The sequence below is a fragment of the Pongo abelii genome, chromosome 6 (assembly GCF_028885655.2).
Source record: "Pongo abelii isolate AG06213 chromosome 6, NHGRI_mPonAbe1-v2.0_pri, whole genome shotgun sequence".
In the NCBI taxonomy this organism is placed as follows: Eukaryota; Metazoa; Chordata; class Mammalia; order Primates; family Hominidae; genus Pongo; species Pongo abelii.
In genome coordinates, this window is record NC_071991.2 from 102,657,985 (window position 1) to 102,946,342 (window position 288,358).

Genomic DNA, 288,358 nt, shown 5'->3' on the forward strand with positions numbered 1-288,358 from the left:
TCCCTCATAGACATTGTCAAAGGCTGTGAGTCAAGTAACTCATGACCAAATATAGTCTACAGTGAATTCTCCAAGGAAACTCCAGCCTCTATCCCAACTGTAGCAACTGGACCACAGCATAGGCTATCAGCCCAGGGATTTGATTCATGAAAGCAAAGCTGTCCTCCAGCCTGAGTACACAGAAACCTCATATTGTTCTCAGTGTTTCCTGTCATGCTTGTTTGCATCACTTACAATTTCCCAGGGACACTGGTGTGTCAACTAATCTTATCAGCCAGGCGTCTGTAAGCAGGCATGGCAATAAAGCAAACAGAGCCCTGTGTCCAGTTTGTAGGAGCCGGTCCCTTCTGCCCAGGGCAGCGACAGGACTCTGTCCAGGCCTGGGGGAGGCTCTCTCCTGTCCCTGGAGTCCTTTCTCTCTGGCTTCCTATCCCTTTAACGGGGCAGAGCCTTTATCCCCAGTCAGAGGAAATGCAGAAACTGGAGATGCCTCAGGCAGACAGGATATTGCCTAATGAAAAATCTCAGAAATGCTTGAAGAGAAAAGTCTTGTTGATCCTACTCAGACCCCACCCCCCACCTTGTTAGGGGTGGGAACAAGCAAGACCTGAGTGCCTTGGGCAAGTATCCTTAGGCCAGTAGTACTGCTCCTGCCCCATGGCTGGCCCCATTGACAAATAAGTCCCAGACATTTTTGCCCTGTTCATGGCCTCCACCCAAACCCAAACTCACCCCACTCTACATTTTCTCTCATATTTCCAGTTGGTGCTGAACCCCAGTTACCTGTTACTAAGAGCCTCACTCTTCTCCTTCAGCTCTGTAGGTCTCTCCAACTCTCACTCTGCTATTTCCCCTTAATTCAGATTTACAGTCTCCCTTTGGGTCCTGTACTTCTCGTCTTCCCCAATCCTGATCTGCTCCTGGAACCCTAACTCTAAGATGGGACTTTGTGGCTGGCAACCCCCGCCAGGTCTCCCACAGACCCTCAGATCAGGAGCCTCTGAAACACAGAAAAGTAAATTGGAATGGAATTCATGCTACACCATGGTGAAGAAGAGGAAGTCTAGCAAAATCTGTAAGCAGCATATTTTCTTGTCTCCATGGAGCACCCTAAGTGCAGAACCAGAATGCTCTGAAATGAGAGTTTGACAGTGGTGCTTTCTAATCTCCTCTCACTCAGGTAGACTGGAAAAATGAAACGTTTCTGTACTTTGGCCTGACAGGGCTCCCTGGGGACATCAGAGGCAGCCCCCAGTTGATGAGACAAACATGGTGGGCGTGGACTGTAGGTTCCTGGTTTGGCCCTTCTACTGAAGTGGGAGAGCTGGAAAGTCTGCCATTTTCACCACTTGGGTTCCAGGTGTGAGTATCTCCGTAATACTCAGGCACGATAATGTCACCTAGAACTGGCTTGAGCCCATTCCTCCAAGACAGGTGAGACATTTACACTCTTGCTGCTCACCCCGCCTCCCTGATCCTCAGCCATTTTCCTTAGGGGTCCTCTCACCTCAGAGGCACTTGTCAGGGCTGATTTAGGAGTCTGCCTTCACGATCCCCCTTCCCAGGCCTTTCCCTAGAAATCCCCTGGGGGTTGGGGCTTTTTTATTCTCTCCAAACAAAGCTCCTAAAAAAGACCCCTGAGCTTAAAACACCAAAGATCCTTTCCCCCATCTCTGACAGCCAAGAGCACCCAGGCCCCATTCCTTCCTGATGACCAAACCCCTCCCACCTGCTCAGTGATTGACAGTGGGATTTCTTGTTATAGCAGCAAACAAATGAACCAAAGGAGGAACAAAATGGAACCAGACTGAATTCTCAGTTCTGTAGGTTCTTCTCCTCCATCTCTGCCACACGTAAACACCTTTGTCCAGTTACTTTTCTTTCCAGTGATTATGGGGGAAGGAATAAGAAGCAACACTAGGAGATGGGATCACCATTCTATTTAAGAGGACAAATGTGCTGTTTATTTATCTATTTTATTTTATTATTTATTTATTTATTTATTTTTGAGACGGAGTCTTGCTCTGTCACCAGGCTGGAGTGCAGTGGCGTGATCTCGGCTCACTGCAATCTCTGTCTCCTGGGTTTAAGTGGTTCTCCTGTCTCAGCCTCCCGAGTAGCTGGGACTACAGGCACCCACCGCCACACCCAGCTAATTTTTGTATTCTTAGTAGAGACAGGGCTTTACCATGTTGGCCAGGATGGTCTCCATCTCTTGACCTCGTGATTCACGTGCTTTGGCCTCCCAAAGTACTGGGATTACAGACATGAGCCACCATGCCCAGCCTATTTATCTATTTTAAATTAATTCTTAATTGACAAAATTTGGTATATATTTATCGTGTACAATATGGACAAATATGCTATTTATGTATGTAAGTGCTCTGAATAGTGCAATAATTGAGGACAGAGGGGCTGCCAGAACCCAGACTGGAGCCAAATCACCTGGGATTGAATCCTGTCTCTATCACTTCCTAGATTTGTAAACTTAGGCAAGTTACTTAACGTCTCTGTGCCTCAGTTTCCCCACCTGTAAAATGGGGGATGTAGATGTTAGTACAACTGTCTCACAGTGTTGTTGTGAAGATTAAAGAGTTATTCTATATCAAGCACGTAGAACAGTATCTGGCAATGGAAAGCATGGTATAAATGCTTGCTCTTATCATAGATAGCTGTGATATAATATTTCTGTTTCTGTCACTATATACTTAGTTATCATAGTTTGTATTATAAGTGTGGAGCAAGTCTAATTTATAGTTTATTTATAATGAATGCCCAGCTACTTCCAAAAGATATTTAAAGTAGTTGAACAATGACAGTCACTGGAAAATTCATCAATTAGTGTCTTATTTGTAGTTCTTTTATAGAGGATTATAATTTTTTATCTCAAGGGAAAAACTGCCCTTTTTTGTTTGTATGTTTACACTTGTGGGGTAGTGGAAAGCATCTTAAACCATAAACAAGGAGACCTTGATTGTAATAATGAGAATGCTGGAGGCGCCCTGTAACTTTTTGTGGAATGTGAGAATACCGTTTTGAGCACCTACCATGTGCCAGGACTCACTACTTCACCCAGATGATCCTCTTTGATTCTCACAATCTGTTCTGCAATGGAGAAGCACTCTTGCCCCCACTTTTCGATGAGGAAGCAGGATCAGGGAGCTTAAGTAACCTGCCCAGAGTCAAAAAGCAAGTGCTTGGAGTAGCGGGGCTCAAGGCCAAGTCCAATGCCAAAGTCCACATGCTTCCTGCTCTGCAACTGCCTACCCTATGATTGGACGAGACTCTGGACCACCTCCTCCAGACCACCTAAGCCTCAGGTTCTGTGGAATAAAAATGAGAGTAACTGGTACCTTCTGACTCTTCACATCTAGATGAGGAAAGATAAGCCCCATTGCCCAGATAGCAAGCAATTTAACCTGGATACCAAGCCTTTTAAGCACGGAATTCATATCCATTTTTGACAGGCAATAGAGGCTATAAACAATGAGCCTGACCTTAATTCAAATGCTAACTGATTATTTTTGACAAAAAAAAATGTAAACAGGGCTTTAATTGATTCATGTGCTTACAACTGGTGTTTCGTTTATTATTGTCTTCTCTGTAATAGCCTGCATCTGGGATTTAGGAACTGGGTTGCTAGGCAGAATCTCTGCCACCAGTTTGAGTTCAGAGCCAACATGCCTTCGTTGATTGATTCATTTATTTAACAAGTTAATGGCACTGTGGCTTGCACTGGGCTACAGTCATGCACAAAACACACATGGTCCCTGCCCTCACAGAGCTCACAATCTGATGGGCTGTAAACAATTAACTTCATGAAGAAATACACAGTAAAAACATGTGGTAAAAATCATGGATAGACCTAGCCCGGTGGCTCACACATGTAATCCCAGTGCTTTGGGAAGCCAAAGCGGGAGAATCGCTTGAGCCCAGGAGTTAGGAACCAGCCTGAGCAACACAGTGAGACCCTGTCTCTACATAAAGTTGTTAAACATTTAGCCAGGCATGGTGGCATGTGCCTGTAGTCCCAGCTACTTGAGAGGCTGAGGTGAAAGGATTGCTTGAGCCCAGGAATTCGAGGCTGCAGTGAGTGAGCTATGATTGCACCACAGCACTCCAGGTCTGGGTGACAGAGAGAGATCCTGTCTCAATAAATAAATCAATAAAATCATGAATCAAGGGAAGGAGGTACTCGGAGGGAGGATGATCAGGAGTGGGGTCAGGGGAGGTCCCTCTAAAGCAGGATCTGTGAGTTGAAAAGGAGCCAGCTGGGGGAAGTTGAGGGAAGGATGTTCCAGACAGAGGAAACCGTGCGGCAAAGTCCCTGGCCCTGCAAGGCTTGGTGTCCTTGAGGAGACAGAGGCTGCTGTGGCTGGAAAGAGTGGGGGGTGGGGTGAGTTGCTTGGGATGGGATAGTTAACAGGAAAGACAGGGAAAATAGAAACATTTTAAACAATACATGGGAACATACTTATTAAAATACAGACTGTGGGAATAGTTTCACAACACACAATTTACAAAGACCCAGTTTCACAACACATAATTTACAAAGGAAAAAAAGTAGAGGGGAAACCTACAGATTAAGAGACTTAAGAAGCCATACCAAAACTGTGGAGCAATGTACAGAGCCCTCATGCATTGTCAGAGGGATTGTACAATGGTGCTTGTTGGCAGTGGTGGCAATCCTGGACTTTGGGGTAACCGTGTTGTGTCAATGGACATGCCCCCCATCCTCATGCACCTCATTCACTTGTATGCTGAATAGTGTCTGTTATACAGTGAATTGTGTCCCCCCAAAAGTTATGTTGGAGTCCTAATCCTCAGAATATGTCTGTATTAGGGTTCTCCAGAAAAAGAGAACCAATGGGAAGATAGATGATAGATAGATAGACAGACAGACAGATAGAGATTTAAGGATTTGTTTCATATGATTATGGAGGCTCAGCAAGTCCACAATCTGCAGGGCAGGCCAACAGGCTGGAGACCCAAGGAAAAGGCCAATGTTGCCATTTGGGTCCAAAGGCAGTCTGCTGGCAGAATTCCTTCTTGCTCAGGGAAGGTCAATCTTTGTTTTATTGAGGCCTTCAACTGATTGAATAAGACCTATGCACATTATACAGGCAAATCTGTTTTAAAGACCACTGGCTTAAATATTAATTTCTTGTAAAAATTGACTTCACAGAAGCATCCTGAACGATGTTTGACCACATATCTGAGTACCGTGGCCTAGCCAAGTTGATACACAAAATTAAGCATCACATGGAATTAGTTAAGTCTGAGTGCAGTTGTTAAGGTGGGCACTAAGCCAATATGACTGGTGTCCTTACGAAAGGGGAGATTTGGACACAGAGACAGAAACACACACAGGGAGAAGCACGCCATGTCTTCGATGAAGGTTGAGACCAGGGTGAGGACAGCAAACCACCAGGAGCTAGGAGAGTGGTGTGCCCAGATTCTCCGCACAGCCTTGAAAAAGAATCAACGCCACCAACACCTTGATCTCAGACCTCAAGCCTCAAGAACTATGGGACAGTAAATTTCTGTTGTTTAAGCCATCCAGTTTGTGGCACTTTGTTCACTCTAGTGAACGAATATAGCTTTCCATAATCCAAACAGTACAGAAACAGAGAACAAGACACCAAACTCCTAGGCTCCAGAAGGCATTAGCCAGGCATAGACAGAAGAAAAATCTGAAAGAAGATGTGAGCAGGCAGCGCCCATTTCTACCTGCTTGCTCTCCATCCACATCCTCCCTGGCTTCTGGACTAACAGATAAAGCCCTCAGGCTGAGTGGAGAGAGGAGAGTTGAAGAGGGAGTAAGACAGTTGGATGCAATGTGGAAGGCGTACATCCCCCCTATCCTCTGACAATAGCGAACTCACAAAGGCGGGTATGTCTGGGGAGCACCTTTAAATGTGAGGATAAACTCCAGGGAGACTACATCTGATCCATTGTTGTGTGTCAGCAGTGGGTAGAAATGATGGCACCGCACATGGGGCCAGAGGCTATCGTGAGTTTTCCATATCCCTAAAGGAGTGTGTCAGCCATTAGAAAATACCCAAGGCTCCTGCGTGAGGACACACAGAAGATTCTTGGGAGACAGCAAGCCTGTGAGGCCTGGAGACCAGGATGAAGGGACCCTATGTGGGGAAGGCGCAGCTCACGGTCAGGACTGCAGGAAGCCTGGGAGGATGCCATGGAGACCTGCAGGTCTCTGAGGCAGGGTGATGGTGTGTCGGAAGCAGCAGGCCAGCAGAGCACCAAGAAGGGGGTGCCATCTCCCCACGCCCTCACCCAGCCCTCAACACTGTGTGGGCAAGTGGGAATTCAGCCAGACATCAATGTCAATCTCAGAGATACAAGGAAAGAGGACGAAGAAAATCTGAACTGTAACTCAGTTCTAAAACCAGATGCCCAGGAAGTTGCTGGATCTGACTCGGTCTACCTGAAAATAGCAAATTTGAGTTTTCCGCAATGGTTTGAGACAGCTTAAGATGAAAAGTAAGGCTGGAAACAGGAAAAATAAAGTTATCTTTTGCCCACATAAGTCTGTGTTTTATGAAATTAATGCTTGTTATAATAGCTATTATTGAATGCCAGCTTTATACCAAGAACTTTGTAGATACCATTTAATTGATATGATTTATTTGATATGATTTTATGTGTATGTATTACTATTCACATTATATAAAATTAGAGAGATTAAGTTACCTGCCTAAAGTCGCCCTCCTAATCATCAGTGCAGCCAAGATTTGTGTCTATACCTATACAACTCTAAAACATATTCTCGGGATTGGTGGGAAGACTTTGCCTATTACAGTATTTGCCCCATTGAATTTTAAGCCACATGTCAAGAGCATAGCACTGGGCTTCCTTGCAGAAGATGGACTCAGACACCTTCCTGGGTCTTTCCTTCCCCAGGTGGATGGTGTTTGCATCATTACTTTCATTACTTTGCTTTCTCACTGTCATTTCTATAGTCTTGGCTTCACTTTCTCCATCAGTCTATTCAGCTCTCTCTGGCTGGAAGATTTTTCTTGGAAGAGAAGACTGAAGCACAGTTGGTCCTCACCTGAAATGCAGCAGCCTGGCTTTTCCTTTCTAGTTTCCCTATTTTGTATTGCTACCATTTCTGGGTCAAAATATCTGTTTACCTCATCCATCCATTTCTGCTTTACTCCATCAGTTATTTTTTCAAGAAAAGCAATAGGTTTGGGAAGACACTAAGCTTCAAGACAAGTATAAGCTGATTTCCCACAGTCAAGATTAGCTTTCTCTGATGCCCATAGGTCAATTTTTCCTTCTGTGTTGGACAAGATGTATCTTGGACATGGGTGAGAAAGAAGTTGGCCCCATTTTCTTTCTTTTTACTAGGAAGAGGCTAAGTAACACTCATACAAGCACATAGCTGGTAGTTTGTGGAGTTAGGATTCAAACTTGGGTCCACTTAACTGCAAAGTCAGTACTGCTCCTTTTCTACCACCCCACTTTTCCAAAGGGTTTCCCTACTTCCAACTATATCCACAAGCAAAAAGTCATGTATAGGGCATCTCCTCTGTAGAAGAATAATATTCAAAGAGATGTACAAATTTAAAAATCAGTCTCATTAGATGATGATACCTTCACACATGTGTAGATCCACGCACAGATATATTTGGGGGGCCACTTTAAGCACGGTTGGCAGAGCTTTCACTTTCTATCTATCATCTTCCAGATCAGAGCTCCCCAAAGCAGAGGACCTCAGGAAAGCCACCTATGTACTGTGCCCTTGGGAGTTCTGTGATGACAATGATGATCATGTCCAAATAGCTAGTGGCCATCCACTCCCACTCCTCAGGCCCTTCCTCAGGACTGTCCAGCCATGGTGATTTGCCTGTTCAGTAGCCACTGTCCTCCACAACCAGATTTTTGTCAGAAAATATCTATATTCTCACATTATCCGTTGAGGGACAGAGGTGGCAGTTTGGAAGATTGATTGGCAAGTTCTAAGAGATGGTCAATGAAGCAATTATAGCGGAAGATGTTGTCTGCACGTGAAAGTGCTTTCTGTAAAGCAGTACATGCAGATCAGTCATTGGCTGCTGCTTCTATGTTCCTCCTATTATTATTAACCTCACTTTTAGAGTAGGAGAAAGATAGCAGAGCTGAAGAGCCAGAGGACTGGCATCCGTTCTTGAACCTCTGCTAACTGGTTTGTGATTTGGGCAAGTCATTTAAATTGTCTTCTTATCTAGAAAATGCAAAGCTTGTGTAGCTTTGCATTTAGAAGATCTCTGTGGTCCTTCCTTGCTTTTATCGAGTTGCTTGAGGAAACCCCATGAGTATAATCAACTAGATGTCCAGAAAACTTTTAATTACTGGCAGCTCTATTAGGAGCCCAGTGGACAAAGAGTTTTCTTATTTTTAATATAGTAGAGACTTTAAATGCAGGGTATGGAGGGCTCACAGGAGCACAAAGAGCTGTTTAAAAGTCCAACTGCTTGAGTTGGAACTTATTTGAGAATGCAGGTTTAAATGTACAAACACTCATACACATACACACATACACAAACAGAAGAATCTCATAGTAAGATATAATAAGCTTCTGAAAAGATGGACATTAAGTTAAATTTTTTTCAATTGAAATATTTTGATTGCATGAAGAGAGTATACCAGTTTTTTTAAAAAGCGAAGAAACTCTTTTTTTTTATTATTATACTTTAAGTTCTAGGGTACATGTGCACAACGTGCAGGTTTGTTACATATGTATACATGCGCCATGTTGGTATGCTGCACTCATTAACTCGTCATTTACATTAGGTATATCTCCTAATGCTATCCCTCCCCACTCCCCCCATCCCACAACAGGCCCCGGTGTGTGATGTTCCCCTTCCTGTGTCCATGTGTTCTCATTGTTCAATTCCCACCTCTGAGTGAGAACAAGCGGTGTTTGATTTTTTGTCCTTGCGATAGTTTGCTGAGAATGATGGCTTCCAGCTTCATCCATGTCCCTACAAAGGACATGAACTCATCCTTTTTTATGGCTGCATAGTATTCCATGGTGTATATGTGCCACACTTTCTTAATCCATTCTATCATTAATGGACATTTGGCTTGGTTCCAAGTCTTTGCTCTTGTGAATAGTGCCGCAATAAACATACATGTGCATGTGTCTTTATAGCAGCATGATTTATAGTCCTTTGGGTATATACCCAGTAATGGGATGGCTGGGTCAAATGGTATTTCTAGTTCTAGATCCCTGAGGAATCGCCACACTGACTTCCACAAGGGTTGAACTAGTTTACAGTCCCACCAACAGTGTAAAAGTGTTCCTATTTCTCCACATCCTCTCCAGCATCTGTTGTTTCCTGACTTTTTCATGATTGCCATTCTAACTGGTGTGAGACGGTGTCTCATTGTGGTTTTGATTTGCATTTCTCTGATGGCCAGTGATGATGAACATTTTTTCATGTGTCTGTTGGCTGCATAAATGTCTTCTTTTGAGAAGTGTCTGTTCATATCCTTCACCCACTTTTTGATGGGGTTTTTTTTTCTTGTATCTTTGTTTGAGTTCTTTGTAGATTCTCGATATTAGCCCTTTGTCAGATGAGTAGATTGCAAACATTTTCTCCCATTCTGTAGGTTGCCTGTTCACTCTGATGGTAGTTTCTTTTGCTGTGCAGAAGCTCTTTCATTTAATTAGATCCCATTTGTCAATTTTGGCTTTTGTTGCCATTGCTTTTGGTGTTTTAGACATGAAGTCCTTGCCCATGCCTATGTCCTGAATGGTATTGCCTAGTATTCTTCTAGAGTTTTTATGGTTTTTATGGTTTTAGGTCTAACATTTAAGTCTTTAATCCATCTTGAATTAATTTTTGTATAAGGTGTAAGGAAGGGATCCAGTTTCAGCTTTCCACATATGGCTAGCCAGTTTTCCCAGCACCATTTATTAAATAGGGAATCCTTTCCCCATTTCTTGTTTTTATCAGGTTTGTCAAAGATCAGATGGTTGTAGATGTGTGGTATTATTTCTGAGGGCTCTGTTCTGTTCCATTGGTCTATATCTCTGTTTTGGTACCAGTACCATGCTGTTTTGGTTACTGTAGCCTTGTAGTATAGTTTGAAGTCAGGTAGTGTGATGCCTCCAGCTTTGCTCTTAGGCTTAGGATTGTCTTGGCAATGCGGGCCCTTTTTTGGTTCCATATGAACTTTAAAGTAGTTTTTTCCAATTCTGTGAAGAGAGTCATTGGTAGCTTGATGGGGATCGCATTGAATCTATAAATTACTTTGGGCGGTATGGCCATTTTCATGATACTGATTTTTCCTATTGATGAGCATGGAATGTTCTTCCATTTGTTTGTGTCCTCTTTTATTTCGTTGAGCAGTGGTTTGTAGTTCTCCTTGAAAAGGTCCTTCACATCCCTTTTAAGTTGAATTCCTAGGTATTTTATTCTCTTTGAAGCAACTGTGAATGGGAGTTCACTCATGATTTGGCTCTCTGTTTGTCTGTTATTGGTATATAAGGATGCTTGTGATTTTTGCACACTGATTTTGTATCCTGAGACTTTGCTGAAGTTGATTATCAGCTTAAGGAGATTTTGGGCTGAGATGATGGGGTTTTCTAAATATACAATCACGTCATCTGCAAACAGGGACAATTTAACTTCCTCTTTTCCTAATTGAATACCCTTTATTTCTTTCTCCTGCCTGATTGCCCTGGCCAGAACTTCCAGCACTATTTTGAATAGGAGTGGTGACAGAGGGCATCCCTGTCTTGTGCCCGTTTTCGAAGGGAATGCTTCCAGTTTTTGCCCATTCAGTATGATATTGGCTGTGGGTCTGTCATAAATAGCTCTTATTATTTTGAGATACGTCCCATGAATACCTAATTTATTGAGAGTTTTTAGCAGGAAGGGCTATTGAATTTTGTCAAAGGTCTTTTCTGCATCTATTGGGATAATCATGTGGTTTTTGTCTTTGGTTCTGTTTATATGCTGGATTACTTTTATTGATTTGCATATGTTGAACCAGCCTTGCATCCCAGGGATGAAGCAAAAAGGGAAGAAACTCTTAAGTCATCAAAGCTAAGCAAAACCAAATCAAATAAATGCAACTCTAAATTTTTGTCTTGCAAGAACTCATGTTATTATTTGCTTTGAGAATTAAGATTATTTTCCTTTGAAGATCGGTTTTAATTCAACATACCTGTAAAGGATTATGATGAAATAACAAAAATGATTTGTTATGTGTCAAATGTTATCTGTGAAATATTTGTTATTTTAATGTTATGTTTCATATACAGTAAGACTGTGGTTATCTGACATTACTCAGCAGAAGTCCTGATTTATAGGCACTTCTATCAAATCTGTTTAGACTTATGGTTTTGAAAACATAACAAAGCAATACTTTGATACTAATGCCATCTACTCAATGAATTTGTTTTTCAATTGGTAACAAATCAGTTGAGCTTTAAAAACAGTTATAAACTTGTTATCCTTTCAAAAATAGAAAGTTACAATAGGAATTCAAGAACAGCTAACCTCATAGTCTCAAAGCAAAATTAGAATTTTAAAATTGTAAGACATTAGGGATAAATAAAAGGCTTAAGAACTACCAAAAAAGAAAAGACAGCTTTCTGAAACCAAATACCAAAAACAATTTTAGGCCAACAGCAAAAATTAGCCAAAAAAACTAATATCTATTTCATGGGTAGAAATAGGTATTAGAAGACAGGGAGAACATGTCTTCAAGAAATGAAGGGAAAATAACTGTCGACCTAGACTTCTATACCCAGCTAAACTATTATATACATGCCAGGATGAAATAAAGATTTCCAGACATACACAACTGAAAGTACTTACTGACTACACACTCTGGATGAATGAACTACTACAGGGTGTAAGAAAGAAGAAAAACCTAGAAAAAAGAATTGAAAGAAGAAAAGCTGCATAAAGAAAGCTATAAAATATTTTGATAAATATAAAAGCATTGACAATATTGATGGTTAAATAAACACCCCTCATTTGTGTGTAAAAACAAGGAGATATTTAATTCTAAATAACATAGAAAACCTAGAAAATGGGAAGAAGGGTTTCAGAGGAAAGTTAAAAACTGGCTAAGTTCTTTCTTTTGGGAGGAGGAAAATACAAATAAATAAATAAATCAAAATAGTCAGAATTGCTAGGTAGAAGACTGCGAGGTCAAAAGGACCTGCTGCCTGTCATGAGGCTCTCTCTGGTGTTGTTGCATGAGCTGAGGTGAGTAAAGACATAACTTCCAGTTTAGGCAAAGGCATGGAGGGAGGGAGAACACTGAGTACTTTAGCTTGAAGAATCAGACTCGGTTTTGGAACCCACATTAAGATGTATTTCACCCACTGCTTTGTGCAGGATGGGATTACTATGTACAAAGCAGAGGGCTGATACACACTGAACACTGGGTCACCCACATCTATGCAAATGAGGGGACTGAGGCCAGGAAAAGCAAGTCTTGGATTATTTCACACAGAGGGAAAGTTCCAACTTTCTCTTGAATGACATGCTGTGAGCTAGGAGAAACTTTGCTCCTCTTTTCTTCCAGGTGCTGTGTGAAACAGGCTAGAGGCACATTTCCTCTGCTTGATAGTTCTATCCTAAGCTTAACTACTCTTTGAATGTGAAGGGGAAAGTATTCCCATATCCCCAACTCTTTGAGCAGATGATTAGCACTCTGGCTAAGTTGGCTAAAGTGCAGTTTTGGAAAGAGAAGTTCCCATTGGATCCTACCTCACACCTTAAGGAACTGATATGGAAGGAAGTACTGGGAAGGGCATGGTCCCTTTAAATGATATGGAAGGAGGCAGGGAAGTGTTGAGTAGAGAAGGGCGTGGTCCCTGGCTAGGGCTCCACATTGGGGCCCGTGCCCATGGACCTAGGTGAAGACGGGCATTTTTGTTTTTCTGCCGAAATGTTGCATTTCCCAAGACCACCCTGCCCTGCCACGCCCCTATCCTGTGCCTATAAAAACCCTGAGACCCTAACAGGCAGACACACAAGCAGATGGATGTCGAGACGAGCACATCAGCAGAGGAACACATGGGAAGCTGGACGTCCAGAGGAATGCACTGACAGGTACTGGCATGCCGGCAGAACACATGGAATTTGGCTGGGGCAGTTGGAGGAGAGGTCAGGCCTCCGAGCCACCTAACTCCAGGGGAAAACCATCTCCCTTCTGGCTCCCCCATCTGCAGAGAGCTACTTCCACCAATAAAACCTTGCACTCATTCTCCAAGCCCACATGTGATCCGATTCTTCCGGTACACCAAGGCCAGAACCCGTGGAAACAGCCATCTGCCCTTGTGATAAGGCAGGGGTCTAAGTGAGCTAACACAGGCCACCTACGGATGGCTAAACTAAAAGTCCACACTGTAACACACTTCCCCTGGGGCTTCAGCTGTAAACATTCACCCCTAGACACTGTCGTGGTGTTGGAGCCCCACAGCCTGCACATCTGGTCTGTATGATCCCCTAGAGGTTTGAGCAGCAGGGCACTGAAGAAGTGAACCGCACCCTCATCGCACGCCCTGCAATGGGGACAAGGAACTTTTCCCATTTCAGAACAATTCCAAGGAAATCAGAAGCTTATATTTGAAAACAAAACCAAAAAAGTATTAGAAGAAAATATGAAAGTATTTATTATCTCAGAGAGAATCCTTTCTAAGCAGCGAGCAAAAAGTAGAGCCATAGAACACAAGATGATACATTTGACTATATAAAACTTTTTAAAAAATTTTATAGCAGAAATCCCTAGAAACAAAGTCAAAAATCAAATGATAAAGAGGAAATAATATTTGCAATGCATACTATAAAATACTAAATTCCTCAACATACCAAGATTTCCTACAAACCAGTAGAAAATATACCAACAACCCAGTAGAAAAATGGTAGAAATGCCCCATTTTACTCATGAGAAGGAAATGCAGATTGAAATGAGATACAATATTTTTAACCTAACAGATTGGCAAAAAGTAAAATGTTTGATAACACTATATTGGTGAGGATTTGGGGGATTCTCCCACACTCTCACATGTCAATCGTAGGAGTATAAATTGGCACAACTTCTTTGAGGAGTATTTTGGCAATGTCTATCAAAAAGTTAATGTTTTCTCCCATTCAAGTCCATTTTTAAAAATTTAGTCTACAAACATAACTCTGGTATGATATTATACAGACTCAAAGACGTTTATTGCAGCATTACTTGTAACAGAAAAAAAGTTGAGAACAAAGCAAACACCCATCAACAGCAGACTTGATAAATATGTGGCACATCCATACAATGGATATTACGCAGTTACTAAAAAGAATGGTGCTGCTATGTATGCACTGATATGTTACAATGTCCCACATATAGTAAGAGGAAAAACCAAGTAAATTAGAGAAGATATAATATGCTTCCATGGTGAAGCACAGACTATGTTTCCATAAAGCTGAGACTATACTATTGAGTATATGTTTGTATATGCACAGACTGTTTCTAGAAGGATCACAAGGCTGTAACAATAATGGCTGTCTCTGAGGAGGGAAACACCTTCTGGGGAAAGAAGATAGGAAGACATGTTTTTCATTGTTTACTCTCTTAAAAATTTAGAATTTTGTATTGTATACATGTATTACCTATTCAAAAAATATTTTTTTTCTTAAAAACTGAGCTTCCCTCAGGATAAATCAGCTGGCATAATGCCACAGGGTGAGCTACGCTATTTCCTACCTCTACGTTGTTAATTGCTTTTGCCTTTACCCTTCATTTCTTCAGCTCCCTCCTGACCTTAAAAACCTTCTCTGACAGCTTCACTCTTGACCTGAATTTCATTCTTTCCCTCCACTTTCCCATACCCCCCCAGCCTCAGGCATGCATGGAGTTCAGTGGAGGCATGCCTGGATTACTTCGTTGTAATCCTGGGCTTACTGGTTTGTCTCTGGACTGGACCCAAGTCCCGTGATGGCAGAACCATATCACATTCCATCCTGGTGCAAGCACAGTGCTGTGTCCGGAATTGGTGGGTTCTTAGTCTCACTGACTTCAACAATGAAGCCGTGGACCCTTGGGGTGAGTGTTAACAATTCTTAAAAGGCAGTGTGTCCAGAATTTTGTTCCTTCTGATGTTCAGATGTGTTGGCAGTTTCTTTCTTCTGGTGGGTTTGTGGTCTCACTGGCTCAGGAGTGAAGCTGCAGACCATCGTGGTGAGTGTTACAGCTCTTAAGGCAGCGCTTCTGGAGTTGTTCATACCTCCCACTGAGTTCGCAGTCTCCATGGTTTCAGGAGTGAAGCTGCAGACCTTCGTGGTGACTGTTACAGCTCATAAAGGCAGTGTAGACCCAAAGAGTGAGCAGTAGCAAGATTTATTGCAAAGAGTGAAAGAACAGAGCTTCCACAGTCTGGAAGGCAATCCAACCAGGTCACCACTGCTTGCTTGCATAGCCTGCTTTTATTCTGTTATCTGGCCCCACCCACATCCTGCTGATTGGTCCATTTTACAGAGAGCCGATTGGTCCATTTTACAGAGAGCTGATTGGTCCATTTTACAGAGAGCTGATTGGTCCGTTTTGACAGGGTGCTGATTGGTGCGTTTACAATCCCAGAGCTAGACGCAAAAGTTCTCCACCTCCCCACTAGATTAGCTACATACAGAGTGTCCACACGAAGATTCTCCAAATCCCCACCAGAGTAGCTAGATACAGAGTGTCGATTGGTGCATTCACAAACCCTGAGCTAGACACAGGGTGCTGATTGGTGTATTTACAATCCCCTAGCTAGACATAAAGATTCTCCAAGTCCCCACCAGACTCAGGAGCCCAGCTGGCTTCACCCAGTGGATCCCACACGGGGGCCACAGGTGGAGCTGCCTGCCAGTCCCGTGCGGTGCACCTGCGCTCCTCAGTCCTTGGGTGGTCGAAGGGACTGGGCGCTGTGGAGCAGGGGGTGGCGCTCGTCAGGGAGGCTTGGGCAGCGCAGGAGCCCATGGGGGTGGGGGCGGGGAGGCTCAGGCATGGCGGGCTGCAGGACCTGAGCCCTGCCCCGCAGGGAGGCAGCTAAGGCCTGGGGAGAAGTCGAGCACAGCAGCTGCTGACCCAGGTGCTAAGCCCCTCACTGCCCGGGGCGGCGGAGCCCGCAGGCTGCTTCGAGTGCAGGGCCTACCGAGCCCACACCCACCCGGAACTCGCGCTGGCCCACAAGCGCCACGCGCAGCCCGGGTTCCCGCAGGCGCCTCTTCCTCCACACCTCCCCGCAAGCTGAGGGAGCCAGCTCCGGCCTCAGCCAGCCCAGGAAGGGGCTCACACAGTGCAGCGGCGGGCTGAAGGGCTCCTCAAGTGCCGCCAGAGTGGGCGCCCAGGCAGAGGAGGCACCGAGAGCAAGCAAGGGCTGCGGGGGCTGCCAGCATGCTGTCACCTCTCAGGGCTGCCATGTGGTGAGCTTCAACCAGAGCCACGGCAGGCTGACTGGATGGATGGAAGGAGAGGTGCTTCTACAGCATCTGTTGCTTGTGGCCAGGCATTTGTTTCAGAGAACAAAACAGTTCTCTGCTATAACCTTAGCATGCACAACAGGGCTTGACACCCAGTAGGTAGTCAATATTTCTTGAGTGAATAAATAAATGCCACCTAAAGGGAGAAGGGGGAAGAAGGAATCAGCTGGCATGAAGATGTTTGAACAAAGTGGCGGAGAGGGTAAGTAGGAGGAGACCCACAGCTTGGGGTAGGGGCTCCAGGAAGCCAACGAAGGATGCTGGAGAAGGAGCTGGCTTCAAAGCAGTTAGACATTTGCCCACAAGAATGACCTGGTAGAATCACCATATGACCTGGTAATTACACTTCTAGGTATTTCCCTAAGAGAAATAAAAACCTATGTCGTGCAAAAACTCGTACGCAAATATTCATAGCAGCATTATTTGTAATAGCCAAAATGTTGAAATAACCCATATGTCCATCAACTGATTAATAAGAAAATTAAACTGTGGTATACCCATACAATGGAATAATATTGGGTTGGTGCAAAAGTAATGGCAAAAACCGCAATGACTTTTGCGCCAACCCAATATTATTCAGCAATAAAAAGTAATGAAGTATTGAGCCATACAACAAAATACACGAACCCAAAGAACATTATGCAAGTGAAAGAAGCCAGTTACAAAAGGCCACATATTGCTGGGTGCGCTGGCTCATGCCTGTAATCCCAGCACTTTCCCTGGGAGGCCAAGGCGGGCGGATCACCTGAGGTCAGGAGTTCGAGACCAGCCTGGCCAACATGGTGAAACCCCGTCTCTACTGATAATACAAAAATTAGCCTGGCATGGTCGCATGCACCTGTAATCCCAGCTATTCGGTAGGCTGAGGCAGGAGAATCACTTGAACCTGGGAGGCAGAGGTTGCAGTGAGCTGAGATCACACCACTGCACTCCAGCCTGGGTGATGGAGTGAGACTCCATCTCAAAAAAAAATTTTAAAAGGCCACATATTGCATGATTCTATTCATATGAAATGCCCAGAATAAGGAAATCTATAGAGATAGAAAGTAGATTAGTGGTTGCTAGGGTTGGGGGCGAGAGTTAGAGGAAAATTGAGAGTAACTGCTAAGGATTGAAGAGGTTTTTCTTTGGGGGGGAAGAAAATGTTATAAAATTGATTATGATGATGGTTGCACAACTCTATGAATATACTAAAAATCACTGAATTGTACACTTTAACTGGGTGCATTGTAAGGTATGTGAATTATATCACAAACTGTTTAAAGAAAAAAAAAAAAGAATTATCTGGGGACGTGAGCCCAGAGGGCAGGGAGCCTAGCCCATAGTCACAGCATGTGCCCTGGAGTCAGGTGGGGCTGAGCCCCAAGGACGTCTTCTCAGTCACTCTTCCACCTGTGAAGCCAGGAAAAGGACCCTACCAGTGGGTCCTGAGAGCCTTGGCTTCAGAGGAGCCCCTCCCATGGTCCTCAAGGCCAGTCAGGGAATGCAGCTCCGGGGTTCTAGAAGTGAGAAGGGCTGTGGCACTTCTTTATTTCTATCCCTGCAAGAGCTGGGGGGGCTCTCAGTGGGTCGATGTTTGGGGTGGGTGTGAGAGGAGAACATGGCACGAGGCAAGGAAGTATAAAGTAAGATCAGTAATTCCATGTTTTTTGAGCACTTACTATGCATCTGGCACAGTGTTAAATGTGAAGCAATTGGAGTGCAAAGAAGCATAAGAGCTTCTCTGTCCTGGAAAACTTGCCAAGGCTGCCTGGAGACAGATGTATAAAAGATCCATGAGATGTGGTGCTAAAGCAGTGTGTGTGCTAGGACGGTGGCCCACAAAGAAGACACGGGGAGGGATGTGTTTCTATTCTTGCAAGCAGCTTTGTGCCATCTGCATGGCACCATTGCTGTGAGCATGGGTCTTCCCTGAGTGCCTTTCCTGAGGGAGGCCTGAGATGGGGGAGGTGCTTGAATGATGGAACTTGGGTGTTCTCTTCTAGGTTTTGGATTCCTGGAAGCCCATAGTTCCAGTCCTGAACAAACGGACCATGAAGAGAACTGCCCCGCAGACATAAAGGTGATGAGGCTTGCGGGCCAGCCCACCAATGTCTGTGGAGCTGCTAACAGAGCCCAGCCATTGCACAGTACTTCTGTGTCTCATCTTAAGGCTGTAATATTTAAAGTACAGACAAGTACAGTTAGTTAATGATGGGGATACATTCTGAGAAATGCAATACTAGGCAATTTCATCATTGTGCGAACATCATAGAGTGTGCTTACACAAACCTCGGTGGTATAGCCTATTACACACCTGGGCTGTATGGTATAGTTTATTGCTCCTAGGCTACAAACCTGTACAGCATGTTACTGTACTGAATACTGTAGGCAATTGTAACTCGATGGTATGTATTTGTATATGTAAACATAGAAAAGGTACATTAAAAAATACTGCATAAGGCCAGGCACGATGGCTCATGCCTGTAATCCCAGCACTTTGGGAGGCCAAGGCGGGTGGATCATGAGGTCAGGAGTTTGAGACCAGCCTGGCCAACATAGTGAAGTCCCCTCTTTACTAAAAATACAAAAAACTAGCTGGGCGTGGTGGCGGGTGCCTGTAATCCCAGCTACTTGGGAGGCTGAGGCAGGAGAATAGCTTGAACCCGGGGGGCAGAGGTTGCTGTGAGCCGAGATCGCGCCACTGCACTCCAGTCCAGGTGACAGTGCGAGATTCCGTCAAAAAAAAAAAAACAACAAAAAACTGCATAAATGATTTTTTTAAATGGTACGCCTCTATAGGACACTTACCATGAATGGAGCTTGCAGGACTGGAAGTTGCTGTAGGTTGAGTGAGTGAGTGGTGAGTGAATGTGAAGGCCTAGGACATTACTGTACACTACTGTAGAGTTTGTAAACTTTGTCCACTCCATTTATTTTTCAAATTTTCTTTCTTCAATAATAAATTAACCTTATCTTACTGTAACATTTTTACAAACTTTTATATTTTTAGAACTTTTGACTCTGTTGTAATAACAGCTTAAAAGACATTGCACAGCTGTACAAAAAATATTTTCTCTCTTTATAGCCTTAATCTATACTATTTTTCTATTTTTTTTAACTTGTAAACCTTTTTTGTTAAAAATGAAGACACAAACACACACATTAGTCTAGACTTGCACAGGGTCAGGATCATCAATGTCATTGTCTTCCACCTCCACATCTTGTCTTCAGGGGCAATAACACACATGGAGCTGTCATCTTCTATGGTAACAATGCCTTCTTCTGGATACCTCCTAAGGACCTGTCAGAGGCTGTTCTACAATTAGCTTTTTTTTTTTTTGTGATGGAGTCTCACTCTGTCACCCAGGCTAGAGTGCAATGGTGCGATCTCGGCTCACTGCAACTCTGCCTCCCGAGTTCAAAAGATTCTCCTGCCTCAGCCTCCCAAGTAGCTGGGACTACAGGTGCTCACCACCATGCCCAGCTAACTGTTGTATTTTTAGTAGAGATGGGGTTTCACCATGTTGGCCAGGCTGGTCTCGAACTCCTGATCTTGTGATCCACCCGCCTCGGCCTCCCAAAGTGCTGGAATTACAGGCGTGAGCCACGGTGCCCGGCCAGCTTTATTTTTTTTTAATAAGTAGGAATATATTCTAAAATGACAGCATACATTTATTATCATTATAAGTATTATGTACTGTACATAACTGTATGTGCTAGACTTTTGCATGACTAGCAGTGCAGTAGGTTTGTTCCACCAGTATCTCCCCAAACACATGAGTAACGTGTTGCACTATGATGTTACAACAGCTACAACGTCACTAGTCGATAGTAATGTTTCAGCTCCATTATCATCTGTGGGACCACCATTGTGTACGAAGCCCATGGTTGATGGAAATGTTGTCGTTATGTGGTGCATGACTATATGTTATAGATTACGTAAGGGTAATTGAGTTCCAAGTTCCAAGTCAAAAAATGTTTGGAACACAACTCCTTTGCTAGCAAATTAGACACTTACAGTAGTTAGTTCCCAGGGAAGTCCCCTGAAATACTTTAAGGGCCTGAATCACTGCTGAGCCAGACAGCGTGTAGGAGAAGGCTCCTGGGTCTCATGTGAAGCTGGAGGGGTGCCTACCCTAGAGATTCCGACCCTGCCTGAGGGACCCATTCATCTCACCTGGCTGAGACCTTAGTGGATCCAGGACAGCTCAGCATGCTGGCAGTCAGGGACAGGAGAGCCAGGGACCGCAAGGTCCCATTCAGCCTTGGTGCGATTCAGGCCCAGCTGGGTGTCTGGTGCTAGGACTAGGTGCTTTCGGAGGGAGATGGGAATTGACACATGGGCAGCAGCCCGTGGCAATGGCAGAAACAACCTCGGGGCTGGAAACAGAAGCTGTAATTACAGGAGAAAACACCCACAATGAATTCCAAAAGATGACCCTTTTGCTCCCTAGAACCAGGGAGGGGAAGGAAGGGGAGGCATGCTATCCTGGTAAAAACAGGGCAACATGAAAAATGCTGTGCAGTCAGGCTGAAAATTAAACAGATGTGAGTTTCTTTAATGCAAAAGTTTAATTATTCTGACGTTTTCCGTAACTTAATCTGAGCCATCGCTTCAGCTTTAATTATGCATAATGAAATGGATTATTTACAGTAACTCACATGACAGGAAAAACTGAGAGGCGAGAATTGGTAGCTTGGCAACTGTTGTTTATTTCTCTTTTTATTTGGCCAGTATATATTGAGTACCTACTATGTTTCAGCCCTTGCCAGGGTCCTGTTAGGAAAAAATAGTGTGGCACATGCCTGTAATATCAACGCTTGGGGAGGCCGAGGTGGGAGAATCGCTTGAGCCCAGAAGTTTGAGACCAGTTTGAGCAACATAGGGAGACCTCCTCTCTAAAAAAAAATTTTTTTAATTAGCCTGGTGTGGTGGTACACACCTGTGGTCCCAGCTACTCCAGAGGCTGAGGTGAGCGGATTGCTTGAGCCCAGGAGATTGAGGCTGTAATAAGCTATTATCGCGCTGCTACACTCCAGCCCGGGAGACAGAGTGACAGTGAGATCCTGTCTCCAAAAGAAAAAAAAAAGTATTTTTAAAACACATAGTATGGGCCAGTTTCTTTCACTTCTTTCTCTTGTGTATTGCTTGCGATGATACTGTGTAGCAGGTATTATTTTCCCTGATTTACAGAAGTGAGTGGAACTGAGATTCTGAAAGGTTAGGTAAATTGCCTAAAGTGACACAGCAAAACTCCCTTTTTGTTGTTGTTGTTGTTGTTACCATCTATGTGCTTCAAACAGAGACCTATAGACTAACTTTCCTAATGTTACTACCTTTCCTTCATGCTTTATACAAGAAAAGTCAACTTTTCTTAAGGGAAATATTGTTGTTATTTTGAACAGGAAAGTAAATGACTAAAATTGTACTTTGGGGAAATTAACCTAAGTTTCTGTAGGATGTGCTGTGGGCCAGAGCCCAGGCCAGAGGCAAGGACCTTAAGCCAGGGCAGTAGCAACAAGCATGGGAAGGGGCCTGGCAGGAGGCCCTGGAGGCTGGAAAGGGCTTGTCAAATGTTTGGATGTGGTGGAAGGGAAGGGCAGCCTTGCCACCCTGGGTTTGGGACGCAGGGGACACAGGGGACACTGGCAGGTGGCGCGGCCTGGGTCAAACCCCTCACTCTCTGAGCCTTTTTTGCTTGGCACCCTTGCAAATGAATGCCTTCCTTTCTATTGCTGCAAAAACCTCGATGTGGATATCTGGTTTTACTGCACCGGGTGAGCGGACCCCAGTTGGGTTCCATAACACTGTCTCCCTCTATCCCTCGTTGGTGACCTCCGTGTAGCAGGTGCCAAAAGCTGGTTCACCTGTGGGGCATGTGTGTAGTTTTCAGAGTGCCTGTGGAGTCTCGTCCAGAATGGGAGGCTGTGACTCAACTCCCCACCTTCTTCACTGCATTCCTGCCCCCAGCCTTGGGCTGCTGGGCTCTCCTCCCCTAGCTGGCAGAGGAACAGGAGAGATGGTCCAAGCCCAGCTGCCTTCCCCTGTGCCCACTACTTCTCTTACTGCACCATGTCAAGGGGACAGGCCACTCCTCGGCCATTCTCTCTCTGCTCTGCTGTTACTCCTTCTCAGTGGAGACTAGACCCCAGCCCGCGTTTGTTCACATGCCATATCTTGTGCCCTGGCACAGGGCTGTGTGGAACAGAAAGGCATTGTGAAGGGCAACAGCTGCATCACTCCACAGTGGGCAGAAGCCTCACAACTCCAGTAATCTTCCTTCACAGCCTTCTTCGAGGGCTGGAGGGGCGGTGGTGGGGGGTGGAGTCAGAGGGCAGTCTTCCACCTCAAGTCAGCCTTGAGGAGGGGTCTGCTCCCAGCTCTCAGATCTTGTCTTTAGAATGAGTGCCAGTTAATTCCCAAGTCTGAATCCTACTCATTGATTCAGGACAGCAGAAAAACTCCCACTTCCCGCCCCTGTTTCTGGGAATGACCACAAGCCTGGCTGCAGGGCGACTGAGACCATCGTGGGCAGACTATGCACATCCAGCTCTTACTGTGGTCTCCTTGTCTCGGTTTTCTCTTTTGACTTCTCTTTTGGAGCTCTCGGTTGAGACACTTGGTGAGTGTGGACTTTTAAGGTAAACTCTGAGCTGACCAGTACTGGCTGGTTGGTCTCTTGGGTGCTATGCAGTCACAGAAGCAGGTAATCAAAGAACAAACAGTCCTGTGGTGTTTGGAGTCTCCCTTGGCTACCGCCAAAGCCTCTGTTTGATTTCTTGCATGGCAACAAAACCAGGAGGGGAAGCTGAGTGGTGTCTGGAATAAACTTTGGGTGTGAGACGGGATTCAGGCTGTGGCTAACGTGCTGGAAGCACACACAGTTGTGACCATCAGGTATGCAAGAAGCAATCATTCTCCTGGCTCTCCTGGGTGCCATGTCAGGTAGGAACTCAATTTTGCTTTGGAAACTTGCTTGCCTACTTGGTCTGCATAATACCATTGAATGACAATGTCCCTCAAAAAGGAAATTGCCCCTGGGAGGCTTGTTCAATTGAGGGCTTAGCTGCAATAATGAGTGAGGTGATGCAGCTCCAGGGAGCCCTGGGGGAATGGGTAGGAGCCCTGGAGAAGAGAGATGCTTAAAGAGCCTAATCTAATCTATGTTGGTGTAGACTTCACTTTCCCTCTTGGGTTAACTGGCCTGCATTTGGTAGTCCTCCTGAGATTTAAGGCTGGGAAAATAGTGTTCATAGCATAGCTTTGTGTGTATGTCAAGTGAGTCTTTGTGGAGATTCTGGCCCTTTTCTGGAGTCTCATAGGGCAACTTGAGGTTGACAAGTGAGCCTATGAGGATGACTGATTACTGAGGGGGTGTCTTCCTCTTGAGCAAAGAAAACACCTTCTGATAGAAGGGCCAAAGACTCAATCTAGTGATCATTTTACTCTCTCTTCCTCATTCAAGGGCATCAAGAATCTTAGATGATCTTTTTAATGTCAACTTGGATTATTGAAATTGAGCTTTTAAAATTGAATTTTATTTCTGAATAGGTAGTATATGCATAATGTATAGAATTTAATTATGTTAAATTTGCAATTAATTTAGGGATAATTTACATCTTTGATGAGTTATGTAGTAAAATACTTAGAAGAGTGTCTGAGTACATAGTAAATGCTTAGTAAGTGTTAGTGAGTATTATTTATGATCTTGAGTCTTCCTAATCCAAGAACAGGGTTCTAGATACTTGTCTGACTCTTCATTTGTTTTTCTTAGGAGTATTTTGAGGTTTCCTTCATATAGATTTGGTATATTCTGATTATGGTTATTTCTAGTTCTTTTACTTTTTCTTTTTTTACATTTGTAAATGGAATCTCTTCTTCCCTACATCTTTCAACTGATTATTGTATGATGTATGGAAATCTATTAACAAATTGTCTTATTATTTGGCATGGTTTTTCAGGTGATTCTCATGAATTTTCCACATTGGAAAAAATGAACATTTATATTCTTCTCCTCCTATGTCTATAGCTCCTATTTTTTTCTTATCTAACTGCCAGGCCTGGACATTCTGACCATTATTAAACAATGACAAGAGTGTAAATTCCTGTCTTGTTTCCCATTAAGCATGATGTTAACTTTTGGTGTGAGAGAGAAATGTTTTGTATGTTAAGGAGGTAGCTTTTATTCTTATTAATATAAGAAAATTACAGTATTTATTTCTAAATAAAAATATAATAAATAAAACTAAATGTAAGAATATTTGAGTACTTATTTCTAAATAAAAATGGATTTTTAAATCAAACACTTTTTCAAGATCTATGAAAATGACCATTTAATTTTCCTCTTCGATCTGCTAATAAGATAAATAACTGGGTTTCCTAATATTGAGTCCTCTTCTATCTTGGGCTTTTCAACTCACCAGAGGGCAGGATGACCTGTGAATGTGAAGTGGGCCATGAGCAGTTCAGACTGTCACTTGAAGTAAACATTTCAGATTTCCCCCAGAAATATGGGCTTTTAGGGCCATAATCATTTGAGTCGAGGTGACTTTTATTGTCACTGGGGAAAGAGTGAGGTTAGGAAGAACTCAATTTCTTATACTGAACACTATCATTTGGAACTTTATCAGAAGTGTGAAAGGGATAGATCACAAAGGTTTGCAAGAAATACTTGAGATTTCTTATTTAAAACACACAATAGAATCCCTTAGGTCAAATCTTATTTTTGGAAGGGCTGCTGTGACACAAACTGTTTCTTTTGTGAGTCTGAGAACCTGGTCATTACCCTCACACTCCAACACCTGGGCTGCAGAGGATTCTAGCGGGGCAGCCACGTCAGCACCCTTCAGGCTGTTGGAAGCAGGCATCACTATAATAATCTCAAATAAAGTAACATACAGTAAAAAATTAGCAGAGCATGAAGGCGGGTGCCTATAATCCTAGCTACTCAGGAGGCTGAGGCAGGAGAATTGCTTGAACCCAGGAGGCGGAGGTTGCAGTGAGCTGAGATTGTGCCATTGCACTTCAGCCTGGGTGACAGAGCGAGTCTCCGTCTCAAAATAAATAAATAAATAAAGTAACATAGAGTATCCTCTTTCCTTTCATGTGTTCTAACTCCTATGCTTCCTTCAAGGCCCAACTCAAGCCCCACCCCTCCCACAGAGTCTTCCTGGATTGACCTAGCTCCTGGGGAGTGCTCCTGCTGTTGCACCCTGGAGCTTCTCTTGCCTGCACATGGACTGCCTGCCAAGAGTTCAGTCCAGCACCTAATGTAGATTCAGTGCTCAGCCAAAAGTAGCATTAGCTATCATACTGTAATTCATCTGTTATATGGCCATTTCTGCCTCCTCAACTAGAATGTCAGCCCTGCAATAACAGATTCATATATCTTATTGCTCATTGTCCCTGTGTGCCACATATATGGAGGGTATCCAATACATATTTGCTGTTTTTATTTTTATACTTTTTGAGTCTGGTATGGTTTTTTCCCCACATTTACTGATACACCCCAAATGTAGAGTTTTAGATCTTCTTTCTGCTTGATATTGACATTTAAATTCACTCTGTCCTTTCCACCTCCTGTGAAGATGAGTTTCCCTTTGTGAAGCTATAGTGCCTATTCCACCAGCAGCTTACAAAGGGAGGCTCTACAAGAATACAAACTAGACAAAACTCTCAACTGCCCCAGTGGAAAGAGTTGAGACAAAGCAGTCCCAAAGGATCACGTGTGAGTCCCAGAAGATGAAGGACCTAGAGAAGGACCCTTGGTATTTTTAAATTCACTGCACACGGAAGCTGTCTATGTTTTGAAGAAGCATCCAAGGAATCAGCTTTTGTATTACCCACCTGGAAATGAAAAATGCCAGGGTATTTAATGAAAGAAGGGATCCTTGGGAGCTAGAAGATTTGCATGGACATGAAAAGGTACCAAACCCATCGAACTGAGCTTGTCCACAAGCTCTGGGCAAGAGGCAATCACAGCTTTATTCAGCCTATCATCTGTGCCTGGTTCTCTGCTAGCCAGTGTTGGGAAATCAAACAAAGGCCCAAGACTGAGTTTCTTATTCTCCTTGGGAATTAAAGTGTAAATGCTTCTTAATGCTCTCATCATATGAAAAGGCTGGAAGATGCAATCCATTTCTAGAAAGTCTGTCAGCCAATTAACCCTATATATAGGGCCCAAAGAATGTTGCAAGAGGTTTCTACTTTTTCCATCATGTCACTTTCCTGTTCAGAGTCACCTCAGAAGAACAAAAGACAGTCCCTTCTCTTGGCTCTTCCTTGCCCATGGCAACTTCACCCCCAGCCCAAGCAGTCAGGCAGTCACTGGAATCCATCCACTTTCGCCTCCGTGTAGTTGGAAGAGATTTGAAAGAAACAAGCCTTTCTCAGGCCCACCCCATAGTGATGCTCTAAGATAAACACATCTGTTTCTTGCCAATTATGACCTAGCTGGTGCAAAATTCATCGCGATTTTTGCCATTGAAAGTAATGGTAAAAACCACAGTTCTTTTTTTTTTATTATTATACTTTAAGTTCTAGGGTACATGTGCACAACGTGCAGGTTTGTTACATATGTATACATGCGCCATGTTGGTGTGCTGCACTCATTAACTCGTCATTTACATTAGGTATATCTCCTAATGCTATCCCTCCCCCTTCCCTCCACCCCACGACAGGCCCCGGTGTGTGATGGTCCCCTTCCTGTGTCCAAGTGTTCTCATTGTTCAATTCCCACCTATGAGTGAGAACATGTGGTGTTTGATTTTTTTGTCCTTGCGATAGTTTGCTGAGAATGACGGTTTCCTGCTTCATCCATGTCCCTGCAAAGGACATGCATTCATCCTTTTTTATGGCTGCATAGTATTCCATGGTGTATATGTGCCACATTTTCTTAATCCAGTCTATCACTGATGGACATTTGGGTTGGTTCCAAGTCTTTGCTCTTGTGAATAGTGCTGCAATAAACATACGTGTGCATGTGTCTTTGTAGCAGCATGATTTACAATCCTTTGGGTATATACCCAGTAATGGGATGGCTGGGTCAAATGGTATTTCTAGTTCTAGATCCCTGAGGAATCACCACACTGTCTTCCACAATGGTTGAATCAGTTTACAGTCCCACTAACAGTGTAAAAGTGTTCCTATTTCTCCACATCCTCTCCAGCACCTGTTGTTTCCTGACTTTTTAATGATTGCCATTCTAGCTGGTGTGAGATGGTATCTCATTGTGGTTTTGATTTGCATTTCTCTGATGGCCAGTGATGATGAACATTTTTTCATGTGTCTGTTGGCTGCATAAATGTCTTCTTTTGAGAAGTGTGTGTTCATATCCTTTGCCCACTTTTTGATGGGGCTGTTTTTTTCTCGTACCTTTGTTTGAGTTCTTTGTAGATTCTGGATATTAGCCCTTTGTCAGGTGAGTAGATTGCAAAAATTTTCTCCCATTCTGTAGGTTGCCTGTTCACTCTGATGGTAGTTTCTTTTGCTGTGCAGAAGCTCTTTAGTTTAATTAGATCCCATTTGTCAATTTTGGCTTTTGTTGCCATTGCTTTTGGTGTTTTAGACATGAAATCCTTGCCCATGCCTATGTCCTGAATGGTATTGCCTAGGTTTTCTTTTAGGGAAAAACCACAATTACTTTTACACCAACCTAATATACAGAATCACTAGTTGAATCACCGTTTTTTCTATGTCCTATAAAGGGCTCTTTTCTGTTGATCTTGCTTGGCCTGGATTGTTCCTTGTTCCTCCCAAAAAAGGGGGTGGGTGAACATCCCATTCAGGAAGAGGTATATATTGTGGAAATTAAATAAATGGGAAAAAGTTGCATATGTTGAAACAACATTTGACAATGCTTTATAGTTTACTGAGCATATGCATTTTGTTTTCTTTCTTTCTTTTTTTTTTTTTTTTTTTGAGTTGGAGTCTTGCTTTGTTGCCCAGGCTGGAGTGCAGTGGCATGATCTGGGCTCACTACAATCTCCACCTCCCGGTTCAAGTGATTCTCCTGCCTCAGCCTCCCAAGTAGCTGGGATTACAGGCAGCTGCCACCACACACTGCTAATTTTTGTATTTTTAGTAGAGGTAGGGTTTCACCATGTTGGCCAGGCTAGTCTCAAACTCCTGACCTCAGGTGATCCACCCGGTTCGGCCTCCCAAAGTGCTGGGATTACAGGTGTGAGCCACTGTGCCCGACCGAGCATATGCATTTTCTTATGTGGTTGCTGTGAGAATAAGTTTCCATAGGCCTGATATTAGCCTGAATTTTTCTGCTGAAGTTCTTGCACCACACTGACCCCTGGTCAAGGCATGAAGCATGCTGATGAATAGTGTTGCTTTGGCTGGGCACGGTGGCTCATGCCTGTAATCCCAGCACTTTGGGAGGCCGAGACGGGCGGATCACAAGGTCGGGAGATCGAGACCATCATGGCTAACACGGTGAAACCCCGTCTCCACTAAAAATGCAAAAAATTAGCCGGGTGTGGTGGTGGGCGCCTGTGGTCCCAGCTACTCAGGAGGCTGAGGCAGAATAGCATGAACCCGGGAGGCGGAGCTTGCAGTGAGCCGAGATCGCGCCACTGCGCACTCCAGCTGGGGGAACAGAGCGAGACTCCGTCTCAAAAAAAAAAAAAAAGAAAAAGTGTTGCTTTGTAACCATGGGTCCTAGGAGTTTCTGAATGGTTTGTAGCAGCTTGTAAGCATTGTTTATTGATAACAGTGAGATTGATTATTTGCACCTGGTCTCAATGAGGACCTTCTGTGGGTTCTGCCGTTGAGGCCAGTTATATAACAAGAATATGCCTACAGCAAAATAGAAAAAAATCCTAGCAAAGACTCCATAATTCCAAGATATTTGTGCATACATTGGCGGTTCCTGATCCAAGAAAGCGCATTCTTCTGTCCCGTAGAGAAAAGACAACAGTAAGAGCCTAGCCTGCACCTGGCCTCTGTGGATCTCCTGCCGAGGCAGCCTTCAGCTGTAGTGCATATCCTTACTTTCATGTTGTTGCTATGCTGTATCCGTTTTCTGTAATAAAACTGTAGATTTATAAGCATTGTCACTTGGGTCCCATGAGTCTTCTTTAGCAATGGAACCCTGTTTAGCAGCTTCTGTTAATGTAGCACCACAGCCCTGAGAGACAGAGTTGACAGGAACCCCCAGAGAAGTCAAGGGACCAGCCTAAGGTCACACAGTCAAGCAATGGCAAAGCTAAGGCTTGAAGCCAGGGGTCTGATTCCAAATCTCTTGTTCTTTTCACAGAACTGATTTTGTTCACTGCTATTTGATTAGGTACTAGAGAGAATGAAGAGGTAGCTATTGAGTGATGGTCTCAGTGAGTCCTGCTCTGTATATTGAAAGCAGAGCTCTAAGTTAGAGCAGCTACACCCCAAGAAGAAGATGGCATCACCCCACATTCTTGACCCACATCTCCACTTTCAGTGTCGGAGGTCCAGGGTGGCCAACTTCCTCCTCTCTGAGACTGTGGAAGCCTTAATTATCCCAACATAGGCTCCCAGGGAAGCCCCATTGGTCCATTTCTGGAGAGGCAGTGATTCAAGGGAGACAAGTGAGCACATCATGCATCCAGATCTCAGCCACAAGCAAGATGTTTCAGTGGGCTCCATGGCTGACAATAAATCTTCTGCATGCTCTTTCTTTTCCAAAGTACGTGCTTCAAGCAATTCTAGTTCAATTCTTAATTAAGATGCATGTGTAAGTCAAATTCCATTAAAGCCTCCTTCTTGCTCTCTAGTACTCAGACCACCAAAGAAAGCCTGGAAGACCAGCCATGGAAAGAAAGTATGCGGTGTTTTAGGGAGAGCTGGCACCTGGCCTCTAATCTTCCCTCTGCCATTGACCAGATGGGTGCCTTTGGGATACATCACTTAAGCTTACCTGTATTACAGATGGGTTTAACATTTTGTGAATATTGTATCTTATTCATTACTCTATATTTAGGGTATGGACCCTAGTCACTTATTATTCTTGCTATTGCTATTATTACTACTACTACTTCTTTTACAAATAGCAATAGAGCTGGAGAAACTGGATTTTGAATTAAGGTCAGGAGAACCCAGCTTGGCTATCTTTTTTAAAAAATCAGTATCCCCAGCACTTTGGGAGGCCGAGGCAGGCGGATCACAAAGTCAGGAGATCAAGACCGTCCTGGCTAACACAGTGAAACTCTGTCTCTACTAAAAATACAAAAAATTAGCCAGGCATGGTGGCAGGCTCCTGCGGTCCCAGCTGCTCAGGAGGCTGAGGCAGGAGAATGGCATGAACCTGGGAGGCAGAGCTTGCAGTGAGTCAAGATCGCGCCACTGCATTCCATGCATTCCAGCCTGGGCAACAGAGCGAGACTCCATCTCAAAAAAAAATAAAAATAAAAATCAGTATCCCTAGGACGTCTGCCTCAAAGTTTTACGGATTCATTTGCATGACCCGGGCACACATGGCCTTGCCCTGGGAAGAGAAGCCACCTGAAAAAAAGTAGATCATTTCTAGTAAGAATATCAGCAGAAAGGGCATATCCAAGGACAGTCTGGCTTTCACCATACATGGGACAGGCAGTTCCTAATAAAAATTGCTTGAGAGTCACTGGCTATATCCACTTCTTCAAACATATCTCTCTCACTGCCATTCAAAATATGACCATTCAAGGAGGACAATAAAAAACTCTATGATTTAAGGAGACATCATGGAGCTGTCCTTGGAGTCAGATGCCTAGGATTGGAATGCTGGATCTTTCATGGAATTAGTCTCTCAGACCCAGGAATTATCAAAACTATGATCAATTCAAGAAAATCAGTGGATATACTTCTAACAAAGCAAACCAGGAGCTATCAGCAGGCAATATTTGGGGAGCATGGCTTCTCTACAGTCCCCAGCTCCCCAAAGGAGCTGCACTAAGGTTGGGAGGCACAGTGATCTCTCCACTCAGGGTGAGGCTGTGGAGAGCCCTGAGTGGAGCTTAGCAAGTCCCTTCTACCTGAGCTCACACCACGCTCACACTCCAGCACAATTCTTCGTGTTGTTCCAAAAACAGCCTCTTACAAATCACATCATCCAGATCTAACATCCAGGTTGAAAGTCAATTTCTTACCAGCCCCCACAGCCATGTTGTTGCAGTGTCCCAGGGTCACTGAATAACTATGATGCATCCTATGTGCATGGTCATGTGACAGGCATGGAGTGACCGACTGTCTGTAGTAGGTATGTGTAGTCTGTTAGCTACAAGATCCAGATACCATGAGCCAGGGCCCTCCATAACTGTTCCCTGAGTGGTATAATCTCAGATGTGTGCAATGGTGACAGCAATACCTACGTCGGAGGATTGTGCTGGGATTAAAGGGATCAGGCAGTCAAGGAGCTAGCATGATGCCAGCTGAGCAGATGCTTGGTAAATAAAGTGGGTACTTATTTTAGTCTATTCATTTGGGCTAGGCATGACCTTACCCTAGGCTATTATTGAGAAAAACATAATAAGTTCTAACTTTGCTTGTTGCCTGGAGAGGCACGAGTCACTGGGGAGGGTTGGAGGGGGCAAGGGAAGAATATGGGTAAGAAGGTGGGCATCCCATGAGACAGATTAAGAAGGTGGGCATCCCATGAGACAGATTGCCAACTTTCCATTTCCTGTACGGCTGTCCTTGTCTTGCTAAACCATGAGGGAACACTCTCATGAACAGCTCAGAGAGGTGTTCACTTGTGAGAAAAGAGAATGGGAGGGAATTATGCCCCAAATACCCAACCCATCAAAACAATAGAGTATTTTGCTCATTTTGAAAAACTATTTTTGAGAGCTTTGTCTCTAAATACTCCAACCATACTCTTTCGCTCCTGGTTTTTATCATAAGAATGCTATAATATCAAAGTCAATTGTAATAGATTTTTATCTATTCATATTCACATCGCCCTAAACTTCAGCTGTTTTGATATTTCTGAGTCCTTGCACAGTCCTTGTCCATAAAACTTGATAATTCTGCGAGCAACAATAACTTATGCATTATGCATTTTAGCCTCTAAACTAAATAAGATGACTTTAGATTTATAAAAGCTTGTATCAGTGAATGTGCTTATATTTCAATTTTTTCCTCTTCTCCATTTACTCCTCTGCACTCACCCCACCCCGCACCAACTGAAATAAAACATCCTGGTTTGTTTGTTCCTAGAACATTTATACCTTTCAGCGGGACAGAACCTTCTACTGTCCTTACCCACTCCGTGCCTCCTACTTATTCAGGGTTTTCTTTTCAGGGTCTGATGGTGGCCAAGATTGGGAAGCTGGCTGGGAAGGGGGACCTGTGTAAATCTTGGCTCTGTTATTTATTATTTGCTGTGTGGATTTCGGCTCAGTTTCCCCATCTGTAAAATGGCATTAATACCTATCTGAGAGGAGTGTTTGAGAAGTAAATGAAATACAGGATTTTACATTTTGCACTTGTTTGTAACATTGGATAAATGATCATTGTGTTCGTTTTCTAGGGCTGCTGTAACAAACTATCATAAATTGTTTGCCTTGAAAACAACAGAAATTTATTCTGTCACAGCTCAGGAGACCAAAAGTCTGCAATCAAGGTGTTGGCAGGGTTGGTTCCTGCTGGGGGCTCTGAGGGAATATCTGCTCCATGCCTACCTCCTAGCTTCTGCGTTTGCTTTCCATTCCTGGGCTTGTAGCTGCATCACTCGTCTCTGCCTCCATTATGTCATGGCCTTTTCCCCTCTGTGCGTGTCCTGTCTTCTTATGAGGACACTGGCCACTGGATTTAGGACCCACCCTCATGCAATATGACTGCCTCTCAACTAATTACACCCATGAAGACTCTATTTCCAAATAAGATCATTCTTGGCTGGGCATGGTGGCTCATGCCTGTAATCCCAGCACTTTGGGAGGCTGAGGCAGGTGGATCACTTGAGGCCAGGAGTTCAAGACCAGCCTGGCCAACATGGTGAAACCCCATGTCTACTAAAAATACAAAAATTAGCCAGGCATGGTGGAGCACACCTGTAATCACAGCTGCTTGGGAGGCTGAGGCACGAGAATCGCTTGAACCCAGGAGGCAGAGGTTGCAGTGAGCCAAGATCTTGCCAGCCTGGGTGACAGAGCGAGACTGTCTCAAAAAAACAAAAACAAATAAGGTCATTCTGCAGTTCTGGGTGGACATGAATCTTTTGGGGACACTGTTCAACCCACAACGGTAACTATCATTATGGAAGGCTGAGAGAACACAGCTTGTTCCTTTTCTCTGCACTGGCAAAGTCTTGCAGTGTCGTGCATCTTAGAATGGTCCCAAGGCTTTCCTGGAAGAAATGTGCTTTCTCTTAAATTGTAAAATTCCCTGCCTATATGGCAGCCCAAGGCAATTCACATGCCATCCCTGAGCCTCTTGTTTCCTCCTCTGTGGAATGGTTGTTAATCTACCAACCAAGAAGTACGGCTTGGCCCTCTGCATGATGCCAATAATAACCAAAAATTGTCCTTGAGATTAACTAACGGATGTGGAGAGATTTACCATGATTTTGGTGTTCTCCAGTCATGCACACTCAATTCTCAGATGACCTCTGGATTGCTGACGCAGAGAAGGAAAACAAACTCTTGTAAGCTACAGGGCCCTGGCAAGAGAGAAGATGACATTATGAGGCAAGGTCCTTTAGGCGGATGTCTGTCTCCTAAGGTGTCACAGTTCTCTTTCCCTGCTCTTCCCAAAGGCTGGGAGAAAAGAGAAGGGAAGCATGGAGACAAGAGAAAAGCAGCAGCTTTATTTACTGAGTGACAGAAGCAGATTTCTTGGTTGTTTGGTGGTGGTTGTTTTCTTGGCTCCCAGAAGATCTCACATATCCATTGCCAGCACTTGGCAAGAGCATTTGTTCTCGGGGAGTGACCAGCTCCCATCGTCACCCTGAGCTACGAATTGAAGCCACAAACCAAGCTGTTAAGTCCCTGTTCCCAGCAAAAGGCTTTGTGTTCATGTCATCCTGCACCCTTTTTACTCCACAGGGGGAGAAGCACTACACCTAATCCTCTTACCTGCTACAGGCAATGTGGCAGAGAATTCTCCACCTGGGACTTCAGTGCACAAGTTTTCTGTGAAGTTATCAGCATCACTGTCACCTGTGATCCCAGGATTTCCCCAGATAATCAACTCAAATCCCCTCACTGAAGCTTTTAGGGTGAATTCGCTGCCAGGCACCTACTTTGAGGTAAGCAACAACTTACCAACATGGATGTTGCCTGCAAAGAGGTGATCCTGAAAATGAGGGTGGATGGGATGCCAGATCGGTGATTAATTCCTCCATTCTGGTTTAATCTTCCCTCTTGTAAGATTCAGAAGTCCTGTTTGAGGCATCCCAGGGCCTTCTGTGCTAAGATGCTCGTGTAGCCTTTGGACATTCTCCACTCCATACAGTTTACATAAGCATTATGCTCAATGTGTTGCAAATAGAGGGCTGCTTCTTATGGCCTCCACCCCTCACATGACATCAGGTGTTAGGTGTGCCTACAGTATCTAAATTATTTGGGTGGAGTAGTTTGGATATTGATCTCCCTAAAAGCCATGCCCTGATGAACTTGTGTCTAGTGATTCTGCTTTCCTATGAGTCTGATTTTTTCAGAAGATAATCTAAGAGGAGACTTATTTAATTAAAAAGCCATACACCATTTAATAAAAATATAAGTCCAAATGTCCAGCCCTACCATGTGAATGTTTCCTCTTGGATAATTCAGAGCCAACCATTGACATTCAAGAGGCATGCCTCTGCTGCTCTGTTTTCTAGTTTGTCATTTGAATCTTTTCCAAAGCTGTAACTTCCCTTAAGTGGGGACAAGCCTGCTTCTTGCATGCTTTCCACTGGTAACCACAGAGGCCTTCTAAGGTGTCTTTAGGATCCCATGTCTGGGTCTGCCTATGTTTCAGTATTCCCTGCCCCTACCTCCTTCCTCAACTGGCCTGGGAACTTCCTGCTGTTATCATCAGCTCTGCCATTGGTCCAACCTGCCATTCCTCTGGGTCCTGAGTCAGGGTTGCTTCCCTGAGGTTCCCACTAGGTGTTCTCAAACTCAGCTTATCATTAGTCACTAGGAGAGCTTTGAAAAAGCATGTATATTGGGGCCCTATAGCAGACCTGCGGAACCCATGACTGGAGGCCAGAGCCCAGGTTTCCGGTATTCTCATCACCCCGGGGGAGCCCTCGGGGAGGTAAGGAGCACACATTCAGTCAGTCTACATTGCAGCATGCGGTTTACCTTCCTGGGTCCCAGATGCTGGTTCTGTGACTGAACTGCCCTGTCCACTGACTCCCTAGACATTCAGCTTGTCTTTAACAGCTGCTGCTCCTTGGTTCCTGTAAGCCTTGTCAATTGCTTACCCTTACAGAGCGCGTTGTGTACACGGTACTGTTGACAGTGCTTTGCATGTGTTTGCTTTTCTAGTCTCAAAACATAAGGATTGTATCTATCTTATTACCTCCTTTTCACAGATGGGGAAAATGAAGCACAGAGAGATTATGTAATTTGCCCTGGGTTGTATAGCTAGTAGGTAACTAAGCTGAGATTGCAAGCCAGGCAGTCTGGCTCCAGTGCTCTCATTTTAAAAAACAGCTTTATTGAGTATAATTCACAGAGCATATACTCCAGCCATTTAAATTGCACAATTCAGTAGTTTTTAGTATATTCACAGTCATGCGAGCATCACCACAATCTAATTTTAGATTATTTTCATCACCCCAAAACAAAACCCTGTACCCATTAGCAGTCACTCACCTATTCTCTTATCGCCCCAATCCCTGGCAACCACTAATCTACTTTGTCTTTATGGATTTTCCTATTCTGGACATTTCCTATGAATGGAATCATTATAGTATGTGGTCTTTAGTGACTGACTTCTTTCCCTTAGCATAAAGTTCCAAGGGTCACCCATGTTGTAGCCTGGATCAGTACTTCATTGCTTTTTGTGGCTGAATTATATTATATTCCATATTTTGTTTTTTCATTCATCAATTGACAGACATTTGGGTTGTCTCCACGTGGGAGTTCTCATCCTCAGCATTTATGGTCTACAGCCTTTAGTGATTAAAATGACCATGTTCCTTTGAATTTGCATAGAGGCTCCAAGGCACATTCACATACCTGATCTCTCTTTTTTTTTTTTTTTTTTTTTTTTTGAGATGGGGTCTCACTATGCTGCCCAGGCTGCACTTGCATTCCTGGGCTGAAGTGATCCTCTCGCCTCAGCCTCCCCAGTAGCTGAGACTACAGGCACTGCACCACCACATGCGGTTTCATCTCTTGATTGTTACAACATTAATATCACTATTTAGAAATGTTTTATTTCTATTTTAGATATAACAGAGACCCACCAAGTTTAAATGATTTATCTGAGATCACATAGCCGTAAAAGGTGAAATAAGAACTTCATTCAGTCTCCTGATTTCCAGTTCCAGGCTTTCTGTCATATTGCCATGTATGTCTATCACTGTTTGGGTGAGCTCTCAACTCTTTCTTCATGGGACCTGCTCTTCCCACATTCTATGGGATTCAAGCAGGGCTGTTAATCAAGGAAGAATTCCATCCTGTTCCTAACCTCTAGAAATGGCAGATTGCTTAGCACCTCAACTCATCTAGGCTCAAGTGTTTGGTGTATTGTCCTAGTCCTGTGCCCCTCCTTGCATCACATCCCACAGCTGCATACAACCCTGTGTTGGTACTAAGATGGGCCACAGTTTCACAAGTCATGAAGCTGTTCTTAAGAACTGATTGCTTCTCCCCAGAAACTACCCAACATCATCTACCATCCCTCCAAGAAGATCCTACTCTCCAACCGAAATTGCTCACAAGAGTTACTCCTGCAGCCTTCCAGACATGAAAATCTCTGTGGCAGAACTTGGCCCCTCCTTGGATAGGCTTGACATTCTGGAGGATGGCGAGTCTGGGTCACCATTTCTTGTGACTCATTTGTACTTTCTGAGGGTAAACTCCAAATCATGCAAGAGGCCAAGCCTCCCTGCTTTGGAAAGGACACAGCCATTGAGACTTCTGGTGGTGCAGGGAGTGGTGAGGAGGAGTAATGATAATAATGAGGAGGAGGATGCTAACGTTTCATTTACGGGGCATTTACCATATGCCAGGAATTTCCCTAAATATTTTGTGAATGCATTCATTTAATCCTCATAAGAATGCTATGAAGTGGTGTACTGTTATTTGCACACTGAAGATGGGAGAACTGAGGCATAGAGAGGTTGAGCAACTTGCCCAAGTTCACATAACTAGGAGATGGCAGGCTTGAGATTTGCAATCAGGTAGGCTGCCCCAAGAATTATTGTTCATAGCCCTCATGCTGCACTGGTTTGCTATTGCCCAGCAAGAGGGATGTCGGATCCTCATTCAGCCACTTGTAGCTAATCATAGATCAAGGGTGTTCTCCTGGAGCAGCACCAGAAGCATAGCTTAAGAGGCCAGGGAAGAGTGACTGCCAGCTGGCTGTGGAGAGAGGGGCTCTCTGAAGTCCTGTGGAGGCCAGCACCTTTCCCTCTTTCATTTGTCCATCTCTGAGCTTGACTCCCCTCTTTTCCCATCTACTGTCGTGAGCACTGTGGCCTACAAATGTGCTCGGCCTTATCCAGAACAACCTCAAATTTAACATGTCTAAAGTGAAACTTACTGTCTTTCACTAAAACTCTGTAGCAAGATTGCCCACAACCAAATCGAGGCTCCACCACTCCCAGCTATGACCTTAGGAGAGCTCCTTCCCCTCCCTCTCCTAGTTAATCTCCTTAAATGTGAAATGGAGGAAGTTTTACCAACCTATGGTCATTGTGACAATCAAATGGAATACTCCACAGAATGACTTGGCAAGTCTGGCACGTAAATGCTCAATAAATGCTGGTAACAACAACAACGAGAACAGTTTTTCCATTTGTGTTGAGAGCAACCCCATTCTTTTGGTTCCAAGATACAACATTTTTGGACCATTTTTTGACTGTTCTATTTCCTTACTCTGGGGTGTGAGAGCTACTCCCCAAGGAGAAGAGGCTGGCAATAGGTAATACTGAGGTCAAGGATCTATCCAAGCTTGGCATGCAGGAGGAGGCTCCAGGCTTAGCAGGGAGCCACGTTGTAAATCAGGAAGCCAGGGTGTAAATCATGAGAGCGGATCATCTCAACAGAAGTCCACCTGCTCTGGTGGACATATATTCCTTTAACAGTTTTTGACTAGTTAATGATTAGAAAGTCACCATTTGCAGAGTGTTTGCTCAGTGCCAGACAGTCTTCTAAGTACTTCCCATAGATTAGCTCATTGAATCCTCATGATAACCCAAAAAGTAGGTGTTATTATCCCCATTTTACAGATGGGAAAACCAAGGCACAGGAAGGTTAAGCAATGGGAAGGCTGGCCTTTGAAACCAGTCAGTCTGGCTCCAGGGTCTATGTGTTTGACCCCTGTGCTGCCCCTCACTACCATGTGCCCAGCATAGAGACCAGTTCATCTCCACTTACGTGGCTCCTAGGTTGCCTCTGTTCACGGGTAGACACAAGAATACCTCTTTTTCCCCCCTCAACAATCCTCCATACCCTCTCCGTTCACCACAGGTACTCATTCACATCTGTGGCCCTGTTCTCTTAACCAACCTAGAACTTGCAATGTCCAACACAATACCTACCAACTCCTCCATGAAGCCTTCCCCAGCTAAACACAGCTCACAGTGAACTTTTCTCTCCTTCAGTTTCCATAGTACCTTGACCTAGCTTTTTAATACCTTGTATCATTCTTCAGCTGTTTAACTAGGGCAATGATTATTTCCCTAGTTACAATCACATGGAAACAAAATCAGGGAAAGGGAAGGTGATTTTCCCAAGGCCACCCAGAAGTTCAGTGGTGGAGATGCAGTTGGAGCCAAGTTCTGTCTTCACAGCAAGATGCTGAGTGTCTCATCACCTGGCCCCAGTCATATTAATAACCGAAAGGTTCTACTGGCATAATTAAGGACATACATGGAATTTAGTCCTCAATGTCCCCAAGGGCTCTGGGCCTTCTGGAAGTTCAAGGCTCTAAGTTAGTGGGAGCCTGTGCCTATAGATACGAGCAATCACAGGCTGGTCTCCAGTTGGTTTCAGCAGGACCCTCCCAACACCGACCGCCAGAGTTCCTGCTGGCAATAGCTGTAGATTCTGGTGATGTCTCTCTGGCCCTGTTCCTCGAATCCCTCCCACATCTACAAAATACTGATAGTGCAGACAACAAAAGCTCCTGACAATGGAAGAATGTGTGGAAAGGCACAAAGAAAGTGAACAGTCTGTTGATTAAATAAATATCATTACTTACGCAGATGTATCTTTCATCTCTTGTTTATTTTTGGATGTGGCTTTGGGAAAATTAGAATGAAGTGATGAGTCAAGATATAACTTAACAGCAGTCCCAGGAAAGGTTAGTATTCTTTTTATTTTTTATTTTTTATTTATTTTTTATTTATCAGGTTTAATGATGAGGTTTGTTGCACAATGGACCTGCAGCAACCTTATGCGTAATATAAGATGTGCATGGTCTTAGACCCTTGAACATCAGCATATAGATGTGCATGTATACATGTTATGGTTCTATTTTTAATTTTTATTTATTTTTTAAATTATACTTTAAGTTTTAGGGTACATGTGTACAACGTGCAGGTTTGTCACATATGTATACAGGTGCCATGTTCTTAACAATGAGGAAATCCAACTATATTCAGGGTAGTTAAAGGATTTTTCTAGGAGCCTACCCCCAAGTAGTGGAGGGTTTTTTGTTTTTTAATTCTTAGGCTTTCCATCTCCAGTCAATTGCATCAGAATGTCTCCTGAATATTTTTCTTTCCTAGGAAACGCAGCATCCCATGCAGGAGTCCCTTTAGTGAAGTATCATAGGGCTTATGTTGGAAGGACTAAGGCAAAACAACTGGTTCCTCTGACAGTGAATGAATGCTGGTTTCCAGGATGCCAGATGCTTCCTTCCTAGGAATATCCCTTTGCAAAGTGCATGCATGCAAAACAGATCTTCTTTCACATGGTTACTAAGAATTTTGCATTTTGTTTTAGGTTGTCACCACTGGGAAGGAACAACTAGATTTTGAAACAGGACCAAACATATTTGATTTGCAGATTTATGTGAAGGATGAGGTTGGTGTCACAGACCTGCAAGTCCTGACTGTCCAGGTAACAGATGTGAACGAGCCACCTCAGTTTCAAGGCAACTTGGCGGAAGGTAGGATACACCAGGATGTGCACTGCAGCCCAGGCAGTGGCATCAGGGAGGGCCCTGGGGGACAGAGAGAAACAGAAAAAGTAAATAAACAAGCAGCTGTTTCCCTGGAAAAGGCAGCTGCTTAATGAGCAGGGAATAAATGAAATATCCTCCAGCTCAACACTCCCAGTAATAATGTCCAACAGTTTGCAAAGCCCTTCACAGGCAGGGTTTCTCCTGGTCCCCTTCCAGTCCCAGGGAGGAAACTGAAGCTCAGAGAGACCTCGAGTGGATCATTGTGGAGGAAACTGGCTGAGCTGCCCCTAGGCTCATCCCTGTGTACCCTGGTCATTGACTGGCTTGTTCATTCTCCCCATGGACTCTGACTCCTTGAGGGCAGCGTGTGTCTGCTACAATAGGGACAATGTAAGGGACCAGAGCACACAGTAACTAATGTCTTACAGGATCTCCCCCAAGCTCATGGCTTTGAGCATCATCCCTATTCTGACAACTTTCAAGTCTGTCATTTCAGTCCAGGTTCTGCCCTGAACTGTGGCAGTCGTAACACAAACATCCACCTTTCTCGCCCAGCATCTCCACTTGGATGTTTGACAGCGCAAACTTAATGTGCTTCTGAACCAAACTCCTGGCTTCCTCTCCACCCTCCACCCCCACCCAAATCTGCTTCTCCTATATCTTTCCCGTTTTGGTTAGCAGTAACTCCGTCCTTCCTGTTGCTTGGACCAAGTCTTGAGTCTTTCACACTTGACATGAAATCCATTAGGAAATCTTGCCAGCTTCTAAATATACCCAGAAACTGGCCACACCCTAGTGTCTGCATCACTACCACCGTGCTCCAAGCTGCTCATCGCATCTCACCTGGATTGTTGCAATGGCTGGCAGTTGGCCTCCCAGCCCCCCTGTGGTCTGTTTTCCATACAGCAGCCAGAGGGATCCTATTAAAACGTCAGTTAAATCAAGGCACTCCTCTGCTTAAAACCCTACAAGGAATTCCCATCTCACTCAAAGGGAGTCTCCTTAAGAACCAATTAAAGGCCGGGCACTGTGGCTCATGCCTGTAATCCCAGCACTTTGGGAGGCCGAGGCAGGTGGATCACGACGTCAGGAGATTGAGACCATCCTGGCTAACATGGTGAAACCCCATCTCTACTAAAAAATACAAAAAATTAGCTGGGCGTGGTGGCAGGTGCCTGTAGTCCCAGCTACTCAGGAGGCTGAGGCAGGAGAATGGCGTGAACCCGGGAGGCGGAGCCTGCAGTGAGCCGAGATTGCTCCACTGCACTCCAGCCTGGGTGACAGAGCGAGATTCTGTCTCAAAAAAAAAAAAAAAAAAAGAACCAATTAAATCTGGCAAGTTGCCTACATTCCTTACCCTCCCACCCCTCCTCCTTTCCCCTCCTCCCCCTCAGTCCCTGTGACCCAGCCTCTGGCCCCCTTACTGATCTGCGAATGCCTCAAACATGACCCTACCTCAGCATTTTGCATTTGCTGATTCCTCTGCCTCCCCATCCTGTCTCCTGGCTCTTCCTCATTTCTTTAAGGCCAGGTGCAGTGGTTCGTACCTGTAATCACAGCACTTTGGGAGGCTGAGGTGGGAGTATTGCTTAAGGTCAGGAGTTCAAGACCAGCCTGGGCAACAGGGCAAAACCCTATCTCTACAAAAAATACCAATATTAGCCAGATGTGGTGGTAGGTAACTGAAGTTCCAGCTACTCAGGAGGCTGAGGTGGGAGGATCACTTGAACCCGGGAGGTCAAGGCTGCAGTGAGCTGTGTTTGTGCCACTGCATTCCAACTTGGGTTATAAAGCAAGACCCTACCTCAAAAAAAAAACAAAAAAAAAAAACAAAAAAAAAAAACTTGACAAGTGTCATGTCCTTCCCCGCTACAGTGAACCTTCCATAGCCGCTTTATTAAAATGGTAACCCAACTCACTCTCCCTTCCCCAATTTTTCTCATAATGTTTCTCACTAATATACACACATTTTACTCAATTATTTTGCTATCCATATCTTCCCATGGAAACGGAAGTTGCATGAGAGTAAGGTTCTGTTTTGTGAGCTGCTGTATTCCCAGTGTGTAGATCAGTGTTTGGACATAGCGCTCAGTAGATATTTTTTTGAATGAAGCATGAGAGTGATAAAAAATGAATGAAAGCTCAAGCTCAGATGTAAGGCATCTGGATTTGAATTTTGATTCTATCATTTACTAGCTAGGACAACTTCATAACTTCCCTGAGTCTCAGTGTTCTCATCTGAAAAGCACTAATTACACTAGAAGAATAAATACAATACCTGCTTTATATTAACAGAACTGTTATGAAGATGAAAATAGAAAATGTATGTTAAGTCCTCAGCACAGTGCCCCCCAAAAGAGTGAGTTACTTTTCATATTGTCCGTCATCACTCAGAAGAAAAAAATGCCCGAGTGAGAGCTCTGTGGCCCCTCGGTCAGTGCTGGTACTGCCTGCTCCTCCCTCCTCCCCCATCACCGTGAAAAACTCTGAAACAGATGAAATCAATTTTTGGTTCCTCCCTTGAGCCTCTGTAGCCCTCCCCTACTTATTCTATTTATCTCTGTTCCGCTGTAAGGTCCCTCATTTCAGCGGTCATTTCTGCGGAGTTGCCAAGTGTCCTTTAAGGGGTAACTTAGCACAGTGGAGGAGGGATTTGCACATTAAAGTGGACTCAGCATGTGGGGATCCTCACACCAGAGGTTCCTACCTGGGTTTACTTCCCAACTCTCTGCCTTATCACCTCCTTCTTCCCCGACCTCAAACAGCCTCGCCCTGGGGCACCTCTCAACAGAGGACATAAATGAAGACTTGGTACCAGCTTAGCCAACCCTAGCACTTTATGAATTCCCCTAAATGGATCCACGCAGGAAAGTTGGCCAGTGGTCTTGCTCATGGATTTTCTTATTGCGTTCTTGGTCCCACGATGCCAACACCCTTGGTTCCCTTGGTTGTGTACAGCTGCCCTGATTTTGGAATTCCCCATTTTTGCTTTAATAAGATGTTTCTTATTCCACTTTGGACACTGGTGTAGGTCTACACCTCTACGTAGTAGAAGGAGCAAACCCTGGATTCATTTACCAGGTTGAGGCCTTCGATCCAGAAGACACAAGCAGAAACATTCCCCTCAGTGTAAGTGTCTTTATATGGAAGAGGTGGTGTTTGTCCATGTTGGGTTAGACACAGGAGCCTGCTGTCCTGAGTCTTGGCGGGGTGGGTTTGGGCAGTGGCAATCGGGGGAATGTGCATTCACTTCCAAATGCAGTGTATGTGGAATGGTTGGAATGAATAAAGGGGCTCTGGGGCTGGACACTCTAGAGTGGATCTGTGGCTCTGTGTGATCTAGGCCAATTTGTTACCTCTCTAAGCTTCAATTTCTTCCTCTGTAAACAAAGAAGAGTACCAGCACCTACTGCAGTAGAGAAGCTGTGAGTATTACATAGACAATGCATGTAAAACCACTTAGCACCATGCCTGGCGTATCAAAACTGCTCAATATTTAAAAAAATCTAAGCTGATAAAAACCAGCTCTATTTTAAAAGCATAAAATGTACACTTACCTTTTCAAGAGATTTACCTACCTTTCTCAAGAGATGAAGCATTTACCTACCTTTCTCAAGAGATGAAGCCAAGCTGCTTAGAGCCAAGTTTAAAAAATTAAAAAAGAGGCCAGATGCAGCAGCTCATGCCTGTAATCCCAAAATAGGAGGATGGCTTGAACCCAGGAGTTTGAGACCAGCCTAGGCAACATAGTGAGACCTCATCTCTACAAAAAATAAAAAAGTTAGCTGGGCATGGTGGTGCATGCCTGTAATTCCAGCTACTCGGGAGGCTGAGGTGGAAGGATCGCTTGAGCCTAGGAGTTTGAGACTACAGTGAGCTATGATCACACCACTACACTCCAGCCTGGGCAATAGAGCAAGACCCTGTCTCAAAAAAAAAAAAAAAAAAATTAAAGAGTCCCCAGAATTCTAGGTTGTAGAGCAGGAGATTGGGTCCTGGGAATTGCCTCATGATTCAGTCTGAGACAGCAGATGTCTCTTCTCTCCCTTCTTAATCAGTTTTCTTGATGTAGCTACTAGTGGGGCAACTATAACCACCAATCCTCAGGTGAAGCCTCTTAGTTGGTCCCTGGGAGTGGACGCCTCAGCTCCTGGCTCTGCTCACTAACGTGGCCTGTGCACACACTGCAGCTGAGCAGTCCAGGTTGGAGAGAAAAAAGAAAAAACAAAGCGAATCCCACCTGACTAACCTTGGAGCAGGAAACACTCCTGCAGACCCTGCCTTACAGAGAAGAGAGTACTTAAAATATGACATTCGGGGAATTGGTAACACCAGGAGGCTGTTTCTACTGTTTGCTGCATGATTTGCAGCTTCAATTGGACTACTTTTTCTAACAGGAGGAAATGAGCCTCGGGAATACCAGGACGAATATATATAGTCTACAGACTCTGAAACAAAGCTGTTATAAAATTATTGGATACAACTTAAAGTAAGGGAATAGTCTGTTTTTATTAGAAGATGATCCTTCTGTGTAAAAAAAAAAATCACCCATTCATTCATTAACTCATTCATTCAGCATTCATTCATGTTAATATTTGCATGAATAAATGAATATGCAAACATTTAATGGGTGTCTATGTGTTAAGAGCAATACTAGATGCTTGAAATGCATACTTCTTAATAACATACTTCTCATACTAGTTAGGAATGTGTTTGTCTGCAAATAAAACTTAACCATGAGAGTGTACGTGGGAACTTTTTTTCTTTAATAAGTCTAGAGGCAAGCAGGCAGTTCAGCACTGGTGCAGCTGCTACCATCAGGAGCCTGGGCTCTTCCTATGCTTCTGTTTTTCTAACCGGAGCTTGTTTGTTGGCACTGTCCTCTTTTTCTCACCTCGTGATTGCGAGATGGCTGCTGCACCTCCAGGATTTACCTCTGAGTTCCATGCAAGAAGAAAGAAGCAAGCAGGGAGGGATACAGGGTAGAGCAGGCAGGCCCAATCTGTCCCTTTTTTGTCAGGAAAACAAAAACTCTCTTGGAAGCCCTACCCAGAGGACTTCTGCTATATTTCACTGGCCAGAACTGTGCCCTTTGGCCACTTTCGCTTACTGGTGACCAGGGATTCTGGATGCAAATAAGGTCAGAAACCCAAAGTATAGCACCTTACTTACATATTTAGTTCATTTCAACATTTACAAAGAACTCTCTATGTGCTAGGCATCCTATTAGATACTTTGGAAACAGATGAGTAGGACACATTGACCTCAGGAAGTGTAAACTGAATGGGAGACATTCATTCATAGGGGAGAAGGAATAGCTTTTCCTCACTTGTCAAAAGGTTTACGGCTGACACTCCTATAACAAAGGAGAGATTAACAAGAAGAGTAAAGTGTAACAAATTTATTTAACCAAAGTTTTACATGACATGGGAGGCTTCAGAAATGAAGACCCAAAGACCCCCAGGGAAAACTGTATTTTTATGCTGAAGTTCAATGAAGAATGGCAGTCGTGTAGAATCGTAACTGGACAAAAAGGGGTATGACCTAAAGGTAATAAACTGGGGAAACTTAGCAAGGCCCTGTTGTTCAGATTCTTCTTGGTCTCTGGTTGTAGGGTCTGGGATCCTCTAGAATCAGGTTCTTGTGACCTACTTTTAGGGATGGTAGGTCAAAGAATTCCTTTATGATCATGCTTCAGGGGAGAAAGTCAGGAGAAAGAGTGGGCTTCTTGCTTCTGAGGTTTTTTTCAATTGCCAAGATGTCATATTTTGGGGTCTTGTGTTCTGATTTCTGACACATGAATACACTAATTATAATTCAGTATGACAATTACTGTAAAGTTTGTATAAGATCCAGTGGGGGAAAAGTGGAAAGAATTTCAGTTGTGAAGACAAACATATATTTGTTTTTAAATCTCCACTTTAAATGTATCTCTCCAAATTATGCAGACAGAATAAGGTCATGGCCCCTTTAAAAACACCTCATAGATCAGGTAGTTACCCTTTCAGAGGAAGGAAAGCTGCCCAGGTAGGAAACAACTGCAGCAGGTGTTGCTCCCTTCAAAAAAAAAAAAAAAAATGTAGTGACATCAAAAGCATTCTGAGAGCAGCTGCAGGGGCTTGTGGCTTCTGCAGTGAGTTGAGGAGTTGTTTGGGGAGGGGATACTCAGAGTTGCAGCAGAAATTGTTAATGAAATATTTAACACCTGTGCTGGAACTAACAGCTGTACAGAAAGTCAACAGCCAGCCTGCAGGAGCGGTGGACATAATCTGGAAGAAAACTTTCTCAGATTAGGAAAAGGCAATAACAGTTTAGGACATAACATATTATGGCCTTTGTACTTAGACGTTTTATTCTGGGTGCTTGGGGGTACTAAGTAGAGGCAAATGACATAGTTAGCTTCGTAAAAGTAGAAGGGAGGTGAGTTAATTTGTTACTGACGAACCTGTGCTTCTCAACCTTGGCTGTAAATTGAAACCACTGGGGGAGCTTTAAAGAACACAGATGTCTGCGTCCCACCCTGTGAAAGTCTGATGTGATTGGACTTGGATATGGCCTGGGCATCAGGACTACAAAGCCCCCAGGGAATCTAATGTATGGCCAGGGGTGAGAACTGCTGGTTTGCAACATTATCTCCCAAAATTTCCAAGTCCCACTCCTGGAGTTTTCGAGTCTGAGTCTGCATTTCTGCATTGTCTGAGAACAATTTTGCGTATTTGGCAAATATCTTAGGCAATTATTCTGGACAAAAAGGCTGGGAACACTGGTTTATTTTTGAGACAGGGTCTTACCTCTATCACCCAGGCTAGAGTACACTGGTGCAATCACGGCTCACTGCGGCCTCAACTTTCCTGGCTCAGGTGATCCTTCCACCTCAGCCTTCGAAGTAGCTGGGACTATAGGTGCCCGCCATCACACCCAGCTAATTTTTGTATTTTTTGTAGATAGGGTTTCACTATGTTGCCCAGGCTGGTCTCAAACTCTTGGGGTCAAGCCATCTACCTGCCTTGGCTTCCCAAAGTGCTAGGATTACAGACGTGAGCCACCACACCCAGTGGAAACACCGGTTTATAAGTGTTTTGCAGGCTTTAGAAGTGTGTTCAGGCATTAGAACATACTTAGGCTGATTTTAAAAATGCAGATTCCTGGACATTGCATGAGAATGCTGAGTTTTAATACAAACCTCCCTGGTGATTCTGATGTACCATGTACTTCAAGAACCACTGGACTGAGCAAACAAGGACAGTTTAACAAAACACTAAAGCACATGCCTGAAGCGACCTAGGCTTGGTTTGTGTCTGTCATCTTAACCTGGTGGGGTCCACGAGTCAACCTGCTGGTGGCAGCAACTAGAGAATGAATAATGGATTTTTAAAAATAGCTCTAGGATGCATTTTGAAACCTCAACCCCTTTAAAATGACAAATTTTACAACTCTTCTCCAGCTTAATAAAGTGAAAATGTATCACAGTTAATCTAAAATAGGTACTAATCTGGAAGCCACTTGTATTTGCTCCCTTCTTTTTAGTGAAACTTGAAAAGCATGTGCTGGTACATCGTTTGGACCAACACTGTTCAATATTGGACCGGCTCTGTCCAATAAAGCTATACTGTGAGCCAGAAATTAGTGCTGCACATGTAATTTTAAATGTTCTAGTAGCCACATTGAAAGTAAAACAAAATAAATGAAATTAATTTTAATAGCTTATTTAACTCAGTATACTCAAAATATTTCAGCATAGTCAACATAAAATGATTAATGAGATATTTTGCCTTCTTTTTCCATACTCAGTGTTCAAACTCAGTGTGCATTTTACACTTACAGATCATCTCCGTGCAGACCAGCCACATTTCAATGCTCATAGTCACACATATGTGAGGGTAGTGGCTACTGCATTGGCCAGGCACAGGCTTAGATCTAGCATTGGTTCCCCCTCCCTGGGCACCTTCTGTGTTGCGGTGGGCATGCAGGTAGAGCCGGGGCTTGGCTTGGAGGTATGCATTAATAATGGGCTCAGAACATAGAGAAGGATGATCTGCATGTGAATAATTATATTTACTGGCATTTCTTCTTTGGGTACCCCCCCCCACCTCTTCTCCACTTTCTGAAGGAGGCTCTTTGAGACCACCCTCCTCCCATTCAACTCCCACACTCTCTGCTTCCCCCTCTGCTTGGAAATGGCCACCGTGACTGCAGAAGAGCCTCCTTGGAGACTCCCAGGATGTTAATCAATCTCTCAGCTGGAGGCAAAATGATCTAGTACGCAATTTCTCCATTAAGGGGCTTTCTCTTGGCCTTTCCATTGAGGAAGGGCTTTTGCATAAAATGAAATGTGCTTTGTCTTCACCAAGGCAGACAAAGGATTAAATTAAAAGAGCAATAACCTAGCTACTACCTGGACTTTTGGGAGAGCAGCAGGGGCCATCCTTTTCTTTCTATCTTTATCTTGCTCATAGCTCTAAGAAGTGGCAGCCAGTTGTGAGTTTTGATTTTCCTGTGTATAAAGTGGTCATCATATGCCAAACCTGGCCCTATCAAGGGACCTAGATGGATGGGATCTTTCAGGTCCATTGAGCAGTCCTTTATTTCTGGATGAGGGAGGGAACTGAGGGGTCAGGTAACTCCAGTGAGAACCCAGGTCTCCTGACCCAACTCCCTTCTACTCTGTTCTGGCAAGTTCTGCCACTGGCTTCCTACCCCTTTCTTTTCTGAGTGACAGCATCCCTGTCCCCACCATACACCCGCACCTGCCCCAGTCATTCAGCTCCCCTGGTGTCTGCCTGCCAACTCAGGAGTCACCACCTGAAGTCTTAGCAAAAGGCATTCTTCATTCTACTCCAGGTTCTTGTTAAAATGCTCATAAAAGGAAAAAGCAAAGGTACTGGACAATTCCCACTCCAAATATGTGGTCACTGCTGGCTCTTTGCATGTGGGGTGGGACATTCTCTAATAGATGGGGATCATTGTTATTAAGATTAACAAAGCCTGAATCTTGCAGCACAGAACCCAGGCCGATTATGGAAAAAGAATGACAGAATGTGAGGGCATAGGATCTGCAGCTTTATCGGTGAAGGATTACATTAATAATAGCATTTTGCATTTGTCATCGTGTCTCTTCTTAAAAACATCCAAGTACTTGCCTGTAACCCACTTAGCTCATCCTCAGAACAATGAACCACGAGCAGGAGCCACGTTAAGGGCTTGCAGTGGGTAGTTTTTTAACGATAGTTTTTTTTCTTCTAGGCACTCTTCCCTCCTTCCTCCTCCACATCCCACCTCTGAGCTGAGACGAGGGTGGAATAGGGGAAAACAAAGAGAGGAATTGAGGCTTTTACAAAATATTCAGCTTCCATTGAAAAATATAGGAATGTGGCAACATATTTGTAACTTGCCACAGTCCTGAGTGCTCTGGCCCTCTGGGGTGGGTTTGGGGCCATGTACTCAGTGGCTTGTGGAGCCATTGACACTCCCTGGATGTGGGCAGAATAAGGGTCTTTCCTTCTGGAAACTCGGCCTGCGGTGGCCTGGTAGTTGGCTGCTCTATTTTATAAAAGACAAGAAGCTGAATTCTTGTTGTTTGTTTCTACTGCAGGCCTGAAAGCAACTGATAGCTGCAAAGTGGCACAGGTTGAATCATTGGTCTGTGACTCCTACTGCAGTGGGGAAGCAAGCCTGGAGGTGGCGTTCCCCTCGTACCCCAGGGAGCCTGACATTTCTGGAAACTGGGCCAGCTCCCTCTCACCTTCCTTTCTCCCTACACCAAGGCACAATCAAGGGTGAATGGGGCAGGAAGGATGGGCTTCTTGTCTTCCAAACTAAAGTTTTTGTGTCTGAGAGCAAACCTAGCTGCAAAGGGGCTGCAAATAGAGAAACCTGGGGTGGTGGTAAAGAAATATTCTCAGCAGGAAAACCAGAGAGCTTGTCTGACAAGCATTTATTAACTGAATTGATCTGATTACTCGGGACTTTTCTTAGCCAGGACTGGGGGCAGAGAGGGGCTGCAGTTGCTTTTCATTCTATTTAATTTCTGTTTTCCAAGAATGAATATCAAGGGAGCAGCTTTGATTAAACAAGCCTTTAAAAAGGGGGAGAAAATGCCAGGTTTTACAGAGAGCCTTGCTGAGTCGCTGGCAAATGGCCACATGACACAATATTTTTAGTCTTTGGATATTATCTCCTTTCTAAGTACAAAACTGCTATTCCCATTAACACAGCTCTTAGGTTCAGAGAAAAAAGAAATTAGCCTGGTGTTAAAAAGAAAAAAAAAAATCAAGATTCCAGGAAATCATTCTCTTAATAGAAATTAAAAAGAAAATTCTCATGTGCCTAGTTCTACAGTTCTCCACATCCTTTTTATCTGCTACTGTTTTTCTTTTTTCCTTTCTTTCCTTTCTACATAAGTTGTTGAGACTGTGGGCCCAATTGGAGAAGATTTTAAAGCCAAGTCTAGCATTATTACATTCAAATGGATTTTTAAAAAATGTTTTGCAGGATGGTTTTTTGTTGTTGCTTTTTTGTTTTAAGATTCTCTAAGGTGGGAATGTTGGTCTTACTAAGATGGGAAATGAACAAGAAGAAAACCCCAATATTTAACATCGAACAAATATTTATTGAGCATCTATTATGTGCTAGTCACTGAGGATATAGCAGTGAGTAAAATGAAGCCCTTTCCCTCATGGATCCCTTCTAACGGGACAGCAGTAGTTAACATTTATTGAGGGCTTGCCGTGCACCAGGCATTGTTCTAGCACTTTATATGATAACCCGTGGGGCATGCCCTAGTATTATTACTCTTTGCAGGCACTCACATGGCTACAAAGTGATGAACCAGGATTCACATCTAGGTATTCTGGCTCCAGAGTCACCAAGCTTAATTTTTTATCCTAATTTGTGACTCTTGTATTCCAGATGAGTCTAAGAGTCCTTCTTCTCAGTTCCCATCATATCCTGTATGTATCCCCTTTGGAGCATCTCCCCAAACCTTTGTTCCCTCGGTTGACCATAAGATTTTGGAGTGTGGGGCCTGTCTGCATTCTCTGTATCCCAAGACCTTATAGTGCTTGGGACCAACCAGAATTGGAGACCCAGCTTCTAGAGCATTTCAAAACACATGTGGAAGGATGCCCTGATTCAGGTACATACAGTAAATCTCCTCCCCAACCCATGAGTCTCTAAAACCCTGTCGTTCTATCATATGTAGCTTAAGGTGCTGATTTATGGATATGCGAGGATTCTCTGCAGGGAAGGCTCTGCTCAAAGACACAGGACAGCAACAGCCTAGGCAATTGCTGTCAGGCCATGAGCTGGAGTGTTAATAGGGGGCTTGGGATTTAAACCCCACACCTGAGAGTACTGCCAAGGTGCTTGCACAATCTGTGGGGCTGGGAGAAGGGTGCTCTGTGGCATAACCCAAATATTTCCCCCTAAAAATGAGCAGAAAATACCTAAATGATTAGCAAGAAAGATTTAGTAAAATAAACCCCTGTGGTAGGATGCTGTGCCATTGTTAACTAACCAGGCTATAAAATAAGACTTAAGAACAGGGGTAAATGCTCAAGATATAAATGCAATGAATGAACAGATATTATAATTTTGATGATAACATCATCACTATTTTTGGAGGGTATATGTTTGCATAGAAAAGAACAGAAGGCTAATCACCAAAATGAGATTTAATAAGTGGCATATTTCATTTCTTTTTTATATTTTTCTGTCTTCCTCAGTTTTGTATAAAATATGTTCATTACAACTAGAAAAACATTATTAAATAATAAACAAAAGGAAACTTTAAAAAATGGCTTAAAAACCTTATATTGGCCTCAAAGGAGACCTTTAATCTATTTTCTGTGCACACTCTCTTCTTGTACTGGGAGCTCAGCAGCGATCATAACACAGCAAATCGCTGGGTTGGAAACCTTGGCAGGTGTTTCCTTTGATTCTAGACTTCAGGGGCTGTGGCTGTGGTTGCAAAACCTCCACTGATGATCTGATCCAGAGATCTAAGGCCTTGAGGATAGAACATCCCTCATCCTAGCAGGAAATAATGAAACCTTCTAACCTTAAAGCCCTTTGGAAGAAATGAATATAAACATGTAAGTCTCTAGCGTTGCTGCGATCCTTCATATTTTACGGCATGCATTCTCATTTAATCCTCAATAACATGAAGGAGCAATTGGTCATATCAGCCCTAAGTTATAGGCAAGAAAGGCACTTGTCCCAGATCTTGTGGTGAGGACCAGAGCTTAAGCCAGATGCAGTGGCTCATGCTTGTAATCCCAGCACTCAGGGAGGCAGAGGCAGGTGGATCACTTGAGCTCAGGAGTTCAAGCCCAGCCTGGGCAACATGGTGAAACCCTGTCTCTACAAAAAAATACAAAAAAATTTAGCGAGGTGTGGTGGCACACACCTGTAGTCCCAGCTACTTGTGAGGATGAGATGGGAGTATCGCTTGAGCCCGGGAGGCGGAGGCTGCAGTGAGCCATGATAGCGCCACTGCACTGCAGCCTGGGTGACAGAGCCAGAGCCAGACTCTGTCTCACAAAAAAAAAAAAAAAAAAAAAAGAAGAAGAAGAACTTGGACCCTGAACCCAGCTCTTCTGATCCAGGCTCTTCCCCTGTTTTCTTGACTCCATTGTGGAAGAAACAGAGCAATCTTAATGAGTTGCCATGGGTGGCACAGGCATGGTCCTCCTGTGGGCTCACCCTCAGTGGGCTGTACAATAAACCTGTCTCTTCCTATCAGATCAAGGAGATCTGGGCAGGGTGTCATCAAGAGAGCTGGGCTGGGAGCCAAGGATGACAAAGACTCTCAGCTACCCAAAGATGTAGGAAGGACTTTCCCAATGCCACATGCCAGGGATTAGATTTAAAAACAACTCTTCTAAATCCCTAAAATGGCTTCCAACCTGGACTGTAAGCCCTGTTATGTTTCATTCTCAGCTCACCCTTGTCCCTTGTTCCTTCAGTCATTTTACATTTTACTGATGCTCATGCATTTTACACCCTGCTATATTGTAAGTTGTTTTTAAGGGTAGTGACCAGATCCTACTCACTTTGGTGTAGTCCTATTACCTAGTGGGTAGTAGCTGTATTTAAATAGTGTTGGTTAAAGCCAAGGCATAGAATCAAAGCCAGAAGTTGTCCAGGAGTGAGAACACAGTGATAGGGATAAGAAGATTGGACTCAGAAGCAGAGCCTGCCTTGACAGGGGTCTTTTATATGCTTTCTGTAGTTAGAACAAGATCCATTCACCAGCTTTTCAGGGTGTGGTCAACCAGGGCTCAGACCAACAGAGCCAGAAGTTTCTGTATTCAAGAGCGATTAATTGGATAACTGCTCATTTGAACCGCATCCTGATGCACTGAGAATGTTCCATGGGCTAAGAATATAAAATAGGAAATGAGCACACACATCTTCTGGGGAAGGGTGGGCAGGTGGGCTGATTTCATCATTTTTTTCCCTTGTTTTTTAGTATTTCCTGATTTCTCCCCCAAAGAGCTTCAGAATGTCTGCTAATGGCACCCTCTTCTCCACAACAGAATTGGACTTTGAAGCAGGACACAGAAGGTAGTCTTGCTACTGACCTTGCATGAAGTACTGTTTATCTGAGGGTCAAGGAAAACATGAGGGATAGGTCACAGTGCAACCTGAGGGCAGCTGGGGGGCCCCTTGAGCAGTCTATAGCGTCATTGTAAGTTCAGATGGTAGTGAACCCCAGAGAGGGATGGGGAATAAGGCAATTGTCTGGGAGGCCTCTTTTGGTCTCCAGAGAATGAGAATGACAGTATGGGAGAGGGTGCCCAAGTACAAGAGTGTCATGAGCAGTGCAAGGTCAGACATAACCAGGTCCATGCACATTTGTGTCTTTCCATAAGGTCAGGTTTTTACTGATGCTACTTCAATCCTAAAAGCCATGAGCTACGTGGAATTCCCAAGGAGGCAACTCTCCTTAGACTTCTTGCTGACTCAGTAGTCAGAGCATACAGGCTCAAGCCACTCCACAGGTCAGTCAGTATTGTAAACCGTACATAGTATACTTCATCAGCACATAAATGTTATAAATTAAACATTCCACATCAAACAAAGTAACATTTAACATCATGAGAAAAGAGGTTAATAAACCAGACCAAGGTCGGTGATGTGGACAAGGAGAGTGTCTTGGCCACATCCAGGTGGTCATCAATGTCTTGCAAGGAAGAGTCTTTGATCTGGGCAGATGCTGGGTGCTGATTACAAGTGACAGCAAGACGGGGTCTGTCAAGTTGGCTGTGTTGAGCTGGTGAAGTCCTGCTCGTTTTATGGCCCTTGAGTCCTCTGGCGAAGACTGATAGTAAAGGATTATGCCCTTATCTGGTTGAGTGTTGTCTTTATTGATTAGGTGACCATCTGGACCCTGCTGCTTTGGTGCCTTTTGAAATGTAAGATGGCATTTTTTTCTAAGATGGAGTCACTAATGTCAAGGGTGATCTATACAAGATTTCTCAGACCCCGTCTTGTTTGGGAAAGGCAGCCATCCAAGCAAAGGGGCTGATGAGGGGAAAGCAGTAAAGTGGGGTGAGCAGGCCTCGGGGAAAGTCCAGGCTTTGTGGATGACAACACATTGGCCTTGGGGTGAAGCAGGTGAGGCTCCTGGCTCTGCGTCAGGTGTGGGAACAAGAGCTAGCCATGTGAGCCGTGGGGGCCTCACTCCCTCCAGTGGGAGTGATATGCACGTTTCAGGGATCTTGTGAAAAACACCGGGATAGATGTGCAGCATGGCGCTTGAGCAGATGCTGGCCTGGTGGGACGATGGTGGTGAATAGCCCCTGCAGAATGAGGAGCAGCCAGCGGGTTTGGAGACGGGGGGAGAGAGGTCACCCTGCAGGCCCTGAGACTGGGGGCATTACGGAGAGGGTCACCACCAAAGGGGCAGGCTCTGCTCTCACTCCTCCCACCCCATGTTTCTCCCCATCCTATTTTGAAGTAGTGCCAGCAAAGCTTGATTCTCTCACGTGGAATGTTTCCCTGGCAGTTTCCATCTCATCGTGGAGGTGAGGGACAGTGGAGGCCTCAAAGCCTCCACAGAGCTCCAGGTGAACATCGTGAACCTCAACGATGAAGCCCCTCGCTTTACCAGGTAGGCCTGAGGGCATGCAGAACTCCCTGGGCCGCAGGTGCATCCTTCTTAGGTGACCTCGTCTCCTCCGGCACATTTAATACAAGGCAGAAGGATGCCCTTTGCTCTGGTGTGCAGGAGAGATTAGAGGCAAGAGCTCTTCAGAGTCTTTATCAGACCTCTGGACTGCTGTTTTCCACCTTTGTTGCCTCTGCCTCCTGTACCCCCACATTCATATGCACCATGGGATTTTGGATATGGTGGGGAAGAGGGGTGGACACATGCCCCGGGGTGTGGCCTGCACTGTGCACATGCAGAGGGTGCTTTTAAAATAAAGTGCTGCACTTTAGTAACAGCAGAGTCCCAGAGCATGCATCATCACTCACGACTCCCTAACGCCCGCTCCTAGCATGTTATCCTCACACTGAGGAGAGGGCTATTTTCATGGTGCCTGCCCGTTACTGGCTGCTCTGAAGTTTCTTCCTGCCATGGTAGATCCAGAAAAGTGATCCGGCTGTGTCTGGCAGCTCCTCTGTCCAGCAGAGGTGGGAAGGGTAAATGTGTCGGGTGGAGGGTAGTTTGTGGAAATGTGCCTGGCACTATCCCAGGCACAAAATGAAGATCTGAGCCTATCGTAGATGGGGATTTAGGAGGAAAAGACGGGATCCTGAGCTAGTGGATGGCACTGCAAACAGCCTGGCATACTGCTTACAGAGCCTCTGCCTGCCCCAGTCCCTGAGATGGGCATAGAAGCCAGCCACAAGGAAAGGCAAAATCACCTTTAACAGCATGAATGGTTATGAATAGATTCAGCACAGGGTACTCCACCAATAAAAGACCATTAGGCCTCAGAGCTGGGTAGAGGGCTTGCAAAAGTACTCCAAGATTGGGAGGTATTAAGGCAACCTCACTCCCAGACTAACCTGGTGCCACTTGGCAAACACACCACAATTGCACAACTTCTGGATATTAACATAGTCTACAATCCAGTTGCAGGTGTCAAAGAATGCATCTGCTCTAGCCCTGCAGCCTGGGCTGCAGTTCCTTTTTCAATCCTTGACCCTCAATTTATCTGCTGCTATTAAATTGCTATGTAATGCTTTCCATCAGCACCTGATGCTGGGTTAGGTTCAGAAGGAGAGCTCAGTGCCTTTGGGCTGACAGGTGGCTCCTGGAGCAAAGTCTAGGCAGCTTATTAACAGTTATGACATCCCAGCCCAGACTCAGGCTCAGGTATGGGCCCACACAGCTCTGCAGATTCTTCAAGAACCCCCAGAGGAAGGTGATGGCTGCAGGGCTGGAGCAGATGCATTCTTTGACACCTTCCCCACAAGTCTCATCTGGGAGGAGGGGAGGAAGGTTAATGGAGTAGCTGGGATTAGCTGGGAGTAGCAAAAACCCCATTTTTTGGGGTTGCAAAGGGGGTTGCAAAGGGGAAAATAATAAGTCCTCCCCAGGGGCAGAGCTTGTAAACCATCTGGTTTGGACCACATCTTCCAAAATATAGAAGCTGATTTTAGCAAAGAGAGAACATGACCCTTGCTGGGTTGGGATGCACCCGGAGGTCAGCCTGGAGCTCTCTGGTTCTCATTTTAGGTTTGAAAGAGGAACATATTGGGCTCCATCCCCAAGCAGATAGCATGATCTGTGTGACAGTCTTTTTTTTTTTTTTTTGTCAGTCGACTTTATTTCAAACAGCATTCCTTGGATGAAGGTGAGGTTGGGTCTGCTAGAGCCTCACTCCAAAAGAAGGAGTGGGGGCAGGGTGGCTGCCCGGGCTTGGCTCAGGCAGTCGATTAGGGTCAACCTCATCCCTCAGCCATCACAATTCGAAAGGATTTGCTTGGTTTCAAACTACATGCTGACTTCGAGGGCTTTCATGGTTCCCTTGAGCTTCTCAGCCTCCTTTTCCTGTAAATCAGTGCTAGCACTAACTATAACTTCTTTAATTCAGGATTAACAAAATTAAATCTTCAAACAGACTCAAGTGTACTGAGTTTGAGCGTGAAATACAAATGTAAAATGTACAGACAGCCTTTCTATCTTTACTGTTTGTTAAATGCATGCAATTAACACAACCAAAGCAAGTCCTATGTCTGTTCTTGAAAATGTCTCCCCATTTTACCCCTGGTGGTGACAAATGTCAGAAAGCTTTATAGACTCAGGATGCATGCTCCAGGAGTCTGCCATTATTGAACTTGAACATTTTATTATAAAAGCACTTGACAGACCGGGTGCAGTGGCTCACGCCTGTAATCCCAGCACTTTGGGAGGCTGAGGTGGGTGGATCACCTGAGGTCAGGAGTTCGAGACCAGCCTGACCAACATGGTGAAACCCTGTCTCTACTAAAAATACAAAATTAGCCAGGCGTGGTGGCAGGCACCTGTAATCCCAGCTACTCAGGAGGCTGAGACAGGAGAATCGCTTGAACCCAGGAGGCGGAGGTTGCAGTGAGCTGAGATCATGCCATTGTACTCCAACCTGGGCAACAAGACCGGAACTCCATCTCAAAAAAAAAAGAAAAAAAAAAGCACCTGACATATTTACTGTTTTCCTATGCACAGAGCTTGCTGTGTGTGCAGAGCACTTTATTTTAGAGTTGGGTAGGTAGGTCTTTCTCCCCTCCTGCCCATTTCTTTTGTATTTACTCAGTCCTTTTCCACCTGGTGCTTGGCAGTGTCATGCACACCTTGGGCACTTACTGAATACTCATTCATAGTGGTGAAGCCATCCATGGCTTCCCAGCATTCACACCCTTCCCTGTGAGTGTGGCCACTGGCCCAAGCTCTGGGGGTCGGGTGTTACGGGGAAGAAGGATGTGGGAATACAAGTGGTAGCAGAGCTTTACTCTGTCAGGGTAGCTGCATGGCACCTGGCTTCACTGTGCTTTGAATAGCTCTTAACTGTGGTCTATGTTGAATGATATTTTATACATACCTGTATCTTGGATTCAAAAATCAAATAGACTAAAGATTTTAACTCCTGCCAGGCTCAATGTCATGTTAACCAAGGAGAGAATATTTTGCCTGAGGAGCTGTGTCGTGGCCAGTAGCCTGACCAGTTCCCTTCGTGGGGATCTGGGTTCCTGGAGCACCCAGCATGGACTAGATGAGCCTTCAGAGCAGAGTTTCTTAAACAGCGGCACTGCTGGCATTGAGCCAGGTACCCCTTTGTAGAGGGGTTGTCCTGTGCATTGGAGGATGTGTAGCAGCATCTCCAGCTTCTATCCCCTAAACATCAATAGCAGCTGTCTCCCCTAGTTGTGAAAATCAAACAGGTGTTCAGACACCACCCCCGGCCCCCCAGCTGAGAACCACTGCCTGAGAAGGAAGGAGGGATGATGGGAAGAAGTGGCTTTTCCTCCCCAGGTGTCCTCTCTCTGTCCCGTGGAAGGCTGGGAGCCTGTGGTTGCCACCTCTGGCATCACCTTATAATCATCCTTCTGAAACATTAAAGTTTATGCAGATTAGCTGGGCATCTTGTGAAAAAGCCAGTCTTGGTTCAGAGGGCTGGGGTGGGTGGGCCTGAGGTCTGCATGTCTAACCAGCTCCCTGGTGATGCTTTTACTAGGAGCATGCTTGGAGCAGTAGCTCATGGCTGTGTGATTAGCACAGGCATCTTAGTGGCCTCTTTGTTGGAAGTTAACAGAACCCACTCATGATGACCAAAGCAAAAACATAATACATTAGCAACAGGGACATTCACAGAAGGGACCGAGGGGCTTGGCCCAGCCTGGGGGCTCTGGGGCCATCTCCTTCCCTCCTGGCTCTGGTTTTGGCTCCTGCCATCCCACCTCTTTGGCCCCATCCCACTTTGCCTATTCCTAGATCCATCAGGGACAGCATTACAGACTGCCTGAGAAGGGGATATGTCAAGTAAGGAAAAGGATGAATGGGCCTGTTTCAGTGGGACACTGGAGTGACCTTAGGCTGAACATTACTCTCCCCCAGCAGTGGAGTATACCCACAGAAGTCCAACTTGTGAATAGATGTGGGGTGACCTTGGATCCAGGGAGGAGCTCTGGTAGGGAGAGTTGGGGTGAGGCCCTGGTTCCTGCCTTTCTCTGACTGCCCCTGACTTAGCTATTGATTCCCTGCCATTTCTCCTTCCTCTGGCCCTACCTACCTTATAGGGATGGTGAGACAGCACAGCAGAAATATTCTGAGCTCACAAAAGGAATGCAGTCACTTAGATCTGAGAGGTACTATACCCCTCTCAAAGAAGATCCCACATGGGAAGACCTCCACTTGGGAAACTGGGAAATTAGAGGTGACTACTTGCCCCACCGAAATGATTTTCTCTCAGCAAAAGGACTTCCTGCAGTTATTTTAAACAATAGGCCTCCCTTAGAGCATTCAAAATTACTCAATGTTTAGTTAGTTAAAACTCCCAACCTATCAGTCTCATTACTGGCCTGTTCCAAAGGCATTGGCGGAGGTCTGAGGAAGATGGGTAAGTTGGTGATTTGGGGTTATCTTGCAAGAAGGAGGACAGTGATGGGGCCTGGTCTTCTTCAGGGGACCTATTTCTCAGTTCAGAGAGCTGACCTCACGATTAATGCAACTTGGAAAGGCGCACGAGTTCTGTGCATAAATTCTATATCCTCAGGCAAAAAAAAAAAGACAAGGAAGAAAAAAAAGTGAGCAAAGGTATGAGACTAGAGAAGCTTTACAATTTTTCTGGCTTCTGGTGGCAGCCATGGGATGGGAGTCAGGAACATGGGAGGGAACCTGCAGCTCTGGACATGACCCTGGCATGTAACTCTGGACACAGTGATATCTAAAAGAATCCAGGGAAATCGGCACAAAAAGTGGGAAAATGAGAAAAGATAGCTGGATAGGCCACCTATCCTTATTTCAAAAGACTTTAATGCCAAGGCTGATCTGAAATGACATCAGGCAGAGGTGCATAGAGTCAGAGACTGTGGCCCATGTAAATTGTTGCAACGACAGTGTGGTACTCTCTTCACATCCACAGGGATGTGATCTTTGGGAATACAAAAGCCAGCCACTCCTCCTTTCCACTGCTGTGCTCTCCCTCTGAGCATGTTGATGCAACTTGAACAGATCTGCACTATATTTAGCACTAACCAAAATACCAGTCGCCTAGATGCTACCTTCCCGTGCCCCTGGAAATTGGCTGTGTCTGCTGTATCTCTGTTCCAGCCCGACACGAGTGTACACGATCCTGGAGGAACTGAGTCCAGGAACCATCGTGGCCAATATCACAGCGGAGGATCCTGACGATGAAGGTTTTCCCAGCCACCTCCTCTACAGCATTACCACTGTTAGCAAATATTTCATGATAAATCAGTGTAAGCCACTCACTTCCATCCTTAGTGCATCTTCTAATTCAGCCATTTGGATTGTTTTACAATGCAGTTGTCCCTTGATATCCATGAGAATTGGTTTTAGGATGCACTGTGGATACCGAAATCCATGTATGCTCAGGTCTCTTCTGTAAAATGGCATAGTATTTGCATATAACCTATGCATGTCCCCCTGTATATTTTATATCATCTCTAGATTCCTTATAATACCCAATGCAATGTAAATGCTATGTAGATAGTTGTTGTATTATTTAGGGAATAATGACAAGATAAAAATGTCTGTATATGTTTAGTACAAATGCAACCAGCCATTTATTTTTCCTGAATATTTTAAATCCTCAGTTGGTTGAATCTGAGGATGCAGAACCCATGGATACAGCGGGCCGACTGTATTTTTCTTATCTTCTGGTATGGGGCATGTCTTTCTGTCTGGGGTCATCATTGGTTACCAAGGTAATAGATGTATTAAAAGCAGCTGGCATGGGGGTTGGGCAAACTAAACAGGGTTGACAGCTATGTCACCCTTCACCTTTGTGGGGGATGGGTGGGGGGCAGTGAAGAGATTTATTTTCTTACCCATTGTTAGGTTTGTGACTGAGACCTCTATAAAAAAAAGACAGATTAACAAGAGAAAAGCATACAAATTTATTTAATGTTAAGTTTTATGTTACACCAGAACCTTCAGAAATGAAGACTCAAAGAAACAGGGAAATCCATGTGCTTTTATGCTCAGTTTGATGAAGCAAGTAATTATGGAGAAGTATGATTGGAAGACAAAAGGGTATGATAAACCTGGGGGAATTTAGCAAGGTCCATTTGTTCAGATTCTTCCTGGCATCTCTGTCTTCCAGAATAGGATGTTCCTTTCCTCCAGGTATAGGTAGGTTACCTCTGGAATGAAGGTCTTATGACTGCTTCAAAGGAAAGCCAGAGAGCTCTTTTATGGGGTGCTTCAGGGAAGAAGGGCAGGAGAAGGTCAGAGAGACCTTCCTCCTTCTGCTGTTTTCTCAAATGCCAAGGTGCCATATTTTGGGGTAATGTGTCCTGAATCCCATCACCTTTTTCTCGAAAGCAGGTGTGTAGGGATGGATGGGTTACTTATCCTGAGGGTTCCCTGAAGTCTTCTGAAGAGAGGGGCTATATTAGCACTGTCCAATAGGAATAGAATGAAGCCACTATGTAATTTCAAAGTCTCTAGTAGTCACATTTTTAACAAGTAAAAAGGAATAGGAGAAATTAATTTTAATTAGGTATTTTTAACATGTATAAAATATTATTTCAACATGTTATCAATACTTAAAAGTTATTCATGGCCAGGCATGGTGGCTCATGTCTGTAATCCCAACACTTTGGGAGGCTGAGGCCAGAGGATTGCTTGAGCTCAGGAGTTTGAGACCAGCCTGGGCAACATAGCGAAACCCTGTCTCTACTAAAAGTTTAAAAATTAGCTGAGTGTGATGATCCACACCTATAGTCCCAGCTACTCAGGAAGTTGAGGCAGGAGGATCTCTTGAGCTTAGGAATTTAAGGCTGCAGTGAGCTATGATCATTCCACTCTACTCCAGCCTGGGTGACAGAGCAAAACTCTGTCTCAAAAAAAAAAAAAAAAAGTGATTCATGAGATATTTCATATCATTTTCTTTGGTACCGAGTCTGGGAAGACTGTTGTATGTCTTGTACTTACAGTACATCTCAATTTGGATTAGCACCATTTAATTGCTCAATAACTCTCATGTGACTAGTGGTAACTGTATGGGACAGTGTCATCTTGGTCAATCTGCCAGACTGATGGGAGTTATTTTTCCATCTGAATATCTCTGAAGGGGACTTCTCTGCACTTCTATAACCATCTTTTCTTGGGGCCTTAGTACACACCAGGCATTATGCTGAGTGATTATTCACATACATCTCATCTCAGGTACTCAAGATAGCAACTCAATGAACTATCATCATTCACATTTTACAGATAAGGAAACTGAGGCCTAGGGAGAGCCTCAGTCAGGTTAAACAATTTGTTCAAGGTCTTACAGCTTGTAGGTCGTGAAGCAGAAGTACCAGCCTAAGCCGCCTGATTCCTTGGGCCTCTCCTCTTAACCACTACCAGACTGTCCCACCCCTATAAGTCCTGATTGCATCACCAAAAAGGACTTCCAGCCTTAGACAATCCCAGAAAAACAATGTGCTGTTGGCTTCTTAGGCTTTCGGGCAAAAGATACCTATTCCCAGGAGAGCCAGGCAAAGGCAATAATTGTGCACTGCCTCTGAAAACATCCTGATGCCCTGTCAGCTGATAGTGTAGGGACAACCATGGTTGAGAATTCTGTTCACTCTAGTGTTGCAAAATCCAACTTTTAACAAGTAGAGTGAGGTTTTTGTTTTTTTTTTTGAGCATATTAATTAAGAGTTTTTGGTTGCAGGTAACAGAAACTAAGGCAAACCAAGCTAACCAAAAAAAAAAAAAAAAAAAAAGGCAGGGACATCTATCAACAGGATTCTGTGCCTCTCTTAAGAAAATGTAAAAAGATAGGGACATACAAAGGATGTGACCCAGCGCTGCTCCAGGGACCTTGGTTCTGTAGCTCCACTATTAGCCTGACTGATCCTCCAATGTGTGCCTTTCAGTTATAAATTCTCCAATAAGAGAGCCCTGTGGGTCAAGCTGGAGTCAGTTATTCACCAGTCCAGTCCACTCTGGGCAAGGGCCGCCACCAGGGACCCAACTCTGAAGTACAGTGTGAAAAATCCTAGAAGGGTCAGGCCAGATACCCCAATGAATGTCTAACACAGGAACTTAATGGGTTTTCAAAAATGTATTTGTATAGAGATTATGCTCTGCATAAGCTCTTCCTCATGTTAGAATGGTCTTTTCCAGTTTTCTCCAAGTTTCTGTATTCCTTTTCATTTTTCTTCAAAGGGTCACGTTCTAACCTTTGCTTTCTTAGTGACTGGTACAATCCAAGTGGCCCAAAGGATAGACCGAGATGCAGGTGAATTGAGACAAAATCCCACCATTTCCCTGGAAGTTCTAGTGAAGGACAGACCATATGGGGGTCAGGAGAATCGCATCCAGATAACCTTCATTGTGGAAGACGTCAACGACAATCCTGCCACATGCCAAAAGTTCACCTTCAGGTATGCACACTTTGAAACTTGGGCTGGACATCCTACTTCTTTGGTGGCCCTCTGCCCTTTTGCTTCTCTGGTATATTCTCAGGAGAATTATAAGCATTTGGAGAAACAGCTCAGTAGAATAAATCGATGTGAACTGTTCACTGTCATCCACAGGTTTCCTTGTTATCATCCTTTTTTCTTCCCTCTCTTTCATTTTCCTTCTTCTTCATTATCTCCCTTGTTCACTTTCTTACTCTTAAGAATTATTTTTTATTTTGCTCCCTTCTGTATCCGGCTCATCTCCATTGGTGAAAAGGACCACAGGGACTTGTTAGGCCCTCTCTGGACTGTGCCTGTTCTTTGTTTATTGCACGGGTGGCAAGATGGGGCTGTTAGTTAGCAGTTATAATAGATGTTTGAGACTTAGGATCACTGAATAGGAACTCCCAGGAAAACATACCACCAGCCAGATGAATAGATCAAACCAAGTACTTAGGTAAAACCAAACAAAGCATCGAATTCACCTTACACAACTTAATTGAATATAAACAAAAGACATCTGAAAGGGAAAAAATGCAGATACAAGTGGGATACAAGTGATTTTGTATATTTTGACTCATTCTTTGTCCTACAATCTATTTGCCATTATTTTACAATAAAGTCCCTTGTGATTCTGGGTTAATATGCTTTTTGAAAACAATATTGTCTTTCTACTATTTTGTCAAAAAGCCACATGATTAGTACTTGCCCACATTAGCCTCATCTCTGAGGTTTTGTTCCAGCCAGTCTCTGGTCTCCTGAGAGGCTGAAGAGGGCTCTTTGGGAGGAATTGGGGTTGTGGGGAGCAACTCCACAGCAGCCCTTGCTAAGAGACAGCCCTGTATCTGGAGCAAGGCTGAAGACCAGGGTGAGTCTCAGTTCCAGATGTCCCCATGGGCAGAGTCTCTTGAGTTTATCTTTGAGTGGTTTTGTAAGTTTTCTCCAGGCGACTCTAGACATAGACCCAACACATGCAGAGGACAAAGGACCCTAGACCAGAATTGCCTAGGAGGAGCAGGAGAAATAGAAATTCCTTCATTATGCTCATGAATGTCTCCCTGTTGTCCCAAATGGCATGCCCGGCATAATGTTAAAGGATCCATGTGGCCTCGAGTCTGATATCAAAACGGTTAAACTCTGTTCTGGACACACCCCTGACTTGTTCCTTCAGATCCAGTCTCCACCCTGCTCTGTGCTCCAAGATGCTGACCTGGATGGATACTGTATTAGTCTGTTTTCATGCTGCTGATAAAGATATACCTGTGACTGGGCAATTTACAAAAGAAAGAGGTTTAATTGGACTTACAGTTCCACATGGCTGGGGAAGCCTCACAATCATGGCAGAAGGCAAGGAGGAGCAAGTCACATCTTACATGGATGGCAGCAGGCAAAGAGATAGAGCTTGTGTAGGGAAACTCCTCCTCATAAAGCCATTAGATCTCATGACACTTAGTCACTATCATGAGAACAACCCAGGAAAGTCTTGCCCCCATGATTCCATTTCCTCCTACCAGGTCCCTCCCACAACATGTAGGAATTCAAGATGAGACTTTGGTGGAGACACAGCCAAACCATATCATCCTGCCCCAGCCCTTCCCAAATCTCATGTTCTCACATTTCAAAACCAATCATGCCTTCCCAACAGTCACCCAAAGTCTTAACTCATTTCAGCATTAACTCAAAAGTCCACAGTCCAAAGTCTCATCCGAGACAAGGCAAATCCCTTCTGCCTATGAGCCTGTAAAATCAAAAGCAAGTTAGTTACTTCCTAGATACAATGAGGGTATAGGCATTGGGTAAATACAGCTGTTCCAATGGGATAAATTGGCCAAAATGCAGGTGCTACAGGCCCCATGCAAGTCTGAAATCCAGCAGGGTAGTCAAATCTTAAAACTCCAAAATGATCTCCTTTGACTCCATGTCTCACATCCAGGTCACACTCATGCAAGAGGTGGGTTCCCATGATCTTGGGCAGCTCCATTCCTGTGGCTTTGCAGGGTACAGCTTCCATCCTGGATGCTTTCATGGGCTGGCATTGAGTGTCTGTGGCTTTTCCAGGTGCACAGTGCTAGCTGTCAGTGGATTTACCATTCTGGGGTCTGGAGGACAGTGGCCCTCTTCTCACAGCTCCACTAGGCAGTGCCCTACTAGGGACTTCGTGTGGGGACTCCAACCTCACATTTCCCTTCTGCACTGCCCTAGCAGAGGTTCTCCATGAGGGGCCGCCCCTGCAACAAACTTCTGCCTGGGCATCCAGGCATTTCCATACATCCTCTCAAATCTAAGTAGAGGTTCCCAAACCTCAATTCTTGACTTCTGTGCACCTGCAGGCTCAACACCACATGAAAGCTGGCAAGGCTTGGGGCTTCCACCCTCTGAAGCAATAGCCTGAGCTGTACCTTGGCCCCTTTTAGTTATACCTAGAGCAGCTGGGATGCAGGGCACCAAGTCCCTAGGCTGCACACAAGAGAGGGATCCAGGGCCTGGCCCATGAAGCCATTTCTTCCTCCTAAACCTCTGGGCCTGTGATGGGAGTGGCTTCCACAGAGGTCTCTGACATGCCCTGGTGACATTTTCCCCATTGTCTTGGTGATTAACATTCAGCTCCTTGTTACTTATGTAAATTTCTGCAGCTGTCTTGAATTTCTCCTCAGAAAATGGGATTTTCCTTTCTATCGCATTGTCAGGCTGCAAAATTTCCAAGTTTTTAAGCTCTGCTTCCCTCATAAAACTGAATGCCTTTAACAGCACCCAAGTCACATCTTGAATGCTTTGCTTCTTAAAAATTTCTTCTACCAGATACTCTAAATCATCTCTCTCAAGTTCAAAGTTCTACAAGTCTCTAGGGCAGGGGCAAAATGCCACCAGTCTGTTTGCTAAAACATAACAAGAGTCACCTTTGCTCCAGTTCCCAACAAGTTCCTCATCTCCATCTGAGACCACCTCAGCCTGGATTTAATTGTCCATATCATTATCAGCATTTTGGTCAAAGCCATTCAACAAGTCTCTACGGAGTTCCAAACTTTCCCACATTCTCCTGTCTTCTTTTAAGCCCACCAAACTGTTCCAACCCCTGCCTGTTACCCAGTTCCAAAGTTGCTTCCACATTTTCAGGTATCTACAGCAGAGCCCCACTCTATTGGTACCAATTTACTGGATTAGTCCATTTTCATACCGCTAATAAAGACATACCCAAGACTGGGCATTTACAAAAGAAAGAGGTTTAATGGACTTACAGTTCCACGTGGCTGGGGAAGCCTCACAATCATGGCAGAAGGCAAGGAGGAGCAAGTCATGTCTTACGTGGATGGCAGCAGGCAAAGAGAGAGATTGTGCAGGGAAACTCCCCCTTATAAAGCCATCAGATCTCATGAGACTTAGTCACTATCGCAAGAACAGCACAGGAAAGACTTGCCCCCATGATTCAATTTCCTCCCACTGGGTCCCTCTCACAACGTGGGAATTCAAGATGAGATTTGGGTGGGGACACAGCCAAACCGTATCAGATACCAACAAGCTCCCTTGCCTTCCAGCTTCTGGTTGGCCAATGGGGAGTCCTGGAAGGAGGAGGAGAGGAGGGTCAGGCTCTCTCTTTGTGAGCTGGGTGCATCCCTCCCCTGCCTGAAGATCTCCATTCCCATAGGCAGCTCTCTGTCGCTGGTGGCAGGACCTGCTTCCTCCACTGGCTTCCCTGGGCCTAGAGGTGGTAAGGGTACTTTGCTCTCACGAGCCCTGAGATATTGCACCATCCCATGAGATTTCCATATACTCTGTGAGCACCTTCTTCATAGTCCCTTTACTGACCCCTCCTAGAATGATCCTAATTCACCAGCTGCTTCCTACTGACACCCCAATAACGTCAGTCACAATCTTAAGCACGTAGTAGGTTCCTATCCCAGCCTAAGCCCTACAGGTCCATTAGATGGGTGGGGACAGCTGCATAGGTAGTTAGGATTGTGACTTCCACACCTTTACATGCATAAATTGAGAGATGTCTGGGCCCTGGGGATGGAGTAAAGACAATTTGCAGCATCACACTTACACTTTCTTTGACATTTTAAATCTGTGCTAGCACTCTTGGGTGGTTCCAGTACATCCTGGGAAGCTCCTGCCCTCTTCTGCCCTCCTGCTTTTCCTTGTTCCTCTGCCCTAAGTGGTAGGGGGTGAAGGTTAAGAAGTGAGAATGCCTGGAGAGGGCTGTGCTATCTCAAACCTTCCTTGTCCATTTTCTCTCTTCAGTGCGTATCTGTTAATTGTATATTTGGCTTCCTGCAGTCCAGAGTCCCCTGGGGTATGGGAGGATAGTTTGCAGACTGTGTTCCATATTAGCTGGTGAAACTGCAATTCGAATATCCTAGACTGTCCAGGCAAGCCCAAACAGGGTCCTGCACTTGATAATCTTCCCTCCAGATTAGCCCTGAAGGCCAATGTGAAACCGGTAACTGGACTAACTGCATTTATTACTGAAGATAATCTAACCAAGGCTCAAGTTCCTTCTCTGGGCTCTTCTAGCGGGAGGAACTCTCAGCCACCCTATGAACGCCAAGATGTGAGGAAGGGCAACGAAAGGGACTTCTCTGTAGTTCCAGGAGCGGAGGTCTTCAGCCTAAAGCCCAGCCCCGCGTCCCAAGGCTGCATAAGGGCGGGTGCGGAGAGGGCTGAGAAGCCCTGACCTGCAGCACCCGCCATCCTCCCAGCCTTATACCTTCTCCAGTCCAACTATGTCAAAGCCAAGCACACAAGCAGGTCAAAACAGAACAAAGTGACAATGGCATGGTTCTGCCACAGTCTCTGACACTTGCTCTTGAATGTTTGTTCCTTCCTTGGAGGCTGCGGGCGCGGTCTCTGCTGTGGAGTTCTTGAGAGCAGGTGGCAGAGCGGGTGAGGTCAGCGCGGCTGCTGGAGGCGGCGTGCTGTGCTCCCGCAGGGAGGAGGGTGGCCTGGAGGAGGCGGGCGCCCCCTGCTGCCCGCGCGGGCCCCTGCAGGCTCCCAGCCCTTCGTACCGTGGCCCCTGAGGCTTTCCCAGGCTGATGATGAATGAGCCCAGGGCCTGACGGAGGCATCCGAGGCACGTGACAACCCCCGCTCTGGTTGTAAATTGTCAGGCGATTCACTGAAAGCGCTTTGCAAGCTGTTTGTGAGCAAGAGGCGGAGCAGTTTGGCTGATTCAGAATGGGCTGGACACAGTCGACTTTGCATGGGGAGAGAAACATGGTCTGATGGCTGGGAGCGAAGGCAGCTCGCTTTTGAGGCAGGGATTGCTGAATGAAGGGAGTGGCTTTCCAAGTTAGGCGTTTAGGGGAAAAATACCAACTGTCAGGGACGAAAGAGAACAGGCCAAGCAGCCCTGCGGGGCCAAGTGAGGAGGCCTCTGTTGGAGTGCCTGAAATGTCTGGCTTCAGGACCTTGGATTCTTTAAATGATGCAATCTCCTGGCTTCTGCAGAGCTGAAATCAAGGCTGAGATCCCCAAACCATCTGTGAGCCTGGATACTTATGGATGGAAGTTAAAGTTTACAGAGACTCTAACACTGCAGAGGATCAAGTCTGGATACATCCACTTTCCTGGACAGGCCTTGAAAATGCTCAGAACCACTCTTTCTTCCCCTGTACAGTGGGGACAAGAATACAAACCTCTCTGAGATGAGGAAATTAGAGATAGTGTTTTTAAAGTGCTTGGTATGATACAGCATACAGTTGGTGTTTAATAAGTGGTATCTATTCTAAGTCCCTATGAATGAAACCATGACATTGTGCAATCAAGGCAGGAATGCTCAGACTCCAATCCTGCTGAAATACAGAGGTGATCTTTGCCAATGAGGCATCATGGAGACTCCATTACACCTCTTTTCGCTCCAGCAAGCAAAACCTGTTATCCTCAGTGGCCCGTGACCATTCTTGCTGTCAGACTTTTCTCCGTATGCACTGAGCCCAGAGCCGATTTTATCTGCCATGAAAAGAGGATGTGGAACAAAGAAGGGAGCAGAGTTTGGTTGCAGAGAGAAGTGTATGCTCCAAGAACCAGATGCTAAGATGGGATTAAATGTGCAAGGCTATTATTAGGGGAGATGCCTGTGGCAGAAAATGGGGAGAGAGATGGACAAAGGCTGGGCAAGTCATCAGATCACGATGCAAGGCTGATCTGAGTGAAGGGAAGAGGGAGAAAAGGTAGTTGGACATGTTCTAGGCTGCCATGCAGTCTAAGGAGTGTTCAGCTAGGGCATTGGGGGTCCTGGAGCCAGTGTCAGCTGACACAGGACAGGAATGAGCCTTAGTATCTTTGCCATGACCAGTTGTTGGTACGTGGCCTCACCACAAACACAGTGATGGATTTCAGAGCCCAGCAGCTGAGGCCAATGGTCAGTTATGCTCTCATGGGTAAAGGTCTTCCAGGCACATTCTCATGACAGCCACGATATATTTTTGTAAGAAATTCTACCAAGGCAAAATATGATTAAGATAGGTAGCCAAAACAAACAAAAAAGAAAGAAAAGCCACAAATTCCTCCCTGCTTGCTCTTTATGCATGCTCCTTTGCAATGTGATTTTGCTATTAGCTCCATGAAGAGATGGGTCTCCTTGAATCTGAGCTTGACCACGTGAATTGCTTTGACCACTGGAGCATTCACAAACATGACACAACAGAGGCTTGAAAAATGCATGTGCATTGGGACTTGCCCTCTCTTGTTACTTTTGGAACCAGAGACCTCCATGCAATGAGCCTAGACTAGCCTCCTAGAAGATGAGAACGACAAGAAGCAGAAATCAAGCACCTTCCCACCACCAGGCATGTGAGTGAGGCCATCCTAGACTGTCCAGCCCCAGCCAAGCTGTCAGTGACCACAGAGACCAGCTAAGCCAAACTAAAACCGAAAGGACTGTGGAAAACCTATAGTACTGTGAGAAACCATAAATGCTTGTTGTTTTAATTCACTCAGTTTTGGGATGGTGTGTTATGTAGTAAAAACTAATTGATATCATTTATGTCCATTTTGTAGATGGAGGAACTGAAACCTGGAGACATGAGAAAGCCCCTCAATGAATTGAAGTCTCAAGGTGTTCATTGGTCTTACTCAGAGCCTCCTACAGCAAGCTGGGCTTGATCGGAAGGCTCTGAGTTTGGGGGTAGCTTTACTCATTTGTGTTATTTGCCTAAATCCTGGAGTCTACTGAGATCAAGACCCCCAAACTTGACCATTAATAAACCTCTTTTGGATGAATAATATAAAGGTGTTAGGAGGCCCTTCTAGGCCATTGAAGCCACTAGAACACAAGTCAAGGAATTCTCAATCTTCAAAGCATGGGAGGTGAGGGGTACAGGGATTCTCCCTAGCCCAGTTAGAAACTCCTTCAGGCAGGATGTAAAATTTATATTTCTCTTCTATTCTTCACGACTGTGCTAGTCTTATAAGTCTATTGTTCATTCATTCAACAAATATTTATTGAGTGTGCCAAGAAAAAAGCAAAGATCTTCGCCCTCATAGAGTTTACTTTCTAGGAGGGAAATAGAAAATAAACAGAATAAATAAGAGAAATATATGGTGTATCAGACAATGATGTGTGCTAGGAATTAAAAATAAAGAGGGGAATAGGAGAGGAAGTACCGGGCAGGGAACATTGCCATTCTAGATACGGTAGCCTCACTGATAAGGTGACATTTGATTAGACAGATGAAAGAAAGTGAAAGTGGGAGTCACGTGAGTATTTGTGGGAAGAAGATTCCACAGCTAGTGCAGGGATACTGAAGCCAGAGCCTCATGAAGAGTTCGGGGAGCACCAGAAGGCCAGAGTGGCAGAAGGAGAGTGAACAAGGAGAAGAGCTAGTGGGAGATGAGTTCAGAGAGGAAAAGGCGGGCACGTCATGAAGCGTCCTGCAGATCAAAGGTGGGACTTTGAGTGAAATGAGGAGCCATTTGGGACTTAGGAGCAGAGGAGTGACATGATCTGACAACATGTTAGCAGGATCCCTCTGGCCGCTGTGTTTAAAATAGCCCAGAAGGTAGCAAGGGCAGAATCAGGGAGACCAGTTAGGTGGTGACTGCAATGACCACGGACTTACTTTGAATTGCAGTTAAAGTAGAGGTGTCTAGCCCAGGGCCCATGTGAGAAGGAACAGTCGATTACCATTTGTTGGGGGAAATACTGGATTGTGTCTTTTCACCAGCGTTATGGTGCCGGAAAGAACAGCCAAGGGGACGTTGCTTCTTGACCTGAACAAGTTCTGCTTTGATGACGACAGTGAGGCACCAAACAACAGATTCAACTTCACCATGCCATCTGGAGTGGGGAGCGGCGGCAGATTTTTACAGGATCCAGCTGGCTCTGGGAAAATTGTGGTCAGTTCATGGTCATTGCATCATTAAAAGGGCATCGGGAATTGGTCCAACATGCATCATGCTTTTGCTGCCCCATAGAGAGAAATTTCCAAGGTAACCCCCTCTCAGAGCGACTGTAACTGACAGGCTTAATAGTGAGTCTGTGTTCCCCATTCGCTCTTTATTTTACCCCGGTTCCAGGAATCGTTTGTTACACATAGTTGTGCCTGGGCTGCTAAGGACTGGATTCTTCCTTGCATAGCATGCAGTTTGTGTGCCTGCTTAGCGTGCCTTCACAGACACGTCAGGGCCCTCTGTGCTCAGGCACTTTTGTTTATTTGAGTGCTCATTCCTGGCCCATAGAGCTGTGAGGTGAGAGAAAGCAGGGCCAGGACCTTGAGTATGTCTGGATAAATTCCACACCGTAGAACCACTTGAGACCAGAGGAGAGTGAGACAGTGAGGATGTGTAGGAAGCCCCCTCCCTGGCAACTCCAGGGGACAAAAGCTGCATTGGAAGAAGGATGGCCATGAAAAGTGGGTCCCAATGAGTTGAGTTAGACCTTTCCTTACAGAGCTCCTGCTGGAAGGTGGTGGGGAAGGAGAAGAGAAAAATGAAAGGGCTGGGAAAGCAGCAGCCTCAGGGAGGGAAGCCAGCAACCCGCTACCCTTCCCCTCACCCAGCTTTCTTCTCCACCTCCCATCCCAAGCTCTTCTTCAATCCCCAAGAACATCTCACCCCCTTTATTCATAGTACCATCTTAAAAATAATTTCTATTTTTTTCTGTTTAGGAAATTAATACATGTTCACTGTAGAAAATATAGAAAGCACAGAAAAGCATCACCATTCACTGATAACCAGTGTTAATAGTTTGGTACTTGTCCTTCTTGTCTTTTTTCTATAGATATATTTTATATGTATTTTATACATATATGCATAGGTATTTTTTATTTTTATTATTTTTTTAAGAGACCATGTCTCACTCCATCACCCAGGCTGGAGTGCAGTGGTTCAATCATAGCTCACCACAATCTCGAACTCCTAGGCTCAAGTGATCCTCATATTTCAGCCTCCCTAGCAGCTGGGACTACAGGAGTGCACCACTGTGCCTGCCTTATTTTTTAGCTTTTTCTAGAGCTTTTCTCAAGCTCCTGGTCTCAGGCGATCCTCCCACCTCGGCCTCCCCAAGTGCTGGGATTATAGGCATGAGCTACTGTGCCTAGCCTGCATATGAATTTTAAATACAGTAGTGCCCCCTTATCCACCGGGGATATGTTCCAAGACCCCTAGTGAATGCTCGAAACCATAGATAGTACCAGACCCTACATATGTTATGTTTTTTTCCTTCTATACATAGATAGCTATGTTAAGTTTAATTTATAAATTAGGTACAGTAAGTATTGACAATAATAGTGAATAATAAAATAGAAAAAGTATAGCAAAATACTGTAACAAAAGTTATGTGACACTGGGCATGGTGGTGCACACCCATAGTCCCAGCTACTTGGGAGGCTGAGATGGGAGGATCACTTGAGGCCACGAGTTTGAGGCTGCAGTGAGCTGTGATTACACCTGTGAATAACCACTGCACACCAGCCTAGGCAACAGAGGGGACCCCTATCTCTAAAAAAAAAAAGAAAACCAGTTATGTGAATGTGGTTTCTCTCTCTCAAAATATCTTATAGTACTGTACTAACTATTTTCAGACTGTGGTTGACTGCAAGTAACTGAAACTGTCAAAAGCAAAACCACAGATAATAAGGGGGAACTACTATAATGAAACAGCCCTGCATATAAGTTCAATTTTGTGCTTTTCTTCAACGAGTCTGAAGTTGTGATCCTGTGCTGTTGAGCAATAGTGCTTAATGGACGTCTTTGTACATAGATTCTCTCTCCTGGTAAATTATTTCCATAAATTCACTAGCAGTGAGCAAAGATATGGTCATAACTTTTTAAAGCTCCTAATTTTTATGGGAAAAGTGTTTTCCAAAAGCGTTTTGCCAGTTTATATATCCACTAGCAGTATATGAAAATGTCTCTCACAGCCCAATAAATAGGATCGTTTAATCTGTATAATCTACTATCTCTGTTTTAATCTAGCTGATTGGTGATCTAGACTATGAAAATCCAAGTAACCTAGCAGCCGGCAATAAATATACGGTGATAATCCAGGTGCAGGATGTGGCCCCCCCTTACTATAAAAGCAAGTATCATTTTGTTTTATTTCATGAGTGTCTTTCTTGAGTATCAATGAGTAAACTCTGCTGGGCAATACTAGGTATTGTGCTAGATCCCCCATCTCGCTAGTACTGCCCTCATGCAGGGACCCCCTCTTTCTCGGCTGAATTACAACACTTAAGAGTCTTTGAAGGGAAATGCAAATGCCATCATATGACTTCCTTTGTTAAAGCCTTCGAGCATCTCCTGTAGCTGTCAAGTTCAAGTTCCAACTCTTTGGCTTGGCATACAAGATTTTTCATCATTCGGTTGCTGCTTAATTCTCCAGCTTCACCTCCTGTCACTTGCTTCCAAGCCCCCATTTTTTTCCAACTGGGCAAACAGCTTGAAGTTTTCCAGAGTGAATTATGTGGTTTTATACCTCGGCATTTTTGCATATGCCTACAACACCCCCCAATCTCCTCCCTGCCCCATTTGTCCAATTCTGTCCTTATAAGGCTCAGCTTGTTCTTTCTCCTGGAAGCTGTTCCTCCTCTGGGTTCTGTAGTGCTCTGTGTGCTCATGCGTTTATCAAAGGGTGAACACCCTCAGCATCTAAAAGGCAGGCGCTCCCATGTCTTAGCCACCTGGTATCCCCTATGTGCAAAGCCTGTACACGGGAGATTCTTTAAAGATGTTGAATAAACAAATGGATGAGTATGGATTTGTGATTAAATGTGTTTCTATTTCCATTTTTAGATAACATCTATGTTTATATCCTAACAAGCCCAGAAAATGAGTTTCCTCTCATTTTTGATAGGCCATCCTACGTATTTGATGTGTCAGAAAGAAGGCCGGGTAAGTAACAGATAAGACACAGACCAGAGTGCTGTCAATGGACTCCATCCAAACCTGTGTTCTGTGGAGTGGAAAACTCCCTTCTGGAGGCCTTGCATGCTGTTTTGCACAGTGATTCACAGCTGATTAGTATTTATTGCACCTCTTATTTCTTTTAAATTTTCCTCGCTGCTGAGGAGCCCTTCAGGTGAAACTTGGACTTTTGAAAACTGTTGATTAAACTGCATTTCTCAGAAGCCTCTGATTGCTTCCTTGCCTGTTTGCCTGATTCCACTAATCCTCCCTTTTCCCTAGTTTAAGTTTTCTCTTGGTCTCCACTGTGAGTTTTATCCAGCTCACTCAGAGAATTAAAATTTTAAAACAGAAAAGGTTTCCCATTTCTATATTTCCTTCATTTACAAACAAAATAAAGACATTTTCTCTCTCCCCTACTAAGATTCCCTGAAGGCCTTCTTTTCTGCCCTTTGTAATACCCTGCTTTTTGCAGGCTCTTCCCCCATTAAGGAAAAGACTCACTCCCCACTTCCAGCTTCACTTTCTGCCTCTCTCTCACTCTCTCAGTTTGAAGGTAATACTATAAATGCTCTAGTGTAATAGACTCCCCACAGCCTTTCATCTTTAGATCATGGACACTTTTTCCATATTAAAAACAACAACAACAAATCAAACCAAAACCAAAACACTCCCTCTAAAATGATCCATTCTCTTTAGGATGGTCTCCATTTCCTGACATTAAGTTTTCAAGCAAAATGCAAAGTGAAAGTCCAAAGAAAATGCTTTTAATTTCTTATAGCCTTATCCAGTGAATAACAAATTCGAAAGGAAGAGGCTTCCCGGGAATTCACAGATCTTACTGCAGTTCTTTTTGATCACCTACTTTGGGTCACACACTTAGTGCTGGGATACAGAATTGAACAAGAGAAGGTTTCTGCCCTTGAGGAGTGTAATTTATGAGAAGGAACTCCTACAAAACAAGCCAGAATGCTAGCAGCCCCACCAACAATATTTGTAAAAATTGCAAAATGGGAGAGGATTTAAAAATCTATAATCTGTAATCATCAATTGCTAAATTATTTCACAATTGTTTATTTTTATAAGAGCAATTCATGCTCATTATAGAAAATTGAAAAACACGGGACTTTTAGACAATACTGCTGCAAAGAGATGTATGTGTGAGGTTGTATGTTCTTTGTACTATTGTTTCTGATAGGAAAATGATTGGTGTCCCTGGAGCCTATATAAAGGCATAAATTGCTGGGCATGGTGGCTGACGACTATAATCCTAGCACTTTGGGAGGCCGAGCTGGGCGGATCACTTGAGGTCAGGAGATCAAAACTAGCCTGGCCAACATGGTGAAACCCTGTCTCTTCTAAAAATACAAAAAGATTAGCCAGGTGTGGTCGTGGGCACCTGTAATCCCAGCTACTTGGGAGGCTGAGGCAGGAGAATTGCTTGAACCCAGGAAGTGGAGGTTGCAGCGAGCCGAGATCACACCACTGTACTCCAGCCTGGGCGACAGAGTGAGACTCCGTCACACACACACACACACACACATACACACACAGACACACACACAGATAAATTGTCTATTACACCTCACAGGACTGCTTGGATCATAGGGTCAGTTACCTAGCGGGTGTTGGTTAGCATTATTTCAATTTAGTAGAATTGAAGCTATAAAACAGAGTTTGGACAGCAAGGAGGCCTCCAGAAGTCCTTCTTACCATGGCAGTGAGGACATCTGTTCCTGAATCACCCTTCCCTACCCCTTAAAAGCAGGACTTATTGCAGGTACTTTATTCCTCCAGCCAGAACCCGAGTGGGACAGGTGCGAGCCACTGATAAAGACCTCCCCCAGAGCAGCCTCGTGTACTCCATCTCCACCGGAGGGGCCAGCCTCCAGTATCCGAATGTATTTTGGATTAATCCCAAGACAGGAGAACTCCAGCTGGTAACTAAAGTGGACTACGAAACAACCCCCATCTATATTCTCAGAATCCATGCCACCAACAACGAAGACACAAGCTCTGTCACTGTGAGTGGGGCTGCTTGGTATAGTCCCAGTAACCCAACTGGTTGACTTAGGGTCTCTCTGGCACCCCCAGAGTGTGGATGTGGCAGTGAGGAAACTTCCCAGGGTACATCCTGCGGATGTGGTGAGAAACAAGTAAAGGTGCCCTGGGAAATAAAGATCCACATTTTTCTTTTTTTTCTTTTTTCTTTTTTTTTGAGGTAGGGTCTCGCTCTGTTGCCCAGGATGGAGTACAGCAGTGTAACCTTGGCTCACTGCAACTTCCACCTCCTGGGCTTAAGCGATTCTCATGCCTCAGTCTCTCAAGTAGCTGGGATTGCAAGTGTGCACCACCGTGTGCAGCTAATTTTTGTATTTTAGTAGAGACGGGTTTCACCATGTTGGCCAGGCTGGTCTCGAACTTCTGACCTCAAGTAATCCACCCGCCTCAGCCTCTCAAAGTGCTAGGATTATAGGCGTGAGCCACTGGACCCAGCCCCACATTTTTTTGAGGCCCAAGTTTGTGGGTGACTGAGAAAAGCACTAAAGTTGTTGGCCAGATATTGGAATGTCTGGTGGACCCACAAAGCCACTTTGTGGGACAAGGTTCCTCTTGTGGCCCTGTAAATCTTGCTTTGCCTTCACTGAAGGCTGCTGGTGAAATGCACACTTCCCAGAAGTTGAGTGTGGTTTTAGAGTTATGCATTTCCTCCCCAGGAGCAGTTATGCCGTGTTCCTACCCTGCCTCTACGCATACCAGATGGGGCAGATCTTAAAACGATGCTGTGCTGCTATCTTGCTTCCCAACCTTTGAGGCTGAGAATGTTGTTATGCAGATTCTGAGTCAGTGGGTCTGGGACCTGAGATTCTGCATTTCTGACATGCTTCCAAGTGGGGCGGCGCTGCTGGTCCCCTGCCACACCTCGAGTTGCAAGGGCCTAATAGGTCCATGTTGTCAGTGGTTTGGATTATCCAAGGGCAACATGATAGCCACAAAGACCAAACTATTCTCTGGTCCTTCCCATTAGTAAGGTAAAAGAGCATGAAGGCAAAATGAACTCTCAGTTAGCAGCAGGCAGCCATAGACACAGATTGGTTCAGAGTCAGAAGACCGAGTTCATTTTTCAACTTTGATCCCAATTTTCCGAGGGAGTCTGAGCAATGCTTATCTCTGTGTCCCTATTTCTCTATCTCTTAAATGGAGAGTCACCTGATAACCCAATGCCTGAATAGTCCACTTCCTCCGATAACTTGCTTTGAATTAATGGGATGATGTTTTTAATGATGTGCAAGGTTTGGCATTGCTACCCAAGGAAATTTGGAGATAATTGCAGTGTTTGTTAGGCTGTTTTTTTTTTTTTAAGAAAATGAATGGACTCCACTTTGGGGGCTAACTAGAGTGAACATTTCAATTTATTCCCGGGATCAGAAATCCCAAATTTCAAAGGTAGTATGAATATGACCCAAAATTCATAAGCTTTTTAAAAAGGGTGATGAACTAAATGATGACACAAGTCCCTTTCAGGGCTGACAGTCTATGATTCTGTGCTGGCAGGCATCCCAGGTTATATTCCAATTTACCAGGCATAAAAGACAGCGATGAAAGAGAATAGGCTGGCCCCTGCTTATGGCAGGTTAGCTCTAGGGCTTAGTACAGTGCTAATAGCCCAGGTTACAGATGAGATCCCAGCTTAACCAGGCCTGCTTGTTCTGTCCCAGTGGGTCTTAGCCCTGGCTGCATATTAGAATCAGCTAGGGAACATCAGTGAGGGCCCTGACCCCCACCCTCCAATCTATTGGTTCTGAAGTGGGCCCAAGAAAGCAGAGCCAGGGTTGAGAACCATTTCTGCATATGCCAGAGTTAAAGAAGTTCCAATTTACAAGGGGCAGCAGGCAAGGTGGCACATGGAGACACCGTAAATCCACACCTTCCTGGAAAAACAACTCAGTGTCATCTGCAGGTGAGCCTATGTGTTCAGGTGCATGTGTGTGTGTGGGGGGGCAAGGTCTACATACACTACATGTGCACACACACATGCACACGGTGTAGAAGTTAATAGCATAGGATTTGGAGTAGGACAGACCTGAATTCAAATCCCAGCTCTGCCATTCACTAGCTGAATGATCTTAGATCAATTACCTAGTCTCTCTAAACTTCCATTTTCTCATCCATAAAATGGGAATAATCATGTTATCTATCTCATGTGAGTTTAAATGAGCTAATTTATGAAAAGTGCTTAGCCTGAAAACTGCCTACACACAGTAAACACTCAATGAGTTTTAGCTGTTGAGAATGACTACCTTCTTGCTACTCTAGGTTACTGTGAACATCCTTGAAGAAAATGATGAAAAGCCAATTTGTACTCCAAACTCTTATTTCCTGGCCCTCCCAGTGGATCTGAAAGTTGGCACAAATATTCAGAATTTCAAGCTGACGTGTACTGACCTTGATTCCAGCCCCAGATCTTTCCGTTATTCCATTGGCCCAGGTATAGTACTTGGTGTCCACAATCCTGGCCCTGTCTCTGAGGACCCTGAAATTGTCTAGGGTGGGGGTCTGTGCTCACACACTGATCTGGGCAAAGTGGGATGGGAGTTGGGAGGGCATTATTTTTTGAGATAGGGTCTTGCTATGTTGCCCAGGCTAGTTTTGAATTCCTGGGCTCAAGTAATCCTCCTGCTCAGCCTCCCAAGTAGCTGAGACTACAGGCATGCATCACTGCACCCAGCTTGCTGGGGAAGTATTTGAATGAGGAAAGCAGAGACACAAAATCCAGCAGCCCCTATGCTTCCTGGCACTCCTCTCGGTTTCCCCTTCTCATCTTACTCCTCCCAGACCCCATAAATGACTGCCCAAAGGCCCAAGAAAAGGGTGAACCCCACCCCAAATTCCTGACTACAGTATGAGTCATAAAGCATATTAGTGTCATTAGAAAAAATGCAGTCCAACTTTTTGACCACCTCTTTTCCTGAAGGCTTGCAGTGGGGGCAGGGAATCCCAGTCCTCTCTCTGGATAATAATAGATTAAATAGATTAAGTGCGTTTTGAAATGTGTCCTCAGGAATTCTCTTCTGCTTCATTCATCTTCTCTCTTTAAAAATATACCATTGTAGGGAAAAAAGAGCACCCCTCAATGGAAATTAGACCAAAATAGCTCATCTAATGAAGTGCTGGGGCCAGAGATTTAAACCCAAACAAGCAGAACAATTCCACGTGAGAGAGTAAAAATCCATCCCTGCTGCCTGCTGTGCCCTTGGCCGAGCAGGAACTTGAACAGTAGGAAGCCTCTCGAGCTGGCTGTGTCACAAAACCCAGGGGCAGAAACTGCCTCGAGACTGCAGTTGCCGAAGATGGAAATAATCCATACTGAGAGCCCTAAGGCCTTTATGGAGCATTTTGCTGTTAAGGGAGCAAAAATTGCATCATCTCCTGCTCCATTTACTGGTGTTCAGTCAGTAATGAGTCTGGAGCCAGTGGAGGAATGAGCGGGCGTGTGTTTGGGCTGGCAGCCTCTCTGCCCCAGGCTCCCTGAGCTGAGCCATGAGCCTCGGCAGAGCTGTGTGTGTGTTTGGGGGTGTGATGGGGTGGGTTCAGGAGGACCTGGGACTGCAATTCCCGCAAAGCCAGGAGGCACCTTCCTTTGGAGGATTCCAGGGACATCCATAACCAGTGTGACCCACTGGGTCCTGTGCAAAGCATGCAGTGAACTTGGCCTATGGCTAGGGATGTGACCTCTTCTACCCTCTTGAAACCCACTCATTTGTTTGAGTGTGAATTACACGCGTTGTTACCAAATAATTGCCGGATGAGAAATCAGAAGGGGCTGCACCAGGGTTAAAAAGTCTCTGCTTAATACTCAGCAAGATGGCACCTAGGCTAAGGGTGTTGTCCTATTGTCCTTTTCGACTCAGCCTTGTTTGCAGCCACACTGGTTGTGAGCAAGAGTTTCTTTGTACTAATGCCATCTCTGGTGCAGTTAAAGCCTGTAGCATATAACTAATCCAGCTCTGGTGTATCAGAGATACAGTCTACACTTGAGATGTGGACATTTGAGAAAAAGATTGAATGCAGTTTTCTTCTAAACCTTTATTTCTTACTCTCTTTTCTTCCTTTTACCTGCATCAAATCTCATTTAGGTAACGTCAACAATCATTTCACCTTCTCTCCCAATGCTGGTTCCAACGTCACACGCCTGCTGCTTACATCTCGCTTTGATTATGCTGGTGGGTTTGATAAGATCTGGGACTACAAGCTACTTGTCTACGTAACTGATGACAACTTGCTGTCTGACAGGAAGAAAGCAGAGGCTCTTGTTGAGACAGGAACAGTGACACTGAGTATTAAAGTCATTCCCCACCCAACCACTATCATCACCACAACCCCCAGGGTAAGGGCTTTAGGATCTGGAATCCCCAGACACGTTCCTTTGTGAGTTATGTTGATGGACTTCTTTCCCCAGCCCAGCCCGGAGATATATGGGGTGGACTGAAGAGTTGAGGTATTAGGATGTTGCCAAAAATGGCAACCATGGACTGGATTGGAGTAGCTACAGGGTGGCAGAAATCTGGTGAGACCTCAGACTCATAACCGCTAACTCAACCACTAACATTTCCTGTTCTGGTAGAGAAGAGTGTGTTGTTTGTGCAGAGACTTGTGAGAGATCAGACCTCAACCATCTGTGTGGCTTGTGGCACAGGAGCTGATTTCCATGGGCATGCTGCCAGTTGTTACCTTCACAACCCCTCTCTGCTTGTTCAGAAGAGTCTTTGCAAGTCAATACCCATGAAATTAGGTTGCTTGCTTACTCCTGGGTGCTCTTTCCTACATCTTTTGAAGAATCACCAGGTACCAGTCTGTACCCTACACCCCACCTCCACTCCAAAAAAATTCATCCAATCTACAAATATCGATTTAATGCCTATAGTGCGCCAGTCACTTTAGCAAACAAGCCAAAAATGATCCCTGCTCTCAGGAAGGTTATTGTATAGGTGAGTGATTCTCAAAGTGCGGTCCCTAGACCATCAGAATCAGCACCACCTGGAAATTGGTTGGAAATGCAAATTCTCAGGCCCAGCCTAGATTTTTAGTTATAGGTTACCCAACCATGATCATCACCATGACCTCCAGGGAAGGATGCTGGAACCTGGAATCCCCAACTCTATCCCTTAACCTAATGGATCAGAAACTCTGGAGGTGGGGCCCAGTGAGCTGTGTTTTTAATCAGCCTTTCAGGGAATTCTAATGTGCATTAAAGTCTGAGAGCCACTGATCTAGAGGGGGAGATAGATTACAAACAAGTATTCAGATTGACAAAGTAAATACAGACTGTGGGAAAGGGTAGGAAGAAAATGACCAGGTGCTATCACAGAATCGGCCTGGAGAAGGAAGGGAGACCCTTGAATCTGACAACAGGATTATCTCCGCTGCCCCTTGGAGGAAGTGGCTTGCATCTATGCTGACTCATCTGTCCCCTTTCTTCCTCCTCCTCCTCCTCCTCCTCCTAGTAGAAGCTGCACCTCTGGTCAGCAGCCTCATACCTGCAGCATGCCAGAAGGCAGGTAATCAGAACCTTAGAGAACCCACTATGGAGGCGGCCAGCTTCTTCTCAGAGTCTTCCCAGGAGCTGGTTCATGCTTCTCTGTCCCATGCTCGAGTCAATATGACCCCAGTGAATGAAGGCATATGGCAACCCTAGGACTTTCCTCATGGGAGGAGCTGGTAGGCTCCCCTGAGTGAGGAGTTCCCACCTTTCTTGGGCTCAGAGCATGACTTGATTGTGACATCTCCAATCCTGAAACCTCTGTAACTTGTTTGTTATCTGTCTCCAGCTCTAGGAAGCAGATGCTGAACTTGAGGCTTTGCTGTGATATCAGCCCACTCCTCTGGCAGTGGCAGCTTATAGTTGAGAAAACACTGAAAAGCCTACAAGGAATTTAAAAAAACAACTTTCATGGCTTATGGTGTCTCGGTGAGAGACAATGGCTATATTCGTCCCTGGGTTATGCCCAGATATGGCAGAAAAAAAGCCAATGGAGTTTTTTTTTAGCTTTGGGGAAGGGGAAGACAGAGAATAAAATTAAGCCTAGAGTTGCTTTTCAGTTCCCTAAAATTTCTGGGTTTTGATCTAATGGCTGTCTGCAAAGACTATAAATAAAGTGATGGGTTGAAGCAGCAAGAACTGTGAGCACACAGATGTCCAATTTATAGAGCAATAACAATAACAAAGAGTGGAATAAACACTCAACACCAGAGAGTGCTGAATGTCAAAATCGCTACCACCCTCTACTCACCCTCCCTGCTGTCTGTTGTTCAAGCCCAGGGTCACCTATCAGGTCCTGAGGAAAAACGTTTACTCTCCATCTGCATGGTACGTGCCGTTTGTCATCACTTTGGGCTCCATATTGCTTCTGGGTCTCCTGGTGTACCTGGTTGTCCTATTGGCCAAAGGCATCCACAGACACTGCCCCTGCAAGACTGGGAAGAACAAGGAACCTCTGTAAGTTGCCAGTGGGCTGGGCCCTCTTTCCCACCTCCTTTAGGACACTGTCTCTGGTGATATCAGGAGAAGGAAAAATGGAGAATCAGGATTTCTCTACAAGGCAGGTTGCCTGGAGTGAAGGCAGGAAAAGGAGATACGGGGGAAGGAATCCCAGCTCCCCTCAGTCCTGGTGCACTTTCTTTGTCGCCTGCTAGGCTGGGAAACCATCCTTTTGGCTTTCCCTGGCAACCTACTCTGTCCTTGAGGCTGTTAATGAGACTGGGGTATCAACCTTCTGATGACTTTGCCCTGGATAAAACCTTCAGAAAAGCCCTTGTTGTGAATAGTGATAGAACATGCTGTGCTCTTATTTGTAGAATATTTAAAGGATAGTATGGAATTAAGGCAAGCACACAAAACCAATAAGGGAATTAAGCTTTTGTCTCCAGTGACTCAGCTGGGTTTTTGTGTGACCAAATAATTCTTGGTGTTTTGCATGTGGTCTCAGTCTCTCACTCTTAAGGGTTGTAAACGCAGGCCTGTTTTCTCTCTTTCCAATTTTCACCTGCCCACTAATATGCCTCTTATTGTGCCAATCTGTGACGTGTCTTTTACTGGCTAAAGTGAGGTAGTAGAGTGATGTGAAGACAGCATCAAAGGATCACAAACTTCTCCCAGAGCCAGGCTTCTTGATTCTCAGTAGCTCTTACAACTTACAGCTTAGATGGTTCTGAGCCTGAGTTTTGGATTTAGATGGGCCTGGGCTCAAGTCTTAGCTCTACCATTTTCTTGGAATATGGCTTTGAGCAAGTGACCACCTCTGTGAACTTGAATTTTCTTATTTGTAAAATTAATCAACTAAATGAACAAATGTAAACAAGGCACTTAACTGTATTCCTGATATAGAGTAAATGCTTAGTACACTACCCAGCCATTTTTTACAAATCTTGTTTCATTATTCTTCACAGATGAGTCCTAGTGAGTTCAGGATTCTAGATTCCAAGTTTAGCTCTATGCCCAGGTATCTTGAGGTGTTGGAACCTCTGAGTTCTAGGATCTCTCAATGGCAAAAAGAGGGGGTGATAAGACATGTGTGCCTTTTAAGGGTATTTTAAATATTAACTATTAACTGTCAAATAACAAAATCTATGGATGAAATACTCTGTATAAAAGTATAAGGCATTCAGATAAAGATGTGCATTGCATTTTGCCATATTTATTGCAAAAATTTGTTGCTATTGGCAACCTTGACTTCAAGGTAAGAAATCCTCGAGCATCTGCTGAAATTAAAAAAGGCATTTTTGTTTGAACTCTATTCACAAATTGATTAAAAAAAAACCAGCTCTAAAAGAGTAATTGCTTGTAAGGATGGTGGTGTACTGTAATGGGATTTGGATAGAAGTTCTTGAAGAAACAAATCCAATAGACACTGCAACTCTCATGTAATTTACGGCTAAACGTTAAATATGCACCTTGAACCTGGTTCTTTTAACTTATGTTGTAAATATTAATTGTTTCCAACATGGTTGACTTAAAAAAGAAAAACTAGCTAGAAAACCAGACTCAGACTCAACCTCTCTGGAAATTAATTATACCATATGACAGCCAACCTTTGTCAAATAGCAAAGAAGAAAATTAGAGTTACAGAGCTATAGAATCCAAGGTGATTATGGGAAATCTCACAGGGTCTGAGTCCAGCTCTTCACGTGACAGGAAACCAAAATGTAACTGCCAGCTCTCAAACCTCCCTGCTGTGAGCCAAGCCTTCTGCTTTGATGGCTCTTGGGGAGAAAGGGATGGGGCAAGAAGACTTGCTGGGCAGTCTGACTAGGGCAGGCCTGTCCTCACCAGGTGTTCTCATCAGAGACAATGTATTCCCTGAAGTTTATAAGGTGATACTTTTTAACTCATCAAATTCCCAGAACCTCCCTAGTCCAAAGCCAATAGTGATGAAGCTGCTTTGTTTGAAGCAGATATGGTGATCTAGTCTTCTTTCTGGCCCCTATCCCTGGCACCTCTTTCAGTCAACCCCTGTAACTCAAAGGGCATAGTTGCCCAAAGAACCCCATGGTGTCATGTGTGTGCCAGTGCAGCATACTTTCAAGAGAATTAATAGCCATTCTTTTTCTCCCCACAGGATAAAGAAAGGAGGTATGTACAGTACCTGTTTCCCTTGTCTGTTGTTTTTTGCTTGCTCTGTTGTGCTACATAAAAACGTTCCTACTCGGCAGAGAATCAGGCCGCGATCACATCTTGGAGCATTTTCAGCTGCATCTTCTGTGGATGGAAGGAAGTGGAGGTCGGTTGCAGCTGGAGAATGGGAAGGGTGGGGGCACAGTGCCTTGGCCCGCCTGGATCTCTCAATTTGGTCCTGCCTGTGCCCTACCTAGGTCCCTCACCAATCAGCTCAGCTGAACACCAAGGTCTGTCCCTTGCTGCATGGCGCAGGAAGAAAGAACTCTCCATGTGTTAAATGTAGACAGGACCTGCTTACTCCTGCCCACGGAGGGTGTCCTGAGGACAGCTAATGCTTTGTGCTGGACACAGGCCTCTTTTGAAAGAACAGATAAGGCCGGGTGCGGTGACTCACACCTGTAATCCCAGCACTTTGAGAGGCCGAGGCGGGTGGATCACAAGGTCAGGAGTTTGAGACCAGCCTGGCCAGCATGGTGAAACCCCGTCTCTACTAAAAATACAAAAATTAGCCGGGCATGGTGGTGCGCACCTCTAGTCCCAGCTACTCAGGAGGCTGAGGCAGGAGAATTGCTTGAACCTGGCAGGTGGAGGTTGCAGTGAGCCGAGATCACGCCACTGCACTCCAGACTGGGCGACATAGTGAGACTCTGTCTCAAAAAAAAAAAAAAGAACAGATAATACTTGATTCCCAGATTCTAATGGATTTGATCATTTCCCCAAATTATTTAGGTTAGACTAGTGAGAAGGGGGAGATGGGGGTGGTGAGATGGGCTGAGAGCTGACTGACTTCAGGGAAGTGGGTAAATTGGGAAGGTACATCTGAGCAGCTCCAGGTCTGAGGAGGTGTCCTGGCCTGGCCTCAAGTAGACTCCAGAGTGTGGGGGAGACAGGACAAAGAATCGGACAGTGTTTTAATTAAAAAAAAAAAAAAATGCTTGCTTTAATCACTCCATCCACAGGCATGTGTCTGACATGCTTAAGGCATGTCTCAATAGGGTTAGAAATTTAATTATAGTGGTTATTGATCATATTGAGAGAGATAATTTTAATAAATGAGGTTTTCACAAACTGTCTCTAATCCCACTTTTTAAAAAGGGGATGGGGGCTGGGCATGGTGGCTCACACTTATAATCCCAACACTCTGGGAGGCCAAGGCTAGAGGATCACTTGAGCCCAGAAGTTCGAGACCAGCTTGGGCAACATAGTGAAACCCTGTCTGTAGAAAAAAATTTTTAAAATTAGCTGGGTGTGGTAGTGTATGCCTGTAGTCTTAGCTACTGGGGAGATAGCTGAGAGGATCGCTTGAGCTCAAGAGGTCAAGGCTGCAGCAAGTTGTGACCGCATCCAGCCTGGGCGACAAGAGTGAGACCCTGTCTCAAAATAAAATAAAATAAAATAAAATAAGATAAAATAAAATAAAATAAAAGGGCTTGGGAATGAATGCACAAAACCCACACCTTATGAACAGAGGTATCCAATCCAATCTTTCTTTCTTATCTTAAAAGCCATGTAAAAGCCAGTTTTCTAGGTCCACTGATAATAAGCTAGAAAAAGAGTAAAAAAAACCTAAATTGTATGTGTACTATTGTGTGTGTGTATACATATGTGTATGTATTTTTTTCATACACATATGAAAGTTGTCAACAAACATGTCTACAGACAGAACAATTCTTTGCTGTGTCTGCAAGACTAAGATCAAAGCCTATTTAGGGGAAATACCATTGTGGGGGTGGAATTTTAAGGTCAATTTACTGCCCAAGAAGCTTAACTTCTGCCTGTTCTGTTCTCTGCAGAAACGAAGACTGCAGAGAGAGACGTCGTGGTGGTGAGTATGGGCAGTGTGGGGCACCAGGCATAGACGCTGGGGGATAGGGGCTCCCATCTCCCCCAAAGGCAGGCCTGCCACAGCCTTGTGGGCATGTTTATCATTCAGGGAGGTGCTTGCGTTTGGCTACTGGAACAGATTGCTGTGTGACGAGTTCCTGATAGAATTTGTTCCCTCCACTGAACATGCCTGCTGATATATTTGCAGAAGAACTGGATTTCATAAATATTGAGTAGTGGTGTTTATTATCTATACCAGCTCTCCACGAGAGTGAGTTGAGGGAGTGAAGCTTAAAGACCAAAACTAGTGCTTCAGCCTCCAATTCTTTCTTTCTTTCTTTTTGAGACACAGTTTCACTCTGTTGCTCAGGCTGGAGTGGAGTAGCACAGTCTTGGCTCACTGCAACCTCTGCCTCCTAGACTGAAGCGATTCTAATGCCTCAGCCTCCCAAGTAGCTGGGATTACAGACACGTGCCACCATACCTGGCTAATTTTTTGTATTATTAGTAGGGATGGGGTTTCACCATGTTGGCCAGGCTGGTCTTGAACTCCTGACCTCAAGTGATCCACCCACTGCGGCCTCCCAAAGTGCTGGGATTATAGGCATGAGCCACTGTGCCCAGCTGATTTCAATTTTCTTTGCTCTTCCACTACCTTGCAGAAAAGTGACAGAGAAAGGGCCCTCCCTGGTCCGGGGTTGGCTCTACCCACTTAGCCTTATCATCTCGGGGACTTCCTTGGCCTCTCTGAGCTTTAGGTTCCTCACCTGTAAAACGGGGGTGAGGACATCTGCCCTGAGATAACAGATGGAGAAATAGTTTGAAAATTGTTAAGTGTCACACAAATGCAAAGTGTTACAGGATAGCTGGAAAGTTCCCTCTCCTCCACCTCTCTCTCTCTCTCTCTCTCTGACAGAACCTTATCTACCCCTGGGAAGTGAAATGAAGGAACTTGAAGGTGGCTCCCTCCAGCTCTTCCCTACCCCCATGAATAAGGCCTTGTCATGGTCCAAGCTTCATGAATTTGTTGCATAATTCAATGGCTCTTCCAATGAGGAAGTCAATGCAGGGCACTGGAATTTTGGCTTCAGGCACATCCATCCCCTAAGTCTTCTATGTTCTGGCCAGTGTACAAACAGGAAGAAGAGGCAGTCTCAGGTCTCCTGGGTCTTATTGTCTGAGGCGAGTACCCTTGAGGATGCCACTTAGCGATTGCTCTAGAACTGTGTAATATTAAATTAGTCTATTAAATAAATACCCATGACCACAAACAGTGGGGCTGCTTAGCTGGTCAAATTGATGAAGGCCATATAATCCCCATTTTCTCTCTCTTCAGAGTTGGGGAGTTGTGGGGAACTAGGTAGGGGATCCTTTAAGTGATAAAAACTGGGGATTGGAAAGCTTGCTAAACTCCAAACACAATCCTTGTTACTGTGCTAGTGACCCTGACTTTGGCACCTCTAGAGGGCAGCATGTGAGGGAAGGGGGTGTTTCTGTGGGGACAAGGGACAGGTGCATTAGGCAGAAGTCAGGTCCTGGAGGGTGGCACCAAGGACAGATCAGGGGAGAGAAAAGACCTGGAGCACAGGGCTTAGGTGAGGCCCAGATGCGACATTGCATTGGCCTAGGCAAGGGGAGACCGCAGGGGAGGGCCAGAGTGCCAGGGCCAGAGGTACGGACACCTAGGAGCTCACCTGTGTCCACCTTGACAATGCCTGACAGCGATCCACTGACACAACGTAGGTCTTAGCCATACTGTGTGGCATTTCCACTCTTCCTTCTACGCTCAGATTTTATTTACTCATGATGCTTCCTTAACCCCCAAGTGTGGTTTAAATGCCCCTCTACCCCTACCTGTGCCCCATAACACCCTATATCTCCCCATCATAGCCTTGTCACTCTGCATTGCAGCACCTGTTTGTAATTGGCAAGCTTTGTACAGGCAGTAACTATGCCTGCCTTGTTCACCACTGTGTCCCCTGCATCTAGCACAGTGCCTAATTAAAGACTTAGAAGTCAAGAAGGCTTTGGTTAAGGAACTTAGGTTGTAAGGATGCGTGGCTTTGCCTGGGGGAAGGAATGTAGGGTTGTGTTTGATGCTGTCTCTGTCTTCTCCTTAGGAAACTATCCAGATGAACACTATCTTTGATGGGGAAGCCATAGATCCAGGTAATTAAGTGGCAATACCACTGTAAGAATGCTTTTTATATTCCAGACTGGTAGAAGCATGGAGGACCTTATCCAATTTCCTGCTTTTAACTCATTTTGTCAATCCGTTTGGCTATGTTGCCTATATAGTGCTGACTCTTCTAGGCTAAATACAACGTGAGAGCAGCTGTGAACCCAGCTGGCTAGCAGATGCTCAAGTACAGGGTCACACTTACGTGAGGCCTCAGTGGGTCTCCACCTAAAGGCTCACATTCAAGGGCCATGCCTCTTTCTTGCCTCCCTTCCTAAATTACAAACCAGTTGAGGGAACTGGTGAATCCAGGAATCCACATTTTTTTTCCTGCTCTTTGGTACTGGTTGCCCCCCAAGCCCATCCACATTCTTCCTGGATGCTTCTAATAGCATTTTATTAGTAGTGGAAGATACAGAGAAATGGCAAGTGTAGTTTCTTTTTTCCCTAGATCAGGGCCAAGAATTTCCTCTTGGTCGGCAAGATGAACATAAGGTAGAGCTGGCCTCCAGAGCTCTCATCACCCCCGTGAAATCAGCTCCAAATTTAGCTCCTTTACACTCATCCCTCTGCTTACAAAGGCTCAATTATAGACGTGAATAAAGGGAAGGAAACCAAATTCAGGAGGCAAGTGTGTTGGCTTCCTGCCACCCTCATATGCAAACGGCACCGGTCCTCCTCCTAAGGAGGATGGCTCCTCTCCAGTGAGAGGCTGCCGCCGCTGCTGCTGCTGCTGCTGCTGGAATTAAATTTCCCTCTATTATTAGGTGCTTGTTACCATAATGTGCCCACATTAGCATAAGTGCTGGTGGGATCCTGAGCTGAGAGGCCACTCATGCTGTATGGAAAAGACAAGGAGCAAGGGCTTGCCTTAAACCTGATCTTCCAGAGCAAAAGGCTCTTCCAGAGCAAAAGAGGGGATTTTTGTGTTTTTGTGTAGTTGAGAGAAAAAAAAAAAAAAAGAAAGACATGAGCCAACTGGCCTAAATCAATTAGCGTCTGCTGGCTAGGACACAATAAAAATGGCTTCCTTGCATCGTCTCAAGTGGGACCAGATTTTTGTATCTGTGTCTACAAATTGCTGCTAACCTAACATAAATAAAAATCAGCCTTTACCTTCTCACTTGGTGAGTTCCTTTTTATAGCACGAATTCAGGGGTCTTTTAAAACAAACAAAATGAATCAGAAAGTAACGGGTAATCCCATTAGAGATTGAACCTAATTTATCCAAAGCTTGCATGGAGTTCAAGAGTTACATGGCCTTCTCATCCTGCAATTGAGATGTCCTTGAGACGCTCCTAAGCCTTTCTATCCAGAGAGGTTTGCTGTTTGCTACCTGTGTGGTCTGAGCAGCACGGCTTGTGGCAAGGGCAGGCTGGTGGAGATTGTGGGGCTATTCACACACCTGCTGTCTGTGTCAGTGATTCACACCTTCTAGTGTGCTTCATCTTCCCTTGGGAGTCAGAACAGAGCAGGGTAGAAGTGGGGGAAGAGACAGTCATTGGAATTTTCTGGTTTATGTGATTGTTGTATTTTTGTTTTCACTAGTGACCGGGGAAACATATGAATTCAACTCAAAAACTGGAGCCAGAAAGTGGAAAGATCCACTAACCCAAATGCCAAGATGGAAAGAGTCCAGCCCCCAGGGAGCTGCCCCACGCAGAGTCACTGCTGGGGAAGGGATGGGGTCACTGAGAAGTGCCAGCCGGGAAGAAGATGAGCTGACTGGCAAAGCATGGGCTGAGGATGCTGGTCTGGGTTCCAGAAATGAGGGTGGCAAGCCAGGCACCCCAAAGAACAGAAATCCAGCCTTCATGGACAGGGCTTCCCCCAAACCACACCCAGGAAAGTAAACAGGGTCTAAGGAGGGGCCTGTCAATCACTGGGATGCTGCCTCACCCTAAATTCTATGGGAACAGTGTGGGCATGGCATAGGGGGGAAAATGTGGGCTGAGGGGATTCAGACATCCAGGGTCAAACATGGGATGTTTGGCAAATTTTTAAACAAATAGAAAGGAGTTTGATCACATAGTTGCGTATTCTGAAATGATACAGGAACATTTTCTATCAGATTTCAGAACTACCTGTGCTTCTGATCAGCAAGACTGTTAACTTTGGGGTGTGGAATTGTTGTGTTTCTTCTTTGCATTGACTGCCAGGAAGCTCTATTCTGTTCACCATAGGAAGTTCATAGGACTTCCTGACATAAATAGTGAAGACCATCCTTACATCTGGTTTCCACCTTATTTTCCTGCCCTCATTTTAACATCACCCAGATTTCTTCAGTTATAAATATACCATACACCTTTGTAAGTCACCTCAAATCTTCTTCAAAAGAAGCAGAACAGTGAAAAAACAGATGAATAAGTTAAGAGTTGGTCATCTGGAAAGAAGAAAACTCAGTAGGCACCTTCTTTTGTTTTTTCTTGTGGTGTCCAGATCAGCATCCTGCATGTGAAATTCATCCGTGTTGTCCTGTCTAGCAGTACTTCAGTTATCTTCATGGTTATGTCTGATTTCATTCTATGATTATATCACAATTTATCTATTCTACACTTGGGTGGCAGCTGCTTCAGATTTTTTACTTTTAAAAAATGTACTTAAAAGTGAACTACAGGCAGGGCATGATGGCTCATACCTGTAATGCCAGCACTTTGCCAAGGTGGGCAGATCACCTAAGGTCAGGAGTTCAAGACCAGCCTGGCCTAGATGGCAAAACCCCGTCTCTACTAAAAAATACAAAAATTAGCTTGGTGTGGTGGTGGGCACATGTAATCCCAGCTACTTGGGAGGCTGAGGTAGGGAGAACTGCTTAAACCTGAGAGGTGGAGGTTACAGTGAGTTGAGATTGTGCCACTGCACTCCAGCCTGGGTGACAAAGCAAGACTCCATCTCAGAAAAAAAAAATAAAAGTGAATTACAACACTATGAACTTTCTTGTACATGTCTTTTGGTGAACATAAACACTCACTTTTTTGCTCATATACCTAAGAGTGGGATTGCTGGAGCAATTGCTGGATGCTGCCAAAGAGTTCCAAAGTGGTGGCTCTGATTCACATTCCAGCAGCAAACACTGAGAGTTGTAATTGCTCTCTATCTTTGTCAACACTTGGGATTGTCAGTCCTTTTAACTTTAGCCATTCTGGTTAAAATTACTATTGAAGTGAAATCACTGTTTCCTCAAAGCTGAAACACCATCAGCCTTACAACCTACCTGCCTTGCTCCTTCCCACTTCCTATGATCGGAAGGAACTGCAGGACTCTGAGTGGGGACGTACTGGAAGCCCCATCTAGACATACAACTCAGACTTCCACCTGTAGGCATGAGCAATGAACTGGGAATAAATGGTATTATGATGGAATAGGAAATGTAACTTTCCAATGTGTGCCTAGCAGAGCCTGAGCAAGCTTCACTCAATCTCTATGCCCTGCTGCCCAGCTGCTGCGACCCTAGTCTAGTAACCCTAAGAAAGGTCCAGGTGAGAGTTCATTGGAGAAGCACTCCCTTCTCAACTGGGGAGTCAGGTGAGAGCTTACCAGGTCCACAAGGTCCTGTGGGAGACAGACTGGATCCATCCAGCAAATGCAGAGCTTCAGAGAGAGCAGCAGCTTGTTTACTGTGTGCCTAGTGCCAGTGTCACTTCTCAAGCAAAAGAAGCATTTGCAAAATGCCTGTCCTGGCCTAGATTGAGCTTGATTTATTAATAAGGGTTGGTTGCCAGGGAACTCCCTTGAATGGATTTAAACTTTGCAAAAGAAGGAGGAACTGTTCATTTATGCAGGTTAAAGTGAGTGAAGTGGCTGATTGCCCATTTAAGGCATTGCAAATCTGTGGGGCCCGGAGTCAAATGCTTTCCTCGGAAGCTCTCAGCTTCAATGCAAGTAAAATGAGGTTCTGAGAAGGCTGAAGGGGGACTTAATAACTGCTTATAAGCCCATTAAGAATGATTAAAAGAGCCGAGCGAGGTGGCTCATGCCTGTAATCTCAGCACTCTGGGAGGCTAAGGCAGGTGGATCACCTGAGGTCAGGAGTTTGAGACCAGCCTGGCCAACATGGTGAACCCTGTCTCTACTAAAAAATAGAAAAATTAGCTGGGCGTGTTAGCAGGCACCTGTAATCTCAGCTACTCAGGAGGCTGAGGCAAGAGAATCGCTTGAACCCAGGAGGCAGAAGTTGCAGTGAGCCGAGATTGCGCCACTGCACTCCAGCCTGGATGACAAGGGCAAAACTCTGTCTCAAAAAAAAAAAAAAAAAACAGAATGATTAAAAGGAGAGTGGTGAGCAGCTGTTCTTTCTTCTCCAGTGATGACAGGGCAAGAGGGAATTGTGCTTAATGGCCAGAGAAGAGATTTAAGTCAGGCACCAAGAGGGACTTCCTGAAGCCTGGGGCCTCTCTGAAGAGCTCAGTGTCTTCCCTGGTGATAGGCAGGAAGAGCTGAGTGTCTTCCTAGTCACAAGGCGAGCCTGGAGAAACTCAAGAAATAGGGGCAAGAGTGCGCCAGGAGGAGAGAACACCTGCTGCCCCTTTTCTTTTCTATATCTGGCTATTTGGTTCGGGTAAATCCAGAAGTCAAAGTGTCACCGGTGGAGGGTCTTGACTGCAAGTTGTCCAGGTTCTTGGTGTTTTCAACAAAGAATGGAACAAAATGCCCAGCAAAGCAAAGAAAGAACGAAGCAACGAAAGAATGAAAGCAGGGATTTATTGAAAACCAAAGTACACTGCACAGTGTGGGAACAGGCCTGAGCAGTGACTCAAGGGCCCAGATACAGAGTCTTCTCAGTCCAAATACCCCTTAGAGGTTTCCCCTTGGCCACTTCATGCTCACTTCATGGAAATGAAGTGGTGGCCCACAATCGGTCTGATTGGTTGCAGGAAGCAACCAATCAGAGACTGAAGTGGAGTTACAAAGGTCGTGCTCCTGTGCAAACATCTGATTGGTTGCAAAAAACAACCAATCAGAGGCTAAGGTGAAGTTACAACGTTGCAACGAAGACTCGGCTGGCAATCAGTCTGATTGGTTACAGACAGCCAATTTCCCAACGTTGACCAGGTTTTGGGGAAAAAAAATTATCTGAATAAAATGAAGACAGCAACCATCGTGGATTTGGTGAAAGTTTTCTCCCATTTCCCTCTCAAGGCCTTAAACAGGTATGAGTTGATTATAGCCAATGTTTACTTTTCTCATTCTAATTCATTATAAAACTGGGGTAAATACGTTCAGAAATTAGACCACGTAGCAATTATAATTGTCAAAGACTTTGAAACTGCATAGTAGATTATGACATTGGAGCTTTTTGTTGTGCTCATTAGAAAGCAGGGTCTGCAACTCAGCCTGTGTGGCAAGCACAGGTGGCTCACAAGCAGAAACTGGGAAATGACACTTCTGCTCCCCAGAGCCCCCTTTCACATCTGGGGTTCTCATTGTTTGCCTTTTTACTTAATGTATTTTGTAATGGCTGTGAAAATTAAGCTACAAAATGAGTGAACATTGAAGAAAATGATTGCTATTGAAACTTGGGATTTCTCATTTCAAACTTAGCGTGTGTTTATCCTTCCTATTCATTCAATAAATATCTGTGGAGCAACTACCATGTGCCAAGCGTTGACTCATTAGGAAACACAGCAGCTCCCATCCCTGCCCTTGAGCAGCCGCCATTCTGTTTCTACAGCTGAATGTGGCCTGTTGATAAGCTATTCCACAGAGTTCTAGTTCCAGCTGCATCCTGGCCTATTTGCTCCTTGGATCCTTGAGTGTTCGACTTGAAAGATAAATTAGCCAGGAATAAAATCCCCGGAATCTTTCCCCAGAGGAACAGATAATTCAGAACCTTAAAAAAAAAAAAAAAAAAGGCACAAAGCCCTTGTCAGAAAATAGTTGAGATGTCCAAGTAGGGCTCCCAGTTTTGGGCTATCAGGACAGTAGACTGTTAATGCACCTTCAGATGGCAGCTCTGAGGCAGTGTGACCTCTGTGTGCAGAAGATGAAAGAAACCTGACATCAGCGAGCTATTTGATTTGGAGTTCAGGGCAAAGGTCAAAAATGGGGAGTGGGGGAGATTCCCATCACCCCAGGACCCTCTTATGTGTCACCTGCACTGGGGGCAAGGTGTGGCTCTGGCTCTCAGGGAATAACCCAACTGAGAAGATAATCAGCTCACTCAAAAGACAACCGGCTGCCACAGAGGCCCTTTCTGAGAGGAGCTAAATGAGCTCCACATGCAGTGAGTGCTGCAAAAACTAAACACGGGCCCACACAGCCTCTGAAAGAATAATGGGCCTGGAACCTGCAGTGGTATTATAGGTGGAGTTGAATTTAAAGTCGAAGAGAAATTTGGAGGAAAGGCGAAAGCATTTAGAATCCTGGTCGTCAATCCATTTTCAGCTAATACTTGTCTTGTGTAACCTAGAGTGGCCTAACAGAGCCTCCTGGATATGTAGCAAGCACTCAACAAACATTTGTAGAACTGGATTGAATGAAGCAGGCTTGTGGTTGGCCTTTTTTCCACGTCATGTAGCAAAATCACAACTTTTCTAACTAGAGCTAGATAAACATGGTCATAATCAACAACAGATAGTTTCTGAGTACCTGCTAGGTAACTGGCACTATTTTAGGCTCTGGGGATACAACAGTAAATAAAACAGTATTCTTAGTGTTTATATTCTAATGAGGTATAAAAGACTGAACATACAACAGAACCACAGAGAGATGGCTGGACTCTATATAAAAACAGAACACTGCCCCACAACCTGCAGCAGGGAAACTGCCCAGGAAACCCACTCCCTTATCTATAGTTATCATAGATAATTATTATAATGAACAACGCATGAAGCCGGCCTGCTATCAGACTTGCAGGAGGCCAGACTGCTATCTCTAGTGACAATCTAGGAAGCTAAACAACCCATGTACCAATGGGCCCCAAATGGCCAGAACTTGGTTAATAACTGATAGCTTCCCTATTTTTGTCCCTGAGTCCTAATTAGGACCCATCACAGAAAGCCAAATGTGCACCCTAACCAATCACATAGGCTGCCCTGCCTCTAGCCCACCTCCAGCTTCCTCCTGCCAACAGCCTGTAAGCAGGGCTCACCTGAAGCGTTCCCTGGTTTCCACCATGAAGCTCTCCCTCTCCTCTGCCTCCCTTTGGGCCTCTCGCCAAAGGCAAGTGCCAGTTGCTGACTCCCTTAATATAGCAAGCTCGGAATAAATGGCCCTCACTTTATCATAGGGTTGGTCTTTGTTTATTCCCACTGAGATGATAGACAAACAGGTTAGATATATACATATATGATATCCTAGATATAAGTACGTGTGTGTGTATATATAATACATATATATATATGAGATATGTGAATGGTGTTAAGTGCCGTTAAGAAAAATAAACAGGGTCAGGGGTTATGGAGGATGGCCACTTTAAACAGGTGGCCAAGGAAGGCCCCTGTGGTAAGGGGAGATTCAAACGGTTGATGTGTGGGCAGGGGCTGTGCAGATAACTGGGAAGAACCTTCCAGGCAGTGAGTACAAGGCAACATGAAGTGGAGGAACAGCAGGAGGAACAGAGTGATGAGCATGAGGCTGGAGGATAGGACTTCAGAGAGGGGTCGGTGGGGAGGCGGGGGCGGATGAGTGTGTGTATGGTGGTGAGTGGTGGTGTGTGGGCTGGGGGATATGTGTGGAGAGGAGTTTGCATATCACATAGGGCCTTGTAGGCCACTGTAAGGACTTCGGCTTTTACTCTGAGTATGATGGGAGCCATTGCATGGTGTTGAGAGGAGTGACATAACTTACTTATGTTTTGAAGGCATCTGTCTGCTGATTTGAGAAGAGACTTAAGGAAGGGAGAGAACAAGGGTAGAAGTAGAAAGATCAGCTCTGTAGCTGTTGGATTCATCCAGATATGAGATGGTGGGGGCTGGGTCCAGGGGGGCAGAGGTGGAGGACAGTAGAAACCTTGTGGTACCTTTGCGAAGGAGTGTCCTGGATATGAATGAAGTCCTGAGTTCTCTTGAGCCCTGTTCCTGTATGAGATCAAGGCTCCCCAGCAGGCATGAGCCCCTCCTCAGTGGAAGCTACCAGATATAGTCATTTTAGATAACACTGAGCGGCTCTCCCGAGTGGGACTGCCCCATGCTTGGTCTGCAGCAGGGGAATGGCAGTCATGTGTGCACACATAGGTGTGTGGGGAGAGTGAAGAGACCAGTCAGTGTTCCAGCCACATCGTACTTCCCGGCAAGATTCCAGTCGATGCCCCAAGGAAACAGGAAACAGGCCTGCCGGGTGATTTCGAGGTCTGGACTCTGTGCTCCGCTGTGAAGGTGGTTGCAGGCAGCCCTTAAGCTGAACGGTGCATTCGATTGGCTCTCAGTCTGAAAAAGTACAGTTCTGATTAAACGTCAGGAGACCTGAATTGTAGGAAACTCTAACTTCTGTCTAGGACTCACCAGAGAGTTGAAGTTCTTAGAAAACTTGTCTGTTTGGGGGAACAGAAGGAGATGAATGTGTTCTGGAAAACCGGAGCCTTATGCCCAAATTTTTGGAGACGGATCTCACTTAAAATGGTGTATCCCACTGTCCCCATGGGTACAAACCATACAATCAGTTCTGATGCCTGGTTTGGAAAACATGATCCCTGTCAGTGTTGAAACCGAGGCAGGGCATGCTCGTAAACTCTGATTTTTCCCATGTGACTGCGAGCTGGGCTATCCGGGTGAGGCTGGCCCAGGGCCTGGAGTGAGCATCGTGGATGCTTACGCTCTGGGCCACAGCGCCCTCAGCAGCCTTTTCATTAGGGTGGTGTTCAGAGACAGCCTCTGGCTGCTGCAGCCCCTTCAGAACCCAGGGCAGCTGAGGTAGGGAAACCGCTTAATCTGATTTATAGGCAAGGCTCACAAGAGTTGCACTCCCCACACGGCCCACCTCATTTGCTGGTCCACGGTCAGAGCACACTCCAGCTGGCAGGCTAAGGGTCCTTTTTAAAATAACAGTTTTATTGTGATTTAACTCACATGCCATAGAATTCAGTGGTTTTTAGATATTCACGGAGTTGTGCAACCACCACTTCTATATAATTCCAAAACATTTTCATCGTCCCCAAAATAAACTTCACGCACATTAACAGTCATTCCCCATCCCCAGGCATTGGCACCGCTGAACTGCTTTCTCTCTCTATGGATTTGCCTATACTGGACATTTCATAGAAATGGAATCATACAATGTTTGTCCCTTTGTGTCTGGCTTATTTCAATTAGCATAATATTTTCAAGATTCATCCACATTGTAGGTCCATTAATTCATTTTTATGGCTGAATAATGGCCCACTGCATGGATATACCGCATTTTATTTATCCATTCATCAGTTGATGGATATTTGGGTTGTTTCCATCTTCTGGCTGCTATAAATAATGCTGCAATGAGCATTTGCATACAAGTTCTTCTGTGGACATTTGTTATTTCCTAGGTATACACCTAGGAATGGAGTTACTGGGTGATGTGGTAACTCTATATTTACCTTGTTGACCAACTGCCAGACTGCTTTCCACCATGGCTGCACCATTTTAAATTTCCACCAGCAATGCTCAAGGGTTTCATGAGCTTTTCAAACAGATAAGTGAGGCACCCTTAGCTCAGGTTGCAGTGTGGGGCATTCAGCCCTTCCCAGCTCCTTTCTGCTTTGGTTTGAGGAGTCTGGTCTGGCGTGCTGGCACACCTCGCCGAGGTTAGCAGCAACAGCTCCTGCTGCACCTTAGCAGCCTGCAGAGAAGTCTCTGGAAACTTCATGATTGCAGTGCGTGCCTACCACAAGCGGGCCCTCCACCTGTACCATCTATAATCCTCATGGCATGCCTCTGAGAATGGTCTGCATCTTGAAGATCATATCCACTTTACGGATGAGAAAGCTGAAGATTGGAGAGATTAGGAGACTTGTCCAGAGGTCACAGAGTCAGGATGGCAACTGAGTGTGTCTCCTCTGAGCCTAGGCAGGAAGGGCTTAGTGATGGCCTTTGATTTGTGTTCTGATGGGAAAAGGGGTCAGGTGACTGGACCCCCAGATGGATCCTCTGGCTGAACAGCTCTCTACCCTGAAAGTCCAAGGCTGCTCATGTCTGCAGAAATCTTCACAGGTTCAGAATCAACACCAGCCTCTGCAGGAGCAATGTGTTCTGAGCATATCCTGTCTTTTGAGGCTTGAGTTAGGGGTCTGAAACAGCCCCTGGCCTCCTGCAACCCTGCCAAGCCCAGCGCACTGCTTTGGGCAATGCAGGAGGCAATGTTTATTCTTTTCTCTGTTCTTCACACACCCACTACGTATCTGCTGCTGCACAAAAGCAGCCTCATCCTGGCTATGAGTACTGAAGTGCCTTCCAAGCAGAGATCCTAATCACTCAGGAACAGCCTCTACCCAAAGGCTGAGGGGCTGCAGTAATCTATGTTGGCCAGCAGGGGCGTGGCCTCTCTATTTGCCATTTAGCGTCCAGTGAATGGTCCAGAAACGCCTCTGGTAAAAGACTGACTCTCCCTTCTCTCCACCTTCTCCCGAGCCTTTCAGGGTATGTGGCCTCAATGCCTGCGGAGAGCAGCCACAGGGCATCCCATGCCAAGATTCCACCCTGTGGCCACCCCAAAAAACCACAGCAGCAATGTGGTAGCTGGAAACCAGGGAATGTGGTGGCACCAAGCCTTCTGGAGGAGGGAGTGAGCGGCTGCTCCACCCACAAGTGGCCTTTTCCCAAAGGGCCCAGGACAGCTATCCTGGCATTTTGCCAAGCAAACTATGGCCACTGACCAAGACAGCACCCAGCTGGGTTCAGAACAGGTCGATCACTGTTGACATATGTAGAGAGGGTTAGAATCCACGGGGGTTCCTGGCATCTCGGAATACACACCCCTGAATTTTGTTTCCTTGACATACCATCTTGCTACATGCTCAGGAGAGTAAAGTTCCCAAATTCTATGTCTTTGGTTGAGTGTGAGTATATGTGTCTGTGTAAGTGTCCCTGTAGTCATAAGGAAAATCACTTTGCATTTATGGAATGCCTGCTACATGCGAGATCACGTGAGGTCTTCACATTTATAATTCTACTTAATGTAGAATTTATATGTGTAAATTTAGTTTAAATATGAAGAATTGAGGCTCAGAAACGGTGTGTGACCTGCCAAAGGTCACACAGCTAGTAAGTGGCAGAGGGAGGTAGGATCTGAAAGCAGATCTGACTTTTAAGCCCCTGTGTGCCAAGAGTAGAGTCTGACAAGCCTAGTAAGATAGCTGACCCTTGGCTAGGTGCGGTGGCTCAAGCCTATAATCCCAGCACTTTGGGAGGCTGAGGCAGGCAGATCACTTGAGTCCAGGAGTTTGAGACCAGCCTGGCCAACACGGCGAAACCCCAGCTCTACCAAAATACACAAATGGGCTTCACATGGTGGCTCAGGCGTGTAGTCCCAGCTACTAGGGAGTCTGCAGTGGGAGGATTGCTTGAGCCCAGGAGGTCAAGGCTGCATGAAGCCGTCAGCGTGTCATTGCACTCCAGCCTGGGCAACAGAGTAAAACCCTGTGTCAAAAAAAAAAAAAAAAAAAGGAAATTAAAAAAATAGCTGAGCCTCTTGTTGCTGCCACCCCAACACTGCCTCAATCTTGCGGTTGCTTTGAAAGAAAAGGGCAAGGCTGGGAGCAGAGTCAGAAGGGGAGGATAAGGACAGAATTTGCAAGCTAGTTTATGTAGGAACTGGTGAAATTCAGAAGGGTTGAAGGAGGCCTCTAGGATGGCGACCTTTCCCTAAGCAGCACATCGGTGTTACCGGGCACCGAGAGAGAAAGGTAAAAATGAGAATGAAGAGGAATAATGGGAGGTGGGGAGATAGAGAGAGGCTGGTGGCCGGAAGACGCTTGCAAGGGGACTCCCCTGCCTGGGGGGCTGGCAGGAGCAAGCACAACCTTCATTCTCTCTAGCAGGGCCAACAAAGGGCAGCTGAATCACAGTATTTCTCGAGAAATAAAAATTCCTAGCACACCCCTGGGGCCTCGGGTAGAAAAACTGACAAGGTGTTGATTGAAAACAGACCGCGCTGTGTGCGCCCGCAGAGTGAGGCTGCGCTCCCACAGGTTCACAGCGACACCTAGTGGTCTCCTGGGGCACCTGCCGCCTCTGCAGAAATGGCAAGGTTGGTGGGCCACAGGGTGACTGGGTTCCTGGAGGAGATTTGGGGTCCAAATCAGACATTTCCTCTTCTCCCTTGCTGTCAGCACGCATATTTTGCACAACTGTCCACCCTCCCACTTTGTGAAACATGTCGGTATTCTGGGGAGAGTCAGGGGTGGGGTCGGGGGCCATTGGTAAAAGACTGGACTTCCTGGTTGGACACGGTAGCTCACGCCTGTAATCTCAGCAATTTGGGAGGCCGAGGCGGGCGGATCACTTGAGGTCAGGAGTTCGAGACCAGCCTGGCCAACATGGTGAAACCCCGTCTCTACTAAAAATACAAAAATTAGTCGGGCATGGTGGCACGTGCCTGTAATCCCAGCTACTCAGGAGGCTGAGCCAGGAGAATCGCTTGAACCCAGGAGGTGGAGGCTACAGTGAACCAAGATCGCGCCACTGCACTCCAGCCTGGGCAACAAGAGCGAGACTCTGTCACAAAAAAAAAGAAAAAAAGAAAGACTGGACTTTCTAATGTTCACCCCAAGACTAACCAGGTATGCATATCCAACTGGCTCTGCACCATATAGATTTTCTGAAGTGGTCACTATTTCCTCTAATTTTATTCTCTTCATTTATTCAATATAACTAAACATATTTAATGGTGAAATCTTCAGATGGCTTTTACACAAATGAATTCTCCAGTCAGAGAAATTTCTTTGTTGTCGACCTGCTCAGAAAATAGAACAACTATACTTCTATATTAGGTCAAAGACCTTGGTGTGCATAGTGACCCTGATCAATAAATCTGCTTAGAAATGAAAACAATGCATCTCTTTCTGGATAATAGCACTTGAACATTTTTGTTCCCTCCCTGGCCTCCTCCCATGCCATTTAAGCCTTGGCTAATTTCCTTGTCTGAAGGCCCCCTGGAGACAGAGCATATCCAGTGTAAGCACAATGCCTGAGACATCGTTGATACTCAAAAATGATTTCTTACTGAATGGCTTCAGCTCCTGATGGAGCAGCAGACGCCACAGGAGGAAGGTCAGAGAGTTCAGTCCTCTGTGAAGCGCTGCCAGAGGATTCCAGACTCTGAAGGGAAATGATCAGACTAGCAAAACCCTTGCTAGGGGGTCCCTACCTGCAACCCAGCTTCTTGTTAATAGCTGGGGATGACTTGTGGTTAAGTGGTAGCCCAGTGTGGCATTTGCAGAGTTCTGGAACAAGGCTATTAAACGTCTGTGGGCTGGCACTCCTGGGAGGGCTCCATGTGGCCATGCTTTCCAGACCCCCTCAAAAGCCCCACTGGAGCCTTTCCTTGTAAAGAAGCCATGAGCTTCTGTGAGCCAATCCTGCTGGGATGAAAACCACTGTCTCCAAGCTAAATTTTATCCAAATTACATTGGCCAAATTGTGTTGTGTTAACTGGGTTTCTTTCTGGTTGCAAAGAACAGAGAATCATAGGTTTATTGGGATATAACATGTGAAAATAAAGAGTTGGCTCCATTGCTCAGTCTGTCCAGAACCCAGAAGAAGCAGAAGACCTGACTTCTAGGGTGGTGTAGTATAATAGATATTAGTCATATTGGTGCCACCCCAACATCATTTGAAGAAACTTCTTAAATTTAGAAAATACGCCATGTGAGGGGTGCCACCTCACCAGGGTGGAGATCAGAACTCAGTTACTCAGACTCTGTGCAGCTAGGACACAGGCATGTGACACAGGCTTTGTGGATTGGATGCAGTATGATGAGATTTCAGTCCGGAAGAGTGAAAAGCAAGGGAGAAGCTGCTGCATGGGATTGTTCTTGGTGATGGGGTAGAACATGGTGGAGGGACATGGAACCCCAGAGGCAGCAGAGGCAGAGATGATAATAGTAACATGCACCAAAGGCAGTGGGATCGAGCCTGTGACCAGACAGGTGAGGATTTGGGTATTGTTCGTGGCTGCAGAGTGCCAATCCCTATTTCTCTGACCTTGCTGGAGAGTCTGTGAGCCACTAATATGTGTCCATAAGTTCTTTTTTTGTTTAAACAAATCAGAGTGGATTTTGTTGTTTGTAGGTAAGAATCCTGATTGATAAAAGCATAGTGAGGACTCAGGGAGACTGTGATCAGAAAGTCATTTAGCATGCAAGGCAGCTGTAAGAGGTTAATGTCAGGAGTTCAAGGATCTTTGCTCCAGAGAGGTTGTGCTCAACTATTTTGTTCGGGGCTGAGGCTGTTGTTACTGCCTGTTTAACATCCCTTAAGCAATAACCATTTTCTTCTATCAAGTCCTGTATTCTGGTGGGGCTGACATCATGCCGTAGCTCCAGAACTGGGCATATGACCCAGGCCAGACCAATCAGATCACACCTTCTCCCTGGCTCTGTTAATTGGTTCAGGGATGGATACGTGTTCCAAGGTGGACCATTGAGAACTACCCCTGGGACTTATGCTGTAGATCTAGGGAATTATTCCTTATCTGCTGATGCTGCTAAGCTGGAAGGAGGTCAGTATGAAGCATGAAGCCAATATTGGTTACCTTGTTGAGTGTGGGAAGAGCTTGCCAACCGAAGAATAATGCCAACTGGAGGAAAGAAAAATAAGAAGAGAGAAAGAAACAATAATTCCTGATGATGTTGGGCATTTGTATCCAGCCATCATTGAAGTCTGTTCTATCCCTAGATTTTTCAATGACATGAACCATCAGATTCCTTTGTAAGTTAATTTTGAGTTGAGTTTCTGTTACTTGAAACCAAAAGGTGCTGACTAATACAATGGCACATGTTCAAATACCAGAATTTTTGGCAAGCCTTTAGAAGAATTAAATAACATCCCTGGTTATTACAGCATTAACTTGGTTACTCTGCAAGCCCATGTCTTTGAGAATAACTGTTATGGCCCCAACTGTGCTCTCTTCTGTCCTCACAAGACAGTTTTCATATATTCTGGGAAACTTGGTTGTGTTGGCACACACTTATCATTATACTCTACCTCTTCCCTCCAATATGCGTGTTTGGGATTCTCCCATTCTATGAGGAGTATTCCTCTCAACATTCTGTCCAACAAGCACTGTTGTAACAATACATATCCTCAGTTGCAACAAAAGGTGCATTTTCTACCTTGAGCACAATGTGTTAGCCACCTGTGCAAGGTATGCCGCCAACCGCTGTGGGTGTGCAGAGATGTTTGGGTTCAGAACCACTGGTCCTAGGGCTCTGGCATCAATACGACTCTCTGCCTTCGCTCTTCACTCACCTCTTCTAAGTGTTTCTTCAGGACTTTTGTTCTGCTACCAGTTGGCTCATTTTCTCTTTATCTCTAAAATCAGCTTCCTGGCCAGGCATGGTGGCTTATGCCTGTAATCCCAGCACTTTGGGAGGCCAAGGCAGGAGGATCACTTGAGGCTAGGAGCTTGTGAACAGCCTGGCCAACACAGCGAGATCATGTTTCTATAAAAAAAAATCTCTTTAGACCCTAAAATTAGTTTTCTCAGAGGGAAAGATAATTCAATTGATCTAATTGCCAATTTGAATTCTCATTTGGGCAGAGTTGGTTGAGCTGGGCCATATCAGACAATCCCACTAGTCCCTGGACAGGAGGTCTTGGGCAAGGCATCTGCCCCTGTCCAATCACAGCTGGCTAAGAGGAGGTGTGGGTCACATGGGGAAGAACAAGGCAAAGCTGAATGAGGGACAGCTTGGGGACACTTCCCTCCTTGGGGGCTGTGACTGGGCAGTTTTTCTTAGGCGAGAATGGTGTGTATGACAGCTACCATGATCGATGTGTCTGGTACATTCTCCCATCCTATAAAATGAGAAAAGCAAGATGATGGCAGGGGATGGAATGATAATAATTATCAAGGACTGGCTTTACCTTCAGCACCTCACTTCTTCCTATGTCCCACTCATCAGCTGTCTCTGGGAAAGTGATCAGCTTCCAGGAGCCAGAGGGCTGACTTTGAGGGGCTGTGAGGAAAGAGGAACTGCTCAGCATGGATTTCAATATCCTCAGCACGGAGCACATCACCCTCGCTGTGGGCCCAGTGCCTTTAGAGACGGTGAGAGTTGAGCTGTGGGCACAGAGTTGAGAGCTGCGTATTCTCAACTCCTTCTCTGAAGCCAGACAAGGACACATTTCCCCTATAGCCTCCCCCTGTAGCTGAGGGCAGGGCTGTGGATCCATATGCTGGCCTCTGTCTTGGTCTTCTGAGTTTATCCTATGGTTTGCACCAACACTCTACGGCAACTCCAGAACCTCCAGCTTCAAGCCAAAGTGTTTTCCAAATAACCAGAAGAGTCCACCTGGGAGGCCTGGCTCAGGCCAGCCCCACGTGTGAGGGTTGGCAGCTCTGACATTAATTAACCGTGTGGCCTTTTAATGAACTGAAAGACACTGGAACACTGCTTTTCTTAATAAAATAAAATCTCTAACCACCAAAGTTGGCAGTAGGAGGAAATCTGATAGGGGTGGGGCTGTACTAGAAGTCTCCCTTGCCTGGTTTGAATGTTCTGGCCTTGTCCCTGGTTGGGACAGCGTATTAAGCTGGGGCAGCTACATCTTCCCCGGGCTGACTTCTGCCAAAGCCTAGAATGCTATCACTAAAGTTTAATTCCTTTTTGTATTTAAAGGCTCCTGGAGTCCTAGAGATGCAACTCTGCAAACCTTAGCAGTTTGTTTCTCCTAAGTTGTAGGGTCTTTGCTTAGGGTTGATTTATTTAATCCATCAGGTTCTGGTGATTTATTTGATTTTCTGTGCCAAATGAGTGTCTCGAGACAAAAAAGTGGTCTCTAGACTAAGTGAACAACACCAAGGTGACCTGTTCCCACTTTGGAGAAGACACAGCTTAGCGGTTAAGAGTGTAGACTTTGATACTTGATGCACTTGGGCTCAAATTTTGGCTCTACAATTACGAACAGCGTGACCTTGAGTAAATGATTGAATATCTTGGAGCTGTGTTTCCTACTGTGTAAAATGGGGATGATGATGCCGTAAGTCTGCCCCATAGTGGCGTGTGTACATTAAGTGAGATCACGTGCACAGTAAGCACTCAGGAAAGACTCACTGTTTTTTCCAGCTAGGTGGAATTTCTCTGGGGAGCTATCAGATTTTTTTCCTAGAGACTGCTGGGTGGCCCACACTTTGGAGCCCTTCCAGGTGGGGGTGGCAGAAACATCATAGGTGGGCATCATGGATTTTTCCTCCCAGCTCTGTTCCTTCTGCCTCTTGGTGCTTCAGGCCAACTGTTACTAGTTGCAGAGAGACGGCCAAGGCAACAGCAGGCTTGGAAGGTGCAAGTCTGGACTGGTCGTTCACCGAGTGGAAGGTGTTTGGAATGCAGAGGGGCATGAATGAGCCACCACTCTTTAGTTGGGGTTTTCATTAAGGACATGTTGCTGTTTGATGCCACAGGGCACAGGACTTTCAGAGCAGGGGATGGGCATAGGGGAGGAGTCCCCACTTCTGGCCATTCACTCTGGTCTTTGAACATCACCTGGCTCTGAGAAAGTGGCTCGACAGGACAGGCCCCCAAGCCCAGGATTTGGGAGACCTAATCTGGGCTCAGCCAGGCTTCTGTTAAGTCATTGATCTAAGGAGCTGGCAAATCCCTTAGGAGAGTATCTGGAATTGACGGCCCAGGCAAATCCAGGCTCTGCATCTCAGTTTTGCACATACCTTATCGAATTTAATCCTCGTAACAATTCTGAGTTGCACAGTTTAGAGAGGAGGAAAGTCCCCACGGAGTTTTAAATCTGGAAGAACTTTGAGGTCTTCTGCTTTACCCTCTTGTTATGCAGATGAAAAAAGGAAAGCCCAGCAAGGGTGAGGCCACTCAGCTAATTAGGAGCAGAGCTAGAGCCAGATCTGGAACCTTGTTCTTTTAGCCGTGCACACTGTAGCTAACGCAGGCGGACCCTGTGCTCTCTTGAAAGGCAACTGCATTGCAAGCCCCATTTAGGCTGCTTTGTGCCTCAACCCACATCCCCATCACCAGTGCAGCTTCAGGAATGGTCCTTGGTGGGGCAGAGGGGATGAAACCAGCCTGAGCGACAGCTCCAGCTTTCAGCTACCCGAAGGAGTCTCTTCGAGTCCTTGCCAAGACCCAAACTGGAAATCTCAGACTTCGGACAAGAATTCTCCAACTGTGGGGATGAGTGCACCCAGGCTAAGCCAAGCTCTCCTTGGCCTGTCTTTTGTTACCCAGAATTCCCGAAAGTGCCGGGACTTGGCTAGGTGGAATTTGAAAGCCTGATCTCTGGTTTTAATCCGTTAAAATAGTTGAGCACAGACTGTTTTCCCAGCACTGGGCTGCCTGTGCACCACCTGAAGTTGGGGGCAGAGTCCTTTGCACAGTGTCTGGCAGGTGCTCCATAGGAAGGGAGGGGATACTTGAAGCAGAGGCAGGTCTCGAGGAAGACGGGGTGGCATTTTCAGAAGAAAATCCCCCAGAAAGGGCGGCCGCCCCATGCTCTCCTCCACGGCATTGTGCCAGGCTGGCTGTGTTGCGGCTTCCCTTTGGGTTCCCCTGGGTGGAAGGGTGCTCACTGAGGTGTCTTTTGGGTGACGTTGCCCATGCAAGCACATTTCCCCAGAAACACATCTGCTCAGCTGCACTAAAAATGGCATCTTGGTTGACTTATTTAGTGTCCATTAAGTTCATATTCAAATTAACATTCAGGATGGGAGAGAGGAGGGGTTACAACACCCGTAAGGGGTTAGAGAGGCATTTAAAATGGATGAAGATCTGTGTACCAGATGTTTGTTTCACCTAAATAAAACAAAATAATAAAACAGAACAAAACACTGCACCAAAAACATTCTTTCTGGGAGCAGGGAGAGAAAGTTCCATGTCTCTCATCCCTTTCTTGGGCTTCACCCCAAGGTCACAGGTCCCTGCTGGTGTAGTGGTGGCCTGTAGATAGGCATGGAGCCCCGTTTCATTGTTGGAGTTACACAGGAGTGACTGTGGCAATCAGCATACAACAGACTCTTCAAAATCGTGAACAACTGGGGGGACCTTGCACATGGAGGGCCCACTGTTGAGAGAGCTGTGCCATGGCTGGCCTCAATGCTGGGGAGCATGTGGCTCTCCTTGGGTCAGCAGAGCAAAGGTAGGGGCAGCCGAGAGGGACCCTGGGAGCTCCTTGCATTGCTTGGACCATGAGCCAGCTGGGGCCGGGCCACTTCCCACCAAGAGGGTGCCCACGTTCCCTTTTCTGTGGGGCTGGAGGCTTCCTCTTCACCCTCCCCACCCCTCTTCCATGCAGGAAGCATTGCAACGTCTAGACAATGTCTGTATATCTCCTCTGTCTGGAGCCAAGTAGCCTGTGTAGTCCTGCAGCAGAACACAGGCCCGCGCTGTCGACCCAGCTCATCCCCACCCAGGAATGATGATGGAATGGGGGATGCACACTTGCTTCACTCTTCTTTCTCTCCTTTAGCTCTGTGAGTGCCCTACCCCCAAAGCATATTCCTTCACCGGTGCTGTGTGAGATTATAGAATTCTCAAACCTGGTTCATGACAGGGGAAGCCTAGAATGGGCCTGCCTGGCAGGACACCTGGATAAGGTGTCTAGTTCCTCCCTGGGAGCTGCCCATGTGACCTGGATCAGAGGCCCTTCTGGAACCACCACCTCTGGGACAGTAAACTGTCGGTGACTATAAGTAGCACCTGTAATGCCACCATCAGCCCCAGAGGCACAAAGCCAAGCCAGACCAGGAGTCTTGAGGGGGAGAACATTCATGGAGGAGGACTTCTGTGGGAAAAGGGGCTAGATCTGCCTTTGCCACTGCTCCTAAGACAGTCCTTCTCATTTCTCCCTCATAATAGCTGCTCCCAGCCCAGCCCTCCCCCGCATGGCACCTCAGCTCTCAGTCCAGCACTGCCTGCTTTACTGCTCTCCAAGTCCCATGGAAATGAATCATTCTGCTGGCTTGCTGGAATGCAGTTCCCTATCTTCCAGAAACCAGTGGCCTTTGAGAATAACTGGCATTTCTCAGTCTGTGATAGAGATGTCCCTCTGTTCACGCCAAGGTGAGCTCTTCCAAGCATGTGCACGTAGCTCACGTGCCTGGGGAAATAAGCCCTTTGCTACCTGGCAAAGCAGTGGGGAGGAGAATACTTTGCCTGGAAACCTGACCAGACCCTTAATGAATGTTATGTGTAAGCTTAGGCTGGGCAGTGTATTTGGGACAACAGGCATTGAGTTTCAGTTCCACAATTGTGCTCTGCTCCCTCACATCTCAGGGCCTTTTTACCTATAACCCTGCTGTCTGGGATTCAGCCATTCATTCCTTCAACACATGCTTGTTGAGTACCTCTTATACTGCAGGCTTACACTCTCATCTGCAAGGTGCTGAGTGAACAAGACACAGGCAATGGGGGTGCAGAGAATGAAGGTGAGGTGTGGCTTGTCCCTTCTTCATATTTTACTGGTGCCCTGTCTGTGACGGTCACTATGAGGGCATCTGAACAGTGGTCTTGATGCAGGAATTTTTACTCCTTAGCTCAGCTAGATCTGGGTTCTTGTCTGATGACCAGGAAAAATTAGGCACATGGACATCAAAGAGTGAGTGGAATAGAATTTATGAAGCAAAAAGGGAAGCTCTCAGCAAAAAGAGGGGTCCTGAAAGCAGGTTACTGGTTGGCCCCCTTCATAGTTGAATACAAGGGGCTTCTATAATCCACTGATGGGGCTGGTTTCCCTATTTGTATGTGGCGTGAATTCCTGGCACCCCCATCCTTCTAGTGCACATGCAGGCCCTTAGTCTGAGCCACTCCACATTGATTTATTCCCCTTATTGCGCGTGTGTTAAAGGACAGAACTTTTCACTGCGAGCATGTTTAGGCAAGCTGCCTGTGCACAATGACCTTGGCAGGTGGGAAGTTCTCCAGGGGCCCTCTCCTATCTGCCTAGGAGAGTGCTCTGCCTCCTGCCTCTGTCAGTCTCAGGGCTGATCAGCAGAGAATCCCATAGGGGTATAGGGTAGAGAGAGAAAGGGGAGACTCGGGGCAATTCAGGAGGGCTGGAAGTGCAACCTCTCTCTTTCCTGATATTAATCAGACCAGGGCTTCACAAACTTTTGACCATGATCCATTACAAGAAATATGTTTTACATTACAACTCAATATAACATAGCTATATGAACATATACACAGGAAAGTACACACCTGGCAAAATGTTATGAGACATTACCAACCTTTATTGTGTGTGAGGAACTCTGATATCTTTTTGTTCTATTCTATTTGTTCTATTCTATCCAAAATGATGTTCATGAATTTTGCAGCCCACTAGTGGATGGCAAATGTCATTTTGAAAAACACTGAAGGGCCAGGCATGGTGGCTCACACTTGTAATCTCAGCACTTTGGGAGACCGAGACAGGTGGATCACTTGAGGCCAGGAGTTCAAGACCAGCCTGGTCAACATGGCAAAATCTCGTCTCTACTAAAAATACAAAAACTAGGTGGGCATTGCACACCTGTAATCCCAACTACTCAGGAGGCTGAAGCAGGAGAATCGCTTGAACCCGAGAGGTGGAGTTTTCAGTGAGCTGAGATTGTGCCACTATCCTCCAGCCTGAGTGACAAGAGTGCGTCTCCATCTCAAAAAAAAAAAAAAAGAAAAAAGAAAAGAAAAAGGAAAAACACTGAAAGTAAAAAAGGGAAGACAGCTAACACTGCAGAAAAAAGTTACAATCAAATCTTATTTTGAATGCATTCAGGGAACCCTCTATTTAGATCACCAAGGTAAATTCTTCTGTAAATCAAATCAATCTATTCTTAATTTGTATTTAAGAAGACCAAGCCTTCTACTTTGGGGCTTGTTTAAAGCAAAATCCACCTTACTTGCCAAGTCAGGTCTGTAGCCATTTTTTTGTGGTCTGTGAACTAAGAATGATTTTAAATGAAAAAAAATCAAAAGAATAATTTCACAACACATGAAAATTATATAAATTCAGATTTCAGTGTGTCTATTCATTGGATCACAGACATTCGTTTGCATATTTTCTATGGCTGTTTTTGCATTACAGGAGAGTTGAGTCTCTGTTTTAGAGGCTAAATGGTCTGCAAAACCTAAAATATTTACTGTCCAGCCCTTTACAGAGTTTGCCAACCTCTGGGTTAAAATGTGGTATTTCTTATGCTGAGGATGGAGTGACCCCCAAATAAATGGTTTTGCTGGTGAGGAGCCTTCAAAGGGCTGGCTGAATGAGAATGCCTGGCCTTCCAGAGCCTTCTCTGGCCAGCAGGAGCATCTGTGTGATGCCACTGTGCGGTGAACTCATCTTAACTGCATGAGTGGGCGAGCAGCTGTCCAGCAGCTGCCCAGAGACCCAGACCAGCTCTCAGGTACTGTGTGGCCTGGCTGAGGGCATCTGGGGGCGGGGCAGGGGCTCAGCGGGTGCAGCCCTTGAAAAATTCACCAGAATTAGACTCTGATGTCTCCATTTGATCTTTTCTTACCTCCTTGTCTTGCCTTTTCAAAGGCCACTCTTTTCTCTGGCCTTTTCTTCTTTCTTTTGGCTTATATGACACCTGCATCATTATTTCCCAAAAAAGAATGTGGCAAAGTAACTTTTTGAAATGTTAATGAACCCCCTTTTTCCTTTTTTCCCCTCCCTCCCTCTCTCTCTCCCTTGTTTCTTTCCTTCCTTCCTTCCCTCCCTCCTTCCCTCCCTCCCTCCCTCCTTCCCTTCTTTCTGGCAAGGTCTTGCTCTGTCACCCAGGCAGGAGTACAGTGGTGCAATCACAACTCATTGCAGTCTCGATCTCCCAGGCTCAAGTGATCTTCCTGCCTCATTTTAAATTTTTTTGTAGAGACAAGGTCTCAATATGTTGCCCAGGCTGGTCTCAAACTCCTGGGCTCAAGTGATCCTCCCACCTTGGCCTCCCAAAATGCTGAGATTACAGGTCTGAGCCACTGTGCCTGGCCCGTCTGCTTTTTTCTTCACCTCTCCTTTCCTCAAACTCTGTGCCTCCCCAGTGAAGCAGCTAGGCTGTTCTGCCCTCCTGTTTCAGGGGAGTAAGGGATTGGGCAGGGAGTTTTTCTGTCTTAACTTCAGGGAGGCCTGAGAATTCTCAGCAGAAATTGTTTCAGCGAACATCAAAATAGAGCAAGGCTTCTCCCACCTCCTTGAGGTGGGTAGGGAAGCAGAAAGGGATGCTCAGTGCAGAGGAATCAGTGAGTGAGGGGAAAAGACATAGCATCTGAAGACACAGAGGCCAGCACTCAGGACATCCATCAGAGGACCGTGTGAAAGGCAGGTTCAAGTCCACCTTGACCACTCAGCCTCCATTGCAGTCGGTGGCATCTAGTGCCACTGGCTGGCCTTCCTTCATTGTGGTGGGGATTTCTTTCTGCAGCAGCCAGTACTTCCTTGGTGACTCCATACAGAGCATGACACCGTCCCAGCCTCCAGCTTTGGTTCTTTCCCCATCTGACATGCCCTAGGAATTCACTGCCTTTGCAGTTTCCCTGGATCTGAGTTAATCCAAGAAATAGACAAAGGGGCATTGAGTGAACAAGATGACCAGCACATCCTAGGTTCCCAGAGTTCCCATCGCTAGGTTGGGACCTCACAGGTTGGGCTGGTGGTAATGCCCAGGGCATGTGTGTGTGTGTGTGTGTGTGTGTGTGTGTGTGTGTTCCTTGGCACTCACATACGTTTGTGTGTCTGTGAGGCTGTGTGATGGGATCTGGGAACTGGTGGAAGATGAGAATAAAGGATGGAGCGCTAAGGAGTCAGGCAGGCAAAAACAACGCCCACACACCACGCGGGTGTATGCCTCCCGGGTCCCATGCACCTGGGCGTGTGAACCCTGCCCCCCTCCTGCACAAGAGCCCAGTCTACTGTGCCTGAAGAGGCTGGACCTGACGCCGGCCTTCCCTTTGCTTCATTTGTGAGATACCGGCTAGTCCAGTCTGACTTCAGGAGAGCATCTCTGGCTTTTCTGCTCCATTCCTAGTTTTGGTTCTTCCTTAGGCCCCGCAATGGAGAGAGGAATAGAGCAGAGGAGAGGCGGCATTTCCTCATCTCCCCACACTCTGGCCCAGGACCTTGTGATGACTTTCTCTAATTTCAGAGGTGGAGACAGGCTTTCTCCAGCCCCCTCCTGTGAAGGGACAGTGGGGCCAACTTCCTTCCCTCTCCTGTGCCAGGGCTTAAAAGCTTGACCTGCATTTCGCAGAAGTCAGGACCAGCTTGAGTTCAATTACAGTAGATTGCTTGATCTCATTTATTTTCTCCTGTATACTTGAAGTTAGGACAGCTTTAATTTGAAATGGAAATTTATGCAAATACTATGTAAATTAGGTCATTCCCAGATTAACTGGGGGAAAAAATCTGGTCGCCTTAGCAGGCACCATCTGTTCCCTCCTCATTCTTTCCATATCTGAACCCCACCCCCCGCTTTCCCAATCAACTTTGAAATTTGTTTTCCTGTGGCTGAGAAAAGAGATCGTTCAAGGGAGGGAAACTAATCCCCCATCTGTTTTCCAGGTGGGTCGTTCCAATGTCTGTTTTGCGGCAAGAAGAGGCTCAGGTGAGAGGCTGGGAAGACTTCAGGGTTGGCTCCGGGTTAATGGCTGCCACGCTCCACACATGTGCCGCCTCCTCCTCGTTCCTCTCTTTTCTCTTGGCCTCCGCTTCCCTTAGGATTCTTTTCCTCCTTCTCTTTGCCGGAAGTCTTCTAATGGCACCCAGAAGCCTTCTTCCTCCCTCTTGTGGCAGTCGGAGAAGAAGGGCTTTGGGGTTTTGCAATACCCCCAGAGTTGTTGGGAACTTTTGGGTCCATGTGTGTGTTGGTTGGGAGGCTCAGGGCCCAGGTGGCAGGCTCTGTCCTGCCCCATGGCTGGAGCTCATGCCTGTGGAGCAGGGACAGCTTCAGTCCTGCTCTGTGAAGGCAAGAAAGCCAGGAGCCTCAGAAAAGCTATTGATGTGAGGGAAGCAGGGGGCCCCAGCTTCGTCATTCCGCATCGCTTTCTCCTTTAAGGGGACAAAAGTGAGAAGACTTCCCAGCGATTCATTCGCTCCTCCATCCTGCAATGAAGCAGAGCCACAGCTGCCCCACCAGGAAAAAGCAACTTGGGGCCGGGCGTGTTGGCACACACCTGTAGGTCAGGAGTTTGAGACCAGCCTGGCCAACATAATGAAACCCTGTCTCTATTAAAAATACAAAAATTAGCTGGGTGTGGTGGCGGCCACCTGTAATCCCAACTACTCGGGAGGCTGAGGCAGGAGAATCACTTGAACCTGGGAGGCGGAGGTTGTAGTGAGCTGAGATTGCACCACTGTACTCCAGCCTGGGCGACAGAGCAAGACTCCATCTCAAAAAAATAATAAATAAAAATAAAGAAGCAATTTGAGGGATACTTTTGTTGCTGTTAGCCACTGAGTTTTTTTTTTTTTTTTTTTTTTTTTTAAACAGTCTCATACTGTCGCCCGGGCTGGAGTGCAGTGGCGTGATCTCAGCAACCTCCACCTCCCAGGTTCAAGTGATTCTCCTTGCCTCAGCCTCCCAAGTAGTTGGGATTACAGCTGCCTGCCACCACACCCGGCTAATTTATTTTGTATTTTTAGTAGAGATGGGGTTTCACTATGTTGGCCAGGCTGGTCTCGAACTTCTGATCTCAGATGATCCATCCATCTCAGCCTCCCAAAGTGCTGGGATTACAGGCATGAGCCACCACGCCCGGCCTAGCCATTGAGATTTTTGAGGCTATTTGTTATTGCAGCAAAACTTAATGAGAGCTTACTACTACGCCCTCTCATCTTCCTCAATCTCTCCTCAAAGCTGCCTCAAAATTTAAAAAATTCTTTAATGTACTCATGTGATATTTTCTCGTTTTAGGCCAAGTGAAAATAAAGGCATCTTCATAAACATTTGCTTTTTTTCTTGGTTCATGATATGACTGTACAAACTGCACTTGTGTATACGGCTTTAAACCCAGACTTCAGGCAGGGGGAACAGTCAGTGCAAAGGCCCCAAGGCAGGGACGTCAGGAATCCATGTGGCTTGGTCAGAGTAAGAAGGTGAGAGAGTGGTAGGGAGTGAGGCTCATGGAGTGAGAGGTGGGCAGTGTGGACCTGAGCATGGGCCCCAGAGAAGGTGCAGTTTCAGGACAGAAGCACAAGGTGGCACCATGACACTCCCCTCAGTCACTGTGGACCGCATATGTGGTGGTAGAGAAGACACATCTCATCCTCCAAAATGGCTCTGCCGGGGAATGGAAGTCCGGCCGACTCCAGCAAATTAGAAACTGTACTTTTAGGACTGGAAAAGCTTTCGAGACCTCTCACTCCGGGAGGTTTCCATGTGGGGTCCGTGATGCCTATGCATGGACTCCAGGACCCGGGGGATCCCCTGAATTGCAGTGTGCTTTTCAGGAGAAACCTCCAACATTTTCACTCCAAGGGGTCTATGACCCAAAAAAGGTGAAGAACCTCTGACTACCACTGGTGCTCCCACCAAGGCCTGACTTGACAAGAACTTCCTCAGCAACAGGCAGCCCCAGCCAATTCCACATTATTACCAGGTGCCTGGAGACCTGTGAGTCCTTTGCTATCTCAGTGGAGGGACCCAGTAATGCTTGGAACCGCTGGGCCTGAGGACACTCAGGCTCTCCTTCCAGAAACTAGAGCTTTTGTGAGGGGCCAGCAAATTTGCGTACATGCGCCCGCGCGCACACACACACACACACCCCCCTCTCTCCACTGTCCTTAGATTGAAGAAATCACATCCTTTGCACATGGATGTCCTGTTGGTTCTCAAAGGTGCCTAGATGCTTCTGTGATAAGTAAAATATGATTGCACAATGTGGTTACTGAATTCGCGTCACTTTGATCATTATATAGTTTCTCACCCACTGGATGTTTTATAGAAGTCTAATACAGAATTGATCTAATTGAAGTTTAATATATATTTGACTCTATGTGTCCAATATAATGAATGGGGCAGGCAGTCTGTCAGATATTTTGAGCTAAATGAGAAACTTCATAATCAAAATGGTGGGAGCCACAGTCTGGTGAAAGGGAGGGGTCGTGAGTGATGTCTGATGGCCAACAGGTGAGCTGGGACGGCGCAGGGGGTGCGGTGGGGGCAGGACAGGAAGCTGCGTGGGCAGCAGGTGGAGGGTGTGAGCAGAAGTGAGACTGGAGCCTGTGGGGTTGCTCAAGTGGAACTGCAGAAGATCAAGAATGAGGGAAGATGGAAATTTTTAATTCAGCATCTTCTAAAAAAAAAGTCCCAGAAATGACTGTATTTGCTATTGGTGTTTTAAAATATCCATTAAATACCACATTTGCCAGCATCACTTCTCTCATCCCGGCTGCTCTAGCAGCCTGAATTCTGCCTTTTTCTTCCCTGAGAGCTGGGCTCAGGGAACCCACGTATCGACCTCAGGGGGTCAGGCCTGCAGGTGGGTGGCTCCCCTGGGACCCTTTAAAACCAAACCCCGAGCAGAAAGGAGAGGCTGAGGTTTGGGGCTCCTTTAAAGGCCTCCTCTCATCTTCTCTCCAGTTCACTGCCTAAGAATGTCCTCCAGACACAGGCTCTGAGGCCAGAGGTATTGAATATTTATCAAGGCCTCCTGGCAGACGTGGGAGACTGAGAACAGGAAAATCAGGCCCAGGCGGGCATCTGTGGAGCCTGCCTGGATGCTAGCCAGATGCTGCAAGATTCAAGTTGCCCAGTTGACTCTGCGGAGCCTGCCCCGCCCTGTCCTCCCTCCTCGGGTAGGCGTGCATGGGCCTGGCTGCTGTCAGGGTGTTTGCTTCTTGTCACCATCCTCCATACTGACTTCCATTGCAAGCCCTGCCCCCCTGTGGCTCCATTGTTTGCAGTGGCCTGGGCTGACCAGCTCAGCCTGGAGCCCTGCCCTGGGACGATGCGGGCTAACACAGTGTCACAAAGCCCTGCTTTGTGGCCCTGACAGGAGGATTTATCATTAGCTGTGAGATGGTCCCTGGCAGATCCTGGCATGGTGGTGAGCAGACAGATCTGTGCTGATCGCAGTATTTTGAGTACCCCCAGTTGAATACAGCATCTGGGGCCCTCAAATCTGCCACATGGATCTTATGGCTTCAGGCTCACTGGCACCTTTTGTGTTGGCTGAAGTATGGGTAGGGGGTGGATTAGGAGCAGTAGCTTGTACCCAGTGACATCTGGGGCTAGTTTACAGGAAAGGCACCCTAAGGTTGTGCAGGTCCTGACATGTGGTCCCCCTGGCATCCGGGGACAGCATATCAGGTTTGGGGTCTGCCCATCCTTGCCTTGGGCACAGGTCCCCAAACAACAGCAGCATCCCTGTGGGTGAGAGATCTGACCAGCAGAAAATGAAAGTGAATATCTCTTTGATCTTGGAGTAAGGAAGAATTTCTTAAATATAACACACCAAAAAATCGCAAATCATAAGAAAGATTCGTGATTTCAACCACATTAAATTTAAGAACCTTGGTTCATCACAGGTATTTTAAAGAAACTTAGAAGATAAGCCACAAGCTGGGAAAAGATATGTGTAGCACTTAAGTGACAAAGGATTAGCTTCAAGAATATATTGAGTCCTGAATGCCTGGTGGGGTGGAGGGAGTGGGAAATAGACAAATAGTTCAGAAGAAAAATGGGAAAAAATATGAATAGGCATTTGACAGAAGAAGCAACACATAGGGCCAGTCAACATAGGCAGGTGCTAACCTAGTCAGTGTCCAAGAAATTGCAAAACAGGCAATGAGATCCATTTCCTCCAGTTTGTTTGCTCCAGTCTCTCTCCGGGGCCTGGAGATGCTGCTTGGATGGTTCTCAGTGGCCCTGGGCCTCTCCCTGGGAAGCCTGGCCTGTCAGGCTCTGCAGAGCCCTCTGTTTTGTCCTTCCCCTGATATCCTCCCACTCAGAGCCTGAGTCCGCCCCTGCCCCTTCCCTTCCTGTCCTCACCAATGGTGAGTGTGGCAGACCCTCCAGTTTCCAGAAACACCTCCTCACTCCATCCTCATCCTTTCCTTGATGTTTCCCCAGGTCTTATCCGGCCAAGTGGGCTTTAGAGAACATTTTTTTTTCCCTTTGGAGCCGGAGTCTCACTCTGTTGCCCAGGCTGGAGTGCAGTGGCACAATCTTGGCTCACTGCAGCCTCCGCCTCCCGGGTTCCAGCAATTTCTTCTGCCTCAGCCTCCCGAGTAGCTGGGATTACAGGCATGTGCCACCACACCTGGGTAATTTTTGTATTTTTAGTAGAGACGGGGTTTTGCCATGTTGACCAGTCTGGTCTTGGACTCCTGACCTCAGGTGATCCACCCACCTTAGCCTCCCAAAGTGCTAGGATTACAGGTGTGAGCCACTGCACCTGGCCTAGAGAGCATATTTTCAATCAGAAAAGTAGTTCACTGTACCTCACAAGCCCAACACTGAGTTCCAGGAGGACCTCAGGACAGGCTATTGATGGTATGGTAAACATGGCTGACAACTAGCACCTTCTAGACCAAGTTCAGATAGAAAGGGACTCCCTCAGCTGGCCACAAAGCTACCCCCTCCCTCCCCCACAGTGCACAGCCCTATCAGGCTATTGTCCAAGGCAGAAGCTGTGTGTAAGAAGCAGCCCACACAGACTGCAGCCAGGCCTGCCAAGGCACCTTTCCTAAGGGTATGCCCATGTGGCCTGCTCACTCAGGATCTTGCTGGCACTCTTCCTTGGGAGCTTACCTTGTTCGGAAACCTTTCCTGGTTAGCTTTTAAGAGCCTCAACAGGCAGCTGAAAGCATGTCCTGAAATGCCTGAACTCATGCTCGGAATGAGAACTAGCTACCGCTTAGCATGCCATGAACGTTTGAATCACTCCTTGTCCAATAAATCTGCGGTCCCCAACCTTTTTGGCACCAGGGACCAGTTTCATGGAAGACAATTTTTCCATGAACAAGGAGGATGGGGTGGTTTTGGGATGAAACTGTTCCACCTCAGATCATCAGGCATTAGATTCTCATAAGGAGTGCACAACCTAGATCCCTCGCATGCACTGTTCGCAGTAGGGTTTGTGCTCTTATGAGAATCTAATGCTGCCATGATTTGACAGGAGGTGGAGTTCAGGCAGCAACGCTCACTCAACCACCTCTCACCTCCTGCTGTGTGGCCCGGTTCCTAACAGGCCTTGGGGGTGAGGGATCCCTGCAATAAATAACACTTGCTAAGCAGTGGGGTTTGGGTGCCACTTCCCAACTGGCCGCTCTTAGGAACTGGTGAAATCTTAAGTCAGGTGTGACCGAGCGAGCCCCTGGGTCATGGTCTATTCTCCTTGCTGCTCTGCTCTCCTAAGTCTGGTTTGAGGCTCCTCTGCCTCCCTGGCGTCCCACCCTGTATGTCTTCTAAGCCAGTCCAGCTTCCAAGGGTCGCTGTTGTTTCTCATGACCTTCATAAAAGCAGTGGGCAGGGCATGTCTCTGGCCTGTGATGGCTCCCCGCTATAGTCCTTGTCATCTGTATATCAAGGAGATTTTCTTTCTTTCTTTCTCAGTTCCTCTTTCTTTCTTTCTCTCTTTTTTTTTTCCTGTTTTTCCTTCACTCAACAAATCAAGCTTCCATTATGCACAGAGTCTTGTAGACACTTGAGGACATACCAGTGAACAAAACAGTCTTAAATCCTTGCCCTCATGGAGATCCTATTCCGAATGGGAGACAGGAAATAAGCAAAATAAAATGTGAAACCTATGACATGTTAAGAGCGATATGCAGTCCCGAGAATAACTTTTATTTGCATGGCACCACAGCTGCAAAAAACAGCGCATCTCACTAACCCCTTATAGTAACAACCATGGATGGGGCAATCACTACAGGCCAGGCATTGCATTTACATCACTTCAGAACCCCTGTGGGAGGTGCTATCCTATCCCAGTATGCAGATGAGGACACTGGCACACAGGGAGACTCAGGGACTTCCCATGATCATCCATCTGCTAAGAAATGGAGTCTGGATTCAAACATGAAGCCGTGGGACTCCAACGTCTTTGTTCTTCGTCACTGTACAATATGCCTCCCAGCTTCTGCCCCGGCTGCCTCCACAGTCACTCAGCAGCCTCTGTACTGCATGCACCACAGTGGGAGGTAGTGCGTGGCTGCTAAACATATGGGTGACGAAAGGGGTTTTCTGGTGGGACTGAAGTGCCACTGTCCCTCTTACGTGCAGAAGGCCCTGCCTGCCCTGCATGCCACCATCTAACCTAGTCCTGCCGGCAGCTGCCTGGTGGTGGCTTTGCAGCCCTGTTACAGCCCCTGCTGGGTGCATGATTCACAGGGTTGCAGTGTTGCCCTGCCCAGGCTCAGGCCCTGGCCTGCACCAGCCTGGGACAGAGCACTGGGTCAGAGGTGCCTCCTGTGGCTCCACTGCCCAGGGCATCAACGGAGCAGGGCCTACTGCGAGCCTCTGGGTGTGTCAAGACAGCTGGAACTGTTACTGGTAGAGGGTCTTGACTACAAGTTGTCCACGTTCTTGGCGTTTTGAATGAAGAATTGGACAAAATGCACAGCAAAGAAAGGAAAGAATGAAGCAACTAAAGCAGAGATTTATTGAAAATGAGAGTACACTCCACAGGGTGGGAGCAGGCCCGAGCAGCGGTTCAAGGGTGCTGGTTACAGGATCTTCAGGGGTCCAAATACCCACTAGAGGTTTCCCGTAGGCCACTTGGTGTACACTTCATGCAAATGAAGTAGTGGCCTGCAATCAGTCTGATTGGTTGCAGAAATTAACCAAATCAGAGAGGTGGGGGTGTTTACAAAGGGAGTAACCTCTGGTCCTTTTGTTACTTAGGTGTGGAAAGTTGGGGTTTCCCTTTTGATTTAGTTCTAATTAGTCAGTGTGAATCAGCCTTAGGTTCCCTGCCTCCAGACCCTATTCTCCTGCCTCAGAACCTGCCTGGGCAAGACTAAAGGTGGTCTCACAGTCCAGAGAAGTCACAGTAGCAGCAAACGGAAAAACTCCTTTGCCCTCTGTATGTTCATTAAAAAATCATCTCACAAAATGCAGATTCATGAAAGAAAAGGCAGACAAATTTGTTAATGTGCACATGGGGGAGAACCACAGAGTGATTACGTCCACCCTCCTGGGGTTCAGAAGTATAAGTATATATACCATCCTGAGGTTACAAAAAAATGGGGGCTTGGATCGGGGCAAAATAGGTTATGGGAGGAGAAGAGGAGGCCTGGTGAACCAAGATGATATTGTTACGCAGACAAAACCTCACAGGGAGCAGCCCCGAGAGAACTGATGGGAAATGTTACTTTCAGACCTTTAAAGGTGTCCCATTTTCAGTTAATTTTTCCTAGATTGGACAAAGGAGGACCTCTGAGAAAATCTGGCTGCATCAATGCAGATTCTCTGCAGATGCAAATCTTCCCCAGAAAGACAGCTTTGCAGGGCTCCTTCTGTTTGCAGGCCCTCTGAACAACCATCTCAAATTATGTCAAAGAAGTGTATTTGGGGATAAAACATGTGGATTTCTTTCACCACCCACCCCCCTGCGTCGCTTGTGTACTCTTTTCCCAAAGTAGAGTCTACAACATGGAGTAAGGGGAGTTGATCTCCAGGTATCCACGTCTCTTCCCTGCACATAGTGACAGGAAGCTGAACTCAGGCAACAAAACTCAATATGAGGCCAGACAATGGTGCTTGTTCCTCCCTCTTGTTGTGAGAAGACAAGAAGTGAACTCTGGGGTCATGTGTTACTGTGCTTTGAAAAATAAGCTGTGTGACTTAGGGCAATTGCCCAATCTCTCTGGGACTCAATGCCATTGTCTGTAAAATAGGGCTAAGAACTCCTTTCCTGCCTACCTCCTAGATTTGTGGTGACGATCACAGGAAATAATGTATGTAAGTGTGCCCTGTAAACCATAAAGTGCCCTAGTGACATGCATCCACACAGCTCCATCATTCCTGCAGTGACTGAAACTTGGAAATCTCACCAGAATGCATCACTGTGAGGCTTGTTTAGAATTAAGTCAAGCAGGGGTTAAATTTGCCAATTGCCAGAGTACACTATGTGCTCCACTCTTTTAGTAATTGGGGGCAAAAAAAGAAAAAAAAATCATCCACTCTGTCCCAGAAACATTATTCTGTAAAGTTAATGAGTTCCATGAAGGGTCTTTGCGGTGACTCATCCCATCACTTCTTCCACTCCTGCCAGCAGGTGAGACCTGGGGAGAGCACCAGGGAGCAGGTGTCTTAAGGATCTGAGGTGCAGGGTGGGGGCTCCCGCCACGCTGTGTTTAAACAGGGCCCTGCTGACACCTTACCACGGCCGGTTGGGAAACAGCTGCAGCCTAAGGCTTCTCCTCAGGCTAGTGTGGAGCCCAGCAGATGTGCCATTTGCCTCCACAGCAACAGATGTGACCCTAAAACCAATGAGGTCCCCGCCCTGAAAGGCTCCCCTGGCTTCTGAGCCTGTGTCTAGAGGGAGTGGGCAAGGATTCCAGTTGTATGGAGAGGTGAACGCTATTACTGGACCCCTCTGCTGGCCATATGCTTACTTCCTTTATCCTCCCATCAGCTCAGTGAAGCATCCACCACTTTAGTGCAGAGGAACCCGAGCCTTAGAGAGGTCAAGGCCTTTGTCTCAGCCTCCCAGCCAGCAGGCAGCAGGGCTCTGAATCGGAGCTCAGATTTATTGGACCCCAAATCATAGGCTGTGACAGGGCTCATTATTAACCAGGCCATAAATACTTCCTGAGTCCCTGTCCCGTCCCTGGAACTGTTGGGGACATGAAAGGCACAGGAGGCAGGGGCCCGACCTCACAGGGTTGGAGCAGACCTAAAATGGGATGAGAGCAGAGGAACCCTGCGGCTGGGGCTCTCCACTCTTTCATCGCGCTCTGTCCAGCAGGGCAACTGGAGGGAGCCATAAGCATGCGATGATCTGGCGGCTGCTCAGGATGGGAAGGATCGCTGTCAGCCAGAACTGGCAGGACAGTGTGAGTCATCCTAGTGGGTGAGGGAGTCTTCCTGGGCTCTGGGAGCTGTGAGTCCATGATTCCTGGGCATGTGAGGAAGCTGGTTAGGAGCTCAGCCAGAACTTAAACTCTCAATCCAGCACTCTTTACACTCCCACCACATCTGAGCTGAGACTTGAAGGGGTGGGGCATGGGTGATTCTGGTCCCAGGGACCAGAGCCTGGGGGCTCCACCTTTTCCTCTGGTTCTGCACTGACCTGCCCTCTGGTTCTGCACTGACCTGCCCTTGCCAAGCCCACTGGGCCGGCGAACACTTGTTTCCATTTTCCCTGCAGCCTCTGTTCTGGGAACCAGGCCAGCATTCATAGCCTTTCCCCTCCTTTTCTTTTTGTAATAGAAACTGCTCAGGGCTGCCAGGAGCCAGCAGTGTGCTCCACGGCTCACCGTTTGGCTGGACTGGAGGTGAAGCTTCTTGGTGGCCCCTTCCCAGCCTTCTATGGAAGCTGGAATCCACTCTCCTAAGGCCAGTTCTCCTCCTGGGGTTCCCTCTCTGTAGTCTCAACCCCCCAGTGCCCTTTGTCCCCTAAAGCGAGCAGTTTGTTGTCAGTCCAATACCTCCAGGGGATGGGGGGGTGCCTGGAGGAGTGTCCCAGAAGAGGGTCCCACCAGCCACGCTGCCCTGAACCCCCTTAAAATGGGGGTGGTGTGACAGTAACTTAGAGACCACTTAGATGACCTCAGGCATTCTGAGAAATCTAAAGGCTGATCTGAAGCCAGAGGAGGAAAGGTCATTCACCTTTGTCCCAGCCCCTCCCCGACTCCAGGACTCTAGCGTTGGCTGTTTTTATTTGCAGTCCAGCGTCTGGAATGAGCGGGGTTCCTTTTGGGAAGGATGCGAGGCAGGTGTGCTCACTCTGCCCGGGAGCGTCTCCCCGCCTAGGAGCACCCATGCTGACTGCGAATTGTTCCACACTGCACGCAGAGCATTCCTTTAGCAGCCTCTTGTTTTCTTAAGTGACTCTCTACAACTGTTTCCTTGGAGGTGTTTGTCTAAATAAGCTCTTCTTCTAGGCAAACTGGTGGGGGGGATTGATTCACTATCCTCAGAAATTAGGAAGCATGAAATTATGCTGGCTCTGCTACCGGGGAACAAAGAGCAGGGGCGTGGTGTGCAGCGGCCAGTGCAGGGCCCAGGACGGGGTGCAGGGGCTAATCACAGCCCTCGGGGTGGGTGGAAAGTGCCCTAGCCCCAAGCTGGGACTGTGCTTCTCAGCACCTTCCACACCTTATGTAGCTGCCCTTTGGTCTCCACGTTTCTGGAAGTCACCACTGCACCCTGGGTCACCTTAAGCTTTTTCACAGTGGACCACATGTGATTCTGAGTTACATTACTTTAACCTCAAGAGCTTGACTATTTTCTATATCATGAAGTTATAAAAGGATAGTAGAATCTCACAGTCATTTGAGAGACAATACTTTTTTTAGACCATATGAATGTTTTGTACCATACAGACAGTGTGAGCCAGGCTAGGAGGTCTGGTCAGAGACACTTATTTTATTTTTATTTTTATTTTTTGTAGAAATGGGAGTCTCGCTATGTTGCCTAGGCAAGTCTTGAACTTCTGGCCTCAAGCAATCCTCCTACCTTGGCCTCCCAAAGTTTTAGGATTATAGGTGTGAGCCACTGCACCTGGCCAGACACACTTAGTTTACAAGAAAGCCAAATATATCTCAGGTCAAAACCTGGCTCTGCTGTGTGATTTGGGGAAATTAATGAACCTCTCTGCACTTCTGTTTCCTCATCGGTCAAAGGGGAATAATAAAACCTCTCTCACTGTGCTGTAAAGATTAAATAACGAAATGGATGCAAACTACCTCACATAGTACCTGGCCCACAGCAAGTTCTTAACCAAAGAGAACTCTCTTTCTCTTCTAAAACCTATGATGCCTGAGGACTCTAGGATTAGGAATCTCTGAATATTTACTAGTAGGGTTGCTGGGGTGGGTCAGAAATATTTGGGAAAAAAGTTAGAAGGGAAATGGCACCTATGAGGATGTCATAGTCATCAGCAATCAAGGATGTGAGAAGTTCTTTAGCAGAAATCAGGAGATTACCTCTTTCATTCAAACCCTAGTGAAGGATGCTTTACAGTATGACTATGATTACAGAGAAATGAGAATATTTTCCATTTGTGATACAGAAAAACCATTCCCTTAACTGGGGGCCACATGCTGTAGGAAGCTCAATACCATTCTCCAAGTACATGAGGCCCAACCTACATCCTGGTTCTGTCTCTTTCCCCAGCCCTGGTCCTTTGCAAGAGGTAAAAGTCTTTATAAGTGCGTGAGAATAACTGCTCAAAATCACTTTTAGGTTTCCCCCAAATTCTCTTGATCTCTAATAAAAACAAATAATTGAGGGCATGTGACATTACCCTTGGTCACTAGTGATTTAGATCTTCTGTTCATTGCTCCTTGGAGCTGCTCATCCTCAAAGGTACCCCAGGCAGAGGCCAGCAGCGAGTTCAAGGCCTTGTCAAGAAGGTTTTCCTTTAATAATACGCATCCACATACACAAAACACAGGCCTTCCTGGAATTGCCAAAAGAGAGTAGCTGCAAAAAGGACTTGGACAAGAAAGTTTATTGCAGCTTTATTCCAAACAACCCAGATGCCCATCAACAGGAGAATGGTAATCAAATTATGGCATATTTATACAATGGAATATTACACAGTTATAAAAACAGCAAATTTTTGAAATGTGAACGTCACAGTCATGATGTTGAAAGAAACAAGACACATATAAAAAAGTACATATTTTGTAATTCTATTTATAATGAAGTTCAAGAATCAGCAATGTTAATCCTAGATGACGGAAGTCAGATAGCGATTACCTTTGGGTAAGCATGGTTACCTTGGACTTGGAAGGGGTACAGATAGCTTTCTGGGGCTATGGAAATGTTGCGAATCTTGGTTTGGGTAGTTACATGGGTGTATACATAGATAAACATTCACAGTGATGTGCGCTCAAAAATTGTGCATTTTATGGAATATAAATTAAAAACGTAAAAATATTGAAAAACAGAAATTGGAGAAGTGTAAAAAGGTCAGGTTGAATGAGGGCTGTCTAACCTGGAGCTGGCATCAGAAACAACTACCAGAAATCCCTGTAACCTGCTTCTCCTTTAGGGTCTGTGAACCACAGGACTAAGACACTCCCACATTCTGACCCTGGCACCAGCAACAGACTACTTGCCATCGGATTGATGTCGAGAAATGATCACAGGATAACAGCCCTTCTCACAGTTCAGCAGATAATAGTAAGTCAAACTTTTGCCCCAGTTGAACATCCTACCTCTAAGTATACCCCCCATTTCCTCTGAATCCCCCTGAACCATTTGCCAGTCACCCAAATCACCATCTGTGACCGCTACTGCCCTGCATTCCACATCCGATCAATCGCCAAGCCCTGTCAATTCTCCTCACTTGATAGCTTCAACACTCCTCCACTCCTCTCCAGCCCAGTGTCTTAAATCCACACTAACATCCTCCTTCTAGATGATGCGCCCACCTCCCACCTGCTCTCCCAGACTCCTGTGGTCTTGCCCTCCCTTCAATGAACTTCCCAACTGCTGAAGGGATCATGGCCCTAAAATGCAAATCATAGAATACTTAAAAGAATCTCTAAACCTCCCAGGATTCACCCAGGCTCCTGGCATGGCTTACAGGCTCTAACCCATGATGCAAACCAGGCTCGTCTGTCCTGACAGCCTCATCTCTCTATGCGGGGCACTGTCCTAAGTGGTAGAATTAATTACAGCAGTGAATGAAACAAAGTTCCTTCACTGATGGGATCTGCCATTTTGTAGGGAAGTACAGACAACAAACAAACAAATATATGAGATGATGTGGTATACATGTGAAAGACAGAAAAGCAAGATAGGAGACAGGGAGTGATGTGGGATTCTGTGTCAGCTGGGATGGTTAAGGAAGGCCATTCTAATGAGATCACATTTGGGCAGAAGCCTGAAGGAAGAGGCTGCTCGCCACCCCACACAGCAAGGGTGTGCCACAGTCATCTGCTCTCCTGGCAGTTCAGAGAGCAGGCTGGGCTCCCCCAGGCCTCTGGGCCTGTGCACGCACACTTCCTCTCCCTGCAGCGCTCCATGCCATCAAGAACTGAGATCTTATCTCATGTGCAGGTAATAATCACACATGCCAAAATTTCACGGATGTTGGTAGAAGACATGAGGCTCCTGGGTCAGAGAAGAAGGACAGTTTCTTCACTTCCAGTAATAGTAACAGCCAGAGTGGCAGCATTTTTACACTGGTTTTCTGACCCCAGGTGACCCAACACCACCATTCAGTGAGATAGATGAAATCTAAATAAGAGAGTAAACCGTTGTGGAAGGCATTGAAACCATAAAAAGTAAGATGAGAAGAGTTGAGAAAAAGACACTTAGAACTGACTGCAACATTTACAGAGTTTTGGTGTCAGCAGAGGCCTTAGTATCAGGTGATGGAAGCCCGCCACTGTACGGTTCCCGCCCTTGAGAATCTGCTCAGGACCAGCTGGGGAGACGGACGTGTCAGCAGATAAATTGCAAGGCTGTGCTCTCAAGCTCTAGTGCACAAAGGACTATGGAAGCCCATAGGATGGGTAGGAGGAGGCCATTCAAGCTAAATCTTGACAGATGGGCAGGAATTCATCAGAAAGACTTAAATATTGGTCTTGAAAATAGCACTGCATACAAGAAAAAAACACATGCATTTATGAGGCAAGAGTCCCTGAAGTTTCACATTTACACAAAATGATGTGTGTCTTTTGGTGGGGGAAGAGGATGTGAAATTCCCTACAGATAAGCCAAGGCTAGCTGACCAGATGAGGTGAGATTTCTTTCAGGTACTGCCTAAGCAATGAATGGACAGAGAGGGCTGCGGGGCTGGGCTGCTGGGCTGCTAGGCTGCTGGGTGCTGAGGGAGCAGGAGGAATGTTCTCTGGGGTGTGGCTGGCCGTGGTGCTCACCATCCTGGAACAAATCAGCTGAGGGGCAAATCTGCAGCACCTTTGCCACAGCCAGAATCCACGGTGGTTCCTCCGTGAGCACATGCCCTGAATTCCACCTGGCCTGTGCGTCATGCTCAGTTGGCAGGATTTCAGAACCAATGCTGCCAGCACCAGACTCTCCACATGCAGAGCAATTTATGAAACCCTGGGGCCAGCAATGGCCACCTTTGCATCCTGGAGTTAGGACGACCCTGACACATCCCAGCCCCAGCATACACCACTGCGCTGCCCTGAGGCTGGGCTTTACCTTTTGAGAGCTACTGAGCTCTGCAGAAATGTGGGTGAAGGGAGCCACAGACATATCAATCTGGCAGGGGCTTAGAGTCACTCCTCTAACTGCCTATCTGGCAGGTGAAGAAACAGAGGCCAGGGCAGGCAAGCCCTGACCAGGGCAGTATACCTGCTTGGTAGATGAGTTCTCTCCTTCCCCCAGTCCAGTGCCTACTGTCTCTCTTTAGCTGTGCCTAGCTGGGTTGGGGTCTTTTCTCTGGGCTTCCCTAACCACTCCTGCTGACCCCTATCTGAGCTCCAACTGCTCCCTGGAAACCACGCATTAACCTATTACCTCCTTGCTACACTGTGAGTTCCTGAGAGGGGTCTGCATCTTTCTCATCTGGCAGTTGGCCAGAGTCCCATAAGTGCAATCAAGTTGAACGAGTGATTAAATGGGTGACTGCAACAAGCCTGGGCAGGAATGGGTAGTGCTCTTTTGGGCCATGGCTTCTTAAACACAAACAAGGTGGGCTTCATTGGGCCTTATTTCAGAAAAAAATATTCGTCTTATTATAAAAAGTAATGTTCGGCCAGGCACAGTGGCTCACTTCTATAGTTTCAGCACTTTGGGAGGCCAAGGTGGGAAGATTGCTTGGGCCCAGGAGTTTGAGACCAGCCTGGGCAACATAGTGAGACCCTGTCTCTTAAAAAAAAAAAAAAGTTAGCTATGGTGGTGCATGCCTGTGGTCCCAGCTACTTGGGAGGCTAAAGCAGGAGGATCACTGGAGCCCAGGAGTTGGAGGCTGTAGTGAACCATGACTGTGCCACTGCACTCCAGCCTGGGCGACAGAGAAGACCCTGTCTCAGAAAACAAGTAAGTAAAGTAAAATAAAAAGTAATGTTTGACTTGAACTTACAAGTTAAAGAACTGAACCTTTCCTTTCCGAATCTTTGAGTAGAAGTGAGTCGATTGTGCTATTTTGATTCCGTGGCTCCTGTCACCCTTCTCACTCTACCTCCCAGCGACACAGTCCTGTCCTCCTAGATACATGTACCCTAGCTTGAGAAGTAGGACTGGGGGAAGCTGGGCCAACCAGGTGGCTTATTCACTGTCTGCTGCGGCAGGAGGCAGGGCAGGGGCAGGAGGCAGGCAACCCCAGCCTGTGCCCGGCTTCCCCGAGGCGTTTGCCTTGTGCGGCTGCTGAAGGAGTGACTCCTGAGGAAACCAGCTTTTCCAGGGAGGCAAGGGATGGCAGAAGAGGGTGGAGAAGGAAGTGGTCACACCACTTCCTTCTGCCAATACTGTCCCTTTCTCACGCCTTAACCTTCCACTCTGAGCTATGACACTTTCAGTACTAGTGTGGTAAGTTCTACAGGAAACAGGAAACGTGGTTTAACAGACAACCCTTTAAGCTTTAAGCATAGCCCAGGCCCTGTTCTAGCTAGAATGAAGTTTTGCATAATGAATAGATACCAGATTCCCCTGAAGGGCTCTTGCCCCAGAGACTCTCAGTGGCCCACATTCACAGGTACTTGCTGGCATACATATATGCTTCTTACCTCTTAGGAAATGGCCTTTGCAGGCGTGAAAAAACAAATACCTCAAGTTCCCTTCCTGAGCCTCTTAGGCAACATGAAAAAACTACACACCAATCCCAAGAATGGAAGCTGGTTTGGAGTTTCACCTCACAAAAAGCTGGCCCCACCATGTTCACCCAAATGGCAGATTTATGAAGGTTCTGTTTGACAAGAGCAAAGGATCCACTTTGAGCAGCTCTGGGCCTATGGAAGGCAAGGTGTTCATGTTTAAGCACAAAGGCAAACAGAGCATACATAGCAGTAGGTTACAGAGATCATTTATCTTCCCGCTGATGACAGACATGAGCTCTGGCCCAGGGCCCAAACTTCTTATCCTTGAAAAACACATTTTACAGATTGCCGGCAGAGACAGCCAACCCAGATTAAGATGCCAGACCTAACTATTTTAGATCTTCCTCCTACTCCTCTGGAAAAAAAAATTTAAGATAACGATTTTTGTCCCTGAAAAACAATGAGAGGAACTAAAGGAAAGCCTGGGGCTCTATTCTTAGGGGTCTGCTGCCCTCCAGAAAGCCCAGCATACAACTTCAGGCAGGCCCATGACAAGCCAAGTGTTTGCATTTTGGAAGAATCTTAATAGAATTCCTTCAAGTGGCAGATTCCTGAGGACATTTCAGGATTTATTTACAGATCGTTAACTTACTTGTCACGGAAACTGAAGGGCAGGGAAATTTTGAGCTGACATTTTGGAGTGCCACCCTCAAAGGGTGATCAACCAGAAATAAAGATAAAGTGCCTTTGAAATGATAAATATGAAGTAATGGGAACAAGGATTTGTTTCATAGGCACCGTTTCAGAAAAACATCTCTAATGTAAAGTGAAGCCCAGAAGTATATTTTACCTGCTCTTCACTGACTATGTAATTAATGTTTCAGTGACTGACAATTCTCAGTTATCACCATAAATTTTTTTCTAGAAATTGCCACATAAATTGGAGCATCATAAAACAGGTTTCTGCAAACTGGTTTATATGTTTTTTATCATAAGAATGAGGTTATAGCTGGGTGCAATGGCTCACACCTGTAATCCCAGCACTTTGGGAAGCTGAGGTGGGTGGATCACCTGATGTCAGGAGTTTGAGACCAGCCTGGCTAACACGGTGAAACACTGTCTCTACTGAAAATACAAAAATTAGCCAGGCGTGGTGGCTTGCGCCTGTAATCTCAGCTACTCAGGAGGCTGAGGCAGGAGAATTGCTTGAATCCATGAGGCGGAGGTTGCAGTGAGCTGAGATCATGCCATTGCACTCCAGCCTGGGCAACAAGAGTGAAACTTCCTCTCAAAACAAACAAACAAATAATGAAGTTATAAATTTGGACTTACATTCCGGATTAGGGACTTGACATCAAGCACATCAGATATGATTTGATAATTTCTGTCAGGAATGCAATAATAAAATAGCTCTAAACTCCGTGGTCATTATAAATAGTAAACTCGCGCTCCAAGCACTATAAAATGGGCATGGGTGCACTGTCTGCATCCCACTGGTTTCCTGTTACCCCACCTGCTGCCTCTTGCTTGACCATGGGCTGTTGATGGAAACTGAGGACTAAACTTATAAGGCCCACCAAGCTTATCTTGCCTTGCTTGCTTTTAGCCGCTTGCTTCTAGCTGATTTTAAAAGCCATATAGCTAAATAATATATATCTGCCAGTAGCTTCCTTATAGATAACATCTCTAAGGCATTGCTCACCATGGTAACAGTTGTTTTTCAGGAAGTGGGGGTCAGCCCTTGTCCACTTCAAACCAGCTGAGACCACCAGCCCTTCAATTGGACCTGTGTGAATGTCCAATTGATATGGACAGAAGACAGGGAAATATTGGGTAGAAGAGGGTGGTTCCCTGGCAAAGGCCCCACCCTAAAGCCTGGAAACCTGCAGCCTGGAATGAGAACAAGCATTCCTGTTTTCATGCCCAAATGTTGCCTTTTGGTCTGGCACGCCCTCTATCCTGTACTCATATAAACCCTAAGCCCCAGGCTCCACAAGCAGATGAGCAGACAAACAGAAAAGCAGAAGAGCTACAGAACGGCGTGGCAGAGAAGGAGAGTAGAGAAGGAGCATCTGAACATCAAGAGGAGTTCGGCTGGGGCAGTCAGGGAGGAGAGATAGGCCATTGGACAGCCAAACTCCAGGGGAAGGTCATCTTCCCACTCCACCCGCTTTCCAGCTCCCCATTCATCCCGCTGACAGCCACCTCCACCACTCAATAAAACCCCCGCATTCACCATCCTTCAAGTCTGTGTGTGATCTGATTCTTCCTGGACACTGGACAAGAATCCAGGTACCAAGAGGGCACTGGGCTGTTTAACATTTAAGCCATCTGCAGATGGCAGAGCTAAAAGAGGACTGTAGCTCATCCACTGGGGCTTCAGGAGTTGCAGGCTCCTACCCCAGACGCCACTGGTGGGCCGGCGCCCAAAAGCGCTCACCCTGATTCCTGCACCTGCCTGTGTGCTCCCTCTCCCGTAAAGGGTTTGAGCACACACAGTGGCTGAACAGACGAGCCACACCCTTGTTGCATGTCCTGCAAGGAGGTTCAGGGAAACCTCCCGTTTCACAATGGGTGACCTTTTGATGTTGGAGGGCGAAAAACTCCACCCTCAGATCACACTAATGATATCATTTTGTTAACGTGCATCCTGTTAAGAGCCATGAAGCTTGACTACACTTGTGCAGATCACTCATTGCCTCGTTTTCCCTTACTCCAGTCACCTTTTCCCATGCCTGGGACCGCCTTGCTACTCTATCCCATAAATATCCATGAAGCCTCTTCTACTGGGAGGCAGACCTGAGAGGCATTCTCTAGCTGCTCACTTAGCTGCCTCAAGAATAAAATCTTTTCTCCACTGCCAAACTCATCATCTCAGTGATTGGTTTACTGTGTAGTGGGCAGAATGTACCTGGCCACTATCATGCTCACATCTACTTTCTCAATACACTAACTCTGAGGTAAGGAAGGCATATCTTAGTTCCCGAGTTCAACAGATGGGGAAACTGAAGTTCAGGAATACTTCAGCTTTGGAAGCACAGCAGAGACTTAGCAAACGGGGTTTCTTTCAGTTATTAAGTCCTCACTTTCCAATCTCTGTAGCCCTGCTCGTGACACAGTGGACATTGTGCATTTGCTTGTCTCGCATCTAAGGGAACACTGATTTACTTATTTATTTTGAGACAGGATCTCAGTCTGTCACCCAGGCTGGAGTGCAGTGGCACAATCATGGCTTGCTGCAGCATCAACCTCCTGGACTCAAGTGACCCTTCTGCCTCAGTCTCCCGAGTAGCTGGGACTATAGGTACATGCCACTATACCTGGCTAATTTTTTTTTTTTTGAGACAGAGTCTCACTCTGTCGCCCAGGCTGGAGTGCAGAGGCACCATGTCGGCTCACTGCAACCTCCGTCTCCTGGGTTCAAGCAATTCTCCTGCCCCAGCCTCCTGAGTAGCTGGGATTGCAGGTGCCCACCACCACACCTGGCTAATTTTTATATTTTTAGTAGAGATGGGGTTTCACCATGTTGGCCAGGCTGGTCTTGAACTCCTGACCTCAGGTGATCCGCCTGCCTTGGCCTCCCAAAGTGCTGGGATTACAGGCGTTAGCCACCATGCCCGGACTACCTGCCTAATTTTTTGATTTTTTTTGTAAAGACAGTGTCTTACTTTGTTGCCCAGGCTGGTCTTGAACTCCTGGGCTCAAGTAATGCCCACTCCTTGGCCTCCAGAAGTGATGGGATTATAGGCGTGAGCCACTGTGCCCGGCCTGGGGTGCTACTCTAAATGCACATTCATTCTAGCTCCTAAATTACTTTTTTTTTTCGCTATTTCTAAATCAAAATGCTTTTCGACATTGCTATGTGGAAACTGTGGGTTGTATAAAGTTATAAAGAATATTTTAATAAGAAATTACACCCAAGAAAAGTATAAAACACATTACAATATAAATGTGACCTGGCACTTAGAGTAAACATTTACTTTGCAATACTCTCATTTTTTTTCCTAGAATTTAAATGAGACTTTTTTGGAACCAGATTTTTAAAATAAACAAATGAACAACTGTCCCTAAGAAACCTTAGCTGACACCTTTTTTGTTTCTGTCTTAAAGTTCCCAGCCAAGGTTTTCAAAATCTTTCCCCTGACCTCAGAACTGCTGGAAGTGGTGACTGACAGTTTGTTGACAAGAGAGGCAACACTTCACACTTCACTGGAAAGCATAAAATCATGCTCCAGGTCATTAACTGAGACTTTTAAGAGGAACTGCTTGCTGCATTTTGATAGTGGGATTCAGGAACATTTCTTTGCAATTCTTACAGTTTTGTTGTTTTTTCACAAAACGGAATTCAAATGCACAGAATGCAATTAATAAAAATTCTTGATTCATGGCACACTATCATCACTGGCCCGTGAATGGCCTTATTTTACTTTATATCACATTTAATAATGAACACCTGGTAAAACCAAGGCCCAGCCAAGAACTAGAATATCACCACCATTTTACCTTGACCTAAGGGAAAGGGAAGGGCACCCACTCTATCTCTGCCCTCTGGCTCTCTCACATAGGTTACTCTTCTAAATCTGGTGTTTGTCATTCCTTTGCTTTTTAAAGATGAGTTTTACCAAATATGCTTGAACATCTAAATCATATGTAATTGGGTCTTCTCAGGTGATAAAAGTAGTATCGCCCTGTATATAGTCTTCTCTAGCCTGTTCTTTTCACTCAACAGTGTTTCTGAGACATTCATGTGGTTGGTAAAGCTGTAGTTCCTTAATTTCCACCTCTGCATTATAGTCCCTTGTGCAACTCTACTAAAATTTATATTTTTTCCTGCCAATAGATATCCGAGTTGTTTCTATTTCTTTCTATAAGACAAACTTTTTTGCTTAAAACAATCTTCTATTTCATATTAGGTGCTAATGTTTCTCTTGGGTATATAACTAGATGAGGAGTTACTGGGTCTTCAGGCATGAACAACCTTATAAGGTAATGACAAATTATTTTCCAAAGTGGTCATATTAATTTACATTTCTACCAGGAATGTGATCACATTGATTCACATTCCCTTCAAACTCAATATTGTCACACAAAATTTTTATCAATAGGTGTAAAATGGTATCTCTGTGGTTTTGACTTCCATTTCCCTGATAATGAGGTTCAACAGTGCTTCATGATTTTTAGCTGTATGTATTTTTTCTTCTGTGAAATGTCTGTTTCAATCTTTTGCAGTTTTGTTAGCTTTTCCCTCTTTTTGTTTGTAGGAACCCTTATCTATTCTGCATGCTAATCCTTTGTGCTATAATAACTTCAGTTGGAATTTTTCTTCTATTTCTTTAAAATATTTTTTGATGACATGTTTTGGTGACTAATTTTAACATATCTGAATTTGTGAATATTGTTTCTTATGGTGAGCATATTTTTGTGTGTTATTTAGGAAATCCCTCCCTGTTCTAAGATCAGAACAATATTAGCTTATTTTTCTCTAAAAGTGAAAGTGTGCTTTTAACACGTAAGCTCTTAATCGTTCTAGGTTTGATTTTTGAATATGGTGTGAAGTAAGATCTGATTTCATTTTTCCACCTGGATAACCAATTCTTCAGCTCCATTTATTATTCAATCTTGCCTTTCTCCAGTTCTGTACTTCCAGCCTGTCTTAAAAATTCAAATATGCATGAGTCTGATTCCTGGCCCTCTATTTCTATCTATCAGTCAGTTCATTTATTCCTGCACCAAGACCCCACTATCTTAATTAGTATAACTTTATAAAAAATCATAATGTCTGCTAGAATAATTCTCCCCTTTTAATTTTTCTCCAGAAATACCTTGGCTATCCTTGACATCTGCTCCTTAATATATGTTAGAATCAACTTCTCATGTTCTATGAAAAATCTTTTGGGGATTTTGACTGTAATTCATTACATCTGTAGATCAACTTGGAGAAAATTTATGTGTTTATCATAAGAACTTATGATTCATAAAAATGGGATCTTTGTCCATTCAGGTGTTCTTTAACGCTTTTTGCTAAAATTTTATAATTTTTTGTATAGATTTTATACATCTTTGTTAGGTTTTTTTACCCTAGAATTTATATAGTTTGGTGATATTCTACGTCAATAATATTGATATTGATTTTTATTTTTTATTTTTATTATTTTTTTTTTGAGATGGAGTTTCGATCTTTTTACCCAGGCTGGAGTGCAATGGCGCTATCTCAGCTCACTGCAACCTCCACTTCCTGAGTTCAAGCGATTATCCTGCCTCAGCCTTCCGAGTAGCCGGGATTACAGGCGCCTCCCACCATGCCCAGCTAATTTTTTTTTTTTTTTTCGTATTTTTAGTAGAGATGGGGTTTCACCATGTTGGCCAGGATAGTCTTGATCTCTTGACCTCGCGATCCACCCGCCTCAGCCTCCCAAAGTGCTAGGATTACAGGCATGAGCCACCATGCCCGGCGATATTTGTTTTTAAAAATAAATTGTGTTTTTAGATTGTGTCTGGTATAGAGAAATGAAACTGAATTTTTATATTGATCTTATCAAAATCATCTATTATGACTAAGAATTTATTTTTAGATTCTTTGGGGATTTCTACTGAGAACTAAGCTCTGATTTTTTTTATCTTGCCCCAATTCCTATCTAAGGGGTCTGTGGAGTCATGTCCTACAAACCATAAATTCTCATCAGAAGGGTTTTATTTAACCCTGTATATCGTGGCTTACTTTCCAATCTGACTCTGGCATAACAAGGAAGAAAAGCAAAATATTTTACCTCAAAACATGTTTCTCTGCCATATCTTGAAATGGCCCTGCAAAGCCGTCCCTTGTGGGAAAAAATCCACATTCTATAGAGAATCCCTTTCCCCTCCTTTTTTTTCCTTCCTTCCTTTCCAGGTCCAGGAGATAATCAACTAAGAGCCAGGCACCCTTTTAGGTCCTATAAGAAACATTTTACAACCTGCTGTCTCTGAAGTCTGCTATCTAGAGCTTACTCTGCACAATAAAACTTGGTCTCCACAGTCCTTTTTATTAACCTGAACATTTCTGTTGATCCCAGGTCTTCAGATAAACTCAACCTACTGTCAACCAGTAAATGTTTAAATTTACCTATTGCCTGGAAGCTCCCCCTGCTTTGAGTTGTCCTGCCCTTCTGAACCAAACCAACGTATTTCCTAAATGTATTTGATTGATGTCTCATGCCTCCCTAAAATATATAAAACCAAGCTGTGCCCCGACCACCTTGGGCACATGTTCTCAGGACCTCCTGAGGGCTGTGTCACGGTCCATGGTCACTCATATTTGGCTCAGAATAAACCTCTTCAAATATTTTACAGAGTTTGACTCTTTTAGTGAACACTACTGCAGACAATCACATCATCCACAAAAAATGATAGTTTTATTTCCTTTATTTCAATTCTTACGTGTTTATTTTCCTTATTGTGCTGCACAAGATCTCCCTAAAATGCTGACTCGAAATAATGAGGGCAGGCCTCTTTATTTTGGTCCTGATTTTCAAAGAAAAACTTTCAATGTTTTCCTACTTAGTATGATTTTTGTAGTAGGTGTTTTATTTAAGATTGGATCTAAAGAAGACTCAAAGTCCCGCACAACATTGCTTTAATTCCATTGGCCAGAACTTAGCCACACAGCTATACAAAGCTGCAAGGGAGGCTGGGAAATGTGGTGCTTTAGCTGGGTGGGCAAATGGAGTTCTGTTAATTTGATATAGAAGGAAAGAATGGCTATTTACTTGGTAATGAGTAGGCAGACTCTACCATATCTTTTGGATGTTGCCTAGAAACCAAGATGGGCATTTAGGCTAGTGTCATATGGATATCTTGCAAGATATAAAAATGTCTTAGGCCTTTTCATGTAATTATAAAAACAAACAATAACATTACAAAAAAAAGTTGCAAAGGAACTTTCTTAGCCCGCCGGTCCACCCTGTCTACTTCCTGATCTCAGAACTCCGTTTGTGCCAAAACTAAGACTCCCTACTTGGAGAGAAGAGTAGAAACCACATCATGAAGATTTTCATGGTAAAATGAGAAATTGAAGTTTTAACCAGTTTTAATTACCAGTGCTGTTTGTTACCTCACCACCCCTACTTCCTTGAACTTTGAAGGCATGAGGGAGGCATGAGATAGCAATCAAATACATTTGAAGGCATTTCCTCACCCTAGGAAGCCAAGGCACCATGCATGGTAGGGTTGTTTCCAGACAAATGTACAAGAAATCAAATAAGTGAATGCCCAGGTAGCGTATTTTCAAAATATACGTCTGCAGTCCTCCTCCCTTGCTATATACTTTCCCCCACACTCACTGCAGTCTGGCCACACTGGCCCCTTTGCTGTTCCTCATTGTGATTTTAAAGTGTGGTAACTTAGTTAAGCTATAACTACATTTCCCAAAATTCCCATCTCCCGCCATTGGCAGTGGGCTGCAGAGAACAGACTTGGAAAGTAGCAGAGGGGAGGCAGCCAGTAGGCTGTGAAGGTCAGCGGGGGGTGCCAGGCACGGCTGCTGCTCCTCTGGCTGCTGCTCCTCCAGCTGCTGTGGGATCGCCTTTGTCCTGTCTGAGTCCTGAGCTAGAAACACATAGCTCTGCAGTGAAGGGCACAGGCTGCTTCTGTGGTTCACCTGTATGATCGAGGTAGAAAATGGTGCATTCCAGTTTGTCCTTTTGAGTTCCCATTTGTTCTCATGGGTTCCAACTTGCCCTCACAGATTCTAGTTTGTTCTCTCATTTCATGTTCAGCTTTGCTTCCTGACTCCTGGTCTTGCCGGTCTACTGTGACTTCAGATCCATCTCCAGATGCAGAGGCAACCACCTTCCATGGGCGTCCTCACCAGTTCCCGCAACTATGTGAGGCCTAATCCATGTAACCCCTTCACAACATCATACAATAGCTTCATAGTAAGTATCACAATTTAGTAAGGCAGATCCCTCTATCACCTTCTCTAGGAGTGCCTTGGCTATTTGGGGAGCTATTTTTGCTCTTCCATAACAATTTTAGAATCAGCTTATTAAGATTTCCCCAAAACTTTAGAAATTTGATTGGAATTCAATTGAATCTGTAGATCAGACAAGAGGGTTTCACAGTTTTCTTAGTAATAATTTTGTACACTGTATTTTTATCTCTAGCTTCCTTTTTTTTTTTTTTTACTTTAGATATATATTTTTAAAGTTATATTTTGTAACTGTTGTTCTTGTATAAAAACAGTTTTTATATATTGATCTTGTATTCAGGTATCTTTCTTTTTTTTTTTTTTTTGAGACAGAGTCTCACACTGTTGCCCAGGCTGGAGTGCAGTGGCGTGATCTCGGCTCACTGCAACCTCCGCTTCCCAGGTTCAAGTGATTCTCCTTGCCTCAGCCTCCCAAGTAGCTGGGATTATGGGCACCCGCCACCAGGCCCGGCTAATGTTTTTGTATTTTTAGTAGAGACAGAGTTTCGCTATGTTGCCCAGGCTGGTCTCGAACTCCTGACCTCATGATCTGCCCGCCTCAGCCTCCCAAAGTGTTGGGATTACAGATGTGAGCCACCTTGCCCGGGCTATTCGGGTATCTTTCTAAACTAATTCTAGTGGTTAGTGGTAGATTATTTTGGGTTTTCTATCTGGACACATAGTATGTGCTGACAACAGTTTAGTTTTCTAATATTAGCTTTCTAATATTTACTTTTCTTCTTGTTCTGTTCTGTTGGCTAGGATCTTCAGTACAATGTTATTTCATTTTTACACATTCTATGAATATGGCCTCCCCGTCAATCAAACGTCTGCACCGCCTCGCTACTCATTCTTAGGTGATGAACTAGCTTATTTCACTGAGAAAACAAGTGCGAGAGAACTTCCTTAGTCTAATCACCATACAATCTGCAAACAAATCTTCCTTTAAACTTCTGTGTTTCCCTACCAATACAATGAATGAATTGTGTGTGCTCTCGACATGATCAAGCTTTCCTCTTGGGCACCTTCTTAAGGAGTTGGCTCTGCAATCACCCTGCCTCTCCTTCTTGTAGCAGCATTTTTTTTTTCTATTTTAAAATGAATCAATCTTCTCAGGTTAAAAACATACTGTAATAGCTTAAGTCTTAAGTACACAAAAATGCATCCCTTGATCTCACATCTTCTTTCAGCTATTCCAATTCTCTGCTCCCCTTTATAGCAGAACACCTCAAAAGAATCATCCATACCTGCTAGTTTTCACTCTCTCACCTACAAATTACTCTGTTGGACTACTGTAATGAAGTACTGTTGTTCCCAGAATTCCACTGAAATAGCCCTTGTCAAGGACAATAACCTCTACAATGTCAAAGGCAATGGTTGATTCTCACTCCTTATCTTACTTAATCTCTCCGAGGTGTTTGACAGTGTGTGTAGTATAAATACATGGGGTTTGCTTACTCATTAATTTTTTCGGAGAGGTAAAGCATTTGGCTGTGATAAAATAAAAACTTCAGCCAAATTAAATTTAAAGGAGTTTAATGAGTAATGAACGATTTGCAAATCGGGCAGCTCCCAGAATCACAGCAGATTCACGGAGACTCCAGCGCAGCCACGTGGTGGAAGATTTATAGACAAAAAAAGGGAGGTGAGGTACAGAAAAGCTGGTTTGGTTGCAGGTTGGCATTTGCTTTATTTGGACACAGTTTGAACACTCAGCAGTATGTGAGTGGTTGAAGTATGGCCTCCGAGATTGGCCAAGACTCAGTGATTGTTACAGGCGCATACTCCTAAGTTAGGTTTCTGATCTTGTCTGCCTATTAAGCTAGGTTACAGTTCATCCACAAGGACTCAAATACAGGAGTCTTCTCAGGCCATATTTAGTTCACTAAAACAGCTGTATGATACAGATAAACCTCTGTTTAAACCAAAATTTTCTGTTATTTGCAACCAAATGCATTCCTCACTGCTTTATAAGTTTATAGAATCTTTTTTAAAAATCCCAACCAAATCCCAGCACTTTGGGAGGCTGAGGTGGGCAGATCATGAGGTCAGGAGATCAAGACCATTCTGGCTAACACGGTGAAACCCCATCTCTACTAAAAATACAAAAAATTAGCCAGGCATGATGGCACGTGCCTGTAGTCCCAGCTACTCAGGAGGCTGAGGCAGAAGAATCGCTTGAACCCGGGAGGCGGAGGTTGCAGTGAGCTGAGATCGCACCACTGCACTCAAGCTTGGGCAACAAAGTGAGACTGTCTCAAAAAAAAAAAAAAAAAATCCCAACCAAAAAACATGTATTATAAGAAGCAACATGGTACAGTGAGGGGGGAAACTGAATTTAGAGTCCAGATGTACTTCTCCTTTGGGACTAGCGTGGATTTTACTCCCACTCTCAAACTTACTACACTTCAGATCCTACAGCTACTACACTTCAGATCCATTGTGATAAGAAGGAAGAAAACAATGGCTGAGATTGAGGTAACAGTGCATTTTCTCTACTAAGTCTTCCCTCCACCTGGCTGACTAAAAATGTAGTTTGGCAATTGAAAAAATAAAAGGGAGCTTCAACTTCAGCTTCCCAAAGTTTGGATTAGATGCACTTTCCTTATTTTTCCTATTAAGTGCAACTAAAAACTTAATAGAAAACAAATCTAAGATGTCTCCGAAAGGCGGAGATGAAGGGAGACTGGCTAGGGACCTTGGAACCCAAGAAACAACATGGTGGTGAGTTGTCTGGATTTTCCTTTTGCCTTATAAATCCCAGACTTGGAGCTGAAGAAACTGGCAACATGTGAACAGCAATAATGCAGACAGAAAAAAAAAAAAAATAAAGTCCCAACAAAAGTTGGCTCTTCCTAGCTAAAGGACAAGGAAAAGGGCAACCTAGCAAGACAGAAAACTTTTAGGCAATAACTACTCTACCCTAGCCCAGCACCACAGGAAAAAACTATGGTTCCACCCACACCCACACCAGCAAAGGCCAAATGAACACCTCCACCCATGGAGGCTCTAATGAGGTGGCCCTCCCTCTTTCTCTCTGCTGGAGTGGTGTCAGAGAAAGCCTGCAAAACAGAAGGCATAGGAAAGACCCAGAGTCTTAAAACATAGTACCCAAAATGCTCAGGTTCCTATCGAAAATCACTCTTCACACCAAGAACCAGTTAGATCTCCAACAAAGGAAAAAAGACAGTGGATAACAACACTGAGATGACAGAGATATTAGAATCATCTGATAAAGCTTCTGAAGCAGTCATATAAAAATGCTCCAACAATGGGCTCACGCCTGTAATCCCAGCACTTTGGGAGACTGAGGCAAGTGGATCACAAGGTCAAGAGATTGAGACCATCCTGGTCAACATGGTGAAACCCCGTCTCTACTAAAAATACAAAAATTAGCTGGGCATGGTGGCATGCACCCGTAGTCCCAGCTACTCGGGAGGCTGAGGCAGGAGAATTGCTTGAACCTGGGAGACGGAGGTTGCAGTGAGCCAAGATCGTGCCACTGCACTCCAGCCTGGAGACAGAGTGAGACTCCATCTCAAAACAAAACAAAACAAAAATGCTCCAACAAGCAATTATAAACAGGCTTGAAGCAAATGAAAAAACAGTCTCAGCAAATAAAAAGTCTCAGTAAATAAAAGGAGAACCAAATTTTAGAAATGAAAAATACAAAAACCCAAAATTCAAAGGATAGTCTCAACAGCAGAACAGAAGACACAGACGACAGCTCAGTAAATTGGAAGAGAGAGAAGAAAAATTATCCAATTTTGGCCAGGCACGCTGGCTCACACCTGTAATCCCAACACTTTGGGAGGCTGAGGTGGGCAGGTCACTTGAGGCCAGGAGTTTGAAACCAGCCTGGCCAACCCGGCGAAACCCCTCTCTACTAAAAATACAAAAATTATTGACTACTGAGGCACGCATGGTGGTGCGTCCCTGCAGTCCCTAGAGCTACTTGGGAGGCTGAGACATAAGAACTGTTTGAACCTGGGAGGCGGAGGTTGCAGTGAGCCGAGACTGCACCACTGCACTGCAGCACTCCAGCCTGGGTAACAGAGCGAGACTCTGTTTCAAAAAAAAAGAAAAAAAAAATCTTAGCTTTAGCCTGCGGGGGAAAAAAATAAATTACCCAATTTCTAGAGATAAAATGGACTGTTAAACCTGTATTACTATAACAACAACAACAAAAAAATCTAACTTTCACATCATTTGAGTCTTAGAGAGAAATAGGGTAGGGTGGGGCCAAAAAGGTACTGGAAGAAATAATGGCTGAAAACTCCTTAAATTTGGCAAAAGACATAAACCCACAGATTCAAGAACTGAGCAAATCCCAAACAGGTAAACCTGTTTTGCTTAATGTATCTTTTTTTTTTTTCATTTTCAATATACTGTTTCCTTATTTTACATGTGCTTTGGTTAACATATAAATTTAAAGGATAGAATAAGCTGATATACAAGGCAAACATAGTACATCACACTCAACAGATACATATTTTTAAGCTCATGAAAAAGTTAAAACTTTTGACCATCAACTAGGTCAGAAAGCAAGTCTCAGCAAATTTCAAGGGGCTGATTATTGCAGAAACCACAATGTGATTACCTCAGTAGTCAATAAAAAAAAAAAGAAAATTCCATATGTTTGGAAACTAGTTACTAAATAACTAGTACATCAAAGAATTTTGGGAAATTTGAATGTATTTAGAACTATGATCAAAATACTGCGTATCAAAAACTTGTGGGATAAAGCTAAAGTAGTAGTTTGTAGAAAATTTAAAATCTCAAATGTGTATATTAGAGGAAGAGTCTTGAAGCCAATGAAAAAAATAATGAGCTAAGTACCATCTTGAGTTAGGAAAAAACGCAGTAAAACAGACCCAAAGAAAGTAGAAGAAAAGAGCTAATGATGACAACAGTAGAAATTAAGAGAAATAAAACAAACAGAGCAAGGATCAATAAAGACAGACTTGATCATTTGAAAAGAGATCAAACTGACAAACCTCTGACAATATGGATGGAAAAAAGGAAGGCACAAAAATAATAGGAATGAAAGAAGGAACGTAAATGCAGATGGTGTAGACATTAGGAATGTAATCAACAGGCTATGATCAACTTCATATTAATAAATTTGGAAATTAAGATAAAATGGAAAAATTCCTGGTAAAATATAACTGAATGAAGGAGAATAAAAAACTTGAATAGTTCTATAATCAAAAGCAAGACTGAATCAGTAATTTTTTTTTTTTTTTTTTGAGACAGCGCCTCACTTTGTCACCCAGGCTGGTGTGCAGTGCCGTGATCATAGCTCACTGCAGTTTCAACCTTTTGTGCTCGAGTGATCCTCCCACCTCAGTCTCCTGAGTAGCTAGGACTAGAGTCATGTGCCACCATGCCTGGCTAATGACTTTTTTTTTTTTTTTTTTTTTCTGTAGAGACGGAGTCTTGCTTTGTTACTCAGACTGGCCTTGAGCCCCTAACCTCAAGTGATCCTCTTGCCTCAACCTCCCAAAATGTTGGGATTACAGGTGTGAGTCATGGTACCTGGCTCAATCAGTAATTTAAAAATAATCTTCCCACAGAGAATTCTAGGCCCCAATAGTATTACTGGTGAGTTCTATGAAATATTCAAGGAATGAAAAATTCCAATTATTTCAGAGTATCGAATAAGGGAAAACACTACTCCAACTTATTATATGGGCTTGGGAGAAGAATATATGTTACTTTGTCTAAGAGCCGCAAAAGCTACAAGACAGATGTGAATCTTAAATCTTTATGTTGACAATTACAAAACTTTATTGAAGGGCATAAAAGATATAAATGGAGAGATATACCATGTTCAAAATACACGGTATATACAAATACCATGTATATATATACAAATACATGGTATATATAAATACCATGTATATATATATATACCATGTATATATACATGGTATAAATACAAAATACAAAAGGCTTTGTATTTATTGGTATTATAAATATGACCGTTCTCCTCAAATTGATCTTATAAATTCAATGCAGTTCTTTTCAAATGAAATCCTATGAAGGTTTTTAGGAACTTCACAAGCTGATCCAAAAATTCATAGGAGAGTACAGGGCTTCAAGATAGCCAAGACAATTGTGAATAACCTGAATAATGATGGTGCTCTGGTGCTTATCCTATCAGAGTAATTCTTACTGTAAAGCTATATTTAATAAAGAGTGGGGCTAGATATGGTAGCAGTAAAGAGCATACAGAAAGAACTACAAATAATATGGAAATCTGATATATGACAGGTGAATAACCTTTTTTTTTTTTTTTTTTGAGCTCTGTCACCCAGGTTGGAGTGCAGTGGTGCCATCTTAGCTCACTGCAACCTCCGCCTCCCAGGTTCAAGCGATTCTTCTGCCTTAGCCTCCTGAGTAGCCGGGACTACAGGTGCCTACCACCACACCTGGCTAATTTTTGTATTTTTAGTAGAGACGGGGTTTCCCATGTTGGTTAGGCTGGTATCAAACCCCTGGCCTCAAGTGATCCACCTGTCTCAGCCTCCCAAAGTGCTGGGATTACAGATGAGAGCCACTGTGCATGGCAAGATAAACTTTTAAATAAAGGTGGTACTATGAAAATTGGATAGGAGTATTGAAAATTATAAAAATTGAGGTAGACACCATGAACGTACAAAAATATAATCCCAAACTGCTTAACGACTAAAAAGTGAAAAACCATATTCAGAAGAAAAATGGTTGGTATCTTTATGACATTGAGGATTTCCTAATACATCAAAATGCACCAACGGTGAAGAAGATACTTACATTAATATTAAAATAAAGTTTGTTTTTATATTTTATATTTTTTTGGAGACAGAGTCTTGCTCTGCTATCAGGCTGGAGTGCAGTGTCACGATCTCGGCTCACTGCAACCTCCGCCTCCTGGGTTCAAGCGATTCTCCTGCCTCAGCCTCCCAAGTAGCTGGGACTACAGGCACACACCACCATGCCCAGCTAATTTTTGTATTTTTAGTAGAGACGGGGTTTCACCATGTTGGCCAGGATGGTCTCCATCTCTTGACCTCGTGGTCCGCCTGCCTCGGCCTCCCAAAGTGTTGGGATCACAGGCGTGAGCCACCACCCCCAGCCATAAAGAACTTTTATATGACAAAAATCACAAAGTGAAAATGCAAGCCAGGAACAGAGAGAAGACATTTGCAACCTCTATAAATGTCAAGAGGTTAATATCAAGAATACATAAAGAGCACGTCAATTCAGCAGGAAAAAGCGCCACAACAGAAAAATTTGCAAAGGATATGAATAGGCAGTACAGGGTAGTGGAAACCAAATGGCCAATAAATACAGGAAAGGACCACCAACCTAAATAGCATTCAGAGTAACATAAATTTTAAAGCATCAAAGACACAATTTCAAACTTATCAGATTGGCAATAGTCCAAAAACATCAAGTTATTGGCAACATGGAGCAAGAGGAAAACTTATTTATTGCTGGTGGGAGACCTAACTTGTTATAGGCATTTTGCTGAACAATTTTGAAATACCTAGGTTACAATGGAAAACATGAACATCTCACATTCCAATAGTTCCCATTTCTAGTGATAGGTCTTAGAGAAGCCTTCACACACTGCAGAATATTTGTGTACTATTTTTAATAGTGAAAGGTAGGAAAAATGTAACTACCTCAGTAAGGAAAAGGCTTTATCTGTAATGTTTTATTTCCTTTAAAAAAAAATCTGATGCAAAGCCAAGTGTGATGGCTCATGCCTGTAATCCCAGCACTTCGGGAGGCCGAGGTGGGTGGAGCGCCTGAGGTCAGGAGTTTGAGACCAGCCTGGCCAACATGGTGAAACCCCATCTCCACTAAAAATACAAAAATTAGCCGGGCATGGTGGCGAGCACCTGTAATCCTAGCTACTCGGGAGGCTGAGGCAGGAGAATCACTTGAACCCAGGAGGTGGGGGTTGCAGTGAGCTGAGATCGCGCCATTGCACTCCAGCCAGGGCAACAAGAGTGAAACTCCATCTCAAAAAAATCTGATGCAAGGCTGGGTGAGGTGGTTCACACCTGTAATCCCAGCACTTTGGGAGGCTGAGGCAGGAGAACTGCTTGTGCCCATGAGTTTGAGACCAGCCTGGGTAATATAGTCAGAACTCGTCTTTACAAAAAATGTTTTCCATTACCAAGCATGGTGACACGTGCCTGTAGTCCCAGATACTGAGAAGGCCAAGGTGGGAGGATCACTGGAGCCTGGCAGGTGGAGGTTAACAGGGAGCTGAGATGGCACCACTGCATTCTAGCTTGGGTGACAGAGTAAGACCCTGTCTCAACAAACAAACATCTGATGCAAATAAAGCAATTCTTAAATATTATTTTGTATACTTACCTATTAATCTGAAATACTATATGAAAAAATTTTAAATGTGAAACATAAGCAATATTGCCTTTAACATTTACAGTAGGTTAAACATCTATTCAAGTGACCTCTGTTCACAAAAACATTAGTAATGTTCATCTTTTTATAAATAATTCGCTACAACCTAACACCTAGTAAGTAAAGCTTTTATTACTTCTCTCCTGGAAATTATCCTATAAATGGGTTAACCTTGTAATGTTGATTCAAAAGCAGAAATTGAAAAGGCAATAGAACTCCTTTTAAAATCTACTTTAATCTCAATACTTTTAAGTTTTAAATTTTGATCTCATTAACCTTATGAATGTCAACCAACAGAAAAATAAAACACATCAAAAGATCCAGAATTCTTTAAGGATTGTAAAGGGAGACGCTTGAAAGCCTGACGCCAATCCTCCCTTTGTCCAAAACCACCACCCTAACGGCTCCAGCCCCATGAATTCCTAGTTTAAGAATCTCTATATCAGATGCTATCAAAAGTTAGTAATCGTAGCTAACATTTACAGAGTGCCTACTAAATGCGGAACACTGTTCTAAGGGCTTTACATTTGTTAACTCACTTTTAAATCATAAACACACTGAGATCAGGAAAGTGGTTTAACTATTCTTAGTTTCAGTTCCCCATAGTACAGTACAATATTTTGAGAGGCCATATTCACATAACTTTTACTACAGTATGGTTTTAATTGTGCCACTTCATTATTAGTCCTTGTTAATCTCTTACTGTGCCTAATTGATAAACTTTATTATAGGTGCATGTATGGATAGGAAAAAAGACAGTTCATATAGGGCTTGGTACTACACTTGGTTTCAGGCATCCCAGGGGGGTCTTGAAACATAGCCCCAGTAAACAGGAGGGAACTACTTACTTTATTTCCAATTTCCACATAAGCAAACTGAGGCACACAGAGGGCAATTTGCCTACAGTTAAACAGCTAGTAAGTGGTGTAGACAAGATTCAAATCTAGGCAGTTTGGTTGCAGAGCACACACTCTTAATCAGGAATCTTTGCTAGTTAATTAGACAATTAATGAGAAAAGGTATATCAGGAAAACTTATCTGAGAGTTACAAATAAGTATTTTCTAAATGAGGACGGAAGAAAAAAGGATAGAACCAGAGTCTCCAAAGCATTTCTGTTTTATTCCTTGCCAAACATTAAAACTGTGATTCTATTTCCTGCTTTGAAAATCAGTTGTTTTGCACTGCTCAATGCCTTTAAGATGAAGGTTTCTTTGTAATATTAACAATCAGTGCACTCTTTCTTTCAACTCCTTTATTAAATTGGTTGCAAAAAAGATATACATTCTTATATTGACAATTCTTATCATGAATACAAGCATCAAAAATAAGGCAATAGCAAGATGTGCTTCACATATAAACAATCATGTTGTAAGAATGAGAAACCTGAATCCCTGTACAACAAAAAGATTAGAAAGCAAAATGTGAATAAGCTTGTGTTCAGAATATACCTATATGTGTGTGCAAAGACAATACACTCATCATATACCTCACTTAGGTTCCTTTATGATGCATAATTCCTTAATCGTTCATTTGTGAAACAAGAATGAATATTAAGAAACATGAAATCCAAATTGCACTTATTTTCACAATATCAATGCTAAACTCAAAATAGCAACTTCATTGACTCTCAATGGTAAATTTCAAACATGGAAAGCAATCTTAATTTTTTTAACCCTGTGACTAGGGTCTGCAAAAAACGGTGGATTATTTTACTCTACTTACAAAGAGGCTGGGTCTCAGCCTGCACTTAAACAGCATGAGCAACAAAGGACAGGAAACAAATATCACTAAGAGTAATGCCCATACATATAAAGACACCTAGTTGAGTCATGTTCTACTTACATAGCAAGCCTATTAAACCACTAGCATAACAGATCATATCTCATGAAACAGAATTACTAAATTAACTACACATCTATCAGAAATTTCCAAATCCCTGCTCCCAACACAATTTTAGTACACCTATTAAGTACCACGGGTCATTTAGAAAAACAGAAAAAAATATACACCTAGTCTTTGCAATTAAAAAAAAATCATAACATAAACAATGTTAGATATAAATTTTGAACTCAATATGTTTTTTCCTACATATTTATGTAATCAAGGCTCTTTAAGCAAAGACAGGTCGTAGGTATATGATCTGTACAAACTTACAGTAGTGTATATTCCAAATAAAGATTTTTCTTCCTACTATGGTATGACAATATAATTGCTTTCTGAATGAAGATACATGTTAAGGCTTAAGGTGTAAACACTTTGGAAGGCAAACAGCTTAGTGAAAAAAATTACGGTTCATTTAAAAATGTGTATCATTTCATAATAGACCCCTGAACTTTCAAATTTACATGTGAGAATACATTTACATCTTAACTTTCTAGGAAAGGCACAGGCTTTATGTAAAAAAGCAGCAGTTTTAAACCCACCAATATATTGACAAAGCCATTACTTTTATTAGAAACAAATAATGCTTCTCAAGGTGTTGGCAACATGTCATAGTATCAACATATACTTCATACAGTGTATTTCTCCCTTTAATTATATTCCGGTAGGAGGTGGAATACCTCCTTGGCTATGAGGGGCAGACGTATTTGATGGACTGTGTAGGCTGGTCTCCTTGTACACAAACCAAGCATTTCCTCCCCAAAGTATCATATTCAGAAAGCCAAATATCTATGAAAGAGAAAAATGAATATGAAAATCAAATACCTACTTATAAAAATTCATGCCCTACTTAAAAATCTCACTTTTTCTTTAAATATTTAACATTCTTAGGCAGTACGCCATTATTTCACTTAAAGTTTAATACTACACACAATGAGAAATAAAGAAGGAAGACTACATTTCAATGTACAAAATGTGGTTATATAATGACTTATTCCCAATGAAATAAGGCTAAATCTCTAAATCTGTCAAATATAAAATCATGGCTAAGAGACTTAGTTATTCTTCCAAATACTTTCACTTTTCTCCTATTTAGAATGATTATCAACTGCTCGTGTAACTTTTCCCATTTACTTCTTACCACCCCCTCCTACCATCTCTTCTACTCCAATCCAACAGTGTAGCCACAAAAAAAGAGGAGTCACACAACTTTACTTCCCATCCCAATGAGTCAACCTCAAAGAAATTAATCTTCCTGGCTGGGTGTGGTGGCTCACGCCAGTAATCCCAGCACTTTGAGAGGCTGAAGCAGGCAGATCACTTGAGGTCAGGAGTTTGAGATCAGCCTGGCTAACATGGTGAAACCCTGTCTCTACTGAAGATACAAAAGAATTAGCCGGGAGTGGTGGCACATGCCTGTAATCCCAGCTACTTGGGAGGCTGAGGTAGGAGAATCACTTGAACCCAGGAGGCGGAGGTTGCAGTGTGCCGAGATCATGCCACTGCACTCCAGCCTGAGTGACGTAGTGAAACTCCATCTCAAAAACAAAAAAAAAAAAAAAAAAGAAATTAATCTTCCCAGATATAAATCTGACTAGATGAAAGAAAGTCTCAGAGACGAATAAAATCATGATCTTGGTTACAGGTAATACTTTTTTTAAGCAAACTTTTCTTCACTAAACACTATATTGTTACTAGAATTCAGGTAGCTGAGTAAAAATAAAAACCATCCAGAGATTTACTGAAAGCTATTGCTTTCCTGAATTACTAGTACTTTAAACAAATACATGAAATCAAAAAAATTATAAATAATGCATACATACCACAGATACATTTAGGGATCCCATACTAGTTACAGAGCCAAAGTAACACAGTACTGCTTTCTTCTTACAAGGCGAAAGTTCATCAACAATATTGTGACCGGTAGCTATTTTAATATCTGTTAGAGCTTTAGCCCAGGCTGAAGTGCTCACCAACCACAAAAAAGTGGCAACAAGTGTAACAACAAAGTCCTAAAGCAAAAATCAGTAAGAGTTAATAATGAACAATTAATTTTAATACTAAATTTCAAATCCATGATGAAGAAACTGAGATTACATTCAACCTTATGGTACCGAGAAATGGCCTTCATGACATACTTTATTAAAAAAGTCAGTCAGCATAGTAAACATTGCTGTTAGTGTTACAAGCACAGTGCCTGAGTTACAACAGTAAATAAGACTCAGTCATCTCCTCAGAAGTCTAAGATTTTCACAATAGAAACCAAAGTTTTATACAGCCTTCAACATAACCTCACCTCAGCCACTTACTCCCAGGGTCATACCTTAGACCTTGTCATCACCAATAACTGTATCCTTCCATAATCTGTTTTGATCATCTCATTTTCCCATAACACCTCTTTCCAGCTCACTCTCTCTGGCACCCCAATCCTAAAACTCCTTTGACCCCACCAAGACCTACAATCTGATCCTACTGCTTTCTTACTGTCTCACCACTTCACCAATGTCCTCACTTATTTTAATCAATTTCTATTCCAAGGGCTTTCGTTATCATCCCTTGCATATACTCTCAACTCCCTTATCCTTCTTCTGCAAAACTCTAACTTTAGTTAAACCGAATTCTCCATGAGATGGATAATAAAATGGTGAAAAGCACACACCAGAATGGTATCTCTTTTAAATTTCCTAACCACAAATTTTAAGAATGCTCATTATATTAAGAAAAAGGCAACAACAAAAATCTCCCAACACACCTTATCACTATTAACTCTGTACTAAATCCTTTGCTATTTATTACAAAGAATGGGATAGTTTTAGTATTTTAGAATAAATGGTTCTAATGGATGGTTTTAATATTTTAGATCGTAAGTCCAGTCTTGTTTGATCTTCCTTCAAATTAATGACCAGGGTAGGAGTAATATAAAATTTGTATCTTTTGGATGCTATATATGCTAAACATATGCGTACACTCAAGGATAGGAGCTCTTATACATCTGCAGCAAAAATCTTTCTAACCTCAGAATGGATTTTGGAGCATATCACAGAAGCATTTTGTTTTTTAAATAAACCCAATTAGTTTTTAATTATTTTGCCAGCCATCTTTTAGTCATTTATTAGGTTGGTGCAAAAGTTATTACGGTTTTTGCTATTTATTTTAATGATAAAAACCACAATTATTTTTGTATCAACCTAATATTTAGGATAAATACCAGTGACCTCTTATGAGATATAGAAGCTATGCTATATAGCTTGCCCACTTGGTCAAGACAACACTGAATGAATACTTAGGATTAGAGAACCAAAAATAATTACTAATTACACGAACACGGAAGTACATGCATTTTGTATCTGAGCTCTCTGCTGCTACTTGTCCTTTTAAAAAACCTAGATCAAAGAGAAAAGGCTAGAAATATAGTTTATATTTTCTGCACTGTGGAAGTACTCCCCTTTTTACTGCTGTACATCTGCTATACATCCTCCTGCAGGTAGACATTTTCTAATCACTTGCTAGAAATACAGTGTTTTTTGGAAAACTGATGAGTAACATGAGGTTATATCGCATGTTAAATAATTTCTCTTTATGGAAAAGTTCACAACTTTGATCAATATATGTCAAATCCTCCTAATTTTCAGGTATTTTCTTCCTTCCAAAGTCTTTTTTTTTCCCTGGTTATACTCTTAAATCCACTTTGATGGCCTGAGGCATGACATTTTTATATTTCAAAAGCAGGAACTTTTCTGAAAATGATGCACAAAGTAACCTAGGTTGAAGAGACGTGGGGGGAATTCTGGTCCCTTCAGATAGTATTTGCTCTACTCAGGACTCTAGTCACACTGCACTCTAAGCGAATGGTGCCACCTGGAGCTCTGCAATGCACAACCTGCAGCTGCCTAGGGTAGCTCTACTCCTCCCAACAATTTGCAATATGATTCATAGATTTTTAGAATTTGGGATACCCTAATTTTGTTTGGATTCATTTTCTGGTATTTTCAATTTTCCACATTGTCTCGAAACCTTAAACTCCTGCTACTTAACAAAAAAAAAAAGTGCTATATTTACTTCAAAAGAGAATTGAAGTAGATTTAAATTTTCATAACTGAAATACTCCTAGAAACACCTTAGCACAGAATTGAGAATATTGCTAAAAGGGCTGGTCCTCATTAATGGTACCTAAAAATTAATGTCATATTTGGCTATATCTTAAATTTTGGGTATCTCGAAAAAGCCCTTTTTTTTCCCCTGAGATGGAGTCTTGCTCTGTCACCTAGGCTGGAATACAGTGGTGTGATCTTGGCTCACTGTAACCTCCACTTCCTGGGTTCAAGCGATTCTCCTGCCTCAGCCTCTCAGGTAACTGGGATTACAGGTGCCCACCACCATGTCCAGCTAATTTTTGTATTTTTAGCAGAGATGGGGTTTCACCATGTTGGCCAGGCTGGTCTCGAACTCCTGACCTCCTGGAGTGATCCACCCCACCTCAGCCTCCCAAAGTGCTGGGATTACAGGCATGACCCACTGCACCCAGTCTCTCAAAGAAAATCTTTTAATATTTTTATGGTTAAATTAAAAATAGAACTGAAAATTAAATTTAGAAGCTAGACTTTTATAGACAAGAAGCACCCATTATGTAACAACAAAAACCTACTTAAGGAACCAATTTTGGATTATCTCTTTATATGACCACTAATTGGTTATTCTGAGGTAGAAAATTACTTTTTACTTTTCTGAATGATGCAACTAGGTCAGTTTTATAGTTTTATCAGACAAAAACCACTTACAAAAATAGATCTGAACACTGCTTTAAGAAGTGTAGTATTTTTAAAAGTTTACTAGACAAAATATGAGAAATAAAGGGCACATTGATAGATTTAGTAAAAAAACTTGTTGGGATGACAAAATGGCAAGAAATAGCTTCTAGTTATAAAGAATTTTAACAAAATATAATTATCTATAAGATTATTCCAGTTCCCTTTTAAATAAGATTTGAAAAGTCTGCAGAAGACACAGATTCCTAATAGTATGTTGGATAAGCACTGCAAATTAAAACAGTTGACGTCTTATCTTTTTAACAACCGAGAAGTATGTTATGAAAACCTCTAGTTTTCTTATGTCTCCTATGACATAAGAAACAGAATAAATCTGAATGATAAAAGACTGTTGTATTACTTACCATTTTCACTCTTATGATCCAGCAGCAAAATTAAAAATAAATAAGTAAATAAAACTTGTAATCTTATTTAATAATCCTTCATATTTAAATAGCCTTCCCTTTAAAGTAACTTCATAAATAATTAGCAGATGTGTTTTCTCATACATATGAATGACCAGTATCACACATAAAAAACACCTCTGTTTTCCCTTTAAGTCACTAATAACTGACTTTGTAGTTACTCTTTTATAGTGGAGGTGTAGCTTAAAACCATGATTTCTCTCTGGATTTGCCACCAATAATCCAGGGCAGATTCTACTAACTAAATCTCAGAGAATATTTCTAGCTCAGTAAGCTCTGAAGCCAAAAGTATCAGGACTTCAAATCTAAGTCCTTTGTTGATACCTCAAAGATTCAAAATTAGTTCATGGTTGCCACTAATGCTGAGTATAAGAATTATCTGGGTCTGATTTTAAATTAAGGAGTTTAGGGACACAGACCAGGAATCAACAAACTTCTTCTGAAAACAGCCAAATAGCAAGTATTTTTTATCTCTGTTACAACTACTCAACTTTACCACTGCAGTGTGAAAGCAGCCATAGGCAATGTGTAAATGATTGCGTATGGCTGAGTTCCAAAAAAAACCTTTATTTAAAAAAACAAGGGCAGGCTCCTGGCCACACCTATAACCCCCAGCACTTTGGGAGGCCAAGGCAGGCAGATCACTTGAGCCCAGGAGTTTGAGACCAGCCTGGGCAACATGGTAAAACTTCGTCTTTACAAAAATACACAAAAAGTAACTGAGTATGGTGGCTTGTGCCTATAGTCCCAGCTACTCAGGAGGATCATTTGAGCCCAGGAGGTTGACGCTACAGCAAGCCAAGATGGTGCTACTGCACTCCTGCCTGGGCGACAGAGCGAGACCTTGTCTCAAAAACTAAATACATAAATAAAGAAGTAAAAATAAGACAGTGACCTCTGGGACATAGTTTGTGAACCCATGATATAATTAAGGTCAATAAGTTTTGTAGAAGTATAAAGTGGGCCTTTAGAGAAAGAAAAAAAAGCAGAAAGAGTTATGAGACTATGTTGTGATAAGTAATTCTTCAAATTAAAAGAATTTCGACTTAATTTTTTTGCTATTTGTAACCTGATGTGCTTTATTACATATCTGAGTTTTTTCCAAGTTAAAATAGATTTAAAAAAGAAACAAACTTTTCTTATAGTGCAAATAGGCTAAAAAAATTGAGTTAAACTTAATGGGAGAAAGCTCAACCTCGTGGCAAACACAGGCTAAAATATGCTGAACTGGCTTACACCAAGAATTTTTATTTCCAGTATAAGAAAATCTATATTTAGCTTAAACAAATTATTTTTGTATTTAAAAAATAAAGTGATTACTTACAATCATAGGAAGTTTACGACTATCCAGATACAGACTCGTGTAGCCAACATAAAGCAGAAGGGCAGCAATGCAGTACAGGAACACAAAGACTGCAAAGGTAACATAGAATTGTGCAGAAGAAGAGTAATCACCTATGAGGACGTAATCTTTCCAATTTACATCACATATGTTTACACCTGGAGGTGGCTGAAATGACGCCTCATTCAACCTGTTAAAATAAATGTATGAATTATCGGACTTTCCCAACAGAGACAGAAACATTTAAGCAAAACAGTGAGTGACACTTCAAAAAATACTCCCCAAATATATTAAAAACATTCCTTTGGGGAAAAAAGTAAAATTAAAATATTATATTTAAGTAAACTGAAATTTTCATAATAAATGTATATAAGTTATACCTGGTATTAGTTTATGATACATTGAATACAGACTGAATTAAATACTTTCATACCCAGATACTATATTCCTGCAGTAAACAATTAGTCAGGTAGGAGAGATTATACCAAATGGTTTATACTCTGAGACATCATATTTCATTCTGTGTGGCACAGTATGTGTGACTAGCCCCAAGAGAGCCAATTACAGCAATGATTCACATTTTTAACCCTGGATCAATAGTTGCTAACAATAAATATTGCCTTTCATTTTTCCCAACCATAAATTGTAAAAAACTTGTTACTAAAGATGCTGTAACAGAGTTCCTTATGCGAGAAGTGTCTAGGAGAAAGGATACAAGATAGAGAGGCTTTGATGATGACTAACCACTTATTATCTGACTTATCTTTAATATGGGGATTTTATTTAATCATCAAAACAGCCTTACAAGATAATACTTCCAATTACTGGACCAAAAAATTGAGTCTTGGGTCAAGTAAGTAAAGTTAGTAAGTGAAAGAAGATTCCCACCCTGGCTTAAACATAGGACATATTCAATAAACTTTTCAATGGATACTGATGTCAAACAAGACTTCACAGATGAAATATTCATTTTAATTTAAGAGTAAGAAAGTGTGGCTTTATGCTAATGAATGAAATATGGAATCTCTTTTCTTTATATACATATGTCTTAAAACTATATAAAGACATTAATATTCAGTAATTGCAAAAAACACTGAGAATCTGGATTTTTCTAAGTTATGTTTCCTTCTACATTAGGGCTTCTTATACTAAGGTGATAGAACAATCTCTAGTTTGCTTTATTTTTACATTTCCAATCCTCTGTTAGAATAAAATTATCAAGGCAACATCACATTGTTATAAAAGTTTCTAAACACTTACTCTCACTTTCTGTACTATTTTGTCACAGACCAGGAGATGTTTTTAGACAGGCATAGGTCTGTGTACCACAGTTTGGGAGGCAATGATCACTTACAAATGAGCATGTAATCTAAAATTTTCTACCCCCCACAATCAATAAATTGCTGGAAATCTTAATGACTCACTGTGAAAGGAAAAAGAGTTGTGAGACCATTAAAAATAAATATAACTCACCTGAATGGATAACCAAAAGTAGCTGTAACAGTTTTATTCTCAGTAATTGTGGGAGGACAATTCACTTGAATTTCTGTTTGGCCCTTAAAACCTCCACAGGTGGCAAAAGCAAAGATAGAAGCAATCTACACAAAGTAAGATGAAAAAAGACAAAAGAAAAAAAAGATAAGCATTACTACACCCGAAACAAGGGTCACTAAAACTGTAAGCACACTGATTATTAAAAATTGGCTCACTAACATTCTAGAAATTCTTTTTTTGAGACAGGGTTTCTGTCGCCCAGACTGGAGTACACTGGCACAATCAGGGCTCACTGCAGCCTTGGCCTCCCAGGCTCAAGCGATCCTCTCACCTCAGTCCCCCAAGCAGCTGGATCACAGGTGTGCATCACCACACCTGGCTAATTTTTTTTGAATTTTAGTAGAGACGAGGCCTCACTATGTTGCTCAGATTGGGCTTGAACTCCTGAACTCAAGCAATCCTCCCATCCTGGCCTCCCAAAATGCTAGGATTACAAGTGTGAGTCACTGTGCCCAGCTCCCCACTACCCTTTTTTAAAGAGATGAGTCTCACTCTGTTGTATAGACTCAAGTGTAGTGGCACAATCATAGCTTACTGCAGCCCTGAACTCTCAAGTGATCCTCCCAAGTAGCTGGGACTAAGGAGTGTGCCACCATGCCTGGCTACATTCTAGAAATTCTTAAACACAAACTAAGATGGCGAAAGACATTAAAACATTCATTTGCAAACCTCGACAAATGTGATTTTATTTTCCCCAGAGTATAATATAGAAATAAATGTACCAGCCCATATGACAATTCATTTGCTCATACTTTAGTGTATCCACTAAATATTAGTATGAAATATAGAGGGAGACTCACTTATTAGTATCAAAATCAAAAGGGGTGAATAGGAGGTATTTTTATTTGGAACGCAAGTTACCAGTAATTTGTAAAGCCAAGAGGTTGTAAGCATAGAAGAGACACTATTTCATGAGCCTGTTAAGCCTCCCTTGTGGGTATTTCCAGGTCTCAAAAAGTTGTTGGAAACTTATTTTCCTAATCATGAATATGCTTAAAAAAATGAATGATGTTCTCTCAAATACTATCTAAAACACAAAAAACCTGGAAGCAACCTAAATGTTGACAGGGAATCAAACTATAATTCATCCATTCATTCATTCATGCAATGAAACATTATATAGCTGTTGGAAATTAACAACATACAATGTTGGAGATTAACAACATAGAAAGTATTCATTAAATATAAAGCAGATTTAAACAACAAAAACTAGAAAGGTTATGCATCAAAATTTTAACACTGGTCACCTCTCAAAGGAAGATAAATAATTCCTTTTTATTTTTCTACTTGTGAATTTTCTACAAAACAACACAAGTAAGCAAAAAATTCCATATAACGCTGTTAAACTCCAAGAGCTCAATCTTTCAGCAAGTGTTGATGGCTCTATTTTCAAAATACATTTGCAATCTGACCACTTGTACTGCCTCCTGATCTGAACTACCATCACCTCTTGCCTGAGTTTTGCACTAACAGCCTTCTAAATGATCTCTCTGCTTCTGCCCTTGCCCCAGCTTCAGTCTGTTATCAACACAACAGCCAAGACAATCTTTTAAACATGTAAGGCAGAAAATGTTATCCTTTGCTCAAAACCCTCCAATGGCTTTTGAGCTCTCTATGAATAAAAACCAAAGTTCATATAAAGGCCTGCAAGATCCTTTCTTCCCTTATATTTCTGACCTCATGTTGCTACTTTTTCCTTTACCTAATCTGTATATACAAACTGCTTTCCATGCGATACCTTTAATGATGACACTGGATAAACTCTTCCTTCAGGACCTTTGTACTGGCTATTTCCTCGCCTGGAATACATGTTTCACTCCCTCACTTCCATAGCTTCCTGTTCCAGTATGACCTTCTCAGGGAGACCTTCCCCTCACCACACTATATCAAATAACAGCACTCCTACCCCACACTACCTATTCCCTCTACTCTATTTCTGCTCTATTTCTCCTCCGTTCTCATTACCACTGCTTGACACAGTACTTAATTTGTCTGTCTTTCCCTAGAATAGAAACTTGAAGAGGTCAGGGGTTGGTTTTGTTCAAGGTCACACACACTCAGCAACTGGTGGTAGATAAAATTCAATGCAGATCTGATATCAAATCTTCACTGTTGAACACTTGACATAATGCCTCCCATGGATTATTCCAGGGCCTTGAATCTTGTAGGCCATAATCCACATTATAGTAATTGTCAAGGGTTTGTTCCCCCCCGCCCCCCCCCAAAAAGATACATGAAAAGAATCTGGTTACAGATAGGAACAGTCTGAGGTAATGTCCAGCACACAGTTTGTGGTCTTAAGTGTTAAGAGGTGATCCCTGGTTTTTACAGGATTTTAAAATATGTAAAAGTAACTTTCCTTGGAAAATGTGTCATGAAGTCATTTTTCATTATTTGTACTAAATAATGTTTTATGTTAAAAAAGGTAAAGATGGAAGAATCAATACTCTCTCAGAATAAATATGCATGAATACACAGAGTGAAAAGGCCACAAAGTGAGTCCTGAGCATATACCCATGTTTAAATTAAAAAAAAAAAAAAGAAATGAGATACACAAATTGAACCAATGGAGCAGAATAAAAAGGCCAGGTATAGACTAGTGTGTATAAGACAAATTGTATCTAACAGAGTTGATTTGTAGATCATGGAGGAAAGGAATGTGGTGGTTTTAAAGATATGCCCACAAACTCTTTGATACAACTCCCATCAAGAGATGGAGCCTGATTTCCCTTCCCTTGAGTGTGAACTAAATATAGTGACTTGCTTCTACAGAATAGAATATGGTACTGTAGAAGAAATGGGATGTCTTTTCTGACACTCAGTTATAAAAACATTGCAACTTTTTTTTTTTTTTTTTTTTTTTTTTTTGAGACACAGTCTCGCTCTGTCACCCAGGCTGGAGTGCAATGGTGCAATCTCGGCTCACTGCAACCTCCACCTCCCAGGTTCAAGGAATTCTCCTTCCTCAGCCTCCTGAGTAGCAGGGGTAATTACAGGTGCCCGCCACCATGCCCGGCTAATTTTTGTATTTTCAGTAGAGATGGGGTTTCACCATGTTGGTGAGGCCAGTCTCGAACTACTGACCTCCGGTGATCCACCCGCCTTGGCCTCCCAAAGTGCTGGGATTACAGGCTTGAGCCACCACGCCCAGCCAAAGATTGCAACTTCTGTCTTCCTTTCTCACTCTCTTGAACTTTCTCATTCTCTGGGGGAAGCCAGTGGCCATGTTGGGAGGATACTCAGGCAACTTTTAGAGACTCATATGGTGTGGAATTGAGGACTGCCAGTAACCACATGACTGAGCTTGGAAGGGGATCCTCTGAGGTTTGCCAACAGTCATGAGAATGAGCTGGAGGCCTTGAGATAACAGCAACCCCAGCCAACAGCTTGACTGCAACCTTATGGGAGACCCTATGCCCAAACCACATAGCTAAGCTGCTCCCAGATTCCTGACCCACAGAAGAATGGGTGAGATTTATTATCTCACTTAATAAAAGTCAACAGACCTTTGTTTTAAACTGCTAAGCTCGGCATAATTTGTTATACACCAATAGATAACTAATACAAGGAAGAGCTGTTCAGTAAATGGTCCAGATGAGCTGCACACAAAAGTAAAAAGTCTTTAAAAAATGTAAAGACAATATAAAAGAAAACCTGTGACCACATGAAAAAGAAGAATTTAAGATTTTTTTTTTTTTTTGGTAAAAAAGAACCATAAAAGATTGTTAAATTAAACTACAGAAAAAAAACTTAATCAAGTCAGCTGTTGAATGTAAAACAAGCTACCAATTAGATGAACATATTTATAATAAACATAATGTCACAAAGGATTTACTAGTACATAGATCTAAGAGAAACCCTTGCTCACATGTACTAAGAGACATATAAGAATGTTCATAAAAAATGGGGAGGGGAAAAGCAACAGGGAAATGGATAAAATACCATAGTATATTCTTACACTTGGAAGTTATATGGCAAAAAAGATATAAGAATTAACAACTGCCTACATCAACATAGATGAATCATAGAAATCCAATGCTGAGTTAAAACAAAAACAAAACAAAAACCATGTTGCATATGACTACCTAGACTATAAAACCATTTTTTAAAAAGCTCTGTTTACCTGCCTACATTACACCTGCCACTATTTTTGTTCAGGCCCTCACCATTTTTCACTGGGACTAACCCATCAGACTCTTCCTCACATTTCCAATTTCATTCCAATTGATACTCATCTTCTATAATGTGGGCACTACAGCTGCAGTACCCAGTAATGCTACTTGTGAGTCCTGAACACTTTACATGTCACTAATCTAAATTGATACATACTCCAACTGCAAAATACACACTAGATTTTGAAGATTTACTATGAAAAAGATGTAAAATACTTCTTTAATTTTTATATTGACTGTTCAAACAATAATCTGGATAGATTGGGTTAAGTAAAATATATTGTTAAAATTAATTTCACCTGTTTCCTCTTATTTTAGTGTGGTTAATAGAACACTGAAAATTACTATGTGGTTTGCATTTTTGATTCCCATTGTATTTTTTTGTACTGGACAGAGCTAGTTTAGAATGATATCACACTGATCTGAAATAAAAATCTGATCATGTCCTTCCCATTTAAAGGAATTTCCTCAATTGTTTTTCAACCTAAATTAAACAAAAAATGCTCAAACTTCTTAATTTGGCATAAAAAGCATGGCTGATCAATCCTCAACTTTATCTTTCTAGATAGATTTATCTGCAGTGTATTCACTGCCAGGTACTGTATGGTTCTGTCACATTATACTGCTTACTATTCCTGAAACATACCATGTATTTATGTCTTAAATGTACATGCTTCTTCTTCTGGGAATGCCCCGTCTCTAATTAGCTCATCTTTTAAGGCCCTACCCAATTCCTTGTGGTAGAACTCATGATTCTTCTCTTGAGCTATCATAGACATTAACTCTGTTATATATGAACTCTACTATAGGCATTTTTCTTGTGTAACTTGCTTTATAAAAAATAAAATGGGGCCGGGTGCAGTGGCTTATGCCTGTAATTCCAACACTTTGGGAGGCCGTGGCAGAAGGATCGTTTGAGCCCAGAAGTTCAATACTAGCTTGGGCAACACAGTAAGACCTTGTCTTAAAAATAAAATAAAATAAAAAAATTCAATGGAAAAATGAATTTCCTAATATAACAAGTAGCAAATAAATGGCATACTGCACTACAGCTTGTTGCTTTCAAGACTATCACTTCTACTGCTCCTTTGCCAGACTGTCATGTCTTTGCACCTGGTTTTGTTTAGGATTTTCAGTGACTAGCAGAAAACCTGGCACATAGCAGATGCTCACTAAATAACTACTTAATTAAGGAAAAAATAATTTCCAATAACTTATAAATAAAACCATATTTTGAATCTTACATAATTATCATTTTAAAGCTTTTTGTTATAAGGATAGATAAATACCATGACAGCAATTCTGGTCTTTATCTTATAGAAGGGACAAAAGCACATATTTTATATTAAAGTACAAAATTATGATAGCAAAATATCCAACTATCTCACTTCTCCCTATATTCTACTGCTATTTTGATCTAGACTGGAAGTTATATACTGGCAGCCTGTTGGTAAAACCTGGCCTGCAAATATATTTGTGTGGCCTTTCCAGTATTACAAAAAAATGTGAATTTGTTGTCATTGTTTTAATATCAGGGTATTACACATAAAAATTTGGATTTCCTGCTTTTCCTGAGTGTGTATGGGAAAGCTGAAGAATGGCAACATCAGACCTACATTCTCATAAATCAACAATCAGAGAGAAAGTGACAGATGTCACTTATGGCAGAGTATGTGCTTTCCAGGTTATCCGCTTCTCCATTGACTTAACAGCCCTCAGGATGTGTGTTAGTTGCCAGTAAGTAATCAATGACATACTATTGTTTTTCTTCCAAACATCTTGCTTCACTCATTTACTTTAGAGGGTAGTTCCTATGACCATTTCAGTTTCTAACCCTAGTCTAAAATGAAGGAGTATTGGTGTTCTGATTTATATTTTCTGGCCACTTTTGAAACTTATTTTCCCATATACTCCTACCCCATGAAGAATGACTGAAAACTACTGACATGGAATTCTATCTGCAGAGTAACTAGTAAGAATCCAGGGGCAGGGTGACAGCAAGCTTCTGTTTAGTCAGAAAAGTTACATGTTCACATACAGCCCCAAGTATCCAGAGAAACAGTCCCACTTACTTCCCTGCCCACCAGACCCATACTAGATGACCACCATGGCAGATCTTATTCAGAGAATTGTAACCTCAGGGTGAACATTACAGCCTGGTTTTCTGGAGCACTAGTCTCCAAAGTAGACTGGAGTACCAGAAGAAAATATGTAAACTTCTATTTAGATCTACTTTCAGACTTAAATAAGGAATTGAAGCTTTATTGCAATTAATATACTACTGAAACGCATGCTGGGCATGCACATCAGAAGGTCACATGTCAGTACAGCATGCAGGGTATCCTGAAGGTAAGGGGAATCTCATACATGGAAGGACAGACAGTGATAACCTCATCTATTCTTTCACTTTTAGTGTTCATGCATTACAACGTGAGTGGGCCTGGATTTATGGAATAAATTGTCTAGTTTTAACCAAATCAAACTTCACAAAATTGACCCGTGGCTTTAAAATGTTCTTCAAAGAAACTATAGATTGGTAACACACATACTCATGTATAAAAGAGAAAATGGAAGCATTCATACTACTCTATGATTACAATCATCAGTCATATTACAAGGTAAAAACAGACCATTTAATCAGATCACAAGAAGGTGGCAAAACAATAAAAAATTATCAGAATAGTATCTGAAGCAAGGATTTAAAAATATAAACAAAATTTGCACTGAGTATATAATATACCTTAAGATACTAACATAGTAAAACATGCATCTTAAGTTGTAGATGCATATTGTGGCTCTGTCCATAAAATTTTGCACTAATAGGAGTTCATGATAAAAAAAGACTCTGGAGGCTGGGCACGGTGGCTCACGCCTGTAATCCCAGCACTTTGGGAGGCCGAGCCGGGTGGATCACTTGAGGTCAGGTGTTCGAGACCAGCCTGGCCAACATGGTGAAACCCCGTCTGTACTAAAAATACCAAAAAAAATTAGCTGGGTGTGGTGGTGGGCACCTGTAATCCCAGCTACTTGGGAGGCTGAGGCAGGAGAATTGCTTGAACTTGGGAGGCGGAAGTTGCAGGGAGCCGAGATCACACCACTGCGCTCCAGCCTGGGCGACAGAGTAAGATTCCGTCTCAAAAAAAAAAAAAGAAAAAACTCTGGAGGCTGGGTGCAGTGGTTCATCTCAGCATTTTGGGAGGCCAAGGCAGGTGGATCGTTTGAGCCCAGGAGTTCGAGACTGGCCTGGGTAACATGGTGGGACTCTGTCTCTATAAAAAACTATAAAAGTAGCTGGGTGTGATGTTATGTACCTGTAGTCCCAGCTACCCAGTAGGCTGAAGTGAGAGAAAAGCTTGAGCGTGGGGAAGTCAAGGCTGCAATTAGTCATGATCGTGCCACTGCACTCCAGCCTGGGTGACAGAGTGAGACCCTGTCTCAAAAAATAAATAAATAAAATTTAAAAAGAGTTTGGAGACTTAACTTCTATTGCTAGACCATGCTCATTCTGAGGATTCTACTGGAGAATACTAGTATTCACCTGGTTTATGAGTGTTGTTTACACGTTTCTAGTTGCAGGATCCTCATTGCTATTTAATTTCATCATTAATCTGAAATCATCTACTTAAATTTCTTTCTGTCCAAGGTTTAGTTTATCAAAGTGATAACTGAAATCTTCAAAAATAGATATAAAAGCATATTATGTATGAGTGTTTACATGCAAAACAAATGTATGCTGGTTTTAAGTCAAATGATCATTCAGTACTTAAAATGAAATATTATAGCACGTTTGCCTTTACAGTCAAAAGATTAGATGCCTAGAGCCAAGGTATGATTTTTATGAGTCAAAGTCTGAAATGTTTACCAAAGTTATTCATTTCAAAAAAGTATTGTTTTTGATGGTGATATTTCAGTTTATTCCCACTGGGCAATAAAGTCAGTTACAAACTGCTTCAGTTTCACTCTATCTCCCTTTGCTTCTAATGTACAATAGTAGAAAATTCTAAATAGCCTGCCAAGATAATTCCATAATCCTTAAAAATTTGGATTATGGCCGGGTGCGGTGGCTCATGCCTGTAATCTCAGCACTTTGGGAGGCTAGGGCGGACGGACTACCTGAGATCAGGAGTTTGAGACCAGCCTGGTGAAACCAGGTGAAACCCCGTCTCTACTAAAAATACAAAAATTAGCCGGGCAAGGTGGCACACACCTGTAGTCCCAGCTACTTGGGAGGCTGAGGCAGGAGAATCACTTGAACCTGGGAGATGGAGGTTGCAGTGAGCTGAGATCATGCCACTGCACTCCAGCCTGAGTGACAGAGCAAGACTCTGTCTCCAAAAAAAAAAAATTGGATTATGAGAAGTAAACTCTAGAGTTCCTACTGAAATAAACAGCTAGAAGTTTTTTGCTAACTCCTAATCATTGTATGTTGAAAACACCTTTATGTCACCTTAAATCTCTGAGGAACCTAAATATATTTATTTAAAAATCATTTATCAGCCAGGTGCGGTGGCTCATGCCTATAATCCCAGCACTTGGGGAGGCTGAGGCGGGTGGATCACTTGAGGTCAGATGTTAGAGTCCAGGCTGGCCAGCATGGTGAAACCTCGTCTCTACTAAAAATACAAAACTTAGCTGGGTGTAGTGGCAAGCGCCTGTAATCCCAGCTACTCGGGAGACTAAGGCAGAAGAATCTCTGGAACCTGGAAGGCGAGGTTGCATTGAGCCGAGACCACACCACTGCACTCCAGCCTGGACAAGACAGAGACTATATTTTTAAAAATTTAAAATATAATTTATATTTTTAAAAATAAAAATCATTTTCTAATTGCTCTACTATTTTCATGTCTTCTGGAGTGAATCAATATCCTGATTGTTGATCTGGCACGCTGTCTTGAAGTAAGCCTGTCACTCTGTGGAAAACTGACAGCATTTGTTGCCACTGACATAATTTGAGTTTTTAAGTAAAAATTAGTTTTCTTCATGTGTTTTAGGATATTTGATATAGGCTCAACTTGATTGTCCTCTCCCGCTTCTATCCCTGTCTAGTGGCTTTATGGTCATGGTCATTTCTGCTTGGCCTTCTGAGTCCCCTAGTCCACAAACACCACACCTTATGATGGGACTCCCCAAACCACCAACATAAGTGAACATACACGTTATCACAAATCCAGACCTTAAGCCTGCAAGTAGATTGGTCCAAGTCTTGAGAGGCTATATATATCTCTTTATTTCTACACTTTTAAGTACTCAGCTCTATTTAAGTCATAAATCCAGACAGTTGGTTGAGCTTTCTCCAGATTTATTAATAATTACCAAATTTGGGAATAGTCTTTCTCCCTGCCACATTTTCTGTTCTGTTTCTGGTCCCCAGTGATGTTTACCTCATCAATTCTCAATGTGTGGTCTGTGGACCGCTGAAAGTTACCAAGGCTCTTTCAGGAGTTCATGAAGGTAAAACATTTTCCTAACAATACTAAGACATTATTTGCCTTTTACATTGTGTTGACATTTGTACTGATGAAGCAGATAAACTGGTGGGGAAAACTGCCGGGTTTAGTAAGAATCAGGAAGAATACCAAACTCTATTTCACTGCCACATACTTGCAGTTAAAAACAAAACACAAAAAAGAACAAAAAAACCCCACCAGTTTTACTTAAGAATGTCTGATGAAGCAGTAAAAATTTTATTAAACCTTGACCCTTGAGTTCTCGTCAGTATGATAAAATGGGAAATGCAAATAAAGACTTTTGTTGCATACCAAATACAATGGTTGTCTCCAGAGAATGCATTTAAGCAACTGAGTTGTAAGCTGAACTAGTGGCTTTTTTTTGTAACTACCAAATTTCTCCCATTTTCACAGTCAAACAGCGGTTTATGGTGTCTTCACTTTCTTACTACACATTCATTCAGCCTACTAAAATCTGGCTTTTTGATTTTACTGAAACTGCTCTTGCTAAAGCCATCAACTAGTCCTTATTTTACTTAACCATTCTATTGCACCTTATGTTTTGGGGTACTCTTTTCTTGAAATTCTAATAGTGATGCCAAGGCATTATTTCCCTCAATTTTCCTAACCATTCCTTCTCTCCTTTGCAGGCAGATATCTGCTATATCTGCAGCCCAAACTCATATTTTAAATTCTACATCCATATATACAACTGTATCCTATAGGATACCTCCAAAAGATCTAAAGAGACCACAAACTCAATACATCCGAAACCTTTGACCTTCCACAAAATCTGCTCCTCCTCCTCTTAATGACATTACCTTGAATATGCTAATGGAAACCAAGTCAGAAAGACAGCAGTCATCTTAGGGTCCTCCCTCTTTGTTACCTTCCATATATATTCTAATTTGTAACCCCCTTTTGTAAACCCCTTCAGTCCTACTGAAACTAATTTTAGGCCCTCATAATTCCTCAATCAACAGATTTCCCTTCCTCCAATTCTGACCTTTCCAATCCATCCTTTTAGAAATTTTCATTTTGTCGGCAGTCAGAGGGATGGATTGGAAAGGTCAGAATTGGAGGGAGAAATCGATTGATTGAGGAATTATGAGTGCCTAAAATTAGTCGTATCATTGACTTGTTTAAAGCCTTTAAGTTCCCATCCCCTATGGCAGGGATTCTGGGCTTGAGTGGAATAAACACTCCAATATTCTGTACTCTGCACATATGCATTTTCCTAAGGAAAGGGCCCAGATTCCCAAAGATTAACCCTAGAAGCAGCCAACCTCTGAAATCTTTTCAGAACAATCTCAAACCGTACCCTCCAACCCAGCATATATTCCAACTAACCCCCAATTACTTTTAAGTTCTCATACAGGGTTATGCTGCTTCAACATTCCTTCCACTGAACATAAGATTCCTTCTGCCTAGAAAGCCACTCCCCAAGTGAACCAGTACCCATCCTTCAAGTGTTCTTTCAGCTATGAAGTCCTCCCTAGTTCCTCCAAGCAAATGCTCTCTCCCTCATTTCTTTTACTATTCTTTGCATACACCTTTATCACAGTTTAGATGGCATTTTCATATTTTTTATGTCCTTCATCCTTAATAGATCATGAGAAAAAGACCATGTTTTATTCATGTGGTATGCTAGTGTTTAGTACAGATCTGGTATAAAATAGTCAAATATTTACCACACCATTAACAATGTGTAGTCTTTTCATAAAAGGCTCTCCTGTGTAATAACAAGCTGTTCAAACTGAAAGTATTTCTGTAAGATGCTTAAAAAGGGATATTTTTCAAAATACATCAAAACACGAATGAACTTATCACTAGTGCTTGAAATATTAAGGAAAAAGCTAAGTCTACAATTGTTTAAAAACTTGACAAATAATATAAGCACAGATATAAACAGCTGCCTCTTCATTTAAGTGGAAATCTAAATTATTAGTTATACATTTAATTATAATCCTCAATGAGACTAAATCTAGATATGACTTTCTTAACGTTTATATTTGATTAGCCTCGTTAATGAGATTTTCCTCTTGCAATTTTTAAGCTTTAATCATGGTTTTCTTTATACTTAAATCTGGACTTAGGTTTAAAAAAATCAAGTATATTTATTTATGCATCTTTAAAGTAGTCATTTGTGTGAAGTCAGCACTACTTCAGTTTTCAGAAAACACAAAATGTTCAGTGAATGGTGAAACTGCCTAACCCCTTGGGCGGTTACAATGGTCCAACTAGGAAATCACATTAGGTACCCATCAGAGAAACTGAGTTTCTATGCTGCTTTTAAAAACATCCTCGGTAGGTTATTTAGAACAGGAAATTGAAAGTTCTTATTCTTCTTCACCACTCTATTACTAAGGAAAAGGGCGAAAAAGCTATGGATGTAAATGCTGCTGTCTATAAACACAACTTGCCTGCAGAAATACGTAGTGGGCCACGAAGTTTGAAGGAAGCCCGCAGTGACTGGTATATTCACCAACTCCTCCAAGTAACTGATCATTGCCAAGGTCGAATTAATAAGTGTTCTTTGATGTTAATGATTGTGAGTGTTCTCAGGAAAGGACTAAAAGCTGACTTTCTAAACAGGGTGTTGTTTGGAAATACCTAAAACAAACTCGATGTCCATTCCTAACGTGAACCGATCTGACTCGATGCGTTTTGTTAAAAGGCCTTTCTTTCGTTTCCCCGGCCCACAGTTTATTTTTTTACTATTTTTAACTCGGAGCCCATCTTAAAAACAAATTAAGAACGGAATGCTCGCCAAATCACGTCTACAAGACAAAATCGGCTTCCCAGGGAGCTGGACCTCGAGTGGGCACCGGCAGGGAGGTAACCACTGAGCCTCTCCGCAGAGCGCGACGCTGGCCGCCGGGTTTCGGTTAGACCGCAGCAGGAAGTTTTCCCTTTCTCTGCGGGAGGCAGTGGAGCCAAGGGTAAATTTGAACTCCCACTCCACGGGGGCACCCAGAGGGGAGCTCCGGTGTGGGAGGGTGGCTCCCCTGGGAGCCAGGCGGCCGAGGAGCTCGTGATTCGACGCCCGCCGCGGCGTCTCCGCCCCGCGCGGCCCAGGCCGCGGCCTCCCTGCCGTCCACTCCCAGTCCCGGGGCGGCGGCCTCAAAGCCCGCGCGGCAGGGCTGCGTCCCGGCTCGCAGGTCCCCGTCTCCCCGCCTAGGGCGCCGCGCCGAGCGGCAGGCGGGCCTGGCCGGCGCGGGCTGCACTCACCCACTCGAGGACCTTGATGAAACCGAGTGGCTCCTTGAGCGGGTTAAGGTTGATCTGGAAGCCAGACATCCTCTGAGGGAAGGAGGGAGAGAGAGTCAGGACGACGGGGCGGAGAAGGAGGGGACCGACGAGACCAGAGCAGCCCGGTGGCGAGGAAGGGCAGGCGGGGCTGGCGCGCTGGCCGGGGTCGGAGGCGGGCCCGGGCGGCCGTGGGGCGGGGCGGGGCGGAGCGGCGGCGGTTGAGCTGCTGGCTGAGACTCTGGGGCGGAAAAGGAGTGGGGCGGCTGGGGAGGCGAGGGGCGGGCCTGGGCGGGGACCGGGAGGCTTCTCCTCAGGCCGCACCTGGCCGAGTCGACTGATCCGCTGGCGAACCAAGTAGATGTTGGGCGCCATACTGCGTGCGCCGCACCCCCTTCCCTGCGGTTCAGCCCCTGGCACTGGGTCTTCCCCTGCGCACGCGTGCACGCGTGCGCTCGTCGGGCCCGCGCCGCGCTTCCGGACCCGCGCGACTGCGGAGAGCCCTGACCCGGGGGCGCCCACGCCCGCGCCTGCGCAGCGTGGGGGCGCTGGTCTCAGAGAAACCCTCACTTGACCCCGAGCTCACCACAGCTGAGCTCACTACACCGAAGCCGACCTCTCCTTCCCTTAACAGATCTCAACTTTTATATGAATTTATAATGTATTGGCACAGATGAAGTCGCGTTTCAAGGCATGTGTTAGGGGCCTTTGATTAAAATTGCAAAACAACAGACTTCTGGCTACCGTGCTGTGGGGTGCCTCGAAAGTGTGAATCACCAAAGATTCCTACGGAAATTAGGTTTATTTTCAAAGTTACCATCGCAGCCATGGTTGAAAAATGAAGAAAGGTTATACCCAAAAGAAAAGGCGTGGCTGGACAGGCACTCGGTGACCTACACTTTCACCTCTTCTACGCTGTCGGTCGAGAGTCCTCTTTTTGAGGCATCGTTGGTATCTTTCTTCAAGAAGCTGTCTCCTTTAAGATTCGGCTTCGGTGATAATTTCCTCTTGGCACCCAGTTACGGGAGCCCCAAGGTAGTGTGATCTCTTTGCTGGCCTCTTCAGTACCTGGAAAGTTCCTGGACAGCTGGAATGTGGTCATATTCGTGTATATGAAAAACCAGCTTCCAAGGACTTACCTCAATTTCAAGCACGAATATGATTTAGCAGGCTACTTGCCACTGAGGTTATTCCGTCAGGGTTGACAACTGTTATTGAACGTCCTTATAGTAAGCGAACCCTTTCTCTTTCGAGACCTATTTATCTCCTTGTTTGCTGTCCATAGAGTGCAAAAAATACATTTCATTTTCTATGCAGACAATCTTTATTTTTATCTTGGCTCCCTTTCCTCAGTCCCCAGCACAGTCAGTGCTCAGTGAGCACCTAATGGCATATCTCATTTTGAAATAACATTAAGAGCTGGACGCGGTGGCTCACGCCTGTAATCCCAGCACTTTGGGAGGCCGAGGCCGGCGGATCATGAGGTCAGGAGTTCAAGACCAACCTGGCTAACATGGTGAAACCCCGTCTCTTATAAAGATACAAAAAAAAATTAGCCTGACGTGGTGGCACGCGCCTGTCATCCCAGCTACTCGGGAGGCTGAGGCAGGAGAATCGCTTGAACCGGGGCGGGGCGGGGCGGGGCCGGGAGGGGGGGTTGCAGCGGGTTCCTAATGGATGGTTGCAGATTTCTCTCACTAAGCAACAAAGCATCGTAGATACTCCTTAGGGCTAGGTGAGTGGAAGGTGACCATACACTGCTACCTGGTGCGTCTGAGACCACGATGAGCGGTGTTCCAGGTCTTCCAGCTTCCTCTCTCTCCTTTTTTTTCTACTTTGTTTCTGTATCTTCCTCTCAGTACTTCTCTTTTTGTTCTCTTTAGCCCGTTTTTCTAAGCTTTTACTCTCATTCTATTGAGGTCTTCTGGGTAGGCACCTGAGGACGGAGTAGTGAATAGTAAGACTATTTAGCTTGAGCTTCATATTCACGAAGATTCAAATTAGACTCTTAATGTTATTTATTTATTTATTTTTTGAGACAGAGTCTCGCCCCGTCACCCAGGCTGGAGTGCAATGGCGTGATCTCAGCTCACTGCAACCTCTGCACCCCCGGGTTCAAGCGATTCTCCTGTCTCAGCCTCCCGAGTAGCTGGGATTACAGGCACGTGCCACCACGTCCGGCTAATTTTTTTGTATCTTTATTAGAGACAGGGTTTCACCATGTTGGCCAGTTTGGTCTTGAACTCCTGACCTCATGATCCGCCACCTCGGCCTCCCAAAGTGCTGGGATTACAGGCGTGAGCCACCGCGCCCAACTCTTAATGTTATTTCAAAATGAGATATGCCTTGACAGATTAGAGATATGTTCACATGCAGCTTTATTAATTAAAGATCTAAAACATACCATAACTTAGTAAACCAATATTGGCATCTCTTCTTCTTTTTGTTTATTGAAAGCCTTAGAAATTGGAATTGGCCAGGCCCTTTCTCAACTTCCGTGCTAAACTTTCTGTTGCTTTTGTCTGCCTCTCCTCACTTTCTCTCCTGCTTCTTGTTCAAGCCCACCAGTGGAAGGCATGGTGGTTACTTTTCCTCAGGAAACCTTCAGTGCTAGAGTAACTCCTTGAACTTTAAGAAGGTTCCTTCCTTGGCCATGTGGCACTCGGTTTTAAAGATGGAGACCACCGAGGGTGAGCAGAACCACATCTGGTCACTTATCAGAACTCATTCGCAGAATCTCTCTTGAGCAGAACAAAACAGAAGTGAGCCACCACTGCTCATCTTCAGTCACAGCCTAGCACTGCTTCTGCCAGTCAGCCGAGCTCAGGGGCCTACCTTCCTGAGAAGGAACTGGCCGTGACTGGCAGAGCCAGTGAGATCTGATTGGGCAACAAGATAATTGTGATTTTTTTTTTAAATCCTCCCCAAACAAAAGTGTTTAAACAATAGCATCTCACTGAAGGCACAACTGTTCAAAATCTGGGAAGAATGTTCAGATGACTGTATCACATTGACTACAACACTGGTCATTTTCTGATTTGTTCCTCAAATCTGAGGAAAGAGCTAGATGCTCTAGGAACAACATGTTCCAGGTCTACTCTACCAGGGCTATTTGGAAAAGAATCCCTGTAATATAAAATGGTTCTGTCTATCTGAGGTAGTATTATTGAGCTCTATCTGTGGTGGTATGATTATGGCTAAGTTACCTACATAATTTGTCATTGTTTTACTTTCTCTCTGTGGCTTTGAACACATGTGCCCGACTGTGACACTTGGGATTTAGGAATGCTCAGAAGGCCAGAAAGGAAACTATATTTAGTCAACCATATATTAGCTATATTAGGCATCTCATTGGCTAACTATAATTTTTTTGTTTTTCTCAATGGGAATACAAAGTTTTGGTCATCTTATTGGCAAGATGAGACTTTGTAACTCATTCCCAACCAATATTTGTCTCCTTTTCTGAAAAGATATTGTTTAATACCAAATTCAAAACCTGACTTTTGCTTATAAACACAAATGGATGTTTTGTTTTCACTAATGAATTCAATAATCATTTTAGAAAAATTTTAAGATAACCAAATTTATTTAAATTGTACAATAGATTGATTTAATAGGCTCAGTAAATTAATCTCAAAGTAATCTGAGGCCTCTTAAACTTTTCATTTTAAAACATATTTTGATTTACGAATTGCAAAGTACAAAGAGTTCTGTATACACTTCACCCAGTTTCCCCTAATGTTAACATCTTCTATAACCATCATACATTTGTCAAAACAAAAAAAATTAGTATTGGTGTGTTACTACTGACTAAACTAAAGAATTTTTCAAACTTCATCAGTTGTCCACTAATGTCTTTTTTACTCCCCCAGGATCCAATCCAGGAAACCACATTTAATGTAATGAGTGTCACAGGTGATCAGAAACTATCTGGGGCCAGTGGTGCAGGCAGTAAGAAGAATTTACCAAGACAGTTGTAGGTAAAGAAAGGCAGATTTATTTGAGAAAGTAGGAAAATGTATTGCAAGGGTGCAACAGGCAGGTCAGCGAAAGAGGAGCTGACTGCACAGAGTCAAAAGCTTGCTAGGGATTTTATAGGATGGTGCTTGTGCTCTGCGCTTGAAGAAGACTTTGTGCAGTATTGGTAATGCCGAGGTTGCAGTGAGCTAACTTGCATTTTTCTATCAGCCAAGAGTCAGGTGATAGCTCAGCACAGGAAGATTGTGAGTGATTTATGCATGAGGGCTATGTGTCCTGGACCATGAAGAAAGGCAGACTTATAGCTTATCTATCTGTTTTGTTTCCCCTGGTCCTGCTTTGCTTTCCCCTGGTCCTGCCAGCCTGACTCCTTTTCCCGAATTAGGACTCTACCTTTCTTCACACCCTGACACAGCAACAATGACTAATCTTTGGCATGTGGTTGAAGGTCTCATCTTCCAACTGCTTCTTGCTGACCAGGGGTGTATAGTTGGCCCTACCTAGGATTGTTAGTCGGTCAGGAGGTTATGTAGGCCTAAATCCCTGAGTTGGGACTTAAATTGGTCAGGGTTGCTATGAGACTATGGGGGAACAGCATTTGTAGCCTAAAATTTTGTTCTGCTGCATTCAAAGGAAAGTTATGGAGTTCTTAGTAGCTGATACCTTTGCTGTAGTACTGTTTTGGTTTGAAATTGTTGTATCCTAGAAAACACAAAATCAGATGTAGTATTAACAATACATTATGCAAATAAACAAACTAATATGAGCTTTATTATAGGCAGAAGAAGTTGAGCAACCCATGGCCAAATTTAACTGGAGAAGCTTTGAAATAGTTGTGCTGAAAAGGAATCTTGAGGAACTCTGTTTTGAAGGCCTTTAATATTTTTATGTTGTCTGTTACCTTTTCTAAACTTTCTTCTATCTGACCTGAGTTACTGATGTAAAAGCAACGTTTTATTTAACAGCATGCAGGTACCACCTGCTTCAGCGGGAAGCACGTCCAAAGTGAGTTGGTTCTGCAAAACATACCCTGCCAGCCAGTTCAGGGCCTGCCGTTGGGCTTCAATGGCCGTGATTGTAGCTTCCTAAGATTGCTGGACTAGGATGGTGAGATTATGAATACTGCACTTAAGCATGGGTATATCTGCAAACCAAAAGATTGCACTGGCTACAGAATGTCCTAGGTCATTTTTCTCTATGACAGGATTATTATTGGTGAGGATGCCAAATGATGGGAGACTAAGTACTGCTTCTGATGGCCTTTGGAGGGACCAACATAAGAAGGATTTTAAATTTGGAGCTTGGCCAGAGGTTACGAAGTCTGAGGAGTTATATATATGCACTCCAGATATTGCTGCAACTGTAGTGTAAGTGCCTCTTCACTTAATAGACTAGAAATATATTAGATCTGTATAAAAAGAAGAACCCAGTTCCTTTTAATGAAACTCCTGAAGAGGAACCTCACAACCAGGCATAGGTGTGATTAGTTTAGATTCCAGTATGGTTTGCATAAATAGAGGGATCCCATGGTCCCCTGGGATTAAATGTGGTTGGGCAGTGACCCAAAAAGTAGTTATCCATGCATAAGGGGGTAAAAGTTTGACTTGTAGTGTTATGTGAATGTGGGGCCTGACAGATATGATTTTTGAATATTAATGGGATAAGAGAAAATTGAGGAAAAGATGTAGATGTATTAGTGAAGTTGAGAAGTCGTCCAGTTTTGACTGCTATTTCTATATATTCCATCCTGGCTGCTGAACTATTTATAGGCATAAAAGAATTGTTATAAATCTTTCTGGCATGAACTTTGTTGTTTCGTCACCATAGAGAAAAACCGTGGAGGTACACCGTGAACTTGTTAAGCGTCATTGTATGGCTTCCATTCTGGTTTGTTTGATTATAGCTGACAGTGTAATTGCAATGGACTTGTGTGTTAAAGCCCCTGGGAAAGGGCCAGACTCCTTGGAATTTCTAGCCTTATAGGCCGTCTCTGGTGCCCTCCCTATTTGCTTGGTCACCGTGGATGATTGGCATGAGGGATCGATTGACCTAGGTTTACCTCATAAACCTGTATTTTTGGTGTGCGTGTACCTGGTGTAGTTGAATCCAGAGTATTGGGCTTGTGTGTTAGCAATTTCTTCTATAGACAGTGGAACAGCTAGGAGTGTAATGTCATTCTCGAGTGACTGCCCATGTGAGTATATCCAGTGGTTAGTGCTGTGTGTTGTATTAGCAACCTGAGATATTACTGGTTAGAGTGGGTGCTCGGTGCAGCCATGGAAGCAATAGTTAGCCATGATAGACAGAATAAACACAGAAGAATATTTAAGGAAAATGACAATATAAGTAAACTCAGGGAGACAGGAAAGAAGAAAGGCTGTAAAGAGTATGAAAAAAACCAAACAATTAGTACCTCAGCATATCAATGTTGTGGCATGGGGGTAAATAACATTGCTAGGACAAAGATAAAGAAATTTCCCCTGGGCTGTAGTTTTGGAGGTCCCCCTGCAAATAGCAATTGTGTACTATCTCCCTTATAAAAGCATTAATATCAACAGAGTGAAGCTGCTCAAGAGAGGCAGTTGGATAGTTACTGAGAACTTGCAGTAGAATTGAATAAAAAGAGTCAGCTTTAAGAATAACATTTAAGGGCCAGGCACGGTGACTCACACCTGTAATCCCAGCACTTTGGGAGGCCAAGGTGGGCAGATCACCTGAGGTCAGGAGTTCGAAACCAGCCTGGTCAAAACGGTGAAACCCCTTCTCTTTTTTTTTTTATTATTATACTTTAAGTTCCAGGGTACATGTGCACAATGTGCAGGTTTGTTACATATGTATACATGTGCCATTATGGTGTGCTGCACCCATTAACTCGTCATTTACATTAGGTATATCTCCTAATGCTATCCCTCCCCGCTCCCCCTACCTCACGACAGGACCCAGTGTGTGATGTTCCCCTTCCTGTGTCCAAGTGTTCTCATTGTTCAATTCCCACCTATGAGTAAGAACATGAGGTGTTTGGTTTTCTATCCTTGTGATAGTTTGCTGAGAATGATGAGGTGAAACCCCTTCTCTACTAAAAAAACTACAAAAATTAGCTGGGCGTGGTGACACACACCTGTAGTCCCAGCTACTTGGGAGGCTGAGGCAGGAAAATCACCTGAACCCGGGAGGCGGAGGTTGCAGTGAGCCAAGATCAGGCCACTGCACTCCAGCCTGGGCGACAGAGTGAGTCTCTGTCTCAAAAAAAAAAAAAAAAAAAAAAAAAAGAATAAGGTTTAAAGGAGGTGCTGGATTTATTTCCATTAACTTTAAGGGAGATTTAAAAATTCTAGGTTGTTTGGTTTAACAAAACCTCTTTTACCTTTTTTAAAAATTTAAATGAGTTTCCAATGTTTACCTTCTAGTTAGACTGTAAATAATGAGTATCATCTCAGCACTAGCAGCTGAGTAACAGCAGATTTAAAGCAGGCAGAAAAAAAGAGAGGAAGATAGAGAGCTTTAGAAGACTCTACTTAACTCTATAGTGCAGGTTAACCATTTGAGCTATGAATTTTTTTGTTGTAGTTTTTCCATCAGTTTAAAATGTGCACAAAATTATAATAGTGAAAGAGATCCGATCTAGCCCACCTGCCCCTCTTGCCTTTAGCTTGTAAGCTGCCTTAATCATTCCAGGGCTTTTGGGCTGAGTTAATTTTAGAAGACATCTGGGTTATAGTTTAATGATAATAGCCCTTCCCCCAAACTCAAACACCTTTTTAAAGCTAGTGAGTGGCCATCAGGCTAGGGGGTGGAGAGGAGCCTGATTTCTGCTAAGGCGTAGACATAGATTGCCAGCCATTCCTGTAGATAACACCACTATTGTAGGTTGGCTTTTTGAGGTATCTTTTCAGGTTTTTTGAATGTCTGACACCCATGGCTCTACCTGGACCCACCAATCCCACTCCTGCAACCTCACCCAAAAGCGATTCAGTGTGCAGGAGGACAGCTTCCACTCCCTATGATTTCATCTCTACCCCAACCAATCAGCAGCAACCCCAGCCACCCCCACCCCTCTCCTAAACTGCCTTTGAAAAACCCCTAAACTACGATCTTTGGACGAGGCACGTGGCATGGCTGGCCTCATGTCTATTAAACTTTTTCTGTACTGTAATGCTGTACTCTTTCTTTGTACAGCAGGCAGGAAAAACTCCTCGGGTGGTTACACATCCAACCCAAAACTCAGGACTCAAACCCCTGTATGGCTCTTGTTCTACTGGATGGGCCTGGGGCTCAGATGTTCCTCTTATACAAGGAATGAACCTCTGGGTTGGCTACTCCTGTATTCCCTCACTGGGAACACACATGCAGGTGCATCTGTCCCACAGGGCCATTCTAAGGGTATGCTCAAGTTATTCCTCTCAGGGGCATTTACCCTACACTTTGACAAGAGGTTTAACCTTCCTAAGTTTCCATTTTCTCATTCCCATTTTGCAGACAGGAAATGAGAGTTGTAGTGGGATTTAAATTTTATAATCATAAGAGATCATTTAGAAGAGTGCCTGGTACAGACTAAGAACTGAGGAAATGTTACCCGTTCTAGCCACTGTGTTCCAGAAACAGTGGAGTGGGTGCATCAGTCTTCTGATTGGGTGGGTAAGAAGCAGCTAAGACTTAGTGCTAGAACAAAAGTCATTTAAGGAAATCAGACTTTGGCTAGAGCGAATTAGAGTTGTAAAGAAGAATGTTCCATTGATAAAATGAAAGAAATATGAAATGAGAATATAATTCTTGAAAGCAAATAAAATGCAGTTTTTCATTACTGAAAACTATGTGGGGCAGAGGTCATGCTAATCCTCCCTTTGTGGGTCTACTTTTAGTCTATTTGTGTCATCACCATTTCAAGCTTAGCTCACATTTAAGCAATGAATAGACAGGGAAAGTCCTCTAATTTGTACAGGTTAATTTAATTTTTATTTTTATATTTTTGAGACCGAGTCACACTCTGTCACCCAGGCTGGAGTGCAGTGGCCCAATCTCGGCTCACTGCAACCTCCACCTCCCGGGTTCAAGCGATTCTCATGCCTCAGCCTCAAAAGTAGCTGGGATTACAGGTGCGCCACCATGCCCAGCTAATTTTTGTATTTTTAGTAGAGATGGGGTTTCACCATGTTGGCCAGGCTATTCTCAAACTCCTGGCCTCAAGTCATCCTCCCAAAGTGCTGGGATTACAGGCATGAGCCACCGTGCTGGCCGAGGTCATTTTTATAATAATTACAGGTACTGTAATTAAGTTTCTTTAAAAAGGCTTATTGTATAATAACTATTTTATAATAACATAACTTAGCCTTTGAATAGTGCTTTGCCTTTTTCAGAGAACTTTCAGGGTCATTTTTTTTATGTGATCTTTGAGTTACAGGATGGTGTAGGAATTATAATCCACATTTTGCTAATGCAGAAACTGAAGTTCAGAGGGAAGAAAGTGTATCAGAAAAGGCTTCCTAGGGGACGTGACACAGCACTGTAGCTTGAGAGATGTGTAGGTGATTCCTCAAGTAGATGGGGGCTGGGGAGTTTTCAGCAGAGGTGCTGCAGAGGGTAGGGCATAGTGATAGAGGAGGGGGAGTTCTATAGTGGGACCAAATACTTTGATATATCTGATGCTTTGGGTAAGGGGAGCAGTGTAGAGTCAGGGCTTTGTATATCAGACTAGGAGTTTGGACTTTATTCTCTGCCAGGGAGGTGCTTTCAGGCAAAGGAGAGTAATATGATCAGATTTCAGCTTAGGAAGATCACTATGTCAGTAGTGTAGAAGCTGAACTGGCAAGATGTTTAGGTGGTAGGTTCAAGCTAGCTGATATTTTCTAAACCTATTGGTCATGAGGTCTCAGTTCCCGGGTATGGTGACAGTGAGCAAGTGTAGACAGCCAGGTTGGCACTAGCAGCATAAACTGCTTGTGAAAAAAGCACAGCATTTAGACACGGAAACCACTGGCTCATGTCCTGGATTTGTCAGATCTACAAATTTTCCTGGAGCATTTGCCACTTAATTTCCTTTGGCTTACCTCATCTGTGTAATGAGGGTATTTGTATGGCACCAGCTTTGCATATGTTAACATTGATGAAATACTTCAAATAAAACAAATCGGAACTTGGGAATGAAGACAGATATGAAGATGCCACAGGCTGGTCCCAAAATCACAGCCAAGGATGGATGGAGGGCTTAGCAGGTTGCCTATGCTATATAAGCAGGGTTCATAAGAGGTTTTAAGATTCAGTTTTGAGCAGCCTCTATCATAAATAATTATTCAAAGGACTTCCATGTTTTATTGTCTGCCTGAAAAGCAGAGTACCCACAAAGATTTATACAGAGTTTTCAAGTTTAACATTGTATTATAGCCAGCACTCTCTCTTGAAATCAGGTGGGAAGCAAAACAAAATGTCCACTAGTTCTGAATGAATGGTTTATTTATCCTATTTGCAGTTGCACAGAGAACTGACTTCCTCCGAAGGAGAAAACAGTTGATAGATCTTCTGAGACAATAAACTGGGTGAACGAGGGGCTTTGTTTCAAGCGTGCTAGACAGAATTTTTCCAGGATCTGAACTTCCTGTATCTAGGGTGGGAAGCCCAGAGAAATATACAGTAGCCCTTCCCTCCTAATTCTAACCCTGCTGAATTTGTGTCAGAACCACCAAGATCAGATTCTGAGTGACATCATAGCATTTATTAGGAGAGAACAGATCACTGAAGGTGACCACTTTCAATGTTAGCTAGTCACATACCCAGGATGTCTATAATCTTATCAACAACAGAAATCAGTCTTCTAACATGATGCAAAGAGGGGAAAGAAAGAAATACCTGAGTGGAGGCTGGCCAGGAAAATTCTAATGCTGATGAATTAACGGTAATGGAAGTTTGTATATCATTTCTCTAGCAGGCATAGGAAGGTACTTTACATAGTGGGTTTCTAGAAAGTTAACTATTTTAATTTGTTGATTTATTTTTGAGTCTGGCTCTGTCGCCCAGGCTGGAGTGCAGTGGCACGATCTCAGCTCACTGCAACCTCTGCCTCCCAGGTTCAAGCGATTCTCCTGCCTCAGCCTCCCAAGTAGCTGGGACTACAGGCATGCACCACTGCACCCAGCTAATTTTTGTATTTTTAGTAGAGATGGGGTTTTGCCATTTTGGTCAGGCTAGTCTTGAACTCCTGACCTCAGGTGATCTATCCACCTCAGCCTCCCAAGTGCTGGTAGAAACTTAACTATAACTGTGATTTTTTCAAATGGTATTTTCTTCTAAATACACTTTAGGAGTTGGTCATTTAAAGGAATATTTTGGAGAATCTGCTTGTGAACATTCTTTTTTTTTGAGAGAGTCTTATTCTGTTGCCCAAACTGGAGTGCAATGGCGTGATCTTGGCTCACTGCAACCTCCACCTCCCAGGTTCAAGCGATTTTCCTGCCTCAGCCTCCTGAGTAGCTGGGATTACAGGTGCGTGCCACCACACCTGGCTAATTTTTGTATTTTTAGTAGAGATGGGGTTTCACTATGTTGGTCAGGCTGGTCTCGAATTCCTGACCTCAGGTGATCCATCCACCTCAGCCTCCCAAAGTGTTGGGATTACAGGCATGAGCCACCACACCCGGCCTGCTTGTGAACATTGTTTATGTTTCATGGGCTTGTATTTTTTTATACTTTCCACCCATTCGAATTTTTTAAAGTGATAAACATTTGTCATTAATTGTCTTACAAGCTCAATAAATTGGTATTTGCTTTCTGAAGCAATTTATTATTGTTGCTATTTTCCTTGAGGGAAAAGCAAGGTTTCTGTGTTTGTTTTAAACCACTCTGCTTTCTTATTTTTCTTTGTTGATTTTTTCCTCTTCTAGTATGACCAATGGTGAGAAGCCTGAGTTTATTGACTTTGACTAGGAATTTACTGACTTTGACTTTGTAATCAAGGCAGGTGACCACCTTTTTGATGAGGCCTGAGAGAATAAGAAAAGTCCCAATCACCTCACCACCCACCTACGGAAATGTATATACACCCCATGTCCCTGTCACACTGACCCTGAAATGTCATCATAATACATTCTCTATCTTAGGCTAACGGCTTCATGTTCTAAAATACAAATACCCTGGAGAATTATTGGATTAAATGGTCTATTACAGCATAATGCTTTAATGAGAAATTATCTGAATATTTTTCTCCTGGCAGTAAAAAATAAAATAATGGGAGTTTTAATGGGAGTATAGCAAGAAAGAGATAGTCTTGGAATCTGGGCACCATCCCAGGAAGACAGACTTAACTAAAGGGAAAAGTTCTAGGCTGCCAAGGAGCTGTAAAAGGGATACTGAATGCCTGGGAAGTATGATGGAGAAGCTGCTCAGTATTGAAGAAAAGGAAAATGCAAAGCAGAGCTAAGGCAAACTTGGATTTATGACACAAGTTAGCTTAGGGAAGACTGAACTCTTAGCATCTTTAATTTCATTGTTTGCCAATCATTTGAGAAGAAAAACCTGAACATTTCATACATTCCTTCTAGTATTAACTGATCACTCATATGTACTGGACACTTTCTTAAGTGCTGATCATACAAAGTAGAACAAGATATTCTTGTCCTCAAAGAGTTTATATTTTAAAGGGAGAGACATGGCTGGACGCAGTGGCTCATGCCTGTAATCCCGCCACTTTGGAAGGCCAAGGCAGGTGGATTGCTTGAGCTCTGTAGTTTGAGACCAGCCTGGGCAACATGATGAAACCCCATCTCTACAAAAAATACAAAAGTTAGCTGGGTGTGGTGGCCTGAGCTTGTAGTCCTAGCTACTTGGGAGGCTGAGGTGGGAGGATGGCTTGAGCCCAGGAGGCGGAGGTTGCAGTGAGCCAAGATCACACCACTGCGCTCCAGCCTGCGTGACAGACCCAGGCCTTGTCTCAATAAAATAAAATAAAGGGAAAGATAGGACAAAAACTATATATATTTTCAAGTTGTGATAAGTGCAGTGAAGAACACGAAACGTGTTTTTATATATATATTTTTGTTTTCTGCTTTACAATTAGATTGCCCTACAAAATCTATGGTAAAACAGAGATAAATTGGTAAGGGCTGCAGTCTTCATAATCTACATAAAAACTATGATTGACTCAGATCCTATAGGAGGAAATTTCTGGGGATAATACTGTGACACTCTCAGTACTCTTTGAAATTCTGTAGAGCGAAGAGCTTGTGGAGTCTGGCAGGAAGAGCAACCAAGGTGAAGGTGAAGATGTTGAGCTGGAATCTGGACAACTATGTCCACAAAACCAAGTTGGACTTACAGATTGTTCCAAGAAACTATGATCCTACCTTACATCCTTTTGAGATCCTGCAAGAATGTGTAAGAGTTTTAAATGCTACCAAACTGGAAGGAGTATTTGCAAAACCATGCCTGGCTTGGCTGGATGGTCACGAGATGGAGTCAGTTGCTTGGCAAAGCATCCAAAGAGACTGGCTACTGTCCTTTCTGGGGGATGTGATGGAGCAGTTAGAATTTGGAACCTGACTCAACTGAAATGTATCCGTATAATACAAGCACATGAAGGTTTTGTACGAGGAATACATACTCACTTTTGTGGGACTTCTTTTTTCACTGTTGGTGATGACAAAACTGTGAAGCAGTGGAAAATGGATGGGCCAGGCTATGGCGAGGAGGAAGAGCCATTACATACAATATTGGGAAAGACAGTGTATACTGGGATTGATCATCACTGGAAAGAAGCTGTTTTTGCCACATGTGGACAGCAAGTAGACATTTGGGATGAACTAATAACTAATCCTATATGTTCATGACCTGGAGATTTGACAGTATAAGTAGTGGTAAATTTAATGCAATTGAGACATTTATCTTGGGGAGTTGCGCTTCTGACAGGACTATAGCACTGTATGATATGAGGCAAGCTACTCCTCTGAAAAAGGTTATCTTAAATATGAGAACAAATACAATCTGTTGAAACCCTATGGAAGCTTTCATTTTTATGGCAGCAAATGATGATTATAACTTACTTACTTTTGATATGCATGCACTCATATAATGGTCCATATGGATCATGTATCTGCAGTGCTTGATGTGGATTACTCTCCCATTGGGAAAGAGTTTGTGTCTGCTAGTTTCGATAAATCTATTTGAATCTTTCCTGTAGACAAAAGTCAAAGCAGGGAGGTATATCACACAAAGTGAAAGCAACATGTTATCTGTGTAAAATGGACTTCTGACAGCAAGTATATTATGTATGGATCTGATGAAATGAACAGTTACCTATGGAAAGCTAATGCTTCTGAAAAATTGAGTATGCTTACATCACAAGAAAAAGCAGCCAAGTATTATAACCAGAAACTGAAGGAGAAATTTCAGCGTCATCCTCATATACAACTGATAGCTCGTCATTGACATCTACCAAATTCTGTCTACAGCCCAATTCAGGAACAGTGCATCATGAAAGAAGCTTGTAGACAAAAGGAAGTGAATCACATTAAACACAGCAAGCCTGGATCTGTGCCAATTGTGTCAGAGAAGAAGAAACACATAGTGGCAGTTGTAAAATAATATTTGGCATTCCTAACAATCCTGATGTATAATTACTTGTTACTTTTGATTTGAGAACTCTACAAATAAAAGTGCTGAGACTAGATTAATTGTAAACATTTCAGTTATATATGTAGAGCTTTATTGTTGCTCCTTTTAGCTACCCTGATAAATGATTCTTAAAGGTGGCCTAGTTGATAAGACTGTCTGTTTTATCCTTAATCTGTGTTCTTCTTTCATTGAAGGATACAGTACTTACAGTACTTGCAACTAACTCATTTTTTCCTGTTTTTTTTTTTTTTTTTTTGAGACAGAGTCTTGCTGTGTCACCTGAGCTGGAGGGCAGTGGCGCAATCTCGGCTCACTGCAACCTCCATCTCCCAGGTTCAAGCAATTCTCCTGCCTCAGCCTCCTGAGTAGCTGGGACTACAAGTGCTAATTTTTGTGTTTTTAGTAGAGACAGGGTTTCACCATGTTGGTCAGGCTGGTCTTGAACTCCTGACCTCGTTATCCTTCCGCCTCGTCCTCCCAAAGTGCTGGGATTACAGGTGTGAGCCACCGCACCCAGCCATTTTTTCCTGCTTTGTTTTTTGGAGATGGTGTCTTGCTCTTGTTGCCCAGGCTAGAGTGCAATGGTGCGATCTTGGCTCACTGCAACCTCCACCTCCTGGGTTCAAGCGATTCTCCTGCCTTAGCCTCCTGAGTGGCAGGCACCTGACACCATGTCAGGCTAATTTTTTTTTCTTTTTTGTATTTTTAGTAGAGACAAGGTTTCATTATGTTGGCCAGGCTGGTCTCGAACTCCTGACCTCATGATCCGCCTGCCTTGGCCTCCCAAAGTGCTGGGATTACAGGCGTGACCCACCATGCCCGGCCTTTTTTCCTTTACAGATATACTTACTTTCTCTCTGATCTATTATTGTAGACACTGTATATTCAAATTGACATTTAAGACCAAACATTTCTTCTGATACCTTTAATATTACTTTGAAAATGATTGCAATGATGTTTCTTCCTGTGATTCCACATAACATTTAGAAGAATGATGTCAACTGCTTATAACTGAATTTATTTCTAGTGCTTTATTTTTATTTGGCTTTTTGACTCTTTCAAAACAATCAGCCTGCATTTATATAACTTTTATAAATAATATTATAATTTAGATCAAGTTAAGATAATAAAACTTCCTTTCAGCATTGAAAAAAAAGAAATTCTGTAGACTCAACATTCTAAACACTGAGGGGCTCCTCAGAGCCAATTCTAATAATTAAACAGGTGAGATTAACTGCTGCCTGTGTGGTTTGATGTTAAACCCTACCTTCTGTTTGCTATGCCCACCCACTGTACAATGCCCACCCTCCTGTTACATATCCCAAAATTCCAGGCTTGAGAATTCTAATAGACTGGCCTCAGAAGAAGAAAACAGGGAAATGTGATTAGTCATGAAGCAGCTGGTGACAAGGAGAGAGGAATGAGGAATATGCCCAGAGCCGTGGAAAAAAACTAACAAAACTGACTGAAGATGCTCCACATAGGAGAGTGAATTCGCACCATTTCAACATCAGTAACTTAGGTAATGAGAAGAGGGAGAGTGGTGAACAGAATTCCTTTTAAGTTTAATATTGTAGGGGTTGCATGCAGTGGCTCATGCCTGTAATCCCAGCACTTTGGGAGGATTGCTTGAGCCCAGGAACTTGAGACCATCTTGGGGAACATGGCAAGACCTTATCTCTACTAAAAATACACACACACACAAAAATTAGCTGGGCACAGTGGTGCATGCCTGTAGTCCTAGCTACTTGGGAGGCTGAGGTGGGAGGATTGCTTGAGCCTGGGAGGTCAAGACTGCAGTGAGCTGTGATTGCATCACTGCACTCCAGCCTGGGCAACAAAGCAAGACCCTGCCTCAAAAGAAAAAAAAAAAAGCATAGCATGGGGATCCCATGCACAAAACTCCAAAGTAAGCCCTTGAGGACTTGTTGCTCAGCGTTAAGGCGGTACTATAAATATGTACTATGCATGCATAGTCCTAAACACTTTCTTAGCAAAGCATGTGATTACTAAAGCCATAGAAGCAAGAAGACAGGGAGATAACTTAATGTTATTTTTATATTAAAAGGTTAATTGTACTATCATTAATAGAATACCAAGGAACCATGCAAAATATGTCTATGCCTTGTTCTCATGTACCTACTGGTGAAAGGCAGGAGAATTAATTAGAGCAATCAAATAAAACTATCTTCTCAGGTCTTTTAGTGGCACACATTTTTGTCTGCCCAGCATTCCTTGTGGGAAACATGCTCCTCCTCCAACACTCCAAAGTATTCCTGGTCATGTGGTTTGGGCCAGGGATGAGTATGTGATATAGGCTCAGCCAATCAGTATATTTTATTCCTCTCATCACAGTGACTGGCTCATGAAGGAGTATGTAATATATGATGGACCGTTTGAAAGTCTCTGGGTGTTTTACCAGAGAGTTTCCAGAAAAATGTCACTTTTTTGGATCATAGGCTCTAAAATCTCTAGAGGTCTGGAGCAGCCAGGATCCATCCATCTTGCTGCTACATAGAGGGGGCTAACTTGAAGATGAAGCAAAGTAGACGCAAAGAATGCTAGGAAGAATAGGGAATGGGGGAAGAAAGAGTCCAAACAGACATTTTGTCCATGCTAAGAGATCCTTGTGTGAATGAAGCTCAGTAGAAGGATAGATTCCTATTAGCCTATTAGCAAGGGGACAGTTGGTGGGGCAGAGGGGGTATGACTCACTGTAGAATCATTTATCCTTGTCAGGAGGGGCCAAGCTCCCCCAGGAAACTGACAGTGGTAGGGGAATGATGATAACAAGTAACGAGTCTGGGACTTACTTGCAGTTATTTGCCTTTCGGTAACTTCAAGACTGATGAATATGCACCCACTTTCCTGGAAGCCTTCTTGTGCCCTCTGCTGCCTTAATGTCAACTTGAGTTACCTGATTCACCTGAGATACTGTCAAAGTCCAACATAATGGTTTTGTTGTCTTACTCAAGTGTCTGACTTTAAGATGTTTGGAGGCAGGGCCTGTATCTCCTACTTCTGCATCTTCATGCTTTGCACAGCCCCAGAACCCAGTAAGCATTTCAGTGATGCTTGGATGAGTGAATCTGATAAGGCGTATAGAAATAGAAGCCCTGAAATATTAGCCTGAAAAATTCATGGCTTTGCATTGAAGTATTGCCTCTCCAAGCATCCTCTTAAAAAATACAGATACGCAGAGGAGACATAACATGTTTAACCAGCGACCAACAATTCTTATTTTTGGCAGTTATCAGAATGAAGGTGTCAGAGGTGTTAAACAGAACAACTCCATCTTGAATAGGAGCTGGGTAAAATAAGGCTGAAACCTACTGGGCTGCATTCCCAGATGGTTAAGGCATTCTAAGTCACAGGACAAGATAGAAGATCAGCACAAAATGCAGGTCATAAAGACCTTGCTGATAAAACGGGTTACAGGAAAGAAGCCAGCAAAAACCCACCAAAACCAAGAGTGACCTCTGGTTATCCTCACTACTACACTCTCACCAGTGCCATGACAGTGTACAAATGCTATGGCAATGTCAGGAAGTTACCCTATAAGGTCTAAAAAGGGGGAGGCATGAATAATCCACCTCTTGTTTAGCATATTATCAAGAAATAACCATAAAAATGGGCAACCAGAAGCCCTTGGGGCTGCTCTGTCTATGGAGTAGCCATTCTTTTGTTCCTTTACTTTCTTAATAAACTTTCTTTCACTTTACTGTATGGATTCACCCTGAATTATTTCTTGCATGAGATCCAAGAACCCTCTCTTGGGGTCTGGATTGGGACCCCTTTCCTGTAACAAAGAGAACTATAATAATTGGATTTTAGGACGTGTACAGTGGCTCACACCTGTATTCCCAGCATTTTGGGAGGCTGAGACAGGCAGATCACCTGAGGTCAGGAGTTTGAGACCAACCTGCCCAACATGGTGAAATCCCTTCTCTACTAAAACATTTATAAAAATTAGCCAGATGTGGTGGTGCATGCCTGTAATACCAGCTACTTGGGAGGCCAGGCAGGAGAATCGCTTGAACCCGGGAAGTGGAGGTTGCAGTGAGCAAAGATTGCACCACTGCACTCCAGCCTGGGTGACTGAGACTGCGTCTCAAAAACAAAAACAAAACAAAAACAAAATTGGATTTTAAGGAACACTCTTTGTATGAAAGAAAGGTCATAGATTTGTGTAACTGGTTTGAAAAACAGTTTGGCATTATTTCCTAAAGCCGAACATTCATCTAGGTATGACCCAAAAATTTCACTCCTAGGGATGGGACCAAAGGAAACTGCTGTGGTTAGAATGTGTTCCCCAGCTGTCATGTGCTGGAAACTGAATCTCCAGTGCAACAGTGTTGGTAGGTGGGACCTTTAAGAGGTGAGGGATTAATGCTGTTATTGTGGGACTGGGTTAGTTATCTCAGGGGTGGGTTCCTGAGGGATGTGTTTGGCCCCCTTCTTGTGTGTGAGCACTCTCTCTTGCCATGTGATGCCTTCCACCATGTTATGATGTGGAGATTCATTCCCTTGATCTGGGACTTTCTAACCTCCAGAACTGTGAGCCAAATAAATCTCTGTTCCTTGTAAACTACCCAGTGTGTGATATTGTGTTATAGCTGCAGAAAAAGGACCAAGATAGAAACTTTTACAGATGTAAAACAGGAGATGTGTACAAGAATGTTCATAGCTGCCCTGTTTTTGATGCAAAAAACTTGGAAACAATTGAAATGCCTGTCAACAGGAGAGTGGATGGATAAATTGCGGTGTATTTACCCAACAATTGTAGGACCATAAAAACAAATGAACCACACTGATTCACAACAATGTGGACAACTCCTAGCAATAATAAAACATTAAGTGAAGAAAATAAATGCCCCAAATGTATATGATATGATATATAGTCATATGCCACATAATGGCATTGCAGTCAATGATGGACTCCATATATGACAGTGGTCCCATAAGATTATAATGGAGCTGAAGAATTCCTGTCACCTAGCAATGTTGTCCTGAGGAATTGACTAACAAGAAGTTTTTGGAAATGGAACAGGAATGCATGGCTGAAGAAGAGGCAAGAGAAAAGGAAATTGCAGGAGAAGAAAAAGAAGAATCCCCAAGAAAATTCATGAAGGGTTTAGCAGAAGGTTTGAAAACCTCAACAAGCTCCTTAAAATGTTTAAAAACATAGACTCCAATGCCAAAGTTTTCATTAATAGAGAGGAATTTTCATAGTGCAGTATCTGCTTATAAGCAAATCTTTGACAAAAAAAAAAAAAAAAGAAAAACAAAGCAAGAAAACCACCATGCATGTATTTCTGAAGAGTGACCCTCCTCAAGAAGAACCACAGGCAGGACCTTCAGGAGGAATTCCAGAAGAAGGCACTGTTATCATAGGAGATGACAGCTCCATGCATGTTACTGCCCCTGAAGACCTTCCACTGGGACAAGGTGAGGAGGTGGAAGACAGTGACATTGATGATCAGGAAGCTGTGTAGGCCTAGGCTAAAGTGCATGTTTTTATGTTAGTTTTTAACAAAAAAGTATAAGAAATAGAAAATAAAAATTTAAGAATGGAAAATTTGAAAAAAGCTGATAGAATAAGGGTATAAACAAAGAAAATACAATGTGTTCCTGTTTTAAGCTAAGTGTTATTTCAAAGTTTAAAAAACTTTATAAAGTTAAAAAGTTACAGTAAGCTAATTTATTATTGAAGAAGGAAAATATTTTTAAAATAAATTTCCCATCGCCTCAGTGTCCAGGGTTTATAATCTCTACAGTACTCTACAGTAATGTCCTAGGTCTTCACATTTGCTCAACACTCACTCACCTACTCACCAAGAGCAACTTCCAGTCCTGCAAGCTCTGCCTATGGTAACTGCCCTATATAGGTATGTAATTTATAAGTCTTTAATACTGTCTGTTACTTTACCTTTTGTATGTTTAGATACCCAAATACTTAGCATTGTGTTATAGTTGCCTACAATATTCAGTGCAGTGACGTGCTGTACAAGTTTGTAGCTTAGGAGCAATGGGTTATGCCGTACAGCCTAGGTGTGTAGCGGTCTACACCATCTAGGTTTGTGTAACTGCACTCTGTGATGGTCACACAATGACGAAATCACCTAATTATGCATTTTTTAGAAGGTATTCCTGTCGTTAAACGATGCATGATGTATTTTTCTAGAGTTACAATTAATATAAAAATAAGCTTTATAGAAATACATATAGGTGCAATAAAACTATATATTTCCAAAAGCCAAGGAATTCTCTGGATGATGGTGACCTTGTGTGTGTGTCAGGGGGTTGGGGGGGTGGGGGGTGAGGGGTGTGGGCAGTGTATGGTTAGATGAAGTTTATGTCAAGGTTCCCGATTTTGTTTTGGGTGGTAGGTTTCAAGGTACTTACATCATTAAGAATAATGAAATAAGAAACTAAGCGCAAACATGACGAGAAAGCCTGGGTTCCCTAGGAAACTGTCTAAGGCTGATGCTTTATTTGGAAAGTGCAATCTCAGAGCATTGATAATAGGGGAAAGTGAGGCAAGGAGGAAGGATAGGGAGCAATGCCAGGGGTGCTTTGGCCTTGTTTCATGAAGAGCTCTGCTGGTGAGTGGGCAGGTGAGCCTGTCCAGCCACATAGGAGTCTTCAGGTGGGACAGGTCTGCCTTGGAGCAGTCCTTGGGTGGAAGAAGGGAGAGGAAATGAGCAGATTGGGTCTCTAACTGGAAGGTAACTTCTCTGGGGCACTACCTCTGGGTTGCTTATCTGGCCTCTTTTGGTGGCAGCCAGGAAGCTAGATCTCACATCTTGTGTTTTAGTTAAGTCTAGAAGTGGTGGGAGATGCCAGAATCTCAAGCCTGTGGCTTTTCTGCCTAGCTGCCCAACGGCAGCAAGGGTATGGTCCCAGCCCTCCCTGGCAAGATGATGGCTGGCTGGCCCCAGGTGGAGTAAGTTGGTGCTATGGAGGCAACTGAGTCAGAGCTGGCAGCCGAGGGTCCATGGGATGCCATGTGAGCAGGAGCTTGGGAGTCAGACCCACGTTTGAATCTCTGTGTGAACTTGGATCGATTTCTTAACTTCCCTGGAGCCTCATCTAGAATGTGGGAGTAGTGATAACCACCTCCAAGTGTTGTTTCTCATATTAGAAAGGGATAATGTACATAATGCAACCAGCAGAATCTTTGGCATCTAATAAGTGCTCAAAACATGTAATTCCCCTTCGTCCTACCCCTGCCATGAAGCACAACTGAGACAGTATTGGGGGTTGAGGGTGGGCAGACCTGGCTTAATTCCCCCTTCTCTCCTTGTCCCACCTGGCCCATTTGCTGGCCTTGGGCAGCGAAAGGGCACTGGGCCCTGTGTTACAGGATGAAGGGGAGAAAGACACTTTGCACCCCCTTCCTAAGGTCGACAGTCCTGAGGCTGCACCTTTCCTCTGTGCCCTTGGTTTGAAAAGATATTGGGTTTAAGGAGGGATCTCAAACAAAGATGGGTGCTCCAAGCAGGCATATAAGCTGCTGTCCCCTTGAAATAATATTCATCAAATATTTGTCTAATATTTACTTTGGCTGGGGGCAAAGCTGGCCCAGCAGGACAAAGGCATCTTTCTCCAATATGTTAGGGGTTGGGCATGGAGGCCCAAGGCCACTGATGGCAGATTGCCAATTTATTTCAGGGATGTGTCTACCGTCTTCTGGCATGCTACCATGCCACCTCTTCACCTGGTTGTTTCTTATATGTCTAGAGCTCCACAAAGGGTGACTAGGTCAGCCAGAGCTCTTGCTAGGCTTCACTTTAATTCAGGATTACTTTTACTCTTTGGTCACGTAAGAACATTCGTTTCCTGATTTGCCTGTCTTATATGTTTAAGTGTTCGTGTATTTCATAACACCACTATAGGATCTTGCATTTGAATACTTACCAGGGACTAAAATAAATTCACACTGCTATTTCGCTGGTGAAGTGTCTTATTGTGTAAATGAAGTTTTTAATTTTGTAGATTTAGATGAGTAAGTTAAAATTTTCCTTTCTGGTTCTTAATTTGTTTTCTAATTTGGGGTAAAATGAAGTTAGGTGGGGGCAGGGGAGAAATTTTCAAAAGGAGCTCTTCATATCAGTAATGCATATTTTATACATGCCCCAACTCCAAGACGCTTCTTCTCAGAGCCGTTTCAAGGGCAGAGAAGATTCCTGATCGCTAGGTTGCCCCTGTTCCTTTTGAGTTAATCCTGTGCCTCCACAAGCATGTAGAAAATTCTGGAGGAGTGGTACTCCTTATGCTCTCACTAATTTTATTTGGCCTCCCCATTCTGGCTCACTTCTTGTGAATGCAGATTCAGTTGGCCCCAATTTCTTTCTAATGGGCAGGAGTCAAAGGCGTAGAATGTTGTTGAAAGGTTTTGTACTATTGTGCAAAGTAGTACTGTACAAATTATCTTCTGCCTCTTTCTCATAAGACCTTTTCAGCAAAGCCCAATTCTAGAATCCTGGAATTCTACTGCTACAACTTTCCTTTGGCTAAATTTTGATTGTTACTAAAAAATCAGTATGCCGGAGGACCACATTTTATTTATTTTTTTGAGACATGTTCTCACTCCTGTTGCCCAAACTGGAGTGCAGTGGCACGATCACAGCTTACTGTAGCCTCAACCTCCTGGGCTCAGGTGATTCTCCCACCTCAGCCTCCTGAGTAGCTGGGTCTACAGGTGTGCACCACTACGCCCAGCTAATTTTTTGTATTTTTAGTAGAGACGGGGTTTTGCCATGTTGCCCAGGCTGGTCTTGAACTCCTGGACTCAAGCAATCCACCTGCCTCTGCCTCCCAAAATGCTGGGATTATAGGCATGAGCCACCGCACCTGGCCAGGACTGCATTTTAATTGTCCTAAGTCATCTGTGTCTTAACATGAATGGCAGACAGCTTGTGTCAGTGGCTGCTGTGAAGACAGCCCTGGAATGGAGGGGAGGAGAGCCTGGAGTTAGGTAGCTCAGGACTCAGGGAGAACTTCAACTTTGGTAGGAGCCATCCTGGACCTGCGTACAGCTATTAACATTTTGACCCTGAAAGCCTCCTTCTCCTTGCAGGTGTGAGCTGTTCCTTAGCCTTTAACTTTCAAATTAGAAATGTTTATTTAGGGTAGCAATGGAAAATAGAAGATAAGTTAGCAAAGCCAGCAGAAGTTGGAGAACTCATAAACAATAAAATACCAGAAAAGTGTTACCGAAAATGCAACACTGAAAAAAGGTAAACATTAAAAAAAATCTTGAGAGCCAAGAATAAAGGTGCCTCAAGGGAAGTAACACATACTGTGATTTTTTTGCACTCTCTTTTTCTTTTGCCCTGTGATACTGGTCTATATTTTATGAAGGTCATATTCTATGAAATTCAATAATGGTAACTAATGTTAGGGTGTTTCCTGAGGCAACATGAGATTATATGGTAGGTAAACAGTAGGCCGTTGCTGACTCAAAGGAAAGGATCACTTAGGAACACAATTAGCCCAGTGCCAGTGGTCCCTTTTAGTTAGAATCCTCAATCTCTGTGGGGATCACCCTTTGACCTGGACTTTATTGAGCTGCCAGATTAAAGGCATGAGAATTGAGCCTCATTTTTTCCCATTTCTATTCTTAGATAATCCATTCATTCTTTTTCAATTTACCAGGACCAGTCCCAGAAAATGTTGAGAACTGGGTGTGAGCAATAATCACTGATATTATATAGTTCCTTGTAGTTTGCAAAGCAGCTTTACATACATTATTGCATTTAGTCCTCCCAATAACCCTGTGAAGCAGGCGTTATATTATTATTATCATCACAGTTTCACAACTGTGGAAACAAAGCTTAAAGAGATGACAGGACTTGCCTAAGTTCACGGAGAGAGGGAATGGCTCTCAGCTCAGGTGTTTTGATCCTAAGTCCTGTTGCTCCTCAGTACACATTGAATCTGAGGAGCTGCCATTTGTGCACCATGCTCCTCTCACTCTTATTAACAACAACAATGGTAATAGTGGCCAGTGTTTGAGGGGTATTCACATGATGCCAATTACATCCCATTTAATCCTCACACCAATTGTATGATACAGGCTTAATAACTGATCTTATTTTACAGTTGAGTAAACTGAGGCTCAGAGAGGGTAGGTAAGTCTCAGAGAGGTGGGGTATGTTGACCAAGGGTCATAGCTAGGAGGTGGTGAGATAACATTTAAATCTAGACCTGTTTGGTGTCCGTGCTCTTAAACACGCGACTCTATGACCTTGCTGTCTCTTTGGTTTCTCTTCCAAGGTTTCTGGCTTAGTCCAAATGTTTGATTCAACACAGCAGAAGCACACAGACTGCTTTCAAGGGCAAAGAATCAAACTACAGGCTGTGGGGAGGACATAGAGAATGAACAATGGGTTCTCCAGGACTTGTAAGAGTGGGAAGCACCACTGACCTGCAGATGAGGATTGACGGAACAAAACAAACAGTGATGATGGGGTGTAGACATGCTACCCCAAAATATGGTACCTCGGCATATTGAACAGTGTAAGATGAAGGAATTGGAAAAAAACACATAAGGAGGAAGGTCTCTGTGACCTTTGTCCAGGCTTCTTTCCTGAGGCAGGTCCTAAAACCTGGAAAGCCTCTCTGACTTTCCCCTGCAGCAGGTCTTCAGGTGCTCATGTGAGAGGTGCCCTCCCCACATCTGGAGGAAAAGAGCATCCTTACCTCTGAGGACATAGGACACAGAGAAAAATCTGAACAAACAGGCCTGCCTAAGTTCCCCCAGCTTATTACCATTACATCATACTCTTTTCCCTCTCATATTTCTCCATGACTGTCCACTCTTCATGAAACTACTATAAAAAACAGGTTTCACTGTTTTTCAGGTCTTCATTTCCTTATGAAGGCTCCTGTACCCATAAAACTTACATTTAAATAAATTCATATATTTTTTCTCTTGTTCATCTATCTTTTATTAGAGGGTCCTCAGCCATGAGCCTAGGATGAGTGAGGAAAATATATTTTTAGTCACTACAATAACAGATGCATTAGTCAGAAGGGACATGGAGCCTACTGGGGGACTGGGAAAAAAAGCTGAATGGATTAACTCACATTCAGGCATCGGGGACTTCATACGGATCCTCTGGCCTGAATCATTTGCATTTCATTGCAGGATGGCAGCGCTTAACACCAAGGCATCCCTTACTAACAATGACCTATCATAAGGCACATGGAGGGCTCAGGGTTGCCAGCTGGGCATGGGAAGCTCCTGGAAACACCCTATGAAGGCAGCAGCCTGCTCCAGACAGGGAACACAGACTGAGAGTGTCAGGACTCTCTCGTTGGCTACAAATGCTTCTGCAGTAAGTAAATCCTAAAAGATAAAACTTCTTTGATGGAAAGGCCATAATACACTTAAATGTTACTTAACCCAGCAATCCCATTAATGGGTATATACTCAAAGGAATAGAAATCATTCTATTACAAACATACATGCATGTTTATGTTCATTGCAGCACTATTCACAATAGCAAAGACATGGAATCAACCCAAATGCTCATCAATGATAGACTGGATAAAGAAAATGTGGCACATATACACCATGGAATGCTATGCAGCCATAAAAAGGAATGAGATCATGTCCTTTGCAGGGCAATGGATGGAGCTGGAAGCTGTTATCCTCAGCAAACTAACACAGGAACAGAAAACCAAACACTGCATGTTCTCACTTATAAGTGGGAGCTGAACAATGAGAACACATGGACACAGGGAGGGGAACAACACACACTGGGACCTGTGGCGGGGGTAGATGAGAGGGGGAAGGAGAGCATCAGGCAGAATAGCTAATGCATGCTGGGCTTAATACCTAGGTGACGGGTTGACCTGTGCAGCAAACTACCATGGCACACGTTTACCTATGTAACAGACGTGCACATCTTGCATATATACCCTGGAACTTAAAATAAATATTAAAATTAATTTTAAAAAGCAACAAACAGTTCCCCACCACCTTTAAGAGATATTTAGCTAGTTTCCTTGCTGATTGAACCTGGCAGAGGTGAGGGGGGAAGTTGGTGAGAAAAGGTCTGGGAATGAGACGATTTGTCCAGCCCCATAAAAGGAAATCCCTGGAAGAATTGGAGTAGGTGGGAGAATCTGCATCTCTTTCATCTTCCATGGTTCCCTGGGGAAGCAGTGGGGCGATGCTTCTCCCAGTCTGCCTTCTGGTTCGCAGGCCTGGCGGCACATTAGAATCACCTGAGGGGGCTTTTAAATCCACCCGTGCCTGGGACCCACCCAGAAATCTCCAGGAGTGCAGCTGAGGTAGGGAAGTTTTTAAAAACTCTTCAGGTGACTGTGAAGCACAGAGCATATTACTGCTGGAGAGTTTCAGAACCAGCAACAAATAAGGGACACAAGTGTCCAGTGAAACTACAGCATTTCGGTGAGTTCGGAAGGGAGCAGGCATTGTAGATAGATTTTTAAAGAGGGGAAGTGGGACCCCGAGAGGAGGAGCAATGTGCTTGGGTCAGTGGCAGAGTTGGGGAAGGAGGTAGCCTCGTTTTCTTTTTGGTCCCCTATACCCTTTTTTTTTTCTGGTGGCATATTATAGTATTAATTGTTCTGACGGCTTAGCTTTATATGTACCCAGCCATGAAATTTCCACTCCGTCATTGGGCAACCTCTCCAGTTAGACCTACACACTGTTGTAAAGTGTTTCCTGGCAGGGAAACCCAAATATTTCATTTCTAATTCTTAGCTCTTTGCAAGTCTGAGCAGTGGGTCATGAGACTCTCACAACTGTTTAGAAGGAGCCAGGGCCCACGTTTCATGCATTCTGTTCAAAGCATAATCCATGTGCGTGCAGTGAAAATGCAAACGTGAGGGTGGCATTCAGACCTAACTCAGTCTCAGCTTTCAATCCTGCTGTGAATCCAGAGTGGCTGTCATGGGATCTACTGCAGTTAATTTTTTCAGAACTCAGAGCTAAATCCCTGAGGAGGCCTGGGCTGGAGAGGCCACCTGAATGGTGGCCTGCTTAAAGGTGCGGTCATGTTTCCTGATTTAACTGGGTCAGTTTCGTTGTTTATTTTTGCCATTTGATTTCAGGGCAGGGTTGGCTTCAGTGTGCTGGCAATTCCCAGATAGTTTATGTTCTGAGGGACTGGGACAGGTGTTCAAGAACCCTCAGTGACTATTATTTAATTTTGTTCCTCCCCCAGCCTCATGGTTTACATATGAGTTGTTATGTGACAGAGTTCTATTTTTAACCACAAACATGCTCTGTTCAACTGGAATCATGTTCTTTAGACACTGCATTATGCAAGCTGGCTCCAAAGTTTGCCAGAAGTGCTAAACTAAACTGTGACAATTCCCAGCCGTAGTCACTGACACCCCCACAGTGAACCGAACAGCATGCTTACTTGCTTCAAGATAGAGTTTCAGTTGTGTTAAATAACTGTCTGGTGCTACCTGATGATAAAGCCATGTCTGGCTGTTTGGATCAGCTTCTCTGATCTTGTCTCCTGTCTAATCCCAGAATAAATCCTTTGGGTCTTGGGGGAGGATGTTAAAAAGGCTCTGATGAAGAAGATTAAACCTGAAACAAGTCATAATGAGGCATAAACAAGGTAATACTCATTGTAAGGTATCTTCCCAGGTTCTAAGCAGGAGAGGAGAAAAGATGGTTTTGATGGAGGGCATCTGTTGAGAAACCCCTCTGATGTAGATGTTCCTGTGGAGTCATTTATATCCAAATGTTAGGACATTAGACAAGTGCACTGGTGGATTCTCAGAGTTTTTTTTCATGGGGTGATCATAAAGAAGTGGCTCTCAAGAATTGCACCGAGCCAGGGATCTTCTGACTTCTGAAGATTGACATCTGGCTTATCTAAGATGACCCAGGGAAGGGGCGGAGCTAGAAGTCTCTGTGGGGAGATTATTAGTATTTGCTGGGATTCTTTGGTGGCAAGCAACAGAAATAAACTCTCAAGACGAGTTAATCTACTTAGGCAGAAAAGGACTTTTTAGAAAATAAGTTCCATGAGAGCAAGGGCTAGCTTGTTCACTGGTATTTCCTCAATAGAACAGTACCTTGAATATAGTAGGTACTCCTTGTCTTAGTCTGCTCAGACTGTTAACAAAATTCCTTAGACTAGGTAATTTATAAACAACACAGATTTATTGCTTCCAGTTCTGGAGTCTGGGATGTTCAAGATCAAGTTGCCAGCAGATTCAGTATCTGATGAGAGCCCGTTCCTCATAGTTAGTGCCTTCTGTGTGTCCTCACATGGCAGACGGGGCCAGCAGGCTCCCTCACATCTTTTCTATAGGGCAGTAATCCCATTCAAGAGGCCTCCTAAAGGTCCCACCTCTTAATACAATCACACTGGGGATCAAGTTCTATAAATTTTAGAGGGACACCAACATTCAGATCATAGCGCTCAGTAAATATTCATGGACTAAAAGAAGTTATAGGGTGGATCAAAGCATTGTTAGGAAGATTGAGAACCAGTTTTGGAAAAGGATAAGAATGAGATCATCTCTGGAGAAGCTTAGGTAGCAGGAACTAGGTCCCTGACAGTCTCATCAGGACACCACTGCTGGAATAACTGCTTTCCAAACATTTTTATATTTTTAAGTGTCTACACTCATGCTTGAAAATCCAGACAGAGAGAGTGAGTGTATATTAATCACAGTTCTCCAGAGAAATAGAACCCTCTATCTCCACCTCTCCTCCTCTCCCCCTCTCCTCCTCTCCCCCTCTCCTCCTCTCCCCCTCTCCTCCTCTCCCCCTCTCCTCCTCTCCCCCTCTCCTCCTCTCCCCCTCTCCTCCTCTCCCCCTCTCCTCCTCTCCCCCTCTCCCCCTCTACTTTCCCATCTCCCCCCTCCCCCTCTCCCCGTGTGTGTAAAAGAAGGAATTGGTTCGTGTGATTGCAGAGGCTGGCAAGTCCAGTCTGGCAGGTTGGAGACCCAAGCAGAACCCATGTTCCTATTTGAAGGCCATCAGACAGGAAGAATTGATGTTGTATATGAAGGCAGTCTGCTAGAGAATTCTCCTTACTTAGAGGAAAGGTTGGTCTTTTAATTCTATTTAGGCTTCAAGTAGTTGGATGAGGACCATTCACTATGGAGGGCAATCTTCTTGACTGATTAAAATGTTAATCTCTTTCAAAAACACCCTCGCAGAAACACTCAGAATGTTTGACCAAATATGTGGGCACCCTGTGGCCCAGTCAAATTGACACACAAAATTAACCATCACAGAGAAGGAGAGAGAGAGTGCAACTGACCTAGCTTAAGTCGTGTGCCCACCCCTTTGGCTGGTAGAAGGCAGGGTATTTTGTCAGTTGTAGAGATTTTGAACCATGGGGCAGAATTGATTTCCTAAAGGGAAAGTGGAGAGCTGTTACCAGGAGAAGGAGAATAAATAGTGGGAAGCTACAAAACAACTGGCTCTTCTTGAAGGATGGTTTTATTTTTCTTATTTTGTTTCTTGCTTCCATGTGAGTAAACATTAAAACACATCTGTGCTGCTTTGCTTGACTTCTTCCAGCTCCTCTATACAAGAGGAAGAACAGCTGGGATGGGGAAAAATATTTTTTTTCTTTTCTCTCTTCATCTCCAGTCCTCAGTAAAGGTGACTGTTTGAGGGGTGATGGTTACCTCCAAGTCCTTGCTTTTGGGGATCTGTGCTAATGATTGAGCACTCGAATGCTCCCTCACTCTGAAGAGGTCCCTCAACACTGTAAAAGCCATTCACAAGACATCCCTGCCCCGGAAGAGTTTGAATCTGTTGGACTTTGTGCATTTTTCTTCTTTTCTATCCTTCACCTACTAGTTGTGGCTACTACGAACCCATAAAGTTCTTCTGGAATTAAAGAGACACGCTTCCCTCAAAGTGCTTTACATCTATTGGTCAGAGATGGTCATAATGTACTGAGTTTGTTAGAATGACACGTTGCTATGTACCAGGAAGTTATCACAGGGCATATAAGTCTACCATGTCTACAATGTGAAGGATGCCTCGTTAGATGCAGCACTCTTGTGCAATGTACAATCTGTCTACTTTATATGGCAGGCCTGAACTACTGAGGGAGAGAGAGACCACCAGAAATCAGGAAAGCACAACTTATTTAATGCTCTTATGAATGGTGTGTGCTGGGGGGTGTTTGGAGTTCCCTTTGTGGTCTGACCAATAGCTGAACCACTGATCAGATTCAAGACAGAACCTTGAATCCAAAACTCCTTTAGTGTGGCAAGTCCACCATAGTTCCTGAGGAAGCTGCCTTCGAGGAATCAGGGACCACTGCTCTCTTTTTAGGGGAATTCCTGAGATACCTGCATGTCTCAGACCCGCCAAGCAGGGAATGGCAATGGGCATATTGCTATTCCAGGATGCAACTGCTGTGAGATCCTCTTCGGAGGTTTATAAGCTGGACTTCTCATTAGCATGTTAGATATAAGGCACGGCTCATTGCCAAATCTACAGACCAATGATAGGGTAGACAAGATCAATAGTCTAAAATGAAAACAGATTTTAAAATGAACAGAAATTTAATGCTTTTTCCTGTATGCCAGTGGATCACATGGTACACATCCTGGGGTAGGCATAGCCTACTTTGTAGACCACTGATCTAGAGCCTGGTACTCCCCTTACAACACCTGTGTAGGCAAGGCTAATTGACTACAACACCGTGGGCCTGGAGACATCCTCACCCTCAATTACAACAAGTGGACACATGGTTTCTAGGCCAAGAGTTGGCAAATTACAGCCCATTGGCCATACCTGGCCAGCCCCCTATTTCTACAAAGTGTTTTTGAGACACAGCCACACTCACTTGGTTATGTATCGTCCATACCTTTTTTCACACTATAAAGGCAGAGCTGAGTAATTGCCATGGAGAGCAGATGGTCCACAAAACCTCAAATACTACCCGACCTTTACAGAAAAAGGTTGCTGACCCCTGCTCCAGGCGGGCAGTATTGATCCCTGTGTGTTGGTAATAAAAGGTAAGACTTGTCTGCTGCCTCTGCTCTGGAGTTAGGCCGGAGTTTGCGGCATAGCTCGTTGTGTTAATGAGGCTCAGCTTGGCCTTGCCTTCTGGGGATTAGCACCTAATCCCAGCTAACGTTCTTAGAAAGCTCATTCACTGGTCACAAGGACGCAGAGAAGTGAGTGTGGATGAAACTGGTCCTGGTCACCTGAAGTCCATGCCTTACATGGCGTGGGTCAGCTGTGTCCTCTCTACTAGCTGGCCCCTCTGCTGCCTACCTCCAGGTGATGTGCCTGCTACTCAGCACAAGTGACAGAGCAGCCACAAGGCCTATCCCACTGCAGGGCTGCACAGGTGCTGCACATCCCCAAGGGGGTGGGGCAAATGCATGCCGAAATGTTTGTGTGCACATGTGAGTACATTGGTTAGGACTATCCCCAACTCCAGCTAATGCAAGCCTGGTAGACACATGCGTTTTTGCATATCCATGCACCCTTCTTTTGGGAACTGCCGCTAGATGAAAATCCAAATATTTAATTCCTGGCAATTAGTTTGGGCTTGAGTGATATTCATTTTTATTCAGAACTCAGGTCCTAGGCCTTATATTATTCAGATTTCAGTCCCACGTGACAAACTTCCACAGTTCCTCTGAGATGTCCTGATTCTCGCTGGTGAGAATGGCAGAGACTGCTGGTTCCTTACCTAACAGCCATCTACCCTATAAGCCCTGATTTTGAGACAGTCTCTGCCACCTAGGCTGGAGTGCAACCTCCACCGCCTGGGTTCAAGTGATTCTCCTGCCTCAGCTTCCCAAGTAGCTGGCACTACAAGTGCATGCCACCATGCCCGGCTAATTTTTTGTATTTTTGATAGAGACAGGGTTTTGCTATGTTGGTCAGGCTGGTCTGGAACTCCTGGCCTCAGGTGATCTGCCCACCTTGGCCTCCTGAAGTGCTGGGATTACAGGCGTGAGCCACTGCACCTGGCCCCTATAAGTCCTGATTTTATTGGAAACGTGTCCTTTAGTGAATTGTGCATTTGGAACAGTGACAGACATGTTGTGCTTCATTTGTACTTTATCCTTTTTGTCCTTGGTGCAAAGGTATTACATGCCCTAATGCTGGCTCTTTGGGGCCATAAAAATTGCAGCAGTCACGGCTCTTCCCGCTTCAGTCACTGAGCCAACACCAGTACTCACCTACTTCAAAATTTATCTTTCCATGAGAGGAAAGGAAAACCCCACCTTGTTTTTGGTTTGAACACAACTGCATCAAATTCCTTACTGATGACTGAAAAAATTAAGGAAAAGCTCAGAGTGAACAAGAAATAGGAGATCAGCTTTCCTTATAGATGCACAAAATTACACAGCAGGCCTGGGGTTTTTTTTTTTTTTTGGGTGGGGCAGGGTCTTCTGTCCCCCCAGCTGGAGTGTAGTGGTGTGATCATAGCTTAGTGCAGCCTTGACCTCGTGGGCTTAAGCAATCCTCCACCTCAGCCTCCAGAGTAGCTGGGACTACAAGCATGGGCCATCGTGCCCGGCCTAAGCCTGGGTTTGAGGTCTAGATCTGTCATTCTCCCATCCTGTGCCCCAGAGCCAGTCACTTCCTCTTAAAAGTCTCGGTGTCAAGGCAAGACTACTGTGCTCTGAGGCCCCCTTGATCTCTAGGCGCAGGCATTAAAATATATGGGAGATTTCCACTTTTCCTCACGGGGCTTGCAGGCTGAGGGAGTGAGAATTTCCTCTCCAGCAGCATGGGCAAATTCGTAAAAAGAAATAAATAATTTGTTTGTTTTTAATGGCCACCAAACCTCAAAGTCTAGTGACCACCAACCAGTCCCTCCTCAGTGAGGCTGGTTGAATCCAGAAAGGCTTTCTCTGGAAGAGCCCGGAAACCTGCTGTCTCATTTCAAAAGCCATCTTCCTTCCCTGAGACAAACATGGTGGAAAGGAGGCCTGCCTGATAACACTGAGGGTTTTGGGGCCAGATTTTTTTCTGCAGGAAGTTTTGGACATTTATTTTAATCTTCTTTATGTGAGCTATAAAATACATTTAGAAAAGTATACTAGCTGGTTGTAGTGGCTCATACCTGTAATCCCAGAACTTTGGGAGGCTGAGGCAGGAGGATCATTTGAGCTCAGGAGTTCACGTAGTGAGACCCCCATCTCAACAAAACATCAAAACATTAGCCAGATGTGGTGGCACGCACCTGTAGTCCCAGCTACTCAGGAGGCTGAGATGGGAGGATCACCTTAGCCTGGGGAGGTTGAGGCTGCAGTGAGCTGAGACTGTGCCCCTGCACTCCAGCCTGGGTGACAGAGTGAGACCCTGTCTCAAAAGAAAATAAAAAGTATATTAAACATAATGAACAGTTACTGTTTTTTAAAATAAAGTAAACCCCTTATTAGGTCAAGAAACAGAACTTCACGAGACCCCTGGAGCCCTCCTGCCTATCCCTTCTCAATTGCAGTCCCCCCATTTAATGGTAACCACTGCCTCTATTTTTTTTTTTTTTTTTTTTTTTTGAGATGGAGTTTCGCTCTTGTCACCCAGGCTGGAGTGCAATGGTGCGATCTCGGCTCACTGCAACCTCCGCCTCCCAGGTTCAAGTGATTCTTCTGCCTCAGCCTCCTGAGTAGCTGAGATTACAGGCGCCCGCCACCACGCCTGGCTAATTTTTTGTATTTTTAGTAGAGACAGGGTTTCAACATGTTGGTCAGGCTGGTCTTGAACTCCTGACCTCAGGTGATCCACCTACCTCAGCTTCCCAAAGTGCTGGGATTACAGGTGTGAGCCACCGTGCCTGGACCCCCACTGCCTCTACTTTTATGGTCATTCATGTCTTTGATTTTCTTTAAAATTTTACTATAGACATATGTGTCCATGGCCACTATTATTTGATGATACCTGCTATTGAAATTTATAGAAATGGGTCCATACAGGATGTGTTCTTCATATCTGGCTTCATTCACCAACATGATGTTTATGAGATTCATACTTGTTGTTGCACATAGCTGTAGCTTATTCACTGTCATTGTCATGTAGCATTTTATCGCATCAATAGGTTTTCACAAATTCATATCATTGCAGATACTTACTTGTTACCAGTTTGGGGATTTCATGAATAGATCTGTTCTGAGTGTTCTTGTCCCTGCCTGCCTGTGCATATTTCAGTAGGATGTCCACCCTGCAGTAGAATTGCTGGGTCATGGAGTATGTTCCGTTGGCTTTGCTAGGTGATGCCAAAGTGATTCTGTGGATTTATACTCTCAGCAACTGTACATGAGAGGTCTTTATGCCCCACATCTTTGTCAACACTGGAGAATGCTATTCTGTAAGGTTAGCTACTCTGGGTGGTGTGCACGGCTATATCTGTGTGTGTGTGTGTGTGTGTGACAGAGATTTTCCTTTTTTTTTTAAGTTTTAGGGTACATGTGCACAACGTGCAGGTTAGTTACATATGTATACATGTGCCATGTACTCATCATTAACATTAACTCATCATTTAACATTAGGTATATCTCCTAATGCTATCCCTCCCCCCTCCCCTCACCCCACAACAGGCCCCGGTGTGTGTTGTTCCCCTTCCTATGTCCATGTGTTCTCATTGTTCAATTCCCATCTATGAGTGAGAACATGCAGTGTTTGGTTTTTTATCCTTGTGATAGTTTACTGAGAATGATGGTTTCCAGCTTCATCCATGTCCCTGCAAAGGACATGAACTCATCATTTTTTATGGTTGCATAGTATTCCATGGTGTATATGTGCCACATTTTCTTAATCCAGTCTATCGTTGTTGAACATTTGGGTTGGTTCCAAGTCTTTGCTATTGTGAATAGTGCCGCAATAAACATACATGTGCATGTGTCTTTATAGCAGCATGATTTGTAATCCTTTGGGTATATGACTGGGTCAAATGGTATTTCTAGTTCTAGATCCCTGAGGAATGGCCACACTGACTTCCATGATGGTTGAACTAGTTTACAGTCTCACCAACAGTGTAAAAGTGTTCCTATTTCTCCACATTGTCTCCAGCATCTGTTGTTTCCTGACTTTTTAATGATTGCCATTCTAACTGGTGTGAGATGGTATCATTGTTGTTTTGATTTGCATTTCTCTGATGGCCAGTGATGATGAGCATTTTTTCATGTGTCTTTTGGCTGCATAAATGTCTCCTTTTGAGAAGTGTCTGTTCATATCCTTTGCCCACTTGTTGATGGGGTTGTTTGTTTTTTTCTTGTAAATTTGTCAGAGTTCATTGTTGATTCTGGATATTAGCCCTTTGTCAGATGAGTAGATTGCAAAAATTTTCTCCCATTCTGTAGGTTGCCTGTTCACTCTGATGGTAGTTTCTTTTGCTGTGCAGAAGCTGTTTAGTTTAGTTAGATCCCATTTGTTAATTTTGGCTTTTGTCGTCATTGCTTTTGGTGTTTTAGACATGAAGTCCTTGCCCATGCCTATGTCCTCAATGGTATTGCCTAGGTTTTCTTCTAGGGCTTTTATGGTTTTAGGTCTAACGTTTAAGTCTTTACTCCATCTTGAATTAATTTTTGTATAAGGTGTAAGGAAGGGATCCAGTTTCAGCTTTCTACATATGGCTAGACAGTTTTCCCAAAACCATGTATTAAATAGGGAATCCTTTCCCCATTTCTTGTTTTTGTCAGGTTTGTCAAAGATCAGATAGTTGTAGATATGTGGCATTATTTCTGAGGGCTCTGTTCTGTTCCATTGGTCTATATCTCTGTTTTGGTACCAGTACCATGCTTTTTTGGTTACTGTAGCCTTGTAGTATAGTTTGAAGTCAGGTAGTGTGATGTGTCCAGCTTTGTTCTTTTGGCTTAGGATTGACGTGGCAATGCGGGCTCTTCTTTGGTTCCATATGAACTTTAAAGTAGTTTTTTCCAATTCTGTGAAGAAAGTCATTGGTAGCTTGATGGGGATAGCATTGAATCTATAAATTACCTTGGGCAGTATGGCCATTTTCACGATATTGATTCTTCCTACCCATGAGCATGGAATGTTCTTCCATTTGTTTGTATCCTCTTTTATTTCATTGAGCAGTGGTTTGTAGTTCTCCTTGAAGAGGTCCTTCACATCCCTTGTAAGTTGGATTCCTAGATATTTTATTCTCTTTGAAGCAGTTGTGAATGGGAGTTCACTCATGATTTGGCTGTTTGTCTGTTATTGGTGTATAAGAATGCTTGTGATTTTTGCACATTGATTTTGTATCCTGAGACTTTGCTGAAGTTGCTTATCAGGTTAAGGAGATTTTGGCCTGAGACAATGGGGTTTTCTAGATATACAATAATGTCATCTGCAAACAGGGACAATTTGACTTCCTCTTTTCCTAATTGAATACCCTTTATTTTCTTCTCCTGCCTGATTGCCCTGGCCAGAACTTCCAATACTATGTTGAATAGGAGTGGTGAGAGAGGGCATCCCTGTCTTGTGCCAGTTTTCAAAGAGAATGCTTCCAGTTTTTGCCCATTCAGTATGATATTGGCTGTGGGTTTGTCATAGATAGCTCTTATTATTTTGAGATATGTCCCATCAATCCCTAATTTATTGAGAATTTTTAGCATGAAGGGTTGTTGAATTTTGTCAAAGGCCTTTTCTGCATCTATTGAGATAATCCTGTGGTTTTTGTCTTTGGTTCTGTTTATATGCTGGATTATGTTTATTGATTTCCATATGTTGAACCAGCCTTGCATCCCAGGAATGAAGCCCACTTGATCATGGTGGGTAAGCTTTTTGATGTGCTGCTGGATTCTGTTTGCCAGTATTTTACTGAGGATTTTTGCATCAATGTTCATCAGGGATATTGGTCTAAAATTCTCTTTTTTTGTTGTGTCTCTGCCCAGCTTTGGTATCAGGATGATGCTGGCCTCATAAAATGAGTTAGGGAGGATTCCCTCTTTTTCTATTGATTGGAATAGTTTCAGAAGGAATGGTACCAGTTCCTCTTGTACCTCTGCTAGAATTTGGCTGTGAATCCATCTGGTCCTGGACTTTTTTTGTTGGTAAGCTATTGATTATTGCCTTAATTTCAGAGCCTGTTATTGGTCTATTCAGAGATTCATCTTCTTCCTGGTTTAGTCTTGGGAGGGTGTATGTGTCCGGGAATTTACCCATTTCTTCTAGATTTTCTAGTTTATTTGCATAGAGATGTTTATAGTATTCTCCGATGGTAGTTTGTATTTCTGTGGGATCGGTGGTGACATCCCCTTTATCATTTTTTATTGTGTCTATTTGATTCTTCTCTCTTTTTTTCTTTATTAGTCTTGCTACCAGTCTATCAATTTTGTTGATCCTTTCAAAAAACCAGCTCCTGGATTCATTGATTTTTTGAAGGGTTTTTTGTGTCTCTATTTCCTTCAGTTCTGCTCTGATCTTAGTTATTTCTTGCCTTCTGCTAGCTTTTGAATGTGCTTGCTCTTGCTTCTCTAGTTCTTTTAATTGTGATGTTAGGGTGTCAATTTTAGATATTTCCTGCTTTCTCTTGTGGGCATTTAGTGCTATAAATTTCCCTCTACACACTGCTTTAAATGTGTCCCAGAGATTCTGGTATGTTGTGTCTTTGTTCTCATCGGTTTCAAAGAACATCTTTATTTCTGCCTTCATTTCATTATGTACCCAGTAGTCATTCAGGAGCAGGTTGTTCAGTTGCCATGTAGCTGAGCGGTTTTGAGTGAGTTTCTTAATCCTGAGTTCTAGTTTGATTGCACTGTGGTCTGAGAGACAGTTCGTTATAATTTCTGTTCTTTTACATTTGCTGAGGAGTGCTTTACTTCCAACTATGTGGTCAATTTTGGAATTGGTGTGGTGCTGAAAAGAGTGTATATTCTGTTGATTTGGGGTGGAGAGTTCTGTAGGTGTCTGTTGGGTCCGCTTGGTGCAGAGCTGAGTTCAGTTCCTGGATATCCTTGTTAACTTTCTGTCTCGTTGATCTGTCTAACGTTGACAGTGGGGTGTTGAAGTCTCCCATTATTATTGTGTGGGAGTCTAAGTCTCTTTGTAGGTCACTCAAGACTTGCTTTATGAATCTGGGTGCTCCTGTATTGGGTGCATATATATTTAGGATAGTTAGCTCTTGTTGAATTGATCCCTTTACAGTTATGTAATGGCCTTCTTTGTCTCTTTTGATCTTTGTTGGTTTAAAGTCTGTTTTATCAGAGATTAGGATTGCAACCCCTGCCTTTTTTTGTTTTCCATTTGCTTGGTAGATCTTCCTCCATGCCTTTATTTTGAACCTATGTGTGTCTCTGCCCATGAGATGGGTTTCCTGAATACAGCACACTGATAGGTCTTGACTTTTTATCCAATTTGCCAGTCTGTGTCTTTTAATTGGAGCATTTAGCCCATTTACATTTAAGGTTAATATTGTTATGTGTGAATTTGATCCTGTCATTATGTTAGCTGGTTATTTTGCTCGTTAGTTGCAGTTTCTTCCTAGCCTCGATGGTCTTTACAATTTGGCATGTTTTTGCAGTGGCTGGTACAGTTTGTTCCTTTCCATGTTTAGTGCTTCCTTCAGGAGCTCTTTTAGGGCAGGCCTGGTGGTGACAAAATCTCTCAGCATTTGCTTGTATGCAAAGTATTTTATTTCTCCTTCACTTATGAAGCTGGGTTTGGCTGGATATGAAATTCTGTGTTGAAAATTCTTTTATTTAAGAATGTTGAATATTGGCCCCCACTCTCTTCTGGCTTGTAGAGTTTCTGCCAAGAGATCAGCTGTTAGTCTGATGGGCTTCCCTTTGTGGGTAACCCGACTTTCTCTCTGGCTGCCCTTAACATTTTTTCCTTCATTTCAACTTTGGTGAATCTGACAATTATGTGTCATGGAGTTGCTCTTCTCAAGGAGTATCTTTGTGGCATTCTCGTGACAGAGATTTTCTAACCTAATTTTCATTATTGCATTAGCGTAATTTTTATTAAACATTTCTTTTTTTTTTTTTTTTTTTGAGATAGGGTCTCTATTGCCCAGGCTGGAGTGCAGTGGCAGAATACCGACTTAACTGAGGTCAAGCAATCCTCCAACCTCAGCCTCCTGAATAGCTAATACTAAAGGCCCATGCCACCATGCCCAACTAATTTTTTTTTTTTTTTTTTTGAGATGGAGTCTTGCACTGTCACCCAGGCTGGAGTGCAGTGGTGCAATCTTGGCTCACTGCAACCTCTGCCTCCTTGGTTCAAGAGATGTTCTGCATTTGTCTGATGTTTTCTCATGGTGTCTCACTCTTTCTTCTCTATAAGCTGTGAGTTGGGTCTAAAGGCTTCATTAGATAAATCTCAGTGTGGCTTTAACGTGCATATGTTGGATTTGTTTGTTTGTTTGTTTTTTGAGATAGAGTTTTGCTCTTGTCGCCCAGGCTGGAGTGGAATGGTGTGATCTCAGCTCACTACAGTCTCTGCCTCCTGGGTTGAAGTGATTCTCCTGCCTCAGCCTCCTGAGCAGCTGGGATTACAGGTGGCTGCCATCATGCCCAGCTAATTTTTGTATTTTTAGTAGAGATGGGGTTTCATCGTGTTGGCCAGCCTGGTCTTGAACTCCTGAAGTCATGATCCATCTGCCTTGGCCTCCCAAAGTGCTGGAATTACAGGTGTGAGCCATGGCGCCCGGCCACATCTGTTGGATTTGTAATGAGATTGAGCACCTTTTCATGCATTTACTGGCCATTTGGAATTCTTCTCTCTTGAGGTGCCTGCTCACGTCTTTTGCCTATTGTTCTGTTCGCTATGTGTCTTTTTCCTGTTGATTTGCAGGAGTTCTTTATCTTACACATGTGTTGAAAATGGCTTGTCCCACTCTGTGGTTTGCCTTTTTACTTTTTTTTAATTTCACTCCTGTCACCCAGGCTGGAGTGCAGTGTCATGCTCTCAGCTCATTACAACCTCCATCTCCTGGGCTCAAGTGATCCTCCTGCCTCAGCCTCTGGAGTAGCTGGGACTACAGGTGCGTGCCACCACACCTGGCTCATTTTTGTATTTTTAGTAGAGATGGAGTTTTGCCACGTTGGCCAGGCTGGTCTTGAACTCCTGGCCTCAGGTGATCCACCTGCCTTGGCCTCCCAAACTGCTGGGATTACAGGTGTGAGCCACTATGCCTGTCTGAATTTTTAGTAAATTTTTGTAATTCAAAACATTATCTCCTTTGCTATGAAAAATTTTTACTGTAAAATTAAGAGTCTCAGGTTTTTATTCTAGTACTTGCCTCACTCAGTATCTGCTGTACTCTAGGTTTTTAGCAAATGGCTTAATATCTGAGAAAATACTGAAATTTTAAAAAACATATTTACTATATTTAGGTCCTGCTGATGACCCATTAACTGATATTTCTGAAGTTTTAAACACAGATGATGACATTCTTGGAATAATTTCAGATGATCTAGCAAAATCAGTTGATCATTCAGGTATATATGAATACTGTTTACCCTTTTTCTGGTTTCTGATGTGAGCGAGAGGTGTGTGATGTGTGGAACAATTTTAGCCGTTTGTCTGTTTCTCAGTAACTTTGTTTTTGGCTTTGTTAAAGAACTCAGCATTTTTTTTTGATCTACCTCAGCTTTCCTGCTTTAGGAGGGGTATAGCAAGTTAGTTAATTTCTGTTGTCTTTCTAATTGCATCACGTTTAAGGCACGTTGCCTTAAAGTCTTGCTGTATCTTTTCTCTTCTTTTGTTTGTATTTTCCTTCACTTCCCGCTCCTGTGGTAATCATCCATTTTATTTGGTTTGGGTCTTATAGGTCTTGATTTACGCACTTACCAGGTTGAGCGCTCAGCTTTTCCATTTGGTAAGAAACTGAGCAATGGATGATGGCTGACTAGAAATAGTCTTCTTTTTTTATAGTGATTTCAGCTGAAACAACCTGTAGGTGCATGCTGTTTATCAGTAGTGCTAATTTGTCACTAATCCATACTTTGCTTTTCCCTTTTTGTGTGTGGCTAAAGCATACTATAGCTGTACTGTACTTTGGGTGACTTTCTCAGTAGTTTTTCTTTAATGAATAATTTTATTTTTGTTAATGTGTGATTTACAGTATTACCTAAATGTTGTAGAGCTAGTTCCTAATATAAGATCAAATAAGAACAGACTAAATTTTTACTTTTTGATAGTAATAATATTGAGAAAGCATGAAAAAAATGTAGATGATAAACCACTTTTACATGTGACTCTTACAAATGTGAGCTACAGCATGTTACAATTTTATAAAATGTAATGTACATAATCAGAATGTGCCTATAGAATACTTTAAAAATATTACCTATAATTGAAGTTATTTACAAAGGATAATATTAAACACTGAGAATTTTAGGGCTTTTCATTAATTCATATGAAACATATTCCTTTTTACATACTGTGCATAATAATTGAACTGTACATTTGATAACACTATTTTCCAAATTAAAGCAATTATTTGCACATCGATTTCTCATAAACTCCTATCTTAAGCTTTTTTTTGTTTGTTTTTTGGCAGGAGTTGGCAAGTTAAAATCAGATGTATTCTTTTATTCCTCAGGAAATGTTTTTACTTAAAATAGAACTTCACATGGCACCGAATACAAATATATTTTGTCTAATTTTTACTGAGCGACTCTCCAAATTGATATGAGAATTCTGATTCAGAATTGCAGACTTTATTTCTCTATTTTAATCATATTGTTATATATTAAGTACAGGTAAATAGTGCTATACATTTTTGTGTGAGTATTCTGAATGTACCTTTAAATTTATTTTCCTTACTCTTGTAGATATTGGTCCTGTCACTGATGATCCTTCCTCTTTGCCTCAGCCAAGTGTCAATCAGAGTTCACGACCATTAAGTGAAGAACAGCTAGATGGGATCCTCAGTCCTGAACTAGACAAAATGGTCACAGATGGTAAAATATTTGCCCTACATCTAGGCTTTCTAAAAGACCTGAGTAAATATGATTTTTAAAGATTTTTGCATGGTTATAATTTAACTTCTAATTATTTCTGTCAGTTAAATACTATTTTATATCAGTATATTGAATTAGTAGCTGTTAATGTTTCTATTTTTTTTTTTAATTTATTCTAGGAGCAATTCTTGGAAAATTATATAAAATTCCAGGCACATGTGTTTTGTTTTTCTAGTTTATGAAAATGGCATTCCCCATACCATGACCCTACTGGTCTTTTAATCTTGTTACTATTATTGTCTTATCTCCTAGAGCTTGGCGGAAAAGATGTTGGAGACTTATTTACAGCTGTACTTAGTCCTGCGAACACTCAGCCAACTCCATTGCCACAGCCTCGCCCACCAACACAGCTGTTGCCAATACACAATCAGGGTATGTTATGACTTTATAATTCTACATTATATTCACACGTGTGTATATATGTGGGTACATATACACACACAAGCAAGTTTTGCCCTGTTCTTTAGTAGCCACATATACAAACTGATAGGGAGAAAAACCCTTTTGTAATGATAGAAAAATACTGACTTCATATAGCGGTCTCCCTGAAATTCTCTGTAATTCTGTAATTATCCTTATGTCCAGAATTCTTTTGCTCATTCATTGGCAGTGGGGAGGATGTAACAGTGCCTGCCCTCTTCCCTCCCTGCAAGTCCCATTCCCAGCTCACTCCACTCTAGTCATTTCCCACATAGGCACTTGTGTGTGTGTGTGGAACTGTCCCTGCTCACCTGGCTGCCTGTACTCATTGATCTGCCCTCGGTTTCACTGTCATCTCTCAGAGGTTAGCTGGTCACCACCCCACCCCCAGGTTTTTCATTTGTAGCATATGGCACAAATATAATACCTGTTTGGGTAATTATGTCTTCCCTTTAGATTGTGAGCTCTTTAAAGGCTAGAGTTGTCCAGGTGCTTGCTTATATGCCCTGCCACAGAGTATGTGTTCAGTACATACTTTCATAGTAAATCAGTGACCTTTCTATCCCTGTAGACACTATGAAATTTTGTGAATGTTTGCCTATTTTGTTCATTTTTCTTCTGCCTACTTACAACTAGCTACCAATTTTTCCCCTTTTCTGTAGAGCTGAAATTTGATAGCCTAGGATTAAGGTCTGTATGAGTAGATAGGGAAATTGGTACAGGTACGGGAATCTCCTATAGGAAGGAGTTTATGGAGTTGCATGGTGGCATGTGTATAACTCTATCTATATGTATTTTTGTTTTGTTTTGAGACAGGGTCTCACTCTGTCACCTAAGCTGAAATGCAGTGGTGTGAACACAACTCACGTCAGCTGCAATCTCCTGGGCTCAAGCGATCCTACTGTCCTCGGCCTCCCATGTAGCTGTGACCACAGACACATGTCATCATGCCTGGCTAATTTTTTGATTTTTTGCAGAGGTGGGGGTCTCACTTTGTTGCCCAGGCCAGTCTAGAAGTCCTGGGTTCAAGTGATCCTCCCACCTCGGCCTCCCAAAGTGCTGAGATTACAGGCATGGACCTCTGTGCCCAGCTAGTATATATTTCTGATGATTTGAGCATAGGAACATTTCTCTATATCCTATTGTCACTGCCTCATGACTATATCCTGAATTGAATAACATGAGGATATCTTATCCTTTTCTTGTATAAGTGCCAAAGTGTGTGGATAATTTGTAACCTTTACTAACAACTTTGTATATACATGAAAATTCCATAATGCACATAATGGAAATATTTGAGTTTTTACCAGTTTAGCCTCTAAACATAAATTTACCTTGATTTTTGCTAGGCTAAGCATGTGATTTACATTTGGGTAGTATACTCATCATTACTACTTCTTGCCTTAATTTTTCCCATATGCTTTTTTTTTCTTTTTTTTCTGAGACAGAGTCTCACGCCTTCACCCAGGCTGGAGTGCAGTGGTATGATCTTGGCTCACTGCAACCTCTGCCCTCCGAGTTCAGCGATTCTTCTGCCTCAGCCTCCTGAGTAGCTGGGATTACAGGTGCCTGCCACTGCACCCGGCTAATTTTTTGTATTTTTAGTAGAGACGGGGTTTCACCATCTTGGTCAGGCTGGTCTTAAACTCCTGACCTTGTGATCCATCTGCCTCGGCCTCCCAAAGTGCTGGGATTACAAGCGTGAGCCACCGCGCCCAGCCCCCATATGCTGTTTTAACGATTAAGAACTATTCAGTATTTCTCTTTTCAACATATAAAAATGACCTGTCTTTATGTTTTCTGAACTGAAAGTGCATATTTTAAAAATCAAAGATGTATTTCTTTATAAAAAAATCTTACAATCATTATGAAAATCACTTCATTGTGCAGTCTCATTTTTAAAGGGTCTTGAGAAGATGACTTCTTTTTCTTTACTTTTCTTTTTTTTCTTTTTTTTTTTTTTTTGCAAGGTGTTAATGTGTAATACAAGGTGAATCAGGTTGCCTACCCTTAGGAGTTTGTAATTCTAATACTGTAGACTTTCAGGTATACAACTAATGTGTATTATAGTGCAGTATAATTCAAGTACAGCCTTATGAATCACTAAGATTTCATTGTTCTTGTTTGAAAGAATAGTAGTTCTAATGTAAGGGCAAAGCATGATCAAGTTACATATAGGATGACACATAGTTATTCAAGAATGGCAACTTTAACGTTTTCCAGAGCAAAGGGAGTGGGCATTGTTTAAGGAAGCAAAACTAGAAGTGGACATTGGTGCTGATTGTAAAGGGTTCTGAGAAATAGGCAGAGGCAGCTGGCCTTTTCCCTAGAGGCTTCCAAGAGCCTTTGAAGACCTTACACCAGTGGTGTGATCTGATCACTTATGTGTTTCACTAAGGTAGCTCTGGTGTCAATATTGGGAATACATTTGGGACAAGAAGAATTGTACTAATGAGGTTATTGTGGTTGAGACTAAGTTAAAAAGTAGGTTCCATGTAAAGATACTTCAGTGCTGATTGAAAGGAAGGAATAGATACGAGAGAAAATGACATCAGAACAAGTAGGACTGTGCTACTGAATGGATATAAGGTGTGAGGAAATGGGGGAAATTAAAGTGAATTAGACTATGTACAAACCAGAGGCCAAGAGGATAATCATGAAACATGAAACAAAGGAAGACTTAGTGTGTGTGCTGATAGAAGGTAGTGGAGGTACAGTGAATTTAGTTTTAGACCTCTTTTAGATTGGTAGAAATGGGACATATACACTATTCTGACTTACAGGCAGTTGCAGTTAGTCAAGGAGATGGATGAAAATGTAGGAATTATCTGTGTAATTGTGCTAATTGCAGATGTGGGAAGGATGAGATTTATTAAGAGAATATACTGCCAGTAGAGTATAGAATCTCGAGGAATGCTTTTTAATTAAATGTAATTAAGTATATGCTTAACTCATCTGATTTATATTAGGTGTGCAATTACATGTTTTTTATCTTCCTTTTAAAGGTTAGGTGAAAGTAAAAAAAAGTAGTGAGAGATTTGAGACATTGAGTGAGAGGTATAGGATCTTGGAAATGAATGATCGTTAGAGACAGGTTGTACAGTTAAGTAACATGACTACTTGAAAAACATTGTTTCATTGGACCATGGGAAGGTTGTTGCTAATCTTCAGTGGAGTAACTTCAATAGAAGTGATGAGAAAGGGGAGGCAAAGTGTAATATGTTATTATGTAATATGTAATATGCTTTATTGTCTGATGGTAATAAAGTTCAGAAAGTGGAGAACAGAATTTTCAAGATTGAGATAGAGTAACTTGAAATACCTTTATGTAAAAGTTGTGAAGTAACTTTTGAACTTTTATAAACTAATATGACTAGTTTGGGTAGATATGGTGGACTTGGGAAAAAAAAGACCACTTCTTGAATAAAATAAGAAGAAATACTTTGCTTTTGCTTGTTTGTCCTTGAACAAATTATTTAATTTCTGTGGGTCCTCTTCGCTTAAATGGAGCTGAACATAATAACCTATTTCAATGGGTTTTCGTGAAGCTGTAAAGCTTTTAAGACAGTGCTTAGCATACTTAGCATAGCATAAAAGTACTTAACAAATAATAGCTAATATTACTATTGGGAAAAGTTTCAACATGGTAATATTGTAGATTATTACAAGATTATTATTGTAATACCAGTAGATGGCACTGATACCTAGCTACAGTATGGATCACATTCTCCTTGTCAATAAACTCTTGTTTCTCCTAATTACATGAAAGACATTTGATATTGTTTATTAAAATTCCACATTCCTTAACGCAGCAGTCCCCAGCCTTTTTCACACCAGGGACCAGTTTCAAGGAAGACAATTTTTTCACAAACCCAGGTTGGTGGGTTGGGGAATGGTTTTGCGATGAAACTGTTCCACCTCAGATCATGAGGCATTAGATTCTCATAGGAACATGCTTGCATGCACACTTCACAATAGGGTTTGCGCTCCTATGAGAATCTAATACCGCCGCTGATCTGACAGGAGGTGGAGTTCAGGCAGTAATGGTCACTTGCCCGCTATTCACCTACTGTGCGGCTGGGTTCCTAACAGGCCATGGACTGGTACCAGTCTGTGGCCCCAGAGTTGGGGACCCCTGCCTTAATGGAACCTGCTTTTCACTGAAGTTGAAAATAGATGTAGCATTCTAGTTTGAAAAAAGCAGAAATCTTGCCCTTTAATCCTTGGAGTAAATGTAAGTGTCGTGAGATATTTGTCATTGTGAAAACCTGATCCAGTGGACCCAGCTGTGGCATTTAGTAGGGTAAGCCCGTTTGTGGAAGTCAGAGAGTTCTAGGAAGTCTTTGAGACAAAATCTTTTAAACTTGTCAGTGATCATCCTTAGTATCTGCACATACATACTGGAGCTATGTAGGCTTTAGTGTTGTAACATTCAAATGATGTGGTTTAAGTGAAAGACCATTATACATTGTAAAATGTATGTGTATGAGACTTTTTTTTTAATCTAATGGAATGACATTAGATAAAAAAAAAAAATCAGGTGATCAGGTTAGGAATTCTCTAGTTATACCAAGTATTAGTCAACTCTGTATTGCTATTTGTGTAATTAATTGGTGATGTGGATCTCCTGTAATAGTATGGCTCTAAGTGTTGCAACAGTTAACAGAGGCCTTGTGTATTTCCACACATCACCAAGTTTAATTGGGAGGGCTTTTTGAAGGTACACAAAGTTTTTTGTTGTTGTTCTTTCTTTTTTCTGGAAACTGCTCCAATATGGGCAGTTGGCTTATTTCCAAATAGTTTAGACAAGTAGACTTTCACAATAAGGATTGGAGTTACATGCTTAAAGGAGTGTTGTAAAGAAACATAAGATGGTCCTTTTATTTGCCTAATGTCTATTCAGAAAGAAAACGATAAGGTATTTGATGTTTGTGAATAAGCTCGAATAAGAATTCAAATGTGTTTGGGGGCTGAACTGTAAGTTATAAAAATTAGGCCAAAACCAGAGTGTATATATTTTTAGCAATAATCATCTGATTGATAGTGATAGATATATTGCTTACTCAAAACTAATTTAGAGAAAGTTTCAATTTAAGAATCATAAGTGGGGTGGACACAGTGGCTCACACCTGTAATCCCAGCACTTTGGGAGGCTGAGGCGGGTGGATCACTTGAGGCAGGAGTTTGAGATCAGCTTGGCCAAAATGGTGAAACCCCACCTCCACTAAAAATACAAAAATTAGCTGGGCATGGTGGCAAGTGCCTGTGATTCCAACTACTCAGGAGGCTGAGGCAGAATTGCTTGAACCTGGTAGGCGGAGGTGGCAGTGAGCTGAGATCTTGCCACTGCACTCCAGCCTGGGTGACAGAGCGAGACTCCATCTCAAAAAAAAAAAAAAAAAAAAAAAGGAAATAATCGTAGATTTTTTTTTTTGGTATTAGGAGGAACAGGAATAAAATATAAGAAACATCTGTTTGTAAATTTTTAATGAAGAGAAAAAATATTTGATAAAACTTACTAGCATTTGCTGTGACTCATTAGTGTTTTTTAGGAGTTAATATGTGTCGAATAGTTACTGCATACCAGGAACTATGTTTAGAGCTGTACATACATTATCTCAATTAACCCAAATAACAGAATACCTATGGTTTACAGAAATAGAAATTGATTCTGCTTCTAGCAGGTAAAATTGAGGTTCATACCCCGGGCTTTTGGACTCCGGAACACTTGCTATTTCTAGTACACAATAATGAAATAATCAAGCTGTAGAGATCATATTTCAAAATCTTAAAGCCAAAAGTCACTCTTTAAGTATTATATAATATAATACTGAAAAAAATCCTACTTTTAAATTGCATTAAAGGTTTTGATTTAGAAATATAAGCATCTCTTCTATACTTGGGGCTTTGGTTCCAGGACCCCCAGGTATAACCAAAATCTGAGAATACGTAAGTCAAGTGTTGGCCCTATGGAACTTGGCATACAAGAAAAGTTGGTCCTCTCTATGCATGGGTTTCACTGTGTTTTCCATCCACATTCAGTTGAAAAAAATTTGTGTTTATGTGGACCCATGCAGTTAAAAACCGTGTTGTTCAAGGGTCAGCTTTACTTCAACTCCTTGTTATTTATGAATATTATGCAAATGGAATTATTTTTTTCTCTTAAGATGTTTTTTCACGGATGCCTCTCATGAATGGCCTTATTGGACACAGTCCTCATCTCCCACATAATTCTTTGCCACCTGGAAGTTGACTGGGAGCTTTCTCTGCAATTGCACAATCCCCTTATCCTGATGCCAGGTACAAGCCTTATTTTCTATGGAAACTTAAATTGTACTAATTTCTGTTTGATTTATATATAAATTAGTCTGCTTAAATGATTGTGTATGATATTATTGTATGTTGCATTTATTGTGGCTTTTGCTATAAATCTGTTACTTTTAACTATTTTGTAATATGTTTTAATGAAAACTATACTTGAACATATATTAAAAAGTTATTTTATGTTTATAAAGTAAAGATATTTATTTTTTCCCAGGGATAAAAGTTCAGCCTTTAATCCAATGGCAAGTGATCCTAACAACTCTTGGACATCATCAGCTCCCACTGTGGAAGGAGAAAATGACACAATGTTGAATGCCCTGAGAAGCACTCTTAAGTGGGAGAAAGAGGAGGCTCTGGGTGAAATGGCAACAGTTGCCCCAGTTCTCTACACCAATATTAATTTCCCCAACTTAAAGGAAGAATTCCCTGGTAAGCCATAAATATATTATTTCTGTCTATTTTACCAACATTTTCGCATGTGCAATACCTTTTTTTTTAACTGCAATAGAAAGGTAGCTTAACTAATTTTCGTCTATGATGACCCACAACATAAAGATTCCCTAGATGTCTAGAAACATCTTGCATTTTACTTTGTCCTAGACCCTGCATCCATCCTCATATTTCCCAAAAATTAGTTTCAATTAGTGAAATGGTCAGTTTTTCAGCTCCTAGCAGTACTTATTAATATGCAGAAGTCAGTGTTATGTGATTCTTTAAAAAATTTCTAGAACCCAAACTATCATTTAATCAAAAATACTGCTAGGCTAAATCAGTGAATCCTAAATAGTGTTTTTATGAAACGAATTCAATATTGTCTTCCCTTCTTCGCCTCACACTTTCCCTGACTGTCCAGCTATTACCACTGCCTCCTGAAAAACACAGACGATAATAGTACAGTTTGTGAGAATTCTGATTAACCAGTAAATGAGAAATTTGGATTAATGAAATGTCAATTATTGAATATATGCAAGCAATGCGGTTTTATTATTTTGAGTTCATGGTGTCAAACAAACCAGGATTGAAAAAGTTATTCAAACTCAGTTTTGCAATAGTTTCCCAGCTATCTATTAATACACAAACTCTTAAATTACTAGAGGGGTACCTGGAAGTGACTTTTCATTTGGATGACCCCTGTTTTTAGGTACCTTTTGGATTGGCGTCTTCATAGTACTTTATTCATTATGTATTGTAATAAATGAAATTCTTTTTATCTAACAATAGAAATCAGTGGTTTGATGCAGGGAGACCTGTGAAGGCAGTGTCCCATTCTTCAGCCACTTTCTTTCCATGCTTACATTTGCTGTTTATGAACATATATGGGTATGTTGTCATTTTGTCTCAGCACAAATTGTCCTTACAGCAGAGCTGTAACTTTTTTAAAGTAATTTTCTTTAATAATTTTACTTTGTGACTCAAGAACCTCATGAAATACTGTGTTAAAGCTGTTGGTCTGTGAACTGATTTTTCATTTTCATTGGCTTTTTGGAAGCTTGCTTTCTTTTTGTAATGTGGAATAAATAATTTCTGTATTTATCATTAACTGTTGATCTTACCCAGGCTTCTTCATTTTGTATACTGTGATGACACTGAATTTCATATAAATGGTTTGAACTCATTACTTTTCCATATGTTTGTTGTCCACAAATGCTAGTGAGATGCTTATTTATGACTTTGCTTACTTCTGGTAGGTCAAACTGATAGATTTCTGTTTAGCACAGATGTTTTACAAACTTGCACTTTGGTTCTGGTGGTATCTTACCACCAGAGGGAATTTATTATGTTTGGCTTACATTTTTGCTACTTTGTCCCTTGAATCTAAAAACTTCCCAACTTTATAAGCTAGGTTGTTAATAAGGCAACACTTCATTTAGAAAACATGTGTTTGGCCTACAGTGTGCCAGGATCTTTGTTCTTTGTAAAAAACTTAATATAGGTCTATGACCTCATGAGAATACGGCCTGAATAAGATTAACTGTCAGCAGTTCATCAACATTCTTTATTACAACACATCATTAGCATGGCTCTGAGAAAGTGTTATACTCTGTTCTTTTGTTGCAGATTGGACTACTAGAGTGAAGCAAATTGCCAAATTGTGGAGAAAAGCAAGCTCACAAGAAAGAGCACCATATGTGGTATTTTAAGAAATATTTAAATACAGTGCTTGAACTGTATTTAAAGTGTATTTAAATATTTAAATACAGTGCTTGAACCTTATTTGTATTAGGTTAATAAAAAAACAAATTTCCATTTCAGAAAATGCTTGTTAGTACCTGTACAACAAGCAACTTTTTTTTTTCTTTTTATTATTATTATTACTATTATTATTATTATACTTTAGGCTCTATGGTACATGTGCACAACGTGCAGGTTAGTTACATATGTATACATGTGCCATGCTGGTGCGCTGCACCCACCAACTCGTCATCTAGCATTAGGTATATCTCCCAATGCTATCCCTCCCCCCTCCCCCCACCCCACAACAGTCCCCGAAGTGTGATGTTCCCCTTCCTGTGTCCATGTGTTCTCATTGTTCAATTCCCACCTATGAGTGAGAATATGCGGTGTTTGGTTTTTTGTTCTTGCGATAGTTTACTGAGAATGATGATTTCCAATTTCATCCATGTCCCTACAAAGGACATGAACTCATCCTTTTTTATGGCTGCATAGTATTCCATGGTGTATATGTGCCACATTTTCTTAATCCAGTCTATCATTGTTGGACATTTGGGTTGGTTCCAAGTCTTTGCTATTGTGAATAATGCCGCAATAAACATACGTGTGCATGTGTCTTTATAGCAGCATGATTTATAGTCCTTTGGGTATATACCCAGTAATGGGATGGCTGGGTCGAAAAAATACATGAAAAAATGCTCACCATTACTGGCCATCACAGAAATGCAAATCAAAACCACAATGAGATACCATCTCACACCAGTTAGAATGGCAATCATTAAAAAGTCAGGAAACAACAGGTGCTGGAGAGGATGTGGAGAAATAGGAACACTTTTACACTGTTGGTGGGACTGTAAACTAGTTCAACCCTTGTGGAAGTCAGTGTGGCGATTCCTCAGGGATCTAGAACTAGAAATTCCATTCGACCCAGCAACTTTGTTTTTACAGTGATTTTCTAACTCCTTATGTCTTAATAGAGAGTGTGACATTTTTATAAGCAAGTTAACAGAACCAAAATGTTGAAGATTGAAAATCAGCTATTTTAGGGGGGAAGGAGTAATTCATTTCACTTTAAAATTGTTTTATCTCTTTCAGCAGAGGTACAGTTGGCAGTCTGTATCCATGAGTTCTGTATCTGTGGATTCAACCAACCATGGATCAAAAATATTTTGGAAAAACATCTATACTGAACTTGTACAGACTCTTTTCCTTGTCATTGTTTTTAAAACAATATAACAATGATTTACATAGCATTTATATTGTGTTAAGTATTACAAGTAATCTAAAGATGACTTAAAGTATACAGGAGGGGCCAGGCACAGTGGCCCACACCTGTAATCCCAGCAGTTTGAGAGGCCAAGGTGGGCAGATAGCTTGAGCCCAGGAGTTCAAGACCAGCCTGGGCAACAGAGCCAAAACCTCATCTCTATAAAAAATGAAAAAATTAGTTGGGTATGATGGCGCATGCCTGTAGTCTCAGCTACTTGAGAGACTTGAGGGGTTGAGGCTTCAGTGAGCCAAAATTGTACCACTGCATTCCAGCCTAGGTGACACAGCAAGGCCCTGCTGGGTCAAAAAATAAAAAGGGAGAAAGTATACAGGAGGATATGTGTAGGTTATATGCAAATACTGTGACATTTTCTATAAGGGACTTGAGCATCTGTGAATTTTGGTATCTGCAGGGGATCCTGGAACCAATACCCCATGGATACAGAGGGACAACTGTACTAAATTTGGAGACTGGATTGGCATGTCTCAGTGTCTTCTACAGTCACCTCTTTTCTTGTTAGGTTTCATAGAGAATCTTTGTGCATCTTGAAAGAGAAATATTTAGACATCTTTAAAGAGTTTTTGACACATGATCTTTGCCATGAACTATTAGGTAATTTTATAAGATTCGCAGTTCATATGGTAAATTATTTTCTCCCAAAGAGCCAAATTAAGATTGTCAGCTGGAACCAAATCCTTGCTTTCATTTTAAAGCATATTAAATCTGTATTATTGTTGGAAAATATATATATTTTCCAGCTTGTTCCCCAGTGCACATATTTTCAGTTACAGTGATTATTTTGGATAGAGCATATATGTGTGTATATGCTCTATCACATATATATAGATGTATTGATATGCTGTGTTTTATCTTGACTTGAATTAGGTAATGACAGAATTTTTAAAATTTTTAAGTGATTTCTTTAATGATACATTTCAAATATCCAGTTTTTTTTTTTAAAAAGACTGATTGGATATTTTTCCTTTTTTCTAAAATTTTTTTTTTTTTTTTTTTTTGAGATGGAGCTTCACAGTTGTTGCCCAGGCTGGAGTGCAATGGTGCGATCTCGGCTCACTGCAACCTCTGCCTTCCAGATTCAAGCGATTCTCCTGCCTCAGCCTCCCAAGTAGCTGGGATTACCGGCATGTGCCACCATGCCTGGCTGATTTTTCTTTTTCTTTTTTTTTTTTGAGACAGAGTTTTGCCCTTGTTGCCCAGGCTGGAGTGCAACGGCGTGATCTTGGCTCACCACAACTTCCGCCTCCCAGGTTCAAGTGATTCTCCTGCCTCAGCCTCCAGAGTAGCTGGGATTACAGGCATGTGCTACCACACCTGGCTAATTTTGTATTTTTAGTAGAGATGGGGTGTCTCCATGTTGGTCAGGCTGGTGTCGAACTCCCGACCTCAGGTGATCCGTCTGCCTCAGCCTCCCAAAGTACTGGGATTACAGGTGTGAGCCACTGCGCCCGGCCTAATTTTGTATTTTTAGTAGAGGTGGGGTTTCACCATGTTGGTCAGGCTGATCTCGAACACCTGACCTCAGGTGATCCACCTGCCTTGGCCTCCCGAAGTGCTGGGATTACGAGCATAAGCCACCATGCCTGGCCCCAGCCCCTTCTTTCTAAATTGAAGGAGACATAATTTCTAAGGATGTGTTAAGAAAACTAGGAGCTAAAATATTAAATCACACCTAGGATCTTTTTTTTTTTTTTTTTTTTTTTTTTTTCATGAACAAAAGACATTAATGAGATTTCTTTTGTAGAAACTGGCAGCTGGGAGGGAGAAGTGGATAGGAAGGCATGAGCCAATAATAATACTGAACTGCAGTCAACCAGTTAACTAGTTAACCGGGCTTGCAATCTGATATCCTAGGTTGCAAGAAAGTTTCTTTTTTTTTTTTTTTTTTTTTTTTCTTTTATTGTAATTATTATTATTATTATTATTATTATTATTATTATACTTTAGGTTTTATGGTACATGTGCCCAATGTGCAGTAAGTTACATATGTATACATGTGCCACCAACTCGTCATCTAGCATTAGGTATATCTCCCAATGTTATCCCTCCCCCCTCCCCCCAACCCACAACAGTCCCTGAAGTGTGATGTTCCCCTTCCTGTGTCCATGTGTTCTCATTGTTCAATTCCCACCTATGAGTGAGAATATGTGGTGTTTGGTTTTTTGTTCTTGCGATAGTTTACTGAGAATGATGATTTCCAATTTCATCCATGTCCCTACAAAGGACATGAACTCATCATTTCTTATGGCTGCATAGTATTCCATGGTGTAGATGTGCCACATTTTCTTAATCCAGTCTATCATTGTTGGACATTTGGGTTGGTTCCAAGTCTTTGCTATGGTGCAGTGCACCAGCATGGCACACCTAGGATCTTTAAGCTTAATTCAAATACATAGAAATATATCCTCAACTGATAGGTACTGTGCACTGTAAAGAGAGAAGATGAGTTAGTGTCCAGATCCTTTTTTGGGAGGTGCCGTAAGTATTTCAGCTATTTTACCTGACTTTTTTTTTCTTTTATTTGAGACAGTTCATGATATTTTTATTTTATTCCATAAAACATTTAACATAATCTGGGAAATTTTTTTTCTTCTTTTGTCAAAGCAAAAAGCCAGAGATAACAGAGCTGCTTTATGCATTAATAAAGTACAGATGTCAAATGATTCCATGAAAAGGCAGCAACAGCAAGAAAGCATTGATCCCAGCTCTTGTGTTGATTTGGAGCTTTTTAAAGATCCTTTAAAGCAAAGAGAATCAGAACATGAACAGGAATGGAAATTTAGACAGGTATGGAATTTTTGGATAATCTACTTTTTGAAGTTGCATTTTTGTTTTGAGAAGGGAGGTCTTTGCATTATTATCTTAGAATATAGTTCTTAGACCATGAAAATTTGATTTAGGATAGACTTGTTTCTCTTTTCAGTAAAATATATTTAAATTGATTTGGGAAGTTTATCGAAATATTATAAACAATATACTGCCCTAGGCACAAATGGAACATACCATGATGAGTAATTTCTCTTCTTCAGGAATTCATAATCTAATATGGGAGCAATCTGGTAGCTGCTGACATCAAACAAATTAACTTTCTGTTGCTTTTTTCCCCCATGATGGTAGTTTTCTTCCTTAACCTAAATATGATTGCTTTTTCTTTTCTATTTTAATAGCAAATGCGTCAGAAAAGTAAGCAGCAAGCTAAAATTGAAGCCACACAGAAACTTGAACAGGTGAAAAATGAGCAGCAGCAGCCGCAACAACAGCAGTTTGGTTCTCAGCATCTTCTGGTGCAGTCTGGTTCAGATACACCAAGTAGTGGGATACAGAGTCCTTTGACACCTCAGCCTGGCAATGGAAATATGTCTCCTGCACAGTCATTCCATAAAGAACTGTTTACAAAACAGCCACCCAGTAACCCCACGTCTACATCTTCAGATGATGTGTTTGTAAAACCACAAGCTCCACCTCCTCCTCCAGCCCCATCCCGGATTCCCATCCAGGATAGTCTTTCTCAGGCTCAGACTTCTCAGCCACCTTCACCACCAGTGTTTTCACCTGGGTCCTCTAACTCACGACCACCATCTCCAATGGATCCATATGCAAAAATGGTTGGTACCCCTCGACCACCTCCTGTGGGCCATAGTTTTTCCAGAAGAAATTCTGCTGCACCAGTGGAAAACTGTACACCTTTATCATCGGTATCTAGGCCCCTTCAAATGAATGATACAACAGGAAATAGGCCATCCCCAGTCAGAGATTTATGTTCTTCCTCCACGACAAATAATGATCCCTATGCAAAACCTCCAGACACACCTAGGCCTGTGATGACAGATCAATTTCCCAAATCCTTGGGCCTATCCCAGTCTCCTGTAGTTTCAGAACAAACTGCAAAAGGCCCTGTAGCAGCTGGAACCAATGATCACTTTACTAAACCATCTCCTAGGGCAGATGTGTTTCAAAGACAAAGGATACCTGACTCATATGCACGACCCTTGTTGACACCTGCACCTCTTGATAGTGGTCTTGGACCTTTTAAGACTCCAATGCAACCTCCTCCATCCTCTCAGGATCCTTATGGATCAGTGTCACAGGCATCAAGGCGATTGTCTGTTGACCCTTATGAAAGGCCTGCTTTGACACCAAGACCTGTAGATAATTTTTCTCATAATCAGTCAAATGATCCATATAGTCAGCCTCCCCTAACCCCACATCCAGCAATGAATGAATCTTTTGCCCATCCTTCAAGGGCTTTTTCCCAGCCTGCAACCATATCAAGGCCAACATCTCAGGACCCATACTCCCAACCCCCAGGAACTCCACGACCTGTTGTAGATTCTTATTCCCAATCTTCAGGAACAGCTAGGTCCAATACAGACCCTTACTCTCAACCTCCTGGAACTCCCCGGCCTACTACTGTTGACCCATATAGTCAGCAGCCCCAAACCCCAAGACCATCTACACAAACTGACTTGTTTGTTACACCTGTAACTAATCAGAGGCATTCTGATCCATATGCTCATCCTCCTGGAACACCAAGACCTGGAATTTCTGTCCCTTACTCTCAGCCACCAGCAACACCAAGGCCAAGGATTTCAGAGGGTTTTACTAGGTCCTAAATGACAAGACCAGTCCTCATGCCAAATCAGGATCCTTTCCTGCAAGCAGCACAAAACCGAGGACCAGCTTTACTTGGCCCATTGGTAAGGCCACCTGATACATGTTCCCAGACACCTAGGCCCCCTGGACCTGGTCTTTCAGACACATTTAGCCGTGTTTCCCCAACTGCTGCCCGTGATCCCAATGATCAGCCTCCAATGACTCCAAGATCTCAGTCTGACTCTTTTGGAACAAGTCAAACTGCCCATGATGTTGCTGATCAGCCAAGGCCTGGATCAGAGGGGAGCTTCTGTGCATCTTCAAACTCTCCAATGCACTCCCAAGGCCAGCAGTTCTCTGGTGTCTCCCAACTTCCTGGACCTGTGCCAACTTCAGGAGTAACTGATACACAGAATAACTGTAAATATGGCCCAAGCAGATACAGAGAAATTGAGACAGGTAAACACATTGTATGTTCTCAGTTTTAAATGTATTATTTGAGGAAGCTGTTCATTTCATCAAACTGAGTAATTTCTACACAGGAGTTAATTTTTTATTTTTTTTATTCTGTAGAGTTTGTCATACTGCAAAAAAGAAAAATGAAATTGATGAAATTAACACCAGTTTAATTTATTCTGTATCTGATTTCAGTCTTCACGAATTCGCAGGGGAATCCTTAAATATTAAAGCTTTGTTTTGTGATAGTTGTCTGGCAAGGAAAAGGACCCAAATCATCAAATTATTTTTCCTAATATATTGAATAGTTAAATGTAACTGGTATTTCATCAAACTTTGAAACATTACCATAGCCACATAATGAAAGTATCAGGATTTAAAAAGCCACTAACCTGTCAGGCATGGTGGCGCATGCTTGTAATCCCAGCTACTTGAGAGGCTGAGACAGGAGGATCGCTTGAGTCCAGGGATTTGAGGCCAGCCTGGGCAACATAGCAAGATCCCATATCTAAAAATAAAAAGCCAGTAACCTTTAAAAAGCCATTAATTACCACAAATCCCAGTGATTTTTGTTTCTTCCCATTTAGCGGCAGAAGTTATGTGAAATCATTCTCCAGCAGCAACAGCAGAAGATTGCAGGTCGACAGGAGAAGGGGTCACAGGACTCACCTGCAGTGCCTCATCCAGGGCCTTTTCAACACTGGCAACCAGAGAATGTTAACCAGGCTTTCACCAGACCCCCACCTCCCTATCCTGGGAACATTGGGTCTCCTGTTGCCCCTCCTTTAGGACCTAGATATGCTGTTTCCCCAAAAGATCAGCGTGGACCCTATCCTCCTGATGTTGCTAGCATGGGGATGAGACCTCATGGATTTAGGTAATGCTTTTAATTTCCTGCCAAATTTAAATTGCTATTAGAAGAGGGAAACAGAGCTGGGTGTGGTGGCTTGTGCCTGTAATCCTAGCTACTGGCTGAGGCAGGAGGATTGCTTGAGGCTAGGAGTTTGAGACCAGCCTGGGCAATATAGTGAGACTCCCCCACCCCACCTCTTAAACAAATTTAAAAATTTTTTAAAAGAAATAGACAAATGAAGTTAGTATTAATCAGGAAGCTGTTACTGCTTTCTACTTCTTTCTCCCCTTTGAAATATATATAATCAACTATTTAGTGCTAATGAGAGGTCATAGACATTTTTTTCCCCTCTAAGAACTCTACAGACTCTGAAAAGTATTAACTGTGTTAGCATTACCTTGCACCCTTAATGATGTAGTTTATCATATGACATCCTCAAAATGTAGCTATTCTGTGTAGGCAAAGCCTCCTACAATGTGATGAGACTTGTCCTCTCTCCAAATTTCTACATTTTAACTTTACATTCTAAATTAATTTTAGGCTGGGTGCAGTGGCTCAGGCCTGTAATCCCAATACTTTGGGAGGCCGAGGTGGGCGGATCACTTGAGGTCAAGAGTTCGAGACCAACCTGGCCAACATGGTAAAACCCTGCCTCTAGTAAAAATACAAAAATTGGCCGGCCATGGCGGCATGCACCGCACCTGTATTCGCAGCTACTCAGGAGGCTGAGACAAAAGGATCGCTTGAACCCAGGAAGCGGAGGTTGCAGTGAGCCGAGGTCATGCCACTGTACTCCAGCCTGGGAGACAGAACGAGACTCTGTCTCAATTTAAAAAATAATAATAATAAATTTTAGAGATTTCCAAACTGAAAGGACTTTCCCTTTAGGAACTTTCCATGGTGAGATAGGGTTGTAAGTTAGTGGTGATGAATCATAAGAATGTTTCCTTTTTCAAAGTGGCTAAAGTCAAAGCCAAACCTATGCCCTAATTATAATAAGGAAATAGTTCTTCAAGATATGCTTTTTAGTTTTATGTCTTTTAGTCTTATATCTACCTCCATGTTATATTCTTTGTTTCCTTTTCTCCTACCTTAGTTGTAATTTATGCCTCTTGCTACATTTTATATTCTGTGTAAGTTGCCTGTAATCTTACTCTTAATTTCCCTTTTTTCTTCCACCTTGTTATAATTTATGCCTCTTGCTATGCTTTGTATTCTGTGTAAGTTGCCTGTAATCCTGTCTAGAAGGAAGTACAATATAAAATAGTCCAACAATTTATTCATTTACTTAATCTTTATAGATGAGGCCTACTCGTCTTTTTCTCTAAGTTTAGTCTATCCCATCATCAAACCTGTGCCTTTGTAGTCTCATGTACTGAGGGCTTTAAGTCCCTCAACAGGTATGAAGACCTATCTTCATTCAAACATCCTCCCCAAATCAGCTTCCTCCATCGAACCTCCCTAAATATAGATAAGAGAAACTCTTCCTGAAAAAGTCCAATAGTATTGTTCTTATCTCTGAACAATTGATTTCATCTGCTTGGTTGTTGTTCCTTCGTCTTCATTTTTGTTATCTGTTAAATCTTAAGCCTTTAGAGCTCAGATATGGTGTTCATTATAGGATTCTTAGCAAAATCTTACTTGCATATGAATACCTGTAAATACTTTTGAATGGTGATAGCTTTGCTTTTGTAAGTCATTGTATTTGGCAACATTTTGTATGTACAGTTTAATTGAAGACTTTTCTTTTTTTCAACTTAACTCTAAATTTAACATAATACCTATTTGCTTTTTTTTTTTTTTTTTTTTTTTTTTTTAAAAAAAGATTTGGATTTCCAGGAGGTAGTCATGGTACCATGTCGAGTCAAGAGCGCTTCCTTGTGCCTCCTCAACAAATACAGGGATCTGGAGTTTCTCCACAGCTAAGAAGATCAATATCTGTAGATATGCCTAGGCCATTAAATAACTCACAGATGAATAATCCAGTTGGACTTCCTCAGCATTTTTCACCACAGAGCTTGCCAGTTCAGCAGCACAACATACTGGGCCAAGCATATATTGAACTGAGACATAGGGCTCCTGATGGAAGGCAACGGCTGCCTTTCAGTGCTCCACCTGGCAGTGTTGTAGAGGCATCTTCTAATCTGAGACATGGAAACTTCATTCCCCGGCCAGACTTTCTGGGCCCTAGACACACAGAGCCCATGAGACGACCTCCCCAGGGTCTACCTAATCAGCTACCTGTGCACCCAGATTTGGAACAAGTGCCACCATCTCAACAAGAGCAAGGTCATTCTGTCCATTCATCTTCTATGGTCATGAGGACTCTGAACCATCCACTAGGTGGTGAATTTTCAGAAGCTCCTTTGTCAACATCTGTACCATCTGAAACAACGTCTGATAATTTACAGATAGCCACCCAACCTTCTGATGGTCTAGAAAAAAAACTCCATTCTGATGACCCTTCTGTGAAAGAACTGGATGTTAAAGACCTTGAGGGGGTTGAAGTCAAAGACTTAGATGATGAAGATCTTGAAAACTTAAATTTAGATACAGAGGATGGCAAGGTAGTTGAATTGGATACTTTAGATAATTTGGAAACTAATGATCCCAACCTGGATGACCTCTTAAGGTCAGGAGAGTTTGATATCATTGCATATACAGATCCAGAACTTGACATGGGAGATAAGAAAAGCATGTTTAATGAGGAACTAGACCTTCCAATTGATGATAAGTTAGATAATCAGTGTGTATCTGTTGAACCAAAAAAAAGGAACAGGAAGACAAAACTGGTTCTCTCTGATAAACATTCACCACAGAAAAAAATCCACTGTTACCAATGAGGTAAAAACGGAAGTACTGTCTCCAAATTCTAAGGTGGAATCCAAATGTGAAATTGAAAAAAGTGATGAGAATAAAGATAATGTTGACACTCCTTGCTCACAGGCTTCTGCTCACTCAGACCTAAATGATGGAGAAAAGACTTCTTTGCATCCTTGTGATCCAGATCTATTTGAGAAAAGAACCAATCGAAACTGCTGGCCCCGGTGCAAATGTCATTCAAGCATCCACTCAACTACCTGCTCAAGATGTAATAAACTCTTGTGGCATAACTGGATCAACTCCAGTTCTCTCAAGTTTACTTGCTAATGAGAAATCTGATAATTCAGACATTAGGCCATTGGGGTCTCCACCACCAACTCTGCCGGCCTCACCATCCAATCATGTGTCAAGTTTGCCTCCTTTAATAGCACCGCCTGGCCATGTTTTGGATAATACCATGAATTCTAATGTAACAATAGTGTCTAGGGTAAACCATGTTTTTTCTCAGGGTGTGCAGGTAAATCCAGGATTCATTCCAGGTCAATCAACAGTTAACCAGAATCTGGGGACAGGAAAACCTACAACTCAAACTGGGCCTCTAACAAGTCAGTCTGGTACCAGTAGCATGTCTGGACCCCAACAGCTAATAATTCCTCAAACATTAGCACAGCAGAATAGAGAGAGGCCCCTTCTTCTAGAAGAACAGCCTCTACTTCTACAGGATCTTTTGGATCAAGAAAGGCAAGAACAGCAGCAGCAAAGACAGATGCAAGCCATGATTCATCAGCGATCAGAACCATTCTTCCCTAATATTGGTGAGAGTTTTCTTGAGTCTCAACATATATTACTATGGGTATTAGAGTGGCATGCGATATGCATATAAGATTTTATTATTAGAATTACAGTTGGAATAGAGCACTGAGTTTTTCTATTCCTCCTTGAGGGTTTTGTTTTGTTTTGTTTGAGACGGAGTCTCACTGTGTCACCCAAGATGGAGTGCAGTGGCGCAATCTTGGCTCACTGCAACCTCCACCTCCTGGGTTCAAGTGATTGTCCTGCCTCAGCCTCCCGAGTAGCTGGGACTACAGACACTCGCCACCATGCCTAGCTAATTTTTGTATTTTTAGTAGAGGTGTGGGGTTTCACCATGTTGGCCAGGCTGGTCTCAAACTCCTGATCTCAGGTGATCCGCCTGCTTTGGCCTCCCAAAATGCTGGGATTACAGGCGTGAGCCACCCTGCCTGGCCCTCCTTGAGCTTTAGAATGAAAGCAGTTGGCTGGGCACAGTGGCTCACGCCTGTAATCCTAGCGCTTTGGGAGGCCAAGGCAGACAGATTGCCTCAGCTCAGGAGTTCCAGACCAGCCTGGGCAACACAGGACATGGATGAAGCTGGAAACCATCATTCTCATCAAACTAATGCAGGAACAGAAAACCATACACTGCATGTTCTCACTCATAAGTGGGAGTTGAGCAATGAGAACACATGGACACAGGGAGGGGAACATCACACACCGGAACGTGTCGGGGGGTGGGGGGCTAGGGGACGGATAGCATTAGGAGAAATACCTAATGTAGATGACGGGTTGATGGGTGCAGCAAACCACCATGGCATGTGTATACCTATGTAACAAACCAGCACATTCTGCACAAGTATCCCAGAATTTAAAGCATAATAATTAAAAAAAAAAAACAAAAAATTAGCTGGGCATAGCGGCGTGCGCCTGTAGTCCCAGTTATTCGGGAGACAGAGGCAGGAGAATGGTGTGAACCCAGGAGGCGGAAGTTGTAGTGAGGCGAGATCGCGCCATTGCACTCCAGCCTGGGGGACAGAGCGAGACTCTGTCTCAAAAAAAAAAAATGAAAGCAATGAAGAGTTTTAGATTCTTTCCAGGTAAATTAAGAGATTCAAAACTGAGTTACAAACTTCCCTCAATTCTATTATTTATGGAATTGTTTAATAGAAACTAGTTGTCTTCTTAGTTCCTACATTCCAACCATTGTTGCCATATGTTGTCAGTCATGGAAGGATGAATTTAAGAAAATTATGATGGAAATAAAGCTTCTTACTGTCCTTTTGTGTATGACAAATGCTTGGTGATTTTTTGCTATATAAACCTCTTTAACTTGTTTCTAGTGGTTTACTGATTCTAAAAACAGCAAAATCAATGCAGTCAAAATGCCTCAGTGCCTCTAAGAATAAGAATTAGCAATCAAAGGGCACATGTCTAAGCAGTGTGCCTTATTCTAAATAATAAAATTGACATTCCATTTTATATATCCCCAATTTCATCATTTTGCTCCCTTTTTTTCGTTTAGATGCAAATAGGTTTTTTCTTAGTAGCTTCTTATTGAGAGGGTATACCCTTAAGAAATTGGTGCATTTTTCTTTTAAGAGTGGTAACTAATTTAGCAGAATTCCTTAGTATTGCAAATTCTCATTTGTGATGTTATATTTACTAAAGAAGCCATTCTGATTAGCATTGCAAAAGTTTGGATGAAAGGGAATTAATTGCATTGCTTTAGATTATTGCTTATAATCTCCCTTAAACTTGACTTTTTGTTTTAATTCCTGCAGGACTAAGGTATTAAAGCATGATGCAATTAAGGACTACTGAGATGCGATTAAACCCAGGATAAGGTTGCCATCTCAGAAATCTGTAATGATTATTAAATAATAAAGTTTAAGAGCTTGTAATATTTGAATTACTTCTTAGTGTACCTTGAACTAATTACTATGAAATAAGTAACTTTATATTTCTTTTCTAGATTTTGATGCAAGTACAGATCCTATAATGAAAGCCAAAATGGTGGCCCTTAAAGGCATAAATAAAGTGATGGTACAAAACAATCTGGGCATGCCACCAATGGTGATGAGCAGGTAGGTGGAGTGGCTGCTTGTTTTTACTGGGCATCTAGACATTCATGAAATCATTACTAGTTTTTAGAAAAAACATACAGAAAATGGAAAGCCCTTGTTCTAGGAATGAACAATACTATTTAAGTTGTCATGGCATCAGCTCGATATAATCAGATATAAAATGCTATACCAATTTAAGAAATTAATGTAAGAACCAGTTTAAGAGCATTAGTCTCAAGGATGGTAAATGTAAAACATCTTAAAAAGATTTGGAAGATTTCCTGATTACTCAAGTCAAAGTATTTAAGTCTGTGCTCTTTTAAATACCTTTAGAATTGTTCATGTTATCTAAGATTTTTTTCAGTTAAGACACTGAGTGATTAAAGCAATTATAAATTCAGTTCTAAAATAAAATGTTCCCAAACCGGTTTTGAATCAGAAAAAGAAAGTTACAAGGAATAGATAAGAGGACAGTTGGAAGTTGGAGTTACAGAGTTTGTCTTTTCTCTCTTAGGAGAAAAACAGAAATTATGCATTAAAGAAGACAGTAGGGGTTATTTCAATATCTGAATTTTTGAAATTATGCCCTCTAAGGGTTATTAACCACAGGGCACTGTTTCTTAAATTTTGATCATGGACCACCATGAGAATTATGGGGTAATTTTTAAAAAAATGCGGATTATTTTGCTCTACTGCAGACCTACTAAATAAAAATATCTGGAGATGGTTGCCTGTGTGTCTGTATTTTTAGCAAGCATCATGAATGAGTCTTACGTGTATTACTATATGAGAACCTCTGTCAATAAAGTAAGCATAGAGCCTCAATTTAGTCTAATTATCTTGTTGAAAAACTTTTATATAAAAAATGTGATGATTATAGAATTGAATATAAAATTTGCACGAATTTAAGATGTATATATTTCAAAGAAATTTGAATTCTTAAGGGTATAGTTCTTTTCAACTGTTGAGATACTTTGGACATGGTTAAGAAGCATTTTTGAGATCAAAGTAGAGATAGTGGTTTCTAATGATTTTCATTATTGAGCAATATTTATTAACATTATTTCTCTATCATAGAGGTTCCTAACTGTTTTATGTCTTGAATCTTTTTGGATTCCAGTGAAGCCTTTGACATTCTCAGAATGTTTTATATGCAGAAAATTTAAAACATAGCATTACAAAGGAAATGATTATACTTGAAATATAGTTATTAAAATATAATTAAATTTATGGTATATATGCTCCTTAAAGTATTAACAAATTCAGCAATAAACCATAATTTGGAAGTAATGATGAACATAACTAATCTATTAGGTGTCTGCAACACTCGATAGGAAAATAATCTGTCTTCTATTGGTGATAGTCGTGGTACTTGCTAATAATATTGCAGTTTCTATGTATATTCAAAACAAGGGAATGCTGAGTTTTATTTACTACTTAGTTTTGTTTTTGTTTTTGTTTCTGAGATGGAGTTTCGCTCTTGTTGCCCAGGATAGAGTGCAATGGCTCACTGCAGCCTTCACCTCCGAGGTTCAAGCGATTCTCCTGCATCAGCCTCTGGAGTAGCTGGGATTACAGGCACATGCCACCATGCCGAGCTAATTTTTGTATTTTTAGTAGAGACAGGGTTTCACCATGTTGGTCAGGCTGGTCTTGAACTCCTGACCTCAAGTGATCCACCTGCGTCTGCCTCCCAAAGTGCTGGAATTACAGGCATGAGCCACTGCACCCGACCAGCACTTAGTTTTAAATATGGACCTCAGAATTTGAGGCCTTTCAGCATCTGATGCTCTTTTAGCATCATGCGTCTGCCATTAGATACATTAGCATGTATCAGGTATATGGCTTACTATTCTATTGACTGCTTTTTAGAAATGGAAGTGATAGTCCCTTCTTAGAGTAGTGTGATATGTTGAGTTAGGATGATAGACCATGTGTGATATTCAGATTAGAAGATCATTTAGACCAGACCTGTAGCAGTGGGTAGGGTGACAGGTGAATGAAAAATGTGAGTAAAAAATTTAAAAACATATTCTATATCCTAATAGTACTTAAATAGTAATATACAGCATTTGGAATACATTTTGAAAATTATATGTATATCTTGATATATTAAAGCATTTGATAATGCCAGAGGAAATATTTTCATGTAAGCAGTAATGCTTCTGTGAAGTTTTTATAGTTTTAATTAGAATGAGTAACATTTCTCTAAACACGTTTAACCATGCAGACTGATCTTGGTCAGTCGTCAATTTTTTATTTCCTTTAACATTAGATATAGAAATGTATGAAAATGTATGAAAATTCTTAAATTGGGAAATGTCTTTTGTTTTAGAATATAAAATAACTAAGCTCTCAATTAGTTTTTAACAAAGACTGGAATGAGAAAACATTTCCTTAGAGTTTATGTTATAAAACTAAATCAACTTATTTTTTTTCTGAAGTCTTGAATTCATTTTATTGTAAGGTGGAGTGAGGCACATACTAGAGAGTAAAACCTCTAGAGTCAGCCTAGCTGGCTTCTTATTGCAGCCCTACTAGTCCTTGTGGGGAAGGTTACGGAATATCTCTGAATCTTACTGAATAAGTTTATAATTATTACCCTGTATACAGCTCATGTTAAGGAGAACTTGTGACAACTGGATAAACATTTTTCAACATTAATTTGTTAGGTGATTATCAGGGACTTGTGAGATTAATAACTGCTTGTTCAGTCACCTGGAAGAAATAAGACTTTTAACTTGAAAATAAAATGAATTAAATACTTATTATTTACTTATTTTTTTTATTTTTTTGGGAACAGGATCTTGCTGTGTTGCCCAGGCTGGCCTCAAACACCTGGGCTCAAGCGATCCTACCACCTCAGCCTCCCAAGTAGCCGGGACTACAGGTGTGTGTAGAAAATAAGACTAATATTTTTATTAACGTATTTTTCTTTTATATTTGTGCATGTTAGAGACATTAGTTTTTATTATAAATAACCACGCTGTGGAGTGGCATTTAGTCAATCTGGAACTTGTGTTTGATTGAAGAAGAAACCAGGTAAACTTCATCAAAAAGTGAGATTTTTTATATGGATCTCTCGCTTAGTATTAGCAGTAATTGATTTGCCCTGTATTATATTTCTGATGAATAATCCTTTACCTCAAGCATAATTGTTTTCAGCCAAAATCTAGGCAGTATAGTAGTTCAGAGACAGTAATAAGAATTCAGAATTAGGTTGCCATGACTAAATTAATTCTACTTTTTATAAAAAAAACCTTTAAAAGATATCTTAGGAAATTAAAGGATTTTTCTTCCATTTCTTTTTCTTTCTTTCTTTTAAAGTTTTTTCCCCCCTTTAACTGAAATGTGGAATAAACATATTTGTAAATTTTACTTATTTTAGGATGGCAGTATAACACATCAGATTTCTAGGCCTAATCCTCCAAATTTTGGTCCAGGCTTTGTCAGTAAGTATAAATCTAATAAGTTAATGTTTTCTGGGGATTGCTTGTCTGCACTCTATGTGTGCTGTTCTAAACCTGAAGTGAGTGTAGGTACACCAGTTCAAGCCCAGTCTTGAACTGGTCTTATTAAACATCACTCCTGTCTTATTAAACATCACTGCCCTATTAGGCAACTCTTCTTCAAGGCGTGTGTTTTCATTGCTTTTTTCACTGTGCATGAAGAATTATAGTTACAGAAAAGTATTTTAATACAGAAAAACCATCTTCCCCATTCTCTTCAATATTGTTGCTGTTTTTGTATACAGATTGGGCACTTTACAGTCTATAGAATTAAACCACGTTTTGCTCTAAGAACTGTCTTCCTAAGTGACAAGGACACTAAATGGGAAAAACAAAGGGATTATACTTAGCAATAAGTTGGGTTAGCAGCATGGTGTAAAGGTCAGGTATGCAAGGTGCCCCTGAATCCTTTCTAGTTATTTGCAGGGGTCCCAAGGTGGTTCAGGATAGTGTTTAAAGTTCTCCCCAAAATGAACCTTTCTGAAATCTTCAGACTGTTTAGCTAACTTTTTTTTCACCATTATTTTTCATTTTGGTCACCTCTGCTCTCCTGGTTCCAGAAACCAGAAAGGCTTTCCTTGTGGTAGGTCTCATTCTACCAGAAGCAGAACTTCTGAAATCTTGTGAAAAAGCCTGTTGTTAAAAAATGCCTTTCAAATTTAGTAGACTAGATTTCAAGTTCATACGTGTACTGGAACTTCTGGGTTTAGGAACAAACCCAAAGTCTGACCTTTTGAAATTCCCCCTACATTAATTGTTACTATAATTTGAATACATATTTGCATTAAAAACAAAGAACTATACCAACTGGCTTTTTCTGGCTTTATTGCGCCCATTGGCTTTGGTTGGATTCTTAATGTATGACAATATTCTGTTATCATTGATGTTATTTTCAGCAAATGTCCTTCTTAGAAATGTATTTATTCATTTCTTTGTCTTGTAGTGAGTCAAAAAGGTATATTCAGAATTTCACTACATACGATGACTTTTTTTTTCCCCCTTGGACTGGGTATCAATGAAGTAAAGTGCCCTTAAAGAATAAAGAAGAGAATATTGGTACAAAATGAAGAGATATAGCCATTTGGGGAGAATTACTGGCAGTTGTAAAAGTAGAAAATGTTTTGCTTGGTTAACTATTCCCTCCCCTTATTTTAAAAAATATAAACTACAGAATAATAATTACCAATGTTTTCAACTTATGGATTTCCTTTATAAGTCATAGACTTTAAATTATTCCATTCTAAAACATTTTAGGTTCCCTTTCTCTCTGTTTAGGATATTTTTTCATTATTAAGAAATAGGAAAGAACTTATAAACTCAGGAAAATTAACATGGGAAGTGATTTCCTAGTCTATGCGCTAGACGTTAATGGGATATGTCTTTGTCTCTTCAAAATCTGTAAAGTCGTATACATAAAATGCATGTATACCTTAGTATGTAGCTTGGCTTGTGGGCTAGAGTATTTGTTTAGTAAAAAAAAAAGAATTTCATTACGTAAGTCTGCTTTTCCAAGATTGGATTTGTAATATTTATAAGTGCTAAGTTAACCACTATCTCAAGAATGTGCATTCTCTGGCTTTCTCAATTAAATATTTTTCTAAAATCTGATATTTTATCATTACATAGTGGTCTAATATTTAGTATTGTGTTTTCAAATTTCCTATTATGTGGTCATGGTGAAACTACTTCCTTACAAAATAGATTTGTGTAACTTATAATGTTGGACTCTTTAGAAAATTAACACAACTGAATTTTAATTTTTCCTCAGATGATTCACAGCGTAAGCAGTATGAAGAGTGGCTCCAGGAGACCCAACAGCTGCTTCAAATGCAGCAGAAGTATCTTGAAGAACAAATTGGTGCTCACAGAAAATCTAAGAAGGCCCTTTCAGCTAAACAACGTACTGCCAAGAAAGCTGGGCGTGAATTTCCAGAGGAAGATGCAGAACAACTCAAGCATGTTACTGAACAGCAAAGCATGGTTCAGAAACAGCTAGAACAGGTGATAAATAGGTTTGCAAAATAGAAACTACCAACAGTTAATGAGTAGAATGTTTTGGTGAGTCGTTCATTAGTGACTTTGACTAGTGATTTTTTTTGACTAGTATTAAATGGCATTAAAAGTACATTGCCAAAAAGTGGCAGCTCTGAGACCTCTTAGTAACTGCAGCCATAACAGCTCCAGTCTTTTACTTAGAGTGATGGTCACAGCACATAATAAATGACACAAAAGAGATTGAGTCTCATAATTTCGACTTCGAAGAACTATTTTCAACCTTGGTATAGTTGGAGACGTTATTTTTTTCTGCACTAAGAAATCACTGCAAAGACCATGTTTCTATTATACATCATTGAGAGTATTCAACTCAACTGAGGACCGAGCTCATGGGGAGATACTGGGTTTAGTTTGGAATAAGAATTGGGGGCCCAGGAAGTATTTTTGTTTACTTGGAGTTGATATTATTATTATTTCTTAATGTTTTGGTCTTAAAATACATTGGTATGTCTTATGTGAAGGACTGTTCCAGAAAAATGAAATCATTTTGCCATTATCTTCTATTATAAACCAGATGTTTATCAGAATATTTAAACTGAATAATATACTGGAAAAGAACATGTAAAAATTGTATTTAAAATAAAACAATAGTAGTGTACAAAATGGGTTCAGAGCCAACTCCTAGGTATATTTACCCAAGTAAATTAAAAACTTAAGGTTCAGGCCAGGCGTGGTGGTTCATACCTATAATTCCAGCACTTTGGGAGGCCGAGGTGGGTGGATCACTTGAGGTCAGGAGTTTGAGACCAGCCTGGCCAACATGGTGAAACCCCGTCTCTACTAAAAATACAAAAATTAGCTAAGTATGGTGGCGTGTGCCTGTAATCCCAGCTATTTGGGAGGCTGAGGCAGGAGAATCCCTTGAACCAAGGAGTCAGAGGTTGTGGTGAGCCGAGCTCGCGCCACTGTACTCCAGCCTGGCAACAAAGTGAGACTCCATTTCAAAAAAAAAAAAAAAAAAAAAAAAAAAGTGAGTGCTCTATAATGAACACTGTAGGAAGCACTTCCATTTACGTTGTCTTATCTACATCTTTCTGAAGGAGTTAGTATTATCCCCATTTTACAAACTGATTCATTGTAGAGGTTATAAACACTGTGTACATGTGGCCAGGTGCAGTGGCTCACGCCTGTAATCCCAGTACTTTGGGAAGCCAAGGCGGGTGGATCACCTGAGGCCAGGAGTTCGAGACCAGCCTGGCCAACATGGCAAAACCCATCTCTACTAAAAATACAAAAAGTTAGCCAGGCATGGTGGCAGGTGCCTGTAATCCCAGCTGCTTGGGAGGTTGAGGCAGGAGAATTGCTTGAACCCGGGAGGTGGAGGCTGCAGTGAGCTGAGATTGCACCATTGCACTCCAGCCTGGGCAACAAGAACAAAACTCTTGTCTCAAAAACAAAACGAAACAAAACAAAACCAAAAAATCCCAAAAAATACCCCCACTGTACATGTTTGCTTATAACTATTAGATTAGGGATTTGGACTCAAGTGTCTTATCTTCAAACCACAGCTACCATGATAACGTACCAACAATAAGGTGACTATAATTCCAGTTGTTTAAAACTAGGATTATTCCAGAATGAAAGGTTTCTTTTCTCTTTAAATCTACTCTCTGGGTTCATGTTTACTGTAGGTTAATATTCTTGTAAAGATACGTTTAATAAAGTATATATATATTTTTAGCACTTTCATTGACGTCTGGCATATTTGTACAAGGTCTTTTGATGAGGGCCTAATTTTTGCATATCCATGGATCAAATCCTATTTAGAAGCTAATACTTGAAAAATGGGATACATCATCTATTACATAGTTGCCAAAGATCCAGTATAATCATATTAAGATAAGCAGTTGATAGTAATGTTTTAAAAAGTATTATAAAATATCATGGGAAAGACATGGATGACCACCTTATATATCCCAGATACTGTTGTAGGTGCTTTCTGTACTTTCTTACTACTTCACCAACCAATGGTAATTTCTCAGTTCTAACCAGTAAACTGGCCAGGAAAAATAAGAAAATAGGAGTTACACAACTGTTGAAGAAGAGATCAAACATGATTATTTGCAGAAAATATTAGTCTACCTGGGGAACCCAAGAAAATACTTTGAAAAACTATTAGAACTCCTGGGTTTAGTATATTAGCATAATATTTATCTAAAAATTGAATGATGTTCAAAAATATACACATCCTTTTGCATTCCTTCTTTCCCTAGCTTGCTGAATGAGATGGTGAGGTTCTCCAGAACATAGATTGCATCTTGATTGATATCTGGTCTGTAGTACTGAGCACATTGGGACACAAAGGTTTTTGGAATGAATTAATTAATTGATATTAGCCATTATATTAAGACACTATTTACAGACTATTCAAAATACTGCCTTGGAGCTTGTATAGATTTCAGAAATTATAATTTGAGTGTTAGCCATTAAATTGAAAGTGTTCAACAAATTTAGTCTTTTTAATCTGGGCAGGGGGTGTGATATTCGTGCTGGTAATTAATCTTGTCTTAAAATGTACAATTTATATATTTAAGAAATGAAATCTTAACATTTAAATGGTTCAAGTTTGAGTTAAGTCTGTTATTCTAACATTGTATATTAATGTAATTTCTAGGACATCAAAATTAGCTGCTTATGTAACCTTTTTTATTGTATATTTTTTATATATAGTATAAATAGTATATATGAGTTTCACCATAAGATTTTAATACTTATTTTACAAAACCGTTTTTGATATTTCATATGTGAAGCACTTTTACAGATAACTTTATAAAAATCCTGTTGTTAAAGAGACTGACAGTCGTTAGTTAAGGCTTATCAATTCAATCTTTTTGTGACTTTTGCAGTTACCCAAGCAAAATATGTTTGCTTCTACATGGCCAAACTGCCCTCTGTGTAACCTCAACCACAGTCATCAGCCAGTGTTTTACTTCAGTACCTATGCTGTATAGAAATGAGTGATGATGCATTTTGTTATTCCAGATTCGTAAACAACAGAAAGAACATGCTGAATTGATTGAAGATTATCGAATCAAACAGCAGCAACAGCAGCAGCAATGTGTGATGGCCCCACCTACCGTGATGCCCAGTGTCCAGCCCCAGCCACCCCTAATTCCAGGTGCCACTCCACCCACCATGAGCCAACCTGCCTTTCCCATGGTGCCACAGCAGCTTCAGCACCAGCAGCACACAACAGTTATTTCTGGCCATACTAGCTCTGTTAGAATGCCCAGTTTACCTGGATGGCAACCCAACAGTGCTCCTGCCCACCTGCCCCTCAATCCTCCTAGAATTCAGTCCCCAATTGCCCAATTACCAATAAAAACTTGTACACCAGCCCCAGGGACAGTCTCAAATGCAAATCCACAGAGTGGACCACCACCTCAGGTAGAATTTGATGACAACAATCCCTTTAGTGAAAGTTTTCAAGGACAGGAATGTAAGGAACGTTTACGAGAACAGCAAGAGAGACAACGGATCCAACTCATGCAGGAGGTAGATAGACAAAGAGCTTTGCAGCAGAGGATGGAAATGGAGCAGCATGGCATGGTGGGCTCTGAGATAAGTAGTAGTAGGACATCTGTGTCCCAGATTCCCTTCTACAGTTCTGACTTACCTTGTGATTTTATGCAACCTCCAAGACCCCTTTAGCAGTCTCCACAACACCAACAGCAAATGGGGCAGGTTTTACAGCAGCAGAATATACAACAAGGATCAATTAATTCACCCTCCACCCAAACTTTCATGCAGACTAATGAGCGAAAGCAGGTGGGCCCTCCTACATTTGTTCCTGATTCACCATCAATCCCTGTTTGAAGCCCAAATTTTTCTTCTGTTAAGCAGGGACATGGAAATCTTTCTGGGACCAGCTTCCAGCAGTCCCCAGTGAGGCCTTCTTTTACACCTGCTTTACCAGCAGCACCTCCAGTAGCTAATAGCAGTCTCCCATGTGGCCAAGATTCTACTATAACCCATGGACACAGTTATCCGGGATCAACCCAATCGCTCATTCAGTTGTATTCTGATATAATCCCAGAGGAAAAAGGGAAAAAGAAAAGAACAAGAAAGAAGAAAAGAGATGATGATGTAGAATCTGCCAAGGCTCCATCAACTCCCCATTCAGATATAACTGCCCCACCAACTCCAGGCATCTCAGAAACTACCTCTACTTCTGCAGTGAGCACACCCAGTGAGCTTCCTCAACAAGCCGACCAAGAGTCAGTGGAACCAGTTGGCCCATCCACTCCCAATATGGCAGCAGGCCAGCTATGTACAGAATTAGAGAACAAACTGCCCAATAGTGATTTCTCACAAGCAACTCCAAATCAACAGACTTACGCAAATTCAGAAGTAGATAAGCTCTCCATGGAAACCCCTGCCAAAACAGAAGAGATAAAACTGGAAAAGGCTGAGACAGAGTCCTGCCCAGGCCAAGAGGAGCCTAAATTGGAGGAACAGAATGGTAGTAAGGTAGAAGGAAACGCCGTAGCCTGTCCTGTCTCCTCAGCACAGAGTCCTCCCCATTCTGCTGGGGCCACTGCTGCCAAAGGAGACTCAGGGAATGAACTTCTGAAACACTTGTTGAAAAATAAAAAGTCATCTTCTCTTTTGAATCAAAAACCTGAGGGCAGTATTTGTTCAGAAGATGACTGTACAAAGGATAATAAACTAGTTGAGAAGCAGAACCCAGCTGAAGGACTGGTAAGTGTAAATCATAAAAACGACAACTTTTTTCTTTTGTTTTAAATTATACTTAACAGCAGATTAGTACCAGCAACTATATTTCCACATTATTCTACAATCTTTTTATTCTAAAGGACAATTTTTTATTTTGTCATTTCTACCTCTCTGGAACCCATGTTTTTACTTATATCTAAACTATATTAAATAATAGTTTGTTTACTATTTTAAAAAAAGCAAAGGCATGTATTGCATTTCATATATAACGTGATGTGTAGCAACTGGTTATTACCACATTGAGTTGATATGACTAAAGCAAAGTAAGTAAATGTCTATGCACTTTATTGTAAATAAGTGATTAATTTCCATTAACCTCTTTAAAATGTAGAGGATAGCCCATGCACCCGTATTAATACCCTTGGCACTCTTAGGGATACCACACTGGGAAGCTATTGTGTGGTTACAGTGTTGTATTGATACTTAATGTAATGTTACATGTAGATACTATTTTGTAGTTTTCCATGTATCAATTTTCTATCAGTTGTAAGTTATTAACATTTAATTTGCTTTTTTTTTCATTTATATGAAGAGCTAACTTGTAAATATGCCTTTACAAGAATCCGTCCCCTTTATTTCAGTTAACTTCATTAAGATAGTTCCAAAACTGGAGTTTCTGAGTCATGGGAATTGGTCTGCTTAATAGCTCTTGCCTGTTTATCTTTCAGAAGGTGCAGTGCCATTACCAGTGCATTCATAAAGCTGTCCCTAGAGAGCTTCTCAAATTGGATTTCATTTTCATATTTTAATTAAGGGTTGAGTGGTATATTTAGTTGTCCAGTTTTTTCATTTTAAGATTGTTAATGAAGCTCATCTTTTTGCAAGTGTTGCTTGTTTTCTTGCCTTTGACCATTCAGTAGAGATTGAGTGTTGACTTGATAGATTTGTGTAATTTTTGTAAATTTTACTGGTTATGCTTTTACAGTTGTCACCAGTAAATATAGGCAACTCTCCAGCACAATCTCCATCCACTTTCTCCAAGACATCTTATACGCTGAGGAGTACTGAATAACTTGCAGCCTTCTGTCTTTTTACCCTTCTATGTATACCACATGCTGCTGCTTCTGCCTGTTCTGTTCTCCCTTCCTATATACGTCTGGACAATATATTTTTATCTTTTGAAATGCAGTTCTTGAGTCATCTTTTTCCAGATACCTTTCTCACCTCTCCCAATCTCAAATATGTGTTGATGCTCGTGTTACCACATAGCAATTTCTGTTGTACCACTTAACATTATTTAAATAGCTCCTTGAAGGACGTAGACTACATTTTGAGCATGTTTATATTAAAATTTATGCTGTATAAGAATGTTTAATGGCATGGGGAACAACCACGTCAAGTTTAAAAAGTAGCCCCTCCCCCCAAATTAAAGTGTGATTTAAATAAATATATATAGTGATATAAATATGCATAAATATATATAAATATATAAAATATATAAAAATATATATAAATATATAAATAAATATATAAAAATATATAAATATATAAATAAATATATAAATATAAATATATAAATATATAAATATAAATAAATATAAATATATAAATATATAAATATAAATATATAAATATATAAATATAAATATATAAATATAAATAAATATAAATATATAAATATAAATAAATATAAATATAAATAAATATATAACTATATATAAATATATAAATATATAACTATATATAAATATATAAATATATAACTATATATAAATATATATAAATATATATAACTATAAATATATAAATATATAACTATATATAACTATATAAATATATAACTATATATAAATATATATAAATATATAACTATATATAAATATATAAATATATAACTATATATAAATATATAACTATATAAATATATATAACTATATAAATATATATAACTATATATAAATATATATAACTATATATAAATATATAAATATATAACTATATATAAATATATAAATATATAACTATATATAAATATATAAATATATAACTATATATAAATATATATAACTATATATAACTATATATAACTATATATTTATATATAACTATATTAATATATATAAATAGATATAACTATAAATATATATAAATATATATTAATATATATTAATATATAAATATATATTAATATATATTAATATATAAATATATATTTAAATATATATTTATATATTTAAATATATAAATATATATTAAAATATATAAATATATATTAAAATATATAAATATATAAATATATATTAAAATATATAAATATATAAATATATATTAAAATATATAAATATATAAATATATAAATATAAATATATATAAATATATATAAAATTAAGAAATTTTTAGGTTCTTGCCACTCAGAGTGCAGTCCTTGGGGATCCGCAGCATCCACATCAGGTGGGAGCTTTGTAACACATGCAGAATCTCCTGCCACACACCTGCTTCTCAGAATGTGAGACTTAACAAGATCCCCAGGTGATTCCTGTGCATCTGAAGGGGTAGAAGTACTACTCTAGGCAGGTGATTCTCAAAACTAAAGTGTGATGAGCACCAGGAGGGCTTGTTAAACCAAGATTGCTGGGCACCAGCCCCAGTATTTCTGATTCTGTAGGTCTGGGTGGGACCAGATAATCTGAATTTCTAAACCAATTCTAGATGCTGCTGCCGCCCTGGAGACTCCCCTTGAAAGCCACAGAACTAGCCTGGAGATGAGCAGTCTGAGCCTGCTTTCGCCTACCTCCATGAGCTAAGAATGGCTTTTACATTTTTAAATGGTTGAAAAAAAAATCTAAGGAAGAGTAGTATTTTGTGACACATAAAAATTATACAAAATTCAAATTTGTCCGTGAATTTTAAAAGTTTTATTTGAACGCAGCCAAGCTCATTGATTTATGAATTGTTTATGGCTGCTTTTGAAGTACAAGGGCAGAGTTGAGTAATTATGCCAGGGGCCGTATGGCCTACAAAGGCTTACAATATTTACCATCTGGCTCTTTACATAAAAATGTTGCCATCCATGCGCTAAACTATTTAGAATATAACTGGAAACTAATTTTCAGAACCCTCAAAGATTCAATGCAGAATTCATTACAGTAAGTTCAGCTACTATAATCGTCTATAGCAAAGTACTGCTGTTAAATTTAGAAATAATGGAGCCTGAAAATATTCCTGTATTTTTAAGGTATTGATAGGACTACCCTTAAAGGCCTTTTCAGGGCTTGGCTTATTCTCACTTTGTAATGATAAAAATAAAGGAAAGGTTTATTTGTTATCATCTAGGTTCTCTCCCATTGACTTTAAGTATGTGGCCATTATTTTTCAGTCAAATACAGTTGTGAACTAATTTGAAGAACCGGTGTTTTTTCTTTTCATTGTTGTCTGGTGCTATCTGTTCTCTCACCTAAGATGCATAGGCTATAAAGCTTTTCTGGAGCCTGTGAATTGTTTTAGCACACCTCATATTTCACTAGTTCCTAAGGGGAACCAAAAATAACTCACCAAGACCACTATGCAGAGGCTCCTATAGCCATCTACAAGCATCTCCTTCCCTTCTGCAGTCAGTAAGCAGGAATAAGGGGTTCCCCAGCCCCAGGGAGGTCAGCATGAGGGGTAATGCTTTGCCAGAAAGGGCTACGGCCTTACTAATGAGTTCTGCTCTTTCCTCAAGCTTCGAAGCTTACTGATTTCCATACTTGAGAATAACATTTGAAGAAAAGGATGATGTGTTCGGAAAACCAGCATTTGACACCACTCTATCTTCCCTACTTATTTAATAACTTTTAGTGCCATGTTAGGATGATGCATCATAGCTTGGCATTGCATGAACTAAAAACCAAATATGCAAATTGTTCACTTATTTTTTACCCTTTCCAATTACATTAGCAAACTTTGGGGGCTCAAATGCAAGGTGGTTTTGGATGTGGCAACCAGTTGCCAAAAACAGATGGAGGAAGTGAAACCAAGAAACAGCGAGGCAAACGGACTCAGAGGACGGGTGAGAAAGCAGCACCTCGCTCAAAGGAAAGGAAAAAGGATGAAGAGGAGAAACAAGCTATGTATTCTAGCACTGACACATTTACCCACTTGAAACAGGTGAGGGTGAGTCATTTAGAGCAGCCCCTTTTAAAAGTCAAGGATATATAGGCTGGGGGCAGTGCCTCATGCCTGTAATCCCAGCACTTTGGGAGGCTGAGGCAGGTGGATCACTTGAGGCATGAGTTCGAGACGAGCTTAGCCAACGTGGCAAAACCCCATCTCTACTAAAAATACAAACATTTACTGGGCGTGGTGGTACACGCCTGTAATCCCAGCTACTTGGGAGGCTGAGGCACGAGAATTGCTTGAGCCTGGATGGCGGAGGTTGCAGTGAGCCGAGATTGTGCCACTGCACTCCAGCCTGGGTGACAGAATGAGACTCTGTCTCAAAAAAAAAAAAAAAAAATTCAAGGACACGAGAGATCAAACGCTAAAAGACATCTGGACAAGGAACCTAGTAGACTTTTTCCAAGCAGAATTGCACCGTATCCTATTGGCATCTGAAATTTATGGTAATACAAATGGATTGATAGGTGATAGTCAAGATTTTCTTATGTTCATAAGGAGTAGCCTCAGTACCAAGAAAAAAATCTATCCTCAGTACTTTGTTGTGACTCTGAATCCAAAGAAATGCATTGTAAATTCTGTTCTATACCTTCGCAGTTGTTACAGAAGGTGGGAGACCGTTGCTAATAGTGCTGTTGGTGGTACCCAGCCTCAGTTTATGCCCCAGTTTTTGCTGAGCATAGATAAGAAATACGTTTTTCTTGTTAGATGCCTGGCAGCATTCATTTAGTACAGAGCTTATTTTTAAGTCTCAAAGGTCTGTAGTCTCTCTCACTTATTCCAGCATTTTGATACTTGAAAATTTTAAGTCTCATTTTTCTGAAGCCTTATTCAACAAAGTTGCTTCGGGTCTTAGAAAGTTGAGCTACACTGAGTTCCTTTTATCATGTACATTACTCTTAAATGTGTTTTTTAATAGCAGCTCTCTCTGCTCCCTCTAATGGAACCAATCATTGGAGTGAACTTTGCGCACTTTCTTCCTTATGGCAGTGGCCAATTTAATAGTGGGAATCGACTTCTAGGAACTTTTGGCAGTGCTACCCTGGAAGGGGTTTCAGACTACTATTCTCAGTTGATCTACAAGGTATGTTTCTCTGCCAAGGTGTTGTCTTGCTTCATCTTTGGGTAACATGTCAGAATTGATAGAGCTTGTCTTGTTTTTGTATTTAGTTTACATCTACTCTTCCAAGTTTTATTAAAACTTAAGTTCAGCTACAGGGTTAAAATTTTACCTGCTGAAGTATTTCTAGCATAAACATTTGAAGTTGTTTTTATAGGTAAGAATACAAATTGCAAGAAATATCTATTATGTACTTCCATGGTAGTGGAAATCCTTATTTCCTTATAACCTTTATTAACGCTTAAAATGAATTCAAAAATCATTGTAAATGGTGGGGATTTAAAAAAAGTAGTAGTTTACCTTGAAAAATGAAATTAAACAATTTTAAGTGTATCTTATCTAATAATTTAGGTATTAATTACAACTAATTCCTAGACTATTGTAGGTTTTTTTTTTTTTTTTTTTTTTGAGACAGGGTCTTGCTCTGTCACCCAAGCCAGATTTCAGTGGTGCAATCTCAGCTCACCGCAATCTCTGCCTCCCAAATTCAAGCAATTCTAGTGCCTCAACCTACCAAGTAGCTGGGACTACAGGCATGCACCACCACGCCCTGAGGTCAAGGCTGCAGTGAGCATGATTGTGCCATTGCCCTCTACCCCTAGCTTGGGTGACAAAGCAAGTCTCTGTCTCCAAAAAGAGAGAGAAAAAAAACAACCTATCTTAAATCATAAGCTGTTCTCCAACCTTATTTTATCATCCTCATGAAATTCTTTATCTTTGCAAAATTTGTAATTTGACTTTGCACTTGATTTGCATGGTGTTATTGGTAGATTCCAAGTCTCTCCTTGAGAGACTAATCAGTAAATGACAAATTGGTGATAACTGTTAAGCTGGGAGAGGTGTCTGAAGAGGAACTACATTAATGATTTAGTTACTTTAGTAGTAGTGTTACTACTGTTGCTTCTTTTAAAGGTCTTAGTCAATCCAGATTCTCATATCTCGGATGTGAGTTGTATTACAAGTTTAAGACCAGAAATTCTTAAGTTTTTCATAGAACTAGGGCATATCTTAATGAGAACTTAAAGGATATTTTGATAATATTTTGCAATTTATTGATTGCATTTTAAAGTTATCCTTCACTAGCTATAACCACAAAACTTGAAGAATTGCATAAATAAAATCAGGTATAAAGGAAATTAGCTTCTTAATTTCAGAGCTTAAGTAGTCAAGCTGGGTAAAGTAAGCAAGTTGATATGTCCATAAAATCACGAGTATCTGTTCCACTAAGAAGCCTCCTGGCCTTGTATGTATTGTTTTCTTGGTGTGCAAGATACATCTTGATTACATTTCTGTAGCTTTGCTTCTATGTGCAAAAAATTCACAGAACTACGTTTTAGCAAGGTCATTGCATATTTGCTCAGTAGCATATAATTTAAATTTTTTGGTCTCCTGCAGCAGAATAATTTAAGTAATCCTCCAACACCCCCTGCCTCTCTTCCTCCTACACCACCTCCTATGGCTTGTCAGAAGATGGCCAATGGTTTTGCAACAACTGAAGAACTTGCTGGAAAAGCTGGAGTGTTAGTGAGCCATGAAGGTATGATTATAGCCTCCAAATTTCACACCTCGGAGAAATGTGCCTCTGCCAGTTGTATATTGTGAAATGGCAATAGAATTGTAAAGTTCTACCCACTTATCAATATTGACTAAATGTATTTATGGTTTTATGTTTTTGCTTTTCCAGTTACCAAAACTCTAGGACCTAAACCATTTCAGCTGCCCTTCAGACCCCAGAACGACTTGTTGGCCCGAGCTCTTGCTCAGGGCCCCAAGACAGTTGATGTGCCAGCCTCCCTCCCAACACCACTTCATAACAATCAGGAAGAATTAAGGTACAGGTTATTTTTTTCTCAAATAATTCTTAGTTATTTCTTTTTTTAAAAAAAATAAATGTATGTATGTGGCATAATGTCTTTAGGAATAGCATGTAAAAACATTTGAAGAGTAAAATTTGGTGAATAATCTTCAGGATTTAAAGTTTATAAGACATTGTTACCATTAAACATAATTAGTTTGCATTTTTTAAAGCCTACATCATATAGAGAGTTAAATAATCTAATAGACATTTAATTATTAGATTATTTAATCTAATTAAATAATCTAATAGACATTAAGGCAGTGGAAAATCTCCATGCAACATATTTCAGAAATCATTGTCCTTTAAAGGCTATTAATGTGATTTATTGGGTTTATTGTTGTTTGTAGATGTCTAAAATGAAAGAGCAGAAGTTGCTATATCAGAGAACGCTGTCATGGAAGAGATTTTAAGAACTGTCTGGGGTTTGACCTCTTTGTGTCAGTTCTTTAACTGTAAGATTCTAATTGGGGAGAATCAAATTCCCTTAGTAGATAATCGCTAGCCAACTCTTTAGATCCAGACGGTTCTTACAACTTCATCAAATAATTATCTCTTCCTTGGAAAATCTGCCCACTACCCTCTATTTGATGAGACATTTATTTAACCTAAGTCCCTTACTTTATTAATGGGTAAACTTTGGACCAAAGTGGAGAATAATCTGTCCCGATTGAGGATCCAGGTCCTCTTTCTACTGTACCTCAGTAGGCCAGTCTTTCTTGGGTCTCCTGCATGACAGCTACTTCTCTGCGTGAGGAGTGGGAGACAGCAGTTCCACAGGGTTGTGGAACTTAGTCTGAGACCTCACAATTGGCCTGGTAGACTCGAACTTGAACTCAACAGGAGGGACCAGCCTTTTGTTTTTCTCACCTCACTTTATCAGTTAAGAAAAATAAGGGCCGATGAAGTCAATGGCCAAGTTTTCTCCCATCTTGCCAGTGTAAAGAGCAGCAGTAGGACAGCTGTTTTCCCAGTCAGGTGAACGCAGGTGTGACCATTGCATATGTGCTTGGACTTCTCTTTCCTTTTTTTTTGTCTTTTTAAAGTTTTCCTTTTTTATTGTTAAATCCAACCAGCAGCTCTTTCCTTTTCAAGCTACAGGAGTGCTGCCCTAGGCTCAACGATCTGGGATTTTGAAAAGGTGCTTTCATGCTTTCTATGTTACATGCTAATCAGAACATCTTCCTCTTTGGCAGGTCTTCAAACTTTGGTGCTGAAGCTTTGGTTAAAAGGAAACATACCATTTAAATTATTTTGTAACTAAATATTGTTCTTGTATTTTTTTCCCAGTGTGGCTCTGAGCTGATTCATTTGCTGCTCATCGTATAGGTGCTGCCCGGAGTATCCTTACAGCTGTATTCACAGATGTCAGCAGGGTTGGTACAGGAAGCCCCCAGTGGTGGATTTGCAGACTTTGATGTGTGTGTTTATGTTTTTTCAGGATACAGGATCACTGTGGTGATCGAGATACTCCTGACAGTTTTGTTCCCTCAACCTCTCCTGAGAGTGTGGTTGGGGTAGAAGTGAGCAGGTATCCAGATCTGTCATTGGTCAAGGAGGAGCCTCCAGAACCGGTGCCATCCCCCATCATTCCAATTCTTCCTAGCACTGCTGGGAAAAGTAAGAACAACACTTAACCTTATTATTTCCCTTTACACTATGCCAATTTACTAATGTAAATATTTTCATTTTGAAAATCCATTAACACTTTTTTCCTCTTTTTTTTCTCTCTTTTTAAAGGTTCAGAATCAAGAAGGAATGACATCAAAACTGAGCCAGGCACTTTATATTTTGCGTCACCTTTTGGTCCTTCCCCAAATGGTCCCAGATCAGGTCTTATATCTGTAGCAATTACTCTGCATCCTACAGCTGCTGAGGTAAAAGATTAAATGACTTCTTAATGTTAAACAGTATGTCCCCAATTTTAAAAGATGGGTCAGGTGTCTACCATGAAACACACACAACAGGATCACTGAGGATAAAGGGTCAGAGAGCAGGGCTGATGCTCACTGCAGACCTCTCAGCTGCCTTTGAGTGCCATCGTTTGTCATTGAATTGGTCTCAGCCTACGTCAAGTAAAAAGGGAAATTAGAGCTCACATTTTCTTATTAAAGGATGTATACTTAGAGAACTCTTTTTTTTTTTTTTTTTAAATAGAGACACAGTCTCCTTCTGTTGCCCAGGCTGGAGTGCAGTGGCACAGTCATAGCTCACTGCAGCCTCAAACTTACTGGGCTCAAGTAATCCTTCTGCTTTAGCCTCCTCAGTAGCTGGGACTACATGTGTGAGCCATCATGTCCATCTCAGAAAAAACTTCTTTGTAACTGTTAACAGAGAAGAAAATTAAGCAATGAAGAAGAACTTTATCAACAGTAATAGTTTTGCAGAAGCAATAGAAATGTTCTTCAAGTAGCACCTGCTTATATCAAACATAAGTAATTTCCTGAGGATTTTTTATTTTTTTAACTCTGAATTCTGTGAAGACATTTCAGTAGAGACCAAACTAAAAGTCCAATGATGTGATATTTTGGTTATCAAGAAAATACAGCAGTAGCAAGACCTTTGTCTGTTCTTATGGGATGTGTCAGAGCTGGAGGGAAGCCCCTGGAAGTAAGCTTTCTGACCACCTGTAGGAACTGACGGGGTCTGTCAGATGTTACAATATCTAAAATAGTTTAATGTGTTACTAGATATTTAATGTTAACTGGAATCCCTTTATGAGGATTTCTGTTTATAAATTTCTTTTATTGGATATTGGTTCATTAGAGCTAATTTTTTTCCTGAGATTCTTTAAGTCTAAATAAAATTTGTTGGATTTTCTTGGAATCTATGTATCATGCAAAGAGGATTTATCCTAAGTGTGTATTTTTCTTCAGTGGTTCACTGTTGCCTTCTGGGTGAATAATACAGCGTTTGCATTTGGTTTTAGAACATTAGCAGTGTTGTGGCTGCATTTTCCGACCTTCTTCACATCCGAATCCCTAACAGCTATGACGTTAGCAATGCTCCAGATGTCCCATCCATGGGTTTGGTCAGTAGCCACAGAATCAACCTGGGTTTGGAGTATCGACAGCATTTACTTCTCCGTGGGCCTCCGCCAGGATCTGCAAACCCTCCCAGATTAGTGAGCTCTTACCGGCTGAAGCAGCCTAATGTACCATTTCCTCCAACAAGCAATGGTGAGCTAGTCAGCTTTTTGTTAACCCCAAATCCATTCCTGATTCAAAAGTTAAGCTTACTCTTTGAGATACTGATTATCTTTTAACAACAGACAGGTAACATGCTGGTGTATAGTCCTTGGTGAACTCACCATGTGTGGGTGTTCTGTTTTCTGTGCTGTGATTTGACCTCTAGTGCTTTGGCCTGTGTATTCTGTCATGCTGTCACCAGGGGCTATGTGAGTGCTAGCCATCTGCACAGGCTGCCAGAAGAAGCCTGTGACGGGCTTGCCCTTGAGCAGCTTTTGTTCTTCCTGTCTCCCAACCCCCATCCCACTGCGCCTGGGCCACCTGGTACAGATGGGGCTGGTGACCTGACGTGGGTTCTGTTTCCTGTTCTCTGCTTTCCATCCTCACCTACCTCTCGTTTTACCTCTGCACCAGCTCTGTAGGGCCCTTCTCTTCCCACAGAGGTGTTCATGCCCCCCATCTCTGAGAATGGAACAACTTCCTTAGACCAACCATGATGTCGCTTTCCTTCCTGCCTCACTGGCAATCTTACGAGCGTGCTCAGTCCAGGCCGTGGCTTCCTCCTCTTGGCTTCTAGCTGTTCTGTCACTTTTTCCCTGCTCCTTTTTGCCTTCACACTGTACCTGAATGATGCTTTCTAATTCCTGAGTCCTTATTTACCTTCTTATCCTTGGCCTTGGCTCTTTCCTCATTTCTGACTCTGCAAGTCACACTTATTTAAGACTCTTATACATATGTCATTGTATCTTTCATAAAATGTTTTTTTACCATCTTAACCTGCAAGCAAAGGTAATATCTGTTTCCCTCTCTGTCTTACTTTGTGCTTAGACCGAGTAGTAATATCTGTTTCCCTCTCTGTCTTACTTTGTGCTTAGACCGAGTAGTAATATCTGTTTCCCTCTGTCTTACTTTGTGCTTAGACCGAGTAGTAATATCTGTTTCCCTCTGTCTTACTTTGTGCTTAGACCGAGTAGTAACATCTGTTTCCCTCTCTGTCTTACTTTGTGCTTAGACCGAGTAGTAACATCTGTTTCCCTCTCTGTCTTACTTTGTGCTTAGACCGAGTAGTAACATCTGTTTCCCGCTCTGTCTTACTTTGTGCTTAGACCGAGTAGTAACATCTGTTTCCCTCTCTGTCTTACTTTGTGCTTAGACCGAGTAGTAACATCTGTTTCCCTCTCTGTCTTACTTTGTGCTTAGACCGAGTAGTAACATCTGTTTCCCTCTCTGTCTTACTTTGTGCTTAGACCGAGTAGTAACATCTGTTTCCCTCTCTGTCTTACTTTGTGCTTAGACCGAGTAGTAACATCTGTTTCCCTCTCTGTCTTACTTTGTGCTTAGACCGAGTAGTAACATCTGTTTCCCTCTCTGTCTTACTTTGTGCTTAGACCGAGTAGTAATATCTGTTTCCCTCTCTGTCTTACTTTGTACTTAGACTGAGTAGTAATCTCTCTTGGTGACTTAGTTTTATTAGATTCTTCTTTTATACTGCCATTGCTTTCCCGGCTATTTGAGAATAGGCATGTTTCTTTATTTCTGCCCTAGTGTCAGATAATCGACTCTGTAACCATTGCTTAGAAGATAAATTTTTTTTATTAATTGAAGAATAATGTAAAGTTAATGAACCATGTTGTAATGAGTTGATACTGCATGATTTTTTACCATGTGCCACCTTGTGTCATCAGTCAGTTTTAATCACTAACAAAAGTTGATTGCCTTTAGGTCTTTCTGGATATAAGGATTCTAGTTATGGTATTGCAGAAAGCACAGCACTCAGACCACAGTGGTGTTGTCATTGTAAAGTTGTTATTCTTGGAAGTGGTGTGCAGAAATCTTTCAAAGATCTGATCCTTTTGAACAAGGTACTTTGCTATTCCTTTTATGACCCCACCTCCTACCTCCAGCGAAAATGTCCTTGGCAGTGTCTCTTCCAACATCAGAGAGAGACATCACTTATGGTGGTGTGATGGACACACGTTCCTGGTGATGGCACCAGCGTATATCAGATGTGCTTGGGTTGAACACCAAAGAGCTACAACAGGCTGTTAAAGGGAATATTATGAGGACTACCTATTTTTAAACAGAGTGAACCGTGGACCACATAGTTTGGTTTTGTACATGTATTTTTTCCCTAGCTAAATTATCACATGCTAAATATTGGAACATAGTTTCCTTTCTACTATTAAGATAAAGAACCACTGTCACTTTTGAATATAACATAAAAACAATGTATAGATCCTGTTTTTATTAAATTTTGACTTGTTGAGATTCCCACACATTTCTCTTTGCTTTTCAGGATTCCCGAGAAAGCACCAAGAGGGTAGAGAAGGACATTGTCTTCTGTAGTAATAACTGCTTTATTCTTTATTCATCAACTGCACAAGCGAAAAACTCAGAAAACAAGGTGAGATTAGGATAATCTCAGCTGATAACAATGTATAACGAGTGACTTCTGTGTTCTGGGCATATGGGAGTGAATAAAGATGTGTCCCTGCCTTCATGGAGCTCTGTGTGGGGAATCCAAAGCAGGTGCTGACCCGGCAGAGGAGGAGAGGGTGTAGGGAGCCTTGAGTCGTGCTACCCTTTCAACTTAGTTATTTGACAAAAGTGGGCAGAGTTATGTTTTAAAACAGAACACTAATATTAAAATCTTTAATTTTACCAGTTTAATATTTTTTTTGAGACGGAGTCTCATTCTGGTCCCACAGGCTGAAGGGCATTGGCACATCTTGGCTCACTGCAGACTCCGCCTCCCAATTCAAGCAATTCTCCTGCCTCAGCCTCCTGAGTAGCTAGGATTAGAGGTGCGCGCCACCACACCCAGCTAATTTTTGTAGTTTAGTAGAGATGGGGTTTCACCATGTTGGCCAGACTGGTCTCAAACTCCTGACCTCATGATCCGCCCACCTCAGCCTCCCAAAGTGCTGGGATTACAGGTGTGAACCACTGCACCCGGCCGTAAATATCTTAATATTTTAAAATTATTTTTATTGATGTTACCCCAATAGGAAAACCTGTTTAAAGATAAAATTTAAGACTATTTGTGCATTTTAAGAGAAAACACTTTGCTCACAGTATGGTGAAAGAGGTCTGCTTTACTTGATTTTATGTAATTTGAGTGTGTCTGACTAATAGTTGATACAAATGATATGTTTGTAATCATGTTTTGAAGGAAGCTTTTCCTGTACAGTAATACTGCCAGTCATTCCTCCATCCAGGTTATTGCTCTGGTATGTCTTTCACAGAAGAACATTCTGAAGACTTATTTTTAACAGGTAGTTGTCTGTAGTATGCCTGTAATAAAATCCAAGCTAGATGACAAATAAATTTAGACCTTAAAATACATCAGCCTAAATGGAAGAAGGATTTTTTTTTCACCAGATAGTTTAAGTTGGTGTGCAGTCCCTGCCTGATTTGGTATAAGGCATGTCTTTTTTCAGATACCTTGTCAGGGTTGGGGCATGTGAAAAGAGGGCAGCCTGTAGGTTGGTGTTTATTAGTTTATGATACTCTGTACCATAAAGTAAATAAGCTATTGGAGGTTTCCCCTCAGCCTAACTGTTTCAGCAGCCGGATCAGAGCTGAGAAGCCTCAGAGAAAAGTTAGTATGATTCATTTGTTGACAGGGGCTCCTTCCCTTTCTCTAACATTTACACCAATTGATTAAGCCTGAGATTAACAGATGTGAATTTTAGAGTGGAGGTAAGCTCTCAAGAAATGATGCTGCAGCATTCTTATTTGGTTAAACAAAAAACACTGTTCCATTGTACAAATTATATTAGCTCTTCTGACAGCATTGTGTGTGTGTGTTTTTTTTTCTTTTTCTGGTTTTAATATAGTTAGAAAGGGGATTGTCCCAGAAAGTGTAAGAGCAGAATATTCTCCAGAATTATGGCTTTGTGGAAAAGGCCTTGAAAGGATGCGGCACAGCTGCCATCACCCGCTCTCTATCCCTGTGCACCTTAGAGCATGGTCAGCTTCTGTGGTGCGTGAGCCCCCAGCACTTACTGCTGACTCTCCCTCTGCCCCTCAGGTCACCCATCCTCTTCAGTCATACTGCTCAGCTTCTTGTCTTAACAAGAATTGCTTTTCGGGCTTGTGAATTATTTTTCTTTGTCATGGTTTCTTTATGTTGCCCAGGAATCCATTCCTTCATTGCCACAATCACCTATGAGAGAAACACCATCCAAAGCGTTTCATCAGTACAGCAACAACATCTCCACTTTGGATGTGCACTGTCTCCCCCAGCTCCCGGAGAAAGCTTCTCCCCCTGCCTCACCACCCATCGCCTTCCCTCCTGCTTTTGAAGCAGCCCAAGTCGAGGCCAAGCCAGATGAGCTGAAGGTGACAGTCAAGCTGAAGCCTCGGCTAAGAGCTGTCCATGGTGGGTTTGAAGATTGCAGGCCGCTCAATAAAAAATGGACAGGAATGAAATGGAAGAAGTGGAGCATTTATATTGTAATCCCTAGGGGGACATTTAAACCACCTTGTGAGGATGAAATAGATGAATTTCTAAAGAAATTGGGCACTTCCCTTAAACCTGATCCTGTGCCCAAAGACTATCGGAAGTGTTGCTTTTGTCATGAAGAAGGTGATGGATTGACAGATGGACCAGCAAGGCTACTCAACCTTGACTTGGATCTGTGGGTCCACTTGAACTGCGCTCTGTGGTCCATGGAGGTCTATGAGACTCAGGCTGGTGCCTTAATAAATGTGGAGCTAGCTCTGAGGAGAGGCCTCACAGATGAAATGTGTCTTCTGTCACAAGACAGGTGCCACTAGTGGATGCCACAGATTTCGATGCACCAACATTTATCACTTTACTTGCGCCATTAAAGCACAATGCATGTTTTTTAAGGACAAAACTATGCTTTGCCCCATGCACAAACCAAAGGGAATTCATGAGCAAGAATTAAGTTACTTTGCAGTCTTCAGGAGGGTCTATGTTCAGCGCGATGAGGTGCGACAGACTGCTAGCATCATGCAACGAGGAGAACAGGACCATACCTTTCGCGTGGGTAGCCTCATCTTCCACACAATCAGTCAGCTGCTTCCACAGCAGATGCAAGCATTCCATTCTCCTAAAGCACTCTTCCCTGTGGGCTATGAAGCCAGCCGGCTGTACTGGAGCACGTGCTATGCCAACAGGCGCTGCCGCTACCTGTGCTCCATTGAGGAGAAGGATGGGCACCCAGTGTTTGTCATCAGGATTGTGGAACAAGGCCATGAAGACCTGGTTCTAAGTGACATCTCACCTAAAGGTAACATCTGCCATTCACATGCTGTGCAGAGCTACTTACTCTGATGTCAGGCTAATGAATGTATTTTGTCAATTTTCCATGTTTGTCTCATGTTCATTTTGTATTTTATAATGTGTATTTTTCATTTACAAATGCCAGTCTTTGTGTTCTCACACCTTGCTCTCTTTGCTATACAGTTGTCTAAACACTTTCATAGTCAATATATCTTTGAACATAAGAGTTGGTGAAGTAAATCCGAGAATGATTTGTAGATAAAGGTTGCCTGTCATTTGCATTGGGGACCTCCTTTTTCTTTTTCTTCTTCTTCTTCTTCTTCTTCTTTTTTTTTTTTTTTTTGAGACTGAGTTTCTCTTTTGTTGCACAGGCTGGACTGCAATGGCACGATCTCAGTTCCCTGCAACCTCCGCCTCCTGGGTTCAAGTGATTCTCCTGCCTCAGCCTCCCGAGTAGCTGGGATTACAGGCTTGCGCTACCATACCCGGCTAATTTTTATATTTTTAGTAGTTTTTAATTCTGTATTTTTAGTATTTTAGGGGTTTCCGCATGTTGGCCAGGCTGGTCTCAAACTCCTGACCTCAGGTGATCCACCTGCCTCAGCCACCCAAAGTGCTGGGATTACAGGTGTGAGCCACCATACCCGACAGGAACCCCCTTTTTCTTAAAGTCAGTTTCTAGAAGGCAGGAATGACATCTAAACCATACTGTATACATTGTCTTATCTTAGGAACATCAGATATTACTTAAGTTTAGAGATGGAAATTAAACACTTAGTTTGGACCTCCATGGTTAAGTCTAGATTGTCACTTTTGCTTATGTAGAAAGTACACAAACAAAAGTATGTGGAGCTGCTTTCTTAAGTTTAGCATTAAAAAAAAAAAAGTCTGAAAATACTCTAAAGATAATTCCAAAGAAAATATCAATTTAACATTTTAATTTAAACCTGAGGGGAAAGGAACATAGCTATAGACATTACCAATTAGACTAATCATTTTAAAATCTGGTATGTTATATGGCCACTATGAAAGTAAATGGACTGTTTGCATAATTTCAGTTACATTAAATTTTTTCACTTTAATGTCCTTAATCTATTATTTTCCCCAAAATTTAGGTCTTTAAAAAAAATTGCTGCCATTTAATAAACAGGTTCATTAGATTATTGCCAAACAGATTTATTAGATTATTGCCCAACAGGATTTATTTGGAAATTAGTAAATCCTTGTGAGTGGTTATTCTTCATTTTGCTCTTGTTTTTTATACTGTATCCTATTTCCCATAAAAATTATGTTTTTTGTCCCTATGTAGGTGTCTTGGATAAGATTTTGGAGCCTGTGGCATGTGTGAGAAAAAAGTCTGAAATGCTCCAGCTTTTCCCAGCGTATTTAAAAGAAGAGGATCTGTTTGGCCTGACCATCTCTGCAGTGGCACGCATAGCGGAATCAGTGAGTGTCTTGGTCAGGCTTTGAGATTGGAATTGCTTTCCTAATTCAGTGTGACCACTTGAACACATGCTGTAACATTTGTGGCACTCTTCAGAAAGTGGCTGAGCCTGTGGATTAACCCGTTTCTCTTAGAGGAATAAGGCATTGGTGATTAATCAGGAGAGCTCAGTACGTGTTGGTATTCACCCAGTTGAGGTAGTTAACAAACTTCAAGTTCTCTTCCAGGCTGGAGGCAAGCAGGGATGAAGGACACCAGGCTTGTCACATCTTCTGGGTGTGCTGGATGGGTGAGGACACTCTCTTCTTCCCTTGGCTTTCTAAAGTTTCTCCCACCTCAGAATGTCAGTGTGCCCATTTCGCGACACTTGGGTATTTATGGCCACTCTCTGCCCTCTTCCTAGGATGAAGTCACTAGAGGGCAGTAGATCGCAGCAGCAGTGATTTATGTCCTCTCTTGACATTTCTTTGCTTAAAAGATTACAAGCCTGTTTGTCAGTGAGTCTAACTGAACCATATCTACACAATAGTTTTAGAAAATTGTATGATTCTAAGGCATTGTTTTCAAGAATAAAAATATCATTGGTGTGTTTTCTTTGGACAGGCAGAGGAAACCCCAAAAGCCACTGAGTAATGTGCCTAATTGTTTTCTTTGGAATCGCCCTGCCTAAATGATACTTATCTTTTATGACTATAGAGAAATAAATTTCACAAGCAGTGTATTCCAGAAAAGACCTTTAACATGTAAATGACATTGAGTAAAGCTTGAGTTAACACCTATGCTTTATGCTCCCAGGACATGGAGAGCGATGACCTCATCATATCAGAGTCAAATTGAAAGAAGTGAGAAACGATCAAGAAAGAAACCATATAGATGATTTTTTAACTGTTTTTAATTGTACAATTCCAGACAGTGATATAAAAGTTGGCATTAATACAGGTGAAAGAACTAAATGCGAATCACTACATGCCCTGTGTTTGTGGGTATTGTGTGTTTCAGTCAGACCCTGAAATCACACAAGCGTGTATATTGGTCAGCCAGTGTTTGTTGCATGGGCTAATCTTTTTCTTCAAGGAGCATTTGGCAGGGTTTACCTAAGTTTGGCTTTGAAACTGAATTTGCATACTCATATTTAAGTAGATCTACCTGCAGGCCAAGAGTTAACATAAGCTAGAAGACCATTTTATTATCGGGGAAAACGCTGATGAGTTATTTCTGTCGTGGGCCATCCTTTGACCAGCTTGAGATTGTCTGTTGTCTCCATCAGATGGGGTGACTTTGTGTCTACTTTGCTTCTTTTCAGCTACCTGGGGTTGAGGCATGTGAAAACTATACCTTCCGACACGGCCGAAATCCTCTCATGGAACTTCCTCTTGCCGTTAACCCCACAGGTTGTGCCCATTCTGAACCTAAAATGAGTGCCCATGTCAAGAGGTTTGTGTTAAGGTATTTTGTTTTAACTTCACATAGTACAGCCCAGGGTTTCTACGCGTATTAGTGGTTTCCTGTGCTTGATTTGTCTGCTGCTTACAAACCCTGCTGTCTGCCTGTGTATGTGTCCAACTACATAAGAGAACTCACCATGTGTCTCTGCTAGGCAGCTTTCCATGTATGTTTCTGTCAGTAAGAATTTGAATTAACCTGGTTTTGGGCATTACTCAGAGGTATCTTCAGTTTTCCTTTTATTTTTTTCCTGTTGATATGCCATTGTCTGCAGGCCTCACACCTTAAACAGCACCAGCACCTCAAAGTCATTCCAGAGCACAGTCACTGGAGAACTGAACGCACCTTATAGTAAACAGTTTGTTCACTCCAAGTCATCGCAGTACCGAAAGATGAAGACTGAATGGAAATCCAATGTGTATCTGGCACAGTCTCGGATTCAGGTGAAGAAATACTTTGTGTACAGGAAGTAGAGAGACAGGGTGGAGTCTAGCAATCTGAAGCTATTGATGTCCAGTGTGTGAAAATGATTTCACATAGCTGCAGGGACAGAAACATGTTTTCAAAATGGCATCAAATCCCGTCCCTTCGTAACACTAGGGATTTAATATGTAGTCTTGGAACTTGGTGATTGGCTTCCCCAAATGGAAAGCAGACCAGTGGAATCCACATCTTTGCATCTTGTTGAGAGCTCCTGGGAGGCAGGTAGCATTGTAATTTGCACACACTGGATTTGTGGAGTGCTCAGTAGAGCTGTTTCAAGCACTTTAGAGAAATACAAATGAAAATATTTTCCAAAGGTACACCAATTTTGGAAGTTACCTTATCTTTTGGAAGCTACCGTTTCATGAAATCAGTGCACGTTTTTTGGTAGACTGTGGACTATCTTACAAGTAAGGCCGTGTATAGGCTAAGCATTTAAGTTTACACCTATAGTCCGTACTTCCTGAGCTGCAGACCCAAATATCCAAATGCGTGTTCAGCGTTATTCTCCTTGGATGTCTCAGAATGGAATTACAAAGCTCTTACTTTGTCAAACTTGTCCAGCTCCTAAACCCCGCCATCCTACAGGCTCCTTGCTGAGTGATGTTACCGTTTGTGTACACTGGCTTCAGTACTGCCAGATTAAACCTAAAGCATCATCAAGTTCTGTTTTCTCCTAAAAATTCTCTCAGATCCACTCTTAGGTTTCCCAGCCTTATCTTGAGCCACATGTCACTTGCCTGTACCACTGCAGGCCTGGCTGTCTCCTCCCATCCAGTTCCTTCTCAGCAGCCAGCAAAGTATCTTTACCATATAAATTGGATCAGCATTCCTTTGTCTATACTCATTCAGATTCTTGTTCCTTTGTTGGAACCCTTTTACTCCTCACTAGAAGTTTGTAGGATCTTCTCTTTATTGATATTTGGACATTTCACAGAACTACACGTCACTGAAGGTCTTTTTGTTGATTGCTTTCCTCCCTTGTTGAGCTCTTTCAACCTGGAGCATTGTGACCTTCTGTCTGAGAAATGTGTTTTGTATTCATTCTTCTGCAAGTTCTGCCCCTCTGTTTCCTCTGTGTTTGCACTAAAACTCCTGAGATTCAGGATCTCAAAGTGTGGACCTGAGACTAGAAGCAGCAGTGTCACCTGGGAGCTTGTTAGGACGTGCAGGTTTGGGGGCCCCAGCCCAGCCTCACTGAATCCAGCTCTGGAGGTGGGGCCCCCTGGATGATTCTCATGCATGCCAGAGAATAATTTCTGTCTTACATCCTTTCTCCCCTTCTGTTTTTTTGTTTCCTTGCCTCTCTGTTCTTTCTGAGACTTCCTCTACTGTATCTGCTAATCTTTCTTGTCTATTTTTAGAGATTAGCTACGAGCCCTTTCTGCTCTTGATCTTGTTGTTTGATATTTTGTTTTTACATTATGAGTGGAGTATCTGTGTTTTCTCTGCTGTTGTCCGTCTCTGTTGAGCCTCTCGGATTTTGTGGGTGAATTAGTGCTTTGTCTTTACTCCTTCCAGTTCTAGCTTTCCCCTGCTAAGTCAGTTACTTTTCATTTTAAATAGTCCATTCACTCTTATACCCATTCGTGTTCTTGAGGAGTGTGCTTTTACTGTGATTTTAGTGAGTATCTTAACTGTGTTCAACCTGTCATCTTTAACCTGAAGCATTTTTGAGAGCTCTGGTTTCTGTCTCTTTACTCATTTCATCCTGCCACCCTCCCATCTGTCCACTTCCCTGGGGATCCCGTGGATGATCTAATATGTATCCTGTTTTTCTGTGCTAATATCTTAGAAATATATACACTTTTATGTACATATAAAATGGAATCATGTTATATTTATTTTTCTCCATCTTCCTTTTCTCTGTAATAATCAGAGGTCCCTCTCAATCAACTGAGGTAGCTTCATTTCATTCTTTTTAATGGTTACGTGATGTTCCATAGTGTTGATGAACTGCAGTTAAACCATTGCATTACTGATGAGTGTTTATTTTATTTATAATTTTTCTCATAACAAACACTGTTGCTATATCTTGTACAAATATCACAATGGAATTAACAGTTTCACTCCTATGGGGTATATTCCCAAACGTGAGGTTTCTGTGTAAAAGCGTGGGTACTTTTCATTTAAATAGATATTGCCAGTTTTCTAAAAAGGCTCTTACTGCACACTTCTTCCTGCAGCATGTGAGACTGTTTTCTTGTTTCCCATTTGTAGTTGGTGTTACTATTTTTTTGTTTAGTTGGTCTGATAAATATAGACTGATGTTGTTACCTTAATTGAATAGGCAGCTTTTCATGTCGGCCATTTGGATTTGCTTTCATAGGAATTGTGTATTCATAGCCTTTGTCCATTTTTCAATTTTTAGCAGTTTACACTATTCAGAATTTTCCCCTACAAAATATCCTTTGCCTACCAGCAAGGGTGACATCTTTTTTCTTGTAAAAGTTAATGTTTATATAAACAAACATACATAATTTTCTATTGCATCCAGTCTTGGTCAAGACCCTAGATTATATATGTATTCTAGAGTTTTTCTTGCATAACATTTTAAAAATATAATTTCGTTTTCTTCCATTGGATAACCAGTTGTTGAAGGGCCATTTAGAAGTAACCCACTCATATTTAACTGATTTTCTTTCTTCTTTTTTGAGACAGGGTCTCACTCTGTCACCCAGGCTGGAGTGCGGTGGCACAATCTCAGCTCACTGCAGCTTCGATCTCCTGGGCTCAAGCGTTCCTCTTACCTCAGCCTCCTGAGTAGCCAGGGCTACAGGCGCATGCCACAATACTTGGCTAATTTTTAAAAACATTTTTTTAGAGATGAGGTTTTGCCATGTTGTCCAGGCTGGTCTTGAACTCCTGAACTCAAGCAATTCACCTGCCTTGGCCTCCCAAAGTGCTGGGATTACAGGCATGAGCCCCCATGGCTGGCATGAATTTTTTTTTTGTTTTTGAGACGGAGTCTTCCTCTGTCACCCAGGCTGGAGTGCAGTGGCATGATCTCGGCTCACTGCAACCTCTGCCTCCCAGGTTCAAGTGATTCTTCTGCCTCAGCCTCCCAAGTAACTGGGACTACAGGTGTGCACTACCATGCCCGGCTAATTTTTTTTTTTTTTAAGTAGAGATGGGGTTTCACCATATTGGCCAGGCTGGTCCTCAAACTCCTGACTGTGTGACCCGCCCACCTCTGCCTCCCAAAGTGCTTGTATTACAGGTGTGAGCCACTGCACCTGGCCTTTTTTCTTCTTTTAACCCCACGAAATCTTGACTATAAACTGAATTTTAATACCAGTTACTACTATACATTAGATTTTCATACATGCAGGGATCTACTTCTCTTTTCTGAGATGGAGTCTCACTCTGTCAGCCAGACTGGAGTGCAGTGGTGCCATCTCGGCTCACTGCAACCTCTGCCTCCCAGATTAAAGCGATTCTCATGCCTCAGCCTCTAGAGTCTCGCTCTGTTGCCCAGGCTGGAGTGCAGTGGCATGATCTCAGCTCACTGCAACCTCTGCCTCTGGGGCTCAAGCAATTCTCTTGGCTCAGCCTCCCTAGTAGCTGGGATTACAGGCACACGCCACCATGCCCAGCTAATTTTTGTATTTTTAGTAGAGACGGGGTTTCACCATGTTGGCCAGGCTGGTCTTGAACTCCTGACCTCAAGGTATCCGCCTGCCTTGGCTTCCCAAAGTGCTGGGATTATAGACATGAGCCACCATGCCTGGCCCATTTGGAATCTCTTCATTTCCACTGATCTTGTTTATTCTTAAACCACACTATATTGATCTCCATACATACTTTTTGTGTGTTCTGGTTCATTCACTTGTGAGTTGTATCTGGAGTAGAACAGATAATCAAAGATGCTTGTTCAGAGGATAAATCAGTTCACATACTAAAGTCTCTCACATGGCCCTTCCCACCGTGTGCTCCCGGATGTGCTTCATGAGGACGCAGCTGGGGCAGCACATGGTGCTCCCGGATGTGCTTCATGAGGACGCAGCTGGGGCAGCACATGGTGGTCCTAGTAATTCCAACTAGAATGCAGTTGATTTCTGCATTCTAGAATTCAGTTCAATTCTCGAATTGCATTCTAGTCTAGTACTTCTGATTCAGTTGCATCTAGTCTAGTACATCTAGTCTAGTACTTTTGCATTCAGTTGCCTTCTAGTCGGAATTAAGGGCAAAAACCCAAAATTGGGACAAGAAAATACAACCATTTATGGGAAAGACCCATATTTTTTGGGTATGTTTCTCTACAAGTTGTGCTACCAACCTAAAATAGCGCACCTAGCAGGCCACCAGCACGGGAGTACAAGCTGTGCAGTGAGAGGTGCTTCCATTTCAGCCAGTTCAAACTTCTTTCCCAGCCTCAGAATTTTGTATTAGTGAAAAATTTACCTTCCCCAGGAGCTTCATTTGTTTCCAACATTCCTGATATTTACAGCAGAGTGACGTTTCCTGTGTCTGCGCTTTGCCCTGGCTCTTGGGAAACTCAGAGCCAAGTCTGAACCCTGTTTACAGTATCAGTGATTGGTTATAGTTAGCCCGATTTCTATGTTATTAAATTTATTATGGCTTTTTTGAAATAGTATTGGGGTAAAATAAACACCACAAGTCAATAAGCTTATTTAGTTGGTGGGAACTCAGCTACCTCATCTGGAAGGTTAGATAGCCTAATACATAAGACAGCCAAGCCACAGTACTACTTTATACGTAGACCCTAAGAATTTAGTGCTAAAAAAGACATAGGAATAAGCTAGTGATGGCATAGTTTTAAGTAGTAAAAATGTCCAATTTTTTAAATTTCAGAAAACAGCATATTCAGAAATGATTTGAGTTCAAGTGAAACTTAAGTATGGCTTCTAATAAGACGCAAGGGTGAAACCTTTGTATGAAAAACAGAAAAAAGACTTGTTGTCACATAAATTGGAAGTATGTAAACTTTTTTTTTTAGGGGCTGGGCCTGTATGCTGCTATAGACATTGAGAAGCACACCATAGTCATTGAGTATATCGGGACTATCATTCGGAATGAAGTAGCAAACAGAAAAGAGAAACTTTACGAGTCTCAGGTAGGTGTCTGGTCCCCACGATTGTATAAACAGCACCATCCTCTCCCTTTTTCCATGCCAACCAGACACCCTGAAAGGCAGAATGAAATCTGTCATGCTGCATTCAGCTTTAAACAAAAGCCGTATCTGTATATTATTGTATTTTTATCAGTTTTATCTCTTTCAATTGGTGTTATGGTTTACTTTGATAGACAACTGTAAATTAATGAGCCTGGCTTCACACACAACCTACTGATTCCATGCTTTCCATTTGTGCCACGTAAATGTCATCTGTGCCTAACAGAATATCCACAGTAAGGGTGATCAGGGTGCCGTTCCGTTCAGTTTCGACTGAGTCCTCCTGGTGTGGATAGGAACACAGAGGGGAGTTTCAGGTCGACATTGATGACTTACTGACTGACTTTTCCCTCAGAACCGTGGTGTGTACATGTTCCGCGTGGATAACGACCACGTGATTGACGCCACGCTCACAGGAGGGCCTGCAAAGTGAGACAGAGAGGAACCTGACGGGGAGTGCTTTTGCTCATGGGGCCAGTGCTGGTGGAGAGAACACTGAAGCCAAGGGAAAGGCTCTCACTGCAGCCTGGCAGTGACTAAACATTCAGAGCAAATAAGTTTTGAGAATTTTTATTTAAATTTTATATTTGTGCTTCTAACAATGGGCAAATAGAAATTTAATTAGCAAAAACTGCTTTCTCAATAAATGGGAAGTTTTTAAAGTTGCTTCTAGCTGTTTTACAATATAGTTTTCTGACATGGTGGCTTGCAGGTATATCAACCATTCGTGTGCACTTAATTGTGTGGCTGAAGTGGTGACTTTTGAGAGAGGACACAAAATTATCATCAGCTCCAATCGGAGAATTCAGAAAGGAGAAGAGGTAAGAGTGTGAGAGATTGCGTCTGCCATGTTGTTCAGATCCTGGGTGAATAGTTCCCTCCTCACACAGGTCACTTACTCACTTGTTTCCCAATTCTTTGTTGTGATAAAAACTCTGTCTATAGTAGGCCAGATGTTCCCACCCTGCAATATCTCACCCTTCAGGCATTCTAGTTCACCTTCCTCCACATGGCAGCTCTGTGAGCATTTGCTGTCACCTCTCCCTTCCCTTCTGTGCCACGGGTTCAGCATCCCCATGGCACCCAGGTGGTATCATTTCTATGTGCCATAGGATCCTTCTTTATCCCCTTAACCTGGACACAGTTTGGCAGCATCTCCTCTGAAGAGCATCCCTGTCCGTCTCCAAGGGGGCCGTGGCTCCTGGGATGGCACTGTTGGGCTATGGGCAGCAAATCTGGGCCGCCGTGCTGCTGAGGATTGTGTGCTCACACTGATGATCAGTGCATGCTTAACCAAGTGCCCACATCGTCACATTCTCCAGCAGTTCAGGTGTGGGTTGTTGTCTTCAAAATGCCGAGTGCCAAGCTTGCTATTTGTCTCCGTGCTCTCAGAGGTGACTCTGGTCTGGCGTCTCACCCGTTGGGATTATTTTTGGCCTTAATTGCTGCATTTGCTTCCCAACTTGGTCTTTCCCACTGTGATTCAGGTACCTTGGTTCTGGAATTGGCATTTCCTGGAAAACTGTCACTGAGCAGCAGGCTTGGTTTCTTTAGGAAACGTCCCGCATTTGGGGAGTGAGGCACCTGAGTGGCTTGACTTTGTTGGTGCTCCTCTCCTTTCATGAACATAGCCGTGGGATTCATGGGATTCTATCTGTATTTTGGGTCTTTGTGGAATCTCCTTTCTTAGTCAAGAATAAGGATCCGACTAGACCCAAGGCCCGTTATACATCTCAAAGTAACGTGTAAATAAGACAGTGTGTGGGAGGCCTGGCACGGTGCCAGTAACCAGTGGATACCATGGTGGTCAGAAGAGACTCAGCCCAGGGCCACCTGCCTCCTTCCTACTTGAGTATTCTTGAGTAAGTAGTTTAATCTGAGCCCCTATTTTATCTTCTGCAAAATGGAGAAAATGACTTCCTTACAAAGCTCTTGTAAAGACTCAGCAGATACCTGAAAGAAAGCAGTGGAATCATTGCCAAGAACAGCTGCTCAATAAACACTGGTTTCCTTCCTTTCTGTGTAGAAGGTCTTTCCAGCTAGTGTCTAGAATCATTTCAATCAGAAGAGGTTTCCAGCTATGCCTGGGAGGACTCCCGCTCCCATCACCTTCTGGCAGAGTTGAAGAATCCCTTCCCAAATATCTAAAGAAATTGGGTAAATATCAGCAAAGCAAGGTTCTTCTTGTGGGGAGGTGAGTAGACCGACGGTGCCCGTTTGCACAATGTACTCCGTGCTCCAGCTCAGTGCCCAGCGCCACTCTGAAGTCTCGTTTTCTTCCTGCCATGCTGTTGACAGCACAGCTTTATGTGTAGTTCTTGGAGGCTCCTTCAAGTGTTCAGGATCTTCTAAAATGGAAGCCATGTTCTACTTGCTAGGAGGGTCAGCTGTCTGCTCATCCCCGGTCAGCCACAGCCTTACTCCAGGTCTCTGGGAATCTTGCACCCCGGCCCTGCTTGCTCCTGTGTCCTCAGAACCCATGGTGGGTCCATCGAGCCCTTCAGGGGCCGAGATCTCACTGGAACCCTGTCTCTGGTGCCAGGGTTTTGCCTGTGACATGTCCCAGCTGGTACTACAGACTCTCCATCCACTTTGTCTGTCCTGAGGATGCTCCAGCATCCGTCCCGGGGCCAGTGCCCTCGTTGCCTAGAGCAAGCCTGCTCGCGGCTCCCTGTGCAGTTTCTGATGCTCTGTTCCTGCAAGGGTTCTCGTTTTTGAAGACACTACTTCTGGGTCCCAGAAATTCTTTTAACCTAGTTTTTATCCTAACCGCAGAAATGTTAAAAGTATTCCTTCTTCCTTGATGGCAACCTTACGAAACTTTGCTTCCTGAAGAACAAGTTGATGCAGGTGGAGCACACGAGGTGTATGACTTCTCAGCGGACGCCCCACTCATAGGTGACCCCTCCTCTTTCCACCACCCCTCCCTCACTCCAGCCCTGCTATTCCCACTGCTGCCAACTCCACAGCCTCAACTTTGTGTGTACCTTTTAAATACTAGCACCCCTCACACTTTTCTCAACTCTTCTCATCCTCTGCTGTCGCCACGCTGACTTCATCCAAACCTACAACTTAACCCAACATGGTGGGAACAGCGTTCCAGACGCCTCCCTTCTGAGCTCTAGACCCCTGGCATGACCCTGCAGCCTGCCCACTCGGCCTGCAGAAGCTCCACTGCAGAGACTTCATCCTTTTTCTCTTTCCCAGAACCATTCCACCAATATCTCCTCACTCGGAATGGCAGCTACCCGCTTCCAGGCCCCCACACCAGAGCCCCATGCCATCCTCACGCTCTGCAGCCTGCCTGGCTCAGGGCTTCATCCCAGCAGCCCCAGCCAGGAAGACGCTTCGCTTTCAGAACAGAAGGACCTGCTATTCCCTGACCTTGAAATGCATGCGCGCGCCTCGATGCTTCCTAACTGCTGTGCGTTCCGCCGGGACCTTGTCCATCCCAAGGCCGCCTGGCCTGCTCCAGGAAGTTCTCCTGCCCTCTTGCCCGCTGTGGGAGTGTGCAGCCCCCGTTCTGTGTTTTCTTGGCGCGTGAGTCTATCAGAGCATTTCTCACTTTCATTTCTAAGCTTTCCTTTCACCTGAATATGGGAACTTTAGCTTGCAACTATTTCTCCAGCACAAAAGGGAGGGAGGGCGGGCAGAACGCAGAGTGCCAGGTGGTCACCTCCTTCCCCGCAATCCCCCCTGCTCTGCCGGGTCCAGAGGGCTGACCCTTCTGGTCTCCTGGCTCCTGCTTCATTTCAGCCAGTGGGAGCTGTGTGGGGAGGCCCGGAGGCAGGACAAGGGACCTGGGTGTTTCTGCTCCCGCTGTCTGGTAGTGGAGCGGCTGCCTGTGTCTAGGCCTACGGGTCCGGACGCTGCTTCTCACCCTTCGGGCTCAGAGGTGGCCGCGCCCCTGAGGCTGCTAACACCTTCACAGTCCCTTCCCTCACAGCTCTGCAAGATGCCAGAGATGCGCGCCTTCTCATTTCCCAGCGGACCCCGACTCAGACAGGAAGGAAGGATTTTTGGAAACACATACTCTTGACAGTGTAAGTTAATATAATATGTAAAAAATAATTTTTTTTGATTAAAACATCGATATTTATAAAGAAAAAATGGGGAAGGAGGACAAAAAGGAAACTGAAAGATGTTTAGGGAGTTTACAATTTTTTCTTGTCAATTTTATGGAGAACATTTTCAGATCTCTAAAGTGAATTACTTTATATTCATATTAATAATATAGTATTTGGGAGCACTTTGGGATTACTTTTAGGAAAGTGGCAGAAATAATACAGAGAGTTCCCATACACTCCTCATCCCGTTCCCCTGATGTTAACTGTGGCGCATTTGTCAAAACCAAGAAATGAACATTGGTCTGTTGCTGTTAACTAACCTGCAGGCTACTTAGGTTTCACCGGGTTTTCCAATGATGTCCTTTTTTGTTCCAGGATGCGGCTCAGGCACCACGTGACGCTTGGTCCTCACGTCCTCTTAGCCTCTTCTGGGACACTGGTAATCTGGTAGTTTCTCAGATTTGCCTTATTTTTCGTGACCTTGACCAATTCTGATTTGACAGTTTCAATCTTCATTATCTTCAAGTTTTCCTATAAATTTTTTTTTTTTTTTTTTAGCACATTGAGCATATTTGTCAAAGCCGTTTTCAACACCAGTGTGTGCTAATTCCATCCTTTCATTGCTAGGCCTGTTTGTTTTTATTTAAGACTTTTATTAACAGGTGCTTGCAGTTTGTTACTTTTTTGAAAAAACCAAGTTGTAAACTTTTACAACAAATTAAAAATGAAGTTCTTAAAAATGTCGACATGAGCAGATATGAAATAATTTTAAAACCTTTAAAGGCGTATTGAGAAAAACCAGGCTTTTTTAAAAAACACTTTGTTATTACCAAAAAGAGATGTCTTTAGGTAAAAATAATTAGAAACCCCATGCCCCACAGATAATGCAGATAGTTCTAGTTACCTGGTCAGCGGACAAAAAGCAGGCACTTTCGGTCTTCAGCTCCAATTTTCATTCATTTCTTATCGCTGGAATTTCCTAGTTCTTGTTTGATGACTAAACCGGGTGATGGTAGAGGTAGCAGCCGGCATTTGCTCAGCCTGGAGCGAGGAATTCTCAGCTGGTGGATCAGCTGCTTCTGTGTCTTTGCCATCTTGTGGTTTAGGGTTTTCTGGGCGATCACGTTGGTAATTGAAGTTGCGGCGGCCCGGTGCTGAGGTGGCTGGTGACCTTGGGTCTCATCTCCTGGATTGTCTTTATCCTCTTCATCGCTGTCCTCTCCAGGCTGTCTTGGGTGAGGTGGGCCCTGCGGAATCGTGGTCTGCGTCCCCGTTACACTCGCTGCCTCGCTGGTCTCCCCGCTCCCTGCGCTGTCACCCCTGCATCTGTCACCTCTGCATCGCTGCTCCCGGCCGCCCAGGAGGCTGGAGAACTGCGGCCTCCATGGAGGAAAGTGGGACTCTGCAGTGGGGCTGGCGTGGTGGGGCCTGCCCTGCGGCAGTGCTGTCTCATCCCTCCTTCTGTTCCCCACTGAGGATTCTGGTGATTCTGCTGGTGATTGCGGGGAGGACCCACGTCTGTAGTGGTTACGGTGGCCGCAGGTTTACTGCCTTGACCTGGGCCCCACCAGGCCCTGGAACATTTGCTGGCGCCTCACCCTTTTCTCCTTCAACATCAGACTCCGCGGCCTCCCCAGCTCCTCCGCCGCCAGGGTCCTCCCCGAGGTTCTCCTTCACGGCAGTCTGGTGAACAAACATCTTCCTTGGTGACATTCCTGTTGATGAAACGGTATCTGTTCCTTACCCTGAACCGTTTGTTCCCCAAACCTTCACTGTGACGACCTTCTTGTCCCCGCCGGCGGGGATGACGGTGCCTGGGCTCCTCCCGGGGTGTGATGGCAACTAGACCACAGCGGCGGTGGGGCTGCCCAGGGCTCTCTGGGATCCGCTCCCCGCTCCTGATAGAACTCTCTAGGCCTGTTTAAATCACCTTTTTCTCCTGGTGATGGTTATAAATATTTTTCAGATGGAGTCTCGCTCTGTCGCCCAGGCTGGAGTGCAGTGGCATGATCTCGGCTCACTGCAACCTCCTCCTCCTCCTGGATTCAAGTGATTCTCCCACCTCAGCCTCCCAGGTAGCTGGGATTACAGGCGTGTGCTACCACGCCCGGCTAATTTTTTTTTATTTTTAGTAGAGACGGGTTTTCCCCATGTTGGCCAGGCTGCTCTCGAGGTGATCTGCCTGCCCCCGCCTCCCAAAGTGCTGGGATTCCAGGCGTGAGACACCGCACCCAGCTGGTTTCTACCTTTTGAAGCTTGTTCTTGAAGCACTGTTCCGATGAGTCTGACAGCGTCTTTACCCTTGGCCGAGTCCAGCCCCACTCCTAAGGCATGGCCCTTCGGGGAATTCCCTGGGCGCCCCGAATACTCAGTGGGGCCTGTTACTTGGCTGGTGGCAGCTTCAATGATTTCCAGCCCCACCTGATCTTTGGGAGCTGTTCAGTTTAGAGCCTCCCAGCCTCAGGAGTAAGTTTCCACTGGCGGACTGCAACACAGCCAGACTCCAGGCGCCCCTGTGCAGGTTCTGGCCCTTCTCTCTGTTTAACTCCTTCCTCTCCTTCATCCGCCGATGCAAATTCCAGCCACCTTAGCCTCCCTGGACTCTGGCGTCCATCTTACCTGCAGGATGATGGGCCTCTTTTTTAAGTTCCCCTCCCTATGACAAAGTCAGGAAACTGTCCTAGGTGGGGAGAATCTCAGGCTCACCGTTTCTGGGGCATTACTGTCCCGCCAGTCCCTGGGAACCACTGGCTGAAGAGGTTCTGCATGTTTTTCTTTCTAGTCTCTAGTTTTTTACTCCAGGAAGACAAGCCCAGATCCTGTTACTCCTTCTTGGCCAGAAGCAGAACTTGTGTTTTTTGTTTAAAATGTTTCCTTCTTGTCAAATTCTACTTCTTTAAAGGCCTTATTATGTCTTTGCCCCTGTGTTCCTCCTTATCTATTCTTAATTTCTCACACTTCTTGAGTTCTGCCATCACTTTCTGAGTTTTCAGATTTGCTGTATTTAGTCCTCTCATGTCACTCTTCTCATACCTTAAGCTCATTTTTGAATCAGTATATTACAGTTTGGGTTGGTTCTGTGAGCACATCCTTCTGGAGTGCTTTCATTATACAAATGCCATTTAGCTCTCTTTTTCTTCTTATACTTTGTATGATCGTCTTCTGTTGCTCATCTGGTGGGAATTGAGTTTCTGAACATGGAGGAGCGTGGCCCAGATGGCTTTCCCACATGGGGGAGCGTGGCCCAGACGGCTTTCCCACATGGGGGAGCGTGGCCCAGATGGCTTTCCCACGCGGGGGAGCGTGGCCCAGATGGCTTTCCCACGGGGCAGCCTGGCTCAGGCACTTTCCCACACGGGGGAGCGTGGCTCAGACGGCTTTCCCAGGTGGGGGAGCCTGGCTCAGACTGCTTTCCCAGCCTCGCAGAGCTCCCTCTTCTGTTTTCCTGCACTGCTAAAGTTATGGTCACTCCTGCCAATGCCTGGCTTCACTTCCCTCTACTTCTCCAAGTTGTGTCCTTTTTCTTTATTATTATTCACTTACTACTGTTTCTCTATTATCCCTGTCTTGCTCAATTTTGACTCCATGCCTTGGCAGTTTCATCAGTCCAAAGGAACTAGAAGGCTTCATCCCCTAAGCCCTCCCTCCCCCAGGGACCCCTGCTGCTGCCGAATGCTGGAGAGGCAGACGACCCCATGGTGTTTGCTGCTCTGACAACCCAGTTTCCTGCGGCCACCATTGCCTTTCCATGTCCTCCGCTCCTCAACACACTGTCTGCCTGGAGCTTGCCTGGCTTTCCGCCACACAGGTCTCGGGCATCCAGCTCCTCCTACCTGCTTTAGAGAATTTGCAGCTACCTTGCCACCTACCTACTTTGAAAATACCGTCCATGGGTTTTGGGTTTGCCTCTCCAGTTGCTCTAATTTTATGTGGATGTTGACTAGGCAAAATCTGAAAGCTGTGCTGCAACCTTTCCTGCAATGTCCTGAGAAGCCCCCATGTCGGTCTGTTTTATTTCAGCCATTTTAATGGATGTAAAGTGGAATCTGAATGTCGTTTTAATTTGCGTTTCTTTGATGACCATGATACTGAACACCTTTTCATATACTAAGCTATTTAAACTTTGGTGACATATCCAAATATTTTGTCCATTTTGAAAATTGGGTTGTCTTTTTAGTATTGAATTTTAAACACAAACCCTTGAATACAGTTGTGGCTTTTTTCATTTTCTCAATGGTGTCTTGATAAGCAGAAGTTTAATTCTGAAGTTCAATTTGTTAATATTTTATGGCTAGTTCTTTTTTTAAAAAAAAAGTTATTAAAGACAGGATCTCACTATGTTGCCCAGGCTGGTCTCTAACTCCTGAGCTCAAGCAATCCTCCCACACTGGCCTCCCAAAGTGTTGGGATTACAGGCATGAGCCACCTGTGCCTGGCCTTTATCTTTTTCAAATAGAGACGGGTTCTCACTATGTTGACCAGGCTGGTCTGGAAACTTCTGGCTTCAAGCGATCCTCATGCCTTGGCCTCCCAAAGTGCTGGGATTGCAGGCATGAGCCACCAGGCCTGGCCAATGGCTGGCTCTTTAATGAGTGCTTAAGGAATCTTTGCCTACCCTAAAGTCATGAAGATATTCTCCTACATTTTCTTCTAAAAGATTTATAATTTTAGTTTTTATGTTTAGATCTTAAAATAATGTTTATTTGTGGTATAAGGTGGTGGCAGGGGTGTCACAGGTAATTTCTGTCCACAGGGATATCAGATTCTTGCAGCACCATGTGTTATAATAATTTTCCCCTCCCCACTGCATTGTATTGGCTCCTTTGCTGCAAATCAATTGGCCATATATGTGTGGATCTGTTTCTCTTCCACCAATCAATTCATTATCCGTAAGTCCACAGCATAGTAAGTCTTGAATTAGTGTAAATCCTCCAACTTTATTTCTTTCAAATTATTTTGGCCACTCTTAGTCCTATGCATTTCCATATTAATTTTAAAATTAAATTATCAGTTTCCACAAAAAGCATACTGGGATTTTGATTAAAAGTAGCATTAAGTCCATAGATCAAATTGTGGAGAATTAATATCTTATTAACACTGAGCCTTCCAATCAGGAATGTAGTATAATTATCTATTTAATCTTAATTTTTCTCAGCAATGTTTTCTACTTTTCATCATACGACTCTTACACATATTTTGTCATATGTACCCTAAATTCTTATATTTTGGATGCTATTGTAAACTGCAATCACAATACCATCAACTTCAGTTTTGAGCTGTTTGTTGCCAATATGAAGAAGAATTCATTTTTATATTGATTTTTTTGTGGTCCTGATAAATTCCTTACTATGTCTAGTAGTAGTTTTGAAGATGCCCTATGATTTTCTGCATTACTTGATCATAGTCTGCAAATAAATACACTTTTACTTCTTCCTTCCTAATGTACATGCCTTTCTTTTTCTTGCTGTATTGCGCTGGCTAGGAGAGGTAAGAACAGGTATCTTTGCCTTGTTGCCAATCATCTTTCACATTGTATGAGGCTAGCTATAGTATCTCCATAGATGCACTTTATGAAGTTGAGGAATTTTCTTTCCATTCCTAGTTTGCTGAGTTTTTATCATAAGTGGGTGTTGAATTCTGTCAATTTTTTTTCTACATTTTTTTCCTGCAAGGTTGCATATGCCTTTCCCCCTGTATTACTAACACTGTAAATTATCTTAATCAAATCTCTTATGTTAAACCATCTTTGCATTCCTGGGCCAAAACCAAATTTTTCATAACGTATCATCCTTTTTATATGTTGCTGGATTTGATTGGCTAATTTTTGTAAGGAAATTTTTCTATATTCATGTAGGATATAAAAATCCTCTGTGCTCTACCTGCTCATCCCTCCCTCCCTGTGTTAGCTGGGTTCTCCAGAAAAACAGAACAAATAGGATGTATAGAAATACAGAAAGAGATTATGAGGGACTGAGATGCTCTATGATTTACTGCCTGCAAGCTGGAAGCCCAGGAAAGGCAGTGGTGGTGTTCCAGCCCAAGGCTGAAGGCCTGAGGCCCAGGGGAGCCAATGATGCAGGTCCTGGTCTGAGTCCAAAGGCCTGAGAGCCAGAACGCTGACATCTAGCTCCAAGGAGAGAGCAAGTCACCCTTCCTTCACCTTTTTGTTCTATTTGGGCTCCCAATTGATTGAGTGGTGCCCACCCACATTCGTGACAGAGGATCTTCTTTACTGAGTCTGCTGATTCAAACACTAATCTCTTCTGGAACCACCCTCACAGACACTCGCAGAAATCATGTCTTACAGCTACCTGGGCGTTCTTTAGCTCAGTCAAGTTGACATAAAATCAGCCATCACACTCTCCCATAACCCCTAGCAAGCAGTGATCTTTTTGTCTTTGCCTTTTCCAGAATGCCATATAACTGGAATCGTACAATATGTAGCTTTTTCAGATTTGCTTCTTTCACTGAGTAATATATTCTTAACATCCCTCCATGACTTTTCAAGGCTTATGGCTTAATTCTTCTCAGCACTGAATGTTCCATCGTCTGAATGTACTATAGTTCATCCTATAGTTCATCCATTCATGCACTAAAGGACGTCTTGCTTCCGGGTTTCGGCAGTCCTGAATAAAGATGCTATAAAACATTCCTGTACTAAAGGACATCTTGCTTGCTTCCAGGTTTCAGCAATCATGAATAAAGCTGCTATAAAACATTCCCGTACTGAAGGATACCTTGCTTCCAGTTTTTGACAGTCATGAATAAAGCTGCTGTAAAATCCATGTGCAGGCTTCGTGTGGTTTTCAGCTCCTTTGGGTAAACACCAAGGAGCACAACTGCTGGATCATAGGTTAAGAGTATGTTTAGGAAGAAACTTGCCAGAGTGGCTACTGTACCACTTTGCACTCCCACCAGCAGTGAATCAGAGCTCCTGCTGTTCAGCATGCTTTTTAGTATCTGTAGACTCTAGTGCGCTTGCAACTCATTCCTGATGTTGGTAATTTCAGGGTGTTTTTTTTTTTTTTTTTTTGGCTAGAGGTTTATCAGTTTTATTGATCTCTCAAATCAGCTTTTAGCTTTATTTTCTCTGTTTTGTTTCATTCATTTCTGTTCTGGTATTTAATATTTCATTTCTGCCTCTTTGTCTAACTTGCTCTTTTTCTGTTAAGATGGAAGCTAAAGTCATTGAGACTTGTATCCTTTTCTAATATAGGTGCTTAATGCTATAAAACTTCCAAGTACTGCTTTAGCTGCATGCCACACACTGTTGTATTTTCATTTTTGGTCAGTTCAAAATAGCCTTTTGATTTTTTTCTCTGACCCATAAGGTATTGGGAAGTGTGCTAGTTTTTTATAATATTTGGAGATTTTTCCAAGTGTCTGTTATTGATTTCTATTCTACTTTGCATGACTTGAATTTCTATACGTATATCACACCTTGCTCAATATCCCAGAATATGGTCTATCTTGGTAAATGTTCCAAGTATTGTGTTGCTGGGTAGTGTCAATTAGGCCAAGATGGTTGTTTTTCTGTCTAATTGTTCTATCAATTATTGAGAGGTGTGTTGAAATCTCTTACTACAATTGTGGATGGGTGTACTTCTTGCAGTTGTAACAGAACTTCAAAATAAAGGCCACAAAAACTGATAAACTGGGATTATTTCTTCTTGATAAGTTGAACCTTTTATTCATGAAATGATCCTCTATATCATCTGTAATAATATTCTCTGTGCTGAAATCTACTTTGTCTATCTATTCAGATGTCTTTCATATATCTTCCCATCCTTCTATTTTTAATGTATTCATAAAGTGAGTTTCTTATAGGCAGCATATAGTTGGATCTTGCATTTTTATCTAATCTGCCTTTTAACTGTGGCATTTACATTCATTACACTTAATGTGATTATTGACACTGTTGGATTTCAATCTACCATCTTGCTGCTCTTGTTTTCCATATGTACCATCCTGGCCTTTGAAGTCAAATGACAGATAAAATATTTAGGATGTGGCGCTTAAACTGTTTTGTGGTTCAGATAAAATATCTGAGTGCATCCCCTGCAATATGAGACCATCTCTCCTCTTAAGATGTGGTTTGGGAGGAAAATTCACTTTATATTTCAGAATTTTTAGTATATGCAGGTGATTCCCAAATGTATTCTCTCTAATTGAGCTACGTCTTCCTAGAGTCTGACCTCTATATCCAACTGCTGGTTGAGCAGCTCTCCCTGGGTGCTGCACAGGCAACTTCGATGTCTAGTATCTAAGGTCACACAGCTCAAGCTAAGAAACTGGGACACGTCTTGAGAGGCAGAGGACTCTACCGAACCTACTGGGTCATCACCTGAATCCAAGAGCATGCAACACACCTCAGACCAGAGGCCCCAATACAAGACAAAGTATCCTAAATAATCAAAAGGATTCTTTATTATGTAGCTTGTATCATAATTCATCAAAATAATTTTATAATAGTTAACTGCCATACTGTCTTATAAAGGATGCCTTCTGAAGTTAAACATAATATAGATTCAGTTTTTTAAAATGATCTACTTACAACATACTAAACAAATAATAGAAGTTTTTTTTTTGTTTTTTTTTTTAAAGCACTATCTCCTATGAAGTCTAAGAAAGGAAATCATGACAAGTTCCTGATCAGATAAAAACCACTGCATCATTAAAGGGTATTAAAAAGAGGCATAAATAAATCTGAATAGAAATATCAATTTTCCTGGGTTTTAGCCTTCTGTACAAGCCCATTTCTAGGGTTAAAATGATACTCTGGTTTGCCTCTATAAGCAAGAAATTCCTTAACAGCAGCTCAAAAATGAACTTAATGTCTGGGTGAAACATACTTCTTCACCTGTGGACATCAGAGCTCCCATCTCTGTCAGACACGTGTCACCTCTGCTAACACACCCAGGCATCTCCAGGAGGACAGGGAACTGTCATCCTCTCCAAGATGGCTCTGCTCCACCCAACCCAGGCTCTCCTAAAGCCCTAAACTCCACACGGGAGGCAACGCCTGACGAAGCAACGTTCCCGCCACAGCATCCACCTTAACCTTCCAAATGCCACTGCTGTGAAGAGGAGCCATCGCAGACTGCCATGGCGACAGAGCCCTTCTGACCCAGGGGATCCACTGATCTCAGGCACTGTCTAACCGACACCTTGTATAGCCGATTGTTTTTCTGAAAAAAATATAGCCGATTGTTTTTCTGAAAAAAAGGTAGCAAGAAAAAAATACTGCCAATTACTGGCAAAACATGGAAATCCAGAGGAGATATGGAGCATTTAAGAATTCAGATTAAGGGATACAATAGTCCCCTCTTATCCAAAGGTTAGTTTTCTGCTGTTTGTTATCTGCAGCACGGTACAATAAGATATTTTCTGACCGCAATCACAATTTGTATTATAGTATATTGATTTGTTTTTATAGAGAAAACAAACAGGCTGTTGGGCTACGGCGATCCGCCCACCTCAGCCTTCTCAGTGCTGGGATTACAGGCGGGAGCCACTGTGCAACCACGGTCTGCTGTTCTAACTGTTCCGTTTCATTTGAGTTATTGTTGTGAACCTCTTACTGTGCCTAATTGATAAATTTTATCACAGGTATATCTCTAGAAAAAAATACAGTATATACAGGGTTTGTACTACCTGTGGTTTCCGGGGGGACCACTGTACTGCAGACTGAGAAGACCACCCCCAAGTCAGAAAATGAGTTCATCTGCCACATCCCCTCACTCAACCTTGTGGGCCTCTGCGCATTCTCTCAACATCACCGAGCACTCCTCACCCCAAAGGTCCACTGCTGGGATCCTCCTGACCCGTGGCATTTCATGAGCCGTGGCGGGTCTGATGAGCGAGTCTCTGACATATCTAGACAAAGGAGACTATTTAAAACCAATTCATGCTCTTCACTATAGATCCAGATCTAGAGAAGAAAAATAAAATAAAATTTAGATAACGAATTTTAAGACTGAACAACACTTTGCATATTCTTCCACATATTGATTCTGTAAGGTCTCAAAGCAGAAACAGACCAATGCACTAGACTTACAGGGAAGCAGATTTCAACTTGGTTCATTCCACTTCAGATAGCTAAGGCAGGAGAAAGTGAGGTGCTATTCTGGGAAGAAACCTAAGCAGTGGCTGAATTTTGTTCATTGAATTTGACTGAATTAACTCTTTTCCAATTTTAGGGTTTAACAATTACATAACTCTCTTAATTCCTGGACTGTGTAGGTGACAGAGGAGCCCGACAGCCTCTGGCTGACCCTCTGGAGACAGAAGGGCACACGGCTGCCATTTTCACCGATTCCTCATTGGTGGGGCAGTCAGGAAGTGCACAGGCTGAATCACAGATTATCTTCAGGAACACAACTGGGTGACATGGCAAGTGCAGTGAACAACTCACTCTCCAACATGTGCCATGACTACGCTCAAAAGGAATCTATTCTCTTCTGTTCTCCTATTTACTCATTGCTTCAACTTATAGAACCCAAATGGATGTGTGCAGTGTTCACTAATATGAAGACCCTCGATCAGAGTCATAGGGAGCTGTGAGAGAATTTTCTGCAACACTGCTATTGTCTCATAGCCTGTGTATCCAATAAGGGAGCTACTGGCCACATGCAGCTATTGTACACTTGAAATGTGACTAGTGGCTACAGAATTAGCACAACTATGCATATAAGCATAACTAAGCAATAAGCATAACTAAGTTATCCTTAGAATAGGATAACTCCATCACCCCAACTTATATTTTCTGGAACAAATTTCAGCTCTCATCTCACTGTGACCTACAGCACTGAAATTGCATCACCGCAATTTTAATACTTCCACAACATTGCCACCTCTTCTACCCAGAAGATGCACAGAAATCCCTTTTTTTTTTTTTTTTGAGACAGAGTCTCACTCTGTCACCAGGCTGGAGTGCAGTGGTACAATCTTTGCTTACTGCAACCTCTGCCTCCCAGGTTGAACAAATTCCCCTGCCTCAGCCTCCTGAGTAGCTGGGATTACAGGCACGCACCACCACACCCAGCTAATTTTTTTTTTGTATTTTTAGTAGAGATGGGGTTTCACCATGTTGGTCAGGCTGGTCTTGAACTCCTGACCTTGTGATCTGCCCACCTCATCCTCCCAAAGTGCTGGGATTACAGGCATGAGCCTCTGTGCTGGGCCCCAGAAATCCCTTTTAAACTACATTTTCAACACATGTATCACCTGAGATAGTGGGCTCACGCCCAAAGAGTTCACCACTCTTCTGGTGGAACGTTTGATGAAATTTCACAGTATACATTATTTACCAAAAAGTCCAAGTGGCTTTTTTTTTTTTTTTCATTTCTGAGTGACACCAACCCACCACTAAAATAGAAATGAGACACTACAATTTATGAGATTAGACTGCTGTTATATTATGCTATTTTATCAGACATAAACGAGTTTGAAATTACTGTTCTAAACTGAAGTAAGTTATTTGCTGATTTTTAGGCCCGTTTTAATATTATTTAGGAGACATACATAAGCTGAAATTAAATTATGTGAATGGAATGAACTGAAATTCTGTAGTGCTTCCCTTGGCCATTTCTAACAAATTCCTGTGGCTCGTAAGTCACAATTTATTCCGTATAATATTAGAAAGTACAAATAATGGTATAAACAACTAAAATGCTCTATGACAATGAGCAGAGGTAGGAAAAACATAAACTTTGGCGCTCGCCATGGCCGACGAAAAGCCCAAGGAAGGAGTCAAGTCGGAGAACAATGATCATATTAATTTGAAGGTGGCGGGGCAGGATGGTTCTGTGGTGCAGTTTAAGATTAAGAGGCATACACCACTTAGTAAACTAATGAAAGCCTATTGTGAACAACAGGGATTGTCAATGAGGCAGATCAGATTCCGATTCGACGGGCAACCAATCAATGAAACAGACATACCTGCACAGTTGGAAATGGATGATGAAGATACAATTGATGTGTTCCAACAGCAGACGGGAGGTGTCTACTGAAAAGGGAACCTGCTTCTTTACTCCAGAACTCTGTTCTTTAAAGACCAAGATGACATTCTCAATTAGAAAACTGCAATTTGGTTCCACCACATCCTGACTACTACCGTATAGTTTTCGCTATTCTTTCATTTCCCCCTTCCCCATTCCTTTATTGTACATAAAGTAGCTGGTATATGTGCACAAGCATATTGCATTTTTTTTTTAACTAAACAGCCAATGGTATGTTTTGATTGACATCAAGTGGAGACATGATGGGGAAAAATACTGATTCTGTGAAAATACCCCCTTTCTCCATTAGTGGCATGCTCATTCAGCTCTTATCTTTATATTCCAGTAAGTTATTTTGCTCTCACTGTTTTAACAAAAAAAACAACAACACAAAAATCCTTGCATACCTTGTTCAATTGCAGAATTTTAATGTTTTTCATTTATCATTGTAAAACCAAGGACAATTTTATAACTTTTTTGTACGTAGCTGTTACATGTAGGGCAATCTGTCTTTAAGTAGGAATAAATTACTCTAAAACAAAAAAAAAGAATCCTAGATAGTTTTCCCTTCAAGTCAAGCATCTTGTTGTTTAAATAAACTTCTTGTTTAAAAAAAAAAAAAGAAAGAAAGAAAAGAAACTCCACTGGTAACTTTCTGAGGAACTGCAAAAACTTCACTTTATAGTTTTGTAGGTTGCAAAAAAATAATCTGATGTCCAAGATCACCACAGGAACAACACCTGTTCCCCACTCCTATCCAACGGTCTCTCTCCTGAGTGCAGTGACTTACTTGCGGAGGAGGAATAAACACAAAAGAAGAAAAAAGCAAGTCAAAGGACATAAATATGGGTGGGTAGATGTGGCTCCCTGTGACTTCTCTTATGGAGGTGTGCCCTACTTCACAGTCTTTTATACACAGACAGAAGATAGTCACCATTTTGGACTTTCTCTTTCTTCTGCTTTTTTGGTTTTGATTTTTACTTTTTCTTACTTTCTTACTTCTTTGTACTGACTCATATTTCTCCACATTACAGATGTAATAAATTAACTAGATGCAACAAGAAACAGACTAAACAGGGCTGAAAGCAAATTAATGGCATGGAAGAAAGTATGATCTGAAGCCAGGTGTGGTGGCTTAGGCCTGTAATCCCTGGTGGCTTAGGCCTGTAATCCCTGAGTAATCTCAAAAAAAAAAAAAAGAAAAAAAGAAAAGAAAGTTTGTGATCTGAGAGACCAAAATAGACACCACTTTATCGACTAAGCTGCACTCAAAGCTTCAGGAAATGAAGTTATCTACGGGCAGGGGGTTCAGGGCCTGGCTGGCATGGCAAATGTCTAAATTCCTTTGGCTAAACTTCCTAACAATAGGACCTATTAATTCTGATTTACAACCCAGACCACTACAACTCTGATTGGACAGAGGATGGGCCTCACAAACATTCTTTTCTGATAAGCTACTGCAGGCCTTTGGCCAGTTTCAGCAGCTTATAGAGGATTTGCACAAACTGTCTGTGTATCCTGTAGTTCACTTTTTGTTGTAAAGAGCCAAATTCCATCTCGTTTTAATGCTAAAACTCAGTCTCAAAGTAAATGTGGCATGTATGTGACATATGTGTTTACCCAATTCCCTTATAAATATGTATAGCATTTCCCTCAAACCTGCTGAATATGATATGGTTTGGTGATATGCTTTGGCTGTGTCCCCACCCAAATCTCATCTTGAATTGTAGTTCCCATAATCCCGACGTGTGGTGGGAGGGACCTGGTGGGAGGTAATTGAATCATGAGGGTTATCTCCATGCTGTTCTGGTGATGGTGAGTTCTCACCAGATCTGATGGTTTTATAAGGGGCTTTCCCCTCATTGCTCAGCACTTCTCCTTGCTGCCGCCATGTAAAGAAGGACGTGTTTGCTTCCCCTTCTCCCATGATTGTAAGTTTCCTGAGGCCTCCCTAGCCCTGTGGAACTGTGAGGCAATTAAACTTCTTTCCTTTATAAATTGCCCAGTCTCGGGTATGTCTTCATAGCAGCATGAGAATAGACTAATACAATATGTATGATACTGGCCTTATGAGACTTAACTCTCAAGCTATCCTTCTCCTCTTCTAAGAGAGTGCACCTTCCAGCCACATCAGAGCCATAAGCCAAAAAAGAAAAAGAATTCTAAGCAATAATAATAAAGAGGTCAGCAAAAGGGAGTAGTGGGAGAGAGTGTAACAGTGATGAAGTCCTCACAGA

General features: G+C 42.7%; 4 protein-coding genes, 1 long non-coding RNA gene and 1 pseudogene across 7 annotated transcripts; 5 read left to right on the forward strand and 1 right to left on the reverse strand.

The window, feature by feature from the left end:
• Positions 1–14,958: 14,958 nt before the first annotated feature.
• Positions 14,959–93,399, forward strand: CDHR3 (cadherin related family member 3). The gene is made up of 22 exons (XM_054560776.1): positions 14,959–15,016; positions 18,470–18,613; positions 22,916–23,089; positions 34,006–34,069; positions 34,423–34,672; positions 40,536–40,701; positions 43,748–43,845; positions 54,188–54,282; positions 55,727–55,831; positions 60,977–61,125; positions 64,083–64,272; positions 72,453–72,624; positions 74,704–74,806; positions 75,520–75,618; positions 77,428–77,654; positions 79,948–80,119; positions 81,768–82,018; positions 83,946–84,127; positions 86,247–86,260; positions 88,099–88,130; positions 90,250–90,298; positions 91,857–93,399. Exons 1-22 carry the CDS (start codon positions 14,959–14,961, stop codon positions 92,159–92,161), a joined length of 3,099 nt encoding a protein of 1,032 aa, XP_054416751.1. The 3' UTR covers positions 92,162–93,399.
• Positions 93,400–94,554: 1,155 nt separating this feature from the next.
• LOC129060673 (uncharacterized) lies at positions 94,555–141,681 on the forward strand. Its single transcript, XR_008527565.2, has 4 exons — positions 94,555–95,458; positions 127,540–127,670; positions 139,975–140,133; positions 140,928–141,681. It is a non-coding gene; the product is annotated as an uncharacterized LOC129060673 (long non-coding RNA).
• Positions 141,682–149,822: 8,141 nt separating this feature from the next.
• SYPL1 (synaptophysin like 1) lies at positions 149,823–172,178 on the reverse strand. 3 transcript variants are annotated; one of them, XM_054558829.1, is made up of 7 exons: positions 171,787–172,178; positions 171,445–171,516; positions 170,637–170,714; positions 158,514–158,638; positions 157,023–157,230; positions 152,292–152,480; positions 149,825–151,257 (listed from the first exon to the last, which is right to left on the reverse strand). In XM_054558829.1, the coding sequence occupies exons 1-7, from the start codon at positions 171,835–171,837 to the stop codon at positions 151,123–151,125; spliced, it is 858 nt and encodes a 285-aa protein (XP_054414804.1). In that variant the 5' UTR covers positions 171,838–172,178; the 3' UTR covers positions 149,825–151,122.
• Positions 172,179–184,689: 12,511 nt separating this feature from the next.
• Positions 184,690–186,103, forward strand: LOC100444371 (DDB1- and CUL4-associated factor 13-like; annotated as a pseudogene).
• A 26,212-nt stretch (positions 186,104–212,315) lies between these two features.
• Positions 212,316–272,289, forward strand: LOC100444736 (histone-lysine N-methyltransferase 2C-like; the record flags this gene model as incomplete). Its single annotated transcript, XM_063725835.1, is given in 33 exon segments — positions 212,316–212,424; positions 213,763–213,891; positions 214,071–214,103; positions 214,204–214,323; positions 220,539–220,671; positions 220,910–221,124; positions 222,754–222,827; positions 226,760–226,942; positions 227,323–229,164; positions 229,166–229,207; positions 229,792–230,081; positions 231,883–232,876; positions 232,878–233,086; positions 233,088–233,695; positions 235,648–235,760; positions 239,127–239,190; positions 241,016–241,248; positions 244,285–246,003; positions 249,916–250,125; positions 251,054–251,218; positions 252,650–252,791; positions 252,939–253,086; positions 254,551–254,729; positions 254,850–254,986; positions 256,039–256,288; positions 258,020–258,159; positions 258,594–258,701; positions 260,438–261,037; positions 261,039–261,558; positions 262,861–262,997; positions 264,299–264,441; positions 264,713–264,881; positions 269,882–272,289. Coding segments are annotated over 33 exon segments (10,476 nt in total), but the record flags the coding sequence as incomplete, so codon positions are not given.
• A 12,904-nt stretch (positions 272,290–285,193) lies between these two features.
• Positions 285,194–286,304, forward strand: LOC100443389 (small ubiquitin-related modifier 2-like). Its single transcript, XM_054560616.2, has one exon. The coding sequence runs from the start codon at positions 285,846–285,848 to the stop codon at positions 286,131–286,133; it is 288 nt and encodes a 95-aa protein (XP_054416591.1). The 5' UTR covers positions 285,194–285,845; the 3' UTR covers positions 286,134–286,304.
• Positions 286,305–288,358: the final 2,054 nt, after the last annotated feature.

Excerpts from the sequence above, each read along its gene's own strand:
- SYPL1 (XM_054558829.1), bottom strand. The coding sequence starts at position 171,837 with ATGGCGCCCAACATCTACTTGGTTCGCCAGCGGATCAGTCGACTCGGC. Across the intron at positions 171,517-171,786 it reads GGATCAGTCGACTCGGCCAG|AGGATGTCTGGCTTCCAGAT; the intron begins GTGCGGCCTGAG and ends TCCTTCCCTCAG. Across the intron at positions 152,481-157,022 it reads GTCGTAAACTTCCTATGATT|GACTTTGTTGTTACACTTGT; the intron begins GTAAGTAATCAC and ends TTTTTGCTTTAG.
- LOC100443389 (XM_054560616.2), top strand. The coding sequence starts at position 285,846 with ATGGCCGACGAAAAGCCCAAGGAAGGAGTCAAGTCGGAGAACAATGAT.
- CDHR3 (XM_054560776.1), top strand. The coding sequence starts at position 14,959 with ATGGCAGAACCATATCACATTCCATCCTGGTGCAAGCACAGTGCTGTG. Across the intron at positions 34,673-40,535 it reads TGCCAGGCACCTACTTTGAG|GTTGTCACCACTGGGAAGGA; the intron begins GTAAGCAACAAC and ends ATTTTGTTTTAG. Across the intron at positions 40,702-43,747 it reads TCAAGGCAACTTGGCGGAAG|GTCTACACCTCTACGTAGTA; the intron begins GTAGGATACACC and ends ACACTGGTGTAG.